The 215,120-nt window shown below is 36.8% G+C and overlaps 6 protein-coding genes across 8 annotated transcripts; 4 read left to right on the top strand and 2 right to left on the bottom strand.

Moving 5' to 3' along the window:
• Nucleotides 1–6,447: 6,447 nt before the first annotated feature.
• On the bottom strand, nucleotides 6,448–176,644 carry LOC124645311 (carboxyl-terminal PDZ ligand of neuronal nitric oxide synthase protein). Of its 3 annotated transcripts, none has more exons than XM_047185113.1 (10): nucleotides 176,341–176,644; nucleotides 137,137–137,407; nucleotides 54,899–54,970; nucleotides 50,278–50,385; nucleotides 47,934–48,128; nucleotides 30,046–30,196; nucleotides 27,981–28,132; nucleotides 17,478–17,720; nucleotides 15,959–16,093; nucleotides 6,448–8,288 (listed from the first exon to the last, which is right to left on the bottom strand). In XM_047185113.1, the coding sequence occupies exons 2-10, from the start codon at nucleotides 137,341–137,343 to the stop codon at nucleotides 8,055–8,057; spliced, it is 1,497 nt and encodes a 498-aa protein (XP_047041069.1). In that variant the 5' UTR covers nucleotides 137,344–137,407; nucleotides 176,341–176,644; the 3' UTR covers nucleotides 6,448–8,054. The 3 variants fall into 3 exon arrangements, with proteins under 3 accessions (XP_047041069.1, XP_047041068.1, XP_047041067.1); XM_047185112.1 differs by lacking the exon at nucleotides 6,448–8,288 and adding an exon at nucleotides 11,476–14,754; XM_047185111.1 differs by lacking the exons at nucleotides 6,448–8,288; nucleotides 47,934–48,128; nucleotides 50,278–50,385; ... (1 more) ...; nucleotides 137,137–137,407; nucleotides 176,341–176,644 and adding exons at nucleotides 11,476–14,754; nucleotides 39,505–40,311.
• On the bottom strand, nucleotides 62,818–64,802 carry LOC124645315. Its single transcript, XM_047185116.1, has 2 exons — nucleotides 64,655–64,802; nucleotides 62,818–63,590 (listed from the first exon to the last, which is right to left on the bottom strand). Exons 1-2 carry the CDS (start codon nucleotides 64,785–64,787, stop codon nucleotides 62,818–62,820), a joined length of 906 nt encoding a protein of 301 aa, XP_047041072.1. The 5' UTR covers nucleotides 64,788–64,802.
• On the top strand, nucleotides 154,923–155,756 carry LOC124645298 (ATP synthase subunit b, mitochondrial-like). The gene has a single exon (XM_047185099.1). The coding sequence runs from the start codon at nucleotides 154,923–154,925 to the stop codon at nucleotides 155,754–155,756; it is 834 nt and encodes a 277-aa protein (XP_047041055.1).
• On the top strand, nucleotides 155,776–158,027 carry LOC124645312 (kunitz-type serine protease inhibitor A-like). Its single transcript, XM_047185114.1, has 5 exons — nucleotides 155,776–156,065; nucleotides 156,344–156,425; nucleotides 156,871–156,980; nucleotides 157,237–157,339; nucleotides 157,889–158,027. Exons 1-5 carry the CDS (start codon nucleotides 155,981–155,983, stop codon nucleotides 158,025–158,027), a joined length of 519 nt encoding a protein of 172 aa, XP_047041070.1. The 5' UTR covers nucleotides 155,776–155,980.
• Nucleotides 176,645–181,440: 4,796 nt separating the features above from the next.
• LOC124645313 lies at nucleotides 181,441–182,543 on the top strand. Its single transcript, XM_047185115.1, has one exon. It carries the CDS (start codon nucleotides 181,680–181,682, stop codon nucleotides 182,256–182,258), a length of 579 nt encoding a protein of 192 aa, XP_047041071.1. The 5' UTR covers nucleotides 181,441–181,679; the 3' UTR covers nucleotides 182,259–182,543.
• Nucleotides 182,544–202,824: 20,281 nt separating this feature from the next.
• Nucleotides 202,825–206,998, top strand: LOC124645474 (actinia tenebrosa protease inhibitors-like). The gene is made up of 5 exons (XM_047185289.1): nucleotides 202,825–202,873; nucleotides 203,347–203,431; nucleotides 204,815–204,924; nucleotides 205,322–205,415; nucleotides 206,857–206,998. Exons 1-5 carry the CDS (start codon nucleotides 202,825–202,827, stop codon nucleotides 206,996–206,998), a joined length of 480 nt encoding a protein of 159 aa, XP_047041245.1.
• The last annotated feature ends 8,122 nt before the right edge of the window (nucleotides 206,999–215,120 follow it).

A 215,120-nucleotide genomic window follows, 5' to 3' on the forward strand; every position in this document is an offset into this window, starting at 1 on the left:
AACGACATTACTGACCCACAAATACAAAAGATAGAAGACTGGAAAAAGAAGGTCTTGCACGGACGGCACCCTCATGACCTAGAACAATCACACATAGATACAATAGCATCCAACAAATGGCTTAAAATAGGTAATTTATTCCCAGAAACTGAAGGTTTCATCATTGCGATTCAAGACCAGATAATTAACACTAAGAATTACCGAAAGTACATCATCAAAGACCCTACAGTAACCAATGATAAATGTCGCAAGTGCCACACACAACCTGAGACCATACAACACATCACAGGGGCATGCACAACACTCACACAGACAGACTACACTCACAGACACAACCAGGTTGCAAATATCATTCATCAAAAACTAGCACTCAAACACAAACTCATACAAGACACAAACACACCCTACTACAAATACACACCACAAACAGTTCTAGAAAACACTACACACAAACTTTATTACGATCGCGCCATACTCACCGACAGGACAGTTCACTACAATAGGCCAGACATAACACTCCAGGATAAAGTAAATAAAATCACCTACCTTATTGATATTGCCATACCCAACACACACAATCTGCAAAAAACAATAGGCGAAAAAATAACTAAATACGCAGAGCTTAAAGAAGAAGTTACCAGAATCTGGAGACAAGATAAAGTTTACGTAGTTCCCATAGTCGTCTCCACTACGGGTGTTATACCCAACCACCTTCACCATAGCCTGAAAATAATAGACCTAAAAGACTCCACATACATCCTTCTACAAAAAGCCGCAATACTAAATACCTGTCGAATTGTTAGAAAATTCATGCAATTGGAAGAAAATGAAATAACCCCACACCACACATAACACACCACACATGCTGCATTTACTTGGCACCAGCCCGTAAATGTGGCAAAAAACTAGCCAAGAGCTAAGAAACGCAAACGTTTTCCCCAAAATAATAATAATATTCAGCAACTCGCAAACCCATAAAAATGTTTTGCATTTGACAAGTAACGTTTCCATATGTATTACATACGCATACATACTTATTTATTTATTTTTATTTAAAATACTTTATGCACATTGTACAACGTGCATAAAGTATTTTAAATAAAAATAAATAAATAAGTATGTATGCGTATGTAATACATATAAACACTAGCTTTTGCCCGCAACTTCGTTCGCGTGGAATAGTGACTACCAGCAGATTTTTGATTTGACCAATAGATGGCGCTGTCCGGAATATTTTTTTTTTTTTTTTTGTAATAAAAACTATCCTATGTCCTTTCTCAAGTTTCAAACTATGTCTGTACCAAATTTCACACAAATCGGTTCAGTAGTTTAGGCGTGAAGAAAAGACAGACAGACAGACAGACAGAGTTACTTTCGCGTTTATAATATTAGTTTGGATAATAATAATATGTGCACAGATGTGTAGCAAATACCTAATCTATACTAGTTATAATAAAGAGGACACATTCTTTTGTTTGTATGTGCCGTGGTTCCGAAACTACTAAAACGACTTGACAAATACTTTCACTGTTGGACAGCTACACTCTTCCCGAGTATCATAGGCTATATCTTATCCCGGTATTGGCAGCAGTTTTCACGGGACGCAGGTGAAACCGCAGAAAAACGGGGTGTAGTAAAATAAAAAGTGAAAATTCTCTGGAAGAAACTTACTTACATTTTGGGCTGGCTGAAATGCAAGAAAACTTATGTATAGAGGAACTTATATCACCTAAATGCGTTTTCGCGTTTTCCTCTACGCTGCATAGTATTCAGATGACGCGCCGATCACGCACAGCACCCGTGCACGCGCTCTGCCCGCCTTAAATCCGCACACGAGCTGCATCCGCCTCGCACAAGCCTCGCGCCAACATAAACTACTAGCGACTGGACTACTTCGTTCACTAGGCATAGTGGCTTCCAGGTATCACAACGCGTACGTGCAGGGTTGGCACGAGCTGCGTGGGGCACCGCCGGGTCCTCGTCGAGGCTTTAGGCGGCGCGTCCGGCCCTGGTTCAAGCCATGGTCCGGGGCGAGAGGGAATGGGATGCCGTCGCCTCCTTCTGCGAAGCAGTCATGCTCGAGAAGGAGGCGGCGGAACGTCAGAGAGTTCGCACCTCTCATCCCGGCCGCCGCGCTGGAGCAGGTAGACACCACGGACGCCGGGTGTCGCGAGACGACTCCCGGCCACCGTAGGCGTGGGTCTGTGGGCGGTGAGTTCGGGTGGCTCATCGCTCATGTCTGTTTTTAGACAACAGACCCGTGTCGGCGGCGCGCGTTGTTCCACGCGCTCCTCAAAGAGATGTCAGCAACCCCAGCGGGGCCCAGCAGGGCCAAGGCCTGCCGGGGCTGCGGGTTGTTCAAAAGAGGTACCGCGGCCCTAGCACATAAGAAGGCCTACGACGGAACACGACGGCTTTTAGTCAGTAAGAGTCTGACTCTCCCTCACCGCTGCTAACCCACAGCGGGAGGGGTCATTTGATGATTTTTTACGTCGTTGAAAAAAAAAAAAAAAAAAAGGGTAGGCACGAGGCGGGCGCGGTTCGTGCGCACGGCGTGCGCGTGTAGATCTCGTTAAATGCAATTTGAGATCTATTGATGCATTATAAGGCTCAAATTTCGATGCGAGTTGGACGCGGGTGGCGTGCGCTGGGCGTGCGCGTGTCGTGTGAATGCGCCCTGATGCACGACAAAAATTTTGCTCACTAAAACTTTGATACCTATGTCACCATCATCAGCGCCGTTACTTTTTTCCCTTGAAAATTGACAGTTGTCAACTGCACAAAGATTCGGTACCCTAAGTACCCTTATATGTAAAAAATCTCCTATCGTCTTCTAGATGGCAAAATTGTAGCCATCTAGAACGAGGCTTTTTCAGAAAGTACTAAGTCAGATAGATAGATAAATATTCTTTATAGCCATTTTCCCGCGGTTTCACCCGCGTCCTGTAGGAGCTACTGCCCCGACCGGGATAAAATATAGCCTATGTTACTCGCAGATAATATAGCTTTCTACTGGTGAAAAAATATTTAAAATCGGTCCAGTAGTTTTTGAGTTTATCCATTACAACCAAACAAACAAAGTAATATTAGTATAGATTAGGTACACCAATTGTACAATTTGTCAGATTTAGAAGGGGTACGAATATCAGCTCCAAAGAGGCACTTGACCCTATTGAACAACTGTTTCGTTGTATCATAGCTCACTCACTGAACTATCTTTACTTGACACGTTTCAGGATTTATTTGTAACTTTAACGAAATCTTGTCTATAGTGTACAAAAAGGTGTCAGAAGCCAGTAACCAAGGGTATTGGGTTGCCCGGGTAACTGGGTTTAGGAGGTCGGATAGGGCAGTCGCTCCTTGTAAAGCACTGGTACTCAGCTACATCCAGTTAGACTGGAAGCCGACCCCAACATAGTTGGGAAAAGGCTCGGAGGATGAGTGTACAAAAAGGTGAAGTTTGTTCATAAACAACCGGAGAAATTAAAATATTTATTTATCTACCTCTCATGGTGACCATATTTATATAATCGTTTGAGTGAAGTAGAATTTAAAGGGAAATAATAAAAAAAGTTCGAGGAACACACTACTTATATTTCAATAAAATAATATTCCAATGTCTTACTTTAAATGTCAAAACATTGCAGTACAGCTAAATATAAAATACATGTAACTAAAGAACACATTATCATCATAATCAGTCATTCGATCACTCAACATTTAACCTATGCAGTAAAGATGAATTAGTATCATTTTTCATACATCATTTGTCATTTTTTACATGTGTAATGGAGTCACTGAAAATCTACGTCACGTAAAGGTAATTTCATAATTTCAATACCTACATTTTTTTTTAATTCGCCTCTTGGGCAGATGTTGCTACATTTTATATTTGGTTTTAATGGTTAAATTTTGTAGGTATAAAGGTAATGGTCGGTGTATGACTGTATTTATAAAATATACCGTATTAGCTCCTTACTAAATATTGGAAGTTTTTAGAAACTGGTCTCCTAGGGTTCTTTCAAATTGGATGTCTCTGGTCTGTCGGTTGCGGTATCGACTTGGCTCGGTATTCGTAGTGCGTGTTTTGTTTGAAAACTAGTGAACGTCCGTGCGCCGACGACAAACGCAGTTTAGCCGCACCGACACCACACGAAATGCACTAATTGAAAGAACCCTTATTTCTGATATGTTTGTGTTTTATTTTTTCGTGGTCTCAACTGAGCATAGCAGTATCATAATGTGGATTTTATCCTATTATTTTTAATTGCTTAGTCGTTTTTCTTATTGTGACTTCACCGTTACAATGAAAACTCCTGCGCCTTGGAAAACGCGAATTTATTAGACAATTTAATTTAACACTCCACTGGAATGTAAGATGGTACTAAAATACAATATTAATACCTACATAAATATTTGCCCATGACCAAAGAGGGTCAAATCCAATTTTTTTCTTAATTTATTGAATACACAAAACGCAATGATTTCAATTTCGCAGCAGCAAATTCTTATCTAAACATTTGAATTAAATCTAGCCGGTCAAGATATCCGCAATTAAAAAAGTAATTGACATTTTTATGGCACTATTTTATTTTTCAGTTAGGCGTCTAGCCTGCAGAGTAGGTAAGAAAATTCATCACGTAAGCTTACGTATGTACTAAGAACTTATCATAACGTGCCTATTGCCAGAAAAAATATGGTGTTCGCTACACCACGGATTCAATACTTTGTAACACAAAATATTTGGTCGCTGTATGCAGTACGAACTATTTTCTAATCCTTATTGATACTAAATAAAAAATATTACCTAAAATTACTTAATTTAAACTAGGAAATGCACAATTCAATATCGTCACGTGACAAAAAGACTTCTTTGATCACTTTAAAATTAGTCATACACTTTGTTCGTTAGTTCTCGAGGTCATGTAGTCTTACATCTAGACAAAATTAATACTGCTATACAATATATTTAACAGTAAAGTTAAAAACTATAACGAATTTTAACAAAAACAAGTCTTCGAAGTTTTTAGGCAGTATCATCAAGAGTATAATAGTTTCGCCTTAAATATTGTCCAACAAAGCATAGATACATAAAATGTAGAAACTGTAAAAGTGCGTTTTGAATCCGAGCTGCCGACTGCAACTGCTGACCCCACTCGCAGTGACTGCATGAAATCAGTCGATATCTGAGGGTTACAGCACGTGCTGCTGCCGCTTCGATCCAAAACGGTTTCATGTAGATACCAAGTTTAATGCAAGTGCGGTAGGCAGTTACAACAGGCAGCTAGCATTCAAAACGTACATAAGTAGCACAATACCTTACGATAATTTGAATATCTTTTTTAGAACACTACATTTTTTATTTCAATTGTCATCGTATTTTGAAACAGAACCTACTTGGTGTTTAGTCCTCGTCTTCAGCAACAATTAAATACTCTTTAGTGTGTCTCTATTTTCGGTTCAAAAAGCACCCTCATGAAATGTTTTCCCTACAATAGGCATGATGACAAATTTTTAAATTCCTTTGTATGATGTAGGTATATGTCTATTTTATATGAAAAATTATTAATTTTAAGAAAATGCGAAGTTTTTTCTATCAAATAATTGCATTTTTCTCTCAATTGCGAAAACGCTTGTCAGTGTCATGTCGTCACTTGTGACGTCACGACTGAAATTACAAGACGCAAGTAAACAACGCTCGTGCAATAATTAAGTTTTTTGTGTTATTAAATATGAATTCGAAAGTGCATAGGTGTTGTGGGGTCCCCCAGTGTAAGAACACATCCAAAACAACTCCTGATAAGTTATTTGTGTACGTTCCTCACAATAAAAAAATACGAAACAAGTGGCTTAAACTTGCAAGGCGAGATTCAAAAGCAATATTGCCCAGGGTACAACTTTATTTTTGTGAAGATCACTTTGATGTAGGTTATTACATAGTTCTCTAGATTCTAACATAGAAGTTTTTTTAATTAAACTAATACACTTACATGGAAGTTTTTTTTAATTAAACTAGTATACTTACATGGAAGTTTTAACATTTCTAAATTCAGCTGAACAAAAATCTTTATTTGATGCCAAAAACTCTCCCAGCATTATGATATCAATTCTAGGCAAATTAGCGCTGTTTGCCTTGATAAATCCGGGCTCCATAACTCGTGTTATATACAATTAATTAATTAAAAACAAGTGGAAGTTCACAATAACGAAATGTGACGTTCGCGCGCTTTCGCGCGAGTTGTTTTGAGAGATGACGTCACTAGCTCTGATTGGTGTTCAAGATATCATGGCGGATTGCCTTATTTCGTAATTTTATTTTATAAAAATACATATTAATCACATTATTAATAAAGAAAACAATGCGCGTTTTATATTCCAAGCTTCAAGTTTAATTTAATAAATATATTATTTTAATGATTTTTGATTACTGTCATCATGCCTATTCCTAGAACGTTTTGCTGTGGGCCACAGTAAATAGCGGTGCCACAGCGAAATAGTTGTATATTACGTATTATGATAAGTAAATACAGAGCGTTTGGAATTACTGGAACTGGGTTTATTTACTAAAGCTTGTATACTGGTTTCCTTCTCCCACTTTGTGTAAGTTTAACACTCGCTTTTCTTTTATTCTTGAATCCCTTTTGAGGACATAGTTATTTAAGTGATAAAAAAGTGGAAGGCCTTTTATTACATAATGAACGTCGTAATTTAAAGATATCATTTTAAATGTATGTATGCATGCATCTTCAAATACCTGAACAACTTCACATTTTGCATTTTGTATCGATAATAAAAAAATGGCAACTAGGTACAGTCAGCCAATTCGCACCCAAAATATATTCGAATCCCATTCAAAGTTTCCCACCAAAGTTTGCACCATTAAATCGAGCGAAATATATCACAAAAATCATAAGTAAATAAAAAGCTACGTTCCGATCAATAGACTCCAATTAAAGCCTTTGGATACGTACTTAAGTAACATTGAAACAAAATAATGCGATTTTATAGTACCTACCCGACTAAACATTTGGCCGATAGTTGACCGGTTGGAAAAATGTTTAAAGAAAATCTTGACTCCAATCAAAGTTTTCAGGCAGATGCGATCTTGGTAATGTCCATATTACCACTCGTCGTCATATTGCTTTATGAGCACAAACAAGCAATCGGCCGACTAAAATGCAGCAGTGTTCTGGTCGTCCTAAAGTGACGACTACATTCATGAAATATTCGCGTTGAGATCAACAGAAACTAAATTACAAACTTATAACACAAATGTGCTTACCACGTGAAAAGCACCGTCGATATACCATAATTACGCTTCATAAAACTAGCTTCTGAACTTCGCATCCCCATCATAGCACTCAGAAATAACGTAGCTTTCAATTGCTGAAAGCATTTCGAAATCGATGTATTAGTTGCAGAGATTCTCCTTTACATACCTACACACTTACAAGCGGTATTCTTTATGTGATTAATCAGTACATTTTCAATGTAAAGCTGATGTTTTCACTGTCATCGTGTAATACTTTCACTGTCCTTATTATACATACGTAAATTGCACTAAATAAGGGGCGTGTACGCTGTTCAAAAAAGTTTATAAATTATTTTATACTTCAAGTTAGCCTAGCAATATCTTCGAATATCTAGAACTTACGAATAACGTCATATCTATAATCAGCCAAGAGCAGTTTAATAATAATCACATTATATAACTACCTACTTGCATTCAATTTGTTCTAAACGCTCGTTTTCCTCAAGCGTATCTTTGATAGTTTACCTTAAAAACCTATAAACTAAAATTAACTTTAACATTATTATGTACCCAAGTCTAGCTAACAGATATAGTATGAACTCGAATTGTAATTCAAGTTTCTGCTAAGATTTCAGGATCGTACATCGTTGCCATACGAAAAGGTCACACGTATTAGATTAGAAGATTCTGCCATCGACCTTTAAAATGAGACCAAACGCCTTCGCATAATCATTTCTAATCCAGTTAATCACCTGAGTAATCAAATCATACTCTTTAAACAGCGTACACTTGAGTCTAAACATTATAGCAACGTATGCTTATTAACTAAGATCTTCCTCCTTGTGAAGCGTATGGGAATGAGTCGGCGTTTCTTCTTGGCACCCAGTTGGAGGAGCAGGTTCTTGGCTTCGGCGAGGGTGGCGGCGTCGGCACCATCTTCCACGCCTGATATGAAGCCACTCTCAGGCCGCGACAGGGCTGGAGTATTGGCGGGCAGAAGCGAGAACCACCGGTCTATCTTTGCTGATGAAGACAACTGTCGAAGTAAAAAATACAGGTTAACTTGCTATCATTGTAGTGAAATGTGTGCGGAAATTGTATAGTTCAGTTTCGCTGTGATTTTTAGAATAGTGCTGATAATTCGCTCAGCACAGTCGCATTGTTTCGCATCGAGTGTTTGCTAGGTAATCAATATTTTAATAGGCATGTACGCTCTGGTTCCATGTCTGTTGTGAAGTATTTTTTTTAGGCTGTACCTACAGGGAAATGACACCAGAGTTTTAAATATTACCTAAACACATTTTCGTTGAACGAAAAACTTTTCTTACGTTCACATCTAAGGAGTATTGAAGCTTATTTTTGTTGGAAAACATTCTTTCTGCTTCTAAAACTTTCTTGTGTATTTTCAAAAACTTTGGTCTTTTACATACATTAAGTAAATTTTGTTAGCACCTCTTAAACGCGAAGTTTATTTCTTGTACCTACCTACTCATTTTAACCCGAAGAAAGGCATTCGTTTCTGATGAAAATTTTGTTTTGTTTGGGAGATTCTTATGTCTATAAGAATATGGATTTCACCTTTAAGCAAAAAAACTCACTCGTACATAGGTAATTATTTTTTTTACTCTGATGTTGCGAAAATTATCGGAAAAGCGTGATGATCTGTCTGACAAAAACAAACCAATAAAGAGGAAGATCCCCTATATTTTATAAATAGCAAGTTATCTACCTATATTATTCCATTAATAGAAAAACTGCAATATTATATCTATTCTTGTCACGAAACTCGGGTTAAATATGTATTGCTACTCAGAAATCTTTAGCTATGATTTTGTCAGTTCACTATCTTTTGGGCGCTCGTAGTAATGCTTGCATAGCTTCGCTATTCATTTTTAATCAAGTGCTATACTGGTATAAAATCATCATTTAGTCTTCGATGCTAAATACTTAGATGTACGATTAGTATAATTTAATACTTTTTCTGAAAATCCTTTTCATTTTTTAACCGACTTCCCAAAAAGGAGGAGGTTCTCAATTCGGCATGTATGTTTTTTCATAGTAGACCTTGCTCGAGTTTTACTCGAATGTTGCGCAATGCTATTTTCCGACGAAATAGTTCTAATTTTGAATGTTTCCCTCCAGATATTCTGAGTGCACACTGAGTGAATGGACGATGGACGTTGTGAGCGGATCGTAAACACATTACTCCTATTGTGTATAAACAAAATGAGAGCGAGCGGAGCGCGGGACCGTGGCTTTAGAAAACGCGGAGTGGTTTGTTTTTACCCGACTGCCTAGAAGGGGTATTATTTAGTTATAAGAGTGTCCTTGGATAAGTTGCAATTACTACCTAGTACCTAATACAGTTAAATGTAATGCAATAAGTTGTAAAATGTAATTTTATACTACTTCTTTTCTTTCATAGGTATTCAATAATATTCATATTTTTTATATCCTTTCATAGTATTAAATTAGCAGGATAAGAAAATAAAAATAAACCTTCGCTCTGCAGTGGGACAACGCATAGGTACCTACTTATCGAGTAAAAATACTCAATTCGGTATCTATGTATTGCATTTGCTTCCATTTTTTTTCAATGTTAGTATGATAATATAACTTTATCGACCACTGACACCCTAACATAATTATTAGTACTACATAAATTATACCACGTACCAGTACCATGAAATACTTACGTTACAGACATCCATAGAATGCTATTGGTTAAAATAAGAAAGGAATCAGTTTGTCTCATATCAGAGTCTTTAATTCATCAGAGATTATGACAGGTCACGCTATGTTTGATAGATTACTTATGGCCATTTTCACCAACAAATACCTAAATTTAGGGATCCCCTAAGAGCATTTAGGTAATACTTAATACGAATTTCGTTTTCATTAAAGTTTAGGTGTCCCTTATAACCTTTATTATTGGGGTAGTCCTTATTCTAAGTGACACTCAGTTAGGGAAAAGTTAAGAGATTGTTGGTGAAAACGGGCATTAGTTCCTCATCAGTGCATGATAATATAAACTTAGGTAGTGAATGGCTTTATCCATGTCATTGGTGATTACCTATGGACCCACCGAGTAACCTGTTCAGATTTAAGCTGCTAGTTTTGAGTTGGTGTTGCCATTTTAACGCATTTTATAAGGTCAACGGGAATTAAAAGTCAAGAGGCTATTTTTATTCCATTTTTAGGGTTCCGTACCCAAAGCGTAAAACGTGACCCTATTGTTTTCGCTCCTCTGTATGTCCGTCCGTCTGTCACCAGGCTGTATCTCATGAACGTGATAGTTAGAGAGTTGAAATTTTCACAGATCATGTATTTCTGTTGCCGCTATAACAACAAATACTGAAAACTAGAATAAAATAAACATTTTGGGGGGCTTACATACAACATACGTGATATTTTTTGCTAATTTTTGCTCTGGCACGAAACCCTTCGTGCGCGAGTCCGACTCGCACTTGGCCGGTTTTTTATTTATTAAGACGCTAGCTTCAAAATGCCCCCCAAATACTTCTTAACTTATGTAATGTCGCATCATACGGATGCAACATAATACAATTTACTACAGCTCTATTAGTTGTGGTGACATACATGCACTTTTTGACCATGCGACTGAATTTTATACATCTGGTTGGTAGTGTCCTTAACGCATTGAACACATTATTTAGTTAGAATAGTTTTTGTTTCTATCGCAACTTAAATGCTATCTTCTAAGAGTGCGTTTATGCTAAACAAATCAAGAATTAGATCTAGTAATAAGTTCTTTTCTGTCTATAACGTATATGTTCTAGTCTATAAGTTTATTAAATATTATATATATGTATATGTGTATGTATAATTCTATGTACGTATATATTTTCGATTTTTCTTTTATATTTAGTGCACCTGCCATGAAATTTCTCCTCCACCTAAAGGTTGACTGGTAGAGAACGCCTAAGGCGTTAAGTACCCTTTGTACATTGTTTTTGTGTAAAATGTGTGCAAAAAGTGTAATAAATAAATAAATAAATAAATAAATCTAGAACAAGAAGACTCATTCACAGTATTTTGGTATTATTTTATTTAACGTAAACTGACGCATAGATTTTTGTTATTGTTCCCTCTATAGGTGGGGATATAATGATCATTTACTAGTTTGGTTCCAACGCCTCTTACCTCTCTTGGATTTTTCTAAGTTTCAGTTGTAAGGAAAAAAGGACAGTAAAACAACAATCTGTTCTTATAAGCAGGTGCTATTTAATGATACGGAATGATAAGATGATACGGTTCACATTTATTTACGTTCAATGGTTTCTATAATTGCTGTTGTACAAGGTTATAATACGCTGAAAACAGTTTCTAAACCATACGAGTATGCATAAACATGTCGGCTATTTTCTACGGAGTGGTAATCAGACTAAACATTGAACATTTAATAGTGTTTGCTTGAAACATTGACATCGTTGCTAACTTATTTCATTAAACGCTGTGTAACTAACTATAAACACATATCTATTTCTTTTTTTTTTCTTTTTTTTTTTTTCTTTCCAGTGTATACGGAGAAAAATGACTATTTTTATAACCCTTAAAATTATTGATTATATGCCATAATTTCTATAAACACGGATAAATTGATTAAATTTCGTAATCATACCAGAGTAGGTAAGCTCATATTCAGAATTTTGTTTAAGGATTATTGTATTAGGAGAAGTTGGATATAATAATAGATTCACAAAGTGTAAAGCCAAAGGGTGGCAGTTACGTTAGACAGAGGATTAGGTAAAGCGCACGTCAGACACACCCGCGGGGCAAGATGCCAAGGGCCAATTTACCTCATAAATGTGTTTCTATAATAACTCCAACAAACCCTTCTATGGCTGTAGCACAAACGTACTCAATACTAATGTAATCGTGTGGACACCGTGATTTTTTAAAAATTTAAAAAGTATCATCCATGTAAATTTTGTGAAAATGTCCTAATATACAAATAATTTATGTACGTCCGTGCTAGGTCTGTTCTAAGCCCTGCGTCACCCTTAAATAACACATCATATAAATCATTATGCCAATGTCAATGTTCCTTTTACAGTTATAATGATAATTTCGATTACAGCATTCTGCTCTTAAAATTCTTATAATAATATTTTTACATAAACGGCGCATTGTTTTTCGTTGAACATGGCACGTCATACGTCCACGCCGTTTTACAAATTTCATACACCATGTCCAATTATTATAATACATTTACATATGTTATTGACTAGATCATTGAATTATTAATAAAAATAATCTGGTTATTGACTAGAAGTTTTTCATCGATAAGATTCTTATTCTAGTGAAGGCATTGGCCAGCAAACGCCTCGTGGAATTCAATCCATCTTTGACGGATCTTTCGATCAATGGAGACATCGATTCATTTATCTAACGTTGGGCCACATCACTATGTTAACATGGCGTCTTCTACCATGTAAAATTAAAAGAAATCTTGAATAAACATGGCACAAAAAGCTTTTGGTCCATATTTGCATACATTTGGCATTATAAAATGTTACTTTTATTCCTTCGCTCCAATATTTCGAATTTTATACTTACTAATTTGGCATGTTTTTGGCTCATGCGCTTTATACTAAAGTATAAAGTTTTTTTAAACAATACACCTCTACTTTGGCATCCATTGAAAATATTCATAGATCGAAACAAGTTTGATATGAAATTCGGACTGTCTTTTATTTTAGAAGTAAGCTTGAAATCGTACTTACAATAATAATTCCTCTAATAATATCCATCTATTTCATTAACACGTATAATTAATATTGTATTGTTAATTAAAACTTACGTTATAACGGTTACATTGAATTTGCTGAATATGATATTGAAACTAATCATGCATAATATATCGATTCTATGTTACGACAAATATCATGACACCGATTTTACAATTGCAAGTCAAACGTGACACTAATAATTTGGGTATATATGTAGTTGCAGTAAAGTTTACAACCGTTAAACATCCAGCGACTAGTGTGTATATATGTAAACTTGTAATCTGCACAGCTACGAAGCGGTTGGTACATTACAATAAGTAGTCATATCTTATATGAGTAGTGCCTTTAAATAGGCTTACCGCAAGGGCTACATAAATCGTAGAAAAGCATAACCTTGCGATAATACACTATAAGATTTTTATGGATCATCAAGAGCATAAATATCGGCATATAACTTGCACTGTATACCTACTATAACAATATGGTCCATAAACATAAAACCAATTTTAATAGCGATATGATAAAGGATATGTTCTGATAGATATTGGTTTTACTATAAAAATAAGACGTTTGGTTTTAAGAGAACATGATATGTAAATTAAACAAACCTCTATCTAATAACACCTTTCCTTTAACCGCCTCTTACGTTCATGTGGCACAAGTTTGGCACCATCGTAAATCTCAATCTTCAAGCGAGTATACTATCAACCCACAAATAAATACAAAACAATGGTATACGTAACTATAAAATATACCTACACTCTTTGTACAAAAATGACGAAAATTAGATATTATATTTGTAGAAGATACGTCTAAATATAAATAAGGTTTTAGGTAACTTGACTCAGATCATAGCGTGGATTCAGTGCGAGTTCACTTGGTGGTGTGGCGGGTCCACTGCGAGCGCAGCGCCGTCATCATCTCGCTCCGGTTGGGCACCTTCTCGCTCGTGGTGCGCGTGATGGGGGCCGCGGGCGCGAGCAGCGTGCTCGGCCGCTCCTGCCCGGGCACGCGCAGCGTCTGGCCCGACGCGCCCTGAGCCTCAGCCTGCGACTCCACCACGTCCGACACGCTCTCCGAAGGGCTCACCGGCACGATGAGCCGAACGCGACCGTCCTCACCAGTCGCCGTCAGCGTGCAGTTGTGAGACAGCGGCATTATGAACGGAGCTCCCTCATCCGAGCTGGAGCCTTCCGGACTGGAATCCTTCGAAGTCGTCGGCTGACTATTGCTGTACAGAGAGTTCTCTGACTGGCCCACGCTCATGGCCTGCGCGATGTTCCCGAGCTCGTCATTCGAACTGCAGATATCCTTGTACATCTGGTGGTTCAGCAAGCTCGCAATGTCAGAGTTGCTGTAGTGGTTAGTTAGCGGCGGGATGGTCGGGAACGCGTTGCTGTTTTGAAAGAACTGCTGGTTGTAGTTAATAGTGGGTGCAGGCTTGCTCGCTTCGTTGCCATTCGGGAAACCTCCCATATTTTGGAATTTTGATATCAAGTAATTTTGAATCTGCTCGTTGGTCATTCCACCGAAGCATGGTGCTGAGTTTGCACCGTTGGCCGTCTCTTGGACTGGTGACACGCAGAATGGAGAGAAGTTGATATTATTATTTTCCATGTTTTGATTGACTCTAGTGTTCTGGATCAGGTTAATTAGAGCCTCAGTGTTGGTGGGAGAGCGGTTGCCGTTGCACATTGCAGCATCGGGCTTGAAGGCTTCATTTATCGTCATGTCTATTTTTTTCTGAATCTAGTAAAGTCAGCAGAGAACATAATTGTCAGTAAGTATGAAATTCTTGTTGCAATAGATATTATAGACATTAATTAGCCATTCAAGAAAACACTTAAGCAAAATAAAAAGTCATTAGGTTAAGCTAAAAAATACTCACAAAATATAACATCGAAAGCTAAAAACCATGCCAGTCTCTAATAGGAACAGCCAAGCTAAGGATGAACGAAAATTCATGTAGGAACGAAACAAATGTTGGTGTCAATGAAAATGCTTTGCAAACGTACAAATTATTGTTTGTTTAAATGCGTGGTAACAAATTAAAACCATTTGTAAATCAGCGGCAACAGAGCGGAATAAAATCGTAACATTCGGGTAGGATGGGATAGACATTGACAAATGGTGTGTCAATCTATGGAGATTAGCGGTGAGACACGGATGCTCTCATTTGCTTTGTAACTACACGCCAATGCGGACGTATTACAATTTACTGTAGACGTCAAGGTATTGCCAGAATCCTAATGCGAAAATGCGTAGGTGAGCTTGTATTTTTTTACTGCCTAGCAGTGATTTTGTTATGTTTTTTTTTAAGTTGAACGTTATTCTATTCATTACTTATACAAAACATCAGAAATATAACGAAACAAAAAATAAAAAAACGTAACGTGCAGATAACACAAGAAACGCGCAAAGATGGACTTCAAGTAAAGGTTAAAAGCTAACATGTTAGACAACTTTGCTAAAACTCATAAAAAAGTAAACGTACATACAGCCTTTGGTAACTCATATTTTAGTTAATTAGTTTATGATTCGTAGTTATTATAACTTCACAAATACAATTTTTAGATGGTATACGAGACGCACATGCCTTATAAAAATGCAAAATATATAGAAAAACATTAGCAAAATAAAATTGGCTCACTAATGGATGGATACACACTCATGACATGACATATAAATATACGTACACGCACATTATCAAATCACATTACTATAATCTATTTAGAAATACATTTTCATATCTAATCAAATCAATTTTAAAGATTTTATTATAGAAAATATATTATTGTGACATTGTGCGTGTAAATATTATGTCTATGGTGTAACAAAAGAGGAACGCATTTTTATGTCTAAAATAAAACGAAATTTGAATATCGAACGCAAAGAACATACAAAGGTGCGTTCGCATATGAACTTTTTAGAGAAAAGTGTGTAACGCTCTTACCTGGGGCAAGAGTGTCAATTGCTGAGCGCTGATTGGTCGAGACGACCCCCTCTCGCGTTCTTGCAAGTGCGCGACCAGGGCTGCAATGTGCTCAAGGAGTTCTTTGTTATGCACCAAGAGCTGGTGAGTGCGGGCCTGAAAACATTAAAAATAAATAAATAAATATCGGGACATCTTTCCGATAGGGTCGGTTAGCCCCATGGTGAGCTTATTAGCTTGTATCATGGATGCTGACTGATGAAGTACTTAAAGTTACATGTATACTAAATACATTTCATAACACCCAGACCACAGTCAACAAACATGCCTATCAGACAAATGTTAACCGTACCGGAAATCGAACCCGGTCACCATCAGCTTGGCAATCCGGCCTCGGGAGGATTTTTTTTTTCGAAAATGTTTTTTATAAGGTCAAAGGATCAAGGTTCATAGTGCTTCAAAAAAGTTTATGAAAAATGATGACAATAATTTCTGAAACGAAATAAATTTTAGCAGAAAGCAAATTGAAAATTCATTGAGTGACTTGCAACTATTTAGGTCAAAAGCTCTGATTAAAATCGTAGTCACGTATTTTTTCTAAATCTGTCTATTACAAGTTCCAGACTGACTTTATTCAAAGGGTAAAACTAAAAAGTTATTTGACTGAAAATGGAAAAGCACTAATTCATTATCCCGCAGTCCTCGACTATTTTTTTGTGATATTTATAAAATATTTTTTCGTCATGTAAAATACCTATCACAAAATCATGTTTTGGAATAATAGCAGGAAAATGTTTTTATTCAATTTCTATTTATCCGTTATGCGGTATTTGTAATTAACAAAATGTTGAAAAAAACACTTTTTATAAGATTAATCATGTTGTCTTAACGGTGCTGAAGTACCTATATTCATATGAAACAGTTCTACAGCTGACAGACGATGACCAGTGCAAACTGAAGACGCAAACTTTAAAAATACCTCTCACCATTCCTGTCTTAATAATCGAATAATTTATCGAGAAAAAATATATCGATAAACTTGTAAGCATCTAAATTATATTCTGTCGATAACTCAACGATTCCATTTATATAAGCGTTGAAAAATACCCAGTTCTCAACATTAGCAGATAGTTAATAAAATTCGTGAGTAGTTGAATGAAATGCTCACAATACATTGACTTGTTGATCCGACAAATGAAAGAATAACATCAAGGGTATCAGTTTATTATCTTCCCACGCCGATCGGTAGAAATCACACGAATAAAATTGGACTTTTTATTGTAGGCAGGCTAAAATAACTATAGGTTTTACTGTAAATACTAGCTGTTGTGTCTATTTTTACCTGCACGTAACTTTACTACTTTTAAACTCGTATCAGGTATGTACGATCAGTTGTCTTTACGTCTTGATTATAATCAACGGAATCTCCAAAACATAGAGACATATTCATAATCCAACTACAGGAAGTTGTCATTTCAGGACGCGGATTGAACCGCGGGGAAAATCCAGTAGTAAATATATACAAAATATAATCCCATACCTGAGCTTCACAACGCGCGGCCTGCTCGGCAGCAAGTTGATCCCTCAGCAACAGAAGTTGTGCAACAGCCGCGCGAGTCTGTTGCGCTTGTTGCTCGAGACGTTCTCGCAACAGTTGCAGTTGATGTTGCGCGCTCAGCGGTGTTGCTGTGTCGCCGACTTCTTCCCCGGTTGTTGCTACATCCACTTTGGTGACGCACTCGGGTAGGTCCGGTAGGTTGATGGTTGGAGCTGGGGCTGAGCGCTGGAACAACGAAAGATAACATGTATAAGTATAAACCCTACAAAAAGTACTGTTGAAAGAAAGCTAAGATTATAAATTATAGTGGAGAAGATTTTCTCGGTAGAGTTTGTTCGAGAGCCTGATATATAAAGCGTTACCCAGTTCTGAGTAAGAAAGGAACCACAAATACGTCTCTTCTGAATCTACCTTCTTCTGTACCTTTGTAACTCAGTGTCGGTTTGTAAATGAGACTATTTCATAACAGACAAAATTAAAAATGTTAGAATCTTGTTTCATTTACTATAAATGCAGAAGACATTAACAATATCGAATATCATTGAATCATTAATAATTTTTCAGTTTTTAAGCAATATCATCACGCCAGTTCGATGCCACAGGTGCCCAAGGGTCCCGAAGCGATGGTCTCGACGAAACATTTGATTTGTGACTTCATTAAATTCTATCGTCGGACCACCCACGCTCAGGATTTGCCCTGTCCTGAGTTTTATTGGGTAAGCCTTCGTAAATTGTGACTTATTGGGGTAAAGTGAGATCAAACAACGGCGTCCATACTGTGTTGATATAAGATTGGGGAATAATTGGTCTTTCTTTGAAAATTGTGTTAGTTATGGGTCACTGTAAGCTTGTTGAGAAAGAACAATGCTGTAGAAAAGAGTTCGATAAAAATGAATGCTGATGTTAAACCTAGTAAGTTCTGATGCTGATTCGTTCTTTTTAAAATCTGAACTAGCGTGAATACCTTAATTGCTGTAGTTTTTTTAACTCATTGTAAAACAGAATTATCTACAAATAATGCCAATAACAACGTAGTAGTTTTCTCCAGAAATATAGTATTTGTAAGAGTTTGGGATAACGATGTTGATAATATAACTGTGTAGTTTACGTTAAGCGTAACAAATGATTACATGTATTGTATACGCAATGAGCAATTTACAGATACTTGTGCGATCTTGATTCAGAACGTGGGTCATGGTTGAGTATAGACAAGATTTTCGTCTCGTGTTTTGACGGATGATATGTAGCTACTGTATAATTATCTATCATGAACGTATTCTATGCTTACTATTATTACTAACGTATTCTACCTTTGAAATTACTACTTCACTTGGCTGAAGACAGAAGATGACTAGATTTTTTTATAAAAAAAACAACCGTGGATAAAAATCAATCCTTTTCTTTGACAACATTTTTATTTCGCTTTACGCAAAGATAGAAAAAAATGATATTCCATTGTCAACGAGAAAGGACGAAAAATTTTTAATTAACGATTAGAATAATAAAAGCCTGTGATCTCTGGAAAATGAAAAGAAAATAAAGAAGCAAAATCAAAACTTTTAACGCAGAAGGGTATCATTTTTATTGGAAAGACAAACGAAAAAATTGTAACAAGAAAGGCTGTGATAAGCTAGGATCGTACTATTATTTTGTTCTTGAAAATGATAAAATAAAAACGCAAAGGTATAGTTGAACGATTTTTTATTTCATAGAGAGTTCTCAAGTAGATTATTAGGCTCAGGCTGCGAGTGACAGGGCACGCCACCATCGTGGCGGTAAGTCCCCTCTTTGAGGAGTGGCTCGGGAGGAGTCACGGCGCCCTCACGTACCGCATGACGCAGGTCCTCACCGGACACGGTTGTTTCGGGAGGTACCTGCACCGAATCAGTCGTGAGGAGGCGCCCGGGTGTCACCATTGTGCGGACAGCCCCGAGGACACGGTGGACCACACAGTCCAGGTGTGCCCCGCATGGGAAGGGCACCGCCGGGTCCTCGTCGAGGCTTTGGGCGGCGGCGACCTCTCGCGTCCGGCCCTGGTTCAGGCCATGGTCCGGGGCGAGAGGGAATGGGATGCCGTCGCCTCCTTCTGCGAAGCGGTCATGCTCGAGAAGGAGGAGGCGGAACGCCAAAGAGTTCGCACCTCTCATCCCGGCCGCCGCGCTGGACCAGGTAGACACCATGGGCGCCGGGTGTCGCGTGATGACTCCCGGCCACCGAAGGCGTGGGTCTGTGGGCGGTGAGTTCGGGTGGCTCATCGTCCCTCTGTCTACTTAGACGACAGACCTGTGTCGACGGCGCGCGTTGTTCCACGCGCTCCTCAAAGAGATGTCAGCAACCCCAGCGGGGCCCAGCAGGGCCAAGGCCTGCCGGGGCTGCGGGTTGTTCGAAAGAGATACCGCGGCCCTGGTACATAAAAGGCCCATGACGGAACACGACGGTTTTTAGTCAGTAAGAGTCTGACACTCCCTCACCGCTGCTGACCCACAGCGGGAGGGGTCATTTGATGATTTTTGACGTCGGAAAAAAAAAAGGCTGCGAGTGACGCCCGGATTTACCCTAATATAATTTATAGCATCGATATGTCTTGACCATAAACTACGTCATAGGTAATGAATACTCAGAATTAATTAAGCTACCGACTTCGTGATGGAGCTTCGAGCATTGTGCTTGAATGCACTACAGACGTGAAGTGCTGGCAATATGATATGGATTACGGGTGCACAAGCTCCGACGTGATATCACAGTTCAAACGTTATGACAGCCACGATTGGGCGGCCTGTCTCACCATAGACATTCTCATATCGTATTCTCCATACAACAACAATATATACCTCCTTACATACAAAATACAGAACATATTTCATCTCGAACAAGCGGCCATTGACTATAAGTAATACCATTTCCATTAGCATTTAAGTATTAATGTGACCATTATAAAATCTTTTGTTCAAATGAATAGGAATTATTGTAGATACCTAATTGGCACAGTTCCAATTCCACAAATAAACACATAATGCCTACACAACAGTTGTAAAAATTCATCATATAAACGAAGATCTGACATAATTACAATTTGCATCTGAAAATACACAGAACGCTCGAAACTTTGCATTGAAAAATTTCCATACATTGAAGCATTGATTGTAGTGATTGTATCATTTTTAAAAGAGCAAATATTTTGCACAGTGGGTTGATTTTTTTTTATTAAATATGATGTAAGTTTTTGTAACCCTTTCCTTCTATCCCATGGTGCAGATACGGAGACTGCAAAGGGAGGTCAACCGTGGTGCAGAGTTGCGATCTTGTATCAAAGAAAGCGTTCTGTTGCACACAGTGAGCGTGACTCGGGTGCTAAGGGTGCGTGATACCGGCTCAGACGTTCAAAAATATCTAGTAGCGATCTACTGTGACCATTTGGAATTCCTTCTGTACGCTCCCGCGATACACGATGTGTCGCGATTTAAAACATACCGCCACTACGCGACTCCTTTGCATAACGACTCCTTACAAAATTCACGGCTCAACGACCAACTGTTAGACTTCTTGTAAACTTTTAGTCGCAGGAACCTTATGTGGCCTTGTAAAGAGGCTTAAGTACATACATTTCTGTAGCAAAGTACCTCTTTAGTGTAATGTAAACGATATCGTTTATTTAAGACGTGGGCTGGTTGGTAATTACGTTCTCAGTACCCTGTGTTTGTCCGCGTGAAGACAATACTAATCTTACAAATAAGGCTTTTGGCGAACACTGCGAATTCACTTTATTGTGCGGTTCATATTTCAAAAATGTATTTATCAAAGCTATTGTTTGATTTATTTGGCTGTCTGCGTTTTTATTTCTAGTAAATTGAATTTCATTTGTTTTTTGTCTATCGATATTTATGTCTGGCTGAAATAGTTTTGTGAGCCTATTGTTGCTAAAGATATTAATTAGTACCTTTAAATTACCACGAAAACTAAGCCTTTTCTTATAATTTATATTCCCACAAAGTAATTCTAATGTAACAATAAGACAATCTATTCACGATAGAACCGACTCGGGTGACCCCGTGGAACATAATTTGAACTCAAAATTCACAATATCAAAACAAAAGCTACCTTTAGAAATTCGCAATACGCAGTGTGCTTTAAATAATAATTCAGAGAATGACTGTAGTGTTGCAAGCATCTAAGCCAAAAGCCGCACAAGTAGGATCGAAGACATTCGCGTTCCGATGATAATATTATTGCTATGATTTATTGTAAGCAACGCTACTCGGATCCAACGTGGGAGGGCGATTATCGGGAGTAGTCGCTCCTATTTCAGTACGGATAATAATGTATCTATTTTTACACCACGTTTGTTAGAATAATGCTGATCAACATTATGCAAAGGTCAAAAATTTCATTCATACCTGCCGCGGTTTTGTTTTAGAATATCGATGAGTAGTTTGGATCTTTGATTGGACTCCCTTTCAACTATTTTTTAGAGCCTTGAAAGGGAGTCTTCTAGCTAAAATTCTAAAATGTCCTTTACTTTTATAGACACGTTTTAAAGAAAACAAAATTAAAGATTCAGTCAATCTTTAATTTTGTCGTGAAAATATAAAAAACTAAGTGCATAAACACAAAGAGGGTCTTGAATATAAGAAAAACACAATATTTACTCATTTAAGTACCGGCAATTATACTTAAAATAGTCAATTAAAACGGTAGCTATGACGTCATGAAAAGCGTTCCCTGTACTCAAAACAATAATTCCGCGTTTTCAATGAACAATACGGATTCAAACTCGATAAAATTAGGTACCGTTGTTTGTGTACGGAAGTCGTATTAATTTTTATTATTACCTGACTTTAAAATAACCTACGAATAGGTGCACCAAAATAGAGAGTACCTACCTTCATTCCATTTTTAAATAGAGAGACAAAACTTTTAAAAACAAATAAAAGAAAAACAATAAAACGCTTCGTTTCAGTTTGTTTACGTTATGCTTGCGGTTAAAACGTTATGAGTTTAGTAAAGCTTCATTAACTGGCCGTTTCTAAACAATGCTTCGTAAATACTCCTGGAACGTTGGGAAAATAACAGACAAGAAAAATAGCTTCAGAGCGATTTTCAAAGAGAGTAAAGTCCGACTTGTTTTTATTTGCAAGTAAGGTCGGGCCTTCGGGCTGTTCTTGTCTGGTCGGGGTCGGCACAAACGCTAATCGAGTGTTCTCCATGGCGTGTCGTCGGCACGCCACGGCTCGAGTCCACCGCCAGTCACGAATCATTAAAGAAAAACTGATGCTTATGTTGTCGCTTTACTTTGCAAATCGAACGCCAAAGTTCATTGTGAACAGTTGTTTTAAGAAAACTGAAGTTTATGTAATAGCTCAACTTGGGCTTTGGTGTCATCTTTCCGCAATTTTGTCCACACTTATTTTCGTTGACCGTATAGTTTAAAAATACGTGTATGTAAAGATACTTTTATTTTAATTCATGTGTCATTAAAAGCTTTTAAACGACTGAACATGTGGGTTACATATTCAGGTAGATGTCCTCATTACGGATGCGAGTAAAACGATGCGTTTTGCAAAACGTCCAGCTTTAATTATTTTTGTAACCTGCTTGCAGCAATTTTCAAAATAATCTGTGAAGACAACTGATATTCGTTGTATAGATTAGATTTCAAATCAAAATACCATTTGATTTTCAGTAAAATGAGTATTAAGATTAATCGTGTAAGATTGTTTTATAATCAAAAGAAAAACAAAAGCGACGGATTTTAATTCCAATAAAGTGCGTAGAATCTTGAGATTAGAAAATATCCTCGAGGGAATTAACTTAAAAGACTTGAGATCTAAATCGGCTTGACTTTTTAAAAATTATACCATACTAATAATACTTTTCCTATCTGGAAAAATGAGTAAAACTAATATCTCTTCTCATACAGAGAAGAAATCGCTTGCTCAAGGCGAGTAAAATAAAAAATACAGGTAAACGATGACATCATCATCATCATCCTCCGAGCCTTTTTCCCAATCATGTTGGGGTCGGCTTCCAGTCTAACCGGATTCAGCTGAGTACCAGTGCTTTACAAGAAGCGACTGCCTATTTGACCTCCTCAACCCAGTTACCCGGGCAACCCGATACCCCTTGGTTAGACTGGTGTCAGATTAAACGTAACGACTGCCAAGGATGTTCAATGACAGCCGGGACCTACAGTTTAACGTGCCATCCGAAACACAGTCAGTGGTGTCTAAGATATACTTATATACAGGTAAACGATGACATTGAACCGTATTTGTGGTCTTCCAGGAGTTCTGACTGGGTACCTAGAAATACTTGTATAATAAAAATAACCAAAGAAGAGGTTGGTTACCTAGAATCAAGAACATCAAGTAGGTAACCTTAAAAATAAGGTTCTAAGATTTTTCTAAATCTGCCTTGTAATAAGAATATTAATAATGTAGACTATTTTATGTGCATAACATCAACATTCTTTGAATATTAATATTAAAGCATTTTCAAGTTCAATATTAATTATAAGTAATTGTATGGCAAAGTCGGTATGCACAGCCTAGCTAACTAAGGAATTTATGTCTTAGCCCGGCAAAGGAATGGCAAGTGCTTGAAACTAAAACTCTGGATTTCTACAGACTGAGGAACAAATTAGAGCGGCTCCAGGTGACGTACAATATTTAGTGGTTAGTTGGAAATGTTAATTAGGTACCAACTCCAGCTTGAAGCCCAGACTCCAAGGAAAATCTGGGAATCTACTGAACTGAGATATTTACTAACTTTATGAACAGAAATTATTGAGCTATTAAAGTAGACCCGATTTTTTTTTTAATTTAAAGAGCATCAATACTTTAAAGGAAGGCGTTTTTTATTTACAAATAATTAGGTAAGTACACAAAAAAGAGATTATTAAAAAAAAAAGAATACACCGTGATGGTTCGCGTATCTACCTACTTAGGTAGCTTGCTATTAGTATAAATAGGCGTGATAGGATGTATCTGTTATGGACCATGTGATTAATTCGGGCATTATTTATAATGCCCGAGCATTATGAATAATGTCTAGCTTTATCGGGCCAAGTGATTAATAACTATCTTAACTTCATTATTTATCACATTGCACGGGCATTATTATATTGCTACATGACAGTTGGGCAATTTGATAATAAAGCTATATTTTATGCGGTGCGAGGGTGGCAGTTGTTCTAATAAATAAATCCTGTTACTTGCTACATATTTTATGATTATTGTTTTAAATTATATGTTCTATTTTAATGGGAAATTATAAGTCTAGGCACAAAACTATTAATTGGACAATTGTCATCTAATTTACTAACTCGGCCTCGTTTTTCTTGATCGCATTTTTCTTGGCTCGTTTTTTTATGGTAGAATTTAATTTGGATTCAAAACATTGTATTAAAAACTGAACTTAGTGACGAAAACGAATCGCTGCAAAACCGACTCCACGTAGTCTTGTCTGCCCTACCCCTAGAGTGCAATTCAAAACCGCGTAGGCACGGAGGGGCGAGGCGGCCTGCGAGCTGAGGCGCAGGTAGTTGAAGCGCTCGCCGCCGCGGCTGAGGCTGGCCGGGAGCCGGCCAGCAAGCCAAAGCTGCGGTGGTGAGCGTGAAAACCATCTGCGACGATAAGCTCGCATGGGACCGCCGGAGCCCCGCAGCGCCGGAGCCGTGACAGAAGCCATGCTTGCTGCATGTTGCATGCCTACTTCTATACTCTGTCAATTGATATGGGATGTGTTATATTTAGTTTATTTTAAGTGAAATGTCTATAACAATAAAAAAATGAAATTAAATATGTTTGTATTACTTTGCCCAAAAGGTCACGGGCAATATGTATAGTGCCCGGTCAATTTGATTGTTTGAATAATTATTATCAAATTGCACTCTCATATTGGGCATTATTCATAATGACCGGGCATTATGTATACTGCCCAATTTATCACTTGGTCCATAACATATCTATGTTGATGTATCTAAATAGTGATAATGTTTGCATGCCGAATGGTAAAATATGGATGAGCTTTATAATTATAAGGGTGCGTCCACATCTGGCGAATGTGCCGCGAATGTGCAGCTCGCGAGCCGTTTGCGACCTGCCCGCGAGCTGCGCGCGTTCATTTTTGTTCGTGCGCCGCTTCTGCGCCGCCCGCGCGCAGTTCGCGCGCGACCTAAGCGCCGTACACGATCAGCGCGCAGGCGGCGCGCGACGCGCTCTTTATTAAATAATAAACGGAACTGTAAGGGTGCGTCCACATCTGGCGAATGTGCCTCGAATGCGCAGCACGCGAGCCGATTGCGAGCCGTCTGCGAGATGCGCGCGTGCAGTCGCTGCAATAGTTTGGTGTGCCTCTTTAGCGCAACTCATGCAAAGCTCGTATAGAGCGCGCGAGCGGCGCGCGATCTGCGCGCACTCAGTTCTCGCCCTTAGAGTTCCGTATACTGGCTCAGTACTATCGAAGATGTCAGACGTCGCGCGCCGCCTGCGCGCTGATCGCGTACGGCGCTTAGGCCGCGCGCGAACTGCGCGCGGGCGGCGCAGAAGCGGCGCACGAACAAAAATGCAGGCGGGCAGCTCGCAAACGGCTCGCGAGCTGCACATTCGCGGCACATTCGCCAGATGTGGACGCACCCTAAGAAATCCGTATATGCCCATATTTCCAAAATAAAAAATTATATTCTATTCTATCTCCCTGCTATTATATCGGGTGTGTCGTTCCTAATCACATTAAATCCTATCACATATACTTCATGATATTCTATGGCGAATTGTAAAAAAATAACCTAATTCATTCAGTGGTTTGGCCCCAGGAGTCATTTTTCGTTTTCATAATTTACAACATCATGTGTAAAGCAGAGATAAAGTTAGGAGTATCGAATATTTTGATCAGTTGACAGCTGTCAGTTTTCAAGGGAGAATTTCAGTTGTTTGTAATGACTGACTTTTATATGGTGTTCTAATTTTCGCACATTTTTATTATATTTAATTTGTTTGAAAAATTCATTTTTTTTTATTTTTACGTAGGTACTCTTCTTTTTTCATTGTGTTAATCGACATATATTAACCAGTATATTAACGCATTTCATTAAATGTGATTATGAACGACACACCCGATATAATCTTGATGGGACAGACCAAATCAAATCGGGTACCTAAAAATCACTTAGAACTTTGTCACCCCCTAATTACCGTATAGAACGAAAGGAATCTACTGCTCGACAGAACTTGGTGTCACTGTTTACCAACTTCCTCTAATAAATAACGCATCGTAGGCTCACGTTCGTAATTGCAGTTAAACATGTTTATCGAGTAGCCAGATGCTCTAGCTTTGTACATTATGCTCGGAGGTGCTTAGGCGAGCGATTTGCAAATAACAAGCTGTGCAGATGCTCCGAAATTTGTGGCTCTTTATGAATTTATAAGGTTTTTTTTTACATAAGTGTTCCAGCAAAATATTTAATGCAAACCTACAACAAATTAACTCATACCAACCTTTAGTTGATAAGTTACTTGTACTAACCATTGAGCCAATGATATCAAATTGAATTAAAAAAAATTGCACGTAAATTGGATAAAGTAAGTACTTAGTTTTATTTAAAAATATACCTTAATTTGTAAATATTTAATTATAAAATAAAAAGTCGTCTTTGACGCTATTAATTGCGTCATCAGATCCAAGTTACGCTTGCAACTAACATGTTCCGTACCCACTGAACGAATTTACGAGTAAAAATTTGGTATCCAACCTAGCTCATACATCATTCGTATCTAAATAAAGAGAAGAATAAAGTGCATCCAACAAAAGGAATATTCAAGGAGACGAGTGAAGGTAAGACGTGTGAGCGAAAACTTTTTACAACGGACCTCTACAACTCACTGTATTATCTTGCAAGAATTTCGAAGAAGCGAAAGTACTGTTCAGATATAGTGAAGCAAATGGGAAGCTGGTATTTCCTTCTATACGAATTTGGCCTTACATTTGTATCTAAATCTTTTAAACCTTTACCGCCTTACCACAAAAACTTTTAAACGTCAGTTTATGCCTTGTCTAAAAAAATGTCAAATTATGACGTTGACATATGGTTCATTTTGCAGCCAAAATTTTATTAGACAAGTGTAAAACAGGGTTTAAAGTTTTTGTAGTAAGGGCATTAGCATTTTAGGTATTATTTGGATATCTATTTCCACAGAAATAAACTATGTTGTCGTATGCATTGATACACCCGTGAACCGTCCACCCTGAAGAGCACGAAAATGTCGGTCTTGCACCTAATCTCTCCCCGTCCTTGTCGGATTACCGTCCCATCAGGCTATGAGAGTGAAGGAATAGTGAGTGCTCTGTTTTTGCGCAAACGTGTATGCACTATTATATTTCCTGCGCAGTTGGCTAATCTCTTCATATAGGAACAAACGCCGTGGCCGATAGTCGGCTACAAGGACATCATCATCATCACTCTAAGGTTAACAAAAGATAGACACTTACCTGAACAGATCGTTTCCCTTCCTTCCTAGGAGGCGGCGGCAGCAGATCCAAATGCTTGGGTCGTTCCTCACGTCCTCCCACTGCTCCCTCTTCAATCACCACCTTCGTGGTCGAGGCCGCAGCATCAGACGCACCGCACTCCGAAGCCGCTTCTGTTGACCAAACATCACTAACTTCTAATAACGACTCCTGAAAATTGAACCCAATTTCCATAGCGTGACAGCGTAATTTTGATTAACGAGGCAGACGGAATATGCTATATTGAGACGTTGGTGCAGTTGTTGAACTATTGTTCTTTTTATGAATAAATGTTTACTGGATAGTAAATTATGCAGTCTTTGTGAGTCAATATTCTTTTCTTAGATGTAGGGAAGTCTCGTGTCTCCATGCCACCTGTTTGCACGCGATGTTAGGAGGAAAAGTACGGAACTCGTGTTTACGATAGAAGCATGAAAACACCAATTACGTACGGTGTATTAAATGATACGGTTGTCAGAGAATCGTAAAAGTAGATTCACACGATGAAGTTTTTAGGGATAATTTGTGTGAACAAAAAATAGAGGAGTAAAAAATAAACATTAAAGTGAGCGTATTTCTGAGGAGACATATTCAGCTCTTAGTGGCTATAAATCGTTGACCGGCAAGAGTAACTAAGACTTTATGTAGATTAAGGTAAAGGCAATCAAATTATGACGTTGCTCGTTAAACCAACTGTTACCCGCCGTTACGTCGGATGTCATAAAACGATACATAAAAGCTAATTATAAGTCACCCGCAGAAACAGCGAAAAAAGAATATGTGACGTCATTCTCTGTGATACAATTGAGCTTGTCAAATTACGATGTAGCCACGCGTGCGAAACGTGCGTACGAAAATATTACATGTTAGTACTATAAGATTCATGAAAGCAAATATAAGTAATGTGTCTCTGGATGTTATTATGAGTCCTCACTTTGTCTCTCTTTATCTAGCAAACCTTCGAGACGGTACATCAAATATGAAATCGCGTCCAAATGAATGATGAGACAACAAAATCTGTAAATAAAATTATATTTAGGACCGCCCACTGAGGAATAAAATAATAACGTCAACTGATGCCTTGTTGGCACAAGGCACCTCTCGCCTTTACGACTTCCATCTGAGCTACATTTCAACCGAGCGGGACTGCAATCTAGCTATAACGGACTATATTTTATTGTTTTCGAATCCTGGAGAAACTGCATCAACAATATTGAACATACAACGACATTTACTCATCAGACGGGCATAGTAAATCATAGTAAATGGAATGTCATGTATAGGTAAATAACAGTATGCAAGTCAGCGGCATGAGTCTACTAAATAATTCAGCGAACAAGAAAACACTTTTTTTCTCTTCATCTTACAATGGTAGGTATATAAACTAGTCGCGTACCTAATCAATAAAACAGTTGGATCTATTTGAAGCTATAAAATTTGTATGCGTAATTAAAAATTATGCGTAGAAGGTACACCACGAAAATAGATTTAGTAAATAAAATATCAAAAGCAATGAGTGCGACTAAACACCAAAGAGCTCATTGATGATAAGTTAGTTGGGACTTTTATATAGAACCATTTATTATCCAGTAAATACGTAAAGATTATTTAGTTTTATTTTTCTCTTAATTAAAGATATTCCGTCTAACGTCTTTATAATTCACGATATAAAATATGTACAATCACATAAACATTCTGGAGCGTAATTTATTTGAGTGGCACATTATAATTTATTCGCTTTGCAAAAAATATAGTAGGTACATTGATAAACTCGCTATCTGGCCAAGAAAAATTAACTCGCCAAGATAAAAATCGCGTGGCAAAGGCAGGAATGGTTATAAATGGGAAGACAATCTGTCGCTAGCGGCGAAAACATCAACCAGAAGATTAGAAGGTTTAATTAAATTCTTCGTTTAATGTGGGGTAGCGATGTCTAGTATATTTAATGCAGTACAGTGTAACGGGGTCAGTGTCACGCATTTTGTTGAGCACTTGAGTGCAGAATAAGAGGGTGAGATTGTCTGTAGTGGTCGGTGGTGTATCAAACCTTTAGAGGCGGCCATGTCACTCCCGCCGGCGACTGGTTCATCAGGAGCTGAGGACGTCGATGGAGCGGGTTGCTCAGGCGAGTTGATCTGCATCTTGTGGCACACCTCGAAGGCTTGGCCCACGGTGCGCACAATCCTCATAGCTTGACTCTGCGAAAGAAAAAAATGAGAACAGTTTTATAACGTACATATATTTAAAAAAAAGGAGCAGGTAAGTAATCATTATCATATTCAGGGTCCTGTGAAAAAACTTGTGTATTATTAGGTAATACGACAGCGTGAAAGAAGACTTTTAGAATTTTAGAGTTCCCGTCTACTTCAGCAACTGTCAAGCATTTACCAGTGACAGCCAATACCAAGGACCTGCTGCTTTTTAAAGCGGCAAGAGTTACCTGTACCTGAACGATCGATCCCCGCAGCTGTTAGCGTTGCAACTAGGTAAGTAACGATCCCCTAGAGTCCCAGTGTCACTCTAACCAAGCGTTTTACGAGTTTTTGCGAAATAAAATGCTATCATCGCATCTTGACTTTTTATTTATTACTTGCTGCAGCCCGCAGTCTCTCTCATGGGAACTACTTCATGTATGCGATGCGAATAAAAAATATTCTTTGTCCTTTTAGGGGTCGTATTTTACATAGCTTTGTGGCAAATTGCCTAACTCTCATGATCCTGTGGGACGGCTATCTGACACGACCGGGGAGAGATCAGGTGTAGGACAGACGGCTTTACGTGCTCTCCCAGGGGGTATCATCCACCGGCCAAACAAGGGGTGAGGTTTATAAATTCACATTCATCATACAACGGAAATGAAAACTAAGACTTAGGCGCTCACTGCCTCTGTGCCCACGAAATTGTAATATCAAATTTAATGCAATCGTGTAATGGCCTCTACTTGTTTGTGAAATGTTTACCAAAATTGCGGTTTTCACTCGAAAATTAATTAATTAATAATAAATGTGCACACATAATTATGTTCGTACATTATTAATTTTGTGAATGTGTAAACACGTTTAATTAATAAAGAAACAATACACTTGAGGTCTGGGTCCTAATATCGTGTGTTTTATTAGTAAGGTATACAATAAGCACACATTATCTCATCACATAATTGGATTGTAACGAAGAATGAATGGATAGCACAACATAATAAAGGATAGCAATAATGACGTGTTACTGAAAGAAAGGAAAATAACAAGAAGAATGGGATTCTTTTCCTAATAAAATAATGTTCAAACCAGATACATAACATCGTATATTGCTAAAAGACGGACTTTTGCAAAGAGATATCTGAATAGACATTATTATTTTTTGTCTTAGTAAGGCTTTGGATATAAACGTTTATATAAATGTTTTGGTATTTATTCTCAACATTATTCGTTCACGATGGTTAATATAATTAATATTGACAATAGTTAATAGATAATATATAGAATTTATTTATTTAATACCCAAAGAAAATGATAGAGAGATGAGAGATTGTGAAAACATGATAGGCTAGAAAGTGGTTGAATGATTTGATGAGAATGTCGATAAAGATGTTTGGTATAAACAAGTAGCGATCGCTATAGAGTGATCAGCAAGTGGACGCTAAGAGGGTTTCTTTGAACAAGAAACTTAAGGGGCTGTTCAAGTAACTAATTTGTATCTGGATTAAGCCCTTTTAGGGTTCCGTACTTAAAGAGTAAAACGGTACCGTGATACTAACTTCTACTTCGTTGTCCGTCTGTTAAAAAGCTGTATCTCATGAACATTGACAGTTGTCCACAGATCTCGTATTTCTGTTCCCGCTATAACGACAAATGATGAAAACTAGATTTGACACTTACTGCAACAATGTCTTTGATTACATTTTGGAACGACGACAAACACAAACACTTAAACCAATGTCAAGATATTAATAATAGCGTGTTCCGCTACTGAAAATTTATTGTAGTTCAAGTTTGTCCAGAATATTACAAGTTGTGTGTCCAAACTGTACCTATTAACTAATAGTTTAGCGTCGCCGACGGAACTAGCGGCGAGTTTGTGTAACTTTGTTAAGTGCCTGCTTACAAACTGGACGACATCCCCACTTTTACTTGTAACGATTTTTATTGGACTGAAAAGGCGGGAGCCAAGAATTTTTAAGTAACTTGGAGCAAGTTAAAATAAATTTCCAACCCGCTCAAATACAATTAAGAAAGCATGTTTTAATAGTCTGAACTGAACTTAATTAGTAATTTGCAAAATTTTATCATAACAACGTCTGAATATCTCTGGCGTTAAACCCTAGTACAAACGATATCGTTGGCATAACTACACAATGGAAATAAAAGGGTACAACTGCGAATGATATTTTACAAAAGGGAGATAAAAGGTCCGGGCGCGAAGCAAGCGTGGGAGATGACATGTGTTTAATTAATGCTCCTCTCATTCAGCCCTCATAACGGATGGAACAGATTATTCAGGTTCAACGCTTATGTTTCAAATTTCGAACGAGAGTCGCTGCGAAATTTAACCAAAACCGTTACAGAGCAAACACAGTCGATGTATTCAAACATGTGTGCCGACCGGTGATATTATTCATAACCCAATCATCCTAGGTAAATGAAAACACAGGTACGCGCAAAAATCATATCTGGTTATCTACATATTCATATTTATAGGTAAGCAATTTTTACGACTGGCAACATTGGGGACAGTTTGGAGTGAGAAAAAGTATTGTGATGGATGGAATACATTAAATAATTACTAGGGTTGATAGGTTTGAAATAGATATGCCTAGAAATATTGTATAGTTGTCATCAGTTACACCGCTATATAAACTTGATTAATATATTTTTATTGACAATCAGTTTTTGTTAGCCTGGGAATCCAATTTTCATTTCCTTTCACTATGTGCCGATGTAATTATAAACAAATAATTGCAAACCATTAATAAGTGTTTTAATTCGGCGTCAACTTCAGTAAACAGGACAGAAGGTAATAATATTCTCAAAACATAAGTATCAGCCAACGGAATTCATAATGAAAATTAAATTCAAAAGGAACCACTATTTTCTCGCGGTAGATGACTCTAGCGGACACGTTAAGTCATATATTCCGTTTCCAGCACATTACCTATCTAATAAACTACTTCAAAAGTGGATAAACCATCTCATACATTAAATTACGCTTAAAATTTTGGGATATCTAAACTGAATGTGCTAATGAAGAGGAATCTTTATAATATGTGTAATGGAGTGGACACTAGACAGAGTTCAGCAGTAGTCCTTGGCCGGCGGCCAGGGATCGACACGATATTACACTTCTCGTGCATTTCGAGAAAGAGATACGACACCACTATTTGTCATGCTCCGCGATTCTACATAAATTGACGCTAATATGACATTACGAACAGGGAAACAAAAAACACGCTCGTCTTTACAAAAAACGTAATTAATTAATTTACTTTGAACGTCTGAAGAGTTTACGAGCGAACTCGATTGTTTGGGCCAATCTCGGCTCGCTGTCCTTTTATATAAAACTTGTTAAATACACCTTTGAGGGCAAAGAAGATAAAAATGTCTGGAAATAATAAACCGGCCAAGTGCGAGTCGGACTCGCGCACCGAGGGTTCCGTACAAATGCTGTATAGATAAAAAGTGAGTTTCGCGCCAACCGTTCAGTTTAGAACAATCATAGTTATGGTAATTTCGTGAGAGTCAAAATAGTTAATATTTTTTATTTTATAATATAACTAAAATAGTAGGCCAGTACCTTGTAAAAGTTATTTTATTGAAGTTATTTATATACAACATTTTATAGTCATCATTCAGAAATCTGATTGAAAATAACTAATTATGTCTTAAAGGTCATGGGTAGGGAATGCAATCCCGATCCCACGGGATCCCGATCTCGCGAGATCTCGTGTAATTTTTCGGGATCAATCCCGACGCATCATATGACGAGATCCCGTTCGAGATTGACGGGATTGGGCGGCAGTGGTCAGCGACGCAACACACACACAACCAAGTCCTTTTGCACGTATATCTACGTTCACAAGCTTAGACAAATTAGAATCTACCATTAAAAAAGAAATGGATTTGTTTGAGTGTGGAGGAACAAGGGGGCGATTTTTGCAGTTTGCATATGATTGCTTCGCCACGCTGTTGCCAACCAGCGTCAACGCTTCAACGCGAATGCCTTTCGGTATTAAAGGGCATTCTCAGCAGCGGGGTACATTGCAACGCACATTAGATGCCGTTTAGCAGATGAAACTATTAATACCCTTTGTTTTTTAAGGAGTCATTTTCAAAATCACCCTTTTTCCTAATTCCCTTGAAATAAGCTTATTGTTTTGATTACCTAATTTACCTACGTTAATTTCCTTACAACCTGATTATTATTTAGTTGGTAAGATTAAAGAATTAAAGGTTTTTATTTTCCTTCGAGTAATATGTTATTTTAATTAACCTCACTATCACAAACAAGCAGTTATTAGCTTTTTCAGTCATCTGGATTCATTTTTTTTTTAAATTAGACGGGATCCCGAAAATTCCGGGATCCCGCGGGATTGATATTTCTTATCCCGCGGGATCCCGAATTTGCAATCTCGAGTCGGGATTGCATTCCCTAGTCATGGGGCATATCTGACCCGCTTTGTAAAAAGTGGCGGACATGAATCAAAGTAGTTTTAAATCGTAGAGAATGGTATGACGTTTCTTTGAATATAAATATTTTATTAAAATTCCATGGAGACGAATGTCCAGGATCGTTTGAAAAATATAAAAGATAAGCAGTTTCAGAGGATTGTACAGGTTGCAATGCTAGTTTTTATTGTTAAAGACATTTCATAAAGAAGGAAGGTGCCAATCCGGATGACCAGGATCTGATGAGGATCTGGAAACCCTGAGAAATCGAGGGCAACTCTTGAATATTGTAGGCACGCATCGAGTCATAACCAGACATGTGAGTGTATTTTTGAGGGTACTGGTAAACAGTGAAGGTTTGGAGCTGATTTGATTATGCAGACTACAGAGAGTCAAGGGAACTCCCGAACGGTATGTTGCAACTACCACGTGTTTGGGCTTATTTTATTCGTATTGGCGAAGACTTTCCACAAAGATAGGTTTGACTGCCATTGTGGGATCGACAGCTAAGATCAGATATAGTTATGGGAACTCCTTTACAATTTATAACGTAACCTTGTGTTGGAGCTTATTTTAGGTGATGAGACTTTCTCACGTCTCCATCATCAGATAAGCTCTAAACCTTCACTGTTTGATAGTATCACCAGACATACATCTGAGAATCAAGTTTTAATCCTATGCATGCCTACAATTTCTGATAGTTGCCCTCGATTTCTCAGGATTTCCATCATCAGATCCTGACCTGATGACAATGGAAATAAACGGCGAGTATACTCTTTCACTACAAAGAAATGATTTCTCAAATCCGTCAAACTTGGTCGTTTAAATTCCCCATTGAAATGAGGAAAATATTTGATGTTTACACCTGATTTTCTCTAGATTCCCATGGTTCACATTTATGCGACTAATGCCATAGTAAATCAGAGCCTTTATCATTATACTGTGCTATATTTCGTTCGTATCCGCCGTGGGTATGGTTTTCATACTAAGGTGCCCAATGACCTTTGAATGATTTAAAATTTTTCACAGTTTAGAGGCCATTATATTTAAGAAGTGTTTGATATGAATTTCACTTTTTATTCAAAACTTTAATATCTCTACGCGTTCATGTGAAAAAGGGTAGGAAAGTTTATAATTATTAAAAAAATATTTTATGTCATGTAAGCAAAAATAATATTTTAATATTTTATGTAACTTCAAATTTATCATTTTCGCAATTTTTCCTTTATCTGTACTATATAACGTTGCTTCGTGCCGAATTTTAAGATTCTGAGTTCACGGGAAGTACCTTGTAGGTTTTGATTCCCTAGCGTGTGACGGAAATTCGTCTAAGGTGTTGGTAAAACTGCTGTATCTTTTGATCGCGTTAACTTAGAAGTTTGATTTTTTCATTGCTTAAAGGGACAATAGACCTAGGTATTTGGTATAAATTTCAATTTGGTACCTTTATTCGTTCGTGAGAAATAAGGTAGTGAGTTTCATTTTATTAAAATATTTTTATTATATTATATAACAAAAAAAATGAGATTTTCGCAATTTTTCCTATATTTGCATTATATAACAATGCTTTATGCCAAATTTCAAGATTCTGAGTTTACGGGAAGTACCCTGTAGGTTTTGATTCCTTTGCGAGTGTCGAGAATTTGTTGAAAATATCGACATAATCGGTTGTATCTTTTGATTGGCTTGGCTTAGAAGCTTGATATTTTCACAGCCTAAAGGGACAATAGACCCGAGTATTTTATGTGAATTTCAGCTTGATACGTCCACGCGTTCTTAAGATAAAGGGTCTTGACAGACAGACAGACAGACAGACAGACAGACAGACAGACAGACAGACAGACAGACAGACAGACGGACAACAAAGTGATCCTATAAGGGTTCCGTTTTTTCCTTTCGAGGTACGGAACCCTAAAAATAAATCTGTTTCGCTAAATGTCTTTCATGTACCTTGAATGCGTACTCGCCGCTTTTGAGGAGTCCACAGGGCCCGAAGGCCGAAAGGAACTAATAATTCAAGTTCCCTAATATCCATAATAAAATAAATAGCCGTTCAAGGCCCGTTTGTGTGAATAATGGCGAAGTTTGACACTGATCGATGATTGAAACGCCCAATATTTGTACGCGGATTACTGATGGATCACTAAAACGGATATTAGCTACCTGGTTTGAAACATTAAGCTCCTGAAAAGAAACCTACGTTCTATTAATATTAATAAATTACGAGGTAATGACACTTTTTTATGTGTGAATATACACGGTACGTGTATTAGAGTTATGGAGCTGGAGGTGAGTCATGACTTGTCTTTTATCGATATCGATTTTTGTTGACGGATACAGTTCAGTTCATACAAAAAAGAGAAAACAGTTCATACAGAAAGAGATTTCCTACTACTATGAAGTGTAGTAAATATTATTCAACATCAGTCTGTTTCTCGTTTTTAATTATTACATTATAAAGATTGACTTCAGCAGATGATAAAATTTTAAATCTGTCACTTTGAAAAATCCTGAACTTTTTCTCAACTTTAGATCACACACGCAACAGGAGATCAACCAACGACAATAATGGACATCTACAACTCAAAACTGCTGGAGGTGTTCCATTTATTGAAAACGATTATTCCACTTAAAAATTGACAAACAGCTGTCCCATAAGACCTATTTAAAGATAGAGTTTTGATAAAAAAAATCAGTGAGGCCAAGACACTGACCTTTATGCCGATCATAATTTCTGGCTACCTCATTCTCTAACACGTCAGTCGTCTATTTTCGTTGTCGTCGTCACTCCAGCCGGAGTGAGGTCAAAGAAATGCGGTTGGTTTAGGATAAAAGCTTTTGTACGTGCCAGTGCCTCGGACGGCGCTAGCTATCAATAAAAGCGCAACCCCGTGTTTACGACTGCATCCCACTCCCGATACATTACCACCAGTTCATAAATGGAACCATTTCGAAAAGGCGATGGCTCATTTCCGAAAAGGCGAATGGAATTACGAAAAGGATGGTTGGTGCATGGAACTTTTTTGTTGTTGCCATTTTGACAAGAATGTTTTGAATTTCGAAATGTCAATAGATATTTTGTTACGTTGTATTTGTAAATAATCAGGATCGTAAAATGACTTTTTATATACATCCTACAGAAAACGTGATCCTTTCAGGAGAAGCCTACTGAGATATACTTCATTAAAGAAAGCCTGAACTGTGAGTATGGACGTAGCTTAGTTTTTATCCTGGTATGAGAAGTGTGATTCTTAAGTGTATCCATATCAATTATATTGAATTATACAAAAGTTGGATATATCGCAGAAGGTTTTTATCCCGATAATTTTTTTACCCGGTACCCGTCCCCACGAGACGCAGGTGAAACTTAAAACAAAAATTATATTTTGATTTTGTATACAGAAAAGCTCATTGCTTAAAAAATATTTTTTTTAAGAGCAATGTACCTACTCAAAACAGATTTATTTCCTGAAATAATCATAACAAATTTCTAAAATCGTGAAAAACTAATATTCAGCAAAAACTAGCAGTAAAATTAATTCATGTATAATGTTTTCATTACAACTGGGTAAGCATTAACAAAAGTTTGCAACTTTACTTTTGTGAAACATAATAATGTATGAAAGGTTCAGCAAACATCATTATTATAATGTCGAGTTCTACTAGGAATCACAATCAGAATCTGTCTCTATCAGAGTCTGATTCTGATTCTACTAGGAAACATGAAAAGTGTTCGAATGAAAGATTCTTTTCAGTCGGCAAATTGATAACGTCTTAAATATTAGATCGAACTCAAGATCGATGTCAGACCAAGAAGCCTTTTACTTAACGACCAGACCCAGAGGTCTGATTAAATAGATTACAGCTATTCAGGACAGCCAAGAGTTATCAGGAAGATTCGATAAAAACTTCACTTTTTGCTGAAATTATTTTCGCTAAAACCACTTTCATTTAAAACGAATGCTTTAATTAAACACGCGAGGTCTCTCAATATTTACACAATCATTTAATTAAGATATGTGTAATTATAATACAATTAGTAAGTGTTGCTAGACTGTATGCTTCATTTAACTCCATTAGCACTTGTATGTTGATTTAGAACATAAACTAAACGCACCGAGAATTAATGATAGCGAAACTATGTTTTAGTAACTATTCCAGTGCGTAATTCACACGTTGGCGGCGGCAGTTCCAAAATATCTCTCGTGCAAACATTACCAGTTTACTAAAGTTTTCTAAATAATAAATGGACTCGACGACGGAAGTATCGCCCTTGACGTAAGTCCACGGCGCAGCAAAATAATACGCAGATAAATGTCACTGGAGATTTCAATATAGAAGAAATCGGCGCTTCCGTAGTCGCGGTCCTTGGCCGCGCCCGCCGCTATCAAAATAAACATCTGACAGTTGCGCTGATAGTCAAGTCACGGGCTGCCGCTATTGTTACAGCTTCGGCGCCGTATGTTTCTTGGCCATCAACCTAAGTGTATACTAATCACGCCTTGACGTAATTGTAGTCAGTTCCCCAACAAACTATACCAATTTAACTGTCTTACACAATACACCGTTCATATCGTGAAGTCATCGACCAATCGTAATTCTGAACTAACAACCGACCAGACAAGCTAACACCTTCACGTAGTTTTTATCGAACTCAGAGTGCAACGGAAAGTTTTCTCGATTTTGACATGTGTGACGGTATAAATAAACCGATTTAATTTTCTCATAAGGTGGGTTCTAGGTAATAATCAAAACAGAGCTATATTTCAAATAAATAAACATCCCGTCATTCTTGGCTTAAATGAATAATGTTTTTAAATTAACTTATCAAAGCAAAGTTCACGTACCTCTAAATCTGAGTCTAAACCTTCCAAACTCGATGAGTGTGGTTCGGATCTTAGCGATAACCGATTAGGTCTTCTGGAGAGACTATTGACTCCCATTAACTTATGTGAACGGCCTAGTGTCGCACTGCCACTACTCATAATCTCTGGTTCGCGAAAGGATAGTTTCTTCCTAGGTCTTTCACTAACGTCCTGTACTTGAACATCTGGATTCAGTCTTTCCATAACGGGTATAACAAGTCGAGATTGTACACAAACTTCTTCCGCTGATTCAAATTGCCGGTGCAGTGGTGATGGCTCTTTCAGAAACCCACCGATGTGATAATCCTCTAGCTCTTTCTCATATCGTTTACTCGCTCCTACTGACAACGGTCTCGGTCTCATGCTACCTGTGTATTCACGAGGTTGGACGTCTTCTATTCTACTTCTGTGTTTATTTTTCCGAACTTCACTGAACTCCGGTTCAGACCGGCTGGGTTTCAGTCTTTCATGACTTTTTTTGTCTTTGGAGTCCTGTTTTGGTAGTTTCGGTCGTTGTTGTTGTTGTTGCTCATGTTTTGGTTTGAGTGCACCTCCTAACGAAAAGAGAGTGCTTCGAGCTTTCAGTAACACTTCAGTCGGTAAGTTTTTCAATAGATGTTCGTTTTTCCTTTGTTTACTTTGGTCCCGGTGGTTCGACATTGTAATTGAATCACTATTTATCAACACACATGTATTTTTTATTTAGTCACGACACACACATTTTTGTGAAAGGTAATGCGCGCGTCCGTGCGCCTTGGTACGAAACAACTGAAGTGGCGAAGGCATGGCTTGCGCGTGCGTCGCGCGTCGCTCCAAGTACCACAAATAAACATATTCGCGTGTTTCTAAGCCCTATAATTCTCAGAACTGAGTGATCGGGAAAACTCTCGTTGATAACACCTGACATTTTCATGAAGTCCGTCTGTTTTTATTTCAAACGTCTCGTGTGTTTACATTTTCGAATAAAACGCTACAAGTAAATCACAGCCCTAAATTTTCAAGTGGCAGGTTACGACGTAAGGAATGGACCTGATAAAATTTATAAAGACTTTAGTTCGGCACAACTGGATGTGGTTGATGAACTGGTTAATGTAATGTATGACAAATGGTGTATTGAAAATCGATGAAACGAAAAGGCGTTGAGGACTTCACGGACATTTCTACATTCGTCTGGCTTATTACAAAGTAGTTTTTACTTTTGAATTTTGTATGAATTCCGAAGAGATGTCGTTTATCAAACTGTTTAATATCATTGATCAAACGGATTTCATAGAACCGAAATGTGAAAGCTATGTCATGAAATGGAAGAAAGATACTTTATCAAATTGAGCTCTGTAAGATCAATGGCACAATAATAAAGCGTCCCATTGACATGATTCGTCAAGATTCACGAATAAGAAATATGATTTTGATCCCCTTTTCATTATTTTCGTTTCATTTGCCAAATGAAGGGTTCGAATGAAAATTTAGACGGCGACGCGTGGAATTTGGCTCCGCGTTGCTGTTATCCTGGGCTCTAGCATTGATCGTAACCTTATTAAACGTGTTTGTTTGAGTTTACACAGCACTACGAGAAGTTGCACGTGCGAGAATGTGTACTATTCGCTTACTGAATGTATAACTGAGCCATAATCGTAATGCGGGCTTTAATAAAATACTCTCAATCAATTGGTGTAATTAAAAACCTGCCGCAAACGATTGAACGCAAACAACTCAGTTACTTCTTGAATATTTATGGGCTTCGGGAACGAGTGATCGGCGACGGTAATTGATTATAAAAGTCGAGTAGCTTGTGGACTCGAAGATTTATACTGTCTATAAAACGAAGGTTTGCGTATAACATCCCGAATTAGATAATACTTGCGCGAAGCGATCACAATTGGCAGCCAGCGTATGATTTCATGGAATTATATTCTTAATTCGAGCGTTTTGGAGATATCTAATAAATGTAGATATAACTGAGTACTTGTTTACATATAAGTGGGGTATAAATGATTTACATCATAGTACTAGAAGCTACGTATATATTCCAGGTAATGTAGCAGAGGCGTTTCGCTAATTGATTGATTTAAAGCAAGAAAATAAACTGCCGTGTGATAGATCGTGGTGATGTGTATTGTTAACACGTGTGAGCCAGACTTTTGATGTAAAGATTTTTACGTCATACACGATAATACAGAGGAAGTTTAACAATCTACCATTTCGGTACTCATTAACTTAACTATATTTAGATTAATCTACATCCCTGTTTACCTCAGACAATATATTACGTAATAGGAGTCTGTAAATCTGAAAACTGGTTTAAACTAAGAATCCTTTGTAAAATGTCTATTGATAAGTATTATCCAGAAGTTGTGTGACGGAGGTTGGGACGGAGGTTGGGCAACGTTAAACATTGTCTATACCCGCATCGACATAGTTAGAGCCAATCCCAAAAAAGTTGGGGAAAAGTTTTAGCAAAAGGGTTTCCGTTCCTGAAGTATACTTATATTCTTCTTTTGATTAACGATTTGGTGGTGGCTACAACCATTGTTATATATTAACTTAGAGAACGGCAGAATATTTTATGTACGATTTGACATATATATTGAAATACACTAGATAATATTTTCTCTATTTATAATGTTGGGACATCTTTTCACACACGTTCGGCTAGCCCCATGATAAGTTGTTAATTATCTTGAGTTACGGGTGCTAACACAACTGATTAACTACATATAGCTGTATATATGCATATTACACTAGATAATAAATACAGTTATAAATAACCATGTATACCCAACTGTAAAGAAATGAAATGCAATGTCCATAAATGATCAAACAACAATGTACAACACTGTAGATATACAGTGACCTTTCTTTTAACAAAGTAAATTGCAACAAAGTATTTAAAAAAAAAAAAACAGTGCAGCACTTCGTTATCCTGAAGACCAACTCTTAGTCTTCACTGAAACTCAAGTCACGTAAACTGTAAGTTACATTACACTTGTAACACTATTCGTTTTCAATAGAAAGGTTCAATGATTCAGTGTCAAACGAAAAAATACCTTATTTCTAATGAAGCAGAATAAAAAATTACATATAATTACGCGTACTACTTTCTGACTTTTAGATTCAGACGTACCTTCGGAATAATTTTCTTTATATCTTTTTCTGGTTAGCTTTATTTGGGCCATATGTCAGTGTCAGCTTTCGCAAAGATTTAGCAGAATTACTTTTTGTGTACACTCGCGTCTAATTTGTGGAATAGGGAAGATATGTGATGTTTCACATACCATTTTGTCGGCAACGGAAGATTTGCTGTGAAAATTAATGAGTACCGTTTTCATGGGGCTGCTTTCTCTGTAGCGAGAAATGTTAGCTCGTGTTCATTTAAGGGCCGAAACAGGCAATGTGCTGCAGCGATGTGCGTTCAATTTCTAAACAAATGAAGGGATAACCAACAGATATATATTGAATTTATCTTTCGAACTCTAGAGCAGTGGTCTGATCTTCCAAAAATCTTCAACATGTGGAAATGTCTGATATAAAGTATAAAAAATTCTAAGACGATTCTTAGTATTTAAATAATTTTTTTGAACTACAAGTACTTTAAATCAACGTCGAGAATGGAACATGAGGATTGCTCGGACCATTTAAACTTTTCTAAAAGAAATTTTGATTTTGCTTACCATGTACCTAACATTTAATATTTCCTTTAAATAAAACGTAGACGCATTCACATTTGAGACTAACATTAGTGATTCTGCTAAGTGTCATGACGTCACAAGTACAAATGCATTTCCACGTGAATATGACTGGGCTCACGCGAATGTCACACTTAATTCTAATGCATTGAAAAGCAAAAGTTTTTCTTAATAGTTTGGAGCAGTGATACTTTTACAGCCCGTTTCTTCATCAAAAGTAAAAGCCAAAGTAATGTCGTAAAGTAAAAGTAACGGTCAAATTCGTTTTTTCAAGGCTAAAGTAACAGCAAAACTAATAGGTAAAAGGAATTTGACCGTAACTTCTAACTTATGTGACTGACTATAATGATGCTATCATAATTTCATAGAAGTTTTTGAATCTACGGAAAGTAAAGGTACGGAATTTTCAGTCGCATACTCAAAAAGAGGAGTGCAATTTATTATATTAGGTTATTAATTCAGAATGTTATAACTAAAGCTTACTAAGATCAGAGTTTTGTAAGAAAAAGGTTTAAATAAAACATTAGCTTACGTTTTATGTATACGATTATAAGTTCAATAGAAAACAAAATTAGATAGAAGCGTGCCCCTGACAGGCTTATCTCTTTATTATTTCACTTCATATTTGTTTACTTTCAGTGGTTTCCAAAAAGAAGTAATTGTATCCCGAGGTCAAATAGAGTTTCCATTAGTAGGAATCAAATCTGCTCCGGCAGATTTCATTGGAAACAAGTTTCATCTCGCGGTTTCGCGTCGTGTCTGCTTCCAGTACACGGATAAAAGACAGTCTATGCGTCATACTCAATTCTCAATTATATATTAGCATGGCATAGGCTATCACTCGGGATTGTACAGTTTCCTAAAAGAGAATTTAAAAAAGTACAGATCAGTACTTTTGGAGCCTTTAGCTTTAGCCTGAAATTGGATATCCAAAAAAACACACTTAACCTTCTGTCCGTAAGCTAGATGTCACTATAACGCCAAATTGAGATTTGTATCTGCGTAAATATTTCGGTGCACAACAGCTGTGTACAAAATTAGTTCCTTTCTTAATGTGTAAGCGTTCTATAACGACCGAAGATATTCGCAATTTTGTTGTTTCACCCGGTGTACATTATAATGTTAACTTATGTAATTTGTGCCGAAATTTTCAAAAGTGGAAAATTCTTCGCACAAAGCTCCGAGGAACAATAATAAAATTGTGAATAAAAGCAGCGTCAAACATCTTCCTACGTATTAAATATCAGAACTTGAGCAGAGTTTTCCTTATTGTATTTATTTTACCTACATCCCAATCTTCTGTATAGCGTTTTTATTTAGCTATCCAATTTCAGGACACGTTTTGTTTCTGTAAACGATATCAGTGAATACGATTATTGAAGGAGGTACGTACTTTGCTGTGTATTATGTTTTGCATTCCTAAGAGGATATCATCTTATAATATTGATAATATGAAAACCTCATTCTGTAGCTACTTTGTACGCTGAAAACTTCAATGAGGCGAAGCTAGAAAACAACGATGTTCGATTTTCAAAATTGTCTTGTAGATCTACTTTTCATGTCGCCGTTTCGAAAGTCGAAGCTTTATTCAGCATGAAAATGCAAACTACAAAATAAAACGAAAAAATAACTTAGAAAATAAGATTATTAATACAGCTTTTTTAAACAGGATGCTATTTTTAATAGGATTTACTACTAATAAGGCTTAGCTTATTTTATTATTATTTGCCTAGCATGGCTTACTGGCACATAATGAGGCTTGTAAATCTATCGAGTGCAAGCTAAGTGCTCTTAGTCAAATTATTATGGAAAGATTTTCTTAATAATTTTCTTTATAACATTTTTTAATTAATATGTAAAATACGAATAACCTTTTTTGTAACGTATTATTATGTCACGGTTTCACAGTACATCTGTGAATTATGACTTTTTTAATTAACTGATGAATCGATTAAATCGATATTCGACATGGTCTTATATTAGAGTATATAATACAGGTGAAGCAACCATCCATTTTGAGTGGCAACTGTGAAAGATATATTTATACATGTAAGTATCCGAAATCTGCGTACTCAAAAAAACATGTAAGTTTTTCAAGTGATTTTAAATCGTCTTGCATAAGTCTTAAGGTTTATTTTGACCCAACAGATAAACCTAATATTAGCTTCCCGATTGATAAGGGTGAGAATTATGCGATATCCAAGCATTGTATTGACAGGCATATTTTTATTATAAACGATATTAGTCTTTGTATGACAGTAGTGTATTATTATTAGTTTTATATATCATAACCTAACCGTGGTGATTGTCGGCAAACTGACGACGAGTAATAGTATAAACACTGACTGGTATAAAATACTTGCAGCGTACTTTTCGAACCTTTAATCGGTCCATTTATTCAAAAACAGCGGACTAAAATTGGAATGTAAGCTAAAGATCCGTCTCAAGAGATTTTATGCCTAAGTACTTGATAAGGCTTGGTACAGTGTAGCATGTCTTAACTGCTTGTGTGCCGCTAATTATGAAACAATAGAAAATCAATTGTGCTCTGACTTACAACGGGTTAAGCCTTAGCAAGCATACGCTTAATACAAGCTGATGATGATGACCATGACGTTCTTAATATTTGTGCATTAGGTACATACATTGTCCGATAACTAAAAAGACACATTGCAACGCTTAACTTCAGTCAGTTCTGCGTGATGAATGGACCCTAACGTTCGCTCATAGTCTGACTGACAATACATTCGGTGTGAATCCGTGTTTAATCTCTTAGCAACACTTTGGAATCTAATCGGTGTTCCGCGCAATCACTCAAGAGGTTCGAAACGTTCGGAGTTACATTAGAGCAAAGGGTGTGATTATGGACTGCAGGTTTGGGTCACGAAATGTGGTAAACTTGAAGTCACGTATTATTCAATTTACTCTAAATGTGTTGCATCTAAAATAATGTTTTAAGGCATCGGTGATGAAACATTAGAAGGTGTAGGTATATTTATGAATGTTTTTATTTAAATAAGTGATTTTTTTAAGGGTAGGTTAAGGTTAGGTTACCATTTTACGTAAACGATGCCTAACCAAATAATAACGAGCTGTAACTAGGACGGCTGCCAGTCTGCTTTTTGACAGTTTCTTATAGTATGGTCATCATTATAGTTAAATGGTACAACTCATCCTTAAGCTTTTCTTCGATTGCGAGTCAGTTAAAGGGTTTCATACCATGTATTTTGTTCCGGCAGTTCCTGACGAAAAAGGATAGTTGAATCAGATAAACAAAACCTACAGTCCGTTACCGATTAAAGTCCATTACTATAAGTGTAACATTTACTCTGCGAGTGGTAATTTCCACATATTGTTCAGCCGAGTGATACGCAGCTGCGGTTTATGGCTGGGCCCGTTTACGAGCCCTGGCGATCTTAATAAACAGCACGCTTGGCTCCGACCACTCTCGACCTGACTGGTTTACCCACGGAGGAAGGAAATATAGTGGAGATGCCATAAGGAAGGTAGGTCAGGCGCCCTCTTGTAGGTCAAGTAAAGCATGGTAGGTGTGATGAGTTACTAGAACTAACGAGGCGTTCGGGTTCCTTGTCAAATCAAGACCAATCTGTCAAAGATTGATCCTGACTGATTGGTGATCTTAATTTGAAAATAATGGGCGGGTTTCCAAAGAAGACGTGTAAGAGCGGAGCTAATAACGTTCCTTGTCGCCGAATTTTGGCGCGACACTTTCTTAAGAGATTTTGTGTTATGACATCTCTGCTAGTCATTTTGTTCTCCATGGGTTCACTCGTTAAGGTACCTTCACTTCAGATCGCACGTTTTAAAGTGGATTATCTAGGATCTAGGGAGACAAAGGAAATGTGGCGTGTTTTATTGTGAAAAGACCGTTAAGAGCCACGTGTTTTTGTGCTTCGAGTATGTTCAGGTGAATTTGTTTTAAAAATTCACTTTTTGTTCGTAGTAAAGTTTGTTGACTTTCGAATGTTTCTGTGAAGTGCATATTTGTGATGTCTGCCTATGTTGATGTGTATGATTTGTTATATGCAGTTGATATGTTACATGTTATAAAAGCTCGTTTCTGACAGTGATTAATATTTTCAACCTCTTAAAATGTGACTTTCAGTTTTCGCGAAGGGAATCAAAAGGAATACTGCAAAAATGCACGGACAAAATACAAATTGCATTCATTTCTTATAAAGCTAATAATTTATTTTAAAGAAAGTCCCTTTTCACTTTTAATATTTTATTAAGAGAACGATACCAAAATCATCCAGTTCTAGTTATTTCGCAGCTTTATTTCTGAGCACAAAATAAATTGAATAGTCCTGTTAATTCGAGTAAATGTTCCGACATCGTGAATGAATGAAAAATATTTGCTCTTGAAGAGGGTGCGGGCGAATATTTGATATTTAGATGTTCATCTTTTGCAAATTTGGGATTCCATTCCGTCACAAATTCAAGTTGAGGCCATTTGTGTTTATCTTTAGGTTCCGAGCCAATTTGTGTTATTGTTACAAAACATTGCTTTAATAAATGTTGACATTCTGATACTTGATTCAAGTCGAAGTAAACTTTCAAACGAAAAACTCAACATTAAGAATCAAATTAGCTTTTAAAATCGTCTTAAGGAAGTCGGTAATCACATTACATTTTAGTCATAGTAAGCCGTATTTCACAAGAAAAGCGAAAGCTACAGTCTAAAAACTGAACTTTAGTACTCACCTTGCGATTACTCTTGAAGACGTTGCACTTAAAAACGTTAGTGGCGCCATCTCGCGCGATGTACGAGAAGATTTTGAGATCGGAGCTGTCGTGCGACACGTAGAAGATGCGGTAGATCGGATGATGCATTATCTCGGCCGTCTCGGTCGTCACGCTGGACTTGCTGCCGCGACCGAAGAGCTTGCTCGAACTCTTCTGTAACAAGCAGGTGCCAGTTAGAAGCAGGTTGCTAATGGCACAGATTACTATAATAGTTACTACGGTGATAGTCGGGGTAGGTAGTGATGGGTATAAGTATGGGAGTATTCGGAAAAAGTTTTGAATTAACAATTAATTTAATGGTATTATATCAGCTGTTCATCATAAAATTGCTCTAATTTATTACACGCCTCGAGATTATTAGGAACTCCTAAACATAAAGGAATTAAATGAAGGTCCCCATAGATCACATGAACGCGAGCTTTTTAAATAATAAACGGTAATATTTTTAAGAAAATTCTCAAAGTAATTTCCATAATGAAGAGTGGACCAAGATTATTCTTCACGGGCACAATAGGTCGTCGGTACAAAAGAAGCTCGGAGCTGCGGCTTCAGGCAGCAGGTTGACAGCCGTCTATTATGGCTCGACATGATTTACGAGCCCCGGGAAAAATCAGTGTCACCGCTTACTCGCATGGGAGATAATTTAGTAATATGTGCTAATATGCCACCGCTTAAAAGATGATAATGTCTTTCAAACAGATTAAAAACAATATTAAATTATTCCACAATTTATTTGCGCTTGGATTTTTTCCTGAAATAAAGCGCAATACTCAGTGTTTATTGCGCCGGCTACTGGAGCATTCCCTCGAGATTTCAAACAATAGAGGGGCGCCATTGTTTGAATTAGAAAACGACTCGATTAACCAGAGCAAACCTAGGATTTCTGAGGAAAATTCGAACCTGATTCCGTAACTGGAGCAAAAATATTTGGCCGAGAACATGACGTGGAACACGCATTATAGCACAATTTCATTTCTGATTTGAACCAACATTTTTCTTTGGGACGCTTTGAAGAATGTAAAGTCGCACTGATATATTTTCTTTAAGTCCGTGAGAATTGTACTGATTTATCTTTATAAAGCCACGTTGACTGGATAAAAGTAGCAAAATTACAGCAACATGACAGTCTGACATAGTTACAAGGATTTAAACTCCAGGTATTTGGGTAAGCATAATTTCGGTGACAAGGATCTAAAGTATTTGTGCCATCAAACAGAAAGTAAAGTGGACGGTCGACGAGCTTTGTAAATTGTGTGTCTAAATTGCATCGGCTTTCGCTTTGGTTTATTTTAAACCAAATACAAAACTCCTGAAATATAGAAGCAAGAGGCGAAACTACAACATCAGGCATTTCTTATAGAAATAAAAAATAGATCACTATTCTTGCTGTCAAGATCACAAATAATTTCAGTAGTTCGATAGACAACGCCTCGCATCTAATTTGCACCTAGATAGCTTAAAGAAAATTGCAGACGTTGTTAAGTACTCAGCATAAATTCCGCATACTACGAGCTTAAATCTTCATTATTGTGGATGGCTTTTCTCAGTAAGCTTCTTAAAGCATGTAAGTTATCTGATATAATAAACCTGTTGTGTATTAATACACTCATGTCAGATTACCCAGGGCTATGAGGTGCATACTAAGATCATCTAAAGTAACAACACAAATGATTTTGTCGTGAATCGAACAAAACTTTTTAACAGTCTCCGAAGTTTTCAATTTAACTTGAGATCGTGTTCAAGCGCACCGATGTATATTTATGAATCGATGAATAAAACAGGACAATGCACCAAAAGTATGATTTTTGAAGGCAGTACATTTTTGAGAGTTCTTGGAACGAAGGCTTTCATTTACTTTTTGTACAAACGAGCGTAATTTATTTGTCCGCACAGTGCGGCCTCGGACAGCCAGGCCAGAAGCCGCAGCGATCTATCTACATTTGTTGGTATATATTAACACCCTTACCGTAATGTAACTTTAAGTGGGGTTAAAACATTCTTGTGGGCCGCTAAGGGTCGCATTTACCAACAATAGTTCTCGTTAATCTAGTAAATATGTTATGCTTTGTATGCATTATGAGTGCTAACTGTTGCGTATTCGTCAGACTTTGTGATTTTGTCTGCCTTTAACTTGGGTTGAGATTAACTCTTTAGAAGGAGTTTAATTAATTCCAAATCTTAGATTTTAATTTCGAAATCTTATTAGATGGCCATTGGGATTGTTTTTTAATTTACTTTATTTAGAGACTTTTATAATTAACCAGACCACCTGAGAATTCTGAATTTAAAATGTAAAACTCACCTTGGTCTTGCGAGTCGTGATGTTGGTCCTGGTGGTGACTCGTACTCCATCAGTAGACACGTCCACAGTCACCTTGCGCTTCTTCACGCCCCTCGCCTTGAACTCGTACTGGGGAAATAAAGCTTCATCAGACGAATACAATAAGGGTACAGGATGAATGGACCTTTAGAAATTGTAGGTTATGGGGTCAATTTCCTTTGTAAATTTCCGGTGCTATCTACGAAACCCTTTGATGGAGTGAGCTATCTGTATTGCGAGGGTATAAATAGCTCTGTTCATAGGTTAATAGTTACTAAGTGGCTTATGTACGAGAGCAACATTAGTAGATTTATAGGACATTTATAGGTAAGTAAAGGCACCCTAAAAATAAAATTGCAACGTTTTGTTGGATTACCTATAAAAATTAAAACCGCCTAGACAGCGCCAACTAAACTGAACATAAGGTACGGTTTAATAACCTAATTCTTCCAGCTGAATATCTAACTCCCCTATTACGATGTAAATTTTAAAGAAGTCGTCATAATTTGTCGTCGCAAGCACCTAAAATAACTAAAACTCGCCTCAGATCCCCTTCGCTCAACTTCAGAAATTCTTAGAAGTTCTGAGTGAAACAGTACGAAAATAGCTGCCATTATAATTATCCACATTTCCGGCGTACACCTGTACACTGAGCATAATATAATGGAGACACCTTATTACTTTGGGCATATACATAATTTTGTTGAAGCTGCGAATACTTAGGCAGATGAGAGGAAATTAGCTAAGAGGATCTTATTAAGAGCTCTGGAAGTGAGTATGCTCAATACGCTACTCGAACATTATGCTTCAACATTGCTCCTTTAATTTAATTGTAATAGCACTGTCGCAGTCATTAACATAATCTTTGCAGTGAGGCAAAGTACGCACACGGTTTAAATACATCAAGAAGTTACGATGAAGATGCGCAATTGTCTATTCGCAGTACTAAAAAGTAAACGAACATCAAAGATGTCTATGACTTAATCGAGTCATCGTTTTACGATGACATGACAGCCGTTTTTATGATACTACGAAATGACGTCATGGAAGGAAATTACCGGCTGTATCCCAATTTCATAATTACTTCGAGCGTTGATACGTTGATTAATAGACTCCATTTTATATCTATTTGCGTCTGTAGAGTCTTCCAATTTCGAAATACATGATGCAAATAGCTGAATCAGTTGGCAGTCATTATTGTTCGGCCATTCAGAGAATGCGTTCCTGACACGTCGCGATTGAACTGACGACGTAACTTTGCAATGGCGTTGCAGTTACGATAAAAATATTTTTGCTGGTTGTTTACCGTTTTAACAATTGAGGAGCATTAAAACAACATTATTATATCAATAATCAATGAATGTTATTACGTCGTCAGTTCAATCGCGACGTGTCAGGAACGCATTCTCTGAATGGCCGAACTATAACAATAGTTGTTAAGTTAGTTCGTAAGCTGGACAACAACCGCATTTCCGGAATAGTTTGCATAGTTTCAGCTGCTTAGTTTTATTGTTTGTGCTAATAAAATTGACTTACTCCCAACAGATGTTTGTTTGTTAAGAAACTGACGTTGATAAATTGTTCTAGCCTTTTATACCGCAAAAACGGTCCTCTTTTTTGAAATATTCTTCAGCGGAAAAGATATTGTGCTGCTTCAGAGTAGGAGCAAACGGGAAAACATTGTCTTAAATAGCTTTTTAACTGGATAATATCAAAAGGGAGAAGCTGAGCGTTGATGTAAATATATGTGATTTCTGAGCAGGTGTCGCTCATAACAGTGACGTCACGTTTTTTCAGCGGTTTATAAACAAGATAATTTATATTCTGATGCGCGCCGCTCCCGCCGTGACATGTCCATGTTTCAATACGACACGATCACTCGCTCACATCACGCTTATGTAAGCATTATTTACATAAGTAGGATTTACATAAGGAGTTCGTGCTAAGTAACAGCCGCACGGCTCGATCGATCGTAATACAGTTTAGTAGTAGAGCGGTTGATCCTTGGATGGGTGACCGTTTAGGTCTCAACGAGTTCCTCCTTATTTTGGAAGGCACGTTCACGATATTTACATAAATAGAGAGCTGAGCATAGCCCAACAATCTCACCTACCAATATCATTTCTAAATAAACGTTATACTTATTTGAGTAGTTTAATAGAACCCCTTATAAGAGTAATGGAACATCAGCGAGAAGAGAGAATTTAATCTTGAAAATGCTTTGAGGTTTATTTCGCGTTAAAACGAGATTTTTCAGTCGATGAAACAGAACTCGGCATCGCTGATGTTTTAGACTGAATCATACGAAATGTGTCGAAATTGACAATTAAAGCTATAAACTTAAGCGGGAAGGTCAATTAAGGTAGTCTAAGTTTTATCCCAGATTACTTAGGTATTGGTTATTGCGGTTTTATTCTAGACAGCTGGATTTAAACAAACTGGTGAAAAAACAAATTATTTTTAAGCGTAGAATGTTCTATGTAGCAGATTTTAAGTAGGCAATAGAATTATTAAAGTTTTGAGTGGTCTATCTCTAATGTGCCAAAACAAAATCAGTTTTTCAAGTACTTTCTCTCGTATGAACTTTTAAAGGATTTTCATGTATCACCGTAGTCACCTTTCCTTGAAGTTTCACTATTTGATTTTTTTTCTTGTGACACGATGCTGATAGTATTTTCGCCAGCTAAAATAAACGTTCAGAAGTATTTTAAGACTTTATGTTCTCGATCAAAGTTTGAGAACAGTTTCAGACGTTTTGTTAAGTTCGTCGATGTTTGTGAAAGCAGAATAGTAAAAACTGTCTGGAAGATCCGAAAAAGTTTCCTCGTCTGGTGTATTTGCAAGTTATCGGTTCTTTCTGGTGTTGAAAGCACTAGTGGTTTTATTGAGTACTTGAAAAGTGAACTGCAAATCTACCGTGAAACTCCCATAAGTTAAGGTTTGGTATAATAGAGTAGGTACTAAGTACTTAATGGGTATGATGGGTAACCGATCTCATATTAAGCTAGAAACTTTGACATCCAGTTTTCCTAAGAAATAGCAGGTAATTATTAAGTAATCCGTTGTAGCAGGTTGTTGGAAAAAGGCGGTGAAGAAATCCCAGGAATTCTTAATATGTGGTCATTAAAGTTCCGCAATTAACCTACAACAGAACCCGCATCAAAAGAAATAAAATAAAACAAAATTACTTCACAATTCGAAACGTTTGCAAACAATAAAACTTGAAAAGAAATATAAAACTGAAGCCTTCTTCAGACCATTATACCTGCGTACTTACTTGAAAATGAGCACGAGCAATGAGCAATTCAAAAACAAAAAAATGAAAAACAAAATTCTTTTATTAAATTTCGTAACTGAGAGGAAAATATGTTACTTAAGTGGGCGAAAACGGGAATGCAATTGAGGCAATGTGAGCGACAAAATTACGAAAAGGTAGTAAAACCTTCCTTTGCGTATGACTAGACGTACGAAGATGTATGACAAATGTCCTTTTACACTAGCTTTTTTGGAAATAACTCTCGTACAAAAGTAGGAATTTTGATAAGAAGCAAAACTGAGTTGTTGAGAGTGTGTCTCTTTTCACGAAGTCTTTGGCTAGAGAACAAAGTTAGTCTTTAAGAATCAACTCTTTTGGTTCCCATTGGATAAAACGGACCCTAAGATTTGTTTGCTAATTTTCACTTGGTATCGATAAAAGCAACAGGTAGACGCTTAAAATTTCCCTACAATAAACGTTAAAACCTTTTGTATGCGAGACCAACGTTTACCTACTTTAGTACTTACCAGTTTTTTACCCAAAAGATTTCCGAATGGTTTCAGTCTTTATGAGTTATAAATCAGAATATTCAGACTGTATTTAAAAAACTACTTTTGTTTAAAAACTTCCTATCTATAAACAAGTTAAAGTTCAAACGCAAATGTACTAACAAACTCATGTAAACTTGTTGTTACGAGCCTACGCAGTTGGAACATAAAAGCTCTATTTTCTTGTTTCCCAACAATGTAAAATTACAAACTAAGCATAGCTAAATCAATTTTATGGCCAAACGGTGGGTACTGGAGTCTTGTTCAGCTTTGTTAATTATGCCACCGAGGGCAATTAGCTTGTAGAAAATTAGACTTACCTAATCTTTTGTTACTGATTGATACAGATTGTAGACTCTAAGGTCCTCACGGGAAATATTATTTGTGGTAATAAGTTTTAATTTATGGAGCATGTAATCATGAAGTGTCGTAAAACGTGTTTAATGACTAGTTAAATTTTTAGGAAGGTACTAACTACTTTTCCCAACTATGTTGAGGTTGGCTTTCAGTCTAACTAAAAGCAGATGAGTAGCGGACCTTTGCAACAGAGGCCGACCAATGTATCACGTTATTCGAAACATGGAAGAACTCGTTATAACAAGATAGTCATCCATCCGGGAACCAACCGCGAAAAGCGTTGCTTACCTTACAGCCGATCGCAACACAAACTCACAACACCGTACTTGCCGTCATTTTTCGATATCGATAGCAGTGTCTATTAATTATCATTCTACAATCGTATTGACCGCATCTACTAAGTATTTCTGATAAATTATTCAATAAATAAAAGCATACTCACACGAACGCGACGCATCGCAGCGACAATCTCCACGCGGCTGGTAGGGCGAGGCACGTCCATAGTTCCGATGTACTGTAACAAATGAAAACATATATTGAGCAAATAATAAATAAACCTGTAATAGCTTTCACCCATAAAAAGTTCAAAACTTTTATGGCGAAAAAAAACATTATAACATGAGGTAAACTAAGTCAAAGTCAAATAAATAATAATACTGCAGAAATAAATTTGAACCAAACCACGTGGAAACCGCGTCGTTGAACCATTTGTATCCTATACCCTAACAGAGCTCGTCACGTGTTCGCCTCGTGTGTCGAGCGCCTTATAATCAGATTATATCACTGTCAAGAACGCCACTAATTTATTTAAATCGAATGCTAAATTGAAATATGACATTATAGAATTAACATCCATTTTCCCCCTTAATTTAAAACATGGAAGCAATTAAAAGATTTTCTATTTAAGTCGAGAGCAGAAATTTCTAATACTCGGTTCAGTTTTAATACATTTATTGCTAGACATAACCTGAAGGCAAGTTCATAACCGTATGAGGAAACTTTCAACTGTTAATTGCAGCCACGAAACTTTGCATAATTATAATTAGCCTATTTCGTCGCTATATCCCTGGTTTGTGGCTTTGCTTTTTACATGTCTTGCTTTGCTTTTTAATTGTCAAAATCGTCAAAAATAGCGATGGAAAGCGTTTTAGTAAAAACTTCGATATCTACGTTAAGAAAAATTGTATTTATCATAAAGTAAAAAAACTGAAAATGTTTATTCAACTCATGAGGTCAACGACATTCATAAAAACATCACTTCTATTAAAAAGCAGACTCCTAACTTTATTTTAGTTTTAGAGTATTAAAATTTCAATAAAAACGTCTGTCGAAAACATTTCTTTACCTTCAATTTGCTAAATTGACCGTGCAGTTTGTTATGATAAAAATATTGTACAGTTGTACAAATATTAGGGTTCATTCTTATTCCATTTTGGTACAACGCGAATGTGAATGTCTCAAAGGACAATGCTCAAAAAAAACCCAAGCCCGGCGCAAACGAAAAGTAACTCAAATTATAGGTAATAATAAGTAATGAAATACTGCATAGGAGGCATCATAGAAATCAATGGCTAAATGTATGAAATTGCTATTTGATTTTTTTAAGGAGTAACATGAGCAGCTGGGGCTTATAGTTTAAATAAAGTGCTATCTGAAACAACAAACAAGTAATATGGCAAGTAATAAGCTTCTCCAAAAAGATAAATCAATACCGAAGTACAGGCTGCAGCGCCCACGTCATCGCGTCATGAGCGTTTTACATTACTTAGGGTGGGCTAGACATGAGGAACAGTTCGCGCATCCCGCAACATTTTTGGATCTCGTCGTGTTAGAAATAAAGAATCGATGACTTTTAAGCGTTATTATTAAAATGAAAAGTACATTCATATCCTGTTTTAGTTCTATCATCCTATTATCTTGTAAAAGTAGGTAGAATAGTGGAGAAGTTGCTATAAACATGTCATTATGTACACTCTTAAACCACAACTGTATCTGTTTGCTGTTCCTTTTACTAATACATTATGTTACCTCTAAAATCTTGAGTAGCAATGTACCGCAGATGTTAAAATTCGAATAGCAATTTCACACATATAGCCACTGATTTCGATAATGCCCCCTATGTAATATTTAATTTCTTATTTTTACCTATATTTTGAGTTACATTTCTTTTGCGCCGGGCCTGGGTTTTTTTCACATACTACATGAGCATTGTCCTTTAATCCCATTTAAATCCAGAGAAGGGAAGACCTTACTTCAGAAGATTCGAGATTATCTGTTCGAATAAGTAAGTAAAGGTTAATCTTTTACATTCATAATTTTCCGAATTACTTGCGTTTCGGCAAAAAGCTTCATGGCTTAATAATATTGCAAATTCGTTCAAAACCCTTACTAATATTATAAATGCGAGAGTAACTCTGTTTATCTGTCGTGCTTTAACGACAAAATTATTGAGCCGTTTTAAATGAAAGTTGGGACCATGCTGGGTGACACAACATTCCGGCTCGCTACATGCCTACGCCTCGGCGCTCCCACTGGGGCTCCGCATCGCTGTCAGTGCGGCGAATCTGTGGACCGCCTTGGGCACCATGGTCTTTCCTGTAGCAAAAGTGCTGGTCGCATGGCTCGACACGCCAGCATAAATGACATTATCCGTCGTGCTCTTGTTACCGCCGGAGTGCCAGCCATTTTAGAACCCAGAGGCTTGGCACGCGACGATGGCAAGAGACCAGATGGGATGTCTATAATGCCTTGGAAGATGGGAAGGTCTTTGGTGTGGGACGCAACCTGCGTCGACACCCTTGCACCTTCCCACTTTCCCAGTACGGCGAGCCGTGTCGGTGCAGCTGCTGCAGCCGCGGAAAACCTTAAACGGCACAAATATGTAAACCTCACCGGCAATTGCATTTTTGAGCCGTTTGGGGTTGAAACCTTGGGACCATGGGGCCCAAGTGCCCACAGACTCTTTCGAGAAATCAGTAAGCAATTAGTGGAGTCCACTCGTGACCAATACTTCTGCCAAAGGATATGCATTGCCATCCAGCGTGGCAATGCAGCCAGCCTTTTGGGCACGATCCCAGCTGACAGCGATGCGGATGAATATTTTGATACTTAGTTTTAATATTTCCCTATCATAAGATCATTTGTAAAACTATTGAATAGATTACGTGTTATAAAATTTAAAAAAAAATGAAAGTTTAATTATTTGATAATCTAGAGCCAAAGAAAGAACATTGGCTACCTTTTGTTGTAACCCGGTTGTAGAAAGTGGTTCTACTGGGATATTGCTAAAACCACGCAGCTTATATTTAATTTAATAATTTCAAGGGTTTTAAACTAAGAACTATTTATCAGAAACCACACGTATAAGTTCACTGTAAAGTGTGACTATAAGCCAAAAAGTTTTACAAGTAGTCTGCAAGGATATCGTGTTGCTCAGTGCTTAACTGGGTTGTGGAGGTCACATGCCGACGCTTTATGTACCTACCTACAATGTACACACGAATGCAAGTGCATCCAGATTCAACTTGAGGTGATCTTTTAGCAAAATGTTAGACTGCTTATATAAGTTAAGGAGCATTGTAATTTCCCAGGCAGGCAAAAATTTCGAAAGTTAGACGGAAAAGCAGTTCTCTAAAATCGGATGCCTTGACTCGAAAAGATAATAACAGGAAGATTCTTATCGATATCTTTCAATCTATCGATGGTATAATCGATTTCGATTATCTCGTCTCAATTTGCTAATTTCACATTGGAGTTCCGTATTCCTGTTTGGATAATATGCAAATATCGCCTTAATTCGCAGATAGGAACATTCGCTCAATAATTAATGCAGAGGAAATCAAAGTTGTCGCTCCGTACATTAAGCTTACCCGAAACATGAAATAATCTGCTTTGATCAAATCTTATACAAAGTAGTATTCTCTTAAATTGAAACTAAGTACCTCTCTTGGGAAAACTACTTCAATTTAAGAGATTACAATCTTCTATTAAAAATGCTGGGATGTTTAATCCCAGTTTTAAATGTCGCAGCTTTTTTAAAGCTGTAGTCGAGATAGAAATTAAAACCCAATGAAATCATCCAGTTCAGATAATCCAATAATTTCTGGAATGGAGCGGAATGTTCGCGACTCAATTAAAAGAAATAATTCTTTTAATTAGACTGCAATAAAACAATTTCTTGAAGTTAAACGTGCAAGAACTTGCTATTTCAATTCTTGATAACTGTAGCTATTATATTGCATTTAATGACCTACGAGTGATTTTCATCATTAAGCCTTTCGCATTCATTTAATAAGATAATTGAGAAATAAAAGGGCTGACTATTTAACTGGTTTCGTTAACCAAAAGCATTGCCTAGCCACGAAAATCTAACATTTAAATAGAACTTTTGTATTAAGAATAAAAATTGCTACGAAGATTGGATATCAGAGTGTAACTAGATTGTGCATATGCAGTTGTGCACACATCAAATTACAGTTATTTGCCCTCTGACCTAGATTACGATATGTAATAGATATTTTCATCCCAAAAATGTACGGTTGTGGTACAATATTCGTTTACATTTTGGGAGAAATAAAGTTCAGAAAAATAGTTTTTTTTTATTATTGTTGTTTGTGTTTTTTTCTTAGAAATTGTTGCGTAGGCATTAAATATGTTTGACCTATTAACACTTGAAGACACAGAACTGTGGAGATATTCTAGGCAACTCGGCCAAACGCCTCAGGGTTGCAGATCTCCAAGCCCGACCTCATTGGCGACCTTTGTACGGAACCCTTTCACGTGTCGAGGCTTCAGAATAACCCAAATTACTTTCAAACTGGCATCGGGTAACTGGAGATGTTACCATTGAACGTTTCTAGTAGCAACTCCATTCAGATAACTGACCCATTTTGTCGGACACTTAGTTGATAGTCTACATAAGTTTGTCCCTGAACTTGCAATTCGGTTCCATTACGCCGTTTCAATTACGTTCCCATTTATCGACAACACCACATTAATTTGTAAAGTTACGCATTCCACAACTTTGAGTCGGGACTGGACGGTTAGGTAAATAGTTTTAATTGCTAAAATAAAGTACCAGTCGCTGTATGTGGGAAGTGCTTTTAAAACTTCGCTACTTGATTCCATTAAAGTTATTTGATTTAAAGCTCCACTCTAATGTTATGATTTTGTTTCAATATAGCATGCAAATGCTGACACATTGTTAGGTTTATAATCTTGATGAACGATAACATAATTCTAATATATTTGAACGAACTCATAGCATAATCTAAATATAGCTGTTAAAGCAAAAAAGTAATCTGCCCTCTTAATTTCAGCGTCAAAGGCAAATCTTCAAAAAAGGTGCATAATTTATTACTTTAGCATCTAACATCGTTCTTCCTTCATCTCCTTTCATCTACATAATTCTGGAGGTGACAATTTGTCTTTTAAGCTTCCCTAATTTGCTTCCTTAGGAACAAGATAAAGAAAAAAAACAATTATTTTTCGGTTACTTTAAGACGGTCTTAGGAGCGCCTGTATAATTTGTGAGAGCAAAAAGTGCGAGTGTAATCGCTGACGTATAATAATATTAGGCGCTGTGTTGACAGCGGGTGACGAAGAAATTGGTAAATAAACAGTTTTTTTGCTTCAGTATGCTAGCTAAGCGTTAACTGTAAAGTATATTTAAAGTTTAGATAATGTTAAATTTATTTTGATGCTAACTAATCATAAGCAAGACTCGTCAGCATTTTTTCTTTAAGAATTCGTACCCGCGTTCAATAGTTCTTTCATTAAACATTTGAATCTTAATTTATGGCTTATAATAAATAGACAATTGAATATCAAACACAATCAAATATCAATAAACTTATAAAACGGCCAAATAACATCACACTTGTATCTAAAGGTAGGCTGACATCCTTACTTATACCAAAACAGTTGGAAGGAAACGAATTTTCGCGTCTACTGTAGCACCTTACATGAGCAATTCCCCTCGATTTCCTCCCAAAGGAAGCTTCTCTGTAATGTGATGTCGATTTGACTTGGGGAAGATTGCACACTTTGTTATATGTATCTATGTACGTACTACAAACGTATATTTTGATGTCCTGTCTGTATTTCGAGGTTGAATGTGTAAAGTGAGAATTATTTTGTAGCTACATTGAATGAAAATTTGAGGGATGGAATTTATTTTCTTGGAACTTGAATTTGATGATTTTTAGAAGTTATATTATGTTAGTGTTATAATAAGGGTGTGATAAGTATCAATTAAATAGATCAGTTACAGAGTCCGCTAACTAATTTAATCTAACAGCCAATTTCTTCATCAAAAGTAAAAGCCAAAGTAAAAACCAAAGTAATGTCATAAAGTAAAATAAACGGTCAAATTCGTTTTATCTTTTAGTTTTGCTGTTACTTTAGCCAAGAAGTTTGAAAAACCGGCCAAGTGCGAGTCGGACTCGTGCACGAAGGGTTCCGTAAATTACAGTTAAATCAACCTATCTCAAAAACTATAAGAGATACTTTGATCAAACCAAAAATCGTTGAAAGAGTTAATTAGCATGCATCACCTCTATTTTTTTTAGAATTTTATACCCCGTAGTTATAAAAATAGAGGGGGGGGACATACTTTTTACGACTTTGAGAGCTGATATCTCAAAAACCGTTCACTTTAAGAAAAATGTTTTTTAGAAAACTTTATATCATTTTAAAAGACCTTTCCATTGATACCCCACACGGGTATGTACATCGAAAAAAAAAATTTCATCCCTCAGTTACATGTATGGGGGCCCCCCCCCCAAATTTTTTTTTTTACTATTTAGTGTCATATTTTTGTAGCGGTTCATACAACACATATTCCCATCAAATTTCATCACTGTAGTACTTATAGTTTCCGAGTAAATCGGCTGTGACAGACGGACAGACGGACAGACGGACAGACGGACAGACGGACATGACGAAACTATAAGGGTTCCGTTTTTGCCATTTTGGCTACGGAACCCTAAAAACGAATTTGACCGTTACTTTTACTTTATGACATTACTTTCGCTTTTACTTTTGATGAAGAAACTGGCTGTAAGTCAAGGAAAAGTCCATTGCCTGTGGGAAGTCAAGGACTACCATAGCAAGTCAACAAAATAACGTGTAAACTCCCATACATTTCAACTCGGACACTATGGTCTCTGCACACAGCGGGCGCGGCGGGACGGGACGGGACGGGACGGGACGGCGACGCGGCGCTGGCGCGGCGGCATCGGTCACACTGCGGGCGCGATCACGTCCCGTCCCGCCGCGCTCACGCCGACCGTATCGCGACGCTATTCATTTATCAAAAAGATGTTGAGCGATTCAGACGTGGAAACGCTCTTGCTTTTATTTGCGCTAGCTAAGAAAAAACAACGGAAACGGAAATGGGTGCATGAAATAAATCAAAACCGTCGTAATTATGGGGAGTATCACAGACTATGCCGCAAAATTTTATCCCACGAAGATAAGTTTTACGCCTACTTCAAAATGACGCAAGAGTGTTTTGAAGAATTGCATAGTATTTTATGTGATAAGATTAGTAAACTAGACACAAATTGGAGGAGATCAATCAGTTCAAGAGAAAGGCTGGCCATTTGTTTGAGGTAGGTAACCCTTTTTATTTATATTATCAACACTTGTTAACATTTTTGAGCATAAAACCAATTTAAATATATCCAGGGTAATAAAAATTATCAACATTTTTTATAATCACAATTATAGCTTAATGAAAGTAACCTAACTAAATTTTTCAATTTTCATTATTGATTCATATTTTGAAAATTATAATTTATAGAATTATTTTTTTAACCAGAAAACTAAATATTGCAAATCTATATACCTACTTCAGATCACAAACAGCTTATATAAAGTATATAACTAAATCACTTACTACTTAACACCAGTCTTCATTATTTATTTCTTTATGACTTTTAACATAAAATATGAATTTTAATTAACAACAGTCTCCAAATCACAGTCTTTTCAATTTCTAAGTTTAATTAACTTTTATATAATTTAATAATACTTTTATATAATTTAATTGTATAGTATAATATAAATACATCATTATTTAAAAAAAATAGCTTTTTGTTATTGATTATTTATACTGTTCATTAAAAATAATCAATAACAAAAAGCTATTTTTTTTAAATAATGATGTATTTATATTATACTATACCTACTAAATTACTCACAGCTTTTAATCACAGAGAGCATATAGTGGCAATGTACCTAAGCTAATTTTTGATATAATATCCATACTTTGATAAATTCTAATAATGAATTTGACTTATTAAATTCCAAATGATGACTAACTTTTCAATATCTCCTTATCAAATCAACATCACTCACTCATAAAAATTCGAATATAAAATTTTCTTCTCCCACATTGGCATTATTGTCTCCAGATAAATTAATTGGTTGAGGAGCTGGCGATTCCTGGTTTGTGTTGTTAACAGAACTTGTATTAGAGTAAGCTGGTGATGCTATTGATATACTCGTGTGGAGTGGATCATATGATGTAGAATCGAGCAGTCGGAGTTCGATATTTGAAAACAATTTGGCCATTTCCAGTTTAACAATGGCTTGTTCTCTGGGCGGAAATTTCTTGAATGTATCGGCATAGCTAAGGAATAAATTGTCAGTTACGTCGAGTTCCTTCTTATTTTTATTAGAATTTAGAAATTGTATCACTCTCCCTACATCATCATCACTTCCTGGATGTCCTCTTGATCGTTTAGCTTTTCCAGATGAAATGCTTGATGGTGGCGGGGGTGCCTGTGATGATGACGCGGTGGCTTGCGATGTTGATGAGGTAGCTTGCTGGCTGGGCTGGGAAATCTGCGATGGAGGTGAGGGGACCGGTGATTGGAAAGTTATACTATCGTATCCAGCATTATGACCAGGTGGTTGACTTTGAGGCGAAGATGGTGATGTTGGTGCTATTTCAGCAGGAACGTTTGAATGGGATTCTCGAGGCGCATTGAAATGGTCCAAGAATGCCAGTTGTGATGCCCATGTGTAATATACGTTTCTACGACTAGAACCAGTTGTTCCTTTGAGCTGTTTTTTATATTTAGTATAGCCGTCTCTGATCGTCTTCCATTTGTGTTTTACTGCTTCACCTGCGGTAATGATAAAATTTACAAGAATATAATAAAATCAAACTTTAAAATAAATAATTCAAAATAAAGAATTGTACTATTTTATTTAATGAATATATTTGTATTGCATTGTATTATTACATAACAAATTATTCCTCATAAATAACCTTATTTCTTTGTTTAAGGTACTTAACAACCGGTGATTCTTATCAAACAATTGCATTTTCTTTTCGGGTTGGACATAGTACAGTCAGCAATATTGTGAAGAATGTCTGCGTAGAAATATGGATTTTATTGCAACCAACGTATATGCCAGCACCTTCAGAGGAAACATGGAGGCAATCAGAATTTGGATACAGAGAATTATGGAATTTTCCCAACTGCGTGGGCAGTATAGATGGGAAGCACATTGCTATTAAATGTCCTCCAAATAGTGGAACACATTACTACTGCTACAAAAATTACTTCTCTATCGTTTTGTTAGCAATCGTAGATCCATTTTATAAATTTATCATTGTGGATATTGGTAGCTATGGTCGACTGAGTGATAGCGGAATATTCGAAAACTCAAATTTCTATCAAGCGTACTTAAACGGAAAATTACTACTACCGCCAAAACCTCTTCCGGGAGGTGAAGATCCCACACCACATGTTTTGATAGGAGATGAGGGGTTTGCTTTGAAAGAATATCTTATGCGACCTTTTCCTAGAGCAGCCGTTGTACATGACAACAGAAAAAAAACTTTTAACTATAGACTTTGTCGAGCTAGACGAGTCGTTGAGAACAGTTTTGGAATTTTGGCACAGAAGTTCAGAATTTTCAATAGACCCATAGAAACCAATGTTGAAACCGCAATACATATCGTAAAAGCCGCCTGTTGCTTACATAATTTCATCAGAGTGAAAGGAGAAACATTTTTTATTGATCTAAAGGAAATACAGAGTGATCCAAGGGCATTCACTCCAGTAAGACCCACAAATCAAAGATCTCCAAACGCAGCTTTCGATGTGAGGGAAAAGTTTGTCACCTATTTTAATAATAATAGAATAAATGTAATAGAATAAATATAAAAACTGTCACTTACCGCTTTGATTCATCTCTCTTCCTATAGATTCCCAAAGTTCATTTTTAAGAACAGTGTTTTTATACTGCCTATGGCCCAAATCATACAAACATACGTGAGCACGAACACATTCGACTAATTTTTCGACATTCATTTTTGTAAAATGATACCGTACCGTGTGCTCACGCCCCCCCCGGCAGTGTGACTACTACTGAATAGGACTGTGTATTAAATTTAATAAAAATGCTTCGTGAAAATGATATATTGTAAGTGTTGTAGGGTAAAACCGGGATAGTTGCCCCACTTTTTGAAAAGGCTCTCTAATTTTCAAACTGTACGTGATCCATGAAGAATTTCCATAAATATTAAAAGTTTGATCTTTTTACCAAAAATACGACTTGTTTTTGTTGATTTAACAATAACAGATTCTGCAATTGAGTTTTTGCAAACCCATTTTTTTGAGGATAAATGCCTACCTATATGGATAGATGCCTCACTTTGAAAATGCTGGGGAGGATAGATGCCTGTGATGTTGGATAGGCGCCCTTTAGATTGAAATAAGTAAAGTAGATAGTTTTGTTATGTCTTTTATTTGTACTATTTAGGTAATTGTTATAATGGTATCCTTAATCATTTGTTTATGAAACAAAATAAAACAAAATTTTAATATGCACAAGCAGATAAGCAAGGTTACATTACATTAAATAATAATTTTAAGCATATGCTATCATAATACGTATAGGTTATGGGGATAGATGCCCCTAAGGGCGGGCACCTATACCGCTAAAAATTGGGGTGACTATCCTTTTTGCTATGGATAGATGCCCTTTTATTTTTTGACTTAACTAAATACAAAAGGCCCATTATTGATAAGTAGATATAAAGTTAATCAACCAATATATACATATAAAAAAATAGAAGATAATTAATTACTATGTAAAAAAGATCATCATCATCATCTCAGCCATAGGACGTCCACTGCTGAACATAGGCCTCCCCCTTAGATCTCCACAGATACCTGTTGGAGGCGACCTGCATCCAGCGTCTTCCGGCAACCTTTATAACCACCTTTTTACACCTTGTTGGTGGACAGACGACCTTATACGACCGAAAAAAGATACGTATCAGTAAATACTTGGTTTACGTTTGAAACTTTGAAGCACTCGTCGTGTCGGAGATAATCGCACGCACGAGCGAAACACGTCAATCCCGCGGGATGGTCTGTGGGGCACTCAGAGCAGGAGGCAACGCGTTCTATTTTTAGACTATTATCACTGTGTTGCGATTTTGCAATGTAATTTTTCAGAAAATGGGGCATCTATCCTGCTGCGGCATCTATCCCGGTTTTACCCTATTCCGCAAGCTTATTTGACAGACAGAGAAAAATTAATAAAAAAAAACAAAACACTGACACAACAAGGTTCCCACTTGAAAGGTTTTAATGTTTGTGCCGGAAAAAAGGTTTAACGTTCTGAGTATCGCGAACAACTACATACGTAAACCAAAACGCGTCCAGAGGGCGCTGCGCTCGCGTCCCGCCGCGCCAGTCCCCGCCGCTTCTGACTTGTATTCACGCTCGGCGCGACGGCGGCGTGGCGCGACAGTTACCGTCGCGCCGAGCGGGACGGCTCTGTGTGACGTCGTCCGTAATATCTAGTACATTACAACTGCTCAGCGTCGCGTCGCCGTCCCGTCCCGTCGCGCCCCGCCCGCTGTGTGCAGCGACCATTAACGCGCCAGGAATGTGAAACAGTACATTTTATGTCCCATCTGTTTGAAAAACCGGCAAAAGCTCTTTCTGACGTAATAATGAAGATGTACCAACTTACACCTCCCCTTATTTACTTTGATATGTATCTGCAATGCAACAAAGTGTTAAGCGCACGTTCCTCTAAGTAACCCGCATACTGCAAACTTTTAGTCGCCCGATAGTTTGGGATCATAAATCAGTGTGAAGATACTCACCGCCACCCTGTTAAGAACGAAAGAAATCGCCATCTATGTACTAACTTATTACCTAAATTGTACACCTGGTATGTGTGTCACGATACGGAGTTATTAGTATTTTTCTCAGACAGACCCGCACGTTGCAGATTTTTAGACGCCCGATAGTTTGGGCTCATAAATCGGAATGAAGATGAATGGTAGTACGCACATTACAGAGATCAGCTATCTAGCCAGTATAAGACAGACTTACTTTGATTCTATTGATTGATGATTTAGGTGCTTTGATTGGGATTAACATTTTCTTTAAAAAAATATTAACAGGGTCAACTGTCGGTCGACTGTTTAGTGTGCAGTGTGCGGCCACTGTAAGACGAAGTACTCGGTGAAGTTTACACCTCGCTATGCGGTCTCACGTACTAAAATAAAGAGTTGTTCTAACTTTGTAGCGCGAATGCTGAAGGAAATTTAAATCTGAATAAAGTCGTGACACGGTGGGGAAAGGAAGTTTGTTATTTTTTCTATTGGTTTTTAGGTCACTGACAATATATATGTTATGGACCAAGTGATAAATTGAGCAGTATACATAATGCCCGGTCATTATGAAAAATGCCCAATATGAGAGCGCAATTTGATAATAATTATTCAAATAATCAAATTGACCGGGCACTATACATATTGCCCGTGACCTTTTGGGCAAAGTAATACAAGCAAAGTAATAACATATTTATATATTTAATTTTTTATTGTTATTGCCATTTAATTTAAAATAAAATAAATATTAAACCACTTAAATAATCAGCCTCATGATTTGGATTAATTATGAAGGACTTCTGCCTTAAAAATCCACTAGTTTTTGCATTTGAAAGTTAAGGAAAGTCATATTTAAAGGGTGCTTATTAAACAGGCTCCTTTTTAATATAATTATTCGCCCCGAATAATGTATGTTGCCTTCTAAATTACTAAGTCAGCCACAATTAACGAGCATCTAAATAATACTATCTCAGCCACTCGTTATCTTCTAAGTAAACCGCTCTAAATACAACTCCGCATGATGGTTATTTTTTAGCATCTAAATTTGTAGCATGCGTTCTAACAGTAAACTTCTAAAATACTATTAAATGACATCATAAAATTTATTTATTTAGCTTCTAATTTTTTAACTCAGTACGTTTAAAATGTAAGCAAGCAACATGCAGCAAGCATGGCTTCTGTCACGGCTCCGGTGCTGCGGGGCTCCGGCGGTCCCATGCGAGCTTATCGTCGCAGATGGTTTTCACGCTCACCGCCGCAGCTTCGGCTTGCTGGCCGGCTCAGCCGGCCAGCCTCAGCCGCGTCGGCGAGCGTTAAAACTACCTGCGCCTCAGTTCGCAGGCCGCCTCGCCCCTCCACACTTACGCGGTTTTGAATTGCACTCTAGGGGTAGGACAGACAAGACTACGTGGAGTCGGTTTTGCAGCGATACGTTTTCGTCACATCATCCTCCGAGCCTTTTTCCCAAACTATGTTGGGGTCGGCTTCCAGTCTAACCGGATGTAGCTGAGTACCAGTCCTTTACAAGGAGCGACTGCCTATCTGACCTCCTCAACCCAGTTACCCGGGCAACTGTTACGTGGGATACGTTTTCGTCACTAACTTCAATTTTTTGCTTTATTATCAAATTGCCCAACTGTCATGTAGCAATATAATAATGCCCGTGCAATGTGATAAATAATGAAGTTAAGATAGTTATTAATCACTTGGCCCGATAAAGCTAGACATTATTCATAATGCTCGGGCATTATTAATAATGCCCGAATTAATCACATGGTCCATAACATATAGAATCTATTGTTAGAATAGTTAGTTGTCAATATAGTTTAATAGTCCAATCAGACGGTAAAGGAGCCAATTATTCAGTAATTACGACATAGATACGCTTTCAATCTCAATCAACCAAGCGAACCACCTCGTATGATCTTCATAACTGGCAAAATTTCCAGTCGAACTAACATTGCTGTGAAAGCATATTGACAACATCCTTTATGCGACCAATCTGTTACAAATTAATGAAGCAAACTTTGCGCGAGGCGAACTAGACGCTTTCAAAGTAACCGATGACGAACCATAATTAATGTTTAGAAAATTTCCATTGTTAAACTGTCGCCAACGAATTCTAAAGACATATTAGGAACTTTAATCTTCGATTAAAAGCTTATTGTTAAGTTTAACATAAACTGATTGTGGACGTCGGCTGAGCTAGCGCGAGTAATTGCGACAAGGCAACTAGAACTTAGAATAGGTATTGCATAATTGAACACGTGCTTGAAAAATGCTCAGTATTTTCCTGGTATTGGCCCTGAGGATCAATTATTCCTTCTAATAAGACGTTTGAGTCGCAAATCAGATTTAGGCACGCACTGCACTCTCATTCGTAACAATTTGTTCGATGTAAATGTGAATAAACGCGAGCGACGCTATATGGCTCCTGAGTAATGTGCCGTTTGCAAAACCATTATTTATTTCATGTGCTCACTAGACTATTCTACTATATAATATGATACTATGTAATATGATGCATAACATATGCTCATGTTTGTATCACAATAAGCAAAGCAAAAATACATTTAGTTTGACGTACAAAAATCCCTAAGTTTATACCATTCAAAGCCTCCTTACGTTGGTATTTAACATTTGCAATTCCACCCGAAAGGGGTGCTGAATAAATAAATATAAGTAAATCACGACAAAATTCATGAGGAATTCAGATTGAATGTTGTATTGGGTCTTTTCCCTTCCCCAGAGTTCTGCGATTCATTTTAATGCGCGAATACCGATTTTATTGTATTTTTTACTAGATTCCCGACTCGAAAACTATGCCTACATAGATGGGTATTATAAATTGTTGAAAATATAATCTGCATAATACAATAGGCTGTCGTCTACAAGATAGGCACGAGAAAGTTTCTTAATAGAAAGTTAAATAGGTAAACATTATCCCGGGAGACGTAAAATAAATTAAGTATTATGGCCAATAAAGTTGCCTTTCGCAAATAATGATAATTAACATAAACCTTTTATTAAGACGAGTCTTATTAAATACGGCTCCGTGACCGGATGAAATAATTTAAATATACACCAGCTTGTTAAGAATCTCAGTTTAACTTCTTAAATTATATTTTAAAACTTCAAAGTGAGCCATCTAACTTTTGAAATTAATCTTTATTAAGTATCGTTGTTTAAGATATTGCCCAAAATATTTTTTTTGTTTGGTCGATTATTTTTCATTTTCTTCTCGCAAAAATTTAGATTAATTGAATAAAGCCACGTTTATTTTGTTAATATTAAGAAAGTTTTTATTGGTTTGAAAGAACATTATTATTTTCTACAAGCGTGAGAATCTGCTTCATCATATTTCGTTTAATTTTTGTAATCAACATCATAGTATTAAGGATTCATATGTCTTCTTAATAGTTATGAACTATTAGTTGCCTATCTATGTTTAATCTTACTTTTCCCTGTTATTATCTAACGGTTCATAATTATTCGTGCACCCTCAGGAAGATTACATACTAAAATACGCAACACTTCGCTCCTTTTTATCTCAGCCTGTATAAAAATTTGCATAGCACAAAAAAAACGTCGAAAAAAAAAATGCGTTGCAGCCCGCGGCTATGGGTGCATAAAAGTGACACGTGACGGAGTGTGATCTGCCTAATCTAAGGGCTCAAAATACCAAAAAACATACAGAAATCCCACTCACGAACTGAAAAATAAGTATCTAATAGTAAATTGGTGTAATTTCAGTAGGAATTTAATCACTTAGTTGGGAACTAATTGCGTATTTTTGGTAACCAAAATGTAGCTTAAATTATGCATGTAGGAACGCCAGCAATGAAGTATTATGCGCTCATATTCGCAGCTGGTATTGCAATTTATAGAAATTAATGTTGTGTGAACATTTCCTCGCGTTTGAAGTGGGACGGGCGTCGGTATGCATGTGTTACTAGAACTGAGGTCACATATGAGCGTGACTGTCTAGATTTGACCCTTGAGGTGTTAGGCAGATGTGTTTGAGTTTTCGTGTTATGGGAAAATAGTGAACAACTTTTGCAAGGAATATAGGTAAGTACGCAACCTGTGATGGCTTATCAAAAAAACTTTCCCCGCAAGACCTTGTCATAGCTATCACGAACACAACAGAAAAAAAGCGTCCGAGCCATTTTCTAGACCAACCGCACGGCAATTGTTTTTATAGCGAGATGTGCGAACACGGCGACGTTGTAGTGAAAAGTTAGTTCGTTAAAAGGCCTCCGAGGATTTTTATCATAAAAAACAGTGTGTGAGTATCATAAGTGAACTGGGGCGTGTAATCACACTTTCAGGCCCACCAGTGGTCAGCACATTACCCCGTGGAATCAGGTTAAAGCCCGCGACCATAATCAGGTTAGCCGTTTTCATACAATACTTCCCTCTTTACTGCAAAGTTTTAACGTTATTTTTCATCAATATTACTGATATTGCTTAAGTTTTTAAGTAGTTGTAGATAAACTCTAAACTTATTTATGCGCGTTCAAAATCCTGAATTGGTAACTACAAACTTAAAAATAGACCAGGTGAACTATAACGCCTATTAAGAAGACTAAAACTTCCCAACTTAATAAACTTTGGCTTATAAGCGTCCCGAAGGAGTGCCGCTACTTAAAACCTCCTTGCTTAAACAAGATATAAACATTGTCTAGAAGAGCCACTTCTGCTATTTTCACTAAATAAGACGTTTTGTCTGTCCGTCTGTCTGTCACCAGGCTGTATCTTATAAGCCGTGATAGTTAGAGAGCTGAAATTTTCACAGATGATGTATTTTTGTTGCCGCTATAACAACAAATACTTACTGAAAACTACAATTAAATAAATATTTTGGGGGCTTCCATACAACAAACGTGTTTTTTTGTCGGTACATGGTACGGAACCCTTCGTGCGCGAGTCCGACTCGCACTTGGCCGGTTTTTTAAATCTTTAAATATAATTTAAAACAATAATGTATTGTAGTATATAGTTGTTAAATTATACTCAATTTGTAATAGACAGCTGTATTGCTTGGAAGATTGTTCTTCACCGCTTCTTCTTCCTAGCGATTACAATAGGAAGTGGTGAAAGGGTGGCGTTTTCCAAGGTGCTATCTTTTTGTAATTTTGATGATAAATCATTATCCTCCGAGCCTTTTTTCCCAACTATGTTGGGGTCGGCTTCCAGTCTAATCGGATGTAGCTGAGTACCAGTGCTTAACAAGAAGCGACTACCCTGCCTGACCTCCTCAACTCAGTTACCCGGGCAACCCGATGCCCCTTGGTTAGACTGGTGTCAGACTTACTGGCTTCTGACTGTAACGACTGCCAAGGATGTTCACTGACAGCCGGGACCTACCTAATTTTGACGATAAAAGGGGTTTAAAATTTGCCTACTTTCAATAAACATTTTTGATAATGGCTTAACGCGAGCCATTAAAATAATAAAAAAAAATACGTAAATAAAATCCTTCATCCATATAAAGTCGTTTATTGATAAAGTGCCAAATAAGCGTTGCGTGGGTGAAGACAGATAGGTGCTGATAAATGTCTAGGCTGTTAGCTATAACTCTAAGACAGGCTGTGGGATGGCGAACCGGTATCTCAAGGACGATGCGAGTCACGAGACGAGAGATCTCGCTCGAGACAAAACGATACTGTCGGCAGATAGCTGGGTTTTTGATTCTGTAATATTGTGGTATAGTCTTGTTCATAGATAGCTAGGAATTGCCCGCGACTTTGTACGCGGAGGTTTTTAAGAGTTAAGGTTATCTTAGGAGATACATATGTATGTAAAAAAGCTAGGGAATTCAACCATACAATATTTTGTTATATGACAAAGGGAGCGTTTTTATTAAAAGCTCCGAGACGGCTTATTTTTTATTAAATGCTAAAACGTCTCTCAAGAATCACGCTATTTTAAAAACCGCTTGAAAATCGGCGCAGCAGTTATTGAGTTTATCGCAAGCAGACAGACAGACGTGGACAGTGTTTTATAATAAGGTTTATATTAACGTTTTTATAGTTCTAGTCTTGAAGTTGTGTTATAATGTTTTAAGTTTATGAGTGCGACTTGAGCTGGCTTTTGCGTAAAGCCTGCGAAGGCCGATTCGCAGATAAAACTATTGTACGAGTTGAAGCAGTAAATAACGATTTGTTAATAATGTAATGAGTAGGCCTTCATGTTGTATTATTATGTTTGCCAATTCATTTTAGAAGTAAGAAGAAGTATTACATACAGCCTTTCATCAGAAATGCTAGGCCTATTCTAACTAACTTGTAGGCTTTTCTTTTGTTAGGCGTTGTTTAGCTACGTTGTATATTCTGTATTAAAATGTTATATTTAATTTTTCATTATTAATTGAAGAAATTAATGATGGCTACTCTTCACGATTGCATTGCTTTGAATCGAAAATTATTTAAAATTAAACTCTGAAATAACATTTTATGCTGCTGTCGCTTTTATTAGTGTAATTTACACCAAAGTAATTACTTAATGGTAATATGGCACAAACCAAAATAATCACATCACAATAAATGGATATTTTAAACGAAGAGCTGTGGAGTAACTTGTATGCATATTTCGCGTATATTTAATTCCTTCATATAGTTACTTGGTTAGGATTCTACAACAAAGATTGCAAATGAATATGTACTGTTAAGTTACCATGATAATCATACTGTTGTCGCTTAGCAAACAGAGCTAATAACTAATATCTTCATATAAAATGTTCGTGGACTATTTAATTTCCCGTGGCAAGCAGAAAACGTTCTTAAAGCTACTCGCCTATTGTTCCTTTGTCTGGTCGGCGACCGGCCCGCTCGTGTCAACGTAATCGACAGTGAAATTGTACAAGCCACAGCGTCGAATGAATCGAATGCTTTCCTTCTCACTTATTCCTACGCCCCGCACGTCTGACTTCTAATAAATACAGGTGTCCCGCAGCGACTAAATGTATTGTCATTCTACAATGTTTCTCAAGTATTTATGGGACAAAATACAATCTCAACACGGCGATCGTGTTTATCGAGTTCTTGTACTTAATTGTTTACAAGGAACTTTGGCACAAAATAAAATAAAAGAACACGAACAGAGAACGTAATTGCCGACACTCTACGCATTTAAACAGAAGGTTTACAGGATCCGTTGGGAATCCGTAAAAAAGTAACCTTCAGTGAAATGCGCCGCACTGCCGATTACAAAACTTTTACAATTATAAGCCGAGTAATTGTCTACGGGAAATAATCGGACTATAAACTTTCACAGGGTTAATCGCGTAAAAGATTTTAGCCTTGTAAATCGCAAAGAATCTAATAATCTTGGGATGAGGGTGTCTGATAAAAAATGTTACACAAATGTATTGTTGACATACTAAAGAATGATGATGTATTCCATTCAACACGCGAGTCTATTATTCTCCTAGTAAATATGTTTCTCTTTTATACAACGAATGTCTTGGAGGATGTTCAAAGGACGCATGCATAATTCAGAGTACATTAGGGTTTCATCTTTCAGATTGCAATGAATACCTGTGTGAAAAACGGATGTAAAAGCGGGTCGGCACACAGCATATTTATATACGTAGACGGGCTTATGTGTAAAGAACAGTGGCACAAGCCAAGCCCCACAAAAGTCGAAACTATGTTTGTTTAACCCTCAGAATGGGAAATGAAACACCTACGCAGCCACTCGCTGGCTTTTCATTCAAAGCCAGAATACTTTAGAAATCCAATTACGTACTTCGCCTATCTTTATAATTTATGTCGGCTGGTCTTTCAGGTGATTAAACATTTTTCCCCGCAATTTAGATTCTATGTCGGCAATTCGAGTACGCGCGTATCAGCGAATTTACGCGGAAGTTCCACTGAACGGATAAATGGGACATGAACGAATATTAGTATCTTAATGGAATTTGTTGTTTTGTCTTCAGAATATTTACCTGTCCGGAAGTCACGTCTGCTCTAGATTGTAACTTTGTAAAGGGGTAGAAAGTACCGCTTAGCATACAAAGCAGCGTTGAGTAAATGACTAAGTTCCGAGTTATAGAAGTTACAAATAAGAGCAAAGGTAAGATGTAGAATATGTTTCTAACTGTTTAAGCTACTATTGCATACATTATGTGGTGCTCCTTATCGATTTCACGGCTCTCTAGGAAATTATTTCCTAGCGCGTGCCAACGTGTATCGCTAGAACGAACTAAGTTTAAACATGGTCACTGCCAAAGCTATAAACTTATCCTGCAGAGTTAAATTTAGAAGTGCACATACGAGAAATGAAATATTTATTTAAATTCTTCCTGAAGTAACACATCAGTCTGTCCGAAGTAATTTTAATTAAATTCTTAATGAGAGGAACATCGCTCATTGAGGAGAACGGTCAACCGAATAAAGTCATGTTTTCGTCTTACTTTTTAGCAACCCTTAGTATTTTGGAATTATGCTGCATTTCATAAGATTATAAGATTTTTTTATTTATAATAATATTCTGCAAATTTTAGAAATGTAATAGCTTTCCATGGGGTTCATCTACCTCTAAATAGAGATTTTGAACGGGGTTCCCTGGGGATGTCGGTAAATGCGCGGGCAGAAGGAAGTACATAACAGATCTTAATTAATAAGAACACTATGATGTGAACCATTGTACGTAAATACCGCAATATATTCCTTTATCCGCGATGTTGAACACCGAACGCAACTTGAATATGTTCGTGGTAAGAAACATGTCTGATATGTGTATTAGCTTCAGGCTGTGGTCGTATAGTTAGCGGAGCTGATAAGTTTACCACGCCTTCACGTTTTATTAGATGCAGAAAGCACATATGCTGTATAATCCAAACATTCGATTAGTCACGAAAATCTAAAAAAGTCATGGCACTAGAAAGTTAGCAAAATAAATTGTTTACCCCGCCACAAAAAAAAACAATTTCAGAGTCAAGCTAGTTGCAACAAGATGGTTCATTCAAGTGTCACACCACAATTTATTAGCTATTTGTTCATTATTGGTTTTTTTATTGACTTTTACTAATCCGCTTTCTGTGAGACCACGGCCTTAATCTAGTGCAAATGTATGAGGGCTTGATAGTTCATTGCTACGCCATACAAGCCTTGATACTCGCTTGCATCATGGAAGGAAATAAACTGTTCTCTGCATTATTTTCCTTAGTACTCATTTTAAGAATAACTTAAGTTGTGGGAATGTTAGTGTATGCATATTTTTAAAGTAAAAACTTCTTTGGCGGTGATGTGGAGATTGATCACGTGACCGATAGGTAAGATGACAGTAATATCTTCGAAGGACGACGATTCGTTTTTTCCGTGTGTTTTAAGACTTTTTCAACATTTATTGTAATACCTAGAGCTGAATTGTAATTTTTTTATTTAAGTTATATAAATTGTAATGTTTACCTTTGTATGAGAGTTCAATAAATGACTATTATAGCACATAAATAATAGTAGGTACTTTTGTACCGACGAATTTAAGCAATTCGTGTAAAACCATTCTAAAATATCAAAATATGCATACGTAACGTTAATATTCAAGTTTTCACGTCAACGCAAGTACATCAAGACTCACGACAAATCAGGGCCTATGTAATCAGAGCAACATATTTTCAGCTAAATGAACATCGAGAAAAGGATTTTTCGGAAAATACACCCCTGGACCCCAATTATCTGAATCAGTCGGGCCACTGTATAGTTATGGCGTAAGGAAAATTGAGACGGCATTGAGGCATAACAACTAGAGAAGTAAAGGTTGCTTCTACTAACGGCAGTTTCCAATATTCTATCTATCCGCTGTTTTAGTTACTTACTAGAGATAGGAATTTGACAATTGACTGTGTCTCGGATGGCACGTAAAACTGTAGGTCCCGGCTGTCATTGAACATCCTTGGCAGTCGTTACGGGTATATAGTCAGGAGGCAGTAAGTCTGACGCTAGTCTAACCAAGAGGTATCGGGTTGCCCGGGTAACTGGGTTGAGGATTTGATATAACGTGTGGCTGATGTCAAAATTCTATCTCTAGTAACCAAAACAATAGATAGATATAGTATGGGAATGGCTGTAAATCTGTACATTATGCCTACTCTCTCTACTAATAATATCACACTAATATTGTGAAGGCGAATGTTTGCATGTTTGTTCAAAAAGCACCGGAGAAAAAAAGTGTATTATATTATAAGCCCTAACATTTGCAACGTCTAAAAAGGCCGTTAAGCTTTAGTTAACATCTGTAAAGTACCTTAATAAGCAAATAAATATTTTCAGTTTGAGGGAAGTAGTTCCCTCGGGACGCGAGTGAAACTGCAGGTCTTCCACCTGCCTTCCACCTAAGTAGTATAAAATTAATTACCTTTCACCAATCATCAGCTCAACCATGATAATAAATTAAAGGCGTCATCATAATGATTCAAAATTTAGTTTAATGTTGCGTTAATTAACGTTACAAAAATGCCTTTGGCGTCAAATAAGCGTTACAATGAAATAAATTAACAGAATTGGAATCAATTAATAATAATTCCGTATTAATTTTTCATAATTAATATTAATGTCACGTTTGTTTGACTGATAAACAGGGATTAATTAATCAGATATTACATTGTTTATTTTTAGATCGCGATGCCAATTCTTCGACGGCCTTTATTAATTTTAGGTTTCCATTTTTATGTTAATCGCCGTTTTACCCGCATCCTAGGAATTACTGCCCATACCGGGATAAAATGTAGCCTATGTTGAACAATATGAACAAAAGTATATAGTTTTTAATGTCAACTTTAAAATACTAGACTATAGATTGAATTTACAAATGTTGTTTTTTAGACAACTTTTGTTAGTTTCCGAGCTAATGGGAGCTGCCTAAAATTATTCAGCCGGCATTTTCGGAACTGCACGACTGGAATTGCTCTCAAACTCGCTGACTCATTGCTGACTAAACTGGTTGGAGCTCGGAACAGTTTGACCATTCCACTTGCTAATCTAAGAGTAGTTACACACTGTAGACAGTCGGCCGAGAGTTGACCCGATAGTAGGAAATTTTAAAAAGAAAATCTTGATTACAATCAATAGTTTTCAGTCAGTCTGATGCCGGCTAAATACCAGATCTTTGTGACATGCGTACTACTATTCGTATTCATTACTGATATATGAGCCCAAACAAACTATCGGCCGACTAAAAGTTAGCAGTGTGGTGCTCTAACCAACAATACACCAGTGTTTCACGGGCAACTAAACTTCGATTCGCAACTGAGCGGTTATAACGGTGAATGGTAGAAAAGGACATAATATCGCCGATTCAGTTTCACAGTCGATTGCTTTGTTTTCATGGTTGTCATAAATGCTGATTTAAGAGATAAAATACTGCTTAGTTTTAGTTGAATGTCAGTGACACTTTATGTGGTCCGATATTAAGTTCATGGTCCACAAAATTATAATGTACGACTATTTTCAAAAAATTGGATAGCAAACAATTTTTTATTCTGTTTTAATAATCTCTGTCGCTGCAAAGAAGAGAAGAATTTTACCTCTTTTAAGCATATTTGATTGCTAAATTAATAAAATGCATCATACCGCCTCAAAAATTACTTTGTATGAGTACCTATGCTCAAGTTTACGAAACAAAATGACGTCAAAAATATAAACACGTTTTTTTTAAATATATATTCCAAAAAACACATAATTTTTGTACAAAATGATACTTGGACCTGTTACTTTCTCTAGTTATTTTCTAGTACATCAACTACCAGCACCTATGTAGTTCTGTGCATATATGCATAAACACCGTGACGGCCCCGTACCATCGAACTGACCTAATTCACTTTTCCGTGCCTTAAATAACAAACATATTGAGTCCAGTTAGCCTGGAATGCCTCAACAAAGTTCGAAGAATCAAAAAATATGAGTTTCATACGTGATGGCATTTTTAATGGAGCATTGATTGATTGATTAGACGAAATAACGTTTTTAAAGAAGACGACAGATGCATGTCAAATAGGTACTGTAGAGATGTAGTAGTTAGTTAGATACTCTTTGGTGTTTTATATTTTATACCTGGCCGGACAATAATGTAAATAGATTCGAATTGAAATAGAATAGGTTTTGATATTGAAGTACCTATGTCACTTCACCCCCGAGTCAGCGAATAAACGCCGGGTATAAAATATAAAACATATATAAAATATAAGACATTGGTCGGATATAAACAAAAGAAGAAATAAAGTACAAAGAATATCTAGGAATCATTTTAGGTAAAAGGCATACAAAATTGATTAATCGGATGTCCCATAATCACGGCTCTCTCGTTTTACAGGAGCTTAATAAATGCATTACGATAGTCAAGTAATTGACAAATCCTGTCTCAGTGAGGACAAATCGCCTTAATCTGTTAGTAAGTGGGTTATGGAGGTTCTACAATCAATAGTTACTTAGTTGAAGATCTACAGCCATCGTATAGCCATGACTAGGTCGACCGTCTGTAACTTATTTGAAGAAAAGGCTAGGCAGACGATTATATTTTGTTTTTAGTTTATATAGTATAGTTAACAATCCGTAAGTTATACATACAAACAGCCAAAGCTATGGAAGAGCGGAGTCTCTATGCTTAAAAAAGGCTTCGGTCATAAATTAATGTAAACATTTGGTACTGAAATAAACATTGTTGTATTCGTATATCAGATTCGTGAACCCAAGGAGTTCCACAACACATACATGTAGTTTGTAATTTGTAATGATAACCGCAACCCGCGCGGTTGAATACTTCATTAAACACAGGTATCCCAGTAAGTATTCAGCTGCCGAGTTCGTGACTCTTTGTCGGTAAATTGTAGACTTCGATTACAACCGACGACGACGCAAGTCACATTACCGAAGCCACGCCATAGTAAAACACGTTTAATTAAAATAGTACTTCAATAGAAGAGGTTTTTCACGTGCCAGTATTACTTGTATCGAATTCAGCACAAAGAGAGACAATATTTATTTTGGGTGCCAATAGCGCCTACAGTGAAAAACAGGTTTAAGTGATATGTACTCAGGAAAAAAGATTGCTGAGTGTTCGTAGAGCGCGAATTGGCAACCTCCCCTATTTCGACGCTCCTTTTGTTGTATTGCGGAAAGAAAGACCATTTTGGGTCAATACACCTGAACGGATCTATCGAGGAGTACCTAATAGTTTCACTATCCTTGATTAAAAATCGCCTTTACTAAAATTAAAGTGTCTTTTAAGTTAATGGTTTATTTTAGAAAATATTTACTTTTCTCTTCTAATCTAAGTTTCATTTCAAATATGTACATCTTTATTACTTAGTACCCAACGAATAATTCCAATTAGATCAAATACCAACAGGATTGATTTCGAATCGTATAACCTCATTTATAAACGAATTCATACACCAGCATTAACCTACCATTAAACTTGTATTCATTGACCGTAGATTAATGAAAACTTGGCGTGTTAAATAATTCATGTGACGCATCATTGTGGCGTTGCAATATACTTATGTACACATATAGGGTATTCCTGATGACAGAACGCCTGTTTTTTAAACGTGGATATTAACATTACCTATGTCAGTTACAACTCTTGATATCATAATCATCAGACTTTTGTAGTCCACTGTTGGGCTAAGATTCCATTTTAATGTCTCATCGATTGATCTTCAGTTTCTTATATATATATAATCTACGTCCAATTGTGTAAAGCTATGTATAGTTAAAACACTAGCCTCTCAAGCAGGTATGAGGATGTGGGTTCGATTTCAGGTCAGATAAGTACCAATGCAATTTTCCTATTGTATATGGACTACCTCTTGGATACCGATAACTGATTGAAGATCAAGGAAAACATATTAAAGAAACCTGGACTTTATATGTCTGAAATCACCAGCTCGCAGTGAGCAAGCGTGATGACGCTCAGCCCTTCTCTGTGTGAGAGGAGGCCTCTGCTCCGCAATAGGAGTATAAAAAGGCTGATGATGTGTTCCCAAAGCTATAGAGATCGCCGGGTTATCATTATTTTTTCACACTAAAAGAATAACACATTTTCATAAAATTATGTTCTTATTTCGGAACAGTCAGATACTCAGTCTCACTCAGATATTTTTGTTTTCCTGTAACAGAAAGTGGTTGGATCGATCTGACATAAATTTGGACTAAGGTTGGCTTGGACTCTATTATTATAACGACAGCAGGTAGCTAAAATGGTAGTTTAGATAGTAATGCACTAGTTTCCACTGGATGTGTGAAACTGAGAAAAGCTTTGCATTTTGATTGAGGTTCTAAAAATATCAAAACTAAAAAAATAGTTTTTTTTTTTAATCATAACACTTAAAATAACAAGAGGACTATCTCATATAGTTTTTCATATTTCGCAAAAAGCAGTGTCAATTTTCTTCTTCAGTAATTTGAAGTGTCAAAATGATAAATGAAATTGACTTATGGAAAAACAGCTGTGAAATTCAGATGAAATAAGTATCAGTCAAAGAGTCTCAATAAATAATCTGTATTTATCTCATTAAAAATTAGTTATTTGTGAGTTTGATACTGTATACTGTGTAGGGGATAATCTTTGGATATGCAGAACCGATATTGAAAAAAAAATGGAAACCGACGTTATTCGGTTGTGTCATAATATGCAATATTTTATCCATGTACGGGAAGCAGTTCCCACGAGACGCGGGTGAAACCGCGGCAATATAATATAGCATCCGGCTATTGCATATCTGATCATCTACAAGTAATAATGATTAACTGAGATTATGAGCATAATTAATAAATTACAGATTTTGTCAGATTAAAAACTATAAGCTTTACTCATTGGTACTAAATCTCACTAGAGTTGTTATTCTAGGAAACACTTCGCAAGACCATGACTAATGATAATTAATACTGTCTTCTAATTAACAATTAAAATCGAATAATTGATCGTTTATTGACATCGGATGTACATAAATAGGCTTTAAACATACGATCAGATTTCATATGTAGCTGCGTCAGCCGCTTTCTAGACGGGCAATTAAATTGCATATAATTAATTTACGTTGGAGAATAATACAGAAGAATGCGCAATGATTTTTATCGAATATTTTTTTATTGCACAAAATTTTTCCGCCATTGTTTGATCGCCTTTTAGTCTCACAACGTCATAACGTATTCTTCATAATCCGTATTGTCAGTCTCTACACGATAGGACGTTTGATACGGGAGTATTAAGAAAGTGCAATATAAGATGTAACAAAAGAAATGTGTCACCAACAGTTGCGTTATATCTCCCTTCTGTAATAACAGGATATCATTCGGAAGACTGCGTCAAAGAACGGTATCAAGCACGTTATACGTAGGTAAAGTACCTTTGTTTTGTTATAAACGCATGGAAATTGAAAAGTATTGAATCAATAAACTGTCTCCCGCTTTAAAATCTTGCATATAATCAGAAAGACATAATTATCACTCCGTCTCATGTTTTAGAAAATGTTGTTAAACACGCGACTTACGTCTGTCTAACTTTTTTGTAGTAAGACTAATTATTATCTTTGCCACCTCATATTCTTTAATAGATCAATTTTAACTGAAATATAATGGCGTCCACGGCCGATTTCGGCCACGGCGGCTGTTCTCATCTAAGGAGATCAGCCAGCTGCGCAGGACATATTATAGTGCCCGAGCATTTGCGCAGGCACAGGTGCACTCCCTATTCCTTTACTCTCATAACCCTCTCATAACCCAATTGCCGATGGGACGGCAATCCGACACGACCGGAGAGAGATCAGGCGCAGGACCGACATTTACGTGCTCTCCGATGCACGGGTGAATCAATCACCAACTTCCAGACTACGGGCTGCTTTGTGAAAGTTTAAGAAAACCCACAAAGCGATTTCGGCCCGACCCAGGAATCGAACCCGAGACCCCTGGCACAGCAGCCGCGCTTGCGACCACTAGACCAACGAGGCAGTCTACTAATATAATTAGCTGAAATATAATTTAGAGTGATTTGGTACTTTTTCTACAAAAGACTAAACCTAGGTAATTATTTCATAACCTTACTGCTTTAGGAATCCCAAAATCAAATACGAACTTTAGTGCCATATAGGGATTGAAAGTGATTAGATCCAAGCTAATACTTGCGACTCTGTAGTTAGTCCAGTGATCTCTAAGTACAAATCCTTTTCTCAAGGGGATTAAAATAGACCGTTACTAAATACTGTAAGCCGAAGTACAGGATAGTAAGCCAAGTTTCACGAGGTAAGATGATTAATTTTAATAACAACGATATCTTTGATTGGGAGTTAGACTTTCATAGGAATACTTGCTTCGAGTTGAAACCCAACGTGCGTAAAGAGTTTCGTTATCTATTGCTGAATTTTAGAAGAATGTATGGTGGTTCTGCTTTGAAAAAATTAACTCAATTACGGAAAAAATGATTATAGAATGATATTTAGATAAAAGTTTTAGTTAATTAAAACTTTCGCATTGTTTGGATGTAAAAGTAATATGGGACACGTGGATCTTTTTCTTTGTGAGATTAAATAGTAACTTAGTCATGTGTTTGTCACTTTCTCCAAGGAGACTTTTGCCAAATTTTCCTTATTTGATGTTACCCTTAGGAGCTCGGACTGATTGATGATGACTCAACAAAAGAATCAGTCAATCGGGCCATTTTTTGTGCATGCAGATAAGACATTGAATCAACCTTGACAGCTGATAATTCAATTCCATCTTTCATGACTTTTACACATAATTGGGGTGTAAAGCAGTTAATTAACCATATTCCACAACTTCACAATATAGACGTGTGTTCGCAAATTCGCGAGTGAAGAGCTCGCACAATTTATCGGGACAAGTCTGAAGTAGGCAGGAGTTTTACGTCTTAATTACAAGGATTCCTTCGCAGCTGAATTCGCTGAATTCGCTTAATTACCATCCCCCACAGGTGGGCTGTCTCCGACCAAATTTACTATGACACTTTATTAATTACGAGGCCTCATGACATATAATGTTAACAAGCAATGTTCTTGGTTCTTGGATGTTGTCGTCAATTGTCACCCGTATGCTCGTAATCTGCAAAGGGAATACTAGTTGGGTCGTGTATGACTTTGTAACGAAACTTGCAGCGAAGTTACAAACAATTAGCAGCTCCAACAAAACTGTTCACTTCCTCTATTAAATTGGACTTGTAGATCAAACAAGAGGACTAAGCATTGTTTGCGCTGTCGTCTGAGGGATTAGCGATTTGTTACTGAAGGTTTTATCGGAATTAAAATGTTTCCAAATACCTTTTACTTGTAAGTTACTTACTAAATCCCTAAAAAATATTCTGATAATAAGCTATACAATACTTCTGTTTTTTATGGCTTACTTTTTAACACGAAATACCTAAATAAAAAGAATCAACTTTTCAAAAGAAGAAATGATATCGTTTGTAATGCTTTTAAAATGAAAGCGCCAGTTGAAGTATATAAAATTCATACAATTTGGTAAATGCAAATATGGACAAACATTGGGAGTCAAAAATAACGTACCTAGTCACAAAAATATGCAAACATGGTTATTAGATACAACAGAAACTGGCACCTTGACCGACGCTGGCGCGGCGGTCAATTGTGAATTCATACGCTTCGCTTTTCCCAGCTCGGGCTGCATTCATTATTCATAAAAAAACTTATTTCCCGATGCTGTAGTTTTTAAAACATCCGCTCAATGTGCGGAAATGTTAATGTTCGGCGATTGAGAGCAAATAACACCGATAATATGCAAACTAGCCTTAAAATGCAAAAGCTAGACTACGATGGCTTGTAAACAACCTTTTGTGATTTCGGTTACGGGGAAAGCACTATAGCTAGTGTTTTTATCTTTCGCAGCGTAAAAAGCATTTTTAATTCAATTTCTTTTACAACAACATTTTTATCGATAGAGTGCTTAAAAGTGCATCATCAATATTCTCGGTATTTTAAGCTGACAAAATGGTGTTCTACAAATTCCATTACCTTCAATATATTTACAATAAATTACGTTCTCATTATCATATATACTTTGGATTCATACTTTACAAACATACCTACTTCATAGTTTATAAAGAGAAATGTTGAGTTTCGTTGTCTTTTGGAATGCGATTAGAATCATAGTTATTTATATTTTTGACGTCCATAAGGGCTTGTAGAGGCCTAAATGAAATAAATGATTTGACTTTGACTTTGAGTATTGGAACTGACATTGGTAAAATCTGTCACGATCTCTGCCCACCCACGTCTTGAAACTCGCCGCAAGTATAAGACCCATTACACACAAACCCATAAAACAAAAACTAATTAACCCAACACGTGTTTGAGAACAAAAAGTTTTGCGTAGTTGTTACCTCTTTGCTGGAATCAGGGTAGTGTTGGGAAGCTAGTCCCGAGAGGGTATTGTGCTATCCGCCTTGTGTGGCTTCATCCGTCCTTAACGCCACTGTAATAGTTTCAGCTATTCACGTTGTAACTTTAAATCCGTACTTTTTGAGGTAGGAACTTCACGGTTTGATATGATTAAATAGTGTGTTTTTGAATAAGTCAGTTGTCGATTGCAGCGGTTTTTTAAAGACTCAAATATTTATGGCATATGAGTAATTGCATTTAAGTAATTACTGACATTGTGGTATGTTAGGTATATAGCTTCATACCTAACATACTAGTATTACGATGTACCTAATCATATTTCCCGCTAATATATTGCATGTCTTTTTCCTACCTATAGTCCGGAATTGTTTATAACATAGAATAATATAATTTTTATGATTTATCCGGCACTGCGACGGAGGTTGTTCACATATTAATGCGACTCACGTATGCTGTGACTCGACGGAAATTAAACTACAGCGCTACCGTTTGGAAACGTACAAGAGACATGGAAGAAACATTTTATTGTAAATTCGAATAAGAATACAATAGTTCTTTAGACAAAATGGCGCAGTGTAGTAATCTTCTGAAGATGATATAAATATTTTTTTATTTATATTAAAATATATTTTTAACTACTTCATGTCACGGTGCAGACACAATAGTTTAACAATCAGTGTGTATCACATATGAGTCATGGAACAGGGCAGTTATTAATTTCACATTTTCCTGCTCTTTGAATATGTAGGTAGGTACATAAAATATTTTTTTTAATTAATGAGGCCGGTATATTCATTTCCATAAAAAAATATTACTCTTCACAAGTTTTGCACCCAATAAAGGCAATAAAAGGCGTGTCAATTAATTATATGTCCAACAAATTACCTATTACCAGTAGTAAACATTAAACTGTCCAAATAATTAATGTAGTGTTACCAATTTTTAATGCATCGGTGTGGTCTGACCAAGCGGTAATTATGAATTAATTTGGGAACTGTTAGGCATTTTAAGACTGCCTATATCTGCGTAGCTGAATGGAACTTCAAACATTGAGTTATTGGTGAATTAATTACACAGTACTAATGGATTAAAGCGGATTAGAATAGCGTGGATAAGGCTTCTGGAAGTTAATTAAAAAGTTGTTCTGATAAAAGAAAAAAGGAGTGATAAAAAACGGGGTGACGATACTAAGTCTTCGGCTGGCATTCTTCGGACAGTCCGCAGCTTACGAATGCTGGATTAATCCTTTTACTGACACTGCAGCTTAACCCTCACATGACATGAAAAACCAAGAAAGAAATGAATGGCGATTTTTTTCTATCGATGAACCCTTTACATGTGAGAGCGTTAAAATCAAGTAATTTTAATGTTAGATATTATTGCCGTTTGAGAAATGCCATGAAAATTTCATGAATTTGTCAGTTTTTTGATAGTACAAATTAGATGCGAAAATTAGTTAAGTATAAGGAAAAAATATAAGGATCCAAAACCACCATTTCAGTCGGCTTGAACTTGCGGTTTATCCTCAAAAGATACAGCGATATCACTGAAGACATCACAACTGACTGATGTTAATACATAATGTTATCGGTAACACAATAAATCCAAACTTCTTGCTATGCAGGGCAAGGATATTCTGTCGCTCCTTCAGAAATAGCCCTTAGGGATTTCCCGCAGTCGAGCGCTCTGCGTTCGCGTTCTGCGTTCGAGCTCTACTACTTCTACTTGACCGACGCGGTCAGAATGCCTCCTGTGTGAGTATATCTCTGAAACGTAACATGACACAAAGAACGCAAAACTGACCGCTCGAACGCTTAACCGCGCCCCCTGGCCCTGTCTGATAGATCCCTTATTCTATGACGCCCGATTTACATTCATCGCGTCAAGTCAGTCAACTTAATAGGTTCCCATTGCTTAAATAAATCTTTGAATTATTCAATGAAATTAGAATCATCGATTATTGACACTTTGTGCTTTGTCCTGGAATCGCGATGGATTAAAGTACTTTTATCTTTTTGCCAATTAATATTGTATGTTTAATACCTTTACATTAGGAGCATTACTATTATTATCCAACAAGTCTTGGCCGACAAGCATGATACGCCGATGCTTAGGCATTGGACGGCATTGCTTGTGAGGTAATAAACAAGTATTAGAAATCCTTACTAGATAAGTTATAATCTATACTTATAATAAATCTGTAGAGAGGTCAATTCTGTACATTGAATATATTTTCAAAATAACTATTAGGGGGTGATTAGTGATCGATACTGATGCCAAAAATGCAATCAGTAAAATTTTTGTCTGTCTGTCTGTCTGTATGTTCGTTATGGAAACAAAAACTACTGGACGGATTTTAATGAAACTTGGCACAAATATTCTTCATACTCCTGGGCAGGTTATAGGATACTTTCCATCACGCTACGATCAATAGGAGCAGGGCAGTGAAGGTAAATGTTGGGAAAACGGGAGAAGTTACTCCATTTTTTAAGCTTCCGTCGCGTGTGCAGCCTTAATGGTTACAGCTACACAGAAACCATGTACGACGAAAATATTCTTCATAAAATTATGTAAAAAATATCTCATGGCAGCATATGTCTATCTTTTATGGTTGACTCACAATAACACGTAAAACTCTCGGTAGCTTAGCAGTTCGGAGCTTTCTGATTATATTTGTCTAATATTTCGTTTATAACACTCTCACTCACACTAATTAAACATAGTTAACAGTAAGTATTATCTATTAATTAAAAAAAGAATGATTTAAATCGGTAAAGAAACACCAAAGTTTTACATGAAAAACGGTAATAAGCCACCGCGCGTGAATACTGAATCACGCACGCTATAAGGATCATTTTTGTGCAACGGTCGCCGCGCTCGACGCGACTCGCGGCGCGGTGGCTGCGCGAGCTTCATACAATATTTGGCTGTTGCATTGGTGCGATTGATGCGAATAGACGTTCAGAGCGTTCAACCTTATTGCGCGACTTTTAGGTTTTAAATAATTTATTTTTAACTTTCTTTTGTTGTTATTTTATAAAATAGGTTGGTACCTATTAGTTATTTTTGTGTTTAAATATTTGTTCAAATTACAAATTATTAATAGTTTACATTTTATTACTTAAAGAAGCAGTAAGTACGCATAGATTTAGATAATTGGAGGGGCTGGTGTTTATTATTTCTTCCTCTCTTTGCACAAAGTCCGACTCTAACGCGGACGAAGTCGCTGGCAGAAGCTAGTTGATAATATACTAACAATTGGACCATCGTAGTCATAAAATAAATGCATTATTATTAAAATAATGTCACTGCTCACTACGAAATGTTGGGTTTGATTTTCGATCCAGGTTTCCCATCGAGTTTTGTGATGGTAACCCGATGTATGGAATTAGCACACCGTTGATGTTATTAGCCTCGACCCGATTCGATCTCATGGGTCAGTTATGTACAGTCAACCCCAAAAGTCAATATAGGATATCCAAACCAAGCACTGCACTATTTTATTTAAATAAAAAAATATATGAGTATGTAGAAACCACGCGTTCCAATTTCAAAATTGAAAAAAAAAAACATGTCAAGCGCAGTATGAAGGTAAGAAATAAATTGATAAGTGTTAGAACTTAGCTGCAAACGCAAAAAAAGCTAAAAATGTCAGTGAAGTGACGTTTGGAATGACACAGATACATATATCAACAAAGAAATCAGAAAAATAAAAATTCTATCGTTATTAGAGTTTTGGTTTTCCCTTTTGAAAAGACTGGCAGATGTCTGGAGTAAGTGTAGTATGCAATTTATGTTTCAAATATCGGAATGTATCGATTGTTGGGGTTGACTGTACAAGAGGCTACATGAACTTTCAACCCTAGACCATAGGTTTAAGCTTATAAGTAGTGCACTGCGCACCTAACCCTACGCTGACCCTGTCCGAAGAGGAAATGAAAAGGATGAAACTAGGCCTAAACCTATAGTTGATGATTGCTATAATTTATCTGAAGCCAAAAAAATATCGTACTGTTATTAACTATGCTGACGTTAAAGTAGTTAAAGTTACTGACATAAAGCAAGATGAGGAAAATGCCTCGTGGAGAAAACAAAATTATAATTTGTATATCATGTCAAGAAAGTAACTTCGTGTGCCTGTCTGTCTGTCAAACCAAAACTAAGTAGATAGAAGATTTAGCTGAAGCTTAGTATACAGATTTTCTAGTCTGAGTACTGAGTACGGAAAAGAAGTATGTATTTACTTGTGCTGTGCAGGTATTTCTTTACCACACAGCTTAAATATCACTCTTCTTGTTAAAACAATATCATAAGCCTTGAAAAAGAACATAAGTAAGTAGGTTCAGTCAACTTCAGGTCAGTGGTAACAGTTTTATAGGAAAATCGTACTTATTACTATTAAGTTAAGGTGCATGACAGTTACCACTGATGTGCAGTCTACCGTACACTTCACTTTTTATCCGGGGGCACAAAATAATGCTCTATCATGCATAGCTTAAATATCATCCTTCTCGTTAAAACAATATTATCAGCCATAATCCGTATGGATATAACATTTTTAATTAACCGAATACACAGCCCGGATTCGTTTGGCTGTGGTCCGCTCAACCGGGATTTATCTTTTAATGTGATATGTATTGCAGATGTTTCATGACAATTTGGGCTAAATGCTGCGCACGGCTTTGCATTAAATCGTGTGTGGGATGCATAATGACCTCAGATTGGTAGGTAGCGTGTAGTATCAACAATAGTGGCAACTGTGTTCTAATTACCAATTTTAATGCGATATTTTTTGCCATCGGTTACATTGAAGATAGTTTTATGGAGGCACTGTAAACCACCCTCTGTAGCGACGCTATTACACACTCGCGCAGACAATGGGAGTGTCACTATCGAAAATGCCAAGCTTTAGCACGTATCCGTAATTTATACCACAGCTTTTCTTATAGACATTTTTCTGCAAAAGAACTAAGCAACGTGTGTAAATGCAGAAATACTGTAAAGGAGCATGGTATAATTCCCCCACGAGATGAAGTATTCACAAAGGACTCGAAGACAGCTGAGCTTCACTATTTACATGTCACTTGTTCGTTTGTACTTTTAAATTTCCAGCCAAAGAGAATCCTTAAGATGAAACTTAAAAGTGAACGAAATTCAGAGTTCAAACACGAAACAAATATATTTGAAGTAAGTTTTAAAAAAAAGAATTGTGTACCAAAATTTGAATTTGGAAATAGCATAATTTTCAATATTGTACAAACATAAGAAAACGTCGTTAAAAGAAACATCAATTTAGATTAAACTCGTTCTTAATCATGATACAAAACTTAAGCCCTGTTTATTAACATACATGATACAAAACATAAAGGCATAGCTTTAACTGAACCATTTCAGTTCTTGCTCTCGAACTAGGAATTGGCGCAACTAGCGAGCTGCTGTTTTTGCACTCATTTCACCAGATGTCCTGCCCACTTACAGTAAGTCGTGATATTTGCTGCACCATTCGGGTGCCAGATTAACAGTCGAAGATACCGTATCAGATCGAATTCGTAATGTCTCTTAGAAAAGATTTTGTGGTATGCTTGGACGATTTACTAAATACTTTTTTAGACAGACAATAATGTTGCTAATGAAAATAATGACTCTTTAATTCTAGTTTACACGATGTCTTGTATTGAACACAGTCTAGTCAGCCTAGTCCGGGGTCGGTCCAAAATTGCTTTGTGGATTTTGTAACTTTCATAAAGCAGCCCGTCTAGAAGTTAGTCTTGATACACCCGTGCATTGAACATCACGTTAATGTCGGTCCTACGCCTGATCTCTCTCCAGTTGTGTCAGATTACCGTCCCATCGGGCTATGGGAGAGAGGTAATAGTTTGTGCACCTGTGTCCGCGCAAATGCTTTTGCAGTATAGCATGTTCGACGCAGCTGGCTGATCTCCTTAGAGATAAAAGCCACCGTGGCCAATTATCGGACACCTTTATTATAATACAACTAAATATATACAGCAATGTTTGTATCAAAACCTTACACTCGCTGTTAGCCTCGGTTTTGATTCATACGAGTAAGGATATCTGTCTTGTATAAACTTATTACACTCAATGCCAAACTTCAGCATTACTGTGGTAGTTTTAGGATGTAAACTGCATCGCATACTGCATTCAATCAACTTGCGGTCGAAAGTTTACGTCTAACTGTGGTAAACCGAATCCAAACTCACGTAGTTTACTGTTTAGATTAGTTAAATTGTTACAGTCATATCTAAAACTAATAACAGCGAGTCCTGTGAGAAATAAGTGATTTTTCCAGCCTTTCACATCAAAGAGGATTTCCATGAAGTTAAACGAAGTTAGCGCCTCCGAAAATTATACGTTAATTAGGCTAAGAGCACCCGTTTTAGACGTGAACTCTATTTAAAGGTTGCATTGGAAAATATTTATCTATAGAATTTTAAATGGCTTAATATTCTTGAGCAGAAGATGGTGTATTTATTGTATTATTATATATGAAACTTCTTCATTATTTCAAATCCTTTTATCAAATAATAGAAACATAAAACATTATCCTGTAGAACGATGCGCTAGCCACATGGATGTTAGTATCAGTAAATACAAATAAAAAGTCGCAGCTCGCACACAAGAAAGTAATTTAATTAACTTCAAACAAACTATAATTAGAGTACCGTTTCCCCGGCCAACACTTTTGTTAACATCTTTTCGAACATACAAGTATTGTACTGTTGGTACCCTCGTTTGAAACAATGCCCTCGAGGAACAAACAGAAATGGAACGAGTCCATATTGTACTCCGATACTGGTTACAACTTTAACCATACTATTTTAAGCCCCCAGGACTTTCTAATAACTAACAAAACCCGGCGCGTTTCTAAATCTCTCCTTGATTCCACCAGTCAACGACTTGGCGGAAAATTCAGTAAGAGTGACCTTTCAAGAATTCTTTTATTATAAAAAACTGCCCCAACTTTTGCTGTGAGTAAGCACTCACGGAATAATAGACTTTGTAGACAACAAAGTAACTTTTATCCTACGCTCGATGTTCTGCCATTAATTATTTTTTAATACAAAACAAGGGGATTTTAATGGAAAAATTCTGGAGTGCCTTTTTCCATGATTCGTGTGCACAGCAAAAGGATAATGCCTATTCATTGAATTGTAAAAAACGTATTCTCAAAGTTAATGAAATCGCCATTCGCTCGCAAGTACTGATGTACGTATACTATATTACCTTCCACTAGCTGCAGCGCTAAACTAAAACTCGTATTACCTGTAAAAAGAGAAAAAAAAACTATTAATAGATAGTCAAACAAAATAAGAATGCAAAAAGGACGTTTAATCGTGCAAATAACATGAGTTTAATTGTTTGACAGTGGCATAAGTGAAACAGGCAGGCGTTAATCGCAGCGGCGAGCGAGGAGCTTCCATCGCAGCCTCATTTGGCCGCAGGCACACAAAGAGCTCTCTGACTCACCAGCCCGGAATTTATTCGTGCCCGACCGGCTCTTTTTGACCGTGTTTGCAATGAACCTAGTCAAGTATCCAGACACAACAAAATACATCAGTGGCATTCTTTCACGTAATTCTTTCCGATCGCCCGACGCTCCAAATTGAATTAAGAGGCAGTTTAGTTGAAACGAAACTCGTTAATGTTAGAAACAAATATTTAGGGCAGTAGAAAGCTAAGTAGGTAAGACGTTTGACAAAACGCTGCCACTCGAGCCTAGAGAGCACTTGCGATGCGTAAACGGATTACAAGGGTTCGCAGACCCCTTGTTAAAATCAAAGTGTTGACTGCGAACCTAATGGCTGTCAGGCCAGAGCGGCGTCGCCGTCACCCCGGCTGTCACGTACCGACAGACGCACTGCTTCCTGACATCATAAAAGCTTCTGGGATCTAGCAGAATTCTACTTTATTCTGTTCAAATACGGCTCTTAGTAATCTGGTTCGACCAAGCGTTTCAGGAGCACGTTTTATAGTACCTAACATTCTTGAGACGGTATTCTTTTTGTCGCACTTATTCTGACTTATTATTCTCTTGTTCCTTATTATTAAATAAAATAAAAGATGTTGTCATCTTAATTCGTTCCAAGAAACGTATTTAGTTAAAGCAAACATCTAAAAATATTGTCTCAATATGAGGTAAATACAACAGCCAACCTAAACCTTTCGAACAAGCCCGATACAAAAATAATGTAATCAAAAATATTCGTATGTATCCATTTTCATTTCATAACACGAAAGGTACCTGACTCCAGCAGGGTCAAACAGGAGGTTTGTTTTTTTTTGTTGAAATATCTCGCCATGTTTGTGAATGTTCATATCGCTGTAAAAAACGCTTGACATCAAAAGACCATAGGGGTTTGAAAACTTCAAAAACTAAAAATGCACATAGGTTGCGTTCACACTGTGGTGCGTGTCAACGTGCATGGTAACGTGTTTCACCTGACACCAGTTCGGTTCTTTGATCCACGTATTCACTGGCAGGGACAGTGATTTTTCAAAGTTATTTTGCTCTCAAAGAAAAAAACCCGTCATTCAAATATCGTAAACATTTACTACGATGTAATATTTCAAAACACAACGTAAACATTGTTATTCCTAAGGAAGTTAAACATTTCTCTTGCAGTGACGTTTTTCTTTTGTTAGTCTAGTTTAAAGTTGCACTAACTGCGATTACGTCAATCCAGTGACTTTGTTGAATAGTTTTTTAATGAACGAGTCGGAACCTAGAACCCAATGTCTCTGGGTGTTCGTATACCTAATTCTAATTTAAACTGCATCCCGCTACATTTTGTACTTATAGCTACTTGCATTGAGTGTGAATTTATTCAGATTGACTTGGCTTTATTACTATGCAGGTGAAACCTGAGAGCCTTTTCGCACTATCGACTGGTCGTACGTAAGTTCCATTAGGATCGAAGACTGAAGAGTCACATTTGAGAAGCACTCGTGTTTCTGCAACAACTTTTTCCGTTTATGAAATAAAATAGAAGTGGCTTCACTCGTTGTCCGTATCATAATTATTACTCTCAAATACACTCGCGCTTCTGTTCATCCTAGTTTTTTTACCATCATTATTTTATTCAGACATCAAGGACCATGTTCACTTAGAGAAAGCATCTGAACACGTTTGTGGTGATGCTTTTAGTCGCTACTACAAAGTAGCTGTCAGCTTAGTCGCCGTGAGCTAGTCGACAGTGCGAACCGACTCTTAAGCAAAGTTTAAAATGAATCTTTATCCTATTCTTATCGAGGTCTTGGAAACGCTTTCGTAACAACTTCATTCAGTCTTCCTTAGCCTGCAAGTTGGTGGTAATTTTCATTTTATCCGAACCACCTTTAGTTCAGTCGTGAAGTAATATAATTGTCACTGGATCGTGGGGCCGCGACTGATTGTACCAGTGTTCAAAACACCTCGATTTAATTTGTTGGATGTAGACTAACTTAATTCAACATTTCGCCTCACTGTTGTTTTCGCTTTATTAATTGCTTTCTTAATTGTGTGATACTGCTGCTGAGAATATGTGCCGTTTTACTTGCTTGTTAACTTGAAATTCTGGTTCTGGAAATTATTTTAGACTGATTGTGTGTATTCAATTCCTTACGTGATATAATACAATACGTAATGTAGGATTATAAAGTCTCTAGGAGAATGAAATCTGGAAAACGAAAATAAGGGGCTCTTCTGTTAATTTGGCATGTTCCAAAAGTGCGTACATTTCTATTGATTAAAATTGCTTATAACTGCAATTTTACTGTACCAAAATACTGTACAAAGTAAACTTTAATAAAAGTGCACAGTAATCAACTTTTACCCCGATAACCAATAAAAAACTGTACAAATATTAGGTACCTATACCAGATTACTATTTACACTGAGGCACTAGCGCGGGCGTTCGATGCGGTGGGTCGCGAGCCAAGGGGAGCGAAACCGCACGGCAAAGCTAGCTAATAAATAAAATGTCTAGACTTGACCTTCGAGTTTGTTTCGATATTTCTTCTAAGTTATTGGGTCAAGCGCCAGCCAGCATCTTAACTTAAAAGTATTACATAAGTAGCAGTGGCGAAGGGTGGTTTAATGAAATAGGGAAGCCGCAGCAAAAAAAAAATGGGGGGGGGGTACTCAAGGATGGGGGGGAGAGGTAATGGAGGTAATTTCTCAGTCCACCTTTTAGCACTGACTGAGAGACTGATAGTTTGAACATGTTTTCTCGAGGAATTCGGCAGATTATTAATATCTATAAAACTTTATTATCTTTAGTTAGGTATAGGTATTATAGTTCGGCCATTCAGAGAATGCGTTCCTGACACGTCGCGATTGAACTGACGACGTAACTTTGCAATGGCGTTGCAGTTACGATAAAAATATTTTTGCTGGTTGTTTACCGTTTTAACAATTGAGGAGCATTAAAACAACATTATTATATCAATAATCAATGAATGTTATAATTTTGTGCCAAACTGAGTGTCAAATAACTTGGTAAACAATATTTTTCTAAATCTATACTGCGCTATTACAAGGTTATGTCAGCGGTTTATATTTTGTAGTGCTGTGCTAAAAATAACAGGCAAGTATCGTAATCTGTTCTTATACAGTTATAATATAAAATAATACGTTTTGATTTTCTTTTTAAGAATTGGAAAATAATGGACTATAAGACTTAATTATAACTTTTATGAAATATAAAAATAAAACTATGACCAAACCGCATTTTTATACTTAGATTAAAAATGGTAACCCCAAATGGCGTTATGGGCCGCCATTTTGTGACGCTAAAACAGTCGTCCGTTGTCGTTTCGTGCGCATAGACCACGTTTTTCAAGTGTTTTCGATCTGTTTTTATTTGATTACCCGGCTTTTGTTAGACCGAGATATCAGGATTGATTCTGTTATTGATAATAATATAATTATACATGTAGGCGAAGATGATGATGAAGACACCACCTCCTCAAGCAAATCGGAGTCTGATTAATATTCTGTTCGCACATTCAATTCAATGTACTTGTAACAAAGAATAAATAAAACAATTTTATTATATGAATATTACCTTTTTTTGGTTTCCACTTAAATAACTAAAATATAAAACAAATGATTCCGCCAATTTAAAACGAAAATAATCTTAAAATAATGCGGCGGTTCATTTTGAAGGAACGGTAACGAACTCAGTGTTATGTTGTGCCCATCACTAGTCGTGACTAACTGATAGGTGTCAGGAACGCATTCTCTGAACGGCCGAAGTATAACTACTAGAATCTGAGAAAAGTTGGCACTAGAAACAATACCTTTTAAGTATTTAATTTACAACGGCCTGTTAGCCATTGATATTTATCGTAGGTATGTGTTTCATAAATCCGTCAGGACGTTAGAAATTTGAATATTGACGTATTATTGGTAGGTAATTCACCCGAGCGGCGTGCCCGAGTTTTATAACACGTTTTTATTCTCAAAACTTAACCTTGAAAAATAAGTTCCTTCCTAAAGTAAATAATCTATCGGAAAACCGTCTAATGCGATAAATGCTATCCTAGTTAAGTTTTAAAAGTAGGTACACTATATAAAAAGAAACCTGATGCAAACTGTCTGCGTATCAAAATAACTCATTTCAAAGTAGGTCCCTCTATTTTTTTCATTACACACACTTTACTTGTACTGAGTACCAGGCCCAGGTCACAGTGCGATTGCGGAGATTAGTAGGGAGTAATGATACTGCCAACTACTTAATCAAAATTATGTACTTGGTGAACACAAAAATTATCAATTCCCAAGTAGGGTCATTAAATCGCGGAGAATCTTAACACCGCGATTCAGGATTTGCATAAAAATGCACAACGCCATCTATGTTGATATAATGTAACTAAAACACTTTAACATAAAATATTGTACACACACGAACTATGTTATTTCTAAATGATACATACACTATTCAATTAAGTAGTACAAAGAACAAATTGTTAATGGTATTATCTAGGACAAAATAAGAAGAATGAGAGTGAATTTGTCTGATTTGTTTGTTTACATATTTGAGAGCTCTAAGCGCTGTCACTCGCGCGTAGACAGATATAGCTACTCTACTCTTGACGCGTTCTTTCTCGTTCACTCGCGAGTTTTGATTGGCTGGAACCCGCTCCGTGAGCCGGCTTACCGCTCGCCCTTATGCCGCGAACATCGCGCGGCGCGGCGTGGATGACGTCACGCAAGCGTAGTTTTGTATGGAGGAGGAAGCCGCGGCTTGTTTAGTAGGAGCAAAATGTTTCAAGTAATTTATAGACGATTTTTTTACGGTGGTAGGCGTTTTGTTATACCTACATATTTAAATTGTGTGGTTTAAATGATTATATTAATTATACCTATACCTATATTATAACTTATACCTATGCTTCTTTCTTGAAATTCGAAAGGGAAGCCGATGGGAATCGGCTTATAAGGACGCCTCGCCACTGATAAGTAGATAGGTGGTTCTAGTTGCAAAGGTATTTTATAGGGCCATAAAAAATAGCCATATTATATCCATTTCATCAGTACCGATACCTAGGTTTTTATGATAAATGGAAGTAATTTACAGACGCGGTTTAAGACTTTGTTTTACAAAAAGGCGGTACTGAAAAATTAGCTAAGTAATTGAATGCTTTTCACATCCATTTACACAATGCAACTTTGAAGTTAGGAAATTGCAAAATCATACTATTTGTGCAAACAATTATTAGTTTGAAACTAAGTTGGTAACAATACAACCGTGTAAGCTTATTACTCGTATCCACGAACGAAACCAGTTTGCAAAAACAAAGCTTTGGAAAACCCAATTAATACTTTATCGTAACGAACCTAACTGGATTCAATCTGTCCTAGATTCTATCCGCGTTCTATTGCCTATTCACGTTCAAAAATTTTAGTGGTATGAAAGTGCTCGAACTAACAAGCATGCGCTTTTTAATTATTAAAACTAGAAATATATGTGAAAATAATCTTCTGCCCACGCCTTTTCGTAATTGATTTTATGAACTAAACACAAAATTCAATCACAACCTAGCCATCAGCGTAGGATTTTTTTCAATCTCTCGGGCTCGGCAGTTCCAAGATACAAACAAACCTCTTTATAATATTAGAACCTATAGATTGGAGTCTGACGTCATTACTAAAAGCCGGCACTTCGCAGTCTTCGGCTTATTTGAAAGTAATAAATGAGCCTTGGCATCAGATAGTCCGCAGCGGATTGGATTTTGAATTGGAGTGACAGGGTGATGAAGGAAGGGTCTGCCTTAAACATCGGCGTGAAACCGCGGTTGACGCCCGCAACCACTTTATATACACTGTCAAATTTCTACAACACTAAACCGTAAATTTGAGCGTAATAATATAAACTTTTATGATCGTATTATAATACATTTCTTTGCACATCTAGTGTTAATTTTCAAATGGCAATAAAAATACAGCTTATTGAGGAAACACCTGAGATTTCGGGGAAACCCGTCAAAAGAAAGTTCCCCGTGTCCCTTCAGAAAGAACAATATATAGAGGAGACAGTGTGTCACTGAAGCCCAGGTTCTCTAACAACATAGATGTCAGTTTTTGTTTTCACGTCAAAAATCTACGCTTTGAGAAAAGCGGACGTTTATGTTGTCAGTTAAGTGGGGCCTAAGGACACTTCGTGCCGATAACCACCTATACTAAAACTCGCCTTATGAAGCTTTATATCAAAAATTCAAACCTGAAAGGGTTTCCGCGTAAGAACAGAGTAACTGCCTATATATTAATTTGAACTAAGAACCTTCGTTGGCTTATTTGATCTATGGTGGGTATAATTTCCCAAGAGAGTGAGGATAATAAATGCCAGCATGTGTTTCTTAGGTGTTTGTGCACTAAGACGATAGGTAAGATTAGAAAAATAAATTGGTATAGAGGACTGTATTATTAGTTTATATGAAATAACTATGGTTCCTGAATTTTTAGGATTAAATAACGTAAACATGTTTTAGTTTTTGAGTCAGTTTCTTTGGAAAATCGTAAAACGGATAAAGAAACGTACTCATTATTTTTGTCTAAGGTTCCCGCTAAACATTTTGTTTTCATAATACAAAACCTGGTTTTCGTTGGGGGAGACCAATAGTCAGAAGTAAACGGTAATTGGCTGACATGGTAACGTTGATGATGAATTCAAAACAACTGTTAGGTACCTGGTCAACAGTTGGCGTTGACATGGTAATGAAAATATAGGCTACATAAGACATGCGCGTACTTTGAGTTTAACGAGATATTTAAAAAGTACCTTTTTGCAAAGTTCATGCAGGTGAACTTCACGAGTTGGTGTGAGAACATAATTGTGTTTGAGGTTCAAAGGCAAATTACTGAGCATAAAGAAACGTAAGAACAGTCTCATTAAAATTATGACTACCTTACATATAGCATATGAATTCGCAACTGCATATAAAGTTATGTCTTTCCTCCAATAAAATTACTAAAATCACTTTAAAATCTACCTTTAATTTTATTGCCTTTCTTAATTGTTTACTTTTATTTGCTTAAACGATGTTTGCCTTATGATTCTCGTAATCACTGATTTTGAGTCCGCAACGTGATAAAAAGGACCCATATAATATTCTGATTTGTAAGCAATATTATTGCAATGTTTCATCAGAATCCGGTCAGCCGTTTGTCTATACTAATATTATAAAGAGGAAAACTTTGTTTGTTTGGTTGTAATGGATAAACTCAAAACTACTGGACCGATTTTAAATATTCTTTCACCATTAGAAAGCTATATTATCTGCGAGTAACATAGGCGATATTTTATGCCGGTGCGGGCAGTAGCTCCCACGGGACGCGGGTGAAACCGCGGGAAAACGGCTAGTGTTTGAATAAGAAGCAAACCTACATACACATAGCACTTGTATTTTTATATTCAAGCATTTGTAGTGTTATTGTGATTCTTTTGAATATACAATATGTGTGGTACGACAGCAATCAAACTGTTGTGTACAGACGAAAATTTGTTTGTTTGTTTGCGTTCAATATTCGGTTTGTTAATTTAATAGAGTTCATTGACATAAAGGCATTTGTTGATTGGTCTAGGCAGAAATGTTTACTGAATTCCAGATAGACGAATACCTTATTCAATGTAGGTACTTACTTAATAAATTATGTTTTCTTTCATTCTTCAAAACAATTGTTTTTATAGTAAACTAGCGGTTCCCCTCGGTTCTTTTCACGATGGTAATTTTCTTCCCGTACCCGGATAAAAAGAATATTATGTGCCCTTGGATATTGGAATAGACTTAGTTATGGCCTTTTTCAAGGTTTAGCTAGATTATCTGCCTACCTATAGGTAGTAACACTTAGTACCTATAAGACCAATTTAAATCTATTTAGTAGTTTTGATGTGCCAACCCACCAATCAGAGTTAAATTATAGTTCAAATAACAGAACACAGGCTGCTCTTCGAACAAAACACCTATAAATAACCACGTCTGTCATGCACTATTATATCTATGCCTATAGTGCGCTAATTCCGGTCCATCACGTCATAATATTAATGAATATTGCACAGGTGTTCCTCGGCTATGGTAATTGATTTGTGATCGACCACATTATATTATTAAGCGATAATAGGCCGACGCATTGAATTAATTGCTTCCACTGCAACGCGACTGTCGTGTCTAAATTATTAGGCAGAGGACACTAACTTAATAGGTTTTGGTGAATAATATAGTATAGCATAGTTAGCAGTCGTCACAAGTAGTCTGAAGCCAGTAAGTTTGATACCAGTCTAAGCAACGGGTATTGGGTTGCCCGGGTATCTAGGTTGAGGAGGTCAGATAGGCAGTCGCTCCTTGTAAAACGCTGGTACTCAGCTGTATACGGTTAGACTGGGAGGCGACCCCAACATAGTTGGGAATAGGCTCGGGAGATGATGATGAGCAGAGTTACGCCAAAGTTCACCGACAGCATAGGCATAGGCATGTCAGAGACGTCGGTGTTTAAGAAGAACTTTTTACCGTGAATTTTCACGTTCAAAGTAAATGAATGTTTATGTTGCCAGTGGAAATGGACCTTTAGAATAAGAAAGCAACCAGGGTAAAATTAAATTATAACATGTAGCTAAACTTGAATACTAAATATTATTTTTTATTACTTATCTACTAACTATTTTTTATTATCGACATAATTACATACGTTATTGTAATACATTTATATATAAACTTACTATTCTTATACTATATTTACAAACTAAATTATTACGTACAATCAAGTTTAAAAATAAAAAGGGAATAAAAAATAACAAAACAAAACCAAAAACCAGCTAAGGGTTAGGCGTCGAAGTACTCCTCCGCATCAAATATTATTTTAATTTTTGATAATAAATAAAAAAGCCTATAAACCTGTCAAAATCAAAGATAGAAATGAGAATTTGAAATTCAAAAACAGAGCCAAGTCCACATCTAGTCGGGAATAAGTTACAATTCTCCGTACGTCTGAATAATAGTTGCCTGATCCAATGTCAGCCGTACCTTGAATGGCTGATGAGGATCCTTCGACTGATTGTCATCATATTCTTGGAGGTGACTGCAAGTCCTGACACCTTGACTAAGATATTTGACATCACCCAGCCTTCATTTGTTATTTCACCACAAACATGGTAATGTTTTCTTCAAGTTTATTTAAGCAGTGTTGAAATACCTATTATTAAACATCTACGTTAAAAGGCAAGAGCCTATTGTAGGTGAGTAACAATTATTAGGTGCAATTTACGATACAAGTCTCCGATAGATACCAATTGCTAAGATGGAGTTGGCTGAAATCCAGTTCCAATATCGGTGCCTTCCAAAGTCAGAACAAAATGTATATCCGTGTGATCATAATTATATTTTACAGCGAGCAGAGAAAAGCAATATCTGCAAGAACCATTAACATCACAGCAGACCCTTAAACGATTAAATCATTCGTAAGTAAAATTAAACTTGGCTCGCTTTTTTCATTAACACTTAGATTAATTGAAATAAATGAACATTTTTCAAAGATTGTATCATTAAGGCAGAAGACAATTTACGATTGTAAGCAGAGAAATTAATTAGCCTTAGGCTAGCCGCACACACTCAATAATATTGTCAATGCAAGATTGTCAAAATCTTCATCAATAAAATGATCCCCGCACACTACACAATATTATTGTCAATTTTTCATGGTACAATCTGACTCAGTCGCTCCGCAGCTAGATTCATGTGCGCACGTTGAACATAATGGAAAGAAAGAAAAAAGTCGTTGCATTGAGTAGCGTATTTACAGTATATACATGGCTAGTACGCAAGCGTGTGAAACTAGTCGCGAATAGATTGGAATTCACTTTTTATACAAAGTCTTCCGATGTATACAGCAGCAGTACGCAAATACTCGCATATATTTTGTAGTGGCCAAAGTATCTTGCTTTGTTCCATAATATACAGTGCTAGTCCGCATGCAAACTAATCGTGTATACATTGGAATAGGCGCGAAACTCTTTACGATTCCAATCTATTCACGAGCAGTTGCATGCTCGCCATTTTGATTAAAACACGACCTAGCATTTAATGTTAATTTAAATATTAATAATGCTCGTTCAATTAAAAAACATTGTATTAAAAATTGAAGTTAGTGACGAAAACGAATCGCTACAAAACCGACTCCACGTAGTCTTGTCTGCCCTACCCCTAGAGTGCAATTCAAAACCGATTTAAATATAATTCAATATATTTTATGATGTCATTTAATAGTATTTTAGAAGTTTACTGTTAGAATGCCTGCTACAAAAGATGCTAAAAAATAACCATCATCCTGAGTTGTATTTAGAGTGGTTTACTTAGGAGATAACTAGTGGCTAAGATAGTATTATTTAGAAGGCAACATACATTTTTGGGGGCGAATAATGATATTAAAAATTAATTAGCATTTTTAATAAACAAACTCTGATTCAAAGCCATTTTTATTTAATGCTTCACCTAATATAAATTTTGTATAGTTAAATATGACCGTGTATAAATTGGAATGATGCATGTGCACGTCTAAGCTACGAATTATACGCGAGCAGTACGCAAAATTCGTGTATACTTTGAAATCACAAATTAAAAAACAGCATTACAAAGTATCAGCGAGCAGTTTCCTATGGATGCGTTTTGGCTATGTACACTCTGTAAATACGCCATTGAGTATTGCATTAATTTTACTAACTAAAAAAAGGCAATCAAGAAAGAAACGATGGATTAAGGACTGGATGAGAAAAAAGCTGAGTTAAATCACTTTAATTTAATAAATGAACTACGTTTTTTCGTAAGGGTACTATCATCAACAGTATCAATACTATTTTCGCTTTGGATACTGTTTTCGTCTTCCATTTTGAACAAATAACACGAACGTCCACCTGCCTTGAAATCTTTTCCTCAACTAAAATATTGCCGCGCGCCCGCACACGTCAATATGATTGACAATACCCCTGCCTCCCCCCGATATTGACGTGAAAAAATCTGAATTTCTGGATAATCTACAATATTATTGAACAATACCGCAATACAGGCCGCACACACACAATATTATTGACAATACGTACTTTATTGACAATATTATTGAGTGTGTGCGGCTAGCCTTAAGACATTCGATTTAGCTTATGTCAATAAACAAATTGTAGGAGAAAAAAGCTTTCTATAAATAGCAATACAAACGATGCTAATATTTCAGCATTTGTTACAATTCAAGTTAGGTTCCAAGAATTAATTGTGTTAGCAAATAGTAACTAAAGGCCTTTAATATTTACTTGTACAATGAAAAGCTGTAATAATGTTTGTTACTCGCCTGAAGGGCTACCTCCAAACGACCTACGAATGTTAATTATAACTGCTTTTCATTCGCTGTAATTTTAATTAATTACTGTTTAAGACAAATACTCAGGACGTGTTTGGTCAACGTAAATAAGCAAAGGCTACATTTCTACGAGCCTGGGTAACAGGCCGTTACCCTTTTAAATAATAAATGAGAACAAAAAAAAAATAATTCATGGAATGAAAACGAAAACGGCAAAATTGATTAATAAATCAGTTGAAATGTGATTCATACATTTTTAATGCCGATATTCGATCAATTTTGAGAAGGTCACCCATGATATTAATTTATAAATTCTCTTTCAGCTATATTTCAATATCAATGCGATTTATACCAAAGAGAGATAAGATTAATATTCTTAACTATCCATTCACATACCACTTCAGTACCTATTTACTTAACTCTTCCCCAGCGGAATTTCAGTAAAACTTCAAGCTTTATCAAAATATCTCCAGTTACTAAAGCAATGCTACAATTAATTTGAATATAATTGTGAGTAATTTATCATCAATAACCTCTGTGTAGATGGAAAATTTGCTATCTTTTCTTTAAACTCTGAGCAAGCGCCACAGTAAATCAATTGCAAATATTAATTAAAACACTCGAGCTTGAAGCTACCATTTCGATGTTATTAATTACTCTATCTGCTGTACTGAATCCTTTAAGCTTTAATAAAATTGCTATTATTCTGTCAGGGAAGAAAAACAATTGAATGGTTCACACGTATTGTGAATATTTTGTTTGTAAAGTGTTAGAATAGGGATAAAGGTGAGTTACCTAGGAAGATGCTTAAATCGAGCAACTACGAAAAGAACCGAAGTGCCTCTTAGAGAAAGGTATTCGATAATTCAGAGGCGACGTGCCGTATCAGGCAACAGGATAACATCTTGAGAGCTTTTTAATTTGAATCGGGAAAATTTAGGGTACATGTCGCGACGGCGGGCGATGTCGACGCGGGAAATTTTAATTCAATTCTAAATAAGATACCGTTTTCGTGATACTTTTTCAGCTTATTTTAATCTGGGAATTGAGATTCATAAAATAAGTTCACGGTGAGTTTATGAAATACGATAGTTCATCGCTTCACTGATACAATTTAGTCAAAAAGGTACCAGATAATTTAGTATGCGATATCTATAACTAAACCTGGCCTGATAATACGATAGATAATATTAATTTATGGTAATCTTTGTAAATTGTTGGCTCTGGGCAGCGAGACCCTTCGTGCCCCAACCCAGATGTAACTTATGTTATAGAAAATATGCTATTTTAATACGGGTTATTTATGGGGTGGCCCCAAAAAATAATAAAGCTTAGGAATTCATTTGAATTTTTTGAGGTCTTCCAAAGGGTTATAAATTTTCACGCTGAGGTAAAATAATTAAAGTAACTGTAAATCTAGGTTTCGCTTAGGATTACAGTAATTGGATTTTTAAATGTTATAATTTTACGAATATGAATTTCACAACTTTTTATGACTGTTTTCCAAAAATGAGCTTAGGAAACCGTACTTTCAAAGGATAAACCCACGTGTGCTTCTGAAATATTATTTTACCAGGAATGTACCTCGCGTCGTAAATTGAAAAATGTTTTTTATGCCCACAAATATAAATGTTCACCACATTCCCTGATTCCGAACGTATACTCTTTTAATTATTCGAAAGCCGAATTTCACAATGAATTTTCCGCTTAAAATAGTAATGAAGTGAAATGTAAAAAATATTCAAAAATATTCGAGCATTGTTTGTTAAATTCAATATGGCATACAAACACGGCTGTGGTTCCGCAGCTCGTTTACAAAAACTTGAATAAGCAAAACGGAACAATATCAGTTACCGAACCGCGTAACTTATTCAAAACAAAGTAATCCATAAATAAGCTAGCTCCATGTGCCGAGTTTTTTGAGTCAACATAACAGAATGTTATTCAATTCGTGGGGTAAATAAATAGAATAAATAAATGTACAAAAGAGTTAGGAAATCGGAAATAGACATCTATTGAGTGTACTGGGGAGTATTTGTCATGCGCCGCGAACTTCGAGGAGGTTGGCATTTAAATGCGAGATCGCGAAGCATTCCAATGTCCTTCGTAGTCACACGGAACCCAGCGCACTATTTGCTCGAGCACTCAGTATTCTGGTCTCGCGTCGGCTACACGTAATCCTGTATCGAAAGGATGTTTCGCATTGACGCCGCTAAAATTAACCAGATACTCTACGTGATGGTTATTCGACTAGAATAAGTTAATCGATATTATATTCGATATCAAAGAAACGAAAGTCTATCGTATGGATTTGAGAGATGAGATAGAGAAACTTATTTCACGGAGTGATGGCGGTGCAGGTGGAAATATACACATTTCAATTCTGCATGAAATATAGAAATAGGATGGGGCAAGAAGACTACTCGAAGAGGTGTACCTACTTACTTATGACGCTGATCATTTTAAGATACATATTTTCATTTTAAAACATTTTTTTTTTTTGAAATTTTTCGCTTGAATGAGGATTCAAAATATATGATGCGCCTTTTGGACTGGAAAAAGTATTCGAAATACGTCAAGTAGATATAAATTAACAACAAGTCCACATTCACGACAATATAATCGTCATACAATCGGTAAAGGTATGCGTTAGGTTTCTGACCTGACCTCGAGTACTATTTACAATAATCTTTCTAACCTGCATGCGCTAACATGAACGCCTGATGCAACTAAGTATTTTGCATGGTAAGATATTAACATCCTTTAAACAACTTCGTTCAAACATATATTAAAAAAACCCTTGCTAGTCTAGTAAAATATATAAAAAAAAATATTAGCTTGTAATCGAGGTATCATCAGAAATATGGTAAATAAAAGATCAGAATAAAGAAGCCGGATTACCACACCAAGTCAAAATAGCAATAAATCGTAAATTACTGTAAAATCCTTTTTTACAACTGAATGAAGCTGAAATTCGATGAATTCACGAACTATTGCTGGTGGCTCAACACCAGAAATTTCACAGCCGTTTCCACTATTCTATATACTGATATGCTTAATAGGCATAGAATGTTGACCTTGGCCTCATGAAGGTTATGTCAAATTCCTATCTCTAGTAAGAAAAACAACATGTGTAGGTATAGATTAAATATACGCGTCTACGCGAGGAGAGCCGAGCACGAGCCGAACACAATTCGTCTAGTGTGGACCAATTTACAAGTCTCTAACGAGCGCGCTGCGAGCATTTCCTTCGTGCTCGGCTTCATTTCGCCTGTTGCTGACCACCGCTATAATAATCGCTGCAATAGCAGTGGCTACTGCAATATTATTAATATCGTCCATATTCGCCAAGAGCCGCGAACTCACTGCGGAGAACTACGTTCGAGAACAGTGATCGTTGTAAGGTTCGTTGTACGTCCACACTTGACGCCGCGAATGACGAAGCCGAGCCGCCTTTGGAAACGGCCGCAGGTAAATGGAGTTTCGTGCTGAGCAATTGCTGTGTCACCCAGATTTACAAAAATTTTTCGTGTGTAATCTTTCAATAGCAGCCCGCAGTGTAATAAGTGGGTCACCTTCGACTAGCAATAAGATCAATAAGACCCATTAATCAGTACTAAGCACATGACTGGCAAAACGAAACTTTGATTTAGGTAAACCTTCGTCTACCTAACTTAGCTCCATTAGAAAAATGCCTTTACAATGATGTAAGTTGCATTATGATACCCATTCATAAACTGCTTACGACATTCCAAACTAATAATTGGTAGAAATATCCATACAATGACAACGTCATAATTATTTCTGCAGACGTTTAGTCTGAGAAAAATAGGAATAATTCCTTATCGTGACACACATACCCAGGTGTACGATTTATGTAATTATTAAGCACATAAATGGCGATTTCTCTCATTGTATATCAGGTGGCGGAAGCAGGTGCAACTTTGTGTAAGTAAGTATAAGACAGACTTAATAAGACAAAGTCCTAAGATGGTATTTCGTTTCGAATTCACATAATTGTAACTGATGAATCATTTTTAAATTATTTCTTCTAGTCATTATATCTAACGCTTATGTACTAAGATATTGAATGAATGCTACTGTGTCATAGCAGTCAATGACATAATTATGTGCGATTACTTATTCAGTACCATAAAAGCTCTAATACCCAAGGCCATTAAACTTGATACATTGTTAAGCAAATCACGCATACTTTGTCCGTTTTAGAATTTCTTATTGACTTCCTCTTGACCACAAGTAATTTATTCAGCCTATCAAAAAGTTGCTATGAATAGATTATGTAGTTTCAAGTACAAAGTGGCTATTGTAACCGCAATGTATAAACATGAAGAAGGGATCGGCGCAGACGAGCGACGTACCAACTTTCTGTGACTGACTTTTCGTCTGTGGAAATAGAGCCTAAGCAATTATATGCAGTAGGAATGCATACGGCGTCTGCGTTGCACTAAATGCTGCCTAGTTCTTGGTTTACGCAAAAAAACTGTGCTATATGATAAAACAATGATTTACTTTACTTTTAAAAAGTGTATATTCAAGTTATATTTTGATTCAGAGTCAACGTGTCATGTCAATAATGAAGTAAATTACATAAAAACACTAGAAGCCACTCAACGATAGTTCCAACTGTATTCCAGCTGATTGAAAATAAAACAAAAACGTGTAATATCAATAAAAAGGAACCAAGTTACACTCTCGGGGAAGATAAGCTTTGCACCAGCTATCTGAGTCAACACTCGGTTCTTGAGAACTATTGTGAGAGATAACAAAAGGCTTTGTACCTAGGCTTTAGGATAGAATAGTCCAGTGTCAGAAAAACCGCTGAACCTGTTGGTGGTTGTAAGGTTATAAGAAGAATTACCATGGTCATTAAATACAAAGGGCTCCAGAAGAGACGTGGGTTTATGCTGGATTGCTATAAAGTATCTACCAATTGATAAGAGATTGAATTTGACAATACTTCCATATAAACTTTGGCACATAATAGATCGGTTATAAAAATCCACTGTCGGTCAGTGAGTGACAATCCCTTTCGCTCCACAGTGATCACACTTCAAAAAAAAAACAAAAAGGACAGCTTTGTTTTAAGTCCATATTACCCGTATCACGTTAATAAAATACAGCGTGGCAATAAACGATATTGCTTTCACTAGCTTTATTTTTATTTCTCCTTTTAAACATTAATACAATCTCGAATTCTCTAAGGAAAAAGAACAGCACATTCTGGAACTCAATTAATATTAAACAAACAAAGGGTCATATTTGTTTTCGAATTCACATACCTTTGAACCTATTTGTGAACTTTTAATTTATGCAAATAGTTATGCGATTAGTGAATAATGTTATTCGTAATGGCAGCATTATGTGAACAATTTCAGTTATCAGTTCCGCTACGTTTGCGATAACATAGAATCGAATAATATCTACTCGAATAATCAGTTTTGAAATTCGATGAATTCCTCTCGAATATCGATATCGATATTGATATTACCGTCGGTATTCTAGAACGACATTCAAGCCTATAGAGGTTGTCTTCAGAATTGATTTAAGAAAGAAGAAGAAGATTTAAGGAAACCACGCTTCTTATGTAAGATTTCAGAATTATCAGCAGATCAGGAGTTCGTTTGTTAAAACATTGACGCCTTTGAAAAGCAAGAAACATTTTTTTAGTACAGCAAATACGCACATAAGCAGAGTATTATTCTGTACCTAAAGATCTTATTATTTATTCTCGATCTTATATTACCTACACACCAGGCCCTCATACTGCAGTCTAAACTACAAGCCTATAGTTGGCCCGTTAGATGGACCACAGTTTATCCTGAATTCAATAACACTTTTGAGTTGGTCAGACTTTTCATCTCCATACTGATTTAGAAGCCTGATCAATCTATCAGCCGACCAAAAGCTTGCGTAGCTCTAAAATTTCAAGTAGAAATGCTCTTGTGTTAGTCCATTTGATTAAACACACACTTTCATAGTGTGTAACTAAGCAAACGCCTTACAATGTTTTGTTGATTAATGCTAAGATGTTTGGTGAATGGTTCTGTATATACCTAGGTACATACACATGTACACAGAAGCATCATTAGTCCGATACAAAACGATACCTATTCATCTCTCCTACATGCAAAAGCTTATCCGGGTTATGATACGATTTGCATACTACATTGAATATCTCAATCGTGCTTCGAATTAGCTTAAATTAATTACACTCTGTGATATAGGATAGTCAAATAATATAAGTCTGCATTAGATAAGAATCTAAAAACGCTTTGGTTCGTTTTAGAAATTATAATAAGCTACAATTATTTTTTTCAGTCACATGACTAGCGTTTTCCCAACTATGACTGTAGACTGATGCAGTTGAGTGCCCGTGTTTCACACGGAGCGACTGCCTATCTGACCTATCCCTCAACTCAGTTACCCGGGCATCCCGATACCCCTTGCTAAGACTGCAAATTTCATGATGTACAATAATTTCACAGTCGATTAAAACGGCCTAAATAAGAGAAGATAGCTCAAATAAACATGTCCCCATCAAACTTCGACCCTCAATTTCTTACGAACCACAAAAGGGAGGTCATCCAAAACTATTAATGGTACCAGTTGACTTAAAAACAATCCCCTAAGTCCGCATTTCGAAGGCAGTTGTAAGGTCAACCGACCCCTTACCGAAGCCACTAGGCTTACCCCAAGAATGTATTGATTGAATTTTAGCACTACCAATACTATCACATAGCTGTGACGGTATTCTGTCGCAATTTTAGTACCTAATACATTTTAGTAGGGGGAGTTTTCTAGGCTGTTCTATCTAAGTAGGTACTATATGATTTACAACGTAAAAGTTTGGATATATGTTTTTGATGAAACTTGGCAGTAATGTAGCTAATATATCAAAATAAAATATAGGCTACTTTAAATTTATTTGCGGGAAATTTTACGCATAGGACGCGATCAAAACCGCGGTTTTAAGCTAGTTCATTATAATTTATTGATAGAAAAATGAGGCGCTTGAATTAAGGGTGGTCACAAAACTAATAGTATTTTAAACAATCTGAAATGTATTTCATGGAGGTGGAAGCTGCACAGAAGTACCATTAGATTTTTTTTTTTTTTTAATCTTTTATTTTTAGAGGCTTAAACGCTGCTGCGTTATGCCAGCCTCGTAAGGTTTTACACAAATTAAATTAAAAAAAACACATAATAAACTCGATATACAAATTAATCAATAAAAAATTTAGTGCATTGAATTAAATATTGTGCATTCAAAGACTCGATGCCAGAGCCATTCGATATAATCGATGGCGACATGCACAATGACAAATCCCACGCCTTACTTGAGAGACAACCCGAAACAGAATATAAAAAATTAACTAAGGATTGAATGAAAAAATAAATTAAAATAAACTGATAATAAAATACACGAACTAAAAAGAATCTCTCCTCAAAAACACATCTTTTACAAATTTATAGATAGCAACACTCTGTTCCGAGAGAGGTCTCCCAAGCAAAACATTAACTCCACCACTATACATATCGCTACCGATCGCCGTACACAGCTGTAGCCTCAAGTCGTCGAATGCACAACATTCTAACAGAATGTGGTATAAGTCGTCCACTACTTGATGAGTGCAGGTATTGCATAACGGGGATGGTTTCACACCCATCAAGTGCAGAAACCTATTAGCAGGCACATGGCCTGACCTTATTCTAAATGCTAACACTAAAAGTTCTCTCGGCATGTTACCCACGTCAAACCAAGGAGCTCGAGGCAGATCATGCTGAATAGTTCTGTACCACAGACCTTTTCTTGCTGTAACAAAACTAAAATGTTCCTCCCACAAATTATGACAAAACTTTTTCATGTGAGGAATAAGCTCAGTAAAATAAGGGTCACCGGGAATAACTATGCCATCAGCAATAGCCTCGGAAGCTAGCTTGTCAGCCATTTCATTTCCCGGGACACCTATGTGAGAAGTTATCCATTGAATTTTAATATTTACAAGTTGTTTCTGAAGAAATTGTATACTCTTTAATGCCTCGTATGCAATCGGCATGCCTCGAACTCCGGATACACAACGAATCAAATGCTGTAAAGCGCTCTTGGAGTCGGTCATAATCACAACATTCTTATACGGCAAACTGTGAACATAGGACAAAGCTTCTACTATAGCCGTTAATTCAGCTCTCATGATACAGGCGTCATTGCACAATTTAAATTTCATACTAGTGTTTGTTTGGACATCAAAAAATGCTGCGCCAACACCATGAACACTTTTAGAGCCATCGGTAAATATAAAATAATAACTATCGTATCTACATCTAAACATATTAGAAATCAACATTCTTAAATTTGCCACACTCATTGAACGCTTTGGTACACCTAATTCGTCAACATTACAAATAACACAATCTCGAATATTAATATTTGATACCCAAGTATCCAAGCTATACATGTCTAATATAGGGGACTTATGCACAATATGGTTATTGAACTTATTATGAATATCAATCAAAATGGGTTTATTCTTATTCCTCCAATATGCATTGGTGCACAAAACAGATAGTTCTTGTAATAAAGATAAAGTTGCATCATTGGAAAAGGAGCTCAACCTCAGCCAATACCTGCAGGCTAGCCAATATCTCCTCACAAATAGTGGTGACACGCAGAGCTCACTCTCCATCACACAAATAGGTGTTGAACGAATGAAACCACCACAAATTCTTAATGCACGATTTTGTAAAACATCTAGTTTATACAAATGCGTCTTAGCACTATTACCGTATAAAAAACTAGCATAATCAATTCGACTTCTAACAAGTGAGATGTACAGTCTCCTTAAATGTTTCGGATGAATGCCCCAAGATTTCCCAGCTAAAGTTTTAAGAATATTTAAATATTTGTAAGCTTTCTCACATGTCTCGTTTATGTGAGCTCCCCAACGAAGTGATGAATCAAGCCACAACCCCAGATATTTAATTTTATCAACAACTTTCAATTCCTTTTTATTAATACTAATGTGGACATTCGTTAAGCACCTAGACCTACTAAACAGACAAACATTTGATTTTGATTCCGACAGAAATAATCCCATCTCACCTAAATTTTTAACAAGAACATCTAAAGCTGTGTACAAGTGACTGATGGCTGAATCTAAATTATGTTTACTTGAAGACACATAGAGAACAAAATCGTCTGCATACTGTGATACATTACAGTTAGTGATTGATTTACAAATATTCATAGTTGCAATATTAAACAGGAGAGGAGATAATGGGTCACCTTGAGCTAAACCTACACTTGCCTGTCTTACTAGGATACCATCCATTCCCGTATCGATTTGTAAATACCTTTGACTCAAATAATTAAAAATATATGTACAAAGCTTCCCCCCAACCCCAATTCTATTTAACAAGGAAATCATTCTATTAATATTTACATTATTATAAGCGTTATTTATATCAACAAAACATGCAATAGTGGCCATATTTTTAGAAAACCCAATCTGAATGGATGATATTAACCGTGTTAGGTTGTCCAAGCACGAGCGTGACCTACGAAAACCAACAGTGGAAGGAGACAAAAGGTATGATTTCTCTACGAACCATTCAAGACGTTTCAGTAAAACTCCATGAAATACTTTACATGGGCAAGACATTAGGGAAATAGGCCGCAGGGAATTAGAACTATTGGGGTCTCTACCGGGCTTAGGAATCGGAACTACCTTTATGCTTCTCCACTGGTTTGGTATTATACCAGTTTGTAGTATTAAATTATATATATGTAACAAAAACTTTTTACCTGTAACAGACAAATTGAAAAGCATAGAATAAGATATATTATCTACGCCTGGCGACGTATCTTTGTGCTTCAAGCAATTTAACAATTCAAACAATGTTATATCTTCTTCCATGGCACATGAACCCTCCATAAAAAGTGGTGGTTCCTCGCAAGCTAAATCAGGTGTCAAGGATTGTAATAGCTCTCTGCATTTGTCAGAATCAACACAACGGTTACCATACCTCCCACCTTTTACCCATCTCATTCTTTTCCACATCTCTGACGCGGATGTTTCTGAATCAATACTCGTGCAGAATTCCTTCCAGCCCGTAGAACGAGCTTTGCCAACCAATTTTCGGGCTGTATTTATTTTAGCCATATACATATCATAATTATCTGGAATAGGATTACGTCTTAATTTTGCCAATGCCAAGCGTCTCTCGGCTACGGCCTTAGACAACTCTGAAGTCCAATAAGGTTTCGGTACAAATTTTGCTGTAGGATCCTGACAGATTTTAATCCATGGAATTGTCTCTTCAGCTACCTGATCAATTTTGGATGCAAATAAGTTATAAGATTCCTGAACACTCAACGAAAGATCTACATTAGCGAACGCTTCTTCCGATTTTTCGCGGTATTCACTCCACCGAGCTTGCTTAAAGTTACGTCGCTTTATGAAATTATTTACAGATTCATAACCGTACTTCATTTTGATTACGATGTGATCACTGCCTAGTGACTCATTTGTAGTCTCCCAAGACATTTTTGTAGCTAGATCAGTAGAAACAAATGAAGCATCTGGAGAAGATTGTTGTAAAAATCCATTAACAGACTTAATTCTTGTAGCATTTCCATCATTCAAACACAAATAATCTTTATCAAAATAAGCGTCATATACCATCTCTCCCCGTCGATCAGTCTTATTTGACCAGGTTATATGATGCGCATTAAAATCACCAACAATTAATGTTTCTTTATCAAATCTGTTAAAAATATAATGCCAGTCGGACTGATTAGTAATAGATGAGGGGGGGCAATAAATTGAAATAATGTTCTTTATTCCAGGCACATTAAAAACTTCGACGATGATCATCTCAATACTAGAATTGGGATGTACAACATCTCTGTGCAAGACTTTAATTGACTTATGCGTTATAACACATACACCTCCATAGGAATCCAATCTATCCTTTCTGATAATGTTATAGTTACTAATATTTAAAGATTTGTCAGAAGATAACCAAGTTTCACTTACAACAGCAATGTGTATCTTTTCCCGTAGTAAAAAACATTGAAAATCATCTGTTTTAGGGCTTAAACTGTTCGCATTCCACTGTAGAATGGTAACAACTCTATTTTTTGTGTTGAAGTTCTTATCCATTGTTAGAGCACCCTAGTACCTCCAGCAAAAAATCAACACTCAGAAAACTCTTCAGGAATGACTTTAATTCTGTAGTAAAATATTTTATAACTGCTATTATTTTGGCTTCCATGCAACTGTTTCCACTAAAAATTTCTTTTATATTCTTCAAAAATCGTTTTAGACTGAAATCATGCTTTTTACGAGATTTATCACCTGATTGGGACTCAGTATTCTCTATATTTTCTGCCAAAAATTCCGATATCTCTTCATCCTCAACTGGGCATCTTATTTTTTTACGCCTGCCTTTCTTGACTTTTGTAATTTTATTTTTGAGAGTCTTCTTAGAACGAACCAAAAGTTTATTCGAATTCAGAATAGGAGACATTCTATCTTCATCCGAATTTTCAGTAGGCAGGAATGACTGCTTGACAACATCTGAATAGGATTTTCCAGCCTTTACCTCGGCTCTAGTAAATTCATCGACAGTAAATAAATTCGGACTAGGTACTACTACATTCTTATTTTCTTTATTTTTAATAAGAGCCATTTTGTATGTGCAATTATGTTTGCACATTATATCTCTAATTTCTTTTTCACGTAAAAATGCCGGGCACTTGCTTTTCACCATAGACATGTGGTCTCCTTTACAATTAACACATTGAAAATTAATTGTTTCACAATTGTCATGCTCGCCACCACATTTCGGACAAATCTGCTTTTTATTAGGACAAAATGCTTTAATATGTCCGTATTTCCAGCATTTTGAACACTGGGTAACAAGGAAATTAAAAGGCAATACTTCCATCCTCATACCGTACGCAAAAACAAACGGAGGTAAAATAGGACCTTGAAAACAAATGCGAATACTCGCACTTGCAACCCATTTGCCTTCATCGTTTCTCCGGCTTAAACGTTTTACGGATAAAATATCAACCTCACATTCTAGTATGTCCTTAATGCTATTGTCATCCAGATCGAGGTCTATTTCTTTAATTAAGCCGTAGGAAACATTTACCTCATTAGTCTTCTTACAGACCCATCCTCTTTGTTTGATAGATGCAGAAGATAATAGTTTATCTGCAGCATAGTTACTTTTAAATCTAATCAAAATTTTGTATGGACTTTTGTAAACAATCCTCATTATTTCCGGAATTTTTTCAGTACTTAATAATTTTGCTAGCGTAATCTGTTTCGGAAGGACTTCTTTTGATATAACCGATACTTCAACATATTCAGGATTATCACTCACGAACGATTTTCCTGGAGAAAATCCAGAACGCGGTGTAGTAACTTTAGCTTTCTTACCACGCTTTCCCACCGTAATGAACTCTCCATTCTGTATATCATCATCCGGACTTGAATCATCTCTGCCTCTTTTATTCCCAACTTTCAAATTGCTTTCAGTGTCACCCTCTTCTAAATCAGACGTACCATCAGTATTGTGTATCATAGCTCGTAAGGTCACAGAGCTAGAATGACAGCTGCTACCGTCCTCCTCGTCGCAACCGCTTTCCATTATTTATAGAAACTTTTTTATGAAGAAAAAAATGACAAATGCCAACTTTGACAATTAAAATAAGCTGAAATTTTATTTAGAAATTATGCTGAAAAATGGTTGTATCACTGGTAATTTGTGACACAAACACCATAATTATGTCCAAAGATATAATATGTTTTAGTAGTAACAGTCACTCACTTCAAAACTTACACAAACTCACATAAAATAATTATTATACCGGAGCAAAACTAAACAATGTTGTCGCGTCAAAATCACGATGACAGATGACCATTAGATTTACTCAACTTTTCTATTGTATGGACTCCATAGTCTCAGTGTGTATGAACGCATAAGGCATAAGACTCTAAATCCTCCCTTGGACAGCTTACCCACAGTAAGCAAAGATAATCCGAGGGGTTTGTTATTGTTTCTTTCACAGAAAGACATATGTTATTTTAACCGGCTTCTTAATAAAACAGGGATGGTATTCCCAGAGGGATGTTAACTTGTCCTGCCTACTACGCTTATGTCAGCTATTATTTTTGTTGAAATTAATTTGGCCTGCGGTCCTGGATTTCTCTCGAATAAGATGAAAGGTAAAATAAAAATGTAAACTGTATGGAAAAAAGCTTCAGAAAAAAATGCTTTTTTATAAAAGTGTGCAAAAATATTATCGTTTCGCAACCTCTTTCACTGACATGAATTCACATCGCGATACATTTATTTCAAAACGCCACGTCATTAAAATTTACACGTAATTGACGTAAACCCGGGTGCACGGTGTTATTAAAAATGTATCACTTACTCCCTGAACTTAGCGGAACTTTGGTACATAGTAACCCTATTAAGCACGAATGTATAATTAATGCCTTTAATAGACTAATCGTGGCACTATAGTTAAAATATAGGTCACATTTTCTAGTTTAACTTTATATGCAATGCATTAGATGTCTTAGACTACCTGCATACTGCAGACTAAAAAATTGGCCGATAGTTGACTCGATGGCTTTTTAAAGAAAATCTTTATTCCCGTCAAAGTTTTCATTTGGCCTGATACCAGTGAAATACTTGATCTTTGTGATGTCTGTACTATTATTCATCTTCATACTGATGTTTGAGCCCAAACAAACTATCGGCCAACTAAAAGTTTGCCGTGTGCTATATACTATTAACGAGACTATCGGAAATGCATCTATATAATGGAGTGCCAATATCAAGAATTACAGGGAAAATTTCAAGGTATACTTCACTTTGTATGTTATACCTGTTAGTACTACGTTGTAGAAATGCATTAATTGAATTTGCTTTGAAATTTTGCCGTCTTCGGCATAGCAAAGGTTTCGGGCTTCTATCACGACCGTTCCTTTGTACGTATTGTTGTCTTTTCTGAACAAACAAAACGCCTGAATGACAATGAGTTTTCTTAGAAGCGAATGCAACACAGGCTTTGAAAAGAGTACTTTTGAAATATCACAGAAGGTCACTGTGTTGTATTGTATGATCTTTTATTTTCATATCTGAATGAAAAATATTTTACAATACTTTTTACAGGAATTTCTACTGACACGAAAACGTTGCCAGCCAATGGTATTTTGCCGAGTTTGATAGGTCTCACCGTCCTACCTGTAGAATACCTACCTATAGGTTGATATGAATGAATCAATCTGAAAATTAAAACAGAAATATCGTTTTTTTTACTTTAGAATTCCATGAACCCTAAAAATAAAGTTACCTATGTCGACGAAAATCAAACAATTGATGATGTTATTCTCGATGCATGCCTTTACAGCGTTCAGTTATCCCACAGGGCTGCAAATACTGCATCCAGCCTAGCTAGTGGTTATTAAGTATTGTTACAGATCCGTACTAACAGAATTTCGCTTCCACCTTCATGCAGCGAGACATTGTTAAATATGGATATTGGAAGTTCGACAATGAAGGAGATTTGTTGCAGGATGTAAGCCTATATGTAAGCAGTGATGGTCTAAGGTGAAACACACTTATTTACAAGATTGTGAAAATGTTATGAAAGAAGTATTTTGCAACATAACTAAGTAACTAAAAAGCTTTAAAAAAATCCCTTCCGTTTCGGTGTAGATTGGGACCGTGCCCAAAAGGCTGGCAGCAATACCACGTTGGTTAATCGTAATTGTGTAAATAGAAATTTTAGATTCAAAATAATTTACAGTTCCAAATCTGATTGCAAATAGAACTGGTTTTGATTGGTACCAAAGTTAAAAGCGCAATTTGCTAATTTTTTTTTTCCTTAATTAAATTACCTTACTAGTCGATGCGTTTGATTCAATTTTGAATAATTAAATGAAAATCATTGACATCATTTCGAGCATTAAAACGTCACTTAAAATTAATGATGACGCAAACATGGACAAATCGACATTGCCACAGAAATAATTAAATTACCCGTGAATGAGTAAATAAATGAAATTCAGTGTTAACCGCAGCAAATGGTACATGCCTAATTATATTGAACCGCTCCCGTTTTGTATGTGACTGGCCTAACAACGTCTAAACTTTTAAAGTTCCCAGAAAACAAGTTTTAGCATCGTTCGAATGTAAAACTAAAGAAGTAGGATTTATGCGGGCGTAGTATCCTGAATAATATTACGAGAAAGCTTGACTATAATAGAAATTTATTACCCTGTGCCTACTCCACCTAAAATTGTTCCAAATTAAATGTCTCTTAGATTTCTGTGGGGTGTACCTAAGCGGAGTACAGATAATACCTTCTCATTGTAATCTGAATCACATGAATAAACTGGGTTTATATGCGCAAAAGAATATTGTTATCAAAGCAATTTCGTTAAGTATGCCTTTTATACCTGTACGTATAAGGAAAAGCTACAAGCATACAAAAGTCTCCCGGGACTGGCTTCACGAAATAAATTGAACAGTTAGTTCAAATATGTGTAAAATTTATGTAAATATACGTGATTCTAACGATTGGCGAATTGTTTGCGAACCCTCGTCCCGGGAGAGCCCGCAGATAACAATGTGACGGAGAAAAATGAAAATAGTTGACACTGAATTCTCTGGGAAAATAAAATGAGAAACAACTATTATTCGGATCTCTCTTTGTTATCTGTGGAAAGGAATAAAATGGACCAGAAGAAAAATATGGAACAATCTTACACTTTTTCGATGTCAAAGAATACATTGTCACATTAATATAGGAAGACGTATACAGGGTTACTTGTAAGTAGTGCGCATCCTTTCATGAGGTGATGGTATAGGTCAATACAGACAAATTTGACCATGGGATAAAAGTTAACCCGTTTCAAGATAATCGAATTTCAAGATCTTTTCTTAAGTTTTTCTTTAAAGCAAACTTTTACACTTCAAACATTTACAAGCCGCCCATTTCACACTTAAAAATTGAACACACACTATAGTGCTCAACATATCCTCGATAAAACCGTTAACGGCTTGAAGTTAGTCGTTTATTATATAACTGACGCAGATAACCCTACCGCTAGTCTTTCACTCGTAAAACTGCTGTCAATGTGTTTGCAGCAAATAGCGGGTGCCTGTACTCGGTATACGTAGATAAGAAGGTGCGGAACTAAAGGTGAATTTACAGCCAAGTTCAAAAAGAAAGACACGTGTTGCATTTAGAATTTGGAGGTAGTTTCGATCCCTAAGTAACTAAACATTATATTGTAAATATTTCTTTTTATTCGAGGAGTCGAGGAATTATCTCTTGAGAGACTTGACTTCGGCATCAGGCTTTTCCTATATTCTGTCATCGGAACTGAACATAGATGCAAAAGTTCGAAGTTATAAGTCTAGGAAATGTAGTACAAACAAAGCTTACAAGACTGTCCTACTCTTGACAATAAATTACTATCAAGGCTATAGAAATTAAAGCCTAAAAAAATAAACACAAAAATAATAACAACGATATTTTTACGAACTTGGCTCTATTTTTACATGTATGTTTTGACGGGGTAAGAAGAGTTTCCGCGAGGGTGAATGGTTAACGGGTGGACGGTCACGACTGGTATCGACCATCCACTGCGCCGCGTCATCGCCTTACTATCAAAGCAATACATGTACCGCCCTATTGAGCTCGTTATCTTCACAATTTATTGCTCCATTGGAACTCTGATACATTGTTTTGAAATCCGGGGTTTAGTTGACACAAACGGACAGTTACTGCCAATAGTTCACAATGTTGGCGTGGGTCTGCAAATGTATGCGAGATATCTTTCTGTTTTATATAACTTAGCTATTTTACCAACGAACAACAAACTGTATTGTTTATATTACATCAATGTATTTATTTCTGAATATACAGTGTTAACAGAGTAAATTATATTGAAATTGTTCCGGCTATGGTACGTAAACATCGTCACCGCTTACGCAACAGTGACCACCCCTCCGTTGAGCTGATTATCTCGCTTACTTGGGCTTAACTCGTCATTTCCGAGTGCATTCCATAATTCCTAGGAAATGTATCCGATAGGATATTTTGATCATTCATAGTGATAGTTTCAACGTAGGTAATAAATAAAAGTTTGAATTCTGCGAATGTAGTCGACATTTGACTTTTCCGCAATTCAATTCGAAATTGACGTAGCATATCATACATCGAATCGAGTTTTTTTCAGAACCTTTCCAATTATACTGCAAAAAATCTGAATAGGCACTCACAAGAGTAAAGCCGTCAATTCGTATTTCCATTCCGGGTTTCGTTGTTTAACGTACAATCAAAACAGAATGAAAAAATACTACCGTAACAACAGTGGTTAGAAAGTTTTCTCGTCATCTAATATAAAAGTTTTAGAGGAGGCACCGTCTAAGTGAAAAACTACCGCGGGGGGATTTCTCACAGCGGAGCTTTTGGCAAGTGAAAAACTTAGACTTTGGTTCACTCAAAAAGACTGGATATTGAATACATCGATCGTTATTATAAACGGAAAGTCATGGCCCAAAGTATTTTATTTTAAGAAAACTTAAAGGGAATTTATTTTGTCGTCAGAAATTATGCTTTTGTTACAATTTTTTGCTAAAAATGCTTCCTCATTTTCGAAAAATTATAAACATGTATCTATACAACAAATAACACTCCTCACAGAGTATAAGTTACATTTTCTCACAAGACTTATGGTCATGTCAGTCCTAAAACGGTAAGGTCTAAACAAGGAGTAGTGACGTCACATAAAAATGTTATAATTATCTTGTTGCTATTTTCTTGCAACAGGATTTTATCAAACATGAAGCTGTCTCGTATCCTTTGCATTATAAGTCTTAATCTTATTTATTATGCTATACTATCAAAGCTCTTTGAGCGACGTCATTAATTACTTAAGAGTTTAAATAAAGACAGTATTCCACCCGTATTTATTTATTTTAACAAAGAAGATATACTGGTTCTACAATAATTAATGATTAAAAAATATATAGCGCAGCTTCAAAATCTCATCATACCTTTAGAAAAGATGAAAAGTACAGAAATCGTATTGTTCCTATCAACTTGGTAGGTATCTCTAAAATGATTTTCCCCGTAGAGTTATTCAGATTTTAGCGAGAGACAATCTATTCTGTCGTTAGAATCTATCTTTGCTCGGAATAATCTAGCTTACTCAGATGATGAGTTTGTGAGGTTGGTGCTAGTCGCTCGTTTGGGAATTCTTGGTATAGGCGTAGTGTAGACAAAATGTGAGCTTGCTAGGCAAAATGTAGGTGTACCTCCGCCCAATATTCTGGGAAACAAGCCAAGCATTATGTATGCGCTTTACTGTTCAATTGTTATAGGATGCTACAATCCAATTAACGAGATTTTGTAATTGTTCGAGGAACAGTCGATTCAGGTAAATCATTATTGAGTGTGATGGTAATTACAGCCAATGACGATCGTATATGTGACTTAATTTAATTTTGGAAGATCTGAATTGGTTAATATATTTAGTGTGGTAGTTAAATCTGGATTTTTTACCCGATTATTGCCAGATGAAGTGCAGAAAATAGCCAGTCTCCTAAAACATCTATCTACAATTCACAGCTGTGTTCAAATAAAAGATATTGTAGACATCATTCATAACATAGATAAGTTCGGTTTGACAACAAAAAGTATTGGTCTGCGAGCCGAATAATGCTGCTATTATCTATCAATATCAACATAAACTCTAACAAAAAATATTTCCAAGATATTATATTTCTGAAGGCTTTTCGCTGAAGATGACTTAAGAGCTCTTTCTTTCACAATATTTACGTCATCGAAACTGTGCCGAAAGTTTCGAGTGAGTCTATGTATGCTTATTTCATCGTACCTATCTTTATGAGGATATTGTGATATGGATTTTGTCATATTAAGAAAATATGTATCAGTTGTCATCTGTAGATTGTTTTTGTCTTTATCCGAGGCATTCTGAAGGCAAGATGATCTCAAAACTTTCAAATGTTTTGAATATTTTACGGAAGGCTACCGTAAATTTTTTAACGTTTAACAAACATTTTCAGTTGTCAAATCGGCGATTTGACCAATGGGCGACAAATTTGCGGCTAGTTATGATTATTTATCATTATAGTTAAATAGTGCATCTCGCCCAGTGAGTTCGACAGGTAAGAAATATGTATAACATTTAATAGTGTTCAGTAGGTTAATAAGTTTCAGAATTTAAAAAATGTACTAAAATAAATAAGATAATATCGTAGCAAACCTAGTAGATTCACTATAAAAGAGGTATATTTTACTCGTGTGACAAGGACACAATAAGAAAACCTAATCCTTGGTCCACAGTTGTAATATTGCAATCCCAGGTACTGTGTATACTGTGTAACTCTTTGCTTTTCATACAGGTGGGAAGCAGTAAGCTGGTACTAGATAAATTCGAAAACGAGGACATGTTTATAATTAAGTTATTAGATAATGTTAATGAATTAATAAAGGACATAAAATAATTTGAATCTTGAATATGTTTTTTGCGTTGTATAATAATGAAGACATTTATTTAAAGTTCTTAGGCCGAAATATCAGCACTTTCTTGAGACTTTTAAAAAGATCGCCACAAAACGCCCGCCCAATACCACTTCCTATGTGATTTCACTGGGAAGAAAAAATGGTGGAACAAACTCTCTGGCTGGTATGTCATTTGATAAGATATAGCAAGAGATGATTCTTCTTTAAGTAAGTTTATAAAATTACACTCGTACTGCAGGCAGCTTAATAGAATGTCAAGCCTAATCGTCCACAAATAAGGTAATTAAGCCGTTCAAAACTCGGCATATACAGTAATACACGCCGAGGTAATGCCGACCTAATGAACCACCAAGCGACGAAACCGCATTACCATACAGAACTGTACCTCTACCATGAGATTTAATCAATTGTATTTGTCGACACTCGATACCGACTACGTAAATAAAATATAATATTTTATTGAAATTATAAAGCATCAAAAAACTCCTCATCGCAGCCCGCTGGGAGCGTACCCAAGAGGCTTGCCGCATTGCCACGTTGGACTGCAATGCTTAACTTTTGACCAAAATAAAAACCAACCCTTGGGTAACTTGAAGTGTCAGCAAGTCGCTTTGCCAGATCTATGAAAAGTAATTTTTGTATTGTGTAAAGTCTGTATTGTCGACGGAGGAAGGAAACATAGAAGAGATGCCATAAGGAAGCTAGGTCGGGTGCCTTCTTGTAGGACAAGTAAAGTACGGTAGGCATGATCGGTTACTAAATTCTGTCAAATCGAAACCGATCTGTCTAAGATTGGTCATAATTGGTTAATGGTCTTATTTTGAAAGAAAATAATAGACGGGTTCTAAAGAACGCGTATGAGGGCGAAGCTAGCAACGTTCCGTCCCCCGAACACCCGCATTTTGGCGCGCTACTTAGGAGATTTTGCGTCATTTTGTTTTCCATGGTATCGACTATCGACAAATACGATTGCTTTAAACTCATGGTAGAGGTACTGACGTAATGTAGTGTGTGATTTGCGGTCACATAGTGACGGTACTTAGCAGTTTTCAACGTTGCCTCTAGAATTTTAAAGTTATTCTAGATACAGTATGCGCTGGCTGTGATTTGCATAATTGAAGTCAAACTGTAACGACATTATGAAAAAAAGTATTCGTTTTTTCTTTCTTTTTCCATGAACAGTGTTTTGTTTTACTTTGTTATAATAAGGTCCATAGCTCTGGAAAAGTAATCTTGCTTGCCCGCAACGCGTAGGTAGTTTTGTACGGTGACTTGCATTTTTAGAATTTGAAGCGTAATTTTTACACCAAAATAGAGGAGGTTCGAAGTTAAGCTTTTGTTCAACAAGGACTCCAGAAGGAACAAGGGTGGGTTTAAGTCATTCAAATTCTAAAACTTCATCCCACTGCACCAAGAGCGGGAGGGGATTTCTTGATTTTCCAAAAAAGGGTTATTTTTTTTTAATTTATCTAGATAAGCTTTGTAGCTAACTTATCTAAATAAGCAAGTGTGCCATTAGTCCCCAACAGAGCGTTTGTAGAACTTGTTTCGGTCTTTACAGTTTGTTGAAATTGTTCATGTAGTCGGGATTTTTGTTTTTAATAATATTTTTTGAAGCAAAATTTTAAAGTGAGTACTCTAAGTTTGCAATGCAAATTTTAGTGACATTTTAGCTGCATAGCGAGACGCCGAATGAAAATATAGTGCAAGACGCTCTGAAAAATACTTCAAACTAAACAGACAGTGGAGGCAAAAACAGCTTTTACTTTGAAAACTGAAGAACACTATTATGTTTAATTATTTGTGTAATAAATTTTTTTTTGCTGCAATCGATAGAATAGATAAGACAGCCTGTAAGCACAGATATTCTGACCGTTGACAGTTTAAGGAATTTAAATGGAAGGTGCACTTTTAAGTAATGTGTGATTTTAAAACTAAGACGATTCTTTCACTATTATTGTTAAAACATTATTTTAATAGCTAGCATACAGCTAGTTTTTAGTTTTAGCAGAATTTTCAAATACAGAGAATGGGCTAACCATTCTGCGAATCTGAAAAAACTAGCTGAGCATTTTGTTTTTTCATTTTTGTTACTTAATAAATGAAAAGAATACTTTATGTTTTGAAATACGGCTTACGAAACGTGTTAAAAGCTTTCCAGATCCCGCTTTGTTGCATCACGAAACAAGTTGACAATATCTTGTCGTGCTATCGATGCAAAATCGTTTTCCAATAATGATGCTGTCTATCATGCTGGACAAATTGGCCTATCTGTCACCTTCCAAGCTCTCTCTGTTTTCACTACACCTCACTTATCCATATCATTCGTTGTCCTTGGTATTAATGGGATTCTGAAAGCTGTTTGCCTGTCAGTCAGCCAGTGGTACTATCATGGTGAATACGGACAGATTTGCGAGGGGGTTCTTGAAACTATGGTGAAGATGAGGTTGCAAAACTGACAGAAATTACTACTAGGTACAAAATGAAAGCGGAATCGGCAAATAAAAATACTATCAAACACTTCCCCCGCTTATAATCCAAGGATGAATGGAAAAATATTTATTTTTCTCATGGGAGTAATCCAGAGGATTCTGAACGCGTACCAGATAATTTACGAGAGCCTCACCCACCTTCGTTTGTTACTGAAATTTGTAAACTCCCCTCAGAACCAATTTATTTCAAATACCCAATTTATAAGGTTCGTGTTTACAGTTACACACAAAAAACAATTGAAAGCCCCGAAGCTGAAAAAATGAGGAAAAATGTAAATAAATAATACGGATTATTTAGTGAAAAATGCGATATTTCGATGTATGTTTGCTGACAGCTGCTGATAGGTTGTCTATATTTTTGGAACTTTTTGTTATATAAAACAAAAACAGTAATTTTTAGAAAAAAAAAAAAAATATTGCTGAAAACTACCGACGTGAAATGATCAATAGCGAGAAAATACATTTATTATAGCTTTATCTAAAATATTTATTCACTGAACTGTGCAATTAAATAAACAAAAGCGAATCGTTATCAGTTACTCAGAAACGGTCGTCAGAAAACAGAGATTTGAAAAAGTTTCGTAACAAGCAGTAACTTTAGCAAATTCGTTCTTGTAAGCGCAATTCAATGAATAGGCGCTTTGTATCTTCCTCATTGTACCTTCAATTGAATGGAGTCTCCACAGAGTTGGCAACCACGATTCTATACCAAATTGCAAAATGTGAGTAACATTTATGACCTATTTAAACAGTGTAAATGTAGGTACATAAACTGTCTTCAGGCACATTTGAAAATCAACGCAGATTAATCGAGCGTTTTTGATACAGATAGACCGAAAATCTCCTAATATTTATTGTCATTATGTAAAAAAAAAACCTTGAAAAAAATATTATTTTTATAACATCAGCAGTATTCGCTCAATCGCAGATGTCATCCTATTTCTCAATCAAAGTATTAAATCACTAAAAGTTTCAATACAATATTTTCTTCGCTATTGCTGTCTTACTCAACACTGAATAGCCTAATTGCTTCCATCAGCTAGATTGTATCGAGATAACCTTTAGTAGTGTAAAGAAGACATAGATAGGCAAAGAAACAGAAAAGCCAGGGTAATCCAGGCTTAGGAAGCCGGTGGGCGCGGATATGTTACCTCCTTACGTAGTTATATGCCACCTGAAGAATGTTTTTAGAAGAATAATACGTGATTAAACGTTTTTTTTACTGGAGGAAATGGCCTTTGAGTGCGGTTGGTGTGTCCTTTTTTTGCATTTCGGTGTAACATGTTAATAAATTGTAAGTAGAATGTAAGGTTTTTTACGATGTTACTGAAATATTTTATGAGATATGAGTGTAAAAAAATTCAAGAGACTCACAACTTAATAAGTCGCTTACCTACAATTTGTAACGGAAGATATTTCATTTCATTTTATTGAGATTCTTCAAATGTTTATTATATATTCCCAATCTTGTTATGTCCCATTTGGAGTCCCGGGGCCAAATAGTAACAACGGACTTCTTACGATTTTATAAATATGTAGATTCTAGTTACGTCTGTTCATACTCATGTTAAAATATATTCTTAAACAAAGCATCAGATCTAAGCACTGGATTTTTAACAGCACACACAGATAAGAAAGGTGCATAATAATAAGTTATAACAACAAACACATTGTTGGTTATAGAAAGTTTATTGTAATTCGAATACAGACATGGTAATTAGTTACATAGGTAGTTCACAAACACACGTCGTACTTAACTAGATAGCCACGGTCGCGAGAGTTAACACATCGTGCGAAATACATGGCGTCGTGCGCCGGACTGGCGACTCAGCGAGCGTCCCCGCTCGTGAGAGTAGGCCCTCGCTCCCCGCACCCCTCTGCCGGCCGGCCACGTATTGGTCGGCTCGGTGATCACGCGATGGCCATATATGGCCATGGACTCGACCACGAAAGGTAGGCGCGCGTTACACACTCCCCCTTTAGACCAGGGAGGGTCCCCCGACTGGTCGAACAACAGTAACGCGAGGCTCTAAGTTACATCACAAGGTAAGTAACATTATAAGTTAAACATTGCAAGGTAAGCAAGCCTATATAGCCTATAAGGTAAATAACAATACAGTAGACTTAAAAGGTAAACAATACAAGATATGTAAACTTGAAAGGTAACCAATACAAGGTAGGTAAACTTATAAGGTAAACAACCCAAGGTAAGTAAACTTATAAGAAAAACAACACAAGGTAAGTAAACTTATAAGGAAAACAACACAAGGTAAGTAAACTTATAAGGAAAACAACACAAGGTATGTAAACTTATAAGGAAAAACAACACAAGGTAAGTAAACTTATAAGGAAAACAACACAAGGTAAGTAAACTTATAAGGAAAACAACACAAGGTAAGTAAACTTATAAGGAAAACAACACAAGGTATGTAAACTTATAAGGAAAAACAACACAAGGTAAGTAAACTTATAAGGAAAACAACACAAGGTAAGTAACAACTCAGCTGAACAACCACCTAAGGTAAGTAATATAGTTAGGTAACACCCTTCCGCGGTCTACCCCTACCACGCTTAGGCACCATCGGCTCAGGACACTCACCTTCCCTCGCATGATATGGGCGTAAGTCAGACACATGGTACTTACCAAAAACTTCCCCCGTCTTACTATGAGCTAGGAGGTAAGTGGTAGGACTCACCTTCTTAGATATAAGGTAGGGTCCGTCCCGTTTCGGAGTGAACTTGGACGTGATACCTTTAGCAGTGCTGCTGAGGACATGAGTCTTCATCAACACCAAGTCACCCTCAAGAAACTTTACAGGCGAAGACCGAGTTTTATCAGCGTATGCTTTACGTACATCCTGATGACGTTCGAGGTTCTCCTTGGCTGTCGAGATGGTATCCGCGAGTTTCCGCAGGTAAGGTGTGATTTGTGGTACAAAGTTTTCAGTTTCGACCACAGTTCTCAGGTCAGCTTGAACTGTCAGAGGAGACCGCAGCTCACGACCGAAGGTAAGATAAGCAGGGGTGTGCTCGGTAGACCGGGTAACGGAACTATTAAAAGCAAACCGTACAAAAGGTAATACCTCGGGCCAATTCTGGTGACGACCTTCCACCAAGATGGCGAGCTGAGCTTTGAGGTCTCGGTTCTTCCTCTCAACTGGATTAGCTTCAGGGTGGTAGAGAGGCACAAGGCTTTGCTTTATACCTAAGACAAACATAGCCTTCTGCATAACATCTGCTACGAACTGCACTCCGTTGTCTGAGATAATACGCCTAGGAAGACCAAACCTCATAAAGACTTCATTAACCAAAGTTTTGGCACATGTCTCCGCTGTAGCTTCAGTAAGAGCGAAAACCTCCACCCATTTACTAGTGGTATCCTCCACTATCAGGATCCATCTCTCACCTTGAGGACCTTTAGGCAACGGACCGAAGAGGTCGGTTGCAACAGTTTCAAACCTCTGAGCTGGAACTGGAGTTTGTAGCAGACCAGCAGGCTTGACATTCGACGGCTTGAATCGTTGACATTCGACACACGTCTTCAAATAGTCAGTAACAAACCTTCTCATCCCGGGGAAATAGAACCTTTGCGAGATACGATGTAAAGTCCTATCAATTCCACCATGAGCGGCGGTGGGCGAGTCATGGCACTCGAACATGACTGTGCTCCGCAGGCTCTCCGGGACAACGAGCTGAGGCTCCTCCGAATCAGTATCCGGGACGTACCGATACAAAACACCTTGATTCAATAGGTAACCTCGCTCGGACCAACGAGTAACAGAAAGGTCATCCTTACCTTCCAAGTCCAGGATGATCTTGGCGACTTCAACATCTGCTAACTGCGCCTCCCGAGTTGAGGTGGCATCCCAGCGTGGAACATCCACGACAACTGGGCAGATGTCACACTCAGATGCAGAACCATCTTCCAACACAGGGCGGCTAAGCGTGTCGGCAATAACATTAACTTTACCTGGTGCATACTCGACACGTAGATCAAAAGCTTGTAGCTTCATGGCCCAGCGAACTAACCTTCCACTAGGTGACTTGAGAGAAAAGAGCCACTTCAGGGGTTGGTGATCAGACATCACGTGGACCTGATGACCATCAATGTAACCGCGGAACCGTTCCACAGCCCAGACAACGGCGAGAGCCTCTCTCTCCGTAGTAGAATAATTCTGCTCGGCTGGCGTGAGCAGACGGCTGGCATACTCGATCGGATGTTCTTGATGCGGTGACTCCCCCTGGAGTAAGGCAGCGCCTAAGGCATAATTACTGGCATCGGTTCGCAATATGAATGGCCTCGTGTAGTCAGCTTGCACTAGTATAGGTGCCGTAGTTAACAACTTCTTAAGAGTATCAAAAGCCTTACCTTGCTCTAGACTCCATTGCCACGCCTGTGATTTCTTAGTGAGGCGGGTTAGCGGCTCGGCCACCTTCGCAAACTCTGGTATGAACTTACGGAACCAGGAGCATGTTTGAAGGAAGGTGCGCAGCTGTTGGAGGCAGGTAGGTTCTCTCATACTAAGTACAGCATGTACCTTGTCTTCATCCGGTGATATACCTTCCTGGGAGATCACGTGACCTAAGTACCTAACCTTTTCTCTGGCGAATACACACTTGTCTCGATTCGCACGGAGCTTAAACACTCGGAGACGGTCAAATACTGCACGGAGATCTGAAAGGTGACGAGTATAGGACTCTGATATCACTAGGATGTCATCTAAATATGTCAGTACGGTGACGTCATTAAGTGACGACCCCGCACGGAACCGGTCAATAAGCCTCTGGAACGTAGCCGGTGCATTCTTGAGTCCAAAGGGCATACGTAAGAATCGGTACGTACCAAACGGCGTGACAAACGCGGTTTTATCCTTATCCTTGACCTTGCATTGCCAATAGCCACTCCGAAGGTCACAGGTGCTCATCACACAACCTCTCTTAGTGGACTGCAGCAGCTCATCAATACGCGGCATAGGATACGCGTCTGTCTTAGTGACAGCGTTGAGTCTCCTGTAATCTACACAAAACCTATACCTACCGTTAGACTTCGGTACCAAAACAGTAGGTGCAGACCAGGCAGACTCGCACTCCTCGATGACACCTTCTGCGAGCATCTTGTCCAGTTCTATTCGCATGACCTCCTTCCTCGCCGGCGTGACCCTGTATGGAGGCACGGCGATAGGAGGATGGTCACCGGTGTCGATGTGATGCTCGGCAAATGGCGTTGGTTCCCCCACCTGATCAAAAATATCAGAATACTCACCCAATAAATTTTCAAGGTCAGAACGCTGATCCAAGGTCAATAGTGTGCCCTCGTCCTCCCGCAGCAGGTTGACCGAAGCACATTCCACCGCCTCGCGTGAACTCTCTGTGAGCAGGGGGTGAATGACCTGAGGCCGATCAGCTGTGAACCACGTCATATTACTAAAATTTAGAACAATGTTAGACTGCCTAATAAAATCGATTCCCAAAAGGGTTTCGTTATTACATGCATCGGGGAACACAATAAATTCAATAGGTATACACAGTGACATACATTTTACATTCACACATGTAAACAAAACGGTACTATTTCTAATAGTACCATCAGCCAGTTTCACCGACATGGTTTTTGAAACAAATGTATTACCCAATCGTAAAAGTAAGGCATACAGGGTCGAACCCGCGATACTACGTCGGGCCGCGGTATCAATAAGCGCTGAGCCACTGTGCCCTAAAATTTCAATATTTAAAATCGGTCGGCCTTGGCTGATAATAATATTATTCTTACTCTCACAGCTTACATTATAACACTCACTGAGTACCGTGTTAAGTGAGTAGAAAACATTTTGTTGTGGTTGTGAAACTGAGTTATTAACATCAACATTACAAGTTGAAACATTTTTACACGACGGACAATTTGATCTAACAAACCCTTTCTCGCCACAACCATAACAGAATAAGTCTTTAGAGTCTCTTTTTGGGCAAGACTCACGCGTATGACCACGACACTTACAATACACGCAAAACGACTTTTTGTTTACACTATCACTCGCGGCACTAACACTCGGCGAAGTATTACGCTGGAGCTGCGACGACGACGGCTGTGCCCCCGCGCCGATGGACAGCGCTGGCGGCTTCGACGCGCCCTTCCCCGCCGAATACGGCGTCTGCATCGGAGCGGCCGCGTGCTGAGCCCGCAAGCCGGCCGCGCTGGGTCGTGCTGGCGCTGCTCGTGCGAGCTGTGACTGCGTGTTATTGTTACTCGAACTTGACGACGTTGTCATCTCTTTTTCGGAGAGCGAATCTTCGACGGCTCTCGACTTTTTGATTAATTGATCAATGTCCTCAATAGACTCGCGCGTTACGCGTTTACGAATGCGTTTGTTTAACAAACCGTAAACTATGTCGAGCTTGATTCGTTCGTCTAGACTGTAAGGTAACCTGCTCATATGTGCGCGGAGACGACCGACGAACACCTCCGTCCGTTCTTCACTTTGTTCCGCGGCGAACATATCCCGGAATACCTTATGTGGCGGACGAGGAACACCAAACATCGCCCGCAGCTTGGCAAGGGCGTCATCCCACGACGTAAGCGATGCCTTAACGCCGCGGAACCACACAGCTGCCTCGCCATGTAGAAGCATCGGGAGACCACGGAGTGCCAGGTCATCGGGGACAGATGCACACTCTTTGTAGATTTCCACGGAGTCGATAAACGCTTCTACGACTTCTGGATCTCTGCTATGCCCGTCGAAGCGTGCCGTACACTTGGACATGTTGCCGGTCTTGCATGTCGACGAGGGCGTCGGTGAGGGTCGCGCTGATCCTATCGCGTGCGATGCCATGAGGGATTCGACGAGCTGCCGGTTCGCTTCCGCCTGAGATTTCGCGAAGGCGGCAAGGAACGAGGCCAACTGGTCCCCAGACATGAGCGTTGGCGACGGTCTCGGTGCTTCTTCATCCGAGCTGGATTGCGCGTCCTCCACATTAGCGTCGGTACGTACTTTGCGTGGCGGCATTTTCAGCGACGCAGGTATAAACGCGAACACTAATGTCCTAAGTCGATCGGCAAAGAACCGGTTTAAACTGGCTAGCGGATTCACGGCCACTAGTTGGAAGCGCCACTTATAACAACAAACACATTGTTGGTTATAGAAAGTTTATTGTAATTCGAATACAGACATGGTAATTAGTTACATAGGTAGTTCACAAACACACGTCGTACTTAACTAGATAGCCACGGTCGCGAGAGTTAACACATCGTGCGAAATACATGGCGTCGTGCGCCGGACTGGCGACTCAGCGAGCGTCCCCGCTCGTGAGAGTAGGCCCTCGCTCCCCGCACCCCTCTGCCGGCCGGCCACGTATTGGTCGGCTCGGTGATCACGCGATGGCCATATATGGCCATGGACTCGACCACGAAAGGTAGGCGCGCGTTACAAAGTAAAATACACCCGAAAGCCTAATAACCTTCGATTTTTTTTTAAATAAATAATCAACTTTTGTTTCTACTGTCAATAAAATTAATGTTCCGTGAACCCGCTCCCCTACTTAAAAACCCTTCATTGTGAGTTCTCCAATACTTGGATCTCTTTATTATACACCATTAATTTATTGTTTCCAAATTAAATAATAAACCTTTCATGTCAGATTGAATTTATACCTTTTTTTCTATTTAATAATTTCTACATACATGTATTTTATGTATGCCTAATTCCATACCCTATCCTTTATCTTCCTACTTCGCAAGTTACCTTCATAAAATTGTCAGTCTGTGAGATGTAAATGGGTAAAGGGTAAAACGTTCTACAATTGATCAAAATAACCCAATCGACACAAATAGCAAAGGTGCCCATTGGACCAGCAGAAAATTTAGTGTTCTCTATTCGGAATTGTTAGGACCACAACAAAATTTTGCAAGCCACTGGAGTGGAAATATTTAGAATAGAATCATGATTGAATTTTAATAGACAACGGTTAATTTATTAGAAGATTTATAATTTGCAGTTCATTAGTTTGGTTGTTGAGACGGATATAATTAGATAGGTATTTAAAGATAGTAGAAGTCCGAAATAAAAAATGACTTGGTACTTTGAAATAACTCCTGTTGCAAAATTCCCATCAAAGCAGGCTAGTAAGAAAACTCGGATTAAAAACACCCAAAGAGATACTGACACTAAAATAAAAATCTGTCATATAACTTCTTATACAAAATAAACGGTCATTCATAATTTACAAAGCATAACTCCCAATTAGATGAATTTAATGCAGAGCCAGAAATGCAAGACCCAAGACACAGTAGTCAGTAGCAACTTGAATAGGCTTTCCACGTCACCAGTTCACTTCAAAAGCCTTTTATAAATATTTAGTTACCTCTGCCAAATCTCATGGTTCAGTAGAAAAGCATACTGCAGACTTTTAGTCGACCGATAGTTTGTTTGGGCTCATAAATCAGTATGAAGATAAATGGTAGAACGCACATTAAGAAGATCAGGTATTTTAGTTGTTGTCATCAACTGAAAACTTTGACTAGAATCAAGAATGGCTTCAAAAATAAAAATGCCAAGTGTCGGCCGACTTTTAGTGTTCAGTGTGCGGTTACTCTAAAGTTTGCTACATAAATTGGGTACGAATGCTTTTTGAATATGAAAAGAGATCTTCATTTATTTTCATTCGTTTTAGTCGGACTCGGCAAAAATAACTTTATGCATGTGGGATGCATAATTTCGGAAAGATAAGTTATTATTTGTACCTATCATACATAAGTGAATAATTAGGAAAAAATAAAGTTTTATTGAATCTGTGTAATTGAGATATTAATGTTTTCTCTGAATTTGTTCAAAAATGGTAAACTTAAATCGAATGGTTCAAAATATCTCGGAATATTGTATTTGATATATGAATTTTGAATACGAGCAATTTGACGTACCTATTTCCGGTATTATTAATTAATTCAATATTGTGCCTAGCTATTAGTACTATCAGTGTAAAAAATAAGACTTTCATTTTAAATAGAATTTATTTTAACAATATCAAAAATATTTTGTTATTTTCAGAATTTTGTAAAAAAAATATAACTTTAAAAAATCCTTATCTTAAAGGTTTGTAATATCTCTTCTCAGAATTCAAACGTCAATTGATTGCGCTAAAATAAAAATAAAGTTAATTTACCAAGCCTTTGTACGTACCTGAGAGACCAATTATAAACGTTTTCTAAATTTAAGCTGACTGTACACAACTTTTAAAATATTAAGCCCTTCAAAGTGACCTGTGGAAAGGATTAAAAAAATCAAGCCATAAAGTCTACATTGAAATATACTTTGAGCGAGCAACGCGTCCGTTGATACATAGTATTTCCATTTCGATCGCTAGACGATTTATATTCCGCATTTTAAAACTTCAGTGATATCCATTAGTCCCGTTGAATATTTCACGTCATTTCGAGAACGGTTCAGTCCGTCATTTCTACCAATAACAGGGCTGTGGAGAATTCATTTCAGCAACGAAAATTACCTTTACGTCGAATTCTTCGTTAACTTTTACTGAAATGCATAATTTAAAATGTTAATTACCATTGACGATGGATTAAACGCGCAGTAATTAATTAATTTTCTTTGAATGCCGATACCTAAAAATCAATTGGCCATGAAAATACGCCAGCAAAAATGTTGAAAACGAATGCTCTTTATTAAAATATACCTGTGGTTTTGGAAAAGCTCTTTGTGAATCATTTACGCAGGTTGATTTGTAGAGTAGCTGTGTTCGGCCAAATTCGAGTAGGCACTACAGAAATCAATGTTCCACTGTGCCTTTGTGTCTATTGTTATTTTATAAAGTGTCTATATTTAAAGTTATTAACAAGAACTTAATTCAAGATTGATAATAATGTTTACAGTATACTGTTCTTGTTAAGAAGAATATACTCCTTTTGTAAGCCCTATTAACCTAAAATATATCGAAAAGACGCTATGTACGGGCGTCATAATCGGAGGCGAAGGCAGTAAAGTGGTAGAAAAATATCCTGTTCAAAGAATTTTCATTCACCCACTTTATGGTACCGTGGACAACCTTTTCGGGGATTTTTCTAAGCCCGTCCCCATTTAGGGACGGCACGTAGCAACTGCATTAAAGCACAAACAATGTTTCCCTTTTTTCTGAGGGGTAGGAATACTCGATATGAATTTTATTAGCCTTGTTTTTATTTATACTTTAATTTTAATGCTTCTGTTGTTGGTTGTATTAGTGATATCATATTTAACGAATGAGTAAATTAAGATTTAATTCTATATTATTACAACTAATATGATAAAAAAGTATTTTAATTTAGGTGAGGGCCGAAATTTAAGATAAAAAAAATATGTATAAACAATACACAGAGCCTGTGGATGTTTTCTTTGCTTTTATCGAAAAAACATACACATTTTTTAATTTAAGAAAAGTACAGACTGGTTTATTTTAAAGAGCCCTACACTTGTTTAATACTTTTACTTTTAATTAAAACTTTAAAAGAAAGAAACAAAGCATAATATAATACTTAAAATATTTTTCTCGCTTTTTCTATATCAAAATAAACCCTGTGTATGTCGCGGAGTCATATAAGAAATAAGCTTGTTATCACCAGTATCTATTCGCTGCAATGCGCTACAACGAATGAATTGTTACGATCCCATGTTCTGTCTTATAAGAGTGCTCTGCGAACGATGACCGCTAACTTCTTGATACAACTTGCGGATAAGTATTATTGAATCTTTTGTTACTTTCTTTGTATACCAGCACTGTTTACTATATCAGTGTGCGAAAAAAGCAAAAAGGATTAACTGTTTTAGACTTATTTGTCTACTAGTTCTAGTTGAAGTGGTCAGAGAGAAAATAAAGCAAAGTAACTCCCGCAAATAAATACGCAGCGCTAAGTAAGTGGTTGCCTTGAGTTCGTAAATTAGTTTCGATTTATCGTTAACTCAATTTAGATTGCTAAGTTGTGTATTAACACCGATATCAAAGGACACTTGGCAGAATCAGTTAAATAAATCGAACTTTTGTTCACGTAACCGCGACGCCTACAGGAAAAGGTGCTATTAAATTTTTGCCGGTGCTACGTTTCAGTTGCCACCTCTATTTCTCATTGGTAGCCTGACCTCAAAGTAATTTGTAACTTTGACGTCAATCTCGCGTTCCATTTCGCCCACGTCTTCACGATCTATTAAAAGGTTAGCTAAAGCATTCAGCTCGTCTTACCTTGGCTTGGAAGGTGATCCCGTAGGTGAACGCCTCGTCGGGATGCAGCGGGATCCGCGTGTCGTACTCATCGTTCGGTACCAGATTGTACTGCTTGGTGGATGGCATCTTCCTTCCCCACTTTAGCAGCTTCATCGGCACACGCTTCCAGGTCCTGGCCTTTAGCACCACGCGGAAGTAACGGGTCTTGTATCCTCTCCTAAACATTTAGGAGGATTAATGCAGCACCACCATCATAAACTGTCCCCGAACTTGAAAGTGGACGCGTCACCTGAAACAAAATAGCACTTCATTCAGCAAAACAGAAGGAAAATTAGGATATGATTTATGTAAATAACTTCGAAAGTATTTGTTTGCGGATCCATAGCAACAATTGTAACAACACAGACGTACAAGAAATTTCGCCAAAACAAGTCCCGTTATTCATTTGTGGTGGCTCGCTAGCAAAATCTAGGATAGACACAACGCACGTACTAATCTGTCGCTTTGTGTTTTTTCACAAAGATACAACGTCGCGTAATGACTACCATTAGGGTCAACGACGACGCTCCAGCGAGCCAATCAATGCTAACTGACGAGTGGGAGCACTTGACAAATTCTGCCCTTCGGCAAACTTGGAGCGACGTCACTCCGCGCTCCCCTGTCTACAAATGGACACGTGTGCAATATTTGCGCGACGAGTTTGTTTTTAGTGAACTGGATTGTAACCAACAAGCTGGAATTCCTTTTTGCAATTCGACTAGCAATTCTAACAAGTCAACGATAACGTTTACCCAATTGTTTCTGTAATAAAGGCAGCTGGCTATTGAAAGCTGACTAGTGTACTACAGTTTAGAGGCTGTCCAGATGACTAAACACTGCTTAGTCACCTGTGTGAGGCTATTGTAGTGAACAGTCGATGCGATATCGAGAACGTTGATATGTTTGACAATCTACGGCTTTGGGGAAGATAACTAGCTATTGTCTGCAGCTTTGTTCGCCTAAACAATCGAAAAGCTATCTATGATTGTCGAAATAAAAAACGCAAGCGCTGCTGCGAACTTTGGAGTACTTCGCATGCATAAACTTTGAAAACGTAATTTTAATCTTGTGCGATGAAATTCAAAATGTTAGCGAAAGTTTCATAAAACTTCAACGTTGTTTTTCAATTAGTAAGATTTACCAATTTTATCCAGCGAACATAATATTGACATTATAGGCAACTTTTTTAATTTTCTCAAGGTATAATCGAGTTTGCTATTATCTTCTCTATTGGTTAAATATTAAATATTCGGTCCCTCTAACTGAGAGCTTTTGGGTTCTATTAGTTATTCGCTTTTGATTAGTTTGTGGACATAGAGAAAACATATTCATAGTTTGGTTCGAATGATGTTACTCTTTATACAACGTTTTGTTCTTCTAATTAGCGAATTTAATTAGTGGTGATTATATGGATTATTTGTTGAACAGTGATTGGCAATTAGCGGTTAATTACAACAGTTTCAGTCTAAAATTATATTGCATTTGATTAACTGTATTAATATCTGATTGATGTTCACAAATGGTTATGCTTTTACTACATACGCTACGAACTTTACACAGTTTTTTTAAAACGCAATGAAAACACAAGTTTTTTTCAAAAAAAAACAAAAGTTTTCCAAGCAGAAACATGGATAAATTATGTCACTTAATTGGTACGTAACTCGCATCAATAAATTGACTGCGCTAAGCTAAGTGTCGAACATTCAACCAAGTGGAACGCTTTAGAACTTACAGTCGCCGACTCAATCATGGCGCGGAATATTAATTAGTTAAGCCCCGGTTTGCTATTTGTTGATTCCTACTATCAGAAGCGTGAAGATAGCTTGCAAAAGATAAATGTAGGTTCCCGTTTAAATCTTACGAGCATTTTATATTTATTAACCTAAAAGTAACTTTAAGAATACGGATATGTAAAAATGTCTTAAGAAATAAGCATTAACTTTGTCAATTATGTATTTCCTGTTGTTTTTCTTTATACACGATATACCTATGTATAAAAAAATATAAATAAATAAACGGAAACTATATAAGAACGGCATTTAAGTGTTTTTTTTAAACAGATGGACGGACACGAGGTTTCACTGTGTTTTGTTCTACATACCTAGTGATAGGGATATATTTAGTGCAGAACATAAGAAATCGGTATGATTGTTAAAAAAAAGGATGATAGTACGAACCATATTTCAGTATTATATACATACCTACGTACTTACTTGATTTGTATTGCAAGATTTAAGTAAGGCCGTTAAGATATATGTCGCACCTTTTAAATGATTTGATTAAATCTGGGCTAAGAAAAATTGTTGGTTAGAAAGGTTAGCAGTAAACGTATGGCCCATTAAGCCGCCGATCAAGAGGTCTGCTAACGTTATTATTGGACTATAAAGAATATATGGGTATATATGGCATGTGATGCATTAACTTATATTATTACTATAAGGCCCCCGTCTGCGCCCAGTTATAAATACCTTTTTACTTTTTCTGATGGTGCATATAATAAGTGAAAATTCCAAATCGATGAGGCCAAGGCTTCAACGCTCTTAAATCTACTTATAAATATCTGCATTTTGAATGTTATTTATTATTTTACGAGGGCGTTTTTCAGTTCACTGCGCCTTCATAAAAATTTCAATCAAGAAATTCCATTTAGATTATTAACTTAAAAATCTATACAATTTTTCATCATTAGTTATTGAAGTTGTCTGAATACTGAAAGTTATATAGTAACTGTTTCAAAGTAAATATACCAAAATTGAAAAGAACTAAAGCTTAGTATATCAGTTAGTTCAAAGCTACGAATTTTTGTGCTTCATTGAATAATAAATTAAAGCATGACCACTTAAGCTAAGCGTCCACTTGTCGGTATCGTACGCAACGGACGTATCGCACGCAACGGATCGTAGTATTATTTATATAGAAACTCAAACAAGTGCGTCCACCTGTCCGCATCGTACGCATCGCACATCTTGTTTGAGTTTCTATATAAATAATACTACGATCCGTTGCGTGCGTTGCGTCCGTTGCGTACGATACCGACAAGTGGACGCTTAGCTTTAATCAAAAGAGTCCGGTGGCTGATCGCCAATCGCGACATTATATTTCAGAGGAAAATGAATCTAAATACAATATAGAGAAAATTGCTTTTCCTTTATAGAAGAGTTTTTTCCCAGATCATTATTTTTATCTAGCGGAAAACTGAGAGCTTGGATTTGTATCTGTTTAATTGTGAAATATTTTCTCTGTAATAATTATGTCACATAATGAGCTTTGATTTCAATTTTAATTGCTTTGATTACGTTGCTATTAATTATTACTAGATATTGAATAGCAAAGGCATTATTTGATTCATTATAATAGACAGCCACGAAGATAATAATATGAAATATAACAAAACATTTAGCTTCAGATGTTTTAAATGCTGAAGGTGTAGTGTGTTGCTGGGGAGTTTGTTACGCCACTTCTTCTTCTCAGCAAAAACACATAGGAAGTGGTGAAGGGTGGGCGTTTTGGGATCTGTCCTATGTAAATTTCTGATGTTCAAAAAGTGCTGTTTTGCAGTCAAGTTTGAATAAACGATTTTGATTTTGTACGTTATTAATTTTTGATCACATTATTACATTAATATTTACCTACATTATTTAAAAACACAATTTCTTCAGGGCCCTAATGTTTTGGAGTTCACACGTCCACACGCCAGCGTCTGAATCTAATTCCCTCAGTATGCAATTAAAAAATACTAAAATAAAACATGTTATGTAGTTTTAGTTCGCGAAAAATTATAATTAACATTATTTTAATCCTCTATGAAACTAATTTACCGCAAAGGAGTAAAGTTTTGGTTGCAATTTGTCTCCTTATACCGAGCCGAGGTTCTGACTTCAAATAAACTTTAATTGCACTTCTTTAGCTTGGGCTTATTGCACAAAGTTTACGCGGATGCACAGTCTCAGTTTAAAGTACGTAATACATTATGCAGTTGGCGTATTAACTTTGTGGGATAACAGTGCGGATTTGTTAAGTTTTACATTCATATTGAACAACTTACTGCTTTGTGGGAGTGTAAATCTTTAAGCTTTATGCATGTGACATATCTATATATTCATTTATTTAAAACACCTAGGTACTACGATAATTACAGCGTTTACCCCAATGCGACAGCTAAGAACTTAAACTAACGCTGTTAAAAAACTATATTATTTACAAACATGATATTACGTCTAGATATTTAAATAAAGTAAGTAATATACGTAAGGATAAAGGGATTTATAACTTTGTATCTGTTTGTATATATTTGGGCACTGTAAATACAAAACAATGACCAAGACTACTCGTAAGGGCAGATTTACTCGTAACTTTAATTGCCTAACTTTGGATCATATCTACAATCTTTAACAATGTATGGATTTTGTAACTACAATTGTCCAGGAGTTTGGTCACAATTGGACAATTTATTCCCTATACGCACTCCTAAGCTGTCTGAAAGTTGGTCATTTAGTCAATAATATAACATTATCTTGTCTTTCTTTACAGTAGTTCGCTTATTTACAAGCTCACAACCTCATGTGACGCCATCCATACTTAAGTGTTGATAACCCAACTGTTAAACCAATGTAAATAACGAATGTACACCAAGCTCAGGTACAGATACCTCAGATTAAATCTTTACTAATAGTTCTAGCTACAAAACGATCTCAGCTAACAAGAATAGAGTAGGAACAACATTGTTCACAATATTAATGTTTGCAAGGAAGTTACTCCTTGTGGTTCAAACAGAAACATGATTAGTCCCGTAGAAGCTTCTAGAAGCACGTACAACCATAACACGCGAATAAAATTTACAATATCGCAAACAAAGTTTGGACCGCTTTGCATTACAGTGACCGTAACTGAAACTATTTTAATGACTCCCGAGTATTTGTTTTTATTTCAGCCTGTAGTATGTTAGGAGGCCATTAAAATAGTCGTTTGTAGTAAATAAGTTTTATTGTCTGTAACTCGAAAGTAGATTACAGGACTTTTTAAATTACGGTTGAACATTATTGCTTCAGCGGAGGTAAGTAAGGCCGATCGCAATATTCTATCTATCTGTTGATTTTCTTACTAGAGATAGAATATAATCAGATTGAGATCATTAGCTCCATACAAGTAATGTAAAATATCTGTACTAAGCAGAATAACAGATAGGTGGAATACTTATTGGGAACAGTCATTAGATATCTTTTTTATGGGAAATCATCAAATGACTCCTCCCGCTGTGGGCTAGCAGCGGTGAGGGCATGTCAGACTCTTACCGACTAAATACCCATGATCTTCCTTCACAGGCCTTTTATATATGTCTGCCAGAGCCGCGGTAACTCTTTCGAACCATCCCGCATCCCCGGCAGGCCTTGGCCCTGGTGGGCCCCGCTTGGTCGTTAGAGATCATAGAGCTACCACACACTGCAAACTAAACTGTTGACCGATAGAATGATCAGGCTCATAATATGTCAGAATGGAGATGAATGGTTTGTGCACTTGACAACAACGACAAGGTATCTAGCCGGTACCGATCAACAAGTTTGATTGGATTCACGATTACCTTCAAAATAAACTGTCAATCAAATTTCGGGGCAATTTGAAGCCGACTGTTTAACCGCAATGTACAGGGTTTCTGTACACTCATAGTTTTCTATTAAGCTCCAGAGATCAACAAAAATACTTCCCTTCGGTATTGACAAGGAATTCGGAAAATTCGACAAGGAAAATGCCAAATACAGTTTTCCGACCCTTGCATTGTATCCAAGAAATAATTGCGATTTCTAACTAAACTATTTCATTCATTCAAATACTGTAAGTAGCTATTGATTCATATTTAATCAAATTATTAAACTAACCATCTTTAAGCCGAAGGTTTTATTAACAGACATTTTTATTTCCGTCATTTTATTAAGCGCATCCTTGTCTAGCAAGAAAAAATTTGGTGGTGACAACTCGTTTCTGACGCCGAATATTGAAGAAAAACTTATATTTGGTTGTCTTTTCCTCATTAACGCCTAGTCGTTCTAATACCTATGTATTGTGCAATAATGACTTTTTTCAAAGAATCTTTGAGTTGCATCAATGGAGGATATCCTTGATCGCACTAGTGATGCGTAATTGTTAGCAATAGATGATTATCTCATCCACAGGTCAATGATAAGTGATTCAAAGTCTATGAAACTTGATACAAAATACTTACATATGAATAACGTACAATTGTTTCCTGAAGATACAATCAAGGAAGATATTACGTGAACGGATTTTCTCACAAGGAAAATAATGACAATTTCTAAATCAATAATAATAAAGGTTTTATCGATATTTAACAAAGGCTTCAGTAAAAACTTTTATAGAAGCTAAATAAAATTCCGAAATAAATTGATATAAAAATAAATTCAGATAAAAACAAACAGCTAATTCTACAGAGGCCCTTTAGATAAATGCTACTTTAGGCTTCTATGATAATGATAAAAAAGAAATCCATCGGGAATATCTGTAAGCGTACTTACGTTTTTATTTTTCTTTAGTCTTTAAAAACTAAGCAGAGAAAAATATACATTTATTTCCAATAAGTTATTAATCAAATTGAAAAAAAGAGCAAAAACATTTTCTTGACTAGACGAGATAACTAGATTTTTATTGTGATTGAAAGCATGAATTCTGACCACAAAAAATCCTTCGATCACTGAAAAGGAGTGTGCATTTATGTGGAAAAGTTCTCGGTTCTTCAACTTTATTACGCTACATATTATCATGTGTCAGCAGACTCGACATTTACAGCCTAGTAAAATCGGCTTTCAACAAAATGTGGAAGGACTCATCATGCCCTAAAGAGCCCGTGCTTTTATGTTACAAAAATTTTGTGATTTATGCGCGATAAAAGCCTGCATGCGCGACCGAACCGGCCTTTGCCTAATAATTTTTACAACTTTTCCCCTTTGAAAGGAAAACGGCCAATCCGGACGGAACCCGCATAATATATGCGGAACCAGTTTGTCAGAATCTTCACTTCTTTTGGTCGAATTGTTTCCCGTCTACCAAACTAAGTTTGTTAAACAAAGTTTTCACATCGACGTAAATTGTGAGGACTATTTGATGTCCTATCAGTAACTGAAACTTGTTGTATTTGTAACGCATTTGTTTTCCTTTGGAGGGCGGTTTTTTGTTGAACTTTTGTTCTAATTTATGTTGAGTCGTGACGACGAGTGCGAAACACCAAGTTTTAAATTAACATCGTCGGTACGATAAACAATTGCGGAGAGTCTCATCTCGACACGTAACTTATCCAGAAAGTTATTCAGCGAGGGGGTGAGGGGGCTCATATTGTGGAATTGGACAAGCTTTTAACGAGGCTACGACCACATAAGACAATTGAGTGCACTAACTAACGAGCGACCTCGCAGTTTGCCGTCACGAAGAAAGGCGATCTGTGTACAAGCTCAAACAATATATTCGAAGGGACCGTCACAAATCACTCTCAGATTAATTAACTTTACTTAGTTAGAAACCTTATAACGTTTGTTGTATAATCGTTAGTTGGAATTAGTTGCTGTTAATTAATTTGCTACATACCTCCCATTGCCGAAATTGGAAATGGTAGTCGTGTTTATGACATCAGCATACCCTTTGCTATAAGCCCTCTAGGCGTGGGTAAACCATTGACTCCCAAAGAAGCGATAGTTTATAAGTATCTGAATGCTAGACTGTCCTGAAGACTGATTAGGTATTTAAAGTCTTATGTCATTATAAAACAGTCACTTAACCTAAATATTGACATAGTAAACTAACAGCGGACTCTTACTTAACTAGCAAGAGGCTTGGCGGATGATGTCAATAAACTACTTGGATCTACAACTACATAAACAGGCATTGATCGTACACTTTATTACAAAGGACCCGTACTAGAGAAATGCTCGTAGGAGTGTTTTATTACATTAGCTGGAAATAAAATCGATTATTTCATTTCCTCGTTTTGCTGCGAGCCACTTCAAACTTTGACATACAAACGATCGGGCATATGTTTCCGTCGGCTGCACCGGCAATTAAGTGAACAGTGAATAATTTAAAGTACACCTTGAAACTGTCTGTAAATGAAGCTAAAGTTAGAACAATCTTTTTTCCATTTACTAAGGTTAGGGTTAGGTAAGGTTCCTTCTCCATGTGAGAGGAGGCCTGTGCCCAGCAGTGGGACGATAAAAAAAAAAAAAAAAGGCTGTAACAGTAAGGTTATGCGCGACATAATAACTGTCGAGACATTTTAGCATTTAACGTCTCTTGAACTGAGTGACACAAAATTAGCGCTACATCTAATGGATTTCGAAACATTTTCTCGCACCAATTTGCATTTGAAGACGATTTTAGCCAATTACTATTGAAATTAATTTCTATCGTTCAGTAACCTTTTGTAATGCGAGCGAAGTTCATGCAGACTTCAAAGTTTAAAAATATACTAGAGGGCAAAGTTGTAAAACTTAACAACGCATAACTTAGTTAAACTTGATGTTTATTTTAATGTACGAATTAAAACAGTGTTGAACTTGAAAAGCGAAAATGTTAGAACGTTAAAATTAATCCGAATCCGTCATAAAACACGAAGTGTACGCAGCAATAAAATACAAGCACAGCTGTCTCTTCGAGCTGTGGCGTTTTGTTTATTATTCTACAAATAACGAACCCTACGCTTATCGCTGTACCTTGAGAAAGAAAATTATTTGTCAAGCTCTCTCCAACTGAAAAGTACTTTAACATTTTTCTTGACAAAAGCGATTTTCTCAGAACTTAACTTCATTAAGTACCTGATTGCTTACAATGAATATTACTTTTCCAAATACTGTTGTCGTAAATTTAATTTGGTGACAATATTATATTTTCATTGTATGGTAATCGTCGTGCCTAGCGAGGGTATGGAACATTAAAAGCCTTATGAATACACTATTATGTAATAAGATGGCAATGTGTCATTTAACAGGCCGATTGGTGTTTTGTATGCACATATAAATCGGCCTCTGAGCCTCGCCTGGCAACGTCTGACCTTCAACTTGACTATTTTAGATTCAACGGACGCCAAGGCGGGTTTAAAGCCTCCAAATATCATAACTTGTGGCGCCTCGTGACCATACCTTTTTAGATTTTACTTTTAAAACTTTAGCGCTGAAAAAAACCTTTAAAATAGGTGTAGAAGCTAATTTTATTAAGTATGACAGAATTAAAGAAAATGTTGGCAATTTTACATACCAATAGGTACCTATACATATACTGCTGAACAATCATCAATATCAGCAATATTCTTAAATATACCCATATCGTTTTAATTAATAAATCATTAAAATCCGAATGTAAATCAATTCCACTAACAACAGCCTACATTTATTTATAGTTCCGCGCAGTGCGCACGCTTGCATTCTCATTAGGCATTCTTACAATAACGCACGAGCTTTTGTTTGACTTCTAATTAGAAACAGAGTAGGCTTTGTTATAAGTAACAGTTCGTCAGCACATTGGTTGCGCAAGAGTCGGGTAGTGGCCACTGCGCTCGTCGAGGCGCGCACAAGGAATCGCCCACAAAATTACTTAAGTAGGTATGTTACGTTCCCACTTTTACCAACTAGGCAATTATTTTTTACTTTTTTAACCATGCTGGTGTCATTAAGCCAGTTTAAAATACAGAAGGTTTCATTTTAACTAGAGTTTTTATTGTTATTTAATTTAAACTGTAGTTAGTACGGCAATAAACACTGCCGATGTTCACGGTAAATAGAACAAAATACAAGTGTAAATAGAACTAAAAAATAAAATGGTAAAACACAGCTACGAAAAAGCTTGGATGCGATCTGAACATTACGGACTTTTTGGTAAAACAAAAGATTTCAGCCATCAAGGCTTAGTGTTAAAAGTGCATTTCGCGAAACAAATTGCTGCGGCATCATTACCGAAAATTAGTTCTGTAATAACGTCCAATGAGCTATGTGAAAAAACCTTCCCATTTTTTGTTAAAAAGGAGCCAGAGCGAAGTTAGCAGGTGCGTTCCAAGTTCATTCACCTTCCATCGAAGGTCAAACATGAAAGTGCGCTCCGATGCTGCACAATTCAAGAATTGACATCTAGTATTATTACTGACACTTCACTATTCACTCACACATGTAAATATGCCTAAGAAACTAAGAAAATATTTGCCGTAGACGATCACGATTGCCTGTGTGGGTGAGTTATTAGTGTAGCCGTATTTTGAACAATTATTTCTAGTATTTTACAGTTTACTGGATTCTGAGATTTTACGGATATTTATTTCAAGATTCAATATACCGGTACGTAGTAATAAGTTGCAAAGTAATGGTGGTTTTGACGTCATTATTACCAGAACAAGTAACTTTGTTGATCCTTCGAAAAAAAAATTGTAGTTTTGGAATTAGTATTGAAGCCAGATAAACAGAGCTTACTTTTGATTTCGTATGAATAATGATTAACGCTCATTTCTTCTATTTACGAAAAGAGGCCTACAGTGACAATAAAAAGGCTGATGATAATGACAACTTAATATTAATGTAATATGAAGAGGAATCTTCCACGGAATGAATAAACTTCAGCTTTCTGGTTCCGTTACGACACATATTTTGATGTTTCATATTAATTGAAACGTTGGTATTCATAAGGCATGTTACTGCCTGACGTTTCTTTACTTTACGCTCCTTTTATCTAGAAATAGGCTTCAAGTGTACCAAGAAATATCAAAAATAAGAAACATTTCTGAAAATGTCACGAAAATAAATTTTAATTAAGTTTTTTCTGACAAAGGTCTTGAGTACAGGATGTATAGATTTTTATGACGGTCTTTACATCTCTTGAAATTAAAAATAGAAACGGTTTTTTTATTTCTGTCCAAATAAGGCTCGGTATTTCCCTATGGGTAAAATTATTATGAATAGATTTTTAATACATGCTTCTGCCTGAAGAAGTTTCGTCTTAGCAACTACAAGTAGTGATTGATGGTGTATTTGAAACAATAAGAAAAATTTTAACGCCACAATTGAAAAAATAACATAACTTTCTAATAACTAAGTACAAAGGCAATGTTTGTTAAAATGGTTCATTGAACTTTACCCAATTAATTTGCAAAACAAACCTAATTCGTTAGGGGTCAAAGATAATATAGACCTCAATCACCGATTGTTTGTATAAACCATTCTATTAATCTATACTAGAACCTTTAAGGAAACCATGAATATTTCAGACTACAGTCGCTAATAATTAGCTATTAATTGCATGTCTAATATTGATTTTTGTTATTTTTATTTCTACAGAGTAAGATCGATATTAGCAGTATGTGTTACTTTAAGTTAAGTCTCTTCAGAACTAATAAAAAATCTTCATTCTTTGCTTAACTTTTATGCGACTGTTTGGGATCGACCTCCAGTCCGCCCAGATGCGTATGAGTATCAGTGTTTTACATAGAGCAACTGCCTATCTGACCTCAAATTTATCAAAGCACAATAAGAAGGTCCTATTACAATATGTATTATCCTTTTTTGAATAAAGAACTCGTATAAACATTAATAAATAACAATGATTAATTTTAATATTAAGTTGGATAATAAATGAATAGAATAAATGACTTGTAAAAGCAAATCAGTTATGCCCTAATATAACAAACTTTTAGTAATTTTGCTAAGTCACCTTTAATCATAATTCAAAGTCCAAAATAATATTGCAAAATCGTACAGAGCTTTCTCGCTAATTACGTCTACAATGATTATTTTGACTAGAGTAACTTTTCATAAGTTTTGATTACGTAGTCTCTTAAAGGACAATCTTGAAAGACAAATTATTTGAACTAAAAGCAGATGGTACCCTCTGCATAATTAATTTAGCTAATATCGAAAATTGTATACTTACAGGTACAAGGTTTTTCGACTTATGTGCAATATAGACGCAAATCAATGAAAAACGATTCAGCCGTCTGCAGTTAGTGAAAAACTGATTTTTACATTACCAAAATACGCTTTCAATATATAATGTAAAGTCGTGGTGGCCTAGTGGGTAAAGGACCAATCTCTCAAGTATGAGGGCGCGGGTTCGATCCCAGGTCAGGCAAGTACCAATGCAACTTTTCTAAGTCTGTATGTACTTTCTAAGTATATCTTAGACACCATTGGCTGTGTTTCGGATGGCACGTTAAACTGTAGGTCCCGGCTGTCATTGAACATCCTTGGCAGTCGTTACGGGTAGTCAGAAGTCAGTAAGTCTGACACCAGTCTAACCAAGGGGTATCGGGTTGCCCGGGTAACTGGGTTGAGGAGGTCAGATAGGCAGTCGCTTCTTGTAAAGCACTGGTACTCAGCTGAATCCGGTTAGACTGGAAGCCGACCCCAACATGATTGGGAAAAAGGCTCGGAGGATGATGCTTTCAATATATAATGTACTTCTAAGTCTTGATAATGATACATGTTAGCATATTTTTAATTCAAATAGAAAATAGTAAGGGAGGTAAATGCTATAGCAATTCTTAAGGGCCTGAAAATAATGTGAGTATTTTAAACAATATTGAAACGAAAATTTTTTCATTTAGGCCGAGTACTGAAAGTGACTTAAAGGTCTTTGATGAAGTATTTAAGTCCTCCAAATGCCCTTGGAACCATTTTACAATTAAGGAACAATTAGAAAAGATTTGACGTCAAATACTGGCCACCAATTTTAGACTTTTATACTTAAGTACGTATAAAATGGGCTAGATTAAAAACAATTCCCGTACGAAGACAAAAGCGAGTACCTACTAACCGTGAGCTGGTATAAAAAATGTCGAGATATCCCGAGATTTCTCGGGCGCCCCCGCTACCCTTGTCAATTAAGCTTGTCGCTCGAGAACGACCAATAAATAAGTCATCGCTGTCACGGCACCTAATAGGTGAAATTATTTTTGAAGTACACAATCTTAGCCCATTTTAAAATACCCTGGATAATATTTAGACTTTCTCTTATTGAAAAAAGCTAATATAAACGTTATGAAAATCAAATATCTTGTAAATTTGTACGCTGTGCTTTTATTTCCCTTTGAACATACAAATTGTGCTTCGCTGAAGATAGAAAATGGCGGAAACAAACTGAGTGCCTAGTGCGAGTTTTGCAAGTAAATTTTTTCGATGCGAAGATTATCATACCATTGAATCACGTAGCACTTATCATAGAATTGTTTATTTAATAAAGACTGTCATCAGTACTTGGTCGTATTACACTTGAGCTCACTTTTGCGAGTGTAATCATTATTAACCGGCAAAATAAAAGAAGAAGTAATACCTAAATCATGTGCCGTAGCATACGACTCTTTATTTCAATAGACTTATAATTACGTATCGAGTTGCGAATGCTGTCAAAACTCGGAATCAGCACTCTGTTTCCTTCAATCTTCACGTGTACCAGTGACTGCAAGATTTGTCTCTGCAACTATCGTTATTGCTCGTTTATTTACTTCTTGGAAATTGCATCTATAATTTTCTCAGTAAACATTTTCCATGAACGGCAAGAGGTTACAACCGAAACTGGTATTCTAAATACAATCTACAGAAAGCTAAAACATTACACGGTTTCTAAGCAAATACTTGAATACGTTCTTTATATCGGTCATACGATAAAGCGTTCATTTTTTCAATGCCAAGAATAAACGCGTCTTTTCTTCGTGTTATGTAAGCGCACGTGTTAAGCGCCTGCCGAGTCGTCGCGTCGCGTCTTCGAACATCGCGATACGTCACGTGAGTGAGTTAGACCCCACCTTTTATGCACTCGCAGCTCCAATATAGTGTTCTTGAAACTTTGATGACTGCTGGTCTTTATGCATACTTTGTGAGTTTAACGACTGTGTTTTGTTTCTATTATGGAAAACCCTATCGATTGAAATAGCAGCTTCGTCGTCGTAGATTTTTCGGGAAAAACTACAGCAATTTAAAGAAAATTTAAAAGCATTTTTCATGATTAATCTTTATAGATATAATCTATTTGCAAGGATTATTGTTAAATATTGTATACTTATGAGTAATGGTTATATAATATTGGTTATATAATAATGGTGAGAATTTACTTTACGAAGTAATGTAAGCTATCTGAATGAAGTGCCAAATAATGTTTGGAAACCCTCCATACATTCCATAAAAGGTCCTAAAGTACCATATTTTCTAAATAATAGTAGGTACGTGGGCGATTCCGACTCGCACTTGGCCGGTTTTTTTCTACGCCTACATTGGCAAAGTCTTTACAAATGTTAGAAACTTCTTGACGATACCGTTAAGTTTTAAGACATCGAGTTTACGATACTAACCCGCGTAGGCAAGTCTGTAAATCACGACTTTATATTTTACAATTAACTATTTATATTTTATAGATGCTATTAATAATTTATGGATGCAGGAAGATGTTTCAACTGCATCCTATAAACCTACATTGCTTACAAATAAGCCTTTTATAATTATAAACAATAAAGACTTATACGACGTATCTCTCTAGAAATACAAAAAGGTACCTACGTTTTTGATTTTCACAGTGTTCGCCGCAATATGTCCAGAACATTTTTATTTCTAACAATATTTTTTATTTAAAAGACCGCAGTGTGACCGTCACACATAACGTGTGGCCTCACGATTCTTTTTTTTTATTCAAAACGAGTTTTTTTTTTACAATTTCATTTTCAAATGTGATATTTAGCGTTTAACACTTTGAAAATTGTTACACAAAGCTTATTCCTATGTTACTGTGCGTTCACACTATCAGTTTGTCTGTTCGATTTTTCGGCCCAGATACATTCCAAAAGGCAAAAATCTGTCGAGTGTACTTTAACGTCATTTTTGTAGTTATCAATTGTGTGCCAAAACAAGGCCCTACGAACCGAGCCGAAAACCCAGTGTGAGAGCGCTATTATAGCACTTATAACTTCCATCGTTCCCTAACCTACGTAATGGGCTTATTGAACTAAGACAACTAATTTCACTTTCAAAATAGAACTTTGCCAACAAAATCTGAAGTAAACACTTGTTTCATTCTTGTTCGAAGCAAAATTACACATAAAGAAAACATTAATTTAAGAAGTAGGTATTTTGTCCCAGAAAAAGGGAACAGCCTTGGTATAGACGAAGGAAATTGTTCTAACAAGGTTTTAATCCTACTAATTCCCGAAGAATGCTGGCACGAAATGAAGCTTTGTGTGCGTTAATAAGACACGTATGGAAAGTGGATCTAAAAGATTGATTAAATGCATACAAAAGAAAATATTTTTTTAACCAAAATTGTTCTCTGGCGTTTGCGAAACCAGTAAGGTACAGGTATTTAGCAGGCCAAATTTTAATGTAGGTACATGTTAAAGTTAGATATACCTTACGTTCGTCGTTCATTACAGATACCACCAAAAGCGACGCTGAGTATCAAGAAGAAACCCAGTCCACCGATAGCGAGGTGATCAGCAGCTTCTTCTATAAAGTTATTGCTATTAAGGCATAATCAAGCATTCACCTCATACTGAAGATTGCGTGTGAAAAATGTTTGATACATTTCCTGTACGACTAAAGTCTTCAAATACAGAAACCCATTTTACTATCCAAGAGTTGCCAATTCGTCTTCAAGATAAGGTCATGTTTACTCCTCTCAGAGCGAACTTATTGTCACAGGCGTATGCGCAGACTACGCAAATAAATCTATTGTAAATCAAGTAAAACTCGTGTCGAATTGTGTGGTCTGCGATGCCATTTGATATTGGAGAAAGAATTTTGAAAATACTTCGTCGTGAGGAAAATGTTGAAAAGTTGTTCGGCGTAAAAGTTGGAAAAACGATTCCATTCCTAAGTTCTATACACTGTGTTTGTACCTTTTGCTAGAACGAACGCGCTGTTGAATTGCAAACTGCCCCCATTTACTTACAGTTGTTAATTTAAATAGGTTATAAAAAATATGGTCCCAAGTTGTGTAATGACTCATCACCCCTGAACGTTTCGTACCACACAAAGTTTCAACATTATTTGTAAAATAAATCCCCAGGTTCAATCAACCGATCGACTTATAAGTATAAGCTACACAATGGTCCATGAGCCCATAACAATCGTTTATGTTGCCACACAATCGCTAAAACCATTATTTCCTTTAATAAATTACTGATTTACACCTGCACAAGGTGTAAGGTTTCGCATTCCTTCAGTTTCCTGGTAAATACGTGGCGTTAATGCAAACAAAGACATTTAAAGCTTTTAAGCATTCCTGCTTCCCGCTATGTTTATTAGCTTGAATCAAGAAATGAAGTGGTAAAAACACTACTCTCGCATTAAAATAAATGATTCGCGCTCCGGGCTGACACGATCGCTGACAGGCCAAATTGCTTAGTTAAGTGATAAGTGGAAATCTAAGGCGATTGAGTTTTATATTTTCCCTTAGATATAAAATAGCGTCACGTAGTGTATAAGCTTCGGATAGTCGATATGGCGAGGCGTGGCGGATTTACGCTGCCAGCTATAAATGATCGCTTATACTTGCAAACTTGAATGGCAAGGTTACACGACTCCACTTACGAGATCGCATATCGCAATTCAGGTCCTCCGCGGAAATATTTTTTGCAACAAAATGAACTGGATTTAAATCAGTAAGCGGCGCAGTAATTCAGTGCAATTTCAACGTTATTCCCGTATTTTAAAATGTAGCCCACATCAGTAACTCAACCGCAGTCGATATGCGTATAAACTGTAAAGCGGACGCTTTATACAAGGCTATGTGTTTTATGCTTTACCCATTTGTTTAGTGCAGATCTATGATATTAATGTGATGATTCCAGTTCCGATGTATGTGCAAAATTGAGCATCTTATCGATGTTGGCTCACTGGAAGCCATCGCAAAAAGTATTTACTATACAGTTTTTAATTGTCTTGTATTTGTATCAAGTACCCTTTGAATACCATGAGATTTCTTTTCAGCTTAACTATGAGTTCTGTCTGCAATTTGCTCGGGCTTTTCATTATTAATTATTTTTTCTTAATGTTTCCAAGAAATAAGGTAGATGTACGGTGTACCTACTTCTTTTTAAAATAAAGCTCTCTTAAGAGACAAATGAGGCAAAGAATTAAATTTTTATTTTTACTGCGTTCTCTGTTTATTTTTTACAACGGTTGGACATAAAAACTGCAGTTGCAATAGAAATCTAGATGGTCTGTAAATGAAGACAAAAACTTAGAAAATGTAAGTGCTCAGTGCTCCTTTTGTTAAATAATATAAGATCAACATGTACCCATATTCGCATTTATTATTCCGAATTAATAAGTTTGAATTTAAGGGATAACGGCCATGCAGCTTGATCGAGGTGGTCAGTTAGGCAGTCGATCCCAATAAAAGCCAACAGTAAGGTAAACCTTTTGACATGAAAGGCCTAAGGACTATTTCCATGAATGATGAATATGAATGATACACCCTGTAGTTATCGAGTAAAAATAGATCAGTAATTTTCTCCATGGCCATTAATTTCGGTTTCTATTAATTTTCGCCGGGGAATAAGCCCGTCCTTGATTATATACTTACAAGTATAACTCCTTTTATTTACAAGTATTATAAGGTTGTATATAATTGTATGGAACATTTCAAAAGGAGGTTTCAACACTCAACGTTAACTTTTTATTTTTCTTTACCTCAAACAAACATCAAGTCATTACACTTGTCAACATCTACTTGTGTAGTCAAATAATATTTTTACAATGCTTGCTCGTAAAATTGTATCATTTTTGGTTCCTCAGCACAGAATGCTTATCCCAATTGCGTTGGATCATACCAAAAATACCAAAAAGCATACAGAAAAATGTCCGGCCAAACCCCGTAAGGTATGCCCTGGTTCGGCAGGGAAGAAAAAGAAGGCCGTTCTCAAGAGTCTCAAGAAGGGACCTGTGTGCTCCCCAAAAGCCCGTTTACCCGGCAGAGGTGGTGATGGAGGTGGAGACGGAACAGGTTTAAAAAGAGCTTTAGAGCCTGGAAAAGTTCGCCTGGGTTTCATTCCTGACGAATGGTTTCGTTTCTTTAAACCAATGACTGGAGTTTCTGGTCCCTACTTATTTATGTTGGGTCTCGGAAATTATTTAGTGAGCAAGGAAATCTATGTAATGGAACATGAATACTATTTGGGACTCTCAATAGCCCTCACACTATATTTGATCATCACGAGGTTCGGGAAACAAATTGGCTCTGCTCTAGATAAAGAAGTTGATGCAATAGCAAACGCATTAGAAAAAGGTAGGAGCGATGAGCTGAATGGACATAGTAATGAAATTAAAAAATGTGAAACCGCAATATGGAGAGCACAAGGACAGAAGGACTTGATAGATGCGAAGAAAGAAAATATCGCTATTCAGTTAGAAGCTATTTACAGAGAGCGAATGATGACTGTGTATAAAAGTGTCCGAGGCCGAATGGACTATCACGTAAGAAGGCACATGGTTGAAAATCGGATAAGACAGAAGTGGATGGTCCAATGGATTTTGCAAAGTGTTGAAAAAGCTATTACTCCCGAATTCAAAAAGAAGGTGATGGAAAAGGCTATCAGAGATTTGGACGCTCTGGCAGCGAGTCGTGGTCAGAAGTAATTGGAGTATTTCTCGCCAGATAATGTAGTTGAGGTAGCATTTAGGTCAGTTTTGGTAAACCAAATAAAAAAAAAACACACAAAATTATGTTATCATGGAAATGTTTTACGACTGTGTTATTAAAATTTCACGCTTTGCTATTACGATCGATATGGTAATATCAATCATGAAACTGATGAACTTACATTTTTACTATTTACTGAGGGCATAGCGGTAACTTTAGTATGTTTTTAAAATTTCATATTTTGTTAATTCCTTTGTGTGTTTTTGAGTTGCCTACGCTGTCTGCTAAACACGAGAACAAAAAGCGTAAGTTTGCGTTTTAGTCATTAAAAACAATACTTTTTGTTGCATATTTTTTTAATGCTTATTCGATATAACATTGTTAATTACAAATTTCTCTACAAAATAAATGTTTATTTTATCTTTTACCTAATAGTTTTAATTCTGTATCAGTAAACCCCAGCCATGGTTGATCGTAAGATGCAATAAGCATGATAACACAAAATATCTTGATTATTATTTTTTACCACTTTATTACCCTTACTCAGTCAAGTTCTTCAATGTTTTTTTTATTATTATTTTAGATGGATTACCCATAAATGATTGGCATGTACTCTGCAAACTGCAGCCTAACTCTTATGTCTGTAGTAATTCCACCTCGCACAGGTACGCACTTACTTGTAGTTTTAGATCCTTTGCGCGATTTCTTGAACACAGTTCCGTTAGCAGGTTTAATGTATGATTAAACAAAGGATAGATCGGTTATTGCAACCCGCAGTTAACAAGATGGCATGCTTTTTATTTAAATCCTTTTTAAGTAAAACTTTTGTGAGTACCATACGTGACATATCTTGTGGGCCTCCATTCCTTAAGAGAAGTATTGTTCGCTTTTTAAATTATGCGGTTGCATAGTTCTGAAGATTTAAGCGTACAAAGGGACACGGGGATAAAGGGACATTTGTTTTATACTATGTATTGATAACATTTGTTGCCCAATTAGAGACCTATGCTCAGCTGCCGGATACCTAGATAGGCTGATATTGAAGTGGCCAATGCAATGTAAAGCATTAAAATTCAAGCTATAATTTATATATCTATTTTATTCACACAGTTTTTATTACGACTTGAAAATGCAAGGCTGCAGAACTTTCAGTGATGGCATGTGCGACTTAAATTTCAATAGTTTTCCTACTCTTAGAGCGTGTGTTGATAGGTGCAGAGGTGAGTAAATGATCTAGATATAAAGTATGCTACATTATTTTTTGAACATGAAAATGCAAAAGCTTCTCCATAACGAGACAAAGGTTTTACTACCCTACATCATCTACTTGATTATTTCGAAGCGTTACTAAAGCCTGGATTACCCATCATGGAAACCCATAGGTTTAAGCCAGTTTAGTAGTTCACTCCGCTCACTTCTTCGATATCCTTAACATTTGTTGTTACATGTTTTAAGCGCTGTTTATATATGTTTCAGACGGGTATCTTATACTGACTGGGGAAGAACAAAAGAATCTGTCAATTGATGTACATTGTCGCCTTCAGCCAGATTTTGGGTCATGCAACAGTTATCACCCATCGTAAGTGCAAGCCAATATTGCTCTAGTCTCTATTATGGATTTGAGATAAAACTTCCTAATCTATGTGAAAGAAAGCCTATAGTTACGCTACCATTCTTGAGTTTAAACTCTGAATCAATTAAGCTGAAAGTTAGAGGGAAGCTTAGACCCAGGAGAAGGACATAGGATTTTTGTCACCATACGGCTACGGGACGCAGTTATCTCGGGCCGCGGATGAAATCACCTTCGGAAGCTAGTTCACTAAATATTAAATATGTCTGTTTCTTCTTAATCTGGTACATTTGATTTATTCTTTTTCCATAATCTATATCATCATAAAGTGTCCAAAACATTCTTAGAATCTTTCCGAGAAAATATAAGGTTTAAAAAAACCTTTAACCAATCTAGTCTAATAGCTGCACTGTGGTCGCAGAGATCCAAAGCGTTTTCACAGATTTTTATTTAATTTTTTAATAATATGAGAATAAATCGTAAAATATATTTCATGCGGCAATATACAAACGAAACCGCGTGCACTGCAATTAATATGTACACAATATTTATCAACAGGTGGTACTTTGACGTATCTACTCGGTTATGCAAAAGTTTCGCATACAGCGGCTGCGGTGGGAATAAAAACAGATTCGAGGATTCTCTCACATGCATCCACACGTGCACCGCGGTCGCATCATATGAGAAGAAGGATTAGAACAGTGTAATAAACAAATTATCAAAGGGGTATAGTCAATAGGACACAAACCACTGGTCAGTTCACATAAAGCTTTTCGATGTCTATATCTTTCTCAAGCTCTTGATCCAAATGCCTTTTTGGGGGTCCATTGAATATCTGTTCAACTTGTGAGGAAACGCCTGAAGATCTATGGTCAAATAAATTCTAACAAAGAAATCGTATGTATCAAATTTTATATTTATTACTTCTCTCAAAATAAGCATGATATAATATTTATTAATTTTAAATCAATAATTAAAGACCTAAATTCTTACAATTAATGCTCTTAAGTTTCCCTACACTTGCGTTACGGTTCTAATCGTAAGTGGGTCAGGGTTAATAAAGTTTTCGATGTATGGGATGACCAGACCATTTAGCAATCTTTCTGCCGATTGTATCCAGAGAGGGCAGTTATTAGAGAAGCTTCAACCACCACTTAGAGGGGCTCTCATCAGACAGTTGGCTCAAGGGCTTGATGCAAATAGGACTACTCCTGACTGAAAGTACTCATAGCTCGATTTGTTTGAACTCTTCTCTCGACAATTTTTTCCAGTAGCTTCGGTCCTATTCTCAATGTGTGTTCTTAGTATGGGTATTTTTTATGTAAACAGATTTTTTATGATGTGTAAATGCAATGAATTCAATTAATGCTAAGACGCGTTTTAAATTATTGACAGCCTTAATAATTGTCCCACTGTTCCCCATTAAAGAAGAAATGAGCGTTAATCATCGAGCTTGCTCAGAAGCTATGCTGATTTCAGACTTAAAATATAAAACAGTTTTTCTTGAGCTACGTTTTGCTTACAGAATAAACATTCACAATATATTCCAGTTACACAAAAGTAGAGTAGATGTACAAAAGATGACCTTGGTTCAAACTTGTTTTGTCCAAGAAAGTGTTCAAAAGTTCTTAGAATTTTGATCCTAGACCAGTTGTAGTTACGTAGTTGTGGTGAGTACTGACCATTCTTATGTTCTTTGTTGTTGTCTAAACTTTTAGTTTGTAGTCAGAGCTAGATGCACGATACACGAAAGAATAGGCCTTATAATTTGAATAGAAGTTGCTTATGAGAATAGCATCCTAGTACTAAGTATATCTTTTCTGGACATAATAAAGTATTTTATCGTTTTGTCACAAGCATGCTCATTTGAAGAATTTTCAGATTGTAGTGGTAACTATATGCAGCAATTAGATATAATATCAAATAAATATGTACAACATAAAAGTTTTTACGATTAGGTGAAGAAACCTGTTGACACTTCTTTATTCTCTCCTATTATAATACCAGTTCTAGATGTACATTTTTATTTCAAGCTCAAGGTCCCGAACGCTTAGTATCATAAATATTGGGAGGTACTTATTTATGAATGGAACTAGAACCATACTATTTATTTTGTATACCCAGTTGTTTAGACCCTTATCTGAGATTTATGCAATAAATCAAAGGAAATTGAAAGCATTCTATGAAAAGCGAGTGAATTATCAATTGCGGTCAACAATGATTGACCTCAACGAGCCGGTTGGCCGGTCTTCAACGCTCCGAGTCACGATTCAATGAAAGTATTATTTGAGCTCACACGGCTTCATCTACCGAGCTGATACACTCGCCTCCGCAAAGATAGCTATTAGATTTACTCGTCAACCATGACGCGACATCAATTGACTCACCTTTAGACAACGAATAACATTTTACAGTCGCGGTTCTCATATTTATTAGAATGCTGAACGACTGAAACATAAATCCTTCACAGAATTCTAAAGAGAAATTGATCATAAAATTATTTCCCCTTCATTAATTTAGAAACCGGCGCAGCCACGCTTACAACTTACATTAAATTCTTATCGGTTTCATCTTACTTTCCGAGCTGTCATTAAATAATCCCGTTACGGCCAGTGCTGAGGGGTAGCCTGGAGCGGGCCCTGGAGGTTTGTGAGCAAGGTCGTTGTAACGCGGCGAGGAGACGCGGGCGCAAGCTACAGCCATTGAGCTGCGGCCGTCGGCGGCGGCTTCCTACAGTAATTACATTGGGCCATCGCCCTCTATTAGAGACGTTCACGTTCGCCTGACTAGCTCGCAGCGTTCCAACGAACCGACTGAGTTCGCCCGCAGCCCGTCGCTTAATACCAGTGCTCAGGACACGTGCACCGGGGAAACCGGTCCGGCGCGCGAGGGCGGTCGGATTCCGAATCCTGAGAAGAGTGCACTCCTACCTAATAAGTATGTGGACTTGCCTCTGATGACTAAGCATGCTGTTGTATCGGATTTAATGTAACCACATATTCCAGTCTCGGCATTTTTCATTGAAGAGAGTGTAAAAAGCGGTCGCGCAAACGCTCCTGCGCATTGTAAGTGCGACACGAAAAAGTCGGAAGCCCAATAAAATGGTTATAAAATTGTAATATTGTTTTTTTTTCTATTTAGGAAGATGTTAATTTATGTTCAAACATTGATGTCAATTTAGTTATCAAGCTCAAAGGTGATTTACCTCTAATTTCTTAACATTGGCGAACGAAGCAAAAATAAGTAAGATAAATAAAAATATCACCTAAAGGATAGCTTCAAGTGATGTTTCATAAAACAATATTTGCATCGTTTGCTATAATTTAAGAATATGCTAATTTGGTACACATAGCCGTTTGGTATAGTATTATGTAATAAGGTATAAAAGCCAATTATCCGCCGTCAGCTAAGTGCCCAAGCACCATTACAAGTCTAGTGAACGAAGATCTATGTATACTAATGAAAGATGAGCTGACCGTAATTATATACGTTTTCATGAGTCAGGAGTGCTAAGTAATCGGGTTAGTGGTAATCTGGGGTGGGAGAAAAAAGCCTGACACAGTGGCTACCCCGAAATAAATTAAATTAATTCGGCCCCTTTCTGTTTGTCGCTAAGTCTCCGAGTGCTGTCGGGTAATCTTACGGGAATTTATTCGCGAAAACTTGGGAATGCAAAAGGTTCGCGATTAACTTGATGCTTTAATGTTCTCTTGAATGCGTTGAGTATGAAAGAGCACGCGACACGCACCTTTCGTGTGTTTATTGTTACTAAGTACTTTTCGCTTGCACTTTTGTCAATCGGTGTCAACTTACATGTTTAGCAAAAGATTTTTGATTATAGGTAAGACCTGTTTAAGCTTCTTCTAGATTAATAAGCTATTGCATAGCTTCTATCGCAGGCCTTGAGCGCGGGGACCAAATCCAGAAATTCCGTAACGAAAAAACCTCACGCTCCCCACTCCGACTCCATTTTCATCAAAATGTTCTACACAAAGTACTAGGCGACCATAACAAGTAAGAGCTTACCTGTAACCTGCTAAACATTCTAACTAGCGTTCTATGATTGGATCCGCCCACAAAAATGTACTAGGCGCTCATAACAACTAAAGAGCTTACCTGCAACCTACTGAACATTCTATCCAGAGTACTCCTATGCTTGGAGCCGCTGACAAACAGTTCGGGGCGTATCTTCACGAAGTGTGCCAGTTGTATGAGCAACATCGGCGGGTTGGCGGCGGCGTTGCTTTTTTTTAAGCTATTGCATAGCTTCTATCGCAGGCCTTGAGCGCGGGGACCAAATCCAGAAATTCCGTAACGAAAAAACCTCACGCTCCCCACTCCGACGGGCACGGAGGCAGAACCACAAAAGTAAAGTACTAGGACAGCATAATTCAACTTAGTAAAGTATACCAATAAAGAAATTTCGATGCAACTGCTCACCATGTACCAGGGTAGTATAACTTATATGAGTATACCAATACCAAGTGTAGGTAGACGCTACTGCTCACCATGTACCAGAGCGGCAAAAAATACACCGGGCGCGGGTAATATCGCGGGGAACGGCTAGTAATTAATAATTATAATTGCATAAGTTGATACAGAATATGCAATAGCTTTACCGCAGCAGTCCCCGAGTGCCACACGTATTTTTTTTTTGTTTATCGGTCACCGCTCTCGAAAAGTGTAACTTGAATAAATATCAAAGAAAAAGAAATACTTTTTTTTTTGTTTATCGGTCACCACGCTCAAAAAGTGTAACTTGAATAAATATCAAAGAAAAAGAAATACTGCAAAAATAAAATAAATAAATAATTATAATTGCATAAGTTAATACAAAGTGCTATGCAATAGCTTTACCGCGGCAGTCCCCGAGTGCCACACATCTTTTTTTTTTATTTTTGGACATTGGAAAGCTTTTTATTCAACAAATGTAATAGAGGTTCACCATGTTTGCGGCGCAGAGAGCGCTAGATCGGCGCCCGGATCCGATAGAACGGGAAGAAGTGCGTGAGGAGGCGAGGGAGGCAATAACTCGGCACTGGGCCGAGGACCTTGCCTCGGCAACGTTCGGTCGCCGGACGCTGGACGCCATCGGGCTTGTCCTGAATGGATGGCTCGATCGGCGGCATGGCTGCCTCTTGATGCATCTGGTGCAGGTGCTGTCCGGGCATGGCTGCTTCGGATCGTACCTGCACCGGATTGGGAGGGAGGAGACTCCAAAGTGCCACCATTGCGAAGCCGAGGTGGACACGGCAGAGCACACGCCCATCGTGGGCTGAACCCCGCCGCATCCTGGTGGCAGTGGTCGGGGATGACCTCTCGCTACCCAGCGTGATTGGTGCCATGCTGGGAAGTGAGGAGGCATGGGACGCGGTAGCCTCCTTCTGTGAGGATGTCATATCACAGACGAACGACCCTCTCGCGGCGCCGCACCGCAGACGAAGAAGGGGTAGAAGACGGCGACCACAACGCCAGTCCCCATCCGCCCCGGGGGGTGATCAGCGGGCGGCAGACGCGGGGGTGCCACCGCCTGCATTACAAGGATCGCCCCTTGTGCTCCGGCTATCATAGGGACCCCTCCCCACTGGGGGGAGGCATGAGGGGCCTGCCGTAAGGTGGGCAATCGCCGGTGGGGGACTGGACGCCGTAGATTAGACGGAGTGCCGCTGGGCCTTTTTAGTGGGTATACCGGGAACGTCTGTACCGGGGAGCCCCACATACCCCTCTCCCGTCCCCCGACGGGAAGGGCATGCGTAATAGCATTTTTTTACCCAGCGAAAACAAATGAAAAAAAAAAAAGGGTTCACCATGTTTATCGTATTTCATAAGGTAAAAACTGATTCGGTGCTGGTACTGTCCATACTCGTCCTTACGTGTTTTATATTTTTTAGCAACATTCCTTTAAAAATCTACGGACTTCTCAAAGACATTCTCCAAAGACCGCAAACTTGGAATGGCATGCGCAATATGATTGATGATTTTCGGGTTTTCATTATTATAAAATAATGAATCTCCGTAATAAAATGGTAGGCAACAGGTGGCTTAAACCGCATTCGTATACCGTTAAGTAATCAGTACGGCCCAGGAGAGGCCCTTGAGAAAACTACCTGCGACGGACGGCCAATTATAAGCAGCTGATACTCGTTATAATCTTTTATAGCCACATCATAAACAGTATGTTTATGTTTGCTTTATTGCAGGAAGCAGGATTATACTTAGGAGCATTACTCTTGGTTCGCTGAAGCGATTGGGCTGAAGGTACCTAGCTTCACTTAGGTACACTACCCATACGACACTGCACATACAAAGCCTGTGGGTATAAATCCCTGCACCACACTCTTCCACGGAATTTTACATAAAAAATAAGGGTATAATTTAGGCGATCACCAAAAATATTTTTAAGACTAAGCTGAGGCACCAAATAAAATAAACAACTCCAAAAAAAATAAATTGACTTTATTAAAAGGGCACTAAAGTATATAATATTATGATCCAAAAAAAATAAAATAACATCAGAAAAATCGCAAATCTCGCACAAATATTATTTTTGGTTCCCAAAATGGATTAATGGTCACCAAATTCTATCCAACTAAAAGATTAATATTACTACCAAAATCAAAGTTAGTGACGAAAACGAATCGCTGCAAAACCGACTCCACGTAGTCTTGTCTGCCCTACCCCTAGAGTGCAATTCAAATCCGCGTAGGCGCAGAGGGGCGAGGCGGCCTGCGAGCAGAGGCGCAGGTAGTTTTTAAGGCTCGCCGCCGCGGCTGAGGCTGGCCGGCAGAGCCGGCCAGCAAGCCGAAGCTGCGGTGGTGAGCGTGAAAACCATCTGCGACGATAAGCTCGCATGGGACCGCCGGAGCCCCGCAGTGCCGGAGCCGTGACAGAAGCCATGCTTGCTGCATGTTTCGTGCTTACATTTTACTACTGAGTTACACACAAATTCATATATATCGTATAGAAGTTGCGTATCTACAGTAATAATAGAAGACGGATGGTATATTTTTTGACTCCCTCAATTTACGGTTTTTTTCTTTATTAACTGCTGTTTACACTTTAAAAGATGTCACAAGTCAGGTATAAAAGCGCTTTTGAATGATCACACTTTTTATAAATTAATTCATTCAATGAAGTTTGCACGTAACTAGCCGACTTGTTAACGCTCGAACCATTCCCACAAAGTTTTATCGAAATAATACTCTGTGAATAAAAGTGAACACCCAAGGGAACAATATCAAAGATAATACTAAGAAATTACGTAAGTACTTGGGTAAAGGTATCACCTTAGCTTAGTCTGAGAAAAGATGCCAAAACGGCTGACTTTTGAAGCGGTGTGTGGGCCGCTGCGAGTCGTCAGTCCTCGCGAGTCGGTATTATGCTAACGACAAGTCATAGTGATTCTAAGAATGCAGAATGATGCAATTTGACTGAGGTAGGCAAGCTAAAGTTAATACAAGCACTACCTCCAAGGTTTTATTAATAGTATTAGCAGGGATATGAGTGTTACAAAACCATTAGCGTAATACCTACTTTCATCTTCATTATTAGGGGACCTCAAAACGAATGTTTAAAGTTGAAATTATTCGTCTATAGTTTACCGTACTTCCATCTTGGAGTACCAATTTGATATAAATTATCTCCGTACAATTTGACAAATACCCAAGCTCTTCAGAATATTAGTTGTGCGAAGCCTTCTCCATCTGCCGTTTAGTACTCGAACAATGCAGTTCAGTCAAAACTTGACGAGTTAGTTCAATTGCCAATGCTTCAATTTGAGATGAAGATAAAGCTTACAACCCAATTCGGGTCAGAGGCTGTTGGCTGAATGTGACCTCGTCAAAGTTTCAGCACAATGGGTTCGAGAATCCGCACTAGTGCATGTCCCGAGATACAATGATTGAGGATGCATGGGAAATGAACTACATTACAGGTTTGATTGACCGGTCTAAGGGCAAACCTGGAGATAGGTACCTAATTTCTAATACACGCTCGTGAAAAAATCTAACAAAAAGAGAGGTATTTTTCAATTTGGCAGATTTTTTTGTCACCCTTTAGAAAGCCCTTACGAAACGTATTACGTTGAGGGCTTTAATCAATTATTTATATTTTTGGGCACATAAAAAGCTTTTTTAAACAGCAATTTTGTATATCGTCATTATAATAAAAACTGTATACAAAGGAATTTTTGCATCAGAGGCGATCACTCACAAAAATAAATGATCTTGAAAATGAAGCAGACAATTTTCATAGTGTATTGTGAGCTCTAGTTTATTAGGAATTTTCTATAATGGAATTTAGGTCTTGCATAAATAGCTATCAAAGGTGGAAATTTCAATTAAAATAAAGTGATCCAGGTGATATTATTTTCATCTTCGAAAATGAACCTTGCGAAATTAATGGAACGAGCAGGATTATTGAAATCGAAATATCGCAGTTTTTGATATGTACTGCATCAGCTCAGATTATTTATTTCATTCAATGGCTAAATGTTGGAACATTTAATATCGGAAAGTTTTAATGTCCTCCATTTGGCTTGAAACTGATGACATCCATTAAAAATTAAAAATAATTTTACCAATGATAAATAGTTACAATCTTTTTGCAATTAAGAACTTGTCAGTAAAGTAGGCATTTCAGCCAGCCAAAATTCTTCCTTTGTCATTTTTATTTCCTTTCCAAGTAACAGTCTTAATTGAATGAATCCCGAACGATTCTTTACTGGGCCATTATTGTATAATACCCGAAAGCGGTTGACTGCGTTTATAACCTCAATATACTATTATATTATGGCCCATAACAGTTCTTGGTCCATATTAAAATTGTTATTACCTGTTTTATTGTACTTTATAGGTAACTTTACTTCTGATATTGGCTTATCAGTAGCTTACTTAGATAGGGTCTTGAGGTTGATTAAAATACAGAATTTTATTTAAGTAAAAAAAAAATTCTTAATTATCTTTGTAACTGCTAACTATGGTCTTATCATGAAAAATGTCATTGCTTTTGAAAAGAATGTGATGATGAAAAATCCTTAGACGTTTCATAATCAGCCTGATTTTATTTCTTCAATCCGTCCCTTTAAAACTCATTCAAACACTATTCAACACGTTTGCATCAACATGCACGATACTAAAACAGATCATTGAATAACAAATGCAACGAAACATTCAATTAATGAATTGAAAACAGACAGATAACTGAAATGTGCAAAGTGGACTGAATATTCGCCTAGATTTCGTCCCCTCAACGATTACCGAATCAAACAGGTCAGTTGACAATCACAATATTGACAAACTAATCTGTTATCGGCCTTTGCCTCTTATTGGCTAGTTTCAAAAATACTCTTATTCTCAAAATATCCTATGTAGACTGCGTCCGTGTAGTGTTAACCACGTTCAAAAAGAATTGCATAGAGCCTTGCATATTCTGTGGCTAGGAATGGTTCGGAAAACTGATAAGAATTGATGATTTTAGCGATAAAGATTTGATTACCCGTAATATGAATTTCATCATTTATTACACTTTAAAAAAAACTATGGCTATCTAACTAGGGGCTCAACCCTAAAAAAGTTAAAAATTATGTGAAAAACAAATGTAGGTAATTATGTGTGTTACAAAAATATAATATGACTACAATAATATAAATAATTTCTACGTCCTGAGAATAAGTTATATTGTACTGCATAATCACATCAAATAACAAAATACGTGCTGGTTTATTTGAGTTCACAAACACGGCACGGAGTTTACGCTCAAAAGTTTAATATTTGTGTAAGTAATACTAATATTACCTCCGCTGCGTTTTACTTTTACCCGGGGATAGTTTAGTTTGAGAAACAAGCATTTCTCTATATGCAATTACACCTGTGTGTTACCGGAATTATTTAGTTACTATGAGATTAAGCTACAACCACATCCGAAATGAAAAATGGCAAAAACAACCTCTCAAGAATTCGCTCATTTACTCACAAAACCAAAAAACAACTTCAAAGAAACAATAAGCTTTTTGAATCTCACGACCGATTTGTAAGATAAGTAAAACAATTTGTAATAAAATGAATTCCTTTACATTTGATCAAGCAGAACCAAATACCAAGGCATAGATATGTCTATCACAATAAAGGCTATGAGATTATAAGCCGATAACAAAAAGCTAAAAAAACGTTTATTTGGGATCCATTTGAATAATCGACGTTTGTGAGGTGAATAATGTCAGGTTCGATGTCATTGTTTAGGCCGTGAATACTGTCATAGATAAATATCAATTATAATGACGCCAATGGATTCAATGTCAGGCCGGAAACTTCCACCATTGAATAGCTTCCCTCGTAAATGCGTGGAGTGGCCCTGAACAATATCGTCACCTGGATGCTCGATTGCAGAATAATTTAATTAATTCAGAGTTTGAATTGTTCATCTACGGAATGTGAACCGCTACAGTCCAGAGAGATCTCAATAATATCAATATTGCAAATACTTCTTCACTAATTGGCATCTTCATTAAAGGGCAAAGTTATTAATTGTGACAATATTACTTCCAGACTTATTGGACTTAATAAAGGCACGCGTTTCACAATAAAACTCATCAAAGGAAAATGAAAGGAAAAAGAAAGAGACCAAAGTTCATTTGCCTTTTGGCTTTGGTAACGGTACCTTTCCGCTTATTACGTATTCACTGCCCACACGTAAAAATGCATACGACGGAACTGCAGGTCAAAGAGACACGCCTATAACCCAAGGATCGTTAACCACGACCAATAAAAACGATAGACGCACAGTAATCGATGAAAGGTTCCTCATGCGATAGTTTCAACTAGCTTTTATGCATAAGCCTGAAACAACAGCAAAAGTTTACTTTCAATCAGTTAGCATGGAATCAGTTCTCTGAATCGATACCTTGGAATCCAGAATCGACTGATTTTATCCATGTAAATTTCTTACGAGCTATTCCAAAGAAATTGAAACGTATCTGATTTCACATTTAAAAAAACCGGCCAAGTGCGAGTCGGACTCGTGCACGAAGGGTTCCGTAAATTACAGTTAAATCAACCTATCTCAAAAACTATAAGAGATACTTTGATCAAACCAAAAATCGTTGAAAGAGTTAATTAGCATGCATCACCTCTATTTTTTTTAGAATTTTATACCCCGTAGTTATAAAAATAGAGGGGGGGGGGGACATACTTTTTACGACTTTGAGAGCTGATATCTCAAAAACCGTTCACTTTAAGAAAAATGTTTTTTAGAAAACTTTATATCATTTTAAAAGACCTTTCCATTGATACCCCACACGGGTATGTACATCAAAAAAAAAATTTCATCCCTCAGTTACATGTATGGGGGGCCCCACCCCCAATTCTTTTTTTTACTATTTAGTGTCATATTTTTGTAGCGGTTCATACAACACATATTCCCATCAAATTTCATCACTGTAGTACTTATAGTTTCCGAGTAAATCGGCTGTGACAGACGGACAGACGGACAGACGGACAGACGGACATGACGAAACTATAAGGGTTCCGTTTTTGCCATTTTGGCTACGGAACCCTAAAAAGGGCACGCGCCTCTCGTCTTTCTATGGAAGTCAACGTGACCCGTTTTATTTTTCAGAGGTTTTTGTAACAGAAATATGAAGCCGTACGTTCCTATTTATTGGTTTGCGACCGATCGAGAATCACAAAAGTATCCGCATTTACCTCATTGGCGAAGTGCGTATCGCAATTTGATGGCTTCTTTTATTTAATTAAAATAGGTTTTCTACACGTCTCACAGTATACGATTTGACTAATCTAGGGAGACAATAGGTATTTAAATGAAATGTTTAAAACTACATTTTTTTTAATCTTGTTACGCTGTCGAATACATCTTTTAGCTGATAACACAAGGCAAATAATCTCTTGTCACGCAAAACTGGTTTTAACAATGGGCGAAGTTACTTGACCCTATTCAGGTAGTCGCTCGACCGCTCAGTGTGACCGTTAACGCTAACGTGTATACATGTTCTTTGGTGTATTGAGTGCTTGTAAGTGTTTTTTTGTGATGGAGTCATCAAATAGAGGTAATTATCCATATATTAAAGTCCTTAAATAAAACCAAATTGTATGCTTTCGAACTGTAACACTCACTGAAAAAACACATCAATAAAAATGTATTTCTATTTTAAATTAATTTTTGTTTGGAGATCTACCATGTAGTCAAATGTAGTCAAGCTGTAAGTGTAGTCTTAAAAAAATCTCTGTGTTATATACTTTGAAGCTATAATAATTGTATTTTGCGATTTTTTGCGATTATATTTTTTTTTCGTTTTTTCTTTATAGATGCCAGAATGCAGCGAAAATCAATATTTGATTTTTGGCGTTCTATTCCGCCCAAAGGTCGATTAAATAAAGTAATCGACTTTGTGAAAGTGAGCTTTGGTAATTTGGTTGTTACCGAACACCAAGACGAACAGTTAAAAGCATTTTTGAAAAAAGAATGCGAAAAAATACGTGTGAAATGGGATCGCAAGCAAAGACGATTAGACTTGTTTTTAAAAGACTATGAACAGTGGCTCAGCGAAGATTTAACTTTCGCCATGCTTGTGGTATCAGAAAATGTTTCAATACCAAGTACTAGTGGTGGCAGGCCGCAGAAAAGTTTTGTGGAAAGTTCAAAAAAAACGAAGAAGAGGAAAGTTCAGCACTTATTAAATGACTACAGTAAAGATGAATTGATTTTCGCCGCGCAATTAAGTGTTAGAGCTAGTGGCAAACGTGATGCTGCTACATTGATTGAAGAATTATCTACAGCCTCGCCAAAACGAGCCACCACATATAAGAAAGCTCGAAGAATTATTAATACTGGAAAAGAACAAAGGCCTTATACTCCTGACGAAGCTTTGGCGTTGTTCATATCAAATAATTTCACTGTCCAGACATACAAAAATGTTCAACAAGAAGCCAAAGAAAGGGGATTCAATATATACCCTTGCTATGATCACGTGGCACAGGTTAAAAAGCAGTGCTATCCTCCAGTTGAAAATATAACAGTAACCGATATATCGGCTGAAGTAAGACTGGATTCTCTTTTGAACCATACTGCATTGAGAATATGTAAAAATATTCTTGGAGAAATATTAGATACAAGTGTGTTAAATTACACTTTGATATACAAATGGGGATGCGATGGGTCTTCGGGTCATAGCTTATACAAGCAACCATTTGAAGATACCGGTAGCACAGACGAATATATGTTTATCATGTCTTTAGTTCCAATAAGACTTGTAAACAATGCACAGAAGGTCATATGGGAAAATCCTCGGCCATCCTCACCAAGATTCTGCAGAGTTATCAAATTCATATATAAGAAAGAGTGCGAAGCATTGATCAAAGAAGAATGCCAAGGTATGGAAAATCAAATACGGGCGTTAATGCCAACTCTATTGGAAATCAGAGGCGTAACCATCTCAATCACGCACAAGATGATTCTTTCAATGATTGATGGTAAAGTTTGTAACGTTTTAGCTGAAAATAAATCGACTCAAAGATGTTTTATCTGCAAGGCAACATCAAAGGAAATGAATTCGGCATCAATGGTTAGAGAGCCTGATGAGAATATGTACCAATTTGGAATCTCTAGTTTACATGCGTACATTCGTACAATGGAATGTCTCTTAAATATTAGTTATCGCATGAACATTTGTGAGTGGCAAATCAGAGGAGACAAAAATAAAGAGACATTCAAAAAAACTAAAGAAGAAATAAAGGCAAAGTTTAAAGAAATTGGTCTAATAATCGACAAAGTTAAACCAGGATTCGGTACAAGCAATGACGGAAATACCGCACGAGCATTTTTTTATAATTATGCCACAACAGCGCGGATTACTGGTCTCAATGAAAACCTCATTCATCGTTTTGGGACAATTCTTGCAGCCATAGCTTCAGGCTATGAAATCGACACAGAAAAATTTAATGACTACTGTGTGGCGACCAGGGAGATGTATTTAAGTTTATACCCATGGTATAATATGCCGGCAACAGTGCATAAAATTTTGGTACATGGAGCAAATATAATAAAAAATTCGGTGATACCGATAGGACAAATGTCCGAAGAGGCTTCCGAGGCCAAAAATAAAGAAATTAGAAAAGCCAGATTGGGGCATACATTGAAAACATCAAGACACAGAAGTAATTATGATTTAATTAAACATTTGTTAACATCTTCAGATCCCTATATAACATTATTAAGAAAACTTCATCAAAAAAAAATATCTAAGCGTGATATAGATATAAGAATCTTATTAAAAGATTAAAAAAAATGTTATACGTTCAGTTTTGCCTTTTATTTACTACAACATTCACAACAAATGTAATAATAATATAATAGTTAGGTTCCCGAGTTTTGTCCCCCTAGATTAGTCAAATCGTATACTGTGCGTCTTCGAGATGTTGTTAGTTTAATATTAATCGTTTACTTTTGTTGATGTGTTAGACGGACAGGTAAAAGTGTGAATTTGCACGCACATGTCTTTAGCTCATTTATTAAGTGTGTCGAGAAAGCTTTTAAGAGAATGCAAGAGAATGTGTGCCAGACGTCAAACGTTAATTTGATGATGCTCGCACATCTGCTGCACTTTTATTCACTTTGTTTCAACGCAATCTTATTCTAATCAACAGGTTGCAATTTATACCTGCTATCTAGAACCGATGCAATTGCGCACCTACCCGTAACTCGTTATCTAGTATTGTGTATAGGAGCGTTAGTAGAACAGTTTCTCGGGGCTATTCCTTTATCTGAACCCTGTACTGATAGGAAATTTATTTCGCCAAATGACCATTTAAAACCCTCCGTGCTATGATAAGAATAAGCAGCAACTACTTCGATTCCCCGAGAAACGGAGGTGTGTGATATAGAGCATAACAATTTAAGGGAGTAAATATTTAGTTGCAGTGAATACACACAGTAATACGAATCAGACGCGAAGTTAATTAAACTTAGAGCTAACATCAATAGAAGGAATTAAACGGCTCCTCTAGCACACGAGCGGAATGTGTTCTATTCCGCTATATTTATATCTTGTAATGATGTAGGTAATTGGTTTGCCATTACATATGCAATTTCTTTAGAAAGAACCCACGAGGGTTGCTTGTTCATGCAAGTGAATGAGAACTCTTTGAGAAATGAGTTCAAGCTTCGGCACACAGGAGAAGAGGAAGCAAAGACGTCAGACAAATGAAATATCACATTTGCATACTTTTTACACCGAGTTGCATTTCACGAGTGATCGCATCGGTGTTACGATCAATTGCTCCTTTAATGGTTTGTGCGATACATTCACAGCGTTATCTTTACGGCAAGAAATAGCTGCTATGTGCATTATCGTTGAGATAACTAGCTATCTTGCGACAAACTTCTCTTATCACGACGCATAGAAAAGCTCTCGACAACAGCCAATAGAACCGACGTGAGTATTAATGTTATTTTTAGAGCACGAAGCTGAAAATTATAATACAATGTAACCGAATAAGGGAAAACAAGCAATCACTAAACTATTATAACTTCTATAGTTTAAACTCCCGTTAATTGCTTATCCTGGTGCAAAAGTAGCGGTTCTATCACAATGAACTTGGGGTCTCGTTTATGACGAGGGGTGACAGCCAACCGAAAATTATAAATCATCAAAGTAAGTTTATTATGTTTGTATTAGAAAGGTCAGATTAAGAACTAACTATGTGGTTGTTATAGTTTGGTTAGTAATCTGTGGTTTGGTGTTGACTATTATTGCTTTAGAAATAAATGAAGCGTCATAAATTACACTAGAAGAAATAGACAAAAGCTGGAGTTTCTTTTTACAAATATTACATACGACAGGATCGATCCCCAAATTGCATAAATACGTCATAATTCTCTTACGGTAGTCGCCTATGCGCGATAGTTTTGTTCCAACATGGAAGTAAATAGCCCACATCGGAAGAGTTATTTTACGAGAACTGAATTAAGCTTAAACGCTAGACTAACAAAATACCTCTACACGTACCCTCACATTTTCTTTTAAAAAAGAAGGAGATTTCCTATTCGGATGTTTGTAGTTTTCAGCCAATGAGAGTTTATCTAATTTCCCGAATCTCAACTAGTCTTGACATTTAACTCTATTGTGTGGACATCGTACGCTCTCTGTTACACATTCGGAAGAGCTAGATTGTTTTCCGGCTTCATTGAAACGAGAAACGACATGTCGAGACACAGGCTAAATAGCCTGAAAATGAGGCTTCGCTCTGAGCCGCAACAAAAAGCCATTTCAAAACGGCGGAAAAAGATTTTTCCGGATCCGCAAAATGTGAGGTTAAATTTTTCGTGTTTTATTTAGATTTTTTTTACAGCTTTCTCGTTTAGTGGTTTTCTATGACCAATCTATTCGTTGATTTAATTATTGAACAAGAGTGCCGCGCCATTCAAGTACTTAATGTCAAAATTCTACGTCTTGTTAGCAAATCTCTAGAAATCTGCCGTAATACTTTATAAGTTTTAACATCGGATGTTCATGGTGGGAATGATTAAGGGCCTGATCAAAATACGGCCGCAGTATTTAAAAGGATTTGAAACAAAAGTTTTTATAATGCTCATTGGCTAAATTGTATTTACCTGTAAAGTTTAGCTTTTAAATACCATTAATTTATTCTAAAGTTTGCTCAATGAAAATTGTAAAATAAGGCGTTTACTTTTATTATATTTAATTTTCTGGGACATTTAACATTCATAATTAGGCTCAGGTTTTTCAGCCATTTGTGACGTTAAGCATAAATAAAGTTAAGTGCACTTTTGAGGCTTATCATTCAATTAATAACTCCGAAAATAATTTAGTAGTTTGAAAATAACGACTTTCTTTAGTATCTGCGTCCCTTTGTACCAGTTTAAAACACGGCTCACTGAGTTGATCCCCACTGATTTCTAGCCAAGTTTCACAAGTCCCTTAGGACCTCCCTCAAACAAATATGAACATTCAAGGTCTAACATGATACTACTTTTTTATTTGCTAGACTGCCTTGTAAAAACGAATAAACGTTATCTTTGAAAGAAAAAGTCCAAAATAACTAACGCTTATTGCTTTAGTTAGTTTCAAGTATCAGTAGAAGGATCGTAATAACTGAGTATTTTTATCTATATTTATTCCCCTACAAAGGGGATAAGCAAATATCTGTGAGCGTATTTGCTATAGGTACGTAGATTGGGATTCCACTCACATAGAGGATAGCAAAATATTATTTATTGTCTTATTGGATGTCATATGGCACCGATAGCGATCCATCACAATATTTGGGGAAGGCAAACAAACTCGGTTATCTTCGTGGTAGCGAGAGTAATTGTGACCGTTCTGTAACAATTCTGGCCGTGTTAATAAATCTCAGTGGTCGCATGTCTCTAATTGGGTTCCTATTTTATATTGGATTATCAAACGCTGGTTTGTGCGAATTTTCGTCCGTATGCGGTTGGGCGAAGTGTCAATTAGTCAAGTTGGTCTATTGCGGTCAGTCTCGGTCCAGTGGCGGACGGTTTCTTATACAGGACAGGAGTAATATCCAAATTCAGTGAAGACGAATGGATTTGAATCTGTTTAAAACTGGAGACTAATGATGTAGATATCTACCGAGGTATTCAAAATCGACGCTTTTTTGCCTAGCCTATGAATCTTTGTCGGTTTCTTGCGACCCACAAACAAAATTATACGAAATATATAAATTAACTGTCGGCTTCTGAAGTATCGAGGTCTTTGTGGTATGACAATGAAAGCGTAAGAGGAAGGTGACCCAGCCGTTGTTTAACTTTGTTCTATAAGAGCTTTTAAAAAGACACAGAGCCTATTTATAGCCGACCGCAAGGCGTAAAGCTCAAAAGCTTTCGAGCATTGTCATGAAAAACGGATTTTCGACATTAAATTCTGGGTGCCAATATTACTTATTCTTGAATGTTAGGCCTCGGAGGCTACTGAACAAATGGAATTTCGGAGACGATATTCCCAGGTGCTGCTAATTGCTTAATTTATTCATCCTCTCGTTTTCATCAAATTATTAATGAACATTCCATGAGATGGGAAAGAATAATTTTAAATCATTGCCAAGCCTTTTTATTTTAGAATTAATTTAAGTTGTTTAATTTTAGAGGTCTATTAAATGGTCTTTTAGTTAATTTCACATTCAAGTAGGTACCTATATTCTTATGAATGGTTGCAGTATCATTCTAAATGTAATTATGGTTAAGATCTTAATTATCGTTCAGATTATTGTTTGTTTGAAATTGTTTGCAGCGCTATCGTTACTCTAAATTTCCAAATGTCCGGAGCTTTTAACTTAATTAAAATTACTTAATTGTTGAGCATCAGATATTTGTACCGGGTCAAAATTTAATTAAAATAGTTAAACATGAAGGCAGCCATGTTAATTTCTACATTTGCCTAATCTGTAATAGAATATACTGCCGTCTTATTGTTTGTTTTAAATTGTTCTTATTAGGACTCAGAGAAGCCCCAACTCTTTGTTCAAAGTTCTACCATTCGAACTTGTTCTTACTTGCAACTGATGACTAATCTGATGAATCTGTTGCTCATATTTATACACAATAGAATAAACACGACAAACTGCAATCGCCATGACATGATTAGGTACCTTTAATTCCATTCTCTTTGGATCTTCTTACAAGACGATTGTCCGCAAGGCGATACCGAGAAAACGGCAGTTACGAACAATAAGTGGTGCTGGTTATCAAACAGTGAAACCGTTCTTAGAAATTAAGCGTTGTAAACAAAACCTCAGCGGATTGTCGCCGTGACTTTGTGGAGCCCAAACATCGGGAATGCAGCCTGACATGACGCCCACTGGCCCCCGAACTGCACCGGACACTGATTAGCATTTACCACACTATTCAAACAGACAAACCAACGATAGCTTACACAAACTCAGTACACACGCACTATCATACTATACTCGTGCGTTCAAATTCAAATACATGTTTCCAGTAAAGTTCGTTTTACTTACCGGTTTAGTGAGAACTACGTCCAGCCATGAATTTACAGCTTACACATGCACACCGCAGCAAATCGTCAGCTTAAAAACAAACTTTTATAAAGTTTTTCAAACTTGCTGCACGTAAAAGCCTCAAAGTTCACTTAAAAGTGCGTTGGAATTTATTAATAGAGTCGGGAGTGAGTATAGTGTGGTGGTTATGCTGTAATAGGAGGTTTTTGTTAACGAAACAGGTTTCCGGCGGCGGAAAGTGAGTTTGTAAGTTTGTTTGACGCGGCGACGCGGAGCGAGCGGCTCTCGGACACGGACGCTCGGTCGGAGGTACCACGCGGTATGACAGGCAGTCGCGAGCGGCGAGCGCTGCACGCACGGCGGGACGGAGCGGCAACGTCGCACCTACCCCGCGCGGGGGGTTTAATGCCTCCATGGCCCACCTAGCATGATGGCGTCATTGTTTCATCATTTGTTATCTCACAGCTCCCGAAGGAATACCAATTTTCTGTACAGGCTCTGTGCTATCCAAAAATGTAGGAATGACCACAAAAGTTTTAAGCTTTGAAAACTTAATAAACATGGGCTTTTCTGAAGAAGTTAATTTCTAACAATATTAGTTAGGTACCTACCTAAGTGGAGTAAATAAAATTGGACGATTAATAAAAAAACGCACAACTGTACCTACCTACTTCCACTAAGCTCATCAGTAACCTTCCTACTAAAAACTTAATATAATATAATTAGTGAAACAAAAGTTAAAAAAAAAATGTTTATTTAAGTGCTTCGCTCATTAAACTGGGAAGGCACTACAATATTCACGAATGCATTGACAAAAGTTCCGGTGACTCACGCGCGGATAATGCGCGCATGTTGGTCAGCCGATAGACCTAGTCAGCAGGTGACAGGTGACAAATCAAATAATCACTAACTCTGTCTCATTCCCACATTCTTGCATTTGCGGTAATACCGTTATACAAGCTGTTGATTTGTATCCGTGCCATATTCAAGGAGGTAATTATGCTAATAATTCTCGAACCAAATCAATAAAAAAATTGGTACGTAATTTTTTTTCTTTAATTTTTTTTTCGGAATTCCGTAAATGTCATCTAGCCTTATTTAAACTTGGCGCGTAGGTTTCTGGCGTTAAACCCGTGCTGCACCCTCACACAAACGCAAACACAAAGCATACGCAACGATCACTCATAAATTTCATTCATAAAATTGGATTACTTCGGAAATACCACGACATTACAATGACCAAAAAAGCAGTGCATATTAGTTATTTCCCATCTACTGTAATTCCAATCGATTATTTACGTATTGTATGTCCTCCTCCTGAACTATGGCACAAATGCAAATCAACACCTTGTATAGTGGGTACACAGGTTTATGATAAAAATAAGTAGGTTTATTTACGTTTTTTTTTTTTCAAGAAAAATGTTGTAGATTTTTGTACCTAAGTGTTATGCGAATGACGTAACATTTCAATCAGAAAGTCGCATTTTTAAAATTGATTGAATTATTTATATCAGGCATACAACAACGCTTTTAAGTAGGACCTACTGTAAGTAATATCTTCTTTATAGAAACCAAAATTAACTAGTTTCAATATAACAGTAAAAGTTGAGTAAATAAAATCCAAACCTAAATTGAATAGTTTATAGCAAATCAAACAGCCATCAAATAAAACAGTTATATACTAACAGAAAATTCTGATTAAAAGCCAACAAAATGTGCCAAGCTGAATCCTAGTTCTAGAAAAAACACTCATTTTTCTAAAGAACTCAATTTTCCCTCGACTACTCCGCAATATGACCTCGATGTACAAAAAATACAATTTAAAATCATCTATAAGAATCCACATTGTAACGAGATAAGCCTGAAAATAACAAAAACACTATTCTAAGCGAATCTCGATAAACATTTTGTAATCGACTTGTTCCTAAGTTACTTTAATCTAAGCTTTTGCATATTTCTTAGTAGGTACTGCTGCTATCAAAGACCGAAATATCTTTGAACTTTCTCATCCTGAAAGAGTGTTCTATTTTGTTTATTTTTTGTACAAATAAAGATAATTCCGGAATATGTTTTCCATCGCCCTTTGTCGGACATGTCTTCTGTACCAACTAATATTTTTTTAAGACAATATGATTATTTTGATCATGATCCATATAAAACGATATGGTTATTATAAATAAACAAATACCTTATGCTTGAACTAACAAAGGGAATGCTATCACCAAGTTTTAAAATCACCACCAAAAACAAATACTTGCAACTTATTGTCCATAGGACATTCCTTCTTACTTACTTACTTCTTTTGTTTTGTTTGCTTACTTAATCATGACGCATTGAACTATTGGAATCTTAAAATAGCTTACCGTACAGGAAGTTTAAACTTATATTTAGAAACCGCAAGCCGGGTTAAGCAATAAAATACTGCCAAAAAAACCGGCCAAGTGCGAGTCGGACTCGCGCACGAAGGGTTCCGTACAGATTTATAAAACGGACAAAAATATCACGTTTGTTGTATGGGAACCCCCCAAAATATTTATTTAATTATTTTTTAATACTGTTCATGAGATACAGTCTGTGACAGACGGACGGGTGGACGGACGGACGGACGGACGGTCGGACGGACCGACTGACGGACGGACGGACGGACGGACGGACGGATGGAGGAGCGAAAACAATAGGGTCCCGTTTTACCCTTTGGGTACGGAACCTTAAAAAAAGTCATAGTTACCGAAGCTTTGCCGAAAAATTCTCGCAGTTATTTTGGTAGAACTGAATATTACTGTATTATCTCGTTCAAATGTTAGGATAGTTTGGGTCATGGACGTACATTACATTATCGGGATACATCGCAGTTACGTACGTGACTATTCCGCTAGAATTACAAGTAATGATGATTACCATTCAGTTCTCTTCATAGGCTACAGGCCGAAATAATTTTGTATTTATCCGAATCGGAGGATGACATTTCCTTCGGGATTAAATAGCAATAGAAATGTTTAACTGCGAAATAGTGGATTTTTGGCTGGATAAATGGATATTTTTTTGTCTATTTTTGAAGTTATTTTTCCTAATTTTGACGTTTGAGAGCAACCCTGACTGGCAGGTGACACAATAAAAGCTGACCTCTTTTCAAATCTTTTGTGAAAAGTCCCTGAATGTTCTGGTGGCCGAATATAAAATGCTATGTTTACTAGCCTTGAACTTTAAACAAAACTCCACGAGACATCCCACGTCACAGACTGGTCCAATTTAGAATTTAGCGTATTTAGATTTGGATATAGCGGAAAAAAGTTAGTAAAAAAAACTGTTTCATTGAACGAATTTATCGTTTTGAACAACGATTTTTAAGACAGAATTGCTAACTCCAATTTGATAGTAAGAAGGCTTGAAATGATGCAAATTAATGAGTAAGTACTTACTTACCTTTATTTACTTTATATTATACTTGGTTATTTACTTTATGGTACTTAGTTACTTAATGAGTAAACAAGGATAAGGATCGATGTCTAAATAAATAAGCGTGTTAAAAATGGAATGTTAGAATGGAAACTACCAACATCTATTAATAGATTTTTAAGACTTCAGATAAAACATCAATGAGCTATCAATAGATAATAATAAATCAATAAAATTCCATAAGTGACGTGTTTGGGGAAGTCCAGCGATAGTTTTTAGACCATTTCCTTACTTGTAACTAACTCCTAAAATAACTTGAGCTTTTCATTAGAATAATATTTGCGGTTTGGAAGCTGTAAGTGTTACCTAATTAAGAAGTTTTTGTTTAAAATTAACTGCAAAAACTTGAGGAATATCAAATAAAGATATTCATTAATATAATTCATTAGTATTAATATGTATGTATAGATCTATTATTAAATATTTAGTATTCAGATTTCAGTTTTTGTGTTATATTGGCAATAGATGCACCTCCCGTCTTATATCTGCGTCACCTAAAGGTTGACTGAAAAGAATACTTATGGTGTTCAGTCAGTGTTTCATGTAGCAGAAAGTTTAAAAAAATATGAGTTGATCGAAAGAATGATACAATAATAGGTACGACACCATTCTCAAGAGGGTGACATTTAATTTAATGTGACGTCACACACATGTCCTATAAGATAAACAAGGCGCTTTCAATAAAGAAGGTTCTAACTGAACATAGCTTAGATCCTTCAATGCATTGCAATATCATTCAATTTTAATTCCTATTTATTTCTCAGTAGATAAGTGATAAAACTACTTATACATACTAACAATACCTTACCTACCTACCAAAATTATAGGTCTATAACAAATACTGAAACTAGCAGACTACTATCGAAATATTCCTACTACCACTCTCGACTCACGTCGAAATCACTGGCAGTATCGCGACGTTGGACGGCGCTCGCTAATCCGCCGGCCAAAGTTAAAGCCTGCCTTTGGGTTACGGGTGTCAAACAAGCGCTGGGCAGTGCCCTTGGAAAACGAACGAACTCGGACCCCACCCGAGGGTTTTAACCACAAAATTTTGTTAAGAGCCTTTTTATTTTAGCTGTATTTTTTTTCTAATTCCAAACAGAAACATTTTAGAAAAAAGTTTTTTTTTTTTCATACCATATTTTTTCTTGCTACCAAAATTTCATACATAGATTCAGCAATGATGATGATGCAAGTACGGATGAAGATACAAATGTTATAAAATCAAAAGATTGAAATAAATGGAAAACAGATCGCGATTGAGCCCAACTCATTCATTTTACTCTGAAAAATGTATTTTTCATTAATCAATCACGCAACACCAGGCGCATCAATATTAAAACCGTCACTGAGAGCATTTCATAATACATTGTGAAGGAAGCAAAGCGTGGCTCTTTTCTGAAGATTAACAAATATATACTTACGTAACATATATGTACTTACAGCATGTAGTACGAGATGTGCGATCGATGTTTTATTAGCCCGACGACATCGATGCTTCATACCACGGAGAAAGGAAAGACAGCGGAGATACCATAAGGAAGGTAGGTCAGGCGTCCTATTGTAGGTCTAGCAAAGTACGGTAGGCGTGATCAGTTATTAGAACTAAGTTGCTTGTCAAATTTATTTATTTATACTTTATGTGCTTCGTGGATTATCAAAAAGCCTTTGATTGCGTAAAGTGGGTAAAACTTTGGCAAATATTGACTGAAGTAGGAGTTCCCAACCACCTAGTATCGCTGATTCGGAGTCTGTATGAATCGGGGTATGGTACAGTCACCGCAGGAGGAGCTACATCAAGTCAGTTTAAGTTCCGTAAAGGAGTTCGCCAGGGATGCGTCATCTCTCCTATTTTATTTAACATATATGGAGAATATATAATGCGGAAAACACTGGAAAACTGGCGAGGCGGTACCAAGATAAACGGAGTCAGAATATCTAATCTCCGGTATGCAGATGATACCACCCTCCTAGCATCATCGGAAACAGAAATGGCGGAACTACTTAACCGTCTCGAGACGGTCAGTCTACAAATGGGTCTTGCTATCAACAAATCCAAGACCAAACTCATGGTGATTGACCGGTTTGCAACTATCCAACGTACCAACCTCCTACAAGAATATGAGACTGTGGATCAATTTCAGTACCTTGGATCTACAATCACGAACAAAGGCAGTAGTGAATCTGAGATTAGAAGGCGCATTGGAATGGCTAGGACAGCAATGACCGAACTGAGTAAGGTGTGGAAAGACAGGAATATCACAAATCGGACCAAAATGCACCTCGTTCGCATACTTGTCTTCCCCATTGCCCTCTATGGTGTAGAAACGTGGACAATCAAGGCCGCCCTCAGGCAGAAAATCGACGCCTTTGAAATGTGGTGCTGGCGCAGAATGCTGACGATACCATGGACAGCCTACCGCACAAACGTTTCTATACTGAAAGAGCTAAAAATATAAAAAACTCAGCGCCTGTCCACAATCTGCTTGCAAAGGATCGCGAGATATTTTGGCCATATTGCTCGCAGAGATGCCAATAATTTAGAGCGCCTGATAGTGACCGGGAAAGTAGAAGGAAGGAGACCGAGAGGCCGAAGTCCCATACGGTGGTCTGACCAAATAACCAAAGAGCTGGAGATGCCAATGAATGTTGCAATGCATCAAGCAACAGAACGCAATAAATGGCGACATCTAGTGGACAAGATCAGAAGGAGTCACGATCCTCAGCAGTGAGGGAAACGACTAAGAAGATACTTTATGTACAAAATAGGTACATTGGCGGACTTAATGCCTCAAGGCATTGTCTACCAGTCAACCATCGGGTTAAAGGGAGAATATAAACACAAATCAAATCAAAGCAAATCTGTCGATTAATATTCTTGATTCATTGATTTGATTTTGAAAGTAATAAAATAATGGACAGGTTCCATAGAAGGCACCTACGGGCGGAGTCAATAACGTTTGTCGTCCCCCGATCACCAGAACTTTCACATGATATTTTGCGCTATGCCATCTCCGCTAATCATTTTGTCCTCCATGCTTCAGACTAATCCATGAGGATTAGCCCGCACGTTCGCCTCTGCTTTTGTTGTCAATTTTAATTTACAATGCCTAGAAATTGCATTTCCTTTCACGCTGGCTTTAGCTCAAAGCATATGGTAGGTTTCTTCGTAGAAGATTTTAATATCACAAACGTTAAGCTTTCATTGAAGGGTTCCTAGTATGCAGTAAAGCTATCTACGCTTGCATAGCTCATATTAACAGAGAATGGTATTGTCATGAACTTGAGGCTTCAGAGTCGGGGTTGCAAGTGAAAGATTATCTAGGTATAGTTACAGAATGTAGGGGAAAGATTTGGTTATTTTGTTTGTAAAATAAAATCTTACATTGTTTAATCTGGTATTCAAACCCTGTAAGGTTTTGCTCAGTAGCTATACTGTCGCAAAAGCTCATGCTTTTTCACATGTAAGATGTAAAGAAGAATGTATTTTCTATTAAATATGGGCTTCGGGGGAAAAATCTTTGAGTTGACAAATACTAACAAAGTGTATATTGAAACCCCGGAAACAGGAAAATAACATAAAGGTAACCAAATATAGGGTAAACAAACTTCCTCTTTGGATTCAGAATATATTAAGATTATATTTGAGAAAATCTAAGTAGCTATATACCTAAACCTTATTATAAACTGTCGATTGAAACGCATGTAGACTTTAGATTAGGTATTTGACCAATAGAATAGGTACAGTCAACTAAGACTCTGTCAAATAAGAAGTAACACTTTATTTATTGCCAAGTAAAATCATCGTTTTTTTGTATTTTGTAAAAACTCAGACATCGTTACAAAAACTAAATAAACACTAAAAACCCCTAGATATAAAATCTGAAGTGTTCAGCTAAACCGCAACGCATAAAAATATCAATGTCGATTCTTCAAATTGAATCCAAGATTATAGCACCATCTTAAAGTAAGACCCTATTTAAATATCGAACTGTGGACAATCGGCACAGGATAGTAAAATTCAAATGAATTCTGACGGCCAGCCCGCTTGGGCACGGTTGGAACAAATCACGTACTAGCTCTCATGAGGTTGTATTGTAAAGACGGCACGCCATTCGTCGCAGAGAATGAGACGGAACTTTTCGGGGCTCCTTTTTTCGTACCTATTTTATATTATACGCCAGCAACAAAGAGCGACCGCAATCTCAAAAACCGCTGATCCCAACCGAGCTTTAATTTCAGCTGAAGTGAAATCGACTGAAGTGTACACGCTTTCGCTCTTATTCCCTCGACCCTTCTTGCTTACGAACAAAATATACGCTTTGAAAAAGTTCATCTTTTACTTGGAGAAGTTTGGAGCATGAATATTTAGAACGTATCTCTCAAAGCACCTGAGAATCGAATATGGTAATAATAACCAGATTTCTTTTGTCAATCAATGGTATCAGCGTAATGTAAAAGTGGCAAACTTGAAACTTGACGTTTTTTTTTTGAGATAAAATAAAAATTATATCTACGAGAAAAATGTTTATCTAGTCGATTTAGTATCGTCAGAGAACACGCCGCTTTACAAGGTTGAATGCGAAAGACATCTTGTCCTTTCTTTTCAAACATAAAAAGGCATGTAATGAAAACGTCGGAAATTCAAAAGTCGTAACGCGGTCCGGTGAATACAATCGGAAGTCGGAACCTAGCACAGCGGGTTTCATAAAATCTTTTGTTGGGGGACCCTCCCTTTTGAGGAGATCACCAGTAACAAAAAAAACGTTTCGAACCCAAAAATTATTATGCAAAAGCTTGGTGTCCATGGTCCTGAAATCACACCTCAGTGTGATGTACCTAAATAGGTACTTCATTATAATATGGGTACAACGAAATGTCGGATACTCTTATCGGATATGTGAACCTTTTGTGTAGCGGGGAAATCAGCGGCAAATTGGCGGGAAAAATCGCGGGTTTAATGAAGTCATGTCTACACCAACCCTATTAGGGAAAATGAAAAAGTTCAATAATATTAGGTATCGACTTATAAGTTCCTATTTTGTCCGTAAACATGGCGTAGTGTTAGCATAGTTTACGGGTACCAAATTTTTTTATTTTTAGTCTTTTAAAAGACGAGGTTTTTCAAGTGTAGCTTTTATATAGGCGAGGAAAAATAAATTGTTTAATTCATTGCAGACATAAAAGAAAGAACTACTTTAATTCAAAACATAGTAGATAACATGTAATTATTGTGTATAAACTTCCCCAAATTGTTGTTTTACTAAAGTAATGAGCATTTGGATTGTAACACGTAATTATAGTTCGGCCATTCAGAGAATGCGTTCCTGACACGTCGCGATTGAACTGACGACGTAATAACATTCATTGATTATTGATATAATAATGTTGTTTTAATGCTCCTCAATTGTTAAAACGGTAAACAACCAGCAAAAATATTTTTATCGTAACTGCAACGCCATTGCAAAGTTACGTCGTCAGTTCAATCGCGACGTGTCAGGAACGCATTCTCTGAATGGCCGAACTATAGATAGAAACGTTAGACCCAAAATTTACATTACATCAAAATTCCTGTTAGTTTTGATCCCTCAATAACGTTCATTGGTGTTAATTTAGTTTCCAACTCAACTATCGTAATTAATCAAATCTATTCAGAAAATAGAAAAGTTTTCCGAATATTCCAGAATATATCTATACATATATATATATATATAATATAATATAATATAATAAATAATAAATCTGTAAAAAAACTGTGTCTGTACATTGAATATATTAAAAAAATAATAATTGGGTGGGGTTTAGAAACAGTAATGGAGCACAAATCCAAAAAAAAAATTCTGTCTGTTTGTCTGTATGTCTGTATGTCTGTATGTCTGTTTGTTTGTACACGCTAATCTTCCGAACTACTGAACGGATTTCAATGATTTTTTCTTTGTTGTATCAGTATTAGGCCTGGTCAACATATAGGCTATAATTTATCTTCGAAACTTGAAGACCTGATGCAGAACTCCAACAGACCAATAAAACTATAAGAGATACAAATATGGTGCCGTGGCAAAAATTGTTTCATTTGATGAGCATTTTCAGCTGAGATTATAAATTTTAAGATCTGGAACACCTGATGTGGAACCCCAAGAGCCCAGCTTCTCTGTACCATATACAGGTATGCCGTTTTAGCAAAAGTTGTTCAATTTGATAAGCACTTTCTATTGACTTATACAAATTGAAGATCTAAAACACCTGATGTGGAACTCCAGGGGCCCAGCTAGACTATAGCATATAGAGGTATGACGTTTTAGCAAAAGTTGTTCAATCTGATAAGCACTCTCTGTTGACTTATAAAAATTGAAGATGTAAAACACCTAATGTGGAAACCCAGGAGCCCAGCTAGACTATAGCTTATAAAGATATGACGTTTTAGCAAAAGTGGTTCAATCTGATAAGCACTCTCTATTGACGTGTAAACATCGAAGATCTGGAACACCTGATGTGGAACTTCAAGAGCAATACTACACTTGAAATGTATAGAAATGAATGTTATGAAATAGGTATAGTGAATCAAAATAAGTAATTAGTCCGTCTTTTAGATAACCCTAAAATAATGGACACGCATTTTTCTTTTCTCTCTCTCACAAACAAATAATAACGAAGATACAACAACGCTTGAATTTCGTGTTAAGTCACTGCTTAGTACAAATTTTACATACCTAGACGTGGCGTCACGAGCCTCCACTCTCTAACTTTGTTGCGTTTTATCTTCATTATTATTTTGTATATCTCTTCCAGACCTCGGGACTACAGAGTTCCAAATTTTTGGGAGGCAAACGTGGGGTCGAAGCCAACACGCTGAAGCCCTTTTGAGACAACTTTAATGAAATGGTGACACAAAACCGACGATTATCCCTTTATACACTATAGAAATGAACCCAAGGACAATCCCCGGTGGACGTCGTTAAAAAAAAGACAATCCCCGGTTCTGTGCTAAACTATTGCTAACTATGGAGGAAAACTACTTGGGCTATTTTGATGGGATGTTAGTGGATGACAATGTATTAGGTACATGTAAAAACGGCAGGTGGAGACTCGCCACCTCACTTACTGTAACCAGTCACTGAATAGCAACAAGAGGGCAATAGGGACATGAGCGGCTGAAGGGTGAGGATACCTCGGCGGACTTTAAACGCGGATTACGCGCTCCCTGTGCTTACCATGAGGCACCTACCCTCCGAGCAGGGCCACTAATCCTGCTCTAGCGACTCCACTCTGGACGGCCAAGCCAAGCCAGAGGCGTGAGACCTACCCCCGTCATGGTTCACTCCGACCGGCCGGAGATGGGGGACAGTATACTCTCCCTGGAGAACTCAGTATATATAGCCCCGCGGGGTCGCTACTCCCCGTCATCAGCCTCAGATGTCTTGCGGTGCATATATCTCATTATTATTGTCGTTATTATCTCAAGAGCCTTTGTCCCAATTATGTTAGGGTCGACTTCCAGTCACGATGCAACTGAGTACCAGTGTTTTACAAGGAGCGACTGCCTATCTGACCTCCACAACCCGGTTACCCCTTGGTAAGACTTACTGGCTTCTGACTACCCATAACGACTGCCAAGAATGTTCAATGACAGTCGGAACCTACAGTTTAACATCCCCTCCAAATAACGGTCATTGGTATCCAAAATATACGTAGAAAGTACATACGAACTTAGAAAAGTTGCATTGGCAGGCACTTGCCAGACCTGGAATCAAAGACGCACGCTCATACTTGAGAGATTGGTTCTCTACCCACTAAACCACCACGAATTCCACTAAGTCACCACGACTTTGTCATCTATTTAATGTTTTTTTACGAAATAATACCTACGTGTAATATTTTTGCCACACACAACTTAAATGCGGTCTAATTAGAATCACTACTTTTATCCCTATGGTCACGTCTATTGCGACTATTCAGATCTTTGATTTTGCTGACCCCATAGTCGCTGGCATAAGGGACAGGATCCGCGTACGAAGTCGCGGGCAGAAGCTAGTTATGTAAATAAAAATGTAATCCACCTCCGTGCGTTGCTAGCGAAATGCAACAAGCATTTAAAATTGTTATTCAACCACATTTCGTAAAGTTACGGGAATAAAATATCACGCTCTCGCCCGCATTTGAGCGCTCGAAAATACCAAATATAGACATGTGTGTGCAACGTATGAAAAATGATAGCACAGATTTTCAGGGCACCCGAAAATTTATTAGTGCAAATTATGTGTTGCGCCGACCAACCAACGAATATTAGTTGAACATTCATTTGCAAGTTAATTTTATTTGGGGACGCGATATAATTATGTACAATTAGGAGGACAACTTTTTGATAAAACTGGACACATAGCTCACTCTGAGGTGTGATTTCAGGATCATGGGCGAGTTCTAGCATAATAATTTTCCAATATTGAAAAATGAAACAGACAAGCAAGTATTTCGAATTATATACTATGGGATTACGCTATGATAACTAATATTTAGACTAAAGAGTAGAAAACAGTATCCCCTTGAGTTTATTAATTTCCTTAAAAACTGCTCACGTTCCAGTTAAAAGTACCCGTCCTAATGTAGGTCATACGTGCCTTCAAATCAACATTGAAAAAATTCTAAACTTAACACATTCGATGCTGTATTTAATGTTCTATAATGAAAAACATCATGTTTCAATGGATGTAAAGAAGCTTAAAGCTAAGTACAATTTTGGGTCTTGTTAGGGCACAGCAAAAGGAGGCATTACAACATTTAATTTCAATAATAGGTTCATAAAGTAACAAATTTTCAATTATTTAATTTAATTAGAACCTATTTTGAAAAACAAATAAATCAAATAGAAATTAATTTTCATTGAGTTCAGTTCAAACATGAAAAAGTTATGATAAAGTTAGCTTTAACATTAATAATGGTGGATATTTAAGTAAGATTCAAGTAAGTTTACGTAATTTATTTGGAAAAGGATTATATTAAGTTCGGCTTAATTAAAACTTCGTTCATCGGCCTTCAAAGTTTAAAGTAAACTTGAAGGACTTATTGGTAGGAAATAAAAACATTTAGTAATGGGAATAAGTAGGTAAAAGTCGCTATGATTGTTAAAATATTATAAGTAATAAGAACATAGTAATATGTGCTGTGGTGCTTATTATGATACAAGTAGGTAGGTACTTTATAATATCTGCCTAGTCCTGTCCCAACTATGTTGGGTTCGGCTTCCAGTCTGGCCAGATGCAGCTGAGTACCACTGTTTTTTAAATACATAATATACCTTAGTGATGTGTAATATTTACATTTAACTAGTACTTTCTTTTAAATTAAATAGAAGAAATATAATCCGACCATAGAAATATGATAGTCGTAAAAACTCTCAAATAAATAAACAAAGAAAGCCCGATAAAAGTCTGTATCAATGTGTAGAAATAATATGCAGCATTTTTTAAACGGAATCCCGTATCGTTATAAAATGTTTGAAACAAAATTCATTCCAGTTTATGTGTTGTTTTATTTGCAAAGCTTCCGGTAAATATGCAACTGATATCATTTTATTTTCATCTAAGCAATAGGTGGAATGGCAGTAGAAATAAAAGAAGGTATATGAAATCGCCTGGTTATGGACCAATTGGTTTTAATGTCTTATTTGTAAAGAGCAAATTAGAGATTTCAGAAAATCTGTTCATTGTCACGTTTATAAGGACACATACGTACCGCGGCGACCAACCTGGACAAAATATAGTCTTTACCAATGTAGCTTACCAACAGTGAAATAATTTTTCGGCGTATTCACGGCGAAAACAAAAAAGTTTCCTCTTTAAAATATTAGTATAGATAAGAACAAAAGAGTAACCAGTTAAGACGTACCTATCCCACCTAACATATAACCTAAAGTTTTCTACAATAATGACAAACTAAATTCACCATTGCAAGGTTACCGCCACATTCGGTAGGTTTCCGCATTGACGGGAACTGAGACCGATTGAGAGCAAAGATAACACGCGTTGATTGGCGTTTCATTAAGTTGCTGCTCCGGGCTTGAGCGGGACTCAGACAGGACAAATACTGCGCTCAACGTTACATGTTACGTGCGTTACGTATGTTACATAAGAATTTAGGCTTTCAAAATATTCCTTGGCAGTCGTTAGGGGTAGTCAGAAGCCAGTAAATCCACATCAGTCTAATCAATCAAGGGTATCGGGTTGCCCGGGTAACTGGGTTGAGGAGGTCAGATAGGCAGTCACTTCTTGTAAAGCACTGGTACTCAGCTGAATCCGGTTAGACTGGCAGCCGACCCCAACGTAGTTGGGAAAAAGGCTCGGAGGATGGATGATAATAAAGCGAAAAGTTTGATTACATGGACGCTATCTCCGCGAGATATACCTAGCTAGTAGAGACTATGAGAATCTAATAAACTTAATTTAATAAAGAGTAAACATTGTTTTGTTTGTTTTTTCCCTAAAAGCTCCGAAACTACTGAACCGTTTTAAAAAATTCTTTCACTGTTAGAAACCATCTCGGAGTAACATACCTACGTTATATTTACTCTGGGTACGCTAAGAAGTTCCGCCGGCTGAAACCGCGGGGACCGCTATATTCAATGTGACAACATACAAGAAATACAAAGATTTTTCTCAAGCTTTTCAAAGGGCACCTTCAAACGACATTAACAAACTCATAAAACTATCTCCATGGATGAAACAAATGAAAATCTAATAGCACTATTCCGTTGTATGTAACCTCTTCTAATCCTACTGCGAGTATAAAAGCTACAGTTGTATACCATTTAGAGTACTCGTATACTGCAAACTTTTAGTCGGCCGATACTTTGTAGGGGCTCATAAATCTGTATGACGTTGAATGGTAGAACAACGATACCTACAGATTTTAAGTTTTGACAAAACTTCGTACGAACTTAAAGTTTGAGCAAAAATCTAGTCTGAGGGGAAAAATGGTGACAAGATGTTTGTGCAGACTTGTCATTGGCTCAGACTTATGCACAATTTGTTTCGATGACAAAATTCTATAAAAGTCTGCGTCAAGTGTAAATCCACTATTGCAAAGATTCATAGGTAGCTGTGACTGCAAACTTTGATGGGAATTTTTTTGACAGCCATTGGGTCAACTCTCTGCCGACAGTTTAGTCTCCAGTTTGTGGGTTCAGTTAAGGATATACGTGAATGACGAGGGTAGAGCTTAAGAGACGGACGCATAGCTCGTGGTTAGTAACTTGTCAAATCCTCTGACTCTGACCAATGCTTGACTAGAATTTTAGTAGAATAATACAGTTACGTTAACAGTCAACATTTGTAAACATTTATTTTTATTTCTTTTTTAACAACGTCAAAAATCATCAAATGACCCCTCCCGTTGTGGGTTAGCAGCGGTGAGGGAGTGTAAGACTCTTACTGACTAAAACCCGTCATGTTCCGTCGTAGGCCTTTTATGTAGGTACCAGGGCCGCGGTAACTCTTTCGAACAATCCCGCAGCCCCGGCAAACATTTGTAAACCTTAGTTCATAATGCTTACTAATATAAGTAATGCTTAAGTACATCAGTCTGGACGGCTTTCATGGCAAAAATACTTAAGAAACATTCAAGTTAAGTACCTACAAAGATTGTTTAGAGCAGTGGTTCTTAACCTTTTAGTCATGAGGGACCATTTTACCAAAAGTTTGTCTTGCCGGGGACCGCCCCATTGGTTTGCCTAAATTGAGGGTTATTTTATAAAGAATACAAGCACACTTTATAATTAGCATTCATTTCTTTATTATTTATCAAAAAACTAAAAGCTACAGATTTTAATTTAATGAGATTTTTGTGACGCATTCTCTTTACTAACTTCTGAATTCTTGGTTCAGTAGGTACTACTGAAAGTTAAACGCATGTCGGCAGTGGCATCAAACAGATTTCTATGCTTGTTTTTAACAATCAGAAGCATTGAAAACATACACATGCCTATGTAGTTAGAAAAGCGCGAGCGAAGCGAGCGCGAAATTTTTTTCGGACTCGTACGTACTCGTACGGACGTAAACGTTAAACATACTTAACTTTGCAAAAACGAGGGCATATCGTTTCTGAATACGCGAGCGAAGCGAGCGGGAAATTTTAATTATTTTTTAAGATTCAGAACCAAAATTACGTAAAATGAAGCCCAAACATACATTTTTTTCTGTTGGACAAGTAAGATGGATAGCAACGTTGCGATGCAAAGCTTCGCGGATCACTTGGAATGCCTCCAGGGACCACCAGTGGTCCGCGGACCACCGGTTAAGAACCACTGGTTTAGAGCCTGAGAAAGGGCATAAGCTTATTTTTATCCAGGTGAGTAAATTAGTTCCCTATTGACGCTGGTAGATTCCAGGAAAACAGACAGTGATAAACACAAGGGTAAAATTACTTGCTTGTTACGCTTGCAGATAACTCGGTAATAATGAAAATTACAATGTTTTTGAAAGTGATATGTAGATTGTACGTATTTTTTTCTAGGTGCAAGTAAAAGATACTTACAGCTATGGTTATATATGGATTAGCTATAGATACGTTAACTTAATTGTTTGATTGTACAAATAAAAAGAGGTACTGAAATACGCAATAGCTTTTCCTCGTGAAAGTTCTTCAACCTCTGTGGTTCGATGTTAAGTGGATTCAGGTTGATATGTTCTATGGCTTCTGGCTTAAGTTGGCTTGTATACAATCTGTTCTCGCTTCATTGCCTCTCAGAGTACAAACTTACATACTTCTGAGGTATCAGAAACTACTTGGTATTTTACATTGCTTTTAATAACATAAGACATACTGTAAACTTTTAGTCGTCAGGTTGACAGTTGTTTGGGCTTAGTATTGAAATGAATAATATATAACAGCAGGAATTTGCCCGGATATCAGATCGACAAAAAAACCATGATTTAATTAGCAATTTAGTCAAAAAACCGGCCAAGTGCGAGCCAAGGGTTTCGAAACAGAGCAAAAATCAGCGCCCAAAATAATTATTTTATTCTAGTTTTCAGTATTTTTTGTCATAGCGCAACAGAAATAAATGTGAACATTTCAGCTCTCTAACTATCACGGTTCATGAGATACAGCCTGGTCACAGACGGACGGACGGACAAAGGAGCGAAAACAATAGGGTCCCGGTTTACCCTTTGGGTACGGAACCCTAAAAAGAAAAATACAACCATAGGGTGAACTTTCAGCCGACTGTTTATCGGGTACTCTCAGACACTAAAATCGCGTTAAAATACCAAGTAATTTCTGATACCTCTTAATATAATAATCAACAACAATTACAATTGAAAGGTGAAGGAAAACATCTTGAGGAAACCTGGACTATAAAGTCTGAAATCACCAACCCGCATTGAGCAAGCGTGGTGATTGAATCCTTATTTGTGTGAGTTGAAGCTCAATCCTTCTTTGTGTGAGAGGGGGCCTATGCCCATAAGTGGGAAAAAGGCTGATGATGATGGCAAAAAGAATTACTTGTTTATTACGAGTACTTTATAGGTATCGATAATGGAATAGATTTAGCTTTTGTTTGCACTTCTCGGAACCCGTTGCAAGTGTGTTTAGTTCCAACAGTAAATGTTTACATTTCGACGAAACTCGCTGCTAAATTTGCTGTAATAGTAACCCTCTAAATACGTGGTATCAGAAGGTATTTTTACATATTTAAGCTTTCAACTAGCTTGCGCCAGCAGTTTCACTATTCCACGCATCTTGATAGAAAGTCTAATAATATCTCATGGCTTTAATCAGTAGCTAAACTATTTATTAATAAAATATTTTTTCGAATCAGTCCCGTTCTTCATGAGACAAACGCATTTAAACAAACAAACAAATTATATCTTAATAACCTTAGTACCTATAGATATGTGTGATGTCTGATAATATATAAAAAGTTTCGCAATACTGAAAACTATATACTAGGTACTCTCTGGAAAGAAGGTATCACCTTATCATTTCAGAAATGTCAATATAATCTCGCTATAAGGTAAAGCAATATGCGAGCAGGTAAGGGGACATAGTAATATCGCCAATATACGCTCTGAGGGCCAAATAAGCCACTTTGACGGGTCCGACAACTCGCTTATAAGAGACCAATCTAAGTAATTGCTACCCGTATTACTATCAAAATCAATGGACCCTGAAGTGCTCCTTGATTGACGTTATTCATTAACTAAGGGGAATGACATTCTATTCAATGATTAACAGTTTAAAAATACGCTTTTATGAATGCACACGAAATCGATAAAATCGGCTCCATCGTTAGACTTCGATATGAAACCTAATTTTGGTCTAAGTTCATCACAAGACTTTTCTAACAATTCCAAACACAGCTATGATACGACGTTCTATCAAAAAGTTCCAAGTTTAAATCTTCCGTTTCCATCATCAGATCGGTTTGACAGCACCATCCATATTAGTGGACTGTAGTCAAATAACTACATACAGCTGCTAATTTTCATGACACTACAATCGTAGGAGTATGGTCAGATCAGATACCTAAGAGTACCTACATATTGTATTAAGTACAGACTAACCAGTCGGTCAACAACTTACCCGATGGCCCGCATTTTTTTAAAACAATATGTTGAGTCTAATCAAAGTTTTCAGTCGTTCTGATACCGGCTAAATACCTGACCTTCATAATGTGTGAATTATCAATATTACCGTTCAGCTTCATATTGATTTATGAGCCCAAACAAACCATGGAAATTTCATGAAAGTTCCATTACGTAGTTACATACAGTAGCATGCAGGTCAACGTAATAAAAGCGTGTTCAAAGTTTTCGACCCATCGCGATGCATCGTGGCTTCATCTCTTGTTATCATGTATTCGTTCAATGAACAATCGCGTGTGTAACTAATTGAAATAAATTGTCCGACGAGTGTCATTTCAAAGCTCTTGATAGGTTGCGCTGTTGGCTCTCATAAAAGCTTCATAGTAATTTCTTTATTTGTTACTGGCTATAAATTTTATTGGTGGGTTAGTACTAGGTTGAATCATGATTTTTTTGATAATTCAAATCAGCCGGACAGACTGATGTACTTTGCTTTTAGTTTCATATTTTGCTTTCGAAAATATTTTATACAAATACACTTATTCCCAAAAGCTCGAAGATTCTTAGTGTATTTTGAAAACATCGAGCTAATAGTCGAGACAACTCAATATAAGACAGAATACGAATTTCGGTATATTTTATGCCTTACATGAATTTAGGAGCGGATTTACATTATACCAGGCCTCTGTCACTCGACGTACTTGCGCGCGATAAATGCCTACCGCTCGCTGGGTTACCGGTAGCCCCACGCGGCACAGGGCTTTCAACAGCCGCTCGCGACGCGCGCGTTTTATGTTTATTATTTTTATTTGTGAACATGACGACCTCTGGCCAGTTATGTGCTGTGCTTGGTTGCAGATCAAGTAAAAGAAAAAATATAAAGCTTACGTTTTTCCATTTACCTATAGATGTAGACAGGTCAGTTATTGTTAATTTTTTATTTGGTTTTTAAAATTATCTAATAAACTGAAGAACTATTTTGATTTGTGTAGGTGTATATGTGATTATTGTAGGAAAATATAAAGGTTTCCTATTATATATGTATAGGCATTTAGAAATATTTTATACCTATGTATGAATATACATAGGTTTCTATTTTTTAAAGTAAAAATACTTCTTTGTCATTTTAAAAATAAGCAACTTACTTTAGATACTTAAATTATAGATACTTATACCTTACACTTATACATGCAATGATTACCGAGTTTTGTAGCTAAAAACATTTTGAGTATAAGTAGGTGTAGTTCTCGTCCAACTAAATGGTGGCTTGGAACATTGCATATATCGCTGCGCAGAAACCAATTTTGGGTACCTAAGTAGGTATGTATCAGCGGTCAGCGGTGTTGTGCCAGGGGTAATAGGTAAGTATAGGATACTTGCGTGTTCTGTGCTCGAAAAGTAGTTGGGCACCTCCATTGATTTGGGGAGTCAGTTACAAATAAGCGTAACTTTGCTTCCCTATTTAATTGTAAGAGGCAACCCTACGCTCGCTGTCGGCACGGTCGCGGTCACTGAACTGTGCACTATCGCATTGAAATAACAATCGAGCGCTGGAGCTTTTAAGGTTCATTTTCTAACGCAGCTATGAATTTGTAGGTAGTCGGGGAACTTGTAGGTGCTTATAACAGTAGGTATGCACTTTTTTGTATGGAGTGATTTATCTGTTACGTAGTAACTATTATATAATCTGTGATTATACTGCCTTTCATCTGAAAATAATAATCTTAACGCTTCCATTACGCTGGCGTCTTGCCATTGCTGAATCTTCGCGAAATAATCCCCAATGCATTATTTATTCACACACGGGTACATATTTATTGAAGAGCCTAATAAGCTTAAATACTGTCTCAAACATAAAAGAGATTTTGCTTAATATTAATACGTTTTCAAATTCATAAATGCAAAAGGAGAACTTATTTAATTTAGCAAATAACTCTAACAACACTTTTATTTGCTGTAATTTATAAAGCTTTGTAGATGTGAATAAAAAATTGAAATAACAATGCAATAAAGGGAACTAATTGCTGCTTATGAATGGTAATTAAAATGTTGCTCGCTTTGACCTGTCATAGACGGAGTTTGAGAGGATCTTGGCTACTACAAATAGATCAAGTCGCTCTTTCTTTGTCATTTTACAGTTTTATAATAGCAAAACGTTTATTTTTAGCAACTTACAGCCTTACCTATACAGGGTTACTGGTAAGTAGACCGCATCCTTTCATGAGGTTATAGTACGGTTATATACGGACAAACTTGACCATGGGGTACACTGGGCAAAAGTTAACCCGTTTCAAGAAAATCGAATTTCAAGATCAGTCGTCTAGGTACACGTATAATTTTTTTTTATTAGTCAAAAGTCTCGTTTTTGTTTAAGCATTGTCTTAACTAACATTTTATCACTACTTAAGACTTTAAGTAGCAATTAGTTAAAATGTTGCTTAAAAGGTGATTAGAGATTTTTATAAGTAAGCCTGTAACAGCCTTACTTATAAATTGACAAGTGTTTAATCCCTGCGTTTAAAACCATCGCGCTCGTCAAAAATAATTCACGGTAGAACATTTGTGGTGCCACTGAAGCACAAGAAAACTGTAGAACTGTATTACTCAGAGATAGTTCTAGTACATAAAATTACCATGTTATTTAACAAAACAATTTCCTCTAGAAACTTATATAAATGTCGAGAACTAGCTAAGTACCGGGGTATGTTATTTCAAAGCGCCGTCCTTTCAAACAAGACATAAGTTACTTAGAGGACGCTTCTCGGTTGAAATATAAACTGTGTTAGAAATTAAAACTTTTAGCTAATTAAATGCAGGAATATAACTAACATCAAAAAGTCTTTACGACTTGTAAGTATAGCATTCTGTGGTATAGAACTGTATTACGTGAATGTATGTAGGTATGTTTAATAAGATACAAGATGTCAATTGTGTATCTACATATATCAACAAGGTGGCAGAAGGCAGCCAACGATAGGCACGTTTAATTGATATTCATTTTTGATAATTCACATACCATTTTTTATTCATAGCAAAAACACAAAGTAAGTGGTGAAGGCGTTATCTTGGTTTTGGGAACAGTCTTTTGTTAATTCGTCGATCGAAATCACTTTATAATTAGTGAACCTACTAAGTCAGTTCTTTTTTTGAAATTAAAAAACTGAATCTTGCGAAATCAATGCATCATATCAACACCTCAATAGATTGATGTCATCACAAAATTAAATGTGTTTCTCTCAAATGCACTGGTTACAAAACTTCAATAAAACTTTTGCTTTCAAGTAATAAAAGGGTTTGACTGAATGGTTTTCTTACAAGAATCGTGACATACTTGTCGAAATCGAAACATCCTCATAAATCCTGGTGACTACACTAAAATAACACAAAGTTATTATAGTCTCTACGTAGAACTAAAATTCAGCCACTGTTTATGAACCTGTTAAGTAATAACTACTTCATAACTTGAATTAAGCTATGAAATAATTTAAAGTGTCATAAAAATACAGAACTTGTGTTATTTTCATGAACTTCTAGAATTAGTTCCTCATTTACTGTAGTGCAATGTGGAATGTCATATTTTATGTTTTAGAAAAAAAGAAAGTGGATCGGAATCATTAAAAAAAAATCCTTTAAAATATTTGGCCAAAATTAGTATCTTACTATCGCCATGCAAAGTGACAATAGAATTTATTTACCAAACGCGGAATACTTAATTGAATAAAATAACAATAGATTTATCTGAACACGCAAACTGCGGTCATTGATAAATTTAGAAGAAAAGAAATTGCTCTCTGCGTTCCTGAGAAAAAAGTTTTTGACAGACAGTAGGTTCAGAGACCTTATATGTAAAAACCTTCTTTTCTATAGAGTTCCGAAGCCGTTGAAATGTAAAATATGCTGGAAATAGAAGGAGATCTGAACTATATTGAGCAAAATGTACTGTAGGAAATGGACCTGGTACGCAAATAGTTCGTACTTTAAAGTTTACTTCAAATTAACGTGCAATAACCGGACCACATTTTCGAATTGTTCGGAGTTTAACCGGGATTGAAGACAAGTTTTCATAGAGTGAATAGTGCGCCCATTTGTCCTCACTCGTATTTTGAATGCAAATGTTCTTCTGTTGGTTACCTTTTCGTTAACACTTCTTAAAAGATCGCTATAATTCTTATCTTAAACTCTTCCACAGCGGGAATGTTGGAAGAGTTTTCTTAAGCAACAAGCAGTCCCTTTGTACTTGATTGTTCTATTTTTCTTTTTGTCTCGTCAACTGTGTACATAAGCTGTAAAGCGAATAATTATTAAATAGGAGCCGGGAACAGAGCACCTTCTATGGAGCAATCCTCTGAAAAGTAGGCAGGTGAAGCTTGAGGAAAAAGCAAGCATTTTATTAAATTGTGAGTGCAGGCGCCTTATAAACAAGATTTATATTTTCATAAGCGCTTACTGCGACAGCGTTTGATAAGGTCAAATCAATTTGGACTCATAAAATATTGGAGGCGTCTGTGAGGATAAAAGTGAATTGCGGGCTTGCAGGCCCCAAGCGGGGCTTTCAGGGGCCTATTAGCATACAAATGAATAGTGCAGCTTGCTTTGCCTAGCAAACTACTTTCATCTTCGATAAACTGTGGTAAAAAGTATTAAAATGATTTGCAAAGTAAGTATTCTGCGGGATTGTGTATCAAGCAAACAACTGGATCGATAGTGAATATAAGTAAAAAAGAACTTGCGATTTAAGAAGTACTTATAATATTTTTTTCTCTCATCGTTTACTATGGTACTTCATAGTTATTTTTCTATAAATGTTGAAACTGCACTCACCTTAATTGGTTCAAATAATGTGAAGGCGATAGTCTCAATGAATCTCAACCAAGTATGGAATGGGCATAAAATACTGGTATACGTATATGATGGAGACATTATTTGGCACCAACCCCTGCCGTCGCCTTCTCATGCTCGAAACGAAATAACTGCAGCTTCTAGCAAAACAGTGTTGGGGTATAATAAAACAACCAGAATCGTAAGTATATCGGATTTAAATAAAAACGCCATTAAGACTTGCAAAACCAAGTTAATGGTACACTAAAAAAGAAAAGGAAAAACGTTAGATTTAATGAGGAACAGTAAAGGTGGGGTACCCAACGTATTCATACATTGGTACATGTTAGAATAAATGAATATCGAATAACATGTAAAACTTTCAGCACTGATTTTCAGGAACGTATTTTCGTATGTGGAAAATGTATGAAAAAGAAACTCGGTAAAAGAAGATACTACAGTTCATCGATTCGCGATATATGTTAATAAAATAAAATAATTCTATTCACCATTCGTCTTCGTGTCAGCCGAAAGACGTCCACTGCTGGACAAAGGCCTCCCAATGTTCGTTTCTTTGCTCGATCTCCAGCAACCCGTATCCACTGATCCCTAAGATACAGTAATTACCAAACAACGCTTTTGATATAAATAATTCTTGAACTTTATTAAGTCTTTTCCACTACCTAGGAAAGCGTGCAGAAATTTCATCAAACACCTATGTAAACTGTTCTGTTGATTTTCCTCTCTCATTGTTCTCGAATCCTCTCTGTAACGTGCTCTGTAAAATAGAAATTTAGGTAAAATAGAATTTCCTAGTTCCAGCTGCATTTACAAAAGCTTTTTAGACAAGTTGGACCTTTATGTCATAGTAAAATAATCCTGGAAGCAAGCAGCTTGGGCAGGACAATAATGGACAGAACCTACATTGTGTGAACGCTCTGCAGTTGCAATAGAAATTGTCTGGTCCTTTTTCATCCCATTTATGGAAGTAGTTACTGAAAGGACCAATGTAATATAGGTGAGTGAGGGTTGAAAATATTACATTTCCTTTGTGTGAAGAAAATATCAAAAAGTCCAGGTTTAATCGAGATAAAAACATTTTATTTGGACAAACAATACATTTTCATCATTTTTATACACATATATCAAATGTAATATTTTTACGTTACCTATGTAACTCGGTTTTTGTGTAGACGTCAAGTAGGACTTTATTTCAGAAAAATCATTTTGAAAATACATAGTAACTTACCATTACCGTTACTCTGATTTTGAATCCTTTATTCTAAGCGGACCGACACGCTTGCATTTGTTTTATTTTCGTGTAAACATTTCTAGCCAACAATGCTACACGTTACATAGAAAAGAGTCATCCGATATTCCATCACTATTGCGTGTTCAGGCTTAAAAAACGCGTGGAAAATATTCAAAGCCGCGATGCATGAAACATTTCCATTACAATGGCTGTTATGCACCAGGTTAGGCTAAACCCCACGTTTGGACACAGGTAATGGAATATATTCAAATATTAAATACAATTTAGTCTGCGGAATAAATAAATTCCAAAAACAATAATAGGAAAATGTCAGTACCAAAAATAAATTGATTTAGAAAAGTTACCTGCATTCATTTGTTTCTTGTTTAATCATTTGGTGATCAGAACTCTTATCGCCATCTGCTGTTGATTGTTTTAACAGTTTTACATATATTCTTAATAAATATCAGCTATGCGTAAAAAAAACTATACTTATGTCTATCATATTTATTTATTTATTATTTATTTATTTATTTATACTTTATGTACAAAATAGGTACATTGGCGGACTTAATGCCTCAAGGCATTCTCTACCAGTCAACCATCGGGTTAAAGGGAGAAAATAAATAGGTAGTACAAAAAAAAAAAAAAAAAAGAGAAAGTCATGAATAGATATGAATAAAAACATATTACAATACATAAATACTTAATACATAATAATAATATATATATATATATATATATATACATAAAAATAAAATATCAAATCGATAAGAGTGACGACGACTCAATTAGGTAAAGAGTTTAAATAATGATGGCGAACTTTACGCTTGAAGGAATACTTACTGGGTGCCTTTTTTATGTCAAGGGGAAGAGCGTTCCAGAGTTTAATTGCTGATACAGCAAAAGAATTAGCCATAAATCCGGTGCGGTGACATGGAATTTCGAGCAACAAATTCTCAGAGGAACGCAGGTTACGGCTATGAGAACTGCCCAATAACTTAAAATAATTTGGAAGATAATCAGGAGCACAGGGATCGTTGAGAATAGAGAAGAGCATACAGAGAGATCTAAGGGATCTTCTATAACGAATAGGCAGCCATTTAAGCTGAGAACGAAAAGAGGAAACGTGATCATATTTACGAAGGCCGAAAATAAAGCGTATGCAGTTATTGAGAAGACGATCCATTTTGTTGAGAAGTTCTTGAGATAGATCCGAGTAACAAACATCAGCATAGTCAATGATGGGAAGCACAAGAGACTGTACCAAAGTGGTTTTAGTACTGATAGGAAGGAAATGCTTGAACCTGTAGAGAGATCGCAGCGTTAGAGTAACCCTTTGACTTACCTGGTTAACCTGCTTGGACCAACTGAAGTTGCTGTCAATCAGCAACCCCAAATCCTTCACCTGTTGTGTTAAGCCTATATCATATATGTGTTCTTATTCAGAAAAAATTACAATATGTAATAGTTTTTTTTTTCGTTGCGTCGGGAGGTATTGCATTGTCTGCCTCCTCTGCACGCTGGTTAGTCTTTGTTATATTGTTGAGTGACGTCATAGTGACGTCACTATGACGTCACTATCGCAGTACATTACAAATGTGTCTGTATGTCTCTGTTGGCAGGAAGTGAGGAACTCGCAGATTGTTTAGTTGCACCACTTCACGAGTTGTGGCTGTGTTTATTGCGCTAGAAACTCTCGTGCAATTTTTTTGCTACGTAAGCAAATGTTATGACGTATGAGATTGTCTTTTGTTGTACGATAGACTGGTGTTGTTGTGTTGTCACACAGTATTCAAGGGTGTACCTGAAGTTTAATGTGAGCATAAGCTACACTATTGAAACCTTTAAAACCACCGTATGTAAAGCGAGTTTGAAAAATCCTTAGTGGGCTATACTTAATGTACTTACTGTTTTGTGAGTTTACATGCCCACAAATTGCAGAAGAAGTATCGGGTTGTCCAGGTAACTGGGTTGAGGAGGTCTGATAGGCAGTCGCTCCATGTAAAACACTACTAGTACTCAGCTGCATACGGTTAAACTGAAAGGCGACCACAACATAGTTGGGAAAAGGCTAGGCAGATGAAAAAGCAGAATAAGGAACTAACACTGTCTAAAATATCTAGGACAACGCATTCGTATCTCCTGATAGCTTAGACTTGAAAAAGACACATATTTCGATTCGTTGTTATATTTCCAAAACAATGTTTTAAAATCGAATACAACTTTTATGTGACAGTTTTGCAATAAAATACCTATATGGATAACGAATAATATTTTATAGTTCTGATTTGTTCAAGTGTTACAGAGAAAAATATGTTCTTCGCCTATTATTTTAATACAGTTTTGTGTTTATTTATTGTAAGTTTTCCACAAATAATGGTTGCCATTGAGAATATAGAGGTGCCGCTAACCAATCGTACATTGGGTATGTAGTATTGATACTCTGCTCATCTATAAACATACAAGAAAGTCATGTTAGTTACCTATTTTTTATATCAAGAATGGCTGAACCGTTTAAACTGTAAATTAGAGGGGAGATAGACCCGGAAGAAGGGTACAGGATAGTTTTTGTCAACATCCGGAATGCGGGTGAAACCGTAGGCAGAAGCTAGCATTTGATAACGTCAATTTAGAGCATCCGTACACTACAAACTTTTAGTCGACCGATTGTGTTTGGGCGCATTGACCAGTATGAAGATAAATGTACACATTACTTAGATGGTACAGGTATTAACTTTGATTGCAAACAAAATTTTGCCAACCATCGGCCCAACTATCAGCCAATTGTTTAGTTTGCAGTGTGCGAGTACTCTAAAATAATAAAACAGGTTGTGCACAGTTTTATTTCAACAATTATTTGTTTTTATATAAGCTTAGACTAATTATTTTTGATTTCAGATGACGTATCAAAACAGCCATGGCTTGTATATTGCAGGTTTCAAAAGAACGAACATGCTTGTGGACGTATAATTGGTTCACGAAGGTAAAGTGTACCTCTTACAGCCAGTTTCTTCATCAAAAGTTAAAGCCAAAGTAAAAGTCAAAGTAATGACTAAAGTTAAAGTAACGGTTAAATTCAATTTTTCTATGAATTTTGCTGTCACTTTAGCCTTGAAAAAACAAATTTGACCGTTACTTTAACTTTAGACATTACTTTAACTTTAACTTTTGATGAAAAAACTGGCCGTTAATGTACATATGGGACTTTGTTGTGGGATTCTGCCACTAGAACAGCGGTTCCCGAATTCTTTTGGCTTCGGAACCCTTTTCGTTTCACCATTTTTCGGCGGAACCTTAGCAGTAAACTAAAGACGTAAATACACTTAGGTACGGCTCGTAGCGTATGGTAGCGCACCAAATGGTTATATGGTTAGAGACATACTCAGGCGTAGCATGGCTATTTGCCGCACGGGCCAGAAAACAATTTAGCCGCCCTTGACTTTGTGTATTATGTGAATAGTTTTCAGTTTGAAGACGGACAAAGTAAACGCAAAAAGAAATAGATTGGGTTTGTACAGATGCGAGGTGAGCGAGCGCGTTTTCTTTTTTACTAAAAGAAGAAGTTCCAAGCACCTGCTAGCATTGAAAGAAATTTAGTGGTAGCCGGTATCGCGAGCGAAGCGAGCGCGAATTTTTTTTAGTTTAAGTACCTACACAAAATAAACAAAACCACTTTAAATTAATTAGGTCAGCAGCTAGCGAAGAAAGCGCTATTGCTTTTTTCTGAACCTCTGGTTAAAAAATAAACATCAAAGGAAACCTCGACGGAAGAGCGCGATTTTTTTTCGATGTTTGATACCTGAGCAATTAAACGTACATAAAAGCATCACACGTAACATTTTTCGGATTCGCGGAGGTGCAAAAATTGGAAATAATGTCACACTTTGATTCATGGTAAAAATAGCCACTGGAAATACTCGTATGCCGTGTCATTTCACATCCTATCAAATGTATGAAAACGTATAATCCTGGCGATGAAATAAGCTCAAAAAATGCGGTGATTTTTGGCCGACTCGCTACCTACTTTGCCGATTGCCGAAGACCTGGAAGTATTAATTTAATCTACAATTTGTAAAAAACGGGATTAAATTATCTGCTGCCGTGGCCTTCCCCCGCCTACGCTCCCGAGTGGTACCCACCTACATGGTGCCTAAATGGAATTTTGGAATGCAATATTTAAAACAATTTAATTGAAAATGAATAATAATTTAATATTGTCAAAAGTGAAACGATTTACCATATGGAAATCTTGAATTTTCCACGGAACCCCTGAGGGCCTGTCACGGAACCTCAGGGTTCCGCGGAACCCCATTTGGGAACCGCTGCACTAGAAGATAGTTCTTATAAGTCTTGTTTAATTTTTCAGGTATTACTATGACGTAAGAATGCAAACCTGTGTACGTTTTCAATATGCAAACTGCAGGCATACCTACAATATGTTCTCTAGCTTACCAGCTTGCAGGAGTCAATGTCAAGGTAGTACCTATTTTATTGTGTTACCTTCTTATTTTTTAGCCGAATGCGCATTACATGGGAGGGTAATTTATAAAAGGTTTACAGGCCCTGAGTATACATATATACCTACGTGGGTTTGTAACTTTTTGACGTTGCTCAGACAAACTGCGTGTATCAATTCCTGGCAGGTTTATGTCAGGTACTGGTGCAGGCGCTATGGGCTGATGCCTTTCAGTGGACTGTCATACTTAGGCTTTGATTGAGTGTATGATATTCTAGAAATGATTGAAAACATTAAATTGAAAGATTAGTTTCTAATGCTATCGACGGCAGGGCAAAACAATAACTATTTGTTAAGATAATTATTTGGTTTTAATCCTAGCTACATTCATTGATAAATGATTAATATTTGTTTCAGACTTAGGTTTGCGTCACGCGCCCGTAAATGTAACAGAAAATGTTTTTTGCCGATTTCAACCTGAATTTGGAGCTTGTAATTCCTATCATCCAATGTGAGTGCTTTTTGAGATGAAAAACTTCTAACTACTCGTGTACTCTTGTAACGGTGCATCCACGTAAGGGTGCATCCACACGGCGCAAGTAGCTTGCGCATATTGAGACTCATGTGCAGGTTACAGGCATTTTAAAAATGTGCGGGTCCAGTGACTCGCGCATTCCTAAGTAACATACCAACCCGCGTGCTCTTGTCACTTGCTCATGTTAACTAGCTCCTGCTACATGCACCGTGTAGACGCACCCTTAGGGCTATCTTACAGTGTTACACTGTACAGCAAGAACGACGTAACTTAGAGACTATGAAATTAGCAAACTGACGCATCAGGAGCCAGTTTTGATACTTAAAATTCTACCGCGGAACCTAAGGGTGCGTCCACATCTGGCGAATGCGCCGCGAATGCGCAGCACGCGAGCCGATCGCGAGCTGTCCGCGAGCTGCGCGCGTGCAGTCACTGCAATAGTTCGGTGCGCCTCTTTAGCGCAACTCACGCAAGGCTCGTATAGAGCGCGCGAGCGGCGCGCGATCTGCGCGCAATCAGTTCTCGCCCTTACAGTTCCGTATATTGGCTCAGTGCTATCGAAGATGTCAGACGTCGCGCGCCGCCTGCGCGCCGCTCGCGTGCGGCGCTTAGGTCGCGCGCGAGCTGCGCGCGGGCGGCGCAGACGCGGCGCACGAACAAAAATGCACGCGCGCAGCTCGCGGGCAGCTCGCAATCGGCTCGCGTGCTGCGCATTCGCGGCGCATTCGCCAGATGTGGACGCACCCTAACAAACTCGCCAATTTAAGAGGACGAATTGGAATTTTTGGCGCCAAGGATGTCAATTTTTCTCAGTAAATACAAAACGGATCAAAATACAACTTGGTTACCTGAAAGTTCATGATATAAGCCTTATTTTGTTAGTTGTAGAAACATGATTAGGTAACTTTTATAACAGAGAAAAATATATCAAACATACCTCTTTTTAAAAAGAGATTCACATATTATGGGCAAACGGGACCGATTTAAGCCTCTTAACTTTTTTAGTAGTTGAGTATATACATACTCTTTAAAATGGTAGTAGGAATTTTTATTAAATTATCATTTCTAAATATTAAAATTACAAAACCATTTTGTCGCTTACGACTTTTAGTTATAAGCTAGCGCGCGTATTGTTATCCTCGCCCCGCTCAGACGCTCCGACCCCTTTTGGCGCCTTAGATGCGCGTGCCGGTTATGGAATTATTGTTGACCACTTCCTCGCCTTAAATCGGTTATATTACATTGATTCTCGGGTAAATATTTGTGGACCGCGATAATTCTTTTGAATAATCACGCAGCCCCAACAAGAAGCCCTGGCCTCCTCAATTCAGTAACTGGGGTATTATACTTCCGCTAGGTAAGTCTGCTAAGATCCACCTGCTCTAATTGCAGTGACAAATTTTTCCTTTGTTTTTAGGTTTTACTTCGACATATCAGAAATGGCCTGCAAAGGCTTTTCTTTTAGCGGTTGTGGAGGTAATCACAACAGGTTTGAAACAATTAACGATTGTCTAAAAGTTTGTCATCCTGCGGTAAAACAGGATGCTAATTCAAAATAAAGAACTTCTTTTTTTAAGTCTTTTATTTATTTCATTGTTCATAATATGATGAAGGTACTGCTTTAAGTGTGTTTGATAATAAACTAGGCCACCACAACCACTTTACCTATTAGGCACCTAACGTAGTCGGATACTCTTCCTAATCGAAAACTTCGTGACAAGTAAAATAATAAAATACATGGTTCGGATAACTCCTAAGCAATGATTCCGAAATGCTATCGAATTCTACGACTGATCCTTTGCAAACCCAAGTTTTATTGTTTTGCCCCGTCCCGGCTTAAGACAAGGGGTGAAGCAATAAAAAGAATGGCTTTTTGATATTGCTAATTTTCTTTACGTTTATCTAGTCCTTTCGATTCTCGGAAAATGAGGTCGTTCGTCGTCAGGCACTTAGCTTTCGGCACTTATTTATTTACTTTGCTTTTTGGTATTGACTGTTTTTGAGGAGATTAGAATCTGAGTTACTACCGTTCGCTGAATATACTTCATACCTTTATTTTAATTCAATTTTCTTTGTGAGTTAAATCACCTTAATCTTCAACTTATAATGTATGATTACGGACACACGTTCCGCCACTCCTATTTTCTTTCCTAACAATCATAGTACACGAAACGATCAACACGGACAATAATTACCATTAAACTATTGAAGGGTATTCGACTACAGACTTAAATTAAATAGTCCAACACTGTCAGCCACAGACGGTCGCCTTAATCGAGCAATTGTCTGTGTAGTGCCGTTGGTGCCTGCCAGATTAACTGCGATCTGACGACGATTAACGCCCAACATGCTATGAATAGGATGGCACAACGGACCTTCTTGTTCGAGTATAAAGCTATCATTGTGTGGCTGGAGCGTAGCGTACAATCTATTAGGTACTGCTGTTTTGATGTTGAGGTTGAGGGAACTATTGACTAGAATTTCTCGCACCAAAATAAATAGTAATTTTCGTAGTAACAACTTTCGAGTATGTTTGTGAGAAAAGTGTGATATGTGTGGTTAAAATGATCTGACATTATCAGTGCTAGGCCTAGCCTGTAGGGTTTTTGATTGCAATGTGTCAAGTACGAGTAGTAACTCGTACTACTGTTCAAGGCGCTTTGGTCTGATTGAATCAGCTTCGTACATACAAGTAATTAACTATTCTTTTACTTTCCTAAAACATTTCAACTGTTTTTGGCATCACAGTCGTGCCATTAAATTCTATAAAGGAAAGTCAACTTTCGTACTTACATAAACAATTTAATAATTCTAAAATTCAGAAAGGAACTGCCGCTAATTATATTTTGAAGGCACCGGAAAATGTATTAATCTTTGATATCCAAATTAACGGTAACTGGGAAAAATATTTCCGGAAACTTCTGAATGGAGGCTTTGTAAATTAAGAAAAAAGCGACTTCCATTTATAATTGCGTTCGTAATTAAGAGAACTGTACCTATGGGTAATTAAAATGAGGAAAATCATAGAAGATTGGAAAAGTTGAATGATTTATCGTGTCCTGTTAGATGTCCCGTTTATTAGAATGTCATATTGTGTAATAAAAATATAAAAAAATTGCAATAACCGTTCAGCGTTCAACTGGCAGTATATTATTGAAGGCACTTATAATAAAACCTCGGACTCACGCTGCGGGAATGTATGTAATCTGACCTCTTTTTGACTCATGCTAATGTTATTTGTTAGTCAGGAAATTGAGGTAGTAGCGGTTAACAAGTTTTTACCTGATATTCGGGCAAAACAAAATATTATGAAACAGTATAATACTGTTTGTTTGCCTGCTAGCTGCTTTACTTACCGTTGTACGTATTGTGTATCCAGTAAAATGCTGCAGAACTAGGTACATTTCCGTCAATCATTCTTGCTTCAATTTAAATCTCTCTTTTGCAATTTGGAATGCGGTGAAAACGGAAAAATCCGGCACGTCCGAAATGATATTTGCGCAGATAAAATGTTTTCGGAAGCCAGTTACAGTTCTGTTATTTGTACTCGTGATACTCTTTGCTTGCAATTTGCCTAACTGCCAATGCTTGATTCTACGTGTTTCCCTGTTTTATTTTTAACCGAAAAAGGAGGTTCTTTGTTTGACCTGTAGGTTTGTAGGTATGTTTTTGCGCGATTAGAATCTTCAGTTTTTCTTAGTTTTCAGCATTTGTATTTGTCAGACTTAGGAAAAGGTTTTAGGTATACCGATTATTGAAGTCGATTGAAATACATTTAGATAATAATAATGTGCTCTAGTGTACACAGAAACAAATTTTTAACGACTAGATAGACTAATTATTTTAGAATGTTCTTTCAAAATAAGTAGGTACATGTAAGTATCAACGAACCAAACGAAATTAGCACTGCCCAGATATCATACAGTGCTATCAACCGGTAAGATAAGCTTATTGGATGATCATCACAGATGAATAAGCAAATGTAACACCGACTGTGTTACATGTAATGTTTATTATAATTGATTAATCCATAAAGCCCTCATGCATCGCCTGTGTGTGTAATTCTGTGTCAAGTTCAGGAGCGAGTGAGAGGTAAATCCAGGTGCAATTCTTCATTACTGTTAATGATTACCTACTTAATTAATTCTCCAAGTAAATAGAAGAGCTTATAGTAGGTATAAACTAGCTATTTTCCTGCAGTTTCACTAGAGTCCTACGGGAGATACGAGTACCGATATAAAACATAGCCTTAGTTATTCGGGAACTGTGTCGCTTTCGTGTCAGTAGTCTCGGAGCTTTTAGTGTGCAAACAAACAAATACAAAATACTTCCTCTTTATTAAATATTACAGCAAATATAAAAAAGCTCAGCGTTGGTTCTAGAACGAACCAAATTCCAGAACTAAATCTCAACAAGATGCTAAGATACCCAGCCATTATTTAGGTTGAATACGACAGGAAACGTCTGAAATGGGAGGTAAAGCTGAGTTCATACAAGAGGAGTTCACAGTTTGCGCACAACTTTGGCCCAAGTTTATGCAACGTTATGCTAAATAGTGTAAGCGACGATAGACCGCGAACCGTTGTGCACTCCGCCCGTGAAATGCAGTTTATTTCTTAATGCAGCGATTGTATGTATAATTAGAAATCCCCCTGTACTTATTTCAGGTTTTATTTTTACTCACAAAAATATAACCTGGACTTATAATGTCTGAAATCAGCAACCTGCATTGAGCAAGCGTGGTGATTAGCGCTCAATCATTCTTTGTGTGAAAGGAGGCCTGTGCCCAGCAATGGGTCAATAAAGAGAGTGGTGGTGACAATGGTAATAATATATGAATTATATTGGTAGACAAAGAAGGCCATCAAAGCCACTTTCTATCTTTGATAGGTGTAGGTACCGCCATGAAACAGCACGTGGTTTAGTCTGACTAAGAAGTCTGACACCTCGTTTCGCTCCTTCTTTTATTTCCAAAAAACGACTTTCTTTTCCTACCCCTTCTCATGGACCCAAGTCTTCGAATCGACCACCTTCATGCGCAGACAAATCCTTAATACAAACTTTTTGTTTGTTTATGATGCATCATCAAGTACATACAGTGCCAACGTGCTCAAAAAATGTTCTACAAATTCACTGAACCCGTACAATGGACATAGTTATAATTGATTCACAATCCGATCGAAACAATTGATTTATTGGATATTATTGTGTCCAAGTTATTGAGGTTCGAAACTGTTGTTTCGTGAACAATAATGACAATCGTAATTAATTGAGCGCTGAAATGTAATCAACTTTACTCAAGCAGTGAAATGAAATATAGTATAAATAAAAAGTATAAATGTATATTTTTTGTCACTGTACTACTTATGTTTGAAAGCGTAGGCATTTGAGTACACAATTCTTAATTTATTGGAAATTGTAATGAATTATCATGCCCCATATAGAATTTACTCAAAACATAGCTCTTTATGTTTTCACAAGAATATGTGCTGTTTTGAAAAGGTAATAACTGTAGAGTTTTTCATAGAATTAATAAATAGTTTAATTTAAATAAATATAGGTATGTTATAATGCAGAGATCATCAAAGCCTTACTTATAATTTCAATTAAAAAAAGAACGTAACGTCGCATAAGAATTATTATTTATCCAGCTAACGGTACTCAGAGTGTAAATCATGTACATTGTTCGTGTCATTTGTGGATGCAATTACAAAACCAATTAAATTCACAAACGAAACCATTAGCCGAATCCTCACAACGGGCTATTTTGCAGTAACTCAATTTATGGCAAATACTCGATATAATTTATATTTATAAGTCGATACAATTAGCCCAAGTCAATATTTCACGTCGTCTTAATATAAGCGTGCTGGCGTCGCGTCAAACTTTTACAAGTTCGAAAAATTGTTGCGAGAAATAAATTCAAAAAAGTTGCTTGAAACTAATTTGCAGCGTCAACTAAGTGAAACTTTATCGTGTAACGGGCATTCACATTTTATGTTTACTGCAAATTAAGCTACCTATGTGTTTATGAATGAAAACAAAAGACAACTATTTGGTGACGGTGGAAGGTGAGAATAAAGCGCGTACCTTAATTATCGAGTTTACAATCTCGTCCCGTGTAAGTTTTGCTATTGTTGATCACAAAATTAATCCAGTTTCTTACCTTTATCACAAAAAGGTTTTGTCTATACTCGAAATACTAAAAAGAATACTGAAATACTAGAACTCAACTAGGAAAAGGAACACCTCATATAAGAATTAAAGAATTTTGATGAAACATTTTTACTACGCTTATGCTGCGTTACTAGCATCCGTAAACAATAAAATTTGACACGAAATAATTTCTAAATCGTCGCCTAAGTGCTCGGAAAAGCATTTTTCATCCCACCATCTCGGAAAGAGTAGTTTTACTCCAAAAAAAAGCCAAAAGCCGTTTTTATCCTCTAGAGCGGCAAAGTGATTTGAATTTAGAACATTACACATCGTGACAATCTTGATAAGACTTTTCAAACAAATACATATTAAACAAATAAAATACTGCTTAAAATAATTTTATTATTCAACTAATTAAGTGATTTTTATTATTGTCTTTACATAGATTTTTAACCTCGTTTCATTTTTAAGCTGAGTTTTCAAATAAATGAACTTTAATAGGTCCTTCTTTTTAAATTGATACTCATATGTGCGCGCCATTTTGTTTTTTTGCATTTAGAAATTTCCTCGATGAGGTGGGATGAAAAGTTACATGTTGCACTCGAGTGCAAAGATTTTTCACCTTGTGCTCTTTTGATTCCCTCGCTATCGCTCAGGATTCTAATTATTAAAACACTCGCTACGCTCGTGTTTCAATTTTAGAATCCTTCGCTTGCTCAGTCATCAAAATTGAGCCCGCGGTTAAAAAGCAACTTTGCACTCTTGTTTAACAAATAACTATTATTTTACTGTTTTTCTTGATTCCTACGAAGTTACCGTCACAGCGCATTTCCTGAAAAGTTGAGTCTTTTATACTAACCGAACTGAAGAACCTCTCACTAAATGACCGGAGTATCATTTGAGTGGCTATTTTTAAAACATAAAAAATTATGGGTCATAAAATATTAGCTCTAGAAGTGCGGCTGGGCACTGCAGGTAGGTGAATACCACGGAGGAACGAAAGATAAGTGGAGATGCTATAAAACAGGTACGGTGGGCGTGACCAATGCGCTCAGATACGAGTGAACTAACGATGCGTTTGCGTCCTTAAGACGTTCCATCACCCCATTCGTCTGACAAACAACCTTGTTTTTACAGAAAATGGTTGGATTCCAAAGAAGGGATATAAAGACGGTCTCCGTCTTTACTAGGTACGTCTACTACGTCTTTACTTACTTGTCACGCACCTCGTCCCAAACACACATTTTGGTGACGCTACTTTCTTAAGTGATTTTCCGTCATGGAATCTCCGTTCGTCATTTTGTTTTCCATGTTAGATACCCATCACAATTAGCTCGAGTGCCCGTGTTTACGCTGTTTTGTTCCCGTGTAATTGCTCTCATAGCTTCCACTAGTTTGGATTATTGCTATAAATTTTATACTTACCCTTTGTTGATGATATTTCACAGGCAATTTGCGAGCTAATTTAAGCACAAACTAATCGAAATATTTTGGCCAATATGTCATTTTCATTATACGGCATTTCCTGTGTGGTTGGTATTGGTTTTGATTACTATTAATATCTATGTTCAGTATTAATCACTGACTTAATTGTTGTATTGTTGGTTACCCAACAAACAAAAACGTCATATAAGGTTTAACTTATACGACATAAAGTTTGATAGCAGTCTTATAATGATAGTGAGATGACTACTAGGTCCTGTAGACGTCTTTGATTTAACTTATTAGTAGTGCGACGAATATGTCATAATAAGCTGGTCTTAGCAACGTTGATAAGACTAAACTAAACGACGTTATATTACAGTCTTAGCTAAAACGTTTTTACGACAACGCAATAGTCACACTAACGTTATAGTCTATTAAACGTTTTGAACTGACCAAATTAGGTCTTTGAAAACCTTTATATGACATCTATGTAATGTAGCAGTTGTATAAACGTTTTCACAGTGACGTTTATATAACGATCACGATCCTGTTTTACAGCGGTCAATTGGAGACTCTTAAATGACTTGGTTGTTTATTTAATACTCAAATATAACATATATATTACATGATGTACGTTTAATGTCATGCCCTGACTTTAATCAAACTTGTAGTCGCATTTAAGTCAGTTTTTGACTGTAAAACGGCTAGTCCGCTCTATTTACGGAATATTTAATTAAGTTTACTACGAAAAGTTGAAGCAAAAAAAATGTGGAGTAGACTGAAACGTAGTGGAACTTTCAAAAGGAAAGTAAATCGAGATTTCCTTAATGGATCCTTGGATAACTAGCTGTCATGGCGTATTGCATGGTCTTGAAATAACCTTAATACGACTTTATGTCTTTAAAACGTCGTAAAGAGATAGGTGTGTGACAAAAGCAACAATGTCCTACATTTTTAGAAATAAAAATATTTTTATTAATAAAAATATAATCATTAAAACACAAAATTGCGAGGGGGCATGAAAATCTGAAATAAATACATATAGGTATAGTATCATAAAACTTTAATACCAAGTCGAACTAAACGGCATGAGAGACAGATACATTTATTAGCGAGATATATAAATATAAGTTAAATAACACTCATCACCTTTTATTTCCTTGTAATTTTTTATTACAAAACCACAAACCCCGTGTCACTATCAAGAAAAATGAATAAGTTTTACAGGTGTTGTTCCTTGACTCAAATAAAACGTTTTAATCATTCAAAAACGCCCTTATGACGACAATACAACAAACAAGCCGTTGTAAAGTTATGATGCGACTTCTGCGCGACGAAAGTGGTAATTCCATAACGTTCATACGACTTTTGAATGACTTAACGAAGTCAGCTTGTGACTTTTGTATGTCCGTTATACGACAATGTTGGTCATATAACTGGGGCCATTTTCGCGTTTAGTAAACGTTATTATAACGTAAGTGCGACTTAGGTATTACGATCGATGGAATTAAGATAACGTTTATTAAACTTTTAAACGACGTTAAATTGTTAGTTGGGTAGTATCGAAATGGTTTCTGTTTAAACTGTTGTTGTATTATTCTACTCTTGCCATAAACTGAGCCATATCGATCGGAAAAGCCACTGGTGTGAAAACGCTGGGTATCATGATGGTTTTAGCCAGTAGGAGTCTTTCACTCCCTCACGCTGCATTCACGGCGGGATTGGTCAGCATTTGATGATTTCCCATAAAAAAAAAACTTCGCAAAGAGTGAAAACCTAACTATATAAGTAGGCGATAGCTTTCTGTTTGAACAGTCAAAAACTTCCAATGGAAGAGTTTAAAAGTGAATGAAATTCTTGTGTGGATTTAATATCGGAACTTTGGTTTACCTACTATTGATAGGTCCCAAAGGATAAGATGAAGTTAGTTCATAAAATACTGGCATTTTCTCAGCTATGTGGAAAGTTGCAAAGGATCGGTTGAATTCTATCGGTCTTTTTGCATCTAATTCATTGAATAGTGGGATTTGTCCTAATCTTGGCTCTATATCCAAAATACAATAACTTAGATTAAAAATAAGTAAAATTGCGTGCCACCAT

This window comes from Helicoverpa zea, chromosome 31 (assembly GCF_022581195.2).
Source record: "Helicoverpa zea isolate HzStark_Cry1AcR chromosome 31, ilHelZeax1.1, whole genome shotgun sequence".
Taxonomy (NCBI): domain Eukaryota; kingdom Metazoa; phylum Arthropoda; class Insecta; order Lepidoptera; family Noctuidae; genus Helicoverpa; species Helicoverpa zea.

Excerpts from the sequence above, each read along its gene's own strand:
- LOC124645311 (XM_047185111.1), bottom strand. The coding sequence starts at position 40,182 with ATGTCGAACCACCGGGACCAAAGTAAACAAAGGAAAAACGAACATCTA. Across the intron at positions 30,197-39,504 it reads GTTTAGACTCAGATTTAGAG|AGTCAAGCTATGAGGATTGT; the intron begins GTACGTGAACTT and ends TTTCTTTCGCAG. Across the intron at positions 17,721-27,980 it reads AAGGGAAACGATCTGTTCAG|CGCTCAGCCCCAGCTCCAAC; the intron begins GTAAGTGTCTAT and ends TCGTTGTTCCAG.
- LOC124645298 (XM_047185099.1), top strand. The coding sequence starts at position 154,923 with ATGCTTATCCCAATTGCGTTGGATCATACCAAAAATACCAAAAAGCAT.
- LOC124645315 (XM_047185116.1), bottom strand. The coding sequence starts at position 64,787 with ATGAATGTCGAAAAATTAGTCGAATGTGTTCGTGCTCACGTATGTTTG. Across the intron at positions 63,591-64,654 it reads AAGAGAGATGAATCAAAGCG|GTGAAGCAGTAAAACACAAA; the intron begins GTAAGTGACAGT and ends TCATTACCGCAG.
- LOC124645474 (XM_047185289.1), top strand. The coding sequence starts at position 202,825 with ATGGTTGCCATTGAGAATATAGAGGTGCCGCTAACCAATCGTACATTG. Across the intron at positions 203,432-204,814 it reads CGTATAATTGGTTCACGAAG|GTATTACTATGACGTAAGAA; the intron begins GTAAAGTGTACC and ends TTAATTTTTCAG. Across the intron at positions 204,925-205,321 it reads TTGCAGGAGTCAATGTCAAG|ACTTAGGTTTGCGTCACGCG; the intron begins GTAGTACCTATT and ends TATTTGTTTCAG.
- LOC124645312 (XM_047185114.1), top strand. The coding sequence starts at position 155,981 with ATGTTTTTAAAATTTCATATTTTGTTAATTCCTTTGTGTGTTTTTGAG. Across the intron at positions 156,066-156,343 it reads TAAACACGAGAACAAAAAGC|ATGGATTACCCATAAATGAT; the intron begins GTAAGTTTGCGT and ends TTATTATTTTAG. Across the intron at positions 157,340-157,888 it reads TGCAACAGTTATCACCCATC|GTGGTACTTTGACGTATCTA; the intron begins GTAAGTGCAAGC and ends ATTTATCAACAG.
- LOC124645313 (XM_047185115.1), top strand. The coding sequence starts at position 181,680 with ATGCGGAAAACACTGGAAAACTGGCGAGGCGGTACCAAGATAAACGGA.